The sequence below is a fragment of the Cavia porcellus genome, unplaced genomic scaffold (genome assembly GCF_034190915.1).
Source record: "Cavia porcellus strain 051 isolate PalLab524CR breed Dunkin Hartley unplaced genomic scaffold, mCavPor4.1 scaffold_14, whole genome shotgun sequence".
NCBI classification, from domain to species: Eukaryota; Metazoa; Chordata; class Mammalia; order Rodentia; family Caviidae; genus Cavia; species Cavia porcellus.
The window spans coordinates 34355783-34641778 of record NW_026947497.1 but is presented as its reverse complement, the minus strand read 5'-3'; the positions used below and the strand labels follow the sequence as shown (position 1 = coordinate 34641778).

At 41.8% G+C, this 285996-nt stretch overlaps 5 protein-coding genes, 2 non-coding genes and 1 pseudogene across 11 annotated transcripts; 5 read left to right on the top strand and 3 right to left on the bottom strand.

The window, feature by feature from the left end:
- The first annotated feature begins 19443 nt into the window (after nucleotides 1–19443).
- Setd7 (SET domain containing 7, histone lysine methyltransferase) lies at nucleotides 19444–59069 on the top strand. Its single transcript, XM_003476812.4, has 8 exons — nucleotides 19444–19806; nucleotides 28293–28422; nucleotides 38617–38818; nucleotides 43151–43340; nucleotides 47513–47594; nucleotides 49272–49389; nucleotides 51447–51604; nucleotides 54174–59069. Exons 1-8 carry the CDS (start codon nucleotides 19767–19769, stop codon nucleotides 54352–54354), a joined length of 1101 nt encoding a protein of 366 aa, XP_003476860.1. The 5' UTR covers nucleotides 19444–19766; the 3' UTR covers nucleotides 54355–59069.
- Nucleotides 41316–41458, top strand: LOC111753619 (small nucleolar RNA SNORA48). Its single transcript, XR_002788418.1, has one exon. It is a non-coding gene; the product is annotated as a small nucleolar RNA SNORA48 (small nucleolar RNA).
- Nucleotides 59070–72976: 13907 nt separating the features above from the next.
- Rab33b (RAB33B, member RAS oncogene family) lies at nucleotides 72977–87157 on the bottom strand. Its single transcript, XM_003476811.5, has 2 exons — nucleotides 86780–87157; nucleotides 72977–75148 (listed from the first exon to the last, which is right to left on the bottom strand). Exons 1-2 carry the CDS (start codon nucleotides 87026–87028, stop codon nucleotides 74708–74710), a joined length of 690 nt encoding a protein of 229 aa, XP_003476859.1. The 5' UTR covers nucleotides 87029–87157; the 3' UTR covers nucleotides 72977–74707.
- Nucleotides 87158–122429: 35272 nt separating this feature from the next.
- Nucleotides 122430–212904, bottom strand: Naa15 (N-alpha-acetyltransferase 15, NatA auxiliary subunit). Of its 3 annotated transcripts, none has more exons than XM_063260792.1 (20): nucleotides 212546–212903; nucleotides 169521–169605; nucleotides 167704–167808; nucleotides 163948–164105; nucleotides 162767–162901; nucleotides 160876–161029; nucleotides 157811–157930; nucleotides 156237–156332; nucleotides 154587–154693; nucleotides 152267–152339; nucleotides 148980–149149; nucleotides 147647–147799; nucleotides 146831–146959; nucleotides 145625–145838; nucleotides 138224–138417; nucleotides 133113–133221; nucleotides 132310–132408; nucleotides 127269–127415; nucleotides 125983–126080; nucleotides 122430–125328 (listed from the first exon to the last, which is right to left on the bottom strand). In XM_063260792.1, the coding sequence occupies exons 1-20, from the start codon at nucleotides 212597–212599 to the stop codon at nucleotides 125128–125130; spliced, it is 2601 nt and encodes an 866-aa protein (XP_063116862.1). In that variant the 5' UTR covers nucleotides 212600–212903; the 3' UTR covers nucleotides 122430–125127. The 3 variants fall into 3 exon arrangements, with proteins under 3 accessions (XP_063116862.1, XP_003476834.2, XP_063116863.1); XM_003476786.5 differs by having other exon boundaries at nucleotides 127269–127412; XM_063260793.1 differs by lacking the exons at nucleotides 122430–125328; nucleotides 125983–126080 and adding an exon at nucleotides 126630–127108 and having other exon boundaries at nucleotides 212546–212904.
- LOC111753615 (small nucleolar RNA SNORA2/SNORA34 family) lies at nucleotides 194940–195076 on the bottom strand. The gene has a single exon (XR_002788414.1). It is a non-coding gene; the product is annotated as a small nucleolar RNA SNORA2/SNORA34 family (small nucleolar RNA).
- A 5340-nt stretch (nucleotides 212905–218244) lies between the features above and the next one.
- Nucleotides 218245–221892, top strand: Ndufc1 (NADH:ubiquinone oxidoreductase subunit C1). Its single transcript, XM_003476807.5, has 4 exons — nucleotides 218245–218381; nucleotides 218735–218838; nucleotides 220482–220561; nucleotides 221745–221892. Exons 1-3 carry the CDS (start codon nucleotides 218315–218317, stop codon nucleotides 220539–220541), a joined length of 231 nt encoding a protein of 76 aa, XP_003476855.1. The 5' UTR covers nucleotides 218245–218314; the 3' UTR covers nucleotides 220542–220561; nucleotides 221745–221892.
- Nucleotides 221893–228321: 6429 nt separating this feature from the next.
- Mgarp (mitochondria localized glutamic acid rich protein) lies at nucleotides 228322–236749 on the top strand. 3 transcript variants are annotated; one of them, XM_063260790.1, is made up of 4 exons: nucleotides 228322–228521; nucleotides 232117–232220; nucleotides 234598–234691; nucleotides 235954–236749. In XM_063260790.1, the coding sequence occupies exons 2-4, from the start codon at nucleotides 232131–232133 to the stop codon at nucleotides 236346–236348; spliced, it is 579 nt and encodes a 192-aa protein (XP_063116860.1). In that variant the 5' UTR covers nucleotides 228322–228521; nucleotides 232117–232130; the 3' UTR covers nucleotides 236349–236749. The 3 variants fall into 3 exon arrangements, with proteins under 3 accessions (XP_063116860.1, XP_063116859.1, XP_063116861.1); XM_063260789.1 differs by lacking the exon at nucleotides 228322–228521 and adding an exon at nucleotides 228797–228927; XM_063260791.1 differs by lacking the exon at nucleotides 228322–228521 and adding an exon at nucleotides 230679–231239.
- Nucleotides 236750–262683: 25934 nt separating this feature from the next.
- Nucleotides 262684–263392, top strand: LOC134478688 (protein FAM184A-like; annotated as a pseudogene).
- The last annotated feature ends 22604 nt before the right edge of the window (nucleotides 263393–285996 follow it).

Sequence of the window (285996 nt, the reverse complement as noted above, 5' to 3'; positions counted from 1 at the left end):
GCTGGGGTTCCGGTCCAGCCAGGCACCGTCACAGCCACTGCAGCAGCTGAAAGACCAAGCAAGCCTGTGTGTGCTCAGGGACATCCACCATCTTTCTGGTCTGGCTTAGTGAAATTACAAAGTAGTTTTGCAGTGAAAGATTAAGAATGCAAGAGTTACCCTGTTGTTATTGTCGCTCTTCTTCTTCTTCATGCAGAAAGTTCAGCTGCAGCCCCTTCACACCTACAGTCCTAGTGATAACTATTCTAAGCAGCTAGGTGAGACAGAAATTAATATCCAGTCAGGGATGGGCTGGGCTGTCACAGAAGTCAGTAGAAAAACAAAGACATCAACAGAAAGAAAGAAAGAGAGAGAGAGAGAGAGAGAGAGAGAGAGAGAAGGAAGGAAAGAAAGAAGAAAGAAAGAAAGAAAGAAAGAAAGAAAGAAAGAAAGAAAGAAAGAAAAAGAAAAAAATCAAAATTGCAGCTAGAAGCAGATTTTAAAAAGACCAGGTCTCAAAGATACAATGGCCAGGACTTTACACCTCCTTAAGATATAAGCTGTAACTTGGAATTATACTATAATTAGCACCTCGTGGTTCAGAAAGTCCAGACAGGTATCAGTTGTGGAGGTGAGAGCACCGGACCCATCCCTTTCCCAAAACGCCTTCACTCCTCCCGTGCACCCTTGCTGCACGACTCACATCACTACTGGGTCAATGTGAGCTATGCGGTTGCACTTGTAATACTATAGCCTGATTGTAGTTTGACCCAGGTTGTACCTGTGTTGTGACTTTGCTGTATAAATTACCCCTGACCAAGGGCCTCCGTGGTGACCCACTTTCAGGATCCCTTCTATCTCTCAGGAGCTCTCCTCCACAAACCTTTCCTACACTTAACCTCCACTGTTCCTTGGAATACATTTTTCGGCTTCAGGGGCCATGAACTTGGCACATCTGACATCTGGTGGGTTGGGAGCTATATTTTGTCAATATCATTAACACCACACCAAGCCACGGTGTGGTGGTCCAGGTGGCAAACTAGGCCACCCTTTGACTTTGGGGAACGGTGCTTTGTCATGGTTCTCTATTGTCCCACAGCAATCCTGATCAATCTTTTGGACCCAAATAGGGATACATAACCTAATGAAGGCTCTTTCTGGGGAAACCAGGGGGCTTTCTGAAATGAAAGGGCACAGACTGCGATCCTGTGCCCCCGACAATCTCTCTCCCTGCTCCACCCCTTGCCCAATCCTGGCCCTGGGCTCGGCCCCACCCCGTGGCACTGGGAGCTCCTTGCCAGCTCAGATTTTCCTCCTGTAGTCCTTCAGGCATCTGCATGCTCTTTCATTGAATGAAAGATAAAAGAGTGCACAGATTCCTTCTCCTCCCTTTGACAGAGTGAGAGGCACTCAGGAGCCGGCTTTCACCTGCTGTGCTCACCCTCACCATGCACTGCCCAAGGCCATCTCTTCTGGGAGAAGGATTTTATCACAATTGGGGCACCCTGTGCTCCTGCAAACATCTTTGACACAGCAAATCAAGGCTCAGAGATCTACATTTGGTCCAGAAAATTCATCTTTGGTAAGTTATTGAGTGACAAGAACTTACTATGTCAAAGAAGCTAGGAATCTTCAGAAGCAACAGACTTGGGATATAAGTAACATCTTCCAGGGTTGAAGAGTCTGTTCACATACAGTTCAGCATTTACCCTTCTATAACTGCAGCTCAGCTCATTCAGGGGCAATTGCTAAGGGAAAGATAAAATTTTTTAACAGTCAGGCTCTGGTGATTCGGCCAGAACAGGCCAGCCATATCCTTTTTGTCTAAAGACTGCTCCACCCAGGGAGGGAAGACGAGACTGAGTCAGTCTCTCTCTCTCTCCCTGTCTCTCCCTGTCTCTCCCTCTCTCTGCCTCTCTTCCTCTCTTCCTCTGTCTCTCTCTCTCTCTCTGTCTCTCTCTCTGTCTCTCTCTCTCCCTCTCTCTCTCTCCCTGTCTCTCTCTCTCCCTCTCTCTCTCTCTCCCTGTCTCTCTCTCTCCCTGTCTCTGGTAACGGATCAAACTCATGACCTCACATTTGCCAGGTAGGCACTTATGCTGCTGAACTAAACCCCAGGCCCTCAACAATCTCTTAAGAGAGCTCTTGTGTTAGTTGCTCTGAAAGTGAAGACTACCTGGCATGGTGGTGCACCCCTGTAACCCCAGCACTCAGAGGCTGAGGCGGGAGGATTGCCTTGAGTCTGAGACCAGCCTGGGCTCCATAGTGAATTCAAGGCCAATATGAATTACAGAGTAAGACCCTATCTTTAAAGAAAAAAAGGAAAAGAAGAGAAAAAGAAAGACAGGTTTGGTAGTGTGCACCTATAATCCCAGTACTTGAGAGCCTGAGGCAAGCAGCTCACCAAGAGTTGAAGGTCAGCCTGGGCTGCATAGTGAGACCCTGTTTAAAAAAAAAAAAAAATAGGGGCTAGGGATTTAGCTCAGCGGTGTAAGCGCCTGCCTGGCAAGTGCAAGGTTGTGAGTTTGAACACTGGTACAAAAAAAAAACTAAATAAACATGAAAAAGAAGGAAAGAAAGGAAGGAAGAAGAAAGAAGCACAGAAAGAGCAAGGCTGACACTTGGAGTAAAACATCCTGCCCAAGTAGACTTTAGTAGAATAGGATACAAATTAAGGCTTAGCATTGTATTGAAACAACATATGCTGCCCCATAAATAGGTATGATTTATGCATCAGTTAAACATTTCAAAAGCATTAATAGTAAGTCTCCCCGGCAGAAGGAGCTGGACAGAATCCGAAGTCGCAGGCAGTTGTCCTGTTTCTCTTCTGCTTCTCATTGCTCAGCTTTCTGTCGGTTCCTCCTTCACCCTCATGCTACCCCAGCATCCTCGCATCAGGGGCTCGAGCTCTCTGGCTGGCACCAGCTCCTCTCCAGATCTGTCCCTGTTTTTGCATCCTACACTCTGCACCCCGCTTCCCTCCCCCAATGAGCTTCTCTTACACTGACTTCCTGTGCTCATAGTAAGGTGATGTTCCTTCAGTCCACAAAGGACAGATCAGAAAAGGGGACAGGTATCTGAGACCACACCAGTTTCCTTGGAAAGTGACATCTCTGGCTATGCAAGCTTTGGAGCCACGTGGAAATTATGCCTCTTTCTCTGCTAATGTGGCATATAGCCTCACTGTTCTGATCTTGGGAAGATATGTTCAGAAAAAAATGTCCCCTTAGGTGCCTAAAATACCAAGGTGCTTCCAAGCTCGTAGCCTCACTACTCCCTGTCTGTCTAGCAACAGGTGCTCCAAATCTCACACCATCCAGGAGTTACACTCTTGTGTCACACAAGGGCAAACAGAGACATCAGTAACTGCCTCACTAGTGACAGAGCTTGAATAGGAACCTGGGCCTGCTTGAGTCCAACAGTCAAAACGAAGGTCCTTGCTTCCTGTTGCAGGCAAGATGTGAGGACAGCATTTGATGACTATTGCAATGCAGATCCAGTGAAGGGCTTTGCTGTCACCTGAGAGAGCATGAGCTTGGCTGATGCTCATCTGGGTGAGAGATGACGGGCAGCGGCTCATTGAAAATGGACCGTTTGTGCTTTATTCTTGACAGGGTCCTGCTGAAAGGAATCGCTCCTTCTGCATAAAGCCACATCTTTTTTCTCATATTTATTGGTAATCAAAATTGATTTAAAGGTTTATAGTTTTTATATCTGAATTAGTGTGTATGTTGCTTATTTTTCTCTCTTGCTGAAATGAAATGCCCAACATCCAAAATTAAGAAAGAAAAGGTTTATTTATCTCAGCTTGTATAAGTTTCAGTCTGTAGTCAGCTGGCTCCAAGGCAGGGTAGCATGGTGAGGGGCAATCTGTCATGGTGCAGAAAACAGCAAAAGCAACAAGCGCAAAAATCAGGGTGTGAAGCAGCCTCTTTCCCTCTCTTATATTGTAAGCAGGCTACCTTCCCTACTAGGGCAGGTAGCACTCACACCATCTCCCTGCCCTCTGTTCACACGGGCTCAGGAGGTTTACAAAGTGAGGTTCTTGGCCCCCTGCTGAGTCACTTAGTTCAAACTTCTAAAGTTTTCAAATTGACACAGTGCATCAACCCTAACAACCTACCCCTTGTTTCTGCCTTTTTATGTGTGTGTGTCAGGGATTGAACTCATGACCTCACGCTTACCAGGCAGGCGCTGAAGCCACTGAGCTAAATCCCCAGCCCCCAAACCCTTGTTTCTTTAAACTGGTTTCTAGATACAAAGACATTCTTATCATTTCACAACTTAAACACTGTAACACAGGTTTAACAATCCTTAGCAACCAGCATTAAGTCTATCACATTATATTACACTAGAACCACAACATTCCTCCCCAACCCCCCAAAGACTTATACACATCTCTTTATGCAAAAGGCATATAGTCTATCTCTCAGAGTAGCCACAGTCCTAACAGTTTTGGTGTTGCTTAAAAGTTCAAGTCTCAAGTCTCCTCTAAGATGTAAACTAAAACTCTTAGCTGTGAGCTCCTGTATAAATGAAAAGCTAAACACTTCCAACATACAATGGCACAAGATAAACACATTCATTCCAAAATTTACAAATGATGATACAAAGAATTGGAACCAAAGCAAGTCCAAAATCCAACAGGACAAACATTAAGTCCTGTAGTTCCATGTGCAGTATCCAAAGCAACCTATGACAAATTGTGAGCTCCAAAAGGTTTAGATGGGTCCACCTTAAGGCACTTCCAGTGGCTGTATCTCCTGTGTCTTCTCTCTTGGGCCTGTTTTGCTTTCTCCTTGCAACTTTCCTTGGATGATCCACATTCCTAGATTTTTCAAACTTCCAGAGTCTCCACTGCACCCTTGGCTTCATCCTCACAGCTTCACATATTGTCCTCTTGGGAGCACGTTGCCTGGCCTTCTAAGCCTTCTAAAATTGGGGTGGAGGCTTTCTTCACCCCACCACTCATATTCTGCATACACCTAAAACCAGCACCACACAGATGATGCCAAGGTCTGCTGACAGCTGGTACAGTAACCAGGCTTCTCTCTCTCTTGGCTGTAGGAGTCATCTCTGGATTGCTGGGCACTCTGGATCCAATTCTGAGGAAATTTTCTTTGTTGATGTCATTCTGGAACATGGTATGGCCACTGCCATTCTGGAACTTCATGCTTTTCAACGTTCTCCTCAAAGCAAAGTTTTTCATTTTTGCAGTTTTGAGGGTGCAAAGGGTGGAGATTTGTTGCATCTAGTGATGCCCTCAGGTCATTTTTATACTCTCCTGTTCTTTCTCAGAAATCAAGATCTCCTCAGCTCTACCTTTGTAGTTCACAGTTTTACTGGAGCTTCCCTTATAGCCAAACCCACAATATTTAAAATCATTCTGCTGGGTTCTGTGCTCTTGATTCATGAATCTTGTTAAAAGCTCCCAATAATAGCCATGTCACAACCTCAGCATTTAACTGCCTTGAAATTTCTCCTGCCAGATTAATTAGTCCACCACCCTTATTAGTCTCAGGCAGAGCCTTTGCAAACAAGCAAAATGCAGAAAAACTTTCTGTCAAGCCATAATGTACATTGTCCAACCAACTGTCCAACTAATGCAGTCCATCTTCCCAGCCTGGTCTTTACAGGTAGCATTTCTGTCAGCCTTCTGATCCTCTGTGCTCTGATCAGAATTCCATGTACAGAACAGCCTAAGACATCCCAGCTCTACTCTTTCAGGCAATATCTCAAAAGCTTTCCAAACTCTTCCCACAATCCATTCCCAAAGGCTCTTAAACCACATGGTGAAGTATATAGTCACTGCTGGTACCAAATTCTGTCTTGGTTACTTTTCTCTATTGCTAAGACAAAATACCTAACACACAAAATTAAGGATGGAAAGGTTTATTTAGCTCACAGTCTGTGGAAGTTTCAGTCCATAATCAGCTCACTTCAAGGCAGGGTGATGTGGCAGAGGGCAACAGCCCATGGTGGTAGAAGAGAGCAAAAGTAGCAAGGGTAAAAGGGGAGGAGCAGAGAGAGCAAGCCTCTTTCCCTCCTGTATAATGTAATCAGGCTCCCATCCTACCCCCAGGGTAGGTATAGCACTCATACCAACTCTATGGCCTCCTCTTTCACAGAATGAGGATGTTTACAAAGTGAGGCCCTTGGCCCCCTGCTGACACTTAAACTTCTAAACTTCTCAATTTGACACAATATATCGACCATTACAGTGTGTGTGTGTGTGTGTACACACACACACACACACACACACATGTATAGATGCTGGGGATTGAACTGAGGTCCTTACACATCCTAAACAGATTCTCTACCCCGGAGCCACACTCTTAACCCAGATAGCAGAGTATTATTAACAGACAACACAACATCTTTTACAGTCTTACTTTCTAGAGTAAAATATAAAACATCATTCTCTGGAGAATTTTAAAACATTTTTATTAGTATAAGTTTGCAATATATAACAATTTCTTTGAAGAATTACTTTGGAGAATTTTTGAAAGAAAAAAATCATTAATTGCTACGGGTTGAGTTATGTCTCCTCAAAACAATATGTTCACACCCCAAATCCCAGCATCTCAGACTGAGACCTCATTTATAAATAGGGTGTCTTAGTTGTTTTTCTCTCATTACTTAGAAAAAATGTCCAACACCCAAAACTAAAGGCAGAAAACTTATTTAGCTCACAGTTTGTAGAGATTTCAGTCCTTAATCAGCTGGCTCTAAGGCAGGGTGGTATGGCAGAGTGGCAACAGTTTATAGCAGCAGAAGACAGCTGTCTTAGTTACTTTTTACTCATTGCTGAGACAAAATACCTGAAGCCCAAAGTTGGGAAAGAAAAGATTTATTTCTTACAGTTTTTGGAGGTTTTAGTCCACACTCAGTTGGCTCCAAGGCAGGCGGGCATGGCTGGGCCGCAGTTCATGGCGGCTGCCAACAGCAAAACCAGAACCGGCAAAGAGCAAGACACACCTTCTTCCTGCCATTACATCATATCCTGGCTCCACCCCTTTGTGGATGTAGCACTGACACCATCAATCCAAGCACTAGACAATGCAAATGCACAATGCAAACTCATGAGGCCTGGGGGACACAGACATAAACCATGACAACAGCAAAAGCAACAAAAGAGAGGAGAGAGAAAAAATATTTTTCTGTCCCTTATATTGAATGCAGGCTACCTACCTTAGTGTGTGTGTAGCGTTCACACCCTTAGTCCCAGCATTGGACCATGAATCAATCACAAACTCTAGATTTAGCCACCTCTGAAAATTCACCCCCATGACTGCATAAGGCTTTTGGGGAACATCCAGACACAAACCATAACGTGGGATCTTTGCAGAACCAGGTGTGGTGGTATACACCTACAGTCCCAAGCCTCAGAAGCCTGAGGCAGGAGGATAGCATGAGTTTGAGACCACCCTAAAGTACATAGCGAGACCTTGTGTCAAACAAAGCAAAACTAAACCAAAGTAAAGAAAAGAAAAAAATAAGGTCTTTGCCAAGGGAATAAAGGTGAAATCAGGTGATCAGGTGATCCCCAATCCAATTTGACTGGTGTAGTGTTGGGAAAATGTAGTTACAAACAGACATGCACAAGAAAAGACATGTGGGGACACACCACCATGGGCAAACACCGGAAGCTGGAAAGTCAAGCAGGGATTCCCACTTGGGACTCAGCAAGAGCATGGAGCCGTTGGCCTTTTGACTTCAAGCATACAGCCTTTGGGGATTGCGAGAGAATAATGTGTTATTTTAAACTGCTTAGCTTGTGGTATTTGGTTACAGCAGCCTTTAGAAACTGATGCAATCACCAGCCTAGATTTTAAAATAATAGTAACAACAACACTTATTTATTGCCGTTTGACATGCAGGAGGGATTTCACGTCCTCCTTTCCATCACCCAAGGAAGTGGATATTATTATTTTAGAAAGAGGTGGGCACTGCGCGATGGCCATATTTGCTCAGGATCAGAGAGCTAAACAAGGATGGGGCCTGGATTTGGTCCTGATCCACCTGATCACAAAGCAGCTGATACTGTAGAGAGAAATCTCCATGGAAGAAGCACAGAGCCTGGATGGGGACTTACACAACCACATCTCCAAAGAGGCCAATACATGTGCCCTCATCTTATTGTTCTGTTTAATGGACAGCTGCGACTAGATATGACATATAAGTAAACAGATTACTAAGTAAAATCAAAAACGGTTTTAAATGGATAGTCATCAGGGATTATCCAGGCCCCGATTCCAATTATTAATATACATTAATTAATAATGTGAGCATATGGATTGGTAACAAAGACGATTTTAAAAGTGGCATAGAGAGCTGCAGATGTAGGTGTGGCAAAGCACTCACTGCGCATGCGCGAACCCTGGTTCAATCCCCAGGATTTAAAAAAAATGGTGTAAGAAGCGTGATAGAGTCTGTTTTTTCCTGCTGATTCAACTGAGATACAGAGGTAAGTGACTGGTCCAGAGGACATAGCTCAGTTAAGTAGTAAATCCAAAACTAGAGCCTGGGCCTTCTTCTTAGTCTTAGTCCAGGATGTTCTGCCTCTTTTAGAAATAAACTGGTACTGAGGTTACGCTGCAAACACCCAAAAACAAAGAGGTGCCTTATGTAATGTGACCCCTATTTTTTCATTGACGTCCTCCCCCCTTAATTAGCCTATCAGGGATAATATAAACTATTATGTGGATAATATAAAATATTATTATATAGACAAGTCATTTGTCAGTAACATTTAATGTATTTGTTTGGGCCACACATATTTAAATTACACATTTCATAAAATAATCCCTTAATTAAGAAATATTGCTCTTTTCAATCTCACATTTTATGAAACAGTATTAGTCAAACTCTGCACATTTATGTGTGATACTAGCATCTCCATCATCATGACAACCCTTTTTGGAAGCAGCTAAAACACAAGTTGAAGTTTTTGTGTCAAAGTAGCAGCACAAAAATCAGAGATGGGGTGGAGGGCTTTCTGAAATTACATTGTGGTAAAAAAAATGATGAAAGCAAAAGTGAACCTCGTGTTTTTTAAAGATGTAGGACCACAATTATATTCAGGTGATGCAGGCAGAAATTCTTGGAAGGAAGCTCCTGAGCCTTACATAGCGCATGCCTGAGTCTTGGCTTTCTGGAAGAATCCTCCTGTGTCGATTCCCATCTCTAGAATTCAATGGGAGGAAGTCCTGGCAGCGTCAGCCCCTTGCAGGCCTCTGCAGCAGGTGGGTCAGCAGGAATGTTCCCTAGACAGGCTGAGACCTGTCCCTGCCAGGCCCTGTGTGTCCACAGCCTCAGCTCCAGGGACAGGACTGACCCGGCCTTGAGAGCTGGGGACCCTCTGTCCTGGGTCCTCCCCAAGCCCTGTCTCCTCACTGCCCCCTCCTCCTCCTCCTTTGCTGGAAGCTGCTTTCCCTCGAGCTCTAGCATTGGAGAGGAACACTGAAATTGTACTTCCTATTCATTTCCCTTCTTGTGTTTCCTAGAATTTCAACGGATTTTCCCCCCTACTTAGGACTGTGGGTTAAATAGGCTTTTGTAGGCTCTCTGAGAACATTGTTTCCAGTGAAAAATGCATTCTGTGTTGGAAACAAACAACGTACACAAAGAAACTTCAGGAACATGACCTCTTTGTAGCATGGGGACTGCTTGTCCAGCCTCATATAGTGGAGTTAAAGCCTAAAAGAGTTCGCTTTTCAAATCTAAATCGCCTCTGAATAAGAAGAAAAAAAGATCTCAATCAGTGCTGGAAAGTAACAAATCCAATCCCATCCAGAAGAGAGACTGAGAAACAGGTGGTTCTGAGATACTGTTTAATCAGCCTCCCCTCAGTGGAAGTGTGTGTGGCAGAGAACCCCTCTTCCTCCTTAAGGAAACACAGGGAAGAGGTGATTCATTCCTTTCTCATTTGACAAAGGTCTTCACCCAATTACAGCATTTAACAACCATGCATCAACCACCAGAGATGTGCTGGATGGTGCAAGGGCCTGTGACAGCTCTGACCTGACAAACAAGGTCTGCAGAAAGGCTGCTGTTAATAGCATAAAACAAGCAAACAGAAATGTGTGAGGTAGTGACAGTTCGACAAGGGAGACACTGAGGAACTCTCCCTGGAGGCTGCTTTGATGCCGAGCTCTGAAACTAGCCATGAGGAGAAGAGGGGACAGGAATCCAGGGAGAGGGAGCCCTGGCTGCAAAGGCCCTGAGGTTGGGCAGGGCTTGATTAACAAAGGTGCAGTGTGTCTGGAGGGCCTGGCCTGTGGACGGGCAGGTGACATGCAGCTTGCAGCATGGTGACGGGCAGAGGTACTAGCATCTACTTGTGTGGGTCTGACCCTGGGAATGAGGCTGACACCAGCAGGCAATGTCACCAGCGGGATCTGACTCAAACGGCCACTTCCTGATGCATGGAGGAGGAACAGGGCCAGAAAGAGAGGTGCAAGTGCCTGTGTTGGCAGCTGGGACAACGGTGGCCACAATGCCTTGTACACTGGCATCAGCCCAGGTCTAGGTGAGGTGTTTCACCTGCATTGTGGTGATTAGTCCTCAAGAACTCTCCACGGGTAGAGATGACTGAAGTGCCCACTGTATACTGTAAACACACACACACACACACACACACACACACACACACACACACAGAGGCCTAGGAAAGAAAAGAAACTTGCTGCTCTCTGAGAGTGTTTTAAAAGTAATTCCCTTTTATAATGATATTGGTCAATAGTAGTCATGATAAGAAAATGAGTTTAAGTGAGAAAAAAATAAACAGCTTGAGATCACACAGGACAATTTATATGCAAAACCATTGTTAATGTTTTGATTTATATTTTTTAGATGCTCTAGGCAAATGCATTAGTTCCTGTCAAATGCATTAGTTCCTGTCTTCATAGTACATACTGGCTTCTGGGGATGAGGGTTAATTTTTCTTTTAAATAGATTTCATTACTTAGTCCAGGCTGGCCTTGAAATCATGATCCTCCTGCCTCTGCCTCCTCAATACTAGCATTCAGTGCCAGAGTACTGGGCTATGATTGCTTCTCTGAATGACATAATTGTAGATTTGTTTTACATTTTTATTATAATTTTAAGAATATTGTCACAAGGGTGCCTTGTGAAATACTACGCACTATGCACTTTTTCTGGGCATAGTGACACACACCTATAATCTCAGTGCTCCAGGAGCCTGAGGCAGTTTGAGATTGAACAATTTAGCAATTCAAGGAGATTCTCTCTTCAAAAAATTGCTAGGCATGTTGTTCGCGAATATCGTTCCAGTGGAAAGGGCCCGGGTTCGATTCCCAGTACCAAGCAGGACATGCAAACACTCCATGGACTGTAGCAGGAAGAATCAAGGGCATTCTTGGAAAGGGAATTAACATGAAATATTTCTTAACATCGGGCTCGCCTAGAAATACAGACCACTGTGGGTTCTATAAGCACATTTTACCCACACCTCTGTATTTTTAGAAAATATCTAGAAATGAGGCGGAAAATAGGTGCAATCCTCTCAGTGCAGGGGCCTGAAGCCGCTTCAGCAACGACAGCACGGAAAGCGCTGGGTTACAGAGCTCACAGCACCCAGGAAAGACCAGAGGGTGCACATGCCAGAGGCTTGGGGGGGGGGCAGGACAAGCTCTGGAAACCAGAGAGTGCCCACTACCGACTAAGCCAGGTCTTGTGGGCGCATGCGCTGCAGAACATCCAAAAACAACCGCATGTGATCAGCTCATTACAGTTTATTGTAATCTCATTTACATTGTGCTTTGACGCTCCCCTTCTACCATGGGCTCCATGATAGTTGCTCAAAAGTCCACCCGGGGACAGAAGTCTCCCTCCAATAGCAGCGGGGAATTTTCCCTGGACGCGATCCCCATCTGGTGTGATCTCTCCACATCTGTGCTGCAATTTCCTTGCCCTGAAGGTGCCTCTTCACAACTGGGGTGGCTGTGGCTGCATCCCACTGTCCCTAGCTCTGGGGCCCCAGATGAGCCGTGAGGAGCAGAGTCCATAATCATTTTCAGGACCACTCGCAGGACACAGCAGGTGTCTCTGTCAGCTGCTCCTCTCTCTTCTCTCCGGCTCTCCCTTGTCCCCGCACCTGAGAGCTCTCAGTGGCCTGCATGAGACCGTAGGCTTTCATTCAGACCTTGTTCAGCTGATTTTAGCTGTGAGATTCGAGGCAGATCCTCCAACCTGTGTTGTCTTGGGGTTCACAGTTACGTATAAATCAAATCAGAGACGTCCAGTTACTTTCCCTTCAGGATAAATCCCTCTAAACACTCAGAGAGCAGATGGTGGCAATAAAGAGTCCCTGGATAAAAGTGAGTCTGTAAACAAGAGGAATCTACCCCACATCCCCTGCATCCTCCACACACGTGTTCAGAGGGGCTACTGAAATATTAAGGCGAGTCACTGTAGAAACCACAACCCACAGGATTTGTGGGAGGGGAAAGGTCATCATGCTGCCTCTCTCTCTCTCTTTCTCTCTCTCTCTCTCTCTCTCTCTCTCTCTCTCTCTCTCTCTCTCTCTCATGTCTTACCACTGCGAAGGACTCAGCTGCTTCCCGACCTCTGCCACACCTGCATAGGTAGAGAACTGGAGGCCAGGGCCAAGTTGCTCAGCTGAGCAGCTCCCTCCCTGCAGAAGCCCTGGTCAAGGTAGGCCGGGTGCCCAGCTGCAGAAGTCCTGCCAGTGAGCTGCTCAGTGGATGCCCACAGAGCCTTCAGCCACCACCGCGCTGGGCTCTCTGCATCCCTGTCTGCAGCTCAGGAACCTGAGCAGGGCTCGCTAGATCTATCTGTTCCAAAAGGCCGGCCACAGTCCTGGGAATCTATCTGTTCCTGGGAATTGACCTACTGACTCAGTGCAGAGATCAATCAGGAGGACCCTAAGGGACCTAAAAGAATACTTTGATTTGAGGAGACTGCAAATCAGGTCCTCAGCAAAGTACAGCCCAAAGGGATGGCTGCACATGTGGCCCTCTCCATATGGATGGCCTGGAGATGAGGTGTCCTGTCAGTGCCCAGGCCCCAGCCACACCTAGTTGGCCAGCCCTTACTTACGCCTGAGATAAGGTACTCGCAGGGCATTTTTATTTCTGAACAGAGTTCCATTTGGTCATGAGGAAGATACCTTGTATCCCATCTCCATGACAGTAGAAGGCAGCTGCATGGTTAGGAGGCTGCTGCAGGTGAAGGGGAAGCCTCTCTGCTCCCACACAGCCTCTACCTGGGTACCTGGGAAAACATGGGCAGTGTCACAAGATAGTCACATGGCTCTTCCTCTGTCTTGCTTATCTAAAAATCCAAAGTGGCCTAAGGAAGATGAAGCCACTGTTGGTAGCCCATGAAGTACAAATGAGGTGTTTCCCCCAAGCACTTAGGAGTCAGGTTGCCCTCAGACAAGCACAAAGGGTATGGTGATGGTGCACACCAGTAATCTCAGTGCTTTGGGAGGCTGAAGCAGGAGGATTGCAAGTTCAAGCCAACCTTGGGCAACTTAGCAATTTATCAAAACCATATCTCAGAAATGTAGTAAGTATGCAGGCAAATAAATTGAGAGGCAGTGAGGATGTAGACAATGTTTGGATTTGTAACTGATAGATTGGAGGTACTCAAATTCTCATTAAAGGTAACTTGCCTGTTTTGTCAGGAATAAAGTGAATTATGTGATTATGTGAATTAAGTGATTATGACTTTAAAACTAAAAACCTGGGTTGAGGATGTAACTCAGCGGTAGTGTAAACATTCAGCATGAGTGAGGCCCAATTTGATCCCTAGCGCCTGAAAAAAAATAAACAAAAGTAAAAATCAGTTAACAAGGGCTGTGTAGGATGTTGTGCGGAGAAATCACTTTGAAGAAGTTGCAGGGTGGAGAAAGACCTCTAAGTCTCAGCAGCTGCCAGATCCATCTGTGCAGGGGTGGTGGGAGACCGGCTGTTCATCTTTCATGACACTGTGTCAGGATTGTTTCTCTCCTACATCACACAGTTTCATTTCCTCTAATTCTAGGCTGGGTAAATTTCTGGATGGAATTTATCTTCCATAGTGCCTTTATCTACAAAGATATTTGCCAGATGACTTGAGTGTTCTGGTCTGGGAGTCTGGTCAATGTGAAAACTTGGCCAATGTTGCTATGTTTGTGCAACATTGTGTTAAACACATTTAAGTTAAGCTTAAATTCCTGCCCTTTGATTCATCCAGAGGATGATAACTTCAAGAGTATACAATGTATTCTTCCTATGCATCTCCAAAATGCAAACACAAAAATCATAATTATAACCCAGTAAATGAATTTTTAGAGCAATAAAGTAAAAATATTTTAAAAGCACGTTTGATTTTTGATGGTGATTGTATTTATTGTTCACATTTCTGCCTCCTGTTGATTTTTCTGAAGCAATTTTAAAGCAGTTGTCTCTGTAAACTGCTTCCAACTTTTCTACCTTAAAAAAAAAAAAACAAAAAAACGCCACTCCTTGGCTTCACCAGAACAACCCACTCTAGGGTTTTCCTATCTCGTAAGAAGCACAAAAGACTCAAGACAACCAGGGAGGAAAAATATTGGCCAATGTTGACCCAAACGAAAATATCTGGGCCACCTCGTCCATTCCTCCATGCCCAGGGGTCTAAATTCAGTTTAAACTGGCAAGACTGCAAACAGGAAAACAGATTGCAAGTACCTGCATCATGCAAAAGAGAACAAAGAAGCTTAATGTGGCACGGCTTGTTTTAATGCCATGGCAACTGTCGTGTCTTCTTGATTATTTAATTAGCTACCTCGAGTCAGGTTATTCTGCCCTCTCTCTCTCCTGCACTTCCGGCTGCCGGAACCGAATCAGGTCAGCCTGGATGTGTGAGCGTCTCTCCTGGCTGCCCCAGGTCTATTTGCAGCAGCGAGTCAGCGGCCCTGCATGAGCCAGCCGCTGGACCTCTGTGCTGTGCCTTTGATGTTGCTGGCTGTCCTTGTAGTCGCCACCCCCGCGTCCTCGACCCCCTCCTGCCCAGCCCCCAGCTTCTGCCCTGAAGTTAGCCGCTCCATTCTCGCTCAGTGACTCAGAAGGCAGGAGCTGTACCTCTCCTGAACACCCCTGACCCATCCCTGGCTAAAGTGAGGGCTCCTGGTCAGTGCCAGTGGGAAGGGACCGCCTTGGACTTGAGACATTCAATTTGTCAGAGTGGCCCTTAACTTTCCTTTTTTTCCTGTCCCCTGTCTGAGCTCTCATGCTCTACTTAGCTTTCCCGCCAGGAAAACGGCCCAGAAAAGCTTTGACCGTAGAACCCACGTGACCCAACCTCCTTATTACCGATGGGAAGACTAAGGCCCAGACAGCTTCTTCACTCAAGGGCTCAGAACCAGAACAGCCCAGGTGATGATTCAGTCCAACTAGCAGACTAGTGTGGGCACATGTGTGTGTGTCTGTTGGGGGGGTATTAAGGAATGGGCAATACTGAAATGGGACTTGATAAACCCTGGCACTGTGGCAAACACCTGTAATCACAGCACCTGGGAGGCCGAGACAAGAGGATCGCTCCAAATTTAGGGTCAGCCTGGGTTACATAGTGAGAACATGTCTCAAACGATCAAAGATAAGCAATAAACAGGAGCTCAGGAAGTCCATGATTATCTAAGAGTCTCTTCACTCAGTCTGTCCTGTGTCCTTGTTGGCAGTGCGAGCAAATGCTGCAAGCCAGAGCTGGGCACCAACCACAAGCTCTCGGGGAACCTGGCAATGCCCTGATGGGTCTCCCCACTGCTGACTGGAGGCTCCTCCCACCCAGGAACTTGAGGTGCTGCTAGGGTCCCCAGCCTCTCCCTGCAGACCAGGGTGCAGTCAGTGAAAAGTGAGCCCACGTTCACAGAGCACTCCAGGCGCTCAGCATGCACAGCCGAGAACTGACAGACTTGTTTTCCTTAAATGTAGGAAGATGCATAAAATACAAGAAGCTTGTGAAAATACACTTATTGCAAAAGTAACATCAGTCTGGTAAACAGATGAGTCTTGTTAGTTCTCCGTGGAGAGACATGGGTGGTAGAATGAATCAGATCAGATCAGATCAGCACTTTGCTTGTTGCAGCAGTGGAGGCACTGTGCCTCCTAAACTGAGCTGGGAACAACGGAAGATGCAGGCTAAGCCAGGGTAACCGGAAAGTCACTGCTCACTATGAACACACAAGCAAGTCCCACCTGGGGGCTGAGGCTGGACCCACCAACTGTTGATTGTTCCTGGCACACGGGCTGTCTGGAAGGCAGCAGCTGAGTCACGCTGCCACCCCACCTCCTCCCCAACACCCAGTACAAGTCCTGCTGCTACCGCTGTACCCTGTGTGATTAAGGGCTCCATCTCCCAGCCTGTGACCACACTGGTGGGGGCAGAGTACAGCAGGGCAAACGTGCGAAGCCTCAGGGAAAGGGGGTTTATGAAATGAGCTCTCAATAAAAGAAATGATGTGAAAGAATGCGGTGGAAGAGCTCAGAGCCTCTAGTAGGTGTGGGAAAGCAGCACAACTTCAAAATGCTCTTCAGACTTGGGTGAAAGCAAAGCACTTTGCCAAAACAGGCTGCAGCCTAAGCCTGGGAGAACAACAGCACTGTGTAGTGAAAACAGAATATTCCGCTCTGCAAAGTCAGCACCAGCGATGCTCGGCCCACATCTGGCACCAGGCATGCTGGTGGCTTTGGGGCTAGAAATAAGAATTGAGCTGTCTAGAGGAGGAGATGCTGAACTTGTGGGCAAAGATGCGTTTTGTTTGCTTGCTTGTTTGGGAGTTGTGTATCTGTGGTATTCAGAATCAAACCTGGGGTGCTCTACCACTGGTCACCCCAAACCCTTTTTACAAATTAATTTATTAATTAATTATTGGCACTGGGGATTGAACTCAAGGCCTTTGCACTGAGTTACATCCCCAGCCCTGCCGCCCGCAAACAGTGTCTCCCAGAGCTGCAGTTATAAGCATGTGCCACCATGCCTAATTTTATTTTTTATTTTGAGGCAGAATCTCTATATGTTGCCCAGGCTGGCCTTGACTTTTTGATTCTCCTGCCTCAGCTCCCGAGTATCTGAGATGAGAGGCATGTGCAATTATGTTTCAGGGGTACCCTAAAACATTTTGCATGAGCTTCAAATGGTTACAAAAACAAACAAACAACAACAACAAAAAAAAAAAACAGGAGACATGTGATTGTCCCAGCTGTGGCCTGCATGCTGGGCAGATCTGGGGAAAGTTCTTAAACAGCTTTCCTCCAGCTGACTGCCTAGAAGCCCTGCAGGTGCTGCAGAGGCCTGCTCCAGTGATGGGGCTGTATGCTAGGTCACAAGCATTCTCAAAGCACCTCATGGAAAGTTTTGGGTGGTGCAGTGCAGGCTGGGAAAATCTCAACAGAGTAAGGGGACAGTTGCACATCATCTTGTGTAGCATTGCCAGATATGGTGGTGCATATCTATAATCCCAGCACCAGGGAGGCTGAGGCAGGAGGATCACCACAAGTTTGAGGGCACCCTGTAATACACATTGAGACCCTATCTCAAAAAAAACACAAATAATAATAATAATAAAGCTAGAGCAAAAATGAGGGACATAGGCCTTCTCTCTCATACACCCAGGCATACACCCACCTGGGTCTCGCCCACACCATCCCTCTTCTACATCATCCCATGAGGGTAAAGGAATAAATTATATGTTTCTTCCTTCAGCTTTTCGCATTTTTTTTTCCCCTGCCACTAAACTAAAAAGTAGGAAAAATGATATCTGGTATGTTTTCGTGCCTTAGTATAATCAGCAAGGAAAGTGATGTTACGTAAAAGGGGAAATTGTGAAAAAAATACAATTCAAGCTCAATAAAAGATGGCTCTTTAAAAAAAAACCCAGTAAGACCCTGTTTCTGGGGCTCAGGTCTGGACACATTATCTCTGGAAGTGGCTTCACCTTCTCTGTGGAGCCTGGGCCAGGGGTCTGCCCTGGAGAGGCTTCGAGGAAGTCATCTACACAGGAAGACTGCGGGGCTCTGACTAAGCCAGGGATCTGGTCCAGTCCCCAGGATCTAGCCTGAGCCAGGGGATCCTAGTAAGGTCTAAACTCAGCTAAATGTCCTCAGAGAAACCGAGCCCAAGAACTCACACCGATGTAGCCGCGCCCCTAGTGTCCAGGAGGAGGAACTCGGGCTAGCACCGGGCCTCCGCGGGCAGCCTCCCAGGTGAGTGACCCCACATTCACCAAGTCCTTCGCCCCGGACGAGGAGCTTCCCGTCTTTCTAACACGGTCAAAAGGGGCTGAAATGTCTGACCGTGTGTGGGACTCATGTCCCTAGCATTCATTGTCCTCTTTTTTACCAAGGGAAAAAAAAAAAAAAAAAAACCTTAATTTTTTTTTTTAAAAGCCATCAATACTCGATTTTAACAAACAAAACCTAAGCACAGAGGCAAAAACAAAGAGGGGTCTCCGGGTGCTGCTGGAAATATTTTGAAATCCCCGAGGTCGCATTCACTGTCAGAAAACAAAGTGAAACAACCCTCTGTGCCCCGCCGCGGCCCTCGCCTCCCCGCAGGGCCCGTTCTGGGCACCGGCCCGGGGCCGCCCGGCAGTCCCGCCGTGTGCACCCGCAGCCACTCAGCCCGCTCTCCGCGGCCACCTTCCCCGCCACCTGTGAGCGGCAGCGCCATGACACTGTAAGCGGCTGGGCCGGGAACCAGGAGCAGCCAGTGGTTTTCTCCATGGCAGCTCGGCTGAATCCGTGAAGAGGCTGGCACTCGGGAAGCAGGGTGACAGCGGGGACGTCACCCTACAGGACTGGAGGCGCGAGCAGGAGGCGCGCGGACCAGGCTCCTTCCCCGTCAGCTCCCCTCACGGCCGCCGCGCGAGGAACCTGCCCAGCCCCGGCGCGCCCGGCAGATTCTGGCCTCACAAAGAGCCCGCTGCCGTTTGCACTGGATGCTTTTCAGCATCGCGCGAGGGCCCGGACTCGGGACTGCCCCAGGGAGGGTCCCGTAGTCGGGCGGATCGGCGCCCCCTGGCGTCCCGGAGCCCGGCTCGCGGGGGTGACGCGCGCCTCACGGCCACCTGCGCTCCCTGCGCTCCGCCCTCGTGCCGCCGCGGTTGGTGGCCGGGAGCCGAGGGGCGAGGGCGAGCGAAGCCGAGGCTCCGGAGCGGCAGGAGGGCTTCCTAGGCTTCCTTGGCTTTCCTGGAGCGTTGGCAGCTGCCCCGGGTGGGGGTGGGGACGCTGGCGGACTGGCGAGTCGCCCACTGCGCGGCTGCGGGTCGGGCGCTCCGAGCCCCCCGCGGTCCCGAGCGCCGTGCGCGCCCGCCGGCTGGCAAGGAACGCGGAGACACAGGGACACGGGGACGCGGGGCGAGGGCGGCCCCGGGGCGCCTTCCGTTTTAAGGAGCCGCACTTCTGGGAAGGGACAGGGAACTGTCAATCAGCGAGGGAGGGAACGCACCGGCGCGGGGTGATGTCAGCGGATCAGCTGCTCGATAACAAAGAGGGGGGATTCCGGGAGAAAGTTGCTGCGGCCACGGCGACACCCCAGAGCCACGGAGGCGAGGGGCACGGGGACCAAAGGAGGGGACTCGACCGCTGCGACAGCGCCTGGAGGCCGAGGCATTGAAAGAGCCGCAGGGGGAGGCACTGCGAGCCAGCCCGGCTGCTCCTCCTCTTCCTCCTCCTCCTCCTCCAAACTCGCAGGGCTCGGCCCCAGCGCTCGCTCAGCCGCCGGAGCGCCGGGAGGGACGGGAGGCAGCGCGCGGCCCGCGCCGACCAGGGTCCCCAGCCGCCATGGATAGCGACGACGAGATCGTGGAGGAGGCTGTGGAAGGTACGCGCGTTCCTCCGGGGCCAGGGGCGCGGGAGGAAGGAAGGAGATGCGGGTTGCGCGCCGCGCGGGGTCGAGCCCCAGAGCGCCACTGTCCCCTGCGCCAGGGGCCGCCGACGGGCTCGCGGGAGGACCAGACGGCCACGGCCACGCCGCCGGGAGCGCGCGGCGCGCAGGCCGGAGATGGAGCCCTGGGGACGCGCGGCTGCAGCTCAGTCCCGCCAGGCCGCCGCCTGCAGCCTCCGGAGTCGCGGGCCTGCCCGGCTTCCCGGCCTTTCTGCGGGCGGAGAAGGGGGCGTCCGGGAGCACTGGCCCCCTGGGGGCCGCCTCGGCGGGGCAACCCTCCAGCCCGGGTTTAGCAACCTCGTTCTTCTCTCCAGCCACCAGCCCTCTCCTTGCGCTCGCCGACGGGTCCTGCTGCCACCGTGGCCTCGTCCGAGGCTGTCCCTCGGGCAGAGCGCGAGGGGCTGGACGGGGCACGTGGCAACCGCGACCGCTCTGCCCCAAGAAAATGAAATTGCAGGGCTAGGGACCACGCACGGGTCGGGGACGCGGTGGCCCTGCTCTACGCTGCCGGGGCGAGTCCGCCCCCTGCCCCCTCCCCTGCGGCCTCCGTGCCGAGTGCAGTGCAGGCGCGCAGCGAGCCCGGCCGGAATCGCGGTGACACTCAACTTTGTGAATTCCATGCTGCTGGCAGCGGTGATCTCACCGCCTCGGCGTCCTGTTTCTCCGCCCCTTCTCCCCTGGCGTCCCTCCCCCAGCTGTTCTGGCCACTTTATTTTGCTGAGTTTCTGCACTTCTCCCCCTACTTCTTTTTTTTTTTTTTTTCCTAGTTATGAAAAATGCTGTGGGGACGTTATACAATCTCGTTGTTTGTACCCTGGGATGTTATGATTTTGTAACAGCGAATACTGGCAAATAACTCTGGCGTATTTATTTACTTGATTCTACTCCAGACAGTGCGTCGTGATATTTTGCAATGTTGTGTGGTTATTATTCCAGAATATTTTGAACCGAGCATCGCAGTAAATAATTTTTAGTTGTCGGTTGAACTTGGTTTCCATCTAATTTATATAAACAAGTTCTCACAAACGACAAAGGAAAAATAAAGTGGCAATGCTTTACAAATGCATAAGAATGCGTCGCTAGTGCTCCATTGGGAGGAATCAGTTTTCATGTTTCCATAAACATAACTCCTTCTGCGTGCTCCTGAAGCCTTAAGGCAACGTAAAGCAGAATAAGATTTCTGGCATTCTCTAAAAAGGATCCAATCTAACGTAAACATAAAACTATATTTCTTCATCTAGTTCCAAAGCCAATTAGAAAGTGTGTATTTTAACTTCAGAAGATCTTCACTATGTTTTGAGCTCACAGAGCTGTATCTATAACAAGCAAATTCGGTGTTAGATTTAAGAGGGGCTGAAAATAATGGTAGAGTTGGTCCACAGGGAGCACTTGAATTTAAAAATTACTGATTTTTTGTGCCTCCCTGTTGTGAAAGAAAAAAAAGTGCTCTTCTGAAATTGTTAGACTTTGCTTCCATTCCTCAAAGTTTGCTTTAACTTGCAAAAAAAATTAATACAGCAAAAATTTCATGCAAACCATGGGTTACACACTTGCCAGATTTAAACCACCTTCCCCTGTGAAACAGTTTAGCAGCATAAGGTCCCATTTCCCATGATCCTTGGGCTTTCTGCAGAAAGTGAACTAGAGCTTTAGAAAGCTCTCTGTTGTTTCTGAGATTAGATTAGAAACAGGGACATTTCTTTATATAGTTATATAGGGTGAATATATTTAAATAAGAACTCTTGTGAGCACAAAGGGGCACTATTAATAATTATGCTAGGACAACTGGCTTCAGCCTTGAATATCTTGGGCAGTCTGGGATACACACTCAGTTGTACCTAATCTTATAAAATTAAACTTTTAATTTTTATGTACCTAGTGGTACCAGGGAGAGAACCCAGGGCCTTTCACTGAGCAAAAGCTTTACCCTGAAATGCCCCTTCAGCCCTAGAATAACTTTTCCTCTTTAAGAGTCTTTAGAACCCCGAAGCATGGTGGCACAAGCCTGTAGTCCCAGCAACTTGAGAGGCTGGGCAGGAGGATCCCTTGAACCCAGGAGTCCGGGCCAGCCTGGGTGACATAGCAAAAGACCTTGCCTCAAAAAAGAAAAACCCTTGGAGGCACCTCAGGCTCAGACACACACGGTGCCTAGAGCACATGCGTGCGTGCAGTAAATTGCACCCGTGGGTGTTTCTCTCGTGCTTCTCAGCCTGTTCACCGCTCACGCAGTGGTCTTTGTTTAACATCTAACACACAGTGGTACAAGCCGCTGATGCTCTCTTCCCAAAGAGACACAAGCCTGGATGTGCTGGTGTGTGAGTGCCAGCTAACCCACCTCTCTCCGCAGATGCAGCCTCTCTTCTCAGTGGTTTCATTGTCACAGCCATTATTCTCCTCACTGTAATCCCTCAGCTGCTATTATGTGCAGTTTCTGTGCTACAGAAGTGTTTCAAAGACATTCAGCCTTATGGGGTGGGTACTAATATTAACCTAATCTTCTGCAGAGATGACATATAGAGGAATTCAAAACTAATCCAAAAGCAAGTTATCTCGGAGGGAGACTGGGTGGACATTCAGACCACCCCCCTGCCATGCTAAATTGTGCTATCTTTTTAATTTTTGATGAGTCAGTCAAGTATGAGAAATACTTGGTGACCGAGTTGAGAAGTATTACGTTGGCACCATCCTTTATCATCAGGATCAGAATCAGTGTGATGCTTCACAGGCTGTTTCTGATAGAGTTCAGTGTCTTCCACAAAAAGGCATTTGAGGACAGAGAATTCAACATTCAGCCTCTACAACAGGCTTAGTTTTTTCTTTTTCTTTTTTCTTTTTTTTTTTTTTTTTTTCCTTATTAGAAACTTACATAATCCAGGCGCTCAGGAGGCTGATGCAGGGGGATTACTGCAAGTTTGAGGCCAGGCTGGGCTATACTACAAAGGGAGTTCAAGGCCAGCCTGAACTGCATAGTGAAACCCTGCCTTAAAAAGAAAATGAAAGCCAGGGATGTAGCTCGGTGGCACAAGCGCCTGCCTGGCAAACACAAGGTCCTGAGTTAGATTCCCGGTTAAAAAATAAAAATTTAAAAAAAAAAAAAAAAAAACGGAAGAAATAAAGAAATTTACACTGGGGAAGCTTCAGATTTAAATTCAAATTTAAATCCTTTGAACCTGATAGACTGTGTGTGTTAGCTCTCTGACAGGGCAGAATTGTAAACTCAGGGTAGATGAATTCTAGGGGGGGATGTGGGGACAAGAGAGGGTGTGTCAGGAGGTTAGAGCCTATAGACCTGTGTTTGCTTCTGCTCCTTTGGGGAGGCAGTAAAAAGGCCCTGGGCCACAGAGGGCCTGAAACTCCACCGGAGCCCTTCCTACTGGTCTCTCTTTCTTTTCTTTTCTTTTCTTTTTTTTTTTTTCCTATCTGCCTTTCTTACTTTGAGATAGATTTTCACCATGTCATCCAGGCTGGCTTGGAAGCCTTGGGCTCAAGCAATCTTCCTGCCTCCTGAGAAGCTAGGACTGCAGGTGTCTGTCCCACCTCAACTCACTGTGACTTCTTCTTCTTATTATTATTATCATTTTGGTGGGCTAGAACACTCTAGGACATTACTTTACTTAGACATCTACTAAGTCCATTTGCTCAAAAGTTTGATTTAATCCTAATATTTCATTGCTGATATTTTCACTGTGGCTTTTTAAAAACAGTCTGAGGGGCCAGGCATTGTGGTGCACACCTGTAATCCCAGCACTTGGGAGGCTGAGGCAGGAAGATCACTATGAGTTCAGGACCAGCCTAGGCTGTATAGTGAGTTCAGGGCTATGAACTGCATAGCAAACCTCGGTTTCAGACAAACAAACAGGCAGTCTGAGGTTTGTGGTTTGGTGGAAAGTAATGTTTAGTTTCCAGTGTTATTCTTCAGGGCCTTTGGAAACAGACATATTTACTACTATGTCTGTTTCTTTGCCTATTCACTGATACGTAGATAAATAAAAGTAGTCCCTGATATCAGTTCAAATAAATACATCGTGTCTACATAGATGAGTTGCGTTGTCTGAGAAAAAGTGACATTTACTTGCTGGCTGGGGAAGTGGGTGGGAGGAGAGTGTCCAGAGGAGGCAGCAGAGTTGAGGTAAGAGGAGATTTGGGGGGACAGAGGTGGCGTTTCCAAGCACTCCAGAGAATGCCCTTCAGTTCTGCGGGGCGCAGGCTTCGAGGAGGGCGTCAGACATGGAGGCTGAGAGCCAGAGCCATTGAGGGCCGAGGCAGTCACCTCCACCGTGCAGCCAAACCCCAGTGCAGTGAGGAGGGCAGCCTGGAAGCTTAGAGGACAGAGCACCCCGAAAGGGGAAGTCTCAGAATCCCCAGAACAAGGGGCCAGGACCGAAAGAACAGTTCGGTGTTCCTGTGCTCAAACCTCTCAAAACAGAGCATTCCTACCAACAGCCCCCCAGCCTGCAGTCTATAACCCGACCTACACAGGCTCCGTGCACGGTGGCGGCTGCCCATGTGCACTGCGTAATAAAATCACGACCCTCACCAACTAGAGCCAACCCTTGCAAAGAACTGTCCTTAAAAGTCAGGTGAGCCTGCTGACAACAAGAGTGAATGTAGCACAATTCTCTGCTTGCCTTTTGTCACAACTTTTCAGGGGGCGCGTCCGGACCTGCAAATCCCACAGCTTGAGAAGGGAGAAGGGAGAAGGGGCTCTGGCTTGAGGGAAACACGCACAGGCTCCCAGGTCGCTGGCGAGGAAGCCAGGCAGCGAGCACCAGGTGTCTGATCCCGAGGGAATTTCCTGTCGCACAGAACGCAGGCCTGGCTGGCATCGCCTGGGAGGGAAAAATCTCGCCCAGAAGTAACTCAAGGGGAAAATGTAGCTTTCCATCCACTGGGTAGATACCGATCTTTATGACAAAGTGCAAAAGTAGACTTGTGAAACTGTTGCTTTTTCCTTTTGCTTTCTGTGCAAGCAAATATGTGGTCAGATGCAGCTGCAGGGCGTTGCAAACACAGGCTCCGTTGAAATCCGTCCTGGCGCTGGCCCGTCTGAGGATGGGCCGGGAGGCTGTCGCCTGGCTTGGCGCACTCTGCACGCTGACCTCAATCGGAGCTGGGAGGACTGGTGTTTCTCTTTGAGTTAGGTAACGCTGGCAAGGGGCAGCAATTTGCAACCAGGATATGCTGCTGAAAAAATCTTGGCAGTCCTGAGAGGATTTTCTCAGCCACAAAGTTGTCTTCCATGTCTGCGAGAGACCTGCAAAATCCTGTCCTTTCCAGGGTCCTCCTCCTACTCCCAGCAATAAAGCAAGGCCGCTCGCCCTCCTCTAGAGGGAAAGCAGAAGGATTTAGGGGAGGGGCTGGCAGCAGACATCCGCGCATGCGCGCTTCACCTCGCCTGGCCCTGGGGACTTCCTCTGTAAAATGGAAATTTGGGAGACTATTATGAGATTTAAACTTGATAACAGGAAAGCACTTCACCCAGAGCCACGATTTTTTTCTTTTCTTCTGGGTATCAATATGCCTCTCCATTAAATTGCCTGTTTCTGCTGGGCTGAGTGGTGCATGCCTGTAAATCTCAGCACTGGAGAGGCTGAGGCAGGAGGACCACTTTGAGTTCAAGGCCAGCCTGGCCTACATAAAGAGACCCTGTCTCGAAAAACAAAAGAAAACAACAGTAACAAGGAAAAAAAATTCCAAAATTAAAAAATAATTAAATCGCCTATTACTACTGTGATACAGTATCCTGTGACCTTATTGTCCAAATGGCATTTGAATAAGCGTTCTGTGGGAAAGAGATGAGGGGCAAAGCGATCTCCTCTCTTCCCACCGTTGGTTTCTTTGTGGTGACCAGTTTGGGTATGGCCCGGTCTTTTAGATGTAAACTTCTGTTTGGAAAACTACTCTGGACTATCAAGTATACAGAGTGGAAATCCTGAATGATCAAAACCCCAATTTCTCGTTCATTTAATTGAGCACATCCTAAGGACCCAGAGACAGCAAAACAAAGCCATGGTCTAATGGAACTTACAGCTCTCACAGGCAGCCTGACAAGCTCAAGAGTGGCAGGCAGGGGCTGGGGCTTCGGCCTGGCCCAGGCGGAGCACCGCCTTACCTGTGTAAGGTCGTGGGTTTCATCCCCAGCGCGGCGGGAGGGGGAGGCTTTCCGTGTGAAGGGAATCGTTAGTACTGCAAACATGTACTAGGAAAAAATGTAAAATTTTTTAAATGTCAGGAAAAGGCCACATCAACTTTGCCAGCTGCATGCTGGGCAGGCTGTCTCCCCCTGAAAGAAAAACAAGCAAAAAAAAAAAAAAAAAAAAAAAAAGGAGGGGGAGGAAAAACAAAAAAAAGGCATTGAAACAGGTAGCCCTCATGGAACAGAAGGTTGAGATTTTTGTCGCGCCCTCAGTTGGAATCACCGCGAGCTTTCAGCATGTTATTTACACCTCACCGGTTCTCTAATATGAATCTCCGCTCTACGGTCCCTTCTCTGATTTATTCAGAAACAGGACAGGGTGGAGATGGAGTGAATTTACATTGCAACTTTTTTTCCTTTCGTGTGTATGGTTACCATAATGTTTCTCTTGGTATAAAATGAAACAAAATCTATCACTACAAAAAAAGAAATAAAATCTATTAACATTAAGTTTTTAAAGTTTGAAATCATGAGCTGTTTTTTATGAGGAAAGCATTTTCAATGACTTAATGTATACTCTTCTATGAGGCTAACCTGATTGTTCTGATATTTGTACTTACATCAAAAGTAGGACGCTAAATCTATAGGAATGTTAGTGGCTAAATTTAATTTGATCCCAATAACATTTCGTAAAAGAAAGCTTTTAGCTATACATGGCATGGCTTCTTTTTCAAGGAGAAAATGTCACCAGTAGATATTTGGTAAATAATGGTCCAAATTATTTAATATAATTCAGGAGTCACTGAATTACGTCATGTACCATTGGCTTTTGTATGAAAAGGAAGCAATGAGAGCCTAGTTTCTAATTATTAATTTCCTGTAGAAAAAGTTTGCATTCAGAAAAAAAGAATGATCCAGATGGTGAAGTATTTAAGCATTCATGTCTTATTGCACCATTTGTAAGATAACCCATTCTGTGGGGAGTCAGAGGTAGCAACAGAATATTATATTGCTATTATATTATTTTTCTAATCAATGATACAAATAAAAAGTATATTAATTCTCTGTAAGAGCGTTCACTATCTATTCCACATAGTAATACTTTTTCTTTCTTTCTTTGTTTTTCTTTTGTTTTCCAAAGTGCAAGGAATGGAACTCAGGGCCTTACACTTTCGTCCTGTTAGACAAAATCGTTTTCGGAGATGAAAGCCTTCATCATGGTGATGTGGCCTGTGTTTTCTTTTATGCCCGAGAGCCCTCTGGAAGCCACATTTTAAGTGTTTAATGTGCCTGCACTGCACAGTGTTTAATGTTTTCATTCCTTTTGCATCCATGACCCAGGGGTTAACCCGAGAAAAAGCCAGCAGAGTAATTGCTAGTTTTGTTTTCACCCATCTCTGCAAAATGAGTTTACCAAAATGATCGGGCAGTCACCAGAGGGGTGACTCCTGGGTTTGTGCAGTATGTGGAGAGTAATAGGGAACCAAAACAATGATGGAAACTCATACAATACAGCATAGTCTGTGACCCAGGAGGAACCAGCAATTGAAAGATGAGGGTAATGACTCCTGCCCAAGTTCAGGATCGCTACTTAAGTGGCTACAGGGACACTTCTGTCTCCATTTAAAATAGACCTCCCTGACATGCAATGGTATATGATAAGGTTCCTGCTGAACAATTTTGCAGAGTAAAACAGTAAGATTAAGCTTAAATTTAAGCTGAGAAGGACTCTAGGTCGGTGAAAAGTATTAATATTATGACACTATTGGCGGCATGGCTCTGGCCCTCACTGTCTGATGTGACAGGTGACTGTGGGGTTTTCAGATTGCCTACCAGCCTCGTGCTACTGTAGACGATACACAGAATCATACCGCATGCTCGCAACATGCAAGAGTTAACTACTGTAATCCACTAACAGAGAGCAGGCAAAGACCACAACTGTACACCCCAAAGCCCAGTTCCATACGTGGAGGATGTTCATCCAAGTAGGAAAAGTGCTAGGTGGGGAAGTACTCAGTAAGTTTTAATCATTGCTGCAGATAGTACCAGCAATATCCCCCAGTCCCAGGTAAAACACAAGCCTATTTCTATCTCCGGTTCCAAAACTTGTCTGTGCCCGTCTGTGTAGCCGCATTAGTGCACAATCCGTGTAACAATCAAGTGTGTCATCGGAACAGGCAGGGTGAGAAAACTTTAAGCATTTGGTGGCCTTGGGCCAGAGAAGGGGCCCTTTGGTGACCAGCGGAGGAGCTGGCCCCTGTTAAGGTTCACTGTGGTTCACTCCTAGGGCACCTGGACGAGGATGGATTACCGCACGGGTTCTGCACGGTCACCTACTCCTCGACAGACAGATTTGAGGGCAGCTTCATTCATGGAGAGAAGAACGGTCGCGGGAAGTTCTTCTTCTTCGATGGCAGGTAGGATCCGCTGCTTTCTCCGGTTCTGTTGGGGGGGGCACTATTTCATCTGAGGGAACAAGATAAATCAAGGAAGTCAAGTGGAGGTTTTTGTGCAATTTATTAAAAAAAAAAACTATGTATGGTCCCTGAAGCATGTACTGCTTTGGTGACAGGGAGGGGACCCCAGTGACACCAGGAAGGCAGCCCGAGGTGTGCTGAGCACAGTGCATGCTGGTCTAAGCGATGCTCTGCTGGGTCAGACTGGGAGAGGCAGGGCTAGCACCAATCCATAGCCAGTCCTGGAGGAAGCTGACCTGGTCACTCAAGTGATGCGTGCCCCTGGTGAAGCCACGCAAAGCGGGGTCATTTGTTGGTGACCAGTTTGTTCAGTGCCAGTAGCAACTGATGCACTCTTCCAAGCGTAGGGGGTTACACTCCACTGCACTTGGCCCACTGGCACGTGCTGACTTTTTTGTAGCCTGAGTAAAGCTGGGGCCACTGAGTCGACGCTTCAGCCTCATCCTGTACCAGGTCAGTGAATCGAGACAGGCAAGAAGCAGCACTTCCAGAAAGGAAATCTGCCGTTGCCTCGGGGCAAGGGTTGCCCTTGGACAGTGAAGAGCTTCTAAGAGAAAGTCGTCCAGGTGTCCAGCAGGTACCCACAGCAGGAAAAAAAAGAAGAAGGAAAATACTGGGCCAGATTAAAATTCATAGCTTGTAAGCAAAGTTCTGCTAAAAAAAATATGGGATGAAGAGTCAATGTGGGAAATATGGTTAGAATTCATAATCTAAAGAAAACTTTATAAAAGTTTTTTTTTCTGGAAAAGTATTGCTTCCTGCCTCAAGCTGCAATTATTCCTTTATTTCTTGAACAATATGTACATGTAAAATGTCTTATTTCAAGCATGGGCATGGTGCTGCATCAGGAGGATGTAATCCCAACATCAGGAGGCTGAGACAGGAGGATTGCTGATAGTTCAAGACCAACCTGGACTACATATCCAGACCCTGTCTCAACAAAAAAAATAAGTGTTGTTTCCCCCTTTGTATTCAAGAACTGAATCTTTAACTATTACATCTATTATGCTTCATAGCACTTTCCTTTAATTTGATACTAAAATAATAAAGTTCTCATTGAATTGGTAGAGATACTGGGAAAGAGGGTAGGATTCACCCAGAACACTCCACACGCACATGCACACGCACACGCGCACACACACACGCACGCACTCATGGCCCAGCAGGGTTCCATCTGGTGCTGGGTACCTTTTGCTCTACAGACCTGACCCACAAATATTAATGGTTCCACAGCATTTCCCAAGCTGGGTGAAAAAATCAGCAACATGTGATCCAAGGGACTGACCCGGCTGCCCTGCGGTGTCCTGAGACCTGAGTGGCTCCCGCTTCAGTCGAGCTTGCCCGCTGGCCCCAGGCCACCCCCTCCGTGTCCACAGTAGGGCCACACAAATGCGCTCATTCAAGGAAGTCAAGACACAGATGAGCCGAGGCGGCAGGCTGGATTCCACGCCCAGTAACCAGAGGCCAGAAACAAGTCCATTGGCTTCTTCCCCTTTTTTAAAGAGGCATCGGTTTACTACTTTCGATGCCTGTCGTGCCAACAGCTGTAGAGACAGAGGTCAAATAGTAGCCTCCAGGGAAGGCTGGGTGGAGGGGATCTTCGGGGTCACCTGGTTGGTTTTCAGTTATAGGCAGGGGTGCCTCAGGGTGAGACGGTCACTGTGGTTGCTTTTATTACACAGGATGAGTAGTTCGGTGATTGACATCTCTCATTGGCCCAATACCATGTTGCAGGGACATCTGCTCAAAGAATTTGTGTAAAAATTAGTGAGAGGGTCTTATGGCTAGGAATAAAAGGTCTCTGTTTAGTTCTTTCTAATAGGAATGTGGTAAAGGTAATTTTTGGGTTTTGGTTCTTTTTTTAATAGGACACAGAGCCTGTTATTTAATTTGTCTTTTCTTTTTTTCTTGCCATGTAGTTCAGGCTGGCCTTGAGTTCACTGTAGCTCAAACTGGCTCTGACTTTGTGGTGATCCTCCTGCCTCAGCCTCCCAAGTGCTGGGATTACAGGTGTGCATCCCCACACCAAGCAATTTGTTAATAGACAAATTTTTCTTCCACATTACTGCCTGATGTGTTGGGTATAATTAACTGGGAACCTTGTGCCTTCGATGTTGGACTGCTATCTTTGGTCTGGAAAAAATTCCCTCCGAAACTCTGAAATCAAGGTCTTAAAATAAAAGTGTAGAAAATAAATAAATAAGTAAATGAAACAAAAGTGTAGAAACTGAAGCTTTGATAAGGAAAGTCGCTTAACCCTGCAGTTCTGGTTTGTATTCCCACCAAAGGACAAGTTCAAAAATGCTGGAACCCATGTTTGGAAAAAAGAAAACTAGGGGGCCAGGGACTTAGCTCAGCAGCAAAGTGCCTGCCTGGCAAGCGCAAGGTCATGAGTTCAACTCCTCGGGACACCCCTTCTCCCCCCCCCCCAAAAAAAGGAAAACCACAAAATGTGGTAACAGGAGGTTCCATCTGGTGCATTCTAATCCCAGGTTAAACCTGTATCCCAGTGTGTGATTTAAGAGAAGCATTCAAACAAATAAGAAGTATTACAAGGAAATTCTGCAATCAGGTTTTTACCTTGACATGCAAAATGATAAACCTGAATAGAATGTGAAATATTCAGGCTACCAGGAAATTGGCCCTGTTACATTGTGCAAGCAAGCTCCTAGACAGAAGCAGAATATTTCACTTTGTTTTTAAACTGCAAGTGTAGCAAGCAGCTTGGTAGAATGAAAAGCAACACGAAATACACCAATATTAAAAAGTGAACCGTGTCTCCCCACCCCCACCCCAGTCCTAGGAATAGAACCAGGGCCTCCACAGCCAGGGGAAAGTGCGGAAACGGTGACTGCCAGTGTCAGCAGCCAGCATGGCCACGGTCCCCCTGTGCTCTGTGTCTTGGCTACACGCGGTTTGCAGTGTGTAACCGAGACCTGCTCTCACCTTCGGTTCATGACAGACTGTGGAACAGAAGAGCCGAGCTCCTGAACTACCTTTACTTATTGGGAAACCTGAAGTCGGCCACTCCTCCTTCTTGTCTCTTCCCACAAAGGAGGAAGGAATGGGAAAATTAGCCTTATTTTTAAAGTCATGTTTTCGGGCAGCTGTTATTTTCCATTTTCATCCTTCCACAAGGAAAGAAGAAAATTGCCCGCACATTACATACTTGAGATTTCTTAGCAAATCTCAAGCAGAAAGTTGTCATAAAACTTTTTTGAGGGTGGAGGTGGTATTTATTTGTTTATTTGAGACAAGGTCTCGTTGTGTAGTTTAGCCTGGTCTTGAGTTCAGTTTGTAGCTGCAGCTGGTTTCAAACTCATAGAGATCCTCCTGCCTCAGCCTCCCAAGTGCTGGGCTTCTAGGCATGCACCACCACTTCCCACTCTCTGTATTTAAGAAAGCAAAACTGAATTCGCTAATTACTCTTCCGTGTGTTACTATTCTTTTGAGCCTTTGTAATAGATTGTCTAGGAAAGTAAATCTCTTACAAGGTGGAAAAACTCTGAAGAGTGTGCACGGAAGTCTGTGTCATTCCACCCAGCCAACTAATCGTACCCCACAAGAAGCTGAAGTTCTGCTTGGACACAGTGTTAGCAGATGGGTTGGGTCTTGTTACTCAGTCTGTAATATTTTATGTGACATTTGACAAAGGAAGGGAACAAACTTGAGAAAGGGGCAGGGATTTGGGTCTGTAAGAAACAAAGCCCATTGTAATCTCATTCATCAGGAGGCTGAAGCAGGAGGATCTCCTCAAGTTCAAGGGCACCCTTGACTACATAATGAGTTTGAGGCTGGTCTGAACTTCATGGCAACAGCCTCTCAAAAAACTGAGAGAGAGAGAGAGAGAGAGAGAGAGAAAGAGAGAGAGAGAGAGAGAGAGCGAGCGAGAGAGAGCCCAAAACTCTGTGACTTCCCATACTATGACGAAAAGGCAACACTATTAAAGCCTAAGAACTTCTGTATATTGAAATACTGAAGAGAATTTTTCAATTAAAATACACTAATATTTGAATAAGATGCAAGTGTATCAGTTTAGGTAAATAATTATAAAAATTTCTCCATTTTTCTCTAAGGTAGATGTTCTAATTTAGTGTATTTTAAGTTTAAGTGCTTTGTTAAGACAATGGTCTTAAAGTAAAAGGTAAAAAATGATCTGTTTATTAAAACTAATGTTTTAATTTCCCCTAAGTTTTCCACTTTTTTAATTTAGGTGCTGGTGGCAGAAAAACAATTGATAGACCAGTTTTGCAATTTCTTAAAATACTAAAAAATCTGATAAGATATTGAAAGAGACTTTAAAAAAATACAAGAACATTGTATTGTATGTAGTAATGATCCCATTTTTTATTAAAACAACAAAAAGAAGGTGGGAGATATAGGTCTGGGGGGGGAGTCTTAAATGCTATATACCAGCTCGACTAAGCTTGGTAGTCCTTGATTTAGTTTTGATTTGTTCTACAGTAAAGACATTTGTATTAGTTTTCCTCTGGTGGGACCAACTACCTGACACCCAAAGCTTAAAGGAGGAAAAGTTTATTTTAGTTCGTGGTTTTGGAGGGTTCAGTCCATGATCTGGGGGCTTCAAGGCAGAAATATCATGGCGGCAAAGGAAAGCTGCCCACCCCATGGTATAGGAAACAGAGGTTAGAAATAGCCCAAGAAGAAACACACCCTTTCAGAGCCGATCACCAGTGACCCTCCTCCTGCAATGGGGTCCCCTTTCCTAACTGTTTATTCCGCCAGCCACCAGCCTCATCAGAAGACTGGTTTCTCTCATGGTCCAGTCACCACTGAACATTGCTGCATTGGGGGTCAAATCCTCAGTACATGAGGATTCGGGGGTCACCTCATATTTATAACTCACAGTTCCTTTTTTTGAAACTTGTTGGTTCCATCCTTTTCTCTGATTCAGCTGGTTTGTTCGCCATTTCTTACAGAGGAATCTTTACTGCTTCACAACAAGCAAACAATTAAAATGCTTTACAGCAGTGTGTAAAGTTCTTTGTTCCAATGTCTCCTCATTATTTGTAAAATGCTTTTAGACCCAAGTTCTCAGGGGACAGCTTGCCAGTCTAAGGTGACAGGAAACTTAACAGCAGCTAGTTATTTAAGATGCACTGTCAGGCCACACCCCAAGCTTTTGACACACATTAACCCCTTCAATCCTGCAACAGCCCTGTTGTAGCTCCAGTTTGCAAGTGACAAATGAAGCACAGAGCGTGTAAGAAGCCCTCCTGCCATGTAGACCCTGTACACATCTAATCCAGCCAAGGAGCAAGCAGTGCACCTGAGTAACCTTGTTTCTTCCACACCGGTTTTCTCGGTGCCAAAGGAGCCTTCTTCCATTTCTGTTCATAATTGATTGTCAGGAAAGACCTGGCTGTTCTATAACCTTGCAGGGCCCGGCTGTGTGGCGGTGGGGTTCACCTCCTGCTCAGGCTTCAGAGGATTTGGGGAAGTGGGGCTTCTCCAGGGAAATCAGGAGGCTCCGCTCCCAAACACAGACAGCTCTCAGTCCGGAGAGACAGAGAAGAAAGGACAGAGAAGAAAGCTGCTTCTGTGTTCTTTTCAGCTCTGAGCACACGTTAACTTTTCCGTGGCTGCAAAATAGCATCAGTTCCTTTCTTCAACACAAAATATGCCAGAGAATTGAGAATATTAGTTATTTTTTATTTTAAAAACAAAACAAAAAGATACAAATGATACAGAATTTCAAAAAAATAGTAGGAAATTAAAATGGTTAATGTATTGCATATTGTTTTCTTAAAATAGTTCAGGTTACAAGATTTAGGCATCAAAAATGGTCAAATTGGGGCTGGGGATTTAGCTCAGCGGCATAAGCGCCTGCCTTGCAAGCAGCAGTCGTGAGTTTGATCCCCGGTACCGATAAAAACGAAAAAGACAAAAAAAAAAAAAAAAAATGGTCAAATGAAAGCACAAACTGCTCTTTGATGAACTAACAGGTATTAATAGTATAGTTACCTATCGTACACACACACACACACACATACGCATAACTGTGTACATATAATCTTTTCCCTTCTGCTTTTCTCTTTCCCCATCCCGGTTGTTCTTCCCTTTTGAGCACTTTCTTTCCCTTTCATTTTTACAATACCTATTGTACATTTTGGATTTGAGAATATTCATTATTTTCTCAAGGCTAGGAAGGAAGTGTAGCTCATAAATGGTTTTTAGTTTTCTTGTTTTTTGGTTTTGTTTTACCTGAATGTGTTTTCAGAAACTTAGACGTAGCTCACATATGTTTTAAGAGACCACACAAAGAGGCCATGGATTTAGCTCAATGGCATAAGCTCCTCCCTGGCAAATGTGAGGCTGTGAGTTTGATCCCTGGTACCAAAAAAAAAAAATAATAATAATAATAATAATAATAATAATAATAGACCACTCAAAGAAAAACATAATACATCGGCTAAGATTTACCGAGGTCAGTGAGTAAACAAATGTGCGCAGAGGATTCTAGGGCAGGAGATGGCAGGCTTTGTCCAGGGGTGGGGGTTGTGGACGGACACACAGTAAGGACTCCATCCCCGATTCCTGGCCCAGAGTGAAAGCAGCCACGAAAAGCACAGAAAGGAGTGTGCAAGGCTGTGTTCCAATAAAACTTTATTTACAAAAACAGCAGAAGCATGATTGATGGAAAGAGAGGAAGGAAGGAAGGAAGGAAGGAAGGTGGCACCTTGAACGCCAATCTGTGCAGCTTTTCCCTCATTTCGTCAGTGCCGGGATCTCGAAGACAGCATTTTGATTTTTTGGAGAACCCAGCTGAAGTGTGTAACAGGTCCCTGTTGTCATCAGATTCCTCCTGTTACCAGAAAAAGCTGCCGAGTAAACTAAGCTGTGTCTCCAGGCAGCGGCTGAGAAAGTAATGCAGCAGGACTGGTTCCCCGGTGCCTTAAGAATCTGTGGACCCGTTAGTTGCTGGAGACCACTGCAAAGCAGCCCTCAGCAGGATTTAAAATCAAGCAGTTGGCTTTCCATGTCTCCTTGTGGGTCTGTCCCAGGCCTAGGCCCCTTGTCTGGAGGTGGGCAGCAGACTCATAGCCCGGGAACCTCTATGAGTCACTGGTCCCGGCTGTGGCCTGTAGTGGCCTGTGATGCCATGAGGCCTCCAAGGACAAGATAAGGCCACAGCAGAGGACTCCTGGCTCCAGCCTTAATTAACTAGATAGAGACTGCAGCTGCGGGCTCCCCTACTGCAGTAAGCATCCACCTGGAGATAAGATAGCTCTCGAGATTGGTGTAATTTACTGCTTGAAAAGGTCCTGAACCCACGCCCAGGGTCCTGCTCAGTTCCCACAGTTCCCCCAGTAACCTCTCCCTTTGTCTGAAATCCAAATACACACAGGCCACCCAGAGGCATTCTTGGTCTCATCCCCCAGAGAATCTAGAACTCTGCCAGAGGGTGTTGGTCCTCCTGGAACCGCAAAATCATACCACTTGTCTCTTATTTTAACTTTCACTGTCCACTCTTTGGGAGGTTGTGGGCCTGATCAGTACAAGACAGTAGGTCAGCTGGGCTAAGAGGGAAACAGTAATTTCTGTTCAGGGCCCTGAGAGAGGAGGCTCCATTCACAGGAGTAAAGAACCAACCACCCACGGGCAGGGGAAAGGCACAGGGCCTTGTTATTTTTTAAGTGATTCGCAAGGCCTAGGCCTCATAGGGTTGACCAGAAACCTGAGCAATGTTAGCAGACTAATCTATCAGGATAATTCTACCTAAACACACACAGGAATGCTGCTGAAAATCCAAAGCCAGTACGGTTACCAAGATTAGCAGATAAGAATCTGAGTCATCCAGTAAAATGGGAATTTCAGATAAACAACAAAAACATTTAATATAAAGGTGTACCATTCAACTGAGCGTGGCAACACACACCTGTCATCTCAGTACTCTAGGAGGCTGAGGCAGAAGGATCTCCATTTAGAGGCTAGCCTGGGCAAATTTTTTTTTTTTTTTTTTGTCTTTTTCCTTTTCATCGGTACCAGGGATCGAACTCACGACTGCCTGCTTGCAAGGCAGGCGCTTATGCCAGCCTGGGAAATTTTAACAAGACCCCATCTCCAAAAAAAAAAACCAAACTGACACCATGCATGCATGTAATCCAAGTACTAGGAAGGTTGAGACAGGAGGATTACCAAAAATTTGAAGCCACCCTGAGCTACATAGTAAATTCAAGGCCAGTCTGAATCACATTGGGAGACTCTATCTTCAAAAACCAAAATCAAAATTAAGAATAAAAATTTTTAAAAGGGGTGGGATATTGTTCAGTGTAAAGACCCTGGGTTCACCCCATCACCACCACTATGACACACACACACACACACACACACACACACACAAATTATATACTATTAAAATGTGGGCCAGGCACAGAGCTCATGTCTGTGGTCCTAGCTACTAAGGAGAGGCAGGAGACTGCTTGACCTTAGGTGTTCAAGACTACCCAAGCTGAGATTTGCCTCAAAAAATATTTTGGACATATTACACTAGAGAATTATTCTTTTATTTGCAAACCTAACCAAGCATCTTGTATTTTATCTGGCAATGCAAAAAAAAAAAATGAAGATAAAGGATTAGTTTTTTTCTCTTGTATGTCACATCATCGTGTCAGATCACTAACCCTTCATCAAAATCATTTTCTTTTGTTTACCTGTGAAAGTCCAAGGTGGGTCCCAGCCTACCTGGTGTGGACTGCGGTTTTTGTGCAGGGGCTATGCTGAAGTGTGCTGTATCCTCTGCATGCATTTAGCCGGCTTGTTGTCACTGGTCTCACAAAGCTGCAAGAACTGTTTACCTCCCCGGGAGAGGGCACAGTGTAATTACAACGTCAGCAGAGGCTCTGGGCACTTCCCTTTGCTTCTCATTCACTAATTATAGGTGGTTCTTGGCCATTCATTAACTTCAGATTTTTCTGCAGATGGGAAAGACTCAGAGACCAAGGGCAAAGAGAAACAAGGAGAATAAAGATCTGCCCCCCACAGCAACCTGCTAAACTCCTGAAAGCAAACACTGTGGGCTGTAAGCACAATTTAAGGCTGAGAATGTCAGGAAGGGGGAAAACGGGGAAAGGGAATTAGAAGAGGAGGGGAGGGGAAAGCGGAAAGGAAAGAGATTTTTTTAAAAAGCAGCAGGTCGCATTAGGTACACACAGGCACTCACACACCAAGATGACTGTGAAATACGTGTCCCGCAAATGTGTATGAATAAAAAGCAACCGCAAAACCAGGCCGAAGTGATGCTGCAGCTCAGTCCTCTGGGCCAGCTGTAGTGGTCTGTACCAGGTGTGTGCGTGTCCTGCCTTCCTTTGTGTACACCACATGCCATGTAAGACAGCTGGGTGGCCAGCAAGTGTGACCTTGGTCCCATAAGATGAGCCCGGCCTGGGCGTGCAGTGCCGTGCCCCATGTGTCTGTGTGAGCACACGGCAAAGTCTGCCCACGCAATGGCCTGACACATGTTTCTCAGGAGCCACCTCACTATTAAATGGAGCGTGACTGCCTGTGTAACACATGCATACTTAAACGCCCACATAACCACTGAAGAGCCAGGGTGATTACAGCCATCACAGATGCTGACCTTGGTGAGTTGACACGAAGGCATGCACACAAGGGCGTCTGTAGCGGTCCGCGAATCCCGACTTCACGCATGTCGCTGGCTAACCGTGCACTCGAGACCTCAGAAGGACCCTGGAGAGCCACCAGGGAATCCTGGGTCACAGTGCAGATGGGATCCACACAAGCCATGCAGTGCTGTGCCATTGAGCTGGACCCACCCTGGGCCACTTTTGAGGCACATAGACAGGAGCGCTTGCACATGGAACACCTGGCACCCAGGCTGGGGGACAGACTTAGTGACACCTGCCCTTAGTGCCCATCTGCAGCTTCTGCTTCTCTCCCTCCAGCTGGAAGAGGACATTGCTCTAAGGAGGTGATGGTGAACCTCTTCCCCGCTGCCCATCTCGTCCAGTCCTCTGGCAGGATTGCCGAGCAGGCACTGAGGAGGAGGCCAGAGGACCCCTGGTCCAGCTGGGCTGTCGGAGCCTCACATATGGTCCTGACATTTGGAGAGTGGGGTCCTGTCTGACCCTTCCTGTTTCTCTTCTCTTCCAGCACCCTAGAAGGCTACTACGTGGACGATGCCCTGCAGGGCCAGGGCATCTACACCTATGAGGACGGTGGAGTCCTCGAGGGCATCTATGTGGATGGGGAACTGAACGGGCCGGCGCAGGAGTACGACTCAGACGGGCGGCTGATCTTCAAGGGACAGTACAAAGACAACATTCGGCACGGAGTGTGCTGGATCTACTATCCAGTAAGCCTATGATGGTTCATTTTATGGGAAGTAACAGGTCTTACGATTCCTCATTGCTGGGGCTGGGGATTTAGCTCAGCGGCACAAGCGCTTGCCTGGCAAGTGCAAGCTTGTGAGTTCAATCCCCTGTACAAAAAAAAAAAAAGATTGCTCATGATAAACCGTAAAATGTAAGCAGGGCCTGGTGGCACACATCCATAATCCCTGCACTCTGGGGGGGCTGAAGCAAGAGGATTGCAAGTTCAAGCCCAGCCCAAACAACTTAATGACTTATCAAGACCTTGTCTCAAAATAAAAAATAGAACGGACTGGGTGGGGTATATCCAGCTCAGTGTAGGACTCTGGGTTCACCCCCAGGAACTGTCAGTCATCTGGGGGAAGATTAATCATGAATGGGACAAATTGGTTTTCTTAAAGCATTAATAAATATATTGCTTTTGATTCCTTTAGCGTATAGAAAAAGGCAGTGATGAGGGCAGTGTTGCTGGTAATTTTATTCTGTTTCTCATAACTAAGACTGAATCTAATATTTTACCTTTTTTTTTTTTTTTAGTTTATACACCACTGTTGCTTAATTTTAGAATCTCATTAATTTTGAAAGTGTTTTATAATATATTGCTTCGGTTCAGACTATTTAAATGAACTTACTTTGGGTACTTGAAAACAGTGTTTCTGGAATTTATTAGAGCAAACAGACACAGACACAGCAAAGCCCATGGCTGAGAATCAATGCTGTAGTTTTTTGTTTGCATTTCAAATATCCCATCTGTTGTGAGCAAATTTCCAGAAAACGTTTCAGAAAATAGATCTTAGGAAATATTTAACATTTTATTATGATCATAGCTGAAAGTACACTTTTGCTAACTTGAAACCTTCCTTCTCATGATTAAAAAGTACTAACAAAAATAAATTATTGCATGTGTAATGAGAAAAGTAGCCTTTGCTAGATTTGCTTATACAAAATTGTTCTAAAGAAATTAGTTTATCTGTGAGGTGAGACACACCCAGAGTCCCCTTACTCAGGAGACTGAGGCAGGAGGACCTCTTGGGGGCGGAAGTTCAAGGCTAGCCTAAGCAAGGTTGCAGGGCAGCAGCTCTCAGCGAGGCAGGGAGGAAGTGTGTCAGCAAGGCTCTAGGAAAAGAACACTACAAAGCGTTTCCTAAGAATTACCTGTGATTTACATACCTTCTTGGTACAATCTGTGGTCCGTCAAAATTCATTTCATTCACTGGCCTAAAGCAGACACGCAGGGTGGGAAGGAGGCCCTTACCATCATGGGAAACCGAGACCCGGCTTCCTGGGAGCGAGGCTGAGCTCTCCCCGTGCAGGCTGGGCGCTCTGACTGCCCAGCGAGCAGAGGCCAGAAGCGCAGCTCTGTGCAGGCAGAGGGGGAGGGGCGCTCAGGGGCCTCACGCCCAACGTTTCACCCGTGACTGGGACCCACTCGAGTCTCCGTATGAGACCAAAGGTGCACTAAGACTGGTCCGTGGTGCACCTCTCTCAGTGCAGCTGCCTCTTGAGACCTAGAAACGTAGCCCCAACTATTACCTCTGGAAACGAGGAAGGGCGCTGTGGGGAGCCACAGCTTCCAGCGCTGGCAGAAGGTGCCTGCATCAATCACGCCCCTCTCTCAGGATTCTGCATCAATTAAGAAATAGAGATCAGGGATCGAATAGTTGGGTGTTACTGTGGCACGGTCGGATTGGAATCGTGGCCTGGACCCAGAGGCAAAATGAGCTTCTGCTGCTCCCCTGTGACCTGAACCAAGCGACCAGCTCCAGGCAGACACGGAACGGGGGCAGCGGCCACAGGCACTGCCAGGACCTGGACCCGGAGAGGTTGAGGGAAAAAATGAAGCATGACACCAGGGAGCAGGCTTTCCCTTGGTAATGTCCCCCGGCAGAGGAGGAGGTGTCAGCCCGACTTCTCACCAGTCAAGCAAGTGACTCCTCCTTCCGCCAGGGGGAGCCAAGCGGGCAGAGGGGCGAAGCCGCGCTTCCTCCCAGCGGCTTCCTCCCAGCGGCCCAGGTGGAGCAGACCGGCTGCCTGGCCCTGGTGTCCACGCCAAACAGGGAGGAAAAGACAGTGCTGTCTTCTGACAGGCTCCCCCTAGGAGGAATTTGTTTCTTACAGAGATGTCCCTCAAACTGTGATACAAAGGTTTTAATTATAAAACCCCTTTTCTTGGAAATCAAAAAAGGATTTTAGTTTCATCACTGCCAAAGAATAAATACATTTCCTGCAAAACCAGAGTCTTAAAGCATTGCAGGGAGAAGGTGTGAGGCCCGCGAAATGCTTCTGTTTGAAGTGACCAGTGACGTCTTGGCCTGCAATAGTGCCTGCACACGTGCTCCCCCACTCGCACCACCTAGGAACACTCAGCTGGGAGGAAGAGGCCAAAAATACAGCCCTACCGCACTCCATCTGTGCAGAAAGCTTCCAAATAGTTTTCTTTTGGTGGATGTGCTGGGATTTGTTTTAATTTACAACTACTCACCCCCCTGGCATTGGGCAAAGAGACACCTCATTGGTGGTGTTATTCTTGTATCAGTCAGGGGCAGAGTAGACAACAGTCCTTTGTTCATCCTAGCTTGATGCCTGGTTGGTGGCCAGAGCTGTTTCATGCTTAGGACACATGATTAAAAAAAAAAAAAAAAAAAAAAATTTACAACTACTCCTGACCCCAAGCAATTAGACTGTGGTGAGGCATAGAATCAACTGTGGGACGATATTTACTTCTGCTGAGTTTGGGAGCAACATTTGGGAACACGCAAAAGTCGCCCTGCATACTGAGTTGGATTTATGGGTCAGAGAAATTAACTGGGCCTCTGAAGATGTCACACTGCTATTGTAGCAAACCCTCAAGAGCAGCTTCTCCTCCTCTTCCTCCTCCTCCTCCTTGTTTTTAGACAGGGTCTCCTATGCAGTTCTGGCTGGCCCTGAGCTCACTTTGTAGCCCTGGCTGCTCTCGAACTTGCAACAATTCCCCTGCCTCAAACTCCTGAGTGATGGGATCAACGCCACACCCTAAGGACTTTCTTTTGGGGAAAGAAAAAGGGATCATGTCTGGCACCCTATGTTAAATCATTCATTACTTTTTGGTACCCCAATTAAAAAAGTAAGCATCCCAGCCCTCTGGGAGGCTGAGGGAGGATCCCAAGTTCAAACCCAACCTGGTTCATTTAGTGAGACCCTGTCTCAGAATTTTAAACAGCTGGCGATGTAGCTCAGTGTGAAAGCCCCGGGTTCAATCCCCAGGCACACAGACAGACAGACAGACACAGACACGCGTGCGTGCGCACACACACACACACACACACACACACACACACACATGTCCCAGGCATCTGTCGGGATGCAGAATTCTGCTGTAGCCTCTGCCCTGAAGCACTCTGTGACCCTCAGGCCTGAAGCCAGCCAGCTCCTCCTCTGGGAGACTGGGAAGAGGCAGCAGGCATCAGAGAGTGAGAAGGAAGAGGTGACTCCGAAAGGCGCAGAATTCAGTTATTCCGTTTCCCTTTTTCTTCTCAACTCCAAAAAAAAGGTGACAGGATAGGGTAGGATTCTTAGAAAGCCCAATTCTTGGAAAATCTTTTGTTTATCTCTTAGGAAATGCACACAACTCTATCTTTACTCATGTGTAACGAATAATTAAGCCTACTTTTTTTTTTTTTTTTTTTTTACTAGTGACAAAGTTCATTCAAGAAAGTAAAAGTGAAGAGTGGGAAAGGAGCTGAGAGTGAGCTGGAGCCAAGGGATGAAAAACAGGGCAAAGGCACAAATAAAGCCTGCCCTGCGTCAGGGGTTGTGACAGCCATATGCATTTAAACTGAAAATTTTAAGATTAAAACCCAAAGTCTAGTATTAGGAAGGAAGAGCATAGTTTTTGTTTGGGTTTTTTTTTCCTTGTTTGTTTTGTTGGTCTATTTGTTTGGAGACAGGGGCTCGCTGAGCAGTTCAGGCTGGCCTTGAACTCACTTTCAGGCTGGGTGTGGTGGCCCACACCTGTAATCCAGCACTGGGGAAACTGAGGCAGGAGGATCCCTGCGACCCTAGGCTACAGAGTGAGTTCAGGGCCAGCCTGAATTGCACAGTGAAACTCAGTCCCAAAGGACAAAATAATAATACATTTAGGTATTCACTATGGTTTTCTTTCGCACCTCCTATGTATCCTATTCTTACTCCTGTCAGAAGCTCTCAGTTCTTAAACTATTATTATCCCTATTAAGTGTAAGCTATTATGCAATCGTGCAGAAGAAAAACTTCTTGAACTTAGGCCCTGTACATAAATACTATATGTAATATTTTCTGGGTTTGGGTTCTCCCATCAGGACGGAGGCAGCCTTGTAGGAGAAGTCAATGAAGACGGGGAGATGACTGGCGAGAAGATAGCCTACGTGTACCCTGACGGGAGAATGGCGCTGTACGGAAAATTCATCGACGGAGAGATGATCGAGGCCAAACTGGCCACTCTGCTGTCTATCGAGGAAGGCAGGCCTCAGTTTGAGCTCGTGCCAGGAAGTAAGTTGAGGCAGCTTCCGATGGGTCCGGGTGCCTAGCAGTTTGGGGGTGAGTGAGTCAGCTTGGCTGTGGGCTGCACATCCCACCGATGCTTCACAGCCCAGGGCCATCCTGGCAGCTGCACTCCGTGGCACTGTCTGGGCGGTGGGCCTGAAGCTGAGGACTGTGGCGACTTTGAACGAGATTTTCCTCCCAGCAGATCGTAGAGGCGTCTGAGCATTGCTGCTCACTGTGGTGCTCCACATAGCCACCCTTTGGAGCTGACACGGTAACCCTTTCACCCACCCTTCCTTGATCAGAGCAAATCACAGAGCCAGATTCAAACAGGAGTGGGAGAGAGCAAACCTGCTCAGGAGGCACGGAGGTGGGAGACACTGAACAGGACAATTCGAACACAGAGCCGATGGTGCTACTCTAACCAGTTTCTGGTGGTCCTAGCTCCAGAACACAGTCCCGTGGTTTAGTGAGACTGAAGAACAGGTCTGGTAGCTCGCCACAGGCCTGCACACTGTCCAGCTGCTCCCTCCTGGACTCTGACTGCAGAGATAAATGTACCATGGCTCACTTGCCCTCAAACAGGGCACACACTCAGCTCATGCCCGCGCCTGACAGAATCCTTATTAAAAAACCGCGTGTTTCCTTTGAGAAGTACAACATGCCGCACTGAAACAGTGTTTTCTGGATATAAAATTATTTTAGCCAGGCATCGTGGTGCACACGCACGTCCCCGAATCCTCAGGAGGCTGAGGCAAGACGATCACAGGGTCAAGGCCAGCCTGGGTAACTTACTGAGACTGTGTCTCAAAAATTTTAGAAGGAGTTGGAGATGTAGCTCAGTGGCAAGCATGAGGTGCTGGGTTCAGTCCCCAGTGCTGACAAAAAATCACTTTTTTGTAGAAAACAGGAAAAATATATAGAAAAACTCAGGATCGTGTGTCTTGAGTGGCATAGCAGAAGAAAGCCAGCTGAATGAGGTCTGGCTCCTTAAAAGCCGTGTCTGCATGTGTGTCGGGTCCAAGATAGGTTACAAGGATAAAACAGTCCAAAAGGTAGTAAGTCGCGGTAGTAATGGGCCTAATTAATACTTAACTACTTGGAATCTGAAGGATAATCTCCGTGGGGAGTTGTCCAAAACTGGGATCTCTCAACTTTAAATTTAGGTTCAACTTAAATTGCTATAAATGTCTCCAGTTTTACTTCTTAAGTTAAAAACTGAAGCAGTCCCAAAGCAGTGTGGGATTTGGACTGGATCCTGGAACAGAAAAGATATTAGTGGAAAAGCCAGTGGAATCTAAATGAAGTCTAGAGTTTAGTTCATAGTAATGGGTCTATGTTGGTTTCATGCTTTTGACAAATGTACCATGTCATGTAAAAAGCTAACTTTGGGAGAAACAGTGAGAACTCTCTGTGCTAGCATTATAATTTTTTTATATATTTAAAACTATTCTAAAATGGAAGATATCTTTTTAAAAAGGAAACCATAATCTTTAAACTGTGAGCTGTAGTATTTGTGCTTTTGACCTTTGCACTGAAAAAAAATAGTGTTGTATATTTAGAGAGGAGATGTGGGACAGGAAAGGTCCTAATTGGTGATGCAAATTTAATTCAATTGATCAATTAGCTGACTGGTGCTGGGGATCACCACCAGGCATCCCAAGTGCTCTACCTTTGAGCTACACCCCCAGCATGGGGATGCATATTTTATTTTATTTATTTTATTCTATTTTATTTTATTTATTTTATTTTTTTTTTTTTTGTCTTTTTCCTTTTTATCGGTACCGGGGATCGAACTCACAACTGCATGCTTGCAAGGCAGGCGCTTATGCCGCTGAGCTAAACCTCCAGCCCCAGGGATGCATATTTTAAAACTTTGTAAATGACAGCATCTTTGGTGTCAAGAACCAGAACTTAAGAGTTGCCTGCTTGTAACCCCAGCACTCTGGAGGCTGAGGCAGGAGGATTGCTGTGAGTTTGAGGCCAGCTTGGGCTAGCTATAAAGTGAGTTCAGGGCCAGCCTGAATTACAGAGCAAGACTCTGTCTGAAAAACACAAAACCAAACCAACCAAACAAAAAAGAGTGGCCTAATTTGAATCTCAGTTTACACAATGTGACTCTTAGGCAAGAATCTGCTTCTTCACTATTAAATATTAATATTAGTACCTACCGTGAAACACCATCAAGTATTTTTGTGATTACATTCGTGTTGGTCCAAAGAAGAAATAGATTTTGAGAATGATCATCTCTATTTTTTTTTTTTCTGTCTGCCTCCGGCTGGAATTTCTTCTCTCTTCCCCCTCCACATAAACACCTTTTCCTGGCTAACTCCCACTCGGAGGTCTTCAGGTCGTGGCCCCCCTCTGATAATGAACGGTTGCTGAGTGAATGACTGCATTCTAATCAAAGGTCACAGAACAAACTAGAGCAGAAGCAAAGGTGTAGCCTCTCTGCCTGTAGCTCAGGCAAGCCGGAGGGCGCGTGGGAGGCCTGGAGAGAGACCTCACACCGGCAGTGCCCTGTGGGCACAGCCCGTAGGCGCAGGCACAGAACCTAACCCGGCCCTTGAGCCTGTTGGTGCTGAGGGCTAGAGTCCACACAAAGCTTCGGATCGCACTGGGGAGGTAGCTCGTTGGTAGAATGCTCCTTAGCATGCACAAGGCCTGGGTTCAACCCTGGAAGAAAAAAAGTTGCATAAAATGGTGTTTCTTTTTTTAAAACAAATTGCCTTTTGTGGGCTCTGCTGGTCCATTATCAATTTGCCTCAGACCTCTTCCTCACTCTTTCTCTGCCTGCTTCTATTGCAAGTGGCTTCTGCAGAAGCCTGACTTTCGTCTAGCTTTGGCCAAAGGGAGCCCCTGGGTGGACAGAGCAGGGGAAGGAAGCAGAGGGAAGCCTGGCTGTCGCCCCGCTTCCGGCTCCCACTCGGAAAGCCTGTCTGCGGCTGCCAGGCCACCCCAGCGCCGCGGTGCAAGGTGCCAGCTCCTCCTTGTCCCGTTGGCTCGGGGTGGCGGCTTCCGGTGCCCGGCACGGTGCTTCCAGTTTGACTTCTAAGGTCTTCTGTCACTTGTGTAATTCCCTGAGTTAAATTCTCTCTCTGGAAGTACTTCCGTGGTCTATTTCCTAGTTAGCACAGGCTGATTGGGACTGCGATCTAACTTTTAGGTAGAGTCGTTAATTTAGGGTTGGGCTATATACAAAAACACACACCTGGTAACCACAAAGAATTGCTTAGCAGAATTATTATCAATGTCTTGGTGCCTAAAATATTTTACTTTACAGGAGTAAGCCCTCAAGTTCTAAATCTTATTTATTTATTACCCTTCACAACATCACAGGTCTTCACTGTGCTCCGGGAGGATTCTCAGAGGCTAATCCTTTGTTAGGGCCAACCGTAATTGTAGGACAGTCACAGACTTAGTTTCTGGAGTGAATTACTGGTTGGGTTCTGTTAATAGAAATAAAATTACTTTGTTAATGCTCAGTCACAGCAGCGCTGTTCTGATTCTGTTGAAGCTGAATGTTTATTCTTAGGAAAGGAGCCTTGGTTAGATTTTACAGCCTGGCTCTGGTGTGAAGAAAAGCACGAGATAATTTAAAAGCCAATTCCAGCATGACCCAGCTGGAAAGGTCTGAAAATTCAGAGTAGAAGCAAAGGTGTCGCCTGTTTGTCTGCAGCTCAGGCATGTGAACGAGACAAAGCATTTTCTTGATTAAAAATTAGGTACCCAAACATCTTTTAAAGCATTTGGAGAAATAAAAGTCAAGAGCATGAGAATTTTAAGAAATAGAAAAATTAAACACAAGAAAGAAGTAAATCTGATGGCCGTATATTAAGACTGGGAAATAAAACTACTAGACACAGTGGTCCGTGCCTGTAATTCCAGCATTCTGGAGGCTGAAGCAGGACAATTGCCACTTCAAGGCCGCCAGGATATCACAGCCAGTTCAAGATCGGTGTGGACTACATGGAAATGGCTTCAGAAAGCCAAAATAGACAATAAAACCAAAGTGCATATCCAACAACCATCTAGCTAAATGCGAGAGCTGCAGTCTCTTTGTTATAAATGGATTAATACCTGTAGTTGCTTAGTTTTTTCTTGTCCCATCCGTGATAAGTGTCTTATGTGTTCCTTGCTGGCTCAGTCCCGTGCTGACGTTTTGATTTCCTTCCTAGGCCCCGCATACCACTTTGATAAGTCCACTTCATCTTGCATCTCTACCAGTGCTCTTCTTCCAGACCCGTATGAATCTGAGAGGTAACTTTTGCTTTGTGATTTTAATCATGCTGCCTAGGTAGGTTTACAGCCCTAGTGCGAAGCTGCTGCTCCTCGGTGGCTCTCTGCCCAGGCTGGGCTCCTCCCTGGAGTGTCCTGTACCTTTGCAAACCCTCCAAGTAAATACCCACATTCTATAGGAAGAGTGCTTGTATTCTCATTCAGAATCTGTGCCTATCAGGGAGGCAGGAAGCACAGAGCAGCTGGTGGGTCAGACCTGGAATGAAGCTTTAGGTAGAAAGACCAGCGGCCGGGCAACCACACCCCCGCCATGCCCCTTTCTTAGGATGCCGGTGCTGCAATGGCTTATGTCCTCCAGCGGAGGGAGCACTGTGCCCCCAGCAGCTCAGCCAGGCTGCAAAACACCTCCTTTCCTTCCCAGGCCGACTCATGACACCTGGAACATGAGGTGATTTCATTCATTCAGGATGGAGAGGATGGAAGTATAGAAAGCACAGATTCTGTATTCTCACGCCCAGATGGTCACGCCCTGTTCTGTGTCCTATGACCCATGAGGGTGGTGGTGGAGCCACTCTGTCCTCCATTCACGGTGTGGCTTCTTCTGGTAGTCTGAGGTTTTCCTTAGAGTAAGGCATAAGTCTGAGCTTGCCTTTCCCTTTGCCTCACTCTTTGTCTCCCACTACATTTCGGTTCCTGTCAGGGAAACAGGCCTCTTCCTTGGCCTGACTGACAGGGCTGGCCCCCCAGTGTCAAGAAATGAGTGGAATTCATACTTTTTGATGGAAGGCTCTGGCCCAGTGGCAAAGGAGACAGTTAAGTCTGTTTGTTAGCCCCAAAGCACGGCAGAGTCTTAACTGCCTGGATCAGTCTTGCCTGGCATTGTTACTGCGATGCTGCTGCATAACAGTATCTTCAAGGTGGTCAGCGGTTTACAAAAGCAAACATTTTCTTGTACCCTCATGGTTCTGTGGGTTGGCTGAGGTTCAGCCACTTTTGAATGAGATCGAATAGGCTCAGCTGGACTGGGCCAGACTCCAGGCTGCAAGCTGGGTTCAGGTCTGTTTCAGGAGTCTCCATGCCAAGCCTCGCCCCATGGGAGCAGCAGCCCCAGCAGCCTGCTCGGCTGGTGGAAACTCTGAAGGAGACTGGCAGGAACTTACTGTGCATTCACCTCCACCCACGGGCCACAAGCAAAGTACCTCCGGTGGTCACACTCGGGGGCCGTGTCCATCAGCTTCTCGCCACTGTGACCAATCACCTGAGAACAGCCACAGGGAGAAAGGTTTATCTTGGCTCTCAGTTTCAGAGATTTCAGTCCATGGCCACTTGCTTGCATTATATCTTGGCCTGCAATAAGACAGAATGTCTCTGCGGGGTGCACCGGGTGGAGCAAAACTGCTGACCAGGTGGTCAGGAAGCAGAGAGACAGAACGAGAAAAAGGGCCTGGGGACAAGATGTAGCCCAAGAGGGAGTCTCCTGCAAGGACCTACTTCCTACAGCTAGGCCCCGCCTCCTAAGTCCTCACCATCTCCCAGCAGCCCATTGAATTGTGAATCCATCAGTGGACTAGTCCATTGATAAGGGGAGTGCCCTGTGACCTTCCAAAGCCCTCACCTCCAACACCGCTGCCTGGGGACCAAGGTGGAAGGAGCAGCACGTCCCACTGAGACGCGCTTGCTTGGCTTTTTTCCACTCAGGGTGTATGTTGCGGAGTCCCTCATTTCCAGTGCTGGAGAAGGACTGTTTTCCAAGGCGGCCACAGAGCCTAACGTCGTCATGTCTTTTTACAATGGAGTCCGAATTACTCACCAGGAGGTGAGTGTTGAAGAAATGAAAATCTGCGTAATTGGTTTCAAACACAGCTCCTCTCAGGTTCTACGACCGCTTCACACAAACCGGAAAGGTCCATCAGCAGCACAGGACCTGCTTCCTAGCAGACAGGGTCTCCTGTGAGAAGCTGAGGGCCAGTGGGGTGGTCCATGGCTCCTTAATGATCGGGGACCCAGTGCATTGTAAGAAGGCTCCCCATTTCCACTGGTGCAAAGCCTTCATCGTGTGATAGTCTTTGTCCTGTAGGGAAGGCATCTGGTGCCAAAAGATTAACAATGAAAAATTAAAGAGTTGAATGAATCACTGCTGGCCTTTGGGACACAGTTTTGGATGTAGTTCCAAATCTTCATGTAAGGTTTTTGCTTATTTATTAATTCTCTTTGCAATTAACCCCTAAGAATCTGCCAATGGACAGAAGTTTGAAAGTTTTAGCACAGTGAAGGAGGGATATGTATCCCGTCCTGCTGATGGACCTTTGATGAGAACTCTTAAGGATGGGGCCCACAGATAAACATGAAACTCATGCACCTTAAAGACACAACTGGAAGGTAACTTCTTGTTATAGTGTCACTATATTTTGACCAGAGACTTGTTGTGTGAGGTCAGGTGTTAGATTTTCCAATCGTCATGTCAACCCTCAAAATTTTGACTTTTTGGGGCATTTTGGATTTCAGATTTTCAGATTAGGGATGCTCAACTTTCCTGATTTGAGCAGTCTGTAGAAGAAGAAGTTGAACTCCAGAAAAATGAAACCATTCCCCTAAGGTCACAAATTTGATAACTAGCAGAGTCCAAGCAGGTCCCAGTGGCCGATCCAGCTCTGCACCAAAACCCTGGTGCACTGAGTTGTGTTCATAAACAGCCTCTTTCCTCGACCTAGTGACACTCAGGTTTAGATGTAGCTTTAGGTTTCTTGGAGAGATATGAAACCTAGACAGCTAGTAAAGGCACCGTAAGGTGGATTGCACTGAGTACCATGTGTCATGTCGCATAGCAGCCTGTCTTGGAGTAAAAAATAAAAAGAACAGAGAATACGGCTCAGTATGAAGGCCCAGGGTGCATCCCCAGTCCGCCAAGGAGGGAGGGGAGGGAAAGCGGGACCCACCCCCCGACTGCTGTGCCCCTGTGCGTGCAGCGTTACAGTGCTTGGCACAGGGTGACCACCCAGTAAGCACCTGGTGAGTGACCATCACATACAAACAGAAGCATCCTCACCGTGGAGGGGGGGGGCCTGGAATCAACACACCCGTCAGAGGAATTCGTTCTCCAAACGAATATTCCTCAGGCCTCACCAGATCCCAGGACTCTTGGTGGTAGTGTCATGGAGAGGGGAGGCCTGATAAGGGTGTTGTCCTAGATGGGACAGCATACCAGCTTCGGGCTGCTGGAGGTCACTCAGTGCCTACCCAGAGCAAAGGTATAGGGCTTTGCCGTTGGTGGTGGTGTTGTGTGCTACACAGGGGATTTAAACCAAGCCTTCACACTGGTCTGTACTCCCAGCTCTTATTTATTTGTTTGTTTGTTTATTTATTATTTGAGACAGACTGTCACTCAGTTGCCCAAGCTAGCTCACACTTGCAATCCTCCTGCCTCAGCCTCCCGGAATGTTGGGATGACAGACATGTACCATCACACCCAACTTCATCTACTTTTAATTCAAGTTATCTGGTGTATGTCTGTGCATCTTCATAAGGGACCCACATTCTTTTATCCTACATAAAATAAGGAAAGCCGGACTGGTGCACACATCTGTAATCCCAGCACTTGGGAGGCTGAGGCAGGAGGATCATTGTGAGTTGGAGACCAGCCTGGCTACAAAGTGAACTCAAGGCCAGCCTGAACTGCATATCGAGACCCTGTCTCAAAAAAGAAAAAATCAGTCAATGGCAATGGAGCTGTCTGCCCGCCCCTTCCCCACATGGAGAGGGTCTTGGGTCTCTTTCATGGCTGCGGTGCTCAAACCCGGAAGTTTAAGGATCGGGGTGAGTATCTCTGGCCTCCTTTGGAGCAGGTGTGAGAGAGCTTGCTCTGCTTTCCTGCAGGTCGACAACAGGGACTGGGCCCTGAATGGGAACACCCTGTCCCTGGATGAGGACACGGTCATTGATGTGCCTGAGCCCTACAACCACGTGTCCAAGTACTGTGCCTCCTTGGGACACAAGGCGAACCACTCCTTCACTCCAAACTGCATCTACGACATGTGAGTGGCAGGGGAGCTGGGTGGGCACGGAGGAGGGGCAGGTACGGGGCCTCAGCCTCACACAGACCTGGTCCCGGGGTGACCAGGCCTTGTGTCCGGGCCTCAGGCTTTCCACTTCAGAGCCACACAGCCCCCAGGCCTTGGCAAACTGAGGCCCTGAGTGTGCTGCAGAGCGTGGAGGCAGTGAAATGGCATCCTTAGTAGCCGCTGTTTCATTGCTGCTGTGGTCCCTTTTCATTTCCTCATTTACAGGTAGCGTTGGGGGGAAGTGTAGCGTAGTGGTGGAGCAAGGAACTATAGTGAGTGAGGTCCCCGGTTCGATCCCCAGCACTGACAAGTAAGAAGTGCAGGAATTGTGTTAATCATTTTTTCAATGGTTGAAAAAATACCTACGCAAAATAACCTAAAGGAGGAAAATGATTTGAGCTCACAGATTCAAGGTTCAGTCCATGCATTGCTTTAGGCAAAGGGAGGCAGAGACACCGCGGTGGGGCGGCCTGGCCCCAGAGAGCTGTGCACCTCACAGCAGCAGGAAGCAGAGACAGTAGGGGCCAGGGACAGGGTGGACCTTCAGAGCCACACTCACAGTGACCAGCCTTGTCCAGTTAATCCCCAGTTTCCATGAACCACTGAGCTATGAAGTCATCAGTACGGTTAGAGACACACACACACACACACACACACACACACACACACAAACCCCAGTACCGGGGATTGAACTCACGACCGCCTGCTTGCAGGGCAGGTGCTTATGCCGCTGAGCTAAATCCCCAGCCCCTATGCTGATCTCTTACACTACACCTATTACCAAGCTCCCACCGAGTGAGCCTGGGGCAACACCTCATATCCAAGCCAAAAAAGTCTAATTTGAAATAGTAATAAAGTTAAAGCCGCAAATGGTGGTGTATGCCTGTAGTCCCAACACTTAGGAGGCTGAGGTCAGGAAAACCATCATGAAGTCAAGGCCAGCCTGGGTCACATAGTGAGTTCAAGCCTGGCCTGAATTATACAGCAAAACCCTGTCTCAAACAAGCAAAGCCAAACCAAAGCAAAACAGTGCAGAATATTAGGAAATGCTTTTAGGATATGAAAGGACATAAAATTCTAAGCTAAGTGTATGAGGACTGAGTGCTGGAGGAGACCTATAAAATCGGATTCCCAGTGTCTGACTATTAATGAAGCACTGACAAATAGTACAGCCCGGGTGAGAACGGAAGGTGGGGACTGATGCCCAGTCACCGAGACCGAGCGGACACCTCCACAGTGAGAAACGCCCAGGTGGTGCAGGGCGGGCAGGGGATGCCAGGGAGCCTGCCCGTGGGTAACGATTGCATTGTGGTTGATAACACATTCTAAAAGTCGGTGATGGGGATGGATGAACAACTCTGTGGCTTTGATAAGTAAAACATTGAATTGTCTTACTTTAGAAAGGTGAATTTTATGGTGTGTGAATTACACCTTGACAAAGCTGTTAGGAAAAAATTTCAGACGTTCCCCCTTCTTGGAGTCTGAGCCTTCCTTTCCATCTGCTCATCGAATTTCTTCTTGGAAGCCTCCATTGTGGGGAACTTACTATCACCCACAAATAACAGCTGAAGGAGGCAGAAGTGCTTTTGGGCTCCGGCACCGAGAAGATTTTGAGGATCTTTTGTTTTGTTTTGTTTTTGTGGGATTGCTTGGTTTTATAGTACTAAACTGAGCTGCATCTCCAGCCGCCCTTTTTTATTTAGAGACAGGGTTCTACTAAGTCACTGAGTTGCTCAGGCTGGGCTCAAACTTAACAGTCCTCCTGCCTCAGCTGGCCAGAGTGCCAGGATTCCAGCAATGCACAGCCACACTCGGCCAGAAAGTACTCCAACTGCACCCAGATGCATTTCCCTGTAGCACCCCGCTCTTAGCCTTTATCTCTCTTTCCTGTGCACTGTCTTCTGCACTGTGGCCGTACAGATTCTTTAGTAGTTTTTCTGCACCCCTGGAATGTCTCCTACCCAAAGCCCAAAATCTCGGCTCTGGGCCAGGATACAGTCCAGCGTCTCTCCTGTCATCGTCATCCCCTTAGCTTGGCCTGAGTGCGCAGCTCCTCCTGGGATGGAGGTGGATTTGTATCACAGAGTTCCAAACACTCTCGAAAGAGAAGGCAGAGTGTGTGCTAGATGTGGTGGTACCTATCTGTGATCTCAGCACTCTGGGAGGCCGAGGCAGGAGGATGGCAAGATGCAGCCCAGCTTAGCAACTTAGTAACTTCAGGAGATGCTGGTCTCAAAATAAAACAGGGCTGGGGATGTAGCTCAGAGGGAAGGACCTGGGTTCAATCCCTAGTGCTGCCTTAAAAAGAAAAACACAGCAGTGCTTTTCAAACTTGAACCTGCCAGTCAGTCACCTGGGTGCATAGGGTGAAGCCCGGCAGGTCCCCCACCAGGGTGCCCGGGTGAGTGATGCTGGCTGACCCGCACCACACAGGCAGGATCGAGGGCGGGGCGTGGGAAGTCTCTTGCTCCAGCCCCTTGCTGACCTTCGCCGCTAGCCTGCCCGTCTGGCCCAGGAATGATCTTGTCACCTCGGTGTCCAGGTTTGTCCACCCCCGCTTCGGGCCTATCAAATGCATCCGCACCCTGCGAGCTGTGGACGCCGACGAGGAGCTCACCGTGGCCTACGGCTATGACCACAGTCCCCGGGGCAAGAGCGGGCCCGAAGCCCCCGAGTGGTACCAGCTGGAGCTGAAGGCCTTCCAGGCCAGCCAGCAGAAGTGAAGGGCTGGCTCGGCGGCTCCAGAGAGCTGGAGTAGAACCTTGGATCTATGCACTCCATTCGCCCGACGCCGACCACAACATCAACGGGACAACCAGGGACTGCTCGTGCTGTGCGTCACATCCTCCCCTGCGCTAGCCGCGACCTCCTCGCATACTAACAGGTCTGACTGCGTTACTCTTAGCAGATGTAAAGTTCGCTGACCTCGCAACACGGCCCCCAGCCCGAGGCGGCGTGGAGCCCTCGACACCCACAGCCTGAGGTTCTCCAGTGGTTTGCAGCTAAATCTCTACAGAATTCAGAGATCACACGACAGACTGAGAAAGGGAAAGGGGCTTTTGGCCATGTTTCTCAGTGGTTTTTTTTCCATGATGTTTTTCCTAGGGCCGACGCAAATTGGGCTATCACACTTGCATAGGGGCCGTCTCCGAGTAGAGAACTACTACATCTTTATTCTCTAAGTATAGTATCATCTGCCTTTTAACCTTTGATCTGTATCTTGCAATAGAATGGCTTTGTTTTTCCCCAGTGAACAAAAGCCCACTTCTAGTCCTTTTCGTGGGTCCTGTTCCCTACCTTATTAGATACCCTGTGCAGAGAAGCCTCCCCATGGATGCCCCATCCAGGCAGTGTGAGGCCTCTCTGGTTCTTCCTACATCATTAGTTCATTATTATGTCCTAATATAAAGTACCGGCTCCTCAGGCTGGCATATTATTATAGAACTATTATTCTCGCATGTAAACAAAGGTATCTTTGCTTTCCTATGTGAGAAGAAATGAATTTCCTTTGTCTGCATTAAGTTATGGAAGAGTTGTAATATATACCTTAAGAAAGAAGAGAGGAAAATTAGTATTTCTCAGCAGTAACTGTGGCAATTTTGCAATATCTTCAATAGTGCTAGTAAGTTTTTCTCCTTGAGGACACTTTAAATATACCTAACCTAGTGCAGTCCGGCTTGTGGCACAAGTGCATTGAATTCAACAGTCGAATAACTAACTTGAATTCTAATGCAGGATGCAAAAATTTCTTTTAAATCAATACTATAAAGGCAAACATACTGACCACTAGGTACAAATCTGAAACTTCATTGTTGAAATTTCAAAGTCCTTACCTGCGTCAGAGCATTGTAAGCTAAATGTTCACACCTGCGTAGTTTAAAAGCAACAGCATAAATAGCATTTCAGCCATTTTGCAAGCCATGTATAAACACAACTGCAAAATAAGGAGAAAACCCCTGTTTTTAGTTTAGCATACTAGATCTGTGACATAACTGGGATTGCTCTGAACGCGTCCTAAGAGTTCTGGTTTTTTCTGAGCACCCTCACCCCGTGCCATGATTTACATCTTTTCACTACTTGGGTGTGAGGCTCAGGAACTCTGGGAGCCACATTTGCTCTGAGGTGCAGCTGTCAGCTGTCACCTGTGCCAGTTTGATCTGCAAAGGTAAAGCCTTGTCCGAGGTAGTAGACTGAGCCCTGGGGAGAGAGGCCGAAGGAGACAGGAAGCGGGAAAGGTGCTGTTTCTTGGTTGTACGTTGCTCTTAAAAGGCTTTCTAAGGAAAGTGCTTGATTGGGGATCGGGCCTGCTTCCCAGCTTCCGGGGGGGACTCAGCCCTGCAGGTCAGACTTGCCGCCCTTGCCTTTTCCCAAGGCCAGGATTCCTAGAGCACTGCCTGCAACCTCATGCTCTGAAGCTGGGTGGCCGTCAGATCCCTGCTTGAAAGCTTAAGGGGCTTATTCGCCCAGAAAAGGAAGTTGTCAGGGCTTCCAGAAAGATCTCCCACAAAAGGAACTTAACAAAATATTTTGATTAAAAAGCACCAGGATAGGATCGCTTCTATTCTGTTGAAAGAGATTGCCCTGCACACTGTGACAGATAGGATCTCCAGACACATGTTCTGATAGGTGCTCAAAGTGTATCCTAAGGAAGTGACTGTCATCCCCATCACCTGGGCAGTGGAACCGTGGCCAAAATGTGGCAGATTCCCAGTGGTGGGGCATAAACAAATGACTCTAGGCCATCCCCAGAGGAGCTAGAGCCTGGCATGTGGGAGATACCGTGGTCCCAGGGGACTCATTCAGAGCTGTCCCAGTGCAAACCCTGCATGACTAGATCTCTCCTTAGCATCTTTTCTATGATGAAATATTATCTTGTGTTAGAGTTAGGAATAGGAACTAATTGGCAAGAGCACGTCCCCAGATGGCTTTTGTGTGGACTAACAAAAAAGGTCAGGACTGAATTTCCGACACAAAGGAATGATGGATGAATTAAAAGACAGCAGGCGAGGCGGACTTGGGTCTGTAGTACCTATTCTTATTTTAACCTGCTTCATCCCTGGTCTCCCTGAGCAACCAAAAAGGAAATTCATTTTTCAAGACCTTTTGGAACCCATCCAGGGTGACAGTGAAACTCTTTGCCCTCTGAGGTTCATCACACTTGAGAATGTGTTTCCTTCTCACCAAGAAACCAGACAAAACCAACAGGGCCCAGTGTAACCATCTGCAACACTGAAGTGTGACAGTTATTAAGTTGCGAAGGGCTGCAAAGGCCTGGGGTGGGGGTGTAGCTCGGTGGGAACTCACTCCCCTCTCAGGCAAGAGGCCCTAGGTTTGAACTCCAGCACCACAAACACAAAAATAAAATTGCATTCATTGCGAACAGTGAACGAAAGATTGTGTTAGTGAGACAGTATGTGGCACTTTTAGTTAACTTTCATTTTTTAAAAAAATGAGACTTTAAATCACTCGGCAAAATGCATTTAAAATCTCCCAAGAAGGTAGATACGATTCTCTTGTTTTGTTTTCAGTTGCCTCAAGTTTCTGTCCTAAAAGTAGCAATTTAGAATCCACACATCTTTTGTTTTAGAAAAACAAGCAAAACTATGTTGCAAGAATGGATATTATGTCTATTTGCCACAGATCAAAGGTTCACAAAATATATTAAATTTACATCTACTTGAGGTACACCTTGAGAAATTTTTTTTTCTTAAGATTTTTTTCCCTTCAGAAATTTGGATCCTCGATGGCAGGGTTTTGTTTTGTTTCATTTTAATTTTAAAAATACTAAATTTTCAAGGTTTTCTTTGGCTAAACGTGTGCATACATATTCAAAGCAATGAAGCAATTTCAAGCCATACATCCACAGGGGTGGAAACCCTTTTCACAAATTTTAATGTGTCTGTATGTAAATAGACGTTTGTATGAAATATTTTCATGGTAGAATGAATATATTTAAATGAAGTCAAGTTATTCCAGTGCTATTTAAACACATCACAGAAATTTTTGGTGAGAATTCTCTGAGTCTATTGAGATACAATGCAGATCAATTTTGATTTTTAAAAATCAAAGCCTACAAATCCCTCTGACTGGTGGTGACCGGGTGGAGAGAGCCCGTAGGCTTCCCAGTGCCTCCGCCGCTTCCTGGTGGTAAGTTCGGTGCTAACGGAGGTGCGCTCACCTTTTGCGATCTCCCCGAGGGTCCCGGGGCCTGGGAGTGGATCCGAGGCGATCGAGACTCGGTGCAGTTATCTGGAGCACAATTTCTTTGCAGGGCAGCAGAATCCGAAGCCAGACTCGGCCAGGACCCTTGGAGCTGGGTCTCTGGCCACCATCACCTGCCGCCCTACTGCCCGGCCACCCGGCAGGGAGGCCGCCCTCAGTGGAGTTGGGGTCCAGACCCGGGAGGGGGGACTTCAGGGTTTTGCCAGCCACCTCTGCCCGCAGCCCTCCACCTCCAGAGGGGGGACAGAGGAGCAGCTGCTGGCCAGGGCGGTCCCCCAGCACACTTCCTGTCTCCGCTCTGCATGACCATGCACCCCGGCACCAAACTTCCAACCAGAGAGAGAGACGAGTCCTCGGATCACAGAGCCCTGCGCCTCTGCCTGTGACTTGACACACAGTCTGAAGTCATTGGAGTATCCACACCATCCGCGTCCCTGCGACATACCTCCCGGCTCTCCTGACTTGTGTTCCTGGAAAAACAAAAAACAAAAAAAGAATTCCTTTCCAATGATATTTGACTGGAGTGAGTTGTTTTTGTTTGGTTTTGTTTTTTTTTTTTTTCACTTTGGGTCCTGGATTTAATGAAAGGATGATAGGATGCCAGCTTTTCACTGTGTATACTAGCAATATGAACACACACACCAACGTATCCTAACCCATCTTCTCGTTACATTTTGGGTTGCACTAGAATTACTCTTGATTAGCGGATGGAGGAACCACAGGGACTGTGGAATGACTGCTTATCATGTAAGAATGATTCTGCGCTCCCTACTGCAAAAGTTTTTCCTCCTGGGTTTTCTGTGTTCTCTTTTTATCCTGAAATGCATCTGTTAGGTTGAGAGGTTCTGTTTCAGGAGTGGAAGTCAGGGGTCCGCTTTCAGCATTCATGGCAACCAAGGCTGAACCCCCTCACGGTCAACAAGCATCTTTGGTCTTTTGTGGAATATGAACTAAATCTACGAGCCTTATTCCGTATCTACAATTCTATGGGTTTTTAATGATGGGACATTAGCGGAAGATGTTTACATGAGTCACGTTTGCCCTTCCTGTGTTACGAATGAATTTTTTGTAGTGTGTCTGGGTGCATGTGCAGGAGAGTAGGAAAACTGTTTCTGAAACAAAACTTGACAAATATTTGTAATGAAAAGTAAATTTAAAGATTGCTATAATTGCGCTATAGAAACAATGCAAGTATTAAACAAAATACACAATCCTCTGTCACTGTCTTTCTTTGGTCGCCTGGGGCCTGGAGAGCAGTAATGGTTTTCTTATGGTGTTGCCTGCCCGTGGATCTGAATTACTAAACACGCTTGTCAGTCGTGTAAAGATGGAGCCATTTACCATGTCCAGAACGTTCTGGCGTGAGCTAAAGGGTGGAGGATGGCAAGGGCCTTGCTGTGTGTTTGACAGGACCCCACCAACACCTGTGTCACCACGTCGCCAGGAGTGTCTGACTGAATACACAAATCCAAAGGCAATGCCAAGTGGAAAGAAATGTGGAGGCCGGGGTAGACTGGGGCAGTGTCAGAGGTGTCTGGGCTGAGGAAACAGAGCCCTTCTTCCCGGATCACAGCCACTGTCCAGCTCCCCTCCAAGACCTGAGGCAAGTGACCGGGATTAAACAGGGCCCCCACTGGGGCCCCACAGCTGGAGCTGGGCTGAGCAGGCCTCGGCATGGAGCAGGCCGCAAGCCCTCCTGCTTTATTTTATGTCCCTCTGTTGCCCAGTCCTGCGTCACTACACTTCCTTCTCAGGAAGGAAGGAAACCGAGATGATTTGAGTCCAGACATGTTGGGGCAGCTCCTTCACGTATACACAGACGTTCAGAGGCAGGCTCTGGGGTCCGGTCTACCCTACCGGGTATGGGCAGGCCACAACCTCAGTATTCCTCTTCTATGGGGGAGGACGGGGCAGTATTCACAAATTAATGCAAACTGAGGTAACAGTGAAAAAGCAAAACTCAAGAGTGAGCTGGAGCCAGGGGTGGTGGCACACTTCTGTGATCCCAGCACTCAGGAGGCTGAGGCAGGATCACTGCAAGTTTGAATCCAGCCTGGGCTACAAAGTGAATGCAGAGCTAGCCTGAACTGCATAGCAAGACCCTCTCTCAAAAAGACAAAAAAGAACAACCAGAGTGAGCTGGACATGGTAGCACACGCCTTTATTTTGGCATCTGGGAGGCTGAGGCAGGGGATCACTGCGAGCCTGAACTGCATAGCGAGAGCCTGTCTCAAAAAATGAATGAAAAAATAAACTCAACTCCCAAAAATGAAGACTCAGGCAGCTTTCATGGGCTGAGATGACTGGCATGGGCCTGGGCGTTGTGGAGAAAGCTCTCTCAGAAGACCTTCATCTCCAGAGCCACCACACACACACTCATCACCACCCTCTGGCTTTGGGTTCGTGTCCCAGTCACCGCAAGCCATTCTCCCCTCCCATTAGTCTGCACTGTACTTAGTACTGTACACTCTAACATATTATGCAAGTGTATATTTTGTTTCTTGTTATTTTTTTTTAGACAGGGTCTCACAGTGGCATTCAGGCTGGCCTTGAACTCATCAGTCCTCCTGCCTCAGCCTCCCAAGTGCTGGGATTAAAGTATGCACACCATGCCCAGCTTATGTTGAAAATGTTATAAGTATGGAACACTGCAGGCATCTGTATGTCCTCCCTGCAGAGGTCCACTCTGACCTCTGTGTTTATGTGACTCAGCTTTTGGCCGCTGAGACAAACAGTTTGCAGGAGGAAAAGTTCACTTGGCTCAGGGGTTCAGATGCTTCAGTCCGTGGTTAGCTGGCACCAGGACAGGGCCGTCACAGTAGAAGGCTAGAGAGGCTTCATGCTTGCTCGCCTCCTGGTGGACAGCAGAGAGAGGCGGGTCCTGGGCCAAACACACCCTCAGAAGCCCCCAGTGCCCACTTCCTCCCGTGGAGCCTCTTTCTGTTCCCACTGCCTCCCAATGGCATCATCAACTGCAGGCTGTGGTTTCAACAGGTGAGGTTTGGGGAAATGTAAGACTCAGACTGAGGTGCGGCGGTGCACTTCTGTAATGCCAGCTACATGGGAAGCTGAGGCAGGAGGATCACAAATTTGAGCATAGCCTGGACAATTCAGAGTTAGTTTCATGAGACCCTGATGAAGACAGAAACTAAAAAGGGATGGGGATGTGGCTCAGCGGGGCAGAAGGCCTAGCATACATGTACCGCAAAAACTAAGCTGGAGGAATGTATCGTTCCCATTGTAGTATATGCAGTGCCAAGCAAATGCTGGCAGGTTTCTTTAGCATCTTCCTTTTCTTTTGGTTGGCTCTGTTCACTCATATACACTTAGCCATGTGTGTGTGTGTGTGTGTGTGTGTGTGTGTGTGTGTGTGTGTGTGTGTGTATGTGTGTGTGTATGGAGATCCAGCCCAGGGTACGCTACCACTCAGCTACCCCTGACCCTTTTTAGTGTTTATTTTTGAAACAAGGTCTTATTAAAAGCCCAGGTGGAATTCAAACTTAAGATCTCCTGCCCCAGCCTCCCTTGGTTGTGCAATTACAGGTGAGCACAGCAAATAGTTGTTTGTTTAACTTGGTTCACCGCAGGTTCCAAGGACAGGTGCTGTCAGTCCTTCAGTCGGCAGGTGGGGACCACAGGGCCCAGGAACCTCACTGTAGCACAGGCTCTCTGCTGCTTCAAGACTGGAGTGGGTCTTGGTTACTTTTCACGTTGCTGAGACAAAATACCCGATGCCCACAGTTAGCGAGGAAAGGTTTATTTAGCTGACAATGTGTAGAGGTTTCAGGCCTTAATCTGCTGGCTCCCAGGCAGGTGGTGTGGCAGAGGAGCTTCCCGGTGGCCGAGGACAGCAAAAGCAACAAGAACATCAGACAGAAGCGAGTCTCTATCTTATCCAGACTGCTGGGTCAGGGTGGTGCTGCCCAGCACTGCACAGAGAATCAGCCACACGCTTTGGATTCTGCCCCCCACCCCACCCTATGCATGAGGCTGTGGGGGACATCTAGGCACAAACTATAGTGGGGTGGGCCCGGACAGGGGAGCCTCGTGGAGGGAGCCCGAGCCATGCGGAGTTGGGGTGTGTCCCGAAGCCGAGACCGCAGTGTTTGCGGTGTTAGGATTCAGGTGCAGTGAAGCACCTGAATAAGCGCAGGTTGTCCTGATGGGACAGCATGTGGACCACCGTCCACAGAGAGACACGGGGCCATGCGGGAAGTGTCAGGCCCATCGGGAAGGAAGGTCCACCTGAGTCCTTCCCAGTTGTCTGAGTGTAAGAAGACCGTGAGGCCGAGCCCTATGGCACACAACTGTCCTCTCAGCTACATGGGAGGCTGAGGCAGGAGGATCCCAAATTTGAGGCCAACCTGAATCGTAAGACCCTTTCTATCTTTCTTCCAAACTGAGATAAAAAGGACTGGAGCTGGAGCTCAGCACTGCCAGGGAGTGGGGGTTGGCATTGTCAAAGCACCAGGATAGAAAGACCTGCTTGGGCTGAGGATGGCTCCGTGGACAATGTTTGCCTGCTGTGTGAGGCCTTGGGTTCCTTCCCTGCACCCAAGAAGGAAGGAATTAAAGGTGAAATCCACGGATCTTGGGCTGAGCAACCAAAGCACACAGCCATCACCGGGTGGTGGCGCTGTCGCCCCTCTGATGCTGACGGCTGCTTCAGTTTTTGTTTCCAAAACGCGGCGCATTTCTTCATGGTCCAGCGCCCTCTCGTGGTGAGGATTTATTCTTACACCGTTTCTGACAAGACGCAAAAGGGAGAACCACAGTGACTGCTTGATTTTTTTTTGTCTTTTTCGTTTTTATTGGTACTTATGCCAAATAAAGTTATACAAGTCAAGTAAGAATATCAGTGTTTATGTTACTACATACTAGTATAAATTGTATTTATACAAATTTATGTTTACACAATAGAGTAAACCTGAGTTACAGATTAAATTTTTCTTGTTAAAAAATCAGTGTTCAATATCATTTGTCTCTACAGTGAGATTATGGGTTAATTTTTTTTCTTTCATTTTAAAAAAGTTTTCTGCAAAGTAAAATATTGCTCACATTAGTAGTTTAATTTTTTTTTAATTGGTACCGGGGATCGAACTCACGACTGCCTGCTTGCAAGGCAGGTACTTATGCCGCTGAGCTAAATCCCAGCCCCCGACTGCTTAATTTTTAAAACAGAAAAAAAATTTTTTTTTTTTTGTCTTTTTCCTTTTTATTGATACCAGGGATCGAACTCATGACTGCCTGCTTGCAAGACAGGCGCTTATGCCGCTGAGCTAAATCGCAGCCCCCGACTGCTTAATTTTTAAAACAGGAAAATTTGGCTCAGGGGCTGGGGAGGAGAACGAGCAGGGGTTTGACGTGTGGGAGGCCGTTTCTGCCTCAGCACCGTGAAAGCGATGGTGTAGCACAGTGCAGAGAAGAGACGCAAGTGGGATTTTCTTCAAAATAATACGTGGTGGCACATGCCTGTTAATCCCCGCACTCTGGAAGGCCGAGGCAGGAGGATCACATGATCAAGATCAGCCTGGGCAACTTAAGGACTTGGTGAAACTCTGTCTCAAAATCTAAAAAAATAAAATAAAAGTGGACTGAGGATGTAGCTCAGTGCGAAACAATTCCCAGCATCACAAAAATAAATTAAAAGGACCGAGGGTGTAGCTCAGTGGTAGAGCACTCAACCAGCTTGTGCAAGACCCTGGATTCAATCCGAAGTACCCTCAAAAGGAAGGAAGAGAGAGAAGGAGGAAAAGAAATTAGAACCAAAGGGTAACGCCGGCATCCCCGGCAAATCTCAACTATCATAGGGATGATATAAGACCTCCAAATATGTAAGGGAAATATAACTCCCTACCTGCTAGAGGTCCAATACGAGCTTGTGTTCTCTAAAACTTAAGCATGAATTCTAGGAACAACAGAAATTGGGGGAGGGGGGGCTGGGGATTTAGCTCAGCGGCATAAGTACCTGCCTTGGAAGCAGGCAGTCGTGGGTTCGATCCCTGGTACCGATAAAAAGGAAAAAGACAAAAAAAAGAACAACAGAAGTTAAGGATACGAAGAATTTACTAAAGGGAAGAAAAACTTCTAAGCGAGACAAAAGCTTCTAAGCCAGAGGGACACTTCTCAAAGGTGTTACATTGGGCAAAACCGCAAGGTAAGGCGGGATCAAGGTGGTGGCCCTGCTCCCGCCCACCACAAAACTATAGTCAACCAATAAGATTACAAGTAGAGTCACTTAGTTAACATTGATCCAATGGCAAGTCATGATGTGGGCATGGGGACAAAACTACAATCAACCAATAAGATTACAAGTATAGCCGCTTAGGTAATATTAATTAAATGGAGGTCAAACCGGGAAGCAAGTCGCGTAGCCAGTGTGCCTGGGCTGAACAGAGAAAATCCTGAAAGAAAGATTTTAGTCCCTCACCCTGGGTGATGGATACCTGTTCCCCCAAGGAGAAGAATCTAAGTGTAGTCATTCCATCTTTTGTCTTTCGGTCTGGATTTTAACAAAAATGTGCCTAGGCCCACAGGTGTGATGCATCCGTACTAACTTCTTTGGGGGGCCCAGCCCTGTCGGCCTGCCTGTGATATTTCTACCTAATTTAGCAGTCTATTATACTAATCTAAGGGGCCAGGGATATAGCTCAGCAGCACAGCGCTTGCCTGGCAAGCATGAGGTTGAGAGTTCAATTCCCAGCACAAAAAAAAAAAAAAAAAAAAAAAACCTAAATCTTTATTATACCAATCTGCCCAATGATTGTCTCGGGTGGGCGAGACTCCGGCCCTGCTCCCACCCACCACGCAGGCCTCGGGGTTCAGGGCGCTGCACGCTGCTGCACTGCGATGTGGCCCAGAGCTCCGCTCACTCCCCTGTGCTGGAAGTCACAGCGTTCTCTGGAGAGTGGGAACTGCGGGGGAAAGGACAAAACCAGGAAAGACTTCTTGGTGACGAAAGTCTCCCTCCAGGACACCGAGCCGGCCAGGTGCTGGCGCCTGCAGTTCCTAAAGAGGGCGACCTCCGGGGGCCGCTGGAGCTTCTCAAAAACAGGCGGGGCGAGGCGCGATGCTGCGGGCGGATTCCTCCCAAACCAGCCAAACTGAGGACAGGGAAGGGACTGAGTGTCAGGTGCTCTAGTGCCCGGGAGAGAAACCGTGTGCGTCACTGCATCGGAAGCACCATTTGTAAGCAGAATTTTAATGACATTCCCCATCTCATTACAAAGAATTACAGTTTACCATCTGAGGTCAATATGGTGTTCCATGCCGGTAATTTCAGCACTGAGGGAGGCTGAGGCTGGAAGATCACAAGTTTGAGCCCTACCTGAGCAATTTAGGCTCAGCCACTAGTACCAAAGAAAAAAGAGCTTACTAGTTGAGAAAACTCTTAACACTGAAGAGCCGCTTAACCAGACTCCACCATGCCACCCCATCAGGAGCCACTGAAAACGAACGGGCTGTGAAGCTGCCTCTCTCCCATCATGAAACTGGGACACCCGGGTGTAAGGCCTGGGCCTGTCCACAACCTATGACAGTTCAGGTAGTGAGTGTCAACAGTGCTACCAAGTGTGGCTGTGCACACTTCCAGCTACCTAGGAGGCTGAGGCAGGGGGAACGCACATTCCAGGCCACCTTGGGTAACTTAGTGAGACTATGTCTCAAAATAAAAAAGGGGGGGGGCAAGGAGGAGACACACATCTGTAATCCCAGCATTTGGGAGGCTGAGGCAGGGGGATCACCAAAAGTTCCAGGCCAACCTGGGCTACATAGTGAGCTCCAGGCCAGCCGGAATAACACAGTGAGACCTTGTCTCGAGATGAAACAAAGCTAAACAAGAAACCTCACAGAAAGACAGTCAAGAAAACCTAAATAAGGTAAAGGTTTCTATTCTTGGAAAGAAAGACTGAGCATTATTAAAATGTACCTACAGTACTGTGCATTTTTTCTGAAACTTTTTCAAAAACTAATTTTGCCTCTGAAAGGATTTAGCAGCACGAAAACCATCTAACTTGTAATCCGTCTCTCCGCCAGCATGGTACACCTCGGGAATTTTGACAGGAAGAACCTGGCCCACTGCCGCTTGTTTGCAAACTCAGTGACCGCTTTTAGGAGTGCTAGCATTTCTCAGTCGATAATGTCAGCAGAATGTTCCCTCCGGAGACGTCTAAGCGCATATTTCTTGGTTCTGGTGTATTCATTTTATTTTCCTATCGTGGGGGTCAATCCTTTTATCCCAGTCCCCGCCCCCAGACGTTTTCCCCCGGTGACCCGAAAGCCCGGGCGCCCCATGCAGGGCAGGAGGCGGAATAGGGCAGATGGTTCCCCGGCCGCCTCCACCTCTCCCGCCACTGATCTGGCCCCAGCTCCAAAACCCGAGGCGGGGAGTAAGGGTCCTGGGGCCCAACGGGCAGCGGGCGGGGCAGAAAGAGCGGGCCGAGGCCACCTCCAGGACCGAGCCTTCCACTGCGCGGGCCAGCAGCATCCACACCTGGCAGGTTCTGCGCCTCTGCAGCCGCGGGGGTCTAACCTGAGGTCGGACTGCCAGGCCGTGAAGAGTGCAGCCGCTGTGGATCTGGAGATGATGAGAAAAGACAACCGTGAGCAGAGCCAGAGGCTTGCACCGGGAAATGAAGTCCTACGTGTGCTTCCAAGAGGCTCTGATTAGTGCCAGCCAATCTAATTAATAATGAGTGTCTTGCTTAAAAAGCAGCAGGGTTTTTTTTGTTTGTTTGTTTTTTTGTCTTTTTCCTTTTTACCGGTACCAGGGATCAAACTCACGACTGCCTGCTTGCAAGGCAGGTGCTTATGCCACTGAGCTAAATCCCCAGCCCCAAAAGCAGCAGGTTTTATTGTCCTTGTTCTGCAGAGGGGGAAACTGAGGCAGACAGATTGCTGCAACGTGGTTTGTAGGGGTCTTGCTAAGATTCAGTTAACACAGCTCGGTGAGTTGGCATTCACTTCTAATCCTAGCGCTTTGGGAGGCTGAGGCAGGAGGATTACAACTTCTAGCCAGCCCGGGCAACTTACTGAGACCCTGACTCAAAATAAAAAAGTATAAACGGGCTGGGAATACAGCACAAGGCGAAGGCACAGGGTACCAACCCCTAGCTCCACAGACGACATGACAGGTTGGGCCACCACAGCGGGACCTGCTTCTCCTCCTGATGCAAGAGGAAAGGAAGAGGATCCAGCACTTTGCGGGCACAGCCTTTTTCATGAACAAAGGCTGATCCATTACTTGAAGCTTAGCAGGGAAGTGAAAAGCAACGATGCTGCTCCTCTTTCGGTTCAGGAAATTCCAGCTCCTGGAAGGAGCAGTGCGCCAGCTCCCAGCGTCCTGCTGGGTGTTGGTGGCTCATTTTCTTTTTAATTTCTTTCTTTTTTTTCCAGTACCAGGGATCGAACTCACGACTGCCTGCTTGCAAGGCAGGTGCTTATGCCGCTGAGCTAAATCCTTAGCCCCAAGTGGCTCATTTTCGAGAAAGGAGACTCAGCCATCCCCTCAGGAGCTGTCTGCAGCTGTCCCCTCAGCAACTGTCTGTCCTCGTGGAGCCCTTGGAGCCGGACCTGCTCAAAGCACAGAGTGATTTTTTTCAAGTGGTCAGTGCTTCAGGGACCAGGATGGCTGAGGAGGAAGCAGGTGACTGACAGGAGTTGTTGACCGGTGGTCAAGCGGGGACACTGGTGCGGGGCTGCGAGAGGAAGATGAGAGGGAGATACAGGAAGGAGGACACAGCTGCCACCAGCAAAGGAGCAGGGCTCAGCGTCTCTGCACCCCTCAGACCAGGCGCCTGCCCTGCGGGCAAAGTGGGACCCGCAGCCACAGCCCCATTTACAGAAGCATTTACACTACTGAAGGGAAAGGATGAGAAGGAGAAACAGAGAATTTTTTAAATAATTATTTTGCCTCTTTTTCCCTTAGTTCTAAACCCAGTTTACATGCACACACACACACACACACCAGCCTTTTTTGCACATATATATTTGCATTATATACACATATTTATACTTAGGGTGAGTTTGCAATACGGGGTGGTTGCAGAGCACATCTTAATCACGTTCAGCCTCTTTATTCCGCTCTCACATAGCCCCAGCCCCTAACCCAAAGGCATTGAATTTACTATTTACTATTTGGTAATTTCAAAAAAATAATTTTTTGGTTTATTGTTTGAGACAGTTTGTTTTTGTTTTGTTTTGCTTTGTCTTAGATCTCGTTGTACAGCCCAGGCTGGCCTCAAACTCAAAATGATCTCCTGCCTCATCTTCCAAGTGCGATGAGACAGGGTTTTGCTACTCAGTCTAAACTTGCCTTGAGCTCAAGGGCGTCCTCCCACCTCAGTGTCCTGAGTGCCGGGATCACAGCCTGTACCAGCATGCCCCGCTGTTTTGCAAACTTTTTATTTAACAGTTTGCTATAAAGCTGGATGAAGGTCTGTTTCTAAATCTAATTCATGTTGTTGCTTGCATGTAATAACTAACAAAGCTGAAAATACAAATGACCTCAGATCCAAACAGAAGAAAAAAATCAAAAGTGAAACCAGAAGCAGCGCATCATTGTCGGAACTCACTAGCCCTGCTCCTGGGTTTTCTGTTCACCTGACGCGATGCAGAGGTTTCTCACTGTGGTCCATTTGCTCACAGTATTCTCCCAAACGAATCGGGCCATATTTGTATTCTTAACAAATGGGCCCAAAGCCTAGGGTAAGTCTTAACTGGGAGAGCTTTAAACAGAGTGGGAAACCCTAACTTTTAAAATGCTAGGATAGTATGGTGGTGCACACCTGTAATCCCACCACTTGGAAGGCTGAGGCAGGAGGATCATGGCAAGCTGGAGACCAGCGTGGGCTATAAAGTGAGCACAAGGCCCACCTGAACTGCACAGGGAGACCCTGTCTCAAAAAGACAAAAATAAATGAAATAAAATGCTAGGATAGAGAATCTTCAGATTTTCAGAATTCTCTTTAGAATTTCAGAAAGATGAGATGGGGGAGGCAGAAGGGACAGGGGTGGGGAAATAAAAAGGATCAAAGCACAGAATGTTAATGTACAAATGTGAATATATTCATTATTTATTCAAACATATGCTAATAAAAGTTTTTCAAAAGAAAAAAACCTACATCAAAAGGCAACATTTCCCAATATTCAGCCAGAAGAATTAGGTTGTGTTTATTTTTGTAAAAATAATTATTAAAGAAGCATGTTTCTCAACATGAAATACGTTCCAGACACCTGTTTTTATAAACATGGTCAATGCCAGATGTGGCGGCACACATCTGTAATCTCAGCACTCAGGAGGCTGAGGCAGGAAGATGGCTGTGAGTTTGAGGCCAGCCTGGGCTACATAGTGAGATCTTGTCTCAAAAACAAAATAAAGCCCAAACACAAGTAAATAAATAAATGAAATGTAGTGAACAACTTGAATCCGATGTTTGTGCAAGAAACACACATGGCGGTTCTTTCGGTTTAATAAGCCTCTGTGCCCCTTGCCCCATGATGAACAGCAGAGTGCGGAAGCTACCAGGTGGCTCTGTGCTCTCTGCCGCTGACTGAAAAGGCCCGGAGGCTTTCTGCCAGGCTGTGCCACAGGCACAGTCGATGTCTCCTCCCTTTAAGCCCAGGGACACTGTTTCTGACCCTGTAGAAAGGGCAGTGGGTGGGGAGCTGGGAGTCAAAGGCCCAGGAGCCCTGGAGAGAGGTTTGGTGGCGGCAGGTCATGTGTGTCAGTGTGCTGGGGACAGGCAGCGGAGACAGTGAGTTTGCCCAGGCCTTTCTCCTGGATGCCTCTGTTCTCACCTTTGCAGCATCCAAACCTTGGGCCCAGGTCCTGCTACATTAGCTGCACCCCTGACATCCCAGTAGCTTAGAAGGCTGAGGCAGGAGGGCTGCAAGTTCCTGGCTATCCTGGGCTGTTTCATGGGAGCCTATTTCAAAATAAGAATTTACAAAGGGGCGGAGGGTCTAGCTCAAGGCTTTCTGGGCTCATTTCCCAGTACCAGGAAAATCTTTTCATAAACTATTCAAAACTCTCTAATAAATGTTTTTTGCCTTAAACCAGTAACCCCACACTATGCTCAGTCCACATCTGATTTTATTTTATTTTATTTTATTTTTTTGACACAGCGTCTCTCTATGCAGTTCATACTGGCCTTGAGCTCACTTTGTAGCCCAGGCTGGTCTCAAACTCGGAACCATCCTCCTGCTTCACCCTCCTGAGTGCTGGGATTACAGGCACAAGCCACCATGCCCAGCTCACCTCTGATTTTAAACATTGAGGTGGACCTAGACAGGGGGATTTTGAATACAAGGTCAGCCTGAACTAGCTGTGGGAACCTGTTCTGCATGTGATACCTAGCAGTAAAGGAGGTTAGGAAATGGTATTTAGTGGGGGACTGGTCACACCAAACTCACTCTGAGTGCTGTTGGTGAGAAATGAGGAAGAGAGGTGTCAAGGACTGTGGGCCGCCCCCAGATGCTGGGGTCCTTGTCCCTGGTCACAGCAGCAGGGAGCCAGGGTCTTCCACAGGTGATTAGGGTAGAGTGAGGTCTCTAAGTGAAGGCAAACCCAGCGTGACTGGGGATGTCAGGACCCAAGGGACAGCCCATGTGGATGCTGCTGCTGTGAGGGCCAGAGAACCCCATCTGCACCCCCAGAGCCCGCTACCCTGAAGCCAGGAGAGAAGCATGGGACAGTGTCTCTCCAACAGGCCTCAGAAGACACCTGCTGTGCGATCCCTGCAGCCTCCAGAACTGGGGAACCGGAAGTTCCTGCTGCTCCCACCGCTGCTCCCCGGCTGCCGTGCTGTTAGGGTGGCCCTGGGGCTGACGGAAGAGGATGAAAACCGGGTGGGGGCCACGTGTTCTCTCCTGCCTGGTGGCCGCTCTCCTGCCTTGGGTGTCCTCTTTTCCTGCTTTTTCTTGGCCCACGCTTGCTGGGGACCTCGCCGAGATCCCACCTGCCTGTATGAGGGGTTCGGCTAAGGATGAAATGAGACAGACAATTTAGTCAGGCAGAAGGTGGGCAGGGGGCAGCACCCCAAGATGGGCACAAAGACCCCCTCGGCCGGCCCACTGAGGACTGACCCACGCATGTTCAGAGCGGGGAGTGTACTTTTCCCGGTGACTGCTGTGGGCAGGTAAAAAGAACCAAGCATTTTTGCAAGAATGAGACTTGTTTTCCCCAAGCAAAACTTTTATCACAGCTACTGCACTGCTTGAAAGAGCCTCGGCGGGCCTCGCCGTCCCCTCACGCCACGGCTTCCAGAGCCACAGGGCTTCAGCTGCGGCGGCAGAAGGCGGAGAGCTTCCACGGTCTGGCTTACAGGGCAGGGCGAGGACGGCCTCAGACATCTGGCTCAGTTATAACGTGGGGTCCCCAGCACACATGCTCTGCAGAACCTCTCTTTTCTCATTCACCCATGCCTCGTGGGAATTTTATTATACCAAGGGTAAAATAAACTATCAGTCAAATAAAAAAAACTTTCAAAACATGTATGACAGGGCTGGGGATTTAGCTCTGCAGCATAAGTGCCTGCTTTGCAAGCGTGTGGTCGTGAATTCAATCCCCAGTACTAATAAAAATAAAACTAATAATAATTAAAAAAACATGAATGACACTCTCGAATTCCTTTTTAACAGTTAGACATTTCAAGCACTGGAAGGAAAATAAGGAAGAAAAACCAGACACTAAGTTCAAGTTCAGTACATTTCAGACAGAATATCCCTCAGATCAATTAAAAATGCAAGGAAAAAAGCTTTGACCCCGTTTTTTCCTTTAAAAATATATTCTACCTGTACAAGCTACACTACATCACAAATCAGATCCCTTTATTAAATCACAATCATTTATACTGTGCTTAATACAAGATTGATCAATTCATCTAATCTGACAAATATAGAGAAAATATTTAAAAAGAAAAAAGCAAAAACTACCTTTGCTTTACCATATAAAATGTAACTAAAAAATAGTTACATTTTATATGGTCTAATATTCTAGTGTTAGTTAAAAGTTATTGAATTTAATATTAATAATTATTTATATTTCTGAAAGAATAAAGTTTTTTTCTTTTATTTTTAAAACCAGCTTGAAAATCTTAGGCACACAATTGAAAGCCCGTTTCTTTTCTCTTTTTTTAGGTAGGGTCTCATTATGTAGTTCAGGTGGGCCTTGAACTCACTGTGACCCTCCTGCCTGAGACTTTCAAGCGCTGGAATTGCAAGTGTGTTTCACCATGGCTGGCTCTTTTCCTACCTTTAATAAAATAAAAATAATAAGCACTTGTGCTTATCTTGATCAATTCTGTGCTGAGGAAAGAACCTAAAAAAAAAATCTTGAGACTCCAGCACCCCAAAACCTGGTAACACATTTGAAGGGGCAGCCAGGAGAGCGGGCTGGAAGTCAGCACAACAGTTCCCCTCATGTGGACCACTTGTGAAAACCCCAGCAGGCTTGCAGTAGGATGGTGGGCCTGACGTCAGCCTGGGCGCGGGAGATCCAGAAAGGTCAGGCCTCGGGTTTTTGGCCGCTGTGTTCTGTCTCGTGTGGTGGCTGCCCTCATGCTGGAGAGGACTCTTTTCCTGCTTTTTACTCAGCCTGAACTCACTCTGCAGAGCTTGTTTCTTTTCCCACCACTCATACAACTTTTTAAGCATTAAAAATAAATAAATATAAACACATATAAAAGAACTTCAATCTCTGATACATGGTTTAAAAAATAATTTGTGTGTGTGTGTGTACACTGGAGTGTGAACCCAGAGCTTTTGCACTGAGCTATATTCCCAGCCCTTTTTTTATTTCTTAAGACAAGATTCTGCTAAGTTCCTGAGTTTTCCAGGCTGGGCTTAAAGTTATGAATCCTTTATCCAAAGTGCTTAGAAACTGTAAGCATTTCAGATTTTGGAGGGCTGAGGGTTTTTTTTGCGGGGTGGGGGGGGGAAACCTTCATAAACTTTTCTAGATGAGTACCTTTGATCTGAAATAAAGTCCAAAAATTGGTCAAGTTTTAGATTTTGGATTTTTACATTAGAAATTTTCACATATACATTACCTGGAAACCAGTGGAGGAAAGGGGTCCACTTGGAAATTTCATATTCAACCCAGTAAAAAAAGGAAACAAAACACCATTCTTTCCTCGCGAAGATGATTTATTGAGCATCACAGAGAAAACGTGACCTGCTCCACGGCAACGCAGCCAGGCTCCCCGAGGAGACACAGGTCAGCGCAGCGCTTCCCCAGGCTGGGGTGATGCAGGTAGCCCCCGCAGGGCAGGGTGGGTGCCCTGCTTTTCTCACGTGAACACTTCTCTAAACAATTCTGATATTTCAATCAAAGGTCAAAAGTTAAATTCACAGATTTACAAAATATGGGATTTGTGTTTAAAAAATTAACAGTTGTTAGATAGCCACCATTTTGGGAAGTGATTTCAACAGTCCACGAAGTGCTTTATAAATATTTTGGAATATATGTAAAAACTCGACCCCCACTCAACTAAGTATCTTCTGTTTAAAAATAAAAACATGTTCTAAAAATTAAAATGGTAAGATGTTGCAAATGAGATAAAAAATATTTTAAAATTAATAAATATTAAAGTGAAAAAAGTCCTTCCATATAATTGTAATGGAAAGTTATTCCTATCTTCTTACAAAAAAGAAAATTACTTTTTAAAAAACTCATAAAACACTGAGAAAACAGATACGCTTGGAAAGTCTACAAACTTTCTTCCCTTTAAAAACTTTTAAAAATGTTTTGAACTGAAAGAGTCCTTCCTTTAAAAACCTAGCATACCCATCACCAGTACTACACCTGTCATTGCTCTGCTATAAAAATAGTTAGAAATCAATGTTAATTTACATAAAAATTTTTAACTCTCGCATAATTAAGAAAAATGAAAAAATGGGTTAATCTCTCAAAATGCAAATAACACTATTTCAAACAATAATGATTTGTTGTGATTTACTGTAATTATTACTTTCAATTAGTTTAATAGAACCATGTTTGTTTTTGTGACTAAGCAATGCATTAGGACCACTGCAACGATTAAACAAACTCCTTAGGTACAATCACCTCCTGGCCTGGCTTCCTACCCACACTCAAGGCAGCCAAGACCCAGTTGGGGATGTACCACGTCACCTGAGTCCATGGCTTACATTCCACTTATGTAAATCGCTTCATATGCAAATGCATCATTTTCTTTGTGCAAAGTTTTAAATTCAAAATAAAAGTAGGGAAAAAACATTGAAACATTCTCAAAACTGAGGGAAACAAAATATTTTTTGGAGTGTTTCTGTGTTTTTTTGAGACAGGGTCTCACTACTTGATTTGGGCTGGCCTTGAACTTGAGACAATCCTCCTGCCTCAGCCTCCAGTGTCTGGGACTACAGCCACACCTGGCTCTAACATATCTAGCACACGGAGGAGGACTATTTTCTGTGACCCTACAGAAACTGACAGGTAACACACCATTACAGAAACACACATAGACTCAGGAATCAGAGCTGCAGTCTAATGGAAACTGATTTTAGCCAACACTTAGATGCTCAATTAATTGGGGGCTGGGGGAGAGCAAGAGACCAGGACCCACGCTAACCAGGAGGCATCCGGCTCCTCGGATGCTTGCCATTGGCTCTGTGCTCTCTGCAGATCCCAGCGCGAATACAAAGCACCTGCCCTGTCCCTGCCTCCCTCAGGCCGGGGCTCTGGGGCAGTGCGCGGAAGGTGCTGGATGCGTCCTCCTCTCCTCCTCTGCATCCACAGTAAGAGGCACCTTTTCCTGGGGCCACAGTGACAGCCCTGAGGAAGGGGACGCGACACAGATGCTGAGTGCGCGGCACGGGAGGAGTCCTGGCTGGCTCAGCTCAGCACCAGCACGGCAGTGCGGGCCTGGCTTCGGGCCGCAGCGCCACCGCGTCCTCGGGGGGCTGGCTGAGCACCAGCGGCTTGTGGCTCTTCAGCTTGTGCGCCAAGGTCATAAAGATGGCCTCCACGTGGTCACTGTCATGGGGGCTCTTGGCCGAGGTCTCAAACAGAGGCATGCTGTGTGCATCGGCGAACTTCTGTGCCAGGTCCGTGGGCACCTGCACGGCGCTGCGCAAGTCACACTTGTTGCCCACGAGGATGCGCGGGATGTCGCTGGCCAGCAGGTGCTGCCTGCACTCCTCGATCCAGGCCGGCAGGCTGTGGAAGCTGGCCGCGTTGGTGACATCGTACACAAAGACCACGGCGTGTACGTTGCGGTAGTAGTGCTGCACCATGCTCTTGCGGAAGCGCTCCTGGCCCGCGGTGTCCCACAGCTGGATCTGCAGGAGAAGAGCGAGACCTCACTGCAGTGACTGCGGAGCAGCGCCTCCCTCCGCTGGCCTGCGGCACCCACCCCGCCCAGACCAGGCCCGCGCCCAGGACAGAGCCCGGGCTCTGCGCAGGAGCGCTGGGACTCCGGGTGCACATGCGTTTCAGGGTGGCACTGCCCAGCTTGCTTCAAGGAATAAGGCTACACCTCAAGAAGGAGTTTTAAACCCCTTTTAAAACAAGATGCATCCGGCTTCAGCAAACACGTGGAGTATTTAAACACCTGTCCACTTGGTTTCCACGCCCTGTGATCACTCCTCTGGGTCCATTAAACATGGAGGCCTGAGGGTGCAGGCCTGCGGTCCCACACCCACAGTGCCCTGCAGGCACAGCCACTTTACCCCACCCACTGCTCCCGGCCAGAGCCACCCAGGGAGGATGGGGTCACCCAGCAAATGAACACAGGGGGATCTGCTCTCCGGAGGATCCTGCTGGGCCACGTACTCAGGGCGAGGACTGCAAGTCTGCCCAGAACCATGCCGAACAGGGGCCTGAAGGCATCCTCCACATGGGCCTCCATGCCGAACAAGCCCACTGGCACACACGTAAGTATGTGAAGTGTGCTACGTGATGGTCTGAATGGTTATTTTTTAAGCCGGTGTGATGCCACATACCTGTATTCCCAGCACTCTGGGAACCTGAGGCAGGAGGACTGCAAATTACATAGGGAGTTCAAGGCCAACCTGTATTACACTCATCAGAACTTGTCTCAAAACACAAACAGAAAAAGAAGAAAAAAAGAGGCAGAAGCAACCAAGTATTGATCCACTGACAAACTATAAACAAAATTTAGGGTGTCTGTATCGCGGACTGGGCCGTTATTCGGTCATTAAAAGGAATGAAACAATAAAACATTGCAACACAGATGGATCCTGAAAGCTGTGAAGTGAAAGCATCTAGACATAAGGGGCCCCGGATAAAGAAAGCAGAGTTTTCTTCCTCACTCCAGAAAGAATGGCTATTATCAAGACATCAACTAACAACCCATGCTGGAGGGGCTGGGGGGGGAGGAACCCTTCTCCACTGTTCCTTGTTGGTGGGAGGTACACTGGTGCAGCCACTGTGGAGATCAGTATGGAGATTCCTCACAAAACTAGAGGTCTTATTCAACCCAACTATTTCCCTTTTTTGTACCTTCCCGAAAGAATTAAAAACACCACACTACAGAAAAATATGTTCACTGTGCCACAGTTTGCAATGACCAAGTCTTGGAAGCAGCCCAAATGCCCATCAACTGGTGAATGGATACAGATGTGAGGTTTTTAATGCAATGGAATATGACTCTGCCATAAAGAAGGATAAACTCAAGACATTTCTAGGTAAATGGATGCAACTTGAGACCATACTGTTTAAGTGAAATAAATCAGACACTCCTGTAAGCACCACATTGTTTGCAGTAGTTACAGTGTACAGTGGTTTGCACTGTGAGAAACCGAAAGTGCAAACAGGTACTGTGAAATAGAAAAAAATATTCAAGTGAGAAGGGGAACAAGGAAGTGGAGGAAAGAAGAGACAAGAAAGAAAAAAAAAAACAAGAAGGAAAAATTGAAAACAAAGTTTCTGTAAATAAGGAGGGAAAGAAGGGCTGAAGGGAGGGGAAGGAAATGGGAAAAACAGAAGAAGCGAGATACATCATGAACAGGTACAAACTCCTATAATGAATGTGATCATTATATATATCTAAAATGTATATATAACTAAACTAAACTTTCTGTCTGTCTGTCTGTCTGCCTGCCTGCCTGCCTGCCTTTTTGACACAGGATCTTGCTATGCAGTTCAGGCTGGCCTTGAGCTCCCTTTGTAACCCAGGCTGGTCTGGAACTCACAGTGATCCTCCTGCCTCAGCCTCCCAAGTGCTGGGATCACAGGCATGCACCACCATGCCAAGCCTACAATTAACTTAAATACATTTTAACTCAAATGGTCTTCTTTTCTTTGATGGACTGCCACATTTCCTTCTCCCTGCTCTTCCATATACATTTTTCTTCTTTTTGCTTCTAAACAAGATGCATGCGAGACCATCTGGTAACACAGTAGCCCACACTAAGATATCTGGTTTGACTCATCAGTGAAGGTTTAAAATTTCACCTATTTATACCTAGTACTCCCTACATCAATTAACAACACACGCTGGAGGGGCTGGGGGTGGGAAGGAACCCTTCTCCACTGTAAGCAAGTAGGCGCTGAGCTAAATCCCCAGCCCTCTCTACACTTTTTCTAACACTAGCTGAAACCTACCTCTTCAGGGCTTCCAGGTCTGGGGGATTCATGGTGATCTGAGGCTGTGTTTGCGCCAAGTGATCCCAAGCTTGGAACTCCACACGGTGGCCCAATCCCTCAGCCCTTTAGCAGAAGGTGAAACATTCAATAGCCCTGATATATGCCTGACGCTGACAGTAATACTGAAATCTCTACCTACTGTTTCCGCTACCAAGGCGCTCACAGAACATCTACAGCATGGTTACTCCGGACAAAGGGAGGACCCACAGTCCAGGTGGGAGGCCACAGGACTGCACAGAATTTCAGTAGCTTCTCAGAGTAACATGCACTTTGAAACTTACAAAGTATTTATTTCTGAAATTTCCTATTTAATGTTTTCAGACCACAGGTAACTGAAACTATAGAAAACAAAACCACAAGTAAGGAATGATTACTGTACCTTGAAGCAATTCCTGCGACACAACTCTGCCTTCCCGGTGTGTAGCTGGCAGACCTGAGGGATTCCTGGCCAATGTAAACCTTGCCATGTAAGAGGGGTGGGTAAACTTCTGTGATGTTTGCTTTTCAAGCTGATCCCAATAAAATCTCATGCTTTTTTTTTTTTTGTCTTTTTCTTTTTTATTGGTACCGAGGATCAAACTCACGACCGCCTGCTTGCAAGGCAGGTGCTCATGCCGCTGAGCTAAATCCCCAGCCCCCAAATCTCATGCTTTTTATGTTGCTGGCACTTTATTAGCCAGGCGTAGTGGCTCACGTCTGTAATCCCAGCACTCTGGAGGCTGAGGCAGGAGGATCGTTGCAAGTTTGAGACCAGCCCGGGCTACAAAGTGAGCTCAAGGCCAGCCTGAACTGCATAGCGAGACCTTGTCTCAAAAAAGACAAAAAAAAAAAAAAAAAAAAAAAAAAGATTGTACTTTAATGGAGAAAAGTTCCTACTTTTAACACAAACCAAAGTGTGGTTCAAGAGCCCCTGTCAGACAACCTGGATAACACCCCCTTTCCGGCCTTTTCCCACCCTGCCAAGGAAGGAGGGAGGGAGAGGGAGGAAGAGGGAGAGAGATGGAGAGGGAGGGAGAGGGAGAGGGGGAGAGAGAGAGAGAGAGAGAGAGAGAGAGAGAGAGAGAGAGAGGGAGGGGGAGGGAGGGAGAGGGAGGGGGAGAGACCATCTGGTGGCAATAGTAAGAGCTTCTGTGAACAGCTGGGTTTAAGTTGTAAGTGAACACTGTAACTAATATTAGTAACATTTCAAGACAACTCTTGGTTTTTGGCTTATAGAGCAGAAATGTGTGCACTTAGCACAGAGAACCAGGTGGCAAACTTTTAAACTGAAGCAAGAGAAATCAATCTGGATTCTCTCCAAACTCTCACTGCTTCTAAGTGCTGCTGATTCGATCCCAGCAGTACAAATAAGCAAATATTAGCTGGGTGTAGTGGTGCACACCTGTAATCCCACCACTTGGGAGGATGAGGCAGGATTACGAGTTCAAGACCAGCATGGGATACATAATGAGTTTAAAGCCATTCTCAATTACATAGGGAGACCCCGTCTCAGAAAACCAGGAGGAAAAATAAAAAGTAAACAAATGTTATCTTCCCAACAAGGAGAAGTTACAAAGTTCCTTGATTATTTATTTTGAGGTGCTCAGGATCAAACTATTGGTCTTTTGCCTGCTAGACAAGTGCTCTACACTAAGCTACACTTCCAGCTCAGTTCCCTGCCTGAAACGATTTTTTTTTCCCTTAGAACTAGGGATTAGGAGCTGGGGATTTAGCTCAGCGGCATAAGCGCCTGCCTTGCAAGCAGGCAGTCGTGAGTTTGATCCCCGGTACCGATAAAAAGGAAAAAGACAAAAAAAAAGTAAAAAGAACTAGGGATTAAACCCAGGGCCTTACTGAGCTGCATCCTCAGCCTTTTTTATTTTTTATTTTCAGACAGGGTCTAAGTCACTAAATTGCTCATGCTGAGCTTGAACTGGGGATCCTCCTGCCTCAGCCTCCCAGAGGGCTACAATTACACACATGCACCACCACATCCTGCTGAAATGCACAATATATTCTTTAAACCTGAGGACAAGCACTCTGGAAGTACTACTTTACTTGGAGCCCAGCACACCTCAAGAACACCCAGGCACTATGATTACTGCTTCACATGCCTTGTCTTATACATGGAGCCCACGACAATTACCAAACATTGTAAGAAAGATGAAGAAATCAAGGTCTCACGAGGTTACAGGATTCACCGATGGACACAAAACTCCTAAGTCATCAGGCCAGGAACTAAGCCTAGGCGGCCTATCCCTCCCTGGCACACTGCTCTTTCGCCCAGCCTCTGTCCCTCCCTGGGAAGCCCTGAGGGAAGCAGCACCGTAAGCCCCACAACCAACCTGCATTATTGGCACTGGCCAACACTGCCCCTCCAACATAAAGCAATGACTTCTCACTGCGCCTAAACAAAATTTCTTCCCTGGTTTTTGAGATGGGGTCTCACAATGTAATTCAGGCTAGCCTACACTTACTGTGCAGACTAGGCTGATCTCACACTTGCTGCAATCCTCCTGCCTCAGCCTCCCAAGTGCTAGAATCACAGGTGTGCACCACCACACCTGGCTTCATCTGCCCAAACTATTCTGCATGGAGCTAAAGAACGTAAAGAACGAAAGCCTAATTACTGATCAAAGATTCAAGGAAGGAGTCGGGGATTTAGTTCAGCGGCATAAGCGCCTGCTTTGTAAGTACATGGTCGTAAATTGGATCCCCAGTACCAAAAAAAAAAAAAAAAAAAAAAAAAATTCAAGGAAGTAATCGCTCTGCCTCTCCTTACCACTCAGATATACAAGCTTACAAGGCCAGGTCTGTCAGATGCAGTATAAGAACAGGAGGCTGCTGCAATCAGGCTGGGAAAACAGCAGGTACATGGACCTGGCTCCTGGCGTCCTGCAGAGCAGGAAGGCTTGGGTCTATGAAAACCCACCTTGGGGCTGGGGGTTTAGCTCAGCGGCATAAGCACCTGCCTTGCAAGCAGGCGGTCGTGAGTTCGATCCCCGGTACCGATAAAAATGAAAAAGACAAAAAAAAAAAAAAAAAAAAAAAAAAAAACCCACCTTGCTCACTCCTCTGGGTATCTCGCTAAGCACCAATAGAGAGTCTCTTGCCAGGCTCTGTGGTGCACACCTACAATCCCAGCTATCCCATTCAGGCCAAGTTTGGGCAATTCATGAGATCATCTCAAAATAAAAAGGGAGCTGGGTACCGTTGCATATTCGTGCAAACTCAGCAAATTGGAGGCTGAGGCAGCAGGGTTATTGTTTGGGCTACAGAATGGGTTCAAGGCCAGCCAGGAATGCACAGTGAGTCCCTACTGTAGAAAACCAAAAAGAAAAAAGCAAACCCCACGGAGACAGTAAGCAGCTCCAGGCCTACTTCATCCCTCCCAGCCGCTTCCATCTCCCTCCCTAACCTGCAGAAGTGGACTGGACGCTGATGGGGCACCAAGCTCCCGGGGCTGGCACCTGCACAGCTGCCTGCTCATCTGGCTGCACAGAGAAAGGGACAGCAGTTTGTGCTCCAGGATGGAGCAAGGCTGGAGAAGCCACTGTCTCTAAAACAGAAAGTTCTAACTTTATATTCCTTTTTTTGAGACACGGTCTCACCATGTAACCTAGGCTGGCCTTGAACTCATAGCAATCCTCCTGCCTCAGCCTCCCAAGCGATGGGATTACTGGGGAGCACCACCACGCCTATCCTTAAACTGTACTTTGTTCTGTTGGTTACAACTGCAGCTCAAAGCCAGGGTAGAAAGAAACACCTGAATTTAGATTTTGAAGACAGGGTTAACAGGAGAAAGTGGGCAGGCAGAAAACCACTGGGTTTAGGGAGCAAAGCCTCAAGGGTGGGGCTGTGAGATAAAGACAGGGGATGACATAAGGACAACCCACACCCTCGTGGACCTGGATTCCACACAGCTTTCACTCTTGTGACACCTTTCAGTTATGACCTCCCAATCATTCAGAATGTAGAAACCAGGCTGGGGACCTAGGCCTGGTCAAGCACTTGTCCAGATGTATGAAGCCTTGGGTTGGACCTCCAGCAACAAAAAGAAATAGTAATAAAATATAAGAACCATTCTTAGACGCCAGGCCATGTAAAAACAGGCAGCAGACCATCTGGGGCCCTCAAGCAGTTTGCCAACACTTGTATTGTACTGTAATTCTTTGTGCTTAAGCAAAACACTTGTTTTGCCAGCAACTACCCATTAAATATTTGGTTTACCACGGGTCCTGATTATTTTCCTTAAATTAACATTAAGCCAGGTATGGCGGTGCATGCCTGTAATCCCAGTGCTCAGGAAGCTGAGGCAGGAGGATCACCTAGCTCAAGATTGCATAAGGAATTCAAAGCTAGCCTGGAATACACAGCAAGACCCTGTCTCAAAATAGATTTTAAAAAAAGAAAAAAATATATATATATGTTGTATTAATATAGCAAAGGTTCATTTCTATCTCTACAAATAAATAAGATACTGAACAGTTCAAACAGGTATCACTAACTCCTAATTACAACTCCTAATAACAGATTAAATCCAAAACACCAGACACCAAAGAAAAATGATTATCTGCCACAGAAAAATGATTTGCATGAAAGGAATAAAGGACACATTTATCCAAGAAAGGAGCATATGGACTAGGGCTAGGAGACCTACCTAATAGTCAAACGCACTTTTATATAAGGAGTTAGTTTTGTAACTCTAATCAACTTTCAAAATTCTGCAAACAAGGTTTCCTTCTTTCAGTGAAATATAGTTTGTTTGTTCTTTCATTTTTTTTTTAACAGTAGGAAAATTCTGGGGAAAATGAATGGGGAATAAGAATATCTCCTGAGGGTCAGCAGGTCCCAAATCGATTACCCCATACACAGTATTTAGAAGCAGATTAGAGATCAGAAATTTTTTTACAGTTCATGAAACATTTTAACAAATCCTGAAAGAGCTATTAAATCATATTCTCTGAAAAATTTCCAGCCCACAAATAAGAATATTTAACACAATTCCATCTTTATCAAAACCATGAATAGAATGTCCCTTTATTAATAAAATAGTAGAAATTTCAGCTTTAACTTAAAAAAAAAACTGTTAAAGGCTGGGGATAGAGCTCAGAGGCACAAGCACCTGCCTGGCAAGTGCAATGTCCTAAGTCTGAATCCCAGTACCAAAATGTCATTTCAGATCAGACCCATAGTTCTCCTAACAAGATGTGAACATGACAAGAATAAGTCAGAAGCATAGAAGATACATAATAGGTTAGGGAGGCAGTGGTAGCATGCAGAATAAAGCTCTTCTATCTCACTTCTCAGTTAAAAAAAAGACTACACTGGGCACAGTGATGTATGCCCGAAATCCCAGCACTTTGGAGATTGAAGGCAGGATGACTGCTGCAAGTTTCAGGCCAGCTTGGATTACACAGCAAGTCTGAGGTCAGCCTGAATTACAGAGGGAAATCTTGTCTCAAAAAAAAAAAAATTCAATGTATTTATCAAAGCAAAATAAAATAGGATAAAACCAAGCACGTGGGTGATCACAATAAATATAAATAAATTAAATTCTGATAAAAAAGACAGAACACTTAAACTTTATTTAGTCATTTTCATTTCCACCATAGGCAGGTGTGGTGACACACTCCTGTAACCCCTGTAGCCAAGATACTGAGGCAGGAGGATTGCTGCCAATTTGAGGCCAGCCTCAGCTACATGGTGAGTTGAAAGCCAGCACAAACTACATAGCAAAGCCCTGTCCATCCAAAAAAAAATTCCAACACAACTGGTCTTTTCTTTTTTCTCTCCTTCTCTTTCTTCCTTTTCTTTCTGAGGCATTATGTAATTCAGACTGGCCTTTGATTCACCACTGTAGCCCTGTAGCCCTTTTGATGATCCTCCTGCCTCGGCCTCCCCAGTGCTGGGATTACAGGCATGCACCACCACGTCCAACTGTCTTTATCTTTTTCTATCTCAGAAAATTTCTGCAGCCTTTCAAATCACAAAGATCTCAAATGTTACTTAACAGCCAGAGGCACAAGACAAGGGTGACAGCCTCAGATAGGAGGAGAAAGCACCTCGGTGTCTGGGTCCGGATTGCTGTAGCACATTAAGATCAGGGGGTAGAGGGGCTGGGGATTTAGCTCAGCGGCATAAGCGCCTGCCTTGCAAGCAGGCAGTCGTGAGTTCGATCCCCGGTACTGACAAAAAGTAAAAAGACAAAAAAAAGATCAGGGGGTAGAATCCCAAGTGACAACGTATTCTCTCTCTTCCCACCCACAAGGATGGCTGGGAGCTCAGATCACTATGCCTGTGTTCTGCCAGCCCTCTGCCCAGTAGTGAAGTGACTATACATGGGATATGCCTGATTAGTTTTTCAATTTAGTATCTCAACATCTGTGCCTCATTCATCTGGGGTCAATTTTCCACTCTCATTTCCTGGTATTCCTCTCCCCTTCAGCCGCCTACTCACACCCGACCTCTTCCTTCTGTGAGGGTACAGTAAATAATGTCAAAGCCACTAGGACAGGCAAGGAGTCCTTTAAGGGTACCAACTAAGAACCTGGGTATCTCATAGGTGTGATCTAACCCTCCCGCCAGCCTGACAAGGTATGAGTACAAGTTTCCAGAAGACAGACTGGGGTGAAGGAAGCTGCATAAGGACCAGGGTGACGAACTATGCAGTGTGTCTGAGATGGAGGGGCTCCAAGGGACTCTCAGCTTTTAAACCTAGACAGTTGTGGGGCTGAGGACACAAAGAGCATCATCTTGGCCCATTTTCTCTGCTGGAAAGGATCTGAAACTGAGGAATTATAAATAGAAGCTCCTTGGCTCACAGCTTGGAAGTCAGGAAGTGCAAGAGCATCTGATCGGGCCCCTTTGCACAATAATATGGAGGGAATAAATCCCAGGTGACTGAGAGCAAGCCAGCTTTTGAAACAAAGCTACTCAGTGACAGCCTGTTAATCTATGAAGGGATTAACTCATGAACCAATTAATGGATTAACCCATCAATAACATAAATGGATTAACCTATCCAGAGGGGTGTGACCCCAAGTCCTAATCAATTCCCCCCAAACTCCACCACATATGGATTGGAGATTAAATTTCCAAATTGGGAGTTTGGGTTACATACTCAAACCATGGCACCTCCCTTCCCCTTTCCTTTACTTTTTTTTTTTTTTTTTTTAAAGGTCTCTCTATGCAGTTCAGGCTGACCTTGAACTCATTATGCAGCCCAGGTTGTCCTCGAACTTGCTATGATTCTCCTGTCTCAGACTCCCAGGTGCTAGGATTATAGGTATGAGCCACCACACCTGGCCTCCCTCACCCTTTCAAAAATTCACATTTGAGAGGTGTGATGATGTACACCTGTCATCCCAGTACTTGGGAGGCTGAGGCAGGAGGACTGCTGAGTGGAGGCCAAACTAGGCTACCTAGTGAGTTCAGAGCCAGCCGGAATACACAGAATGACCCTGGCTCAATCCTCCCCACCAAAAGTTCACATCTGAACTCCAAAGCCCTTGAACTTTCTCTCCCAAAATTCGTCTCTCTCTCAACCCAAACACTGACACTTCAGAAGCCTTGTTATTCTACCTCACAGGCTTCTGGGCCTAACTTAATTTTGGTGACAAATTGTTCAGCTCTCCTTATCCTACCTCTTCCAGTGCAAAGTACTGTACGCTAACCTTTCCTCACTGCCTGACACAGTGCACCCGAAGGACCAAAACTGGCAGCTATAAAATTAAAAGGCAAAAGAGCCTAGAGAAGGCTTGATCCCTTTTAACTCTGCCTATTTCTCTTTTAACATAGCATTATTAACAGTGAAAGCCCGGTGAGAATGGGATTGAGGAACTGAGAAAGAAATTGGTCTTGACTCAGAATATAAAATTAGGATATTGGGCTAGGGATATTGCTCAGCAACACAGCACCTGCCTCATAAATGTGAAGTCTTAAGTTCAATTCCCAGTACAAAAAAAAAAAAGATTTAAAGTTAGGATGACCAAAGCAAGCCTGTTTTACCCTCAAGTCTAATGATACACAGATGAACTGAAGCAAAAAAAGTAAATCCAGCAAGGATGGCAGGGGTGTTCTAGGCTGTGAATTCTTTTTTTTTTTTAAACACTTTTTCTTTTTTCTTTTTATTGGTACTGGGGATCGAATTCATGACTGCCTGCTTGCAAGGCAGGTCCCTATGCCACTGAGCTAAATCTCCAGCCCCCTAGGCTGTGAGTTCTAAGTGGTGATATTAGGTGGTGTTTATTTTTGAGTGTGTGTGTTTTTGAGACAGGGTCTTGCCATGCAGTTCAGGCTGGCCCTGAGCTCACTTTGTAGCCCAGGCTGATCTCCAACTTGCAACAATCCTCCTGCCTCAGCCTCCCAGAGTGCTGGGATTACAAGAGGGCAGTGCATCATGCCCAGCTGTTTAGGTGGTTTAGTAAGGAAGACTGCAACAGTGTCTGAGGTTAATACCCTCATGGGGCCTCAATCTTAATACTGACCCTTTCTCAAGGTCCCATTTTAAACCCCAGTTGTGCTGCCCTCAGGCCTTCTACCTTCTCTACTGCTCTTGCAACTCCTTCTTTCCAGTCTTAGGGGCGCCTATGATGACTTAAAGGGGAGGAGGAAGTGGATGTCAGAAGAACCTGAAACAGCATCCAAGAAACATGGTTTTACACCGGGTGTGATGGTGCACACCTGTAATCCAGCACTCAGGAGACCGATGCAGGAGGATCACTGTACGGCCAGCCTGGGCTACAGAGTGAGTTCAAGGCTAGACTGAATTACAGAGCAAGACCCTGTCTCGAAAAAATAAAACAAAACAAACAAAAAAACAAAGAGAAGCGGGGGGGGGGGGACGACGGCTTTGGCAGTACAAGTAGTAAGTACCACACAGAGAGAACGTTTGTGGGAAAATGAACAAATCAGTGCCACACAGAAACTACTGTAAGCAAGAACCTAAGTACTTCCTCAAAGACAACAGGCGTCCACAACATTAGCACAGCGCTCAAGTGAGTCTTTACCAAATGACATGAACAAATGAATTTTCTATTTTTGAGAAATTCCGTGTTCTCCTTCCGTGAAACACAGCCCATGAGGCAGTGAACACCCTGCGCTCCCGATATTCCAAGTGTGGGCTCCAGCATCAGGGAATCTACCGAGTCAGAATCTCCAGTGTTGGAAACCAAGAACCCAAGGCAAATCTCAGCAACTAAAGGTGGGAAGACTCTGCCTCAGAGGTCAGCCACACACGACCCCTGCACGCTTCCCTTGGGCGTGACATACCCGGGCGCACGTCGCACGCCCTCGCCCCTCCCGGCAGCGCCCCAATTCACCTTGATGCGCTCCCCGTCGATCTCCACCGCTCGTTCTCGGAAGTCCACCCCGATGGTGGCCTCGGTGCGGTCGGGGAAGCGGCCGGCGCAGAAGCGGTAGGTCAGGCACGTCTTGCCCACATTGGAGTCGCCGATCACGATGATCTTGAAGATGCGGGAGCGGGCCGGAGGCAGGCACCCCGAAGCCCCCGGCACCACGCAGCTGCTGGAGAAGCTGGCCTCCAGAGAGGACTCTAACTCCGAGGCCATCCTCCCCACCCGCCCGGAGCCGAGGCAGAGGACAGCGGACGCGACAGGGCCTGGGGATGACGCCACAGCGCGAGCGCCGGGCTCCGCCGCGCAACCCAAGTCTTGGGAGCCGCCGGCCTGGCCGCGCGCGTGCGCACGCCCCGCCCCCTCGCCACCGCGCCCGCCCGCCCCTCCCCCGGCTCCCGGCCGCGCGCGCACTTCCGCAATGCGCCCCCACAGCGCCCGAGGTTCCTGGGCTGCTGCGGCGGCGGCCTAAAGGAGTGTTTGTCCCTGCCACGTCTTCCAGGGAGAGAGGGAGACAGCTGACAGGAAAGAGGGGCCGCCCGGTCTCTCGCGAGAAACCGCAGAGCCGTCGTGGGCTTAGCGCAGACTGCAGATCGCGGGCTGGCGGTGGGCATCCCCAGACCAAAGGCGCCTGGGGTCCCGCTGATTTCCCCGGTCAGGGAGGTGGACAGAAGAGCTGTGAACCACTTGGCCGGGTTCACTGAACCTGGCCTTTCTGGTGAAAATAAAACCACTTGTACCTTAACTCTAGCCCACGCTGGCCTCTAACTTGCTGTAATCCTCCTGCCTCAGCCTCCCATGTGCTAGGATTACAGGTGTGCACCACCATGCCTGGCTTGATTTCTGATTTTAAGACAAGGTCTCACTAAATTGCTCAGGCTAGCCTTGGCAAGTCTCAGGCTCCCAAGTAGAAAGGATCACAGGCATGCATCACCTGGCCTGGTGTAAAAATTACAAGTTACAGAGAAAAAACACCTGAATTTCAAGTTACATTTTTCTGATACCAGAACCTCGCTCCAATCTTATACCGCCTACTTGACAGAGCTTATTTTCTATCCTGCCCAATCTTGTTTAGGGCAGGAGGCCTGTAGGCCAGAAGTCCTTCTTAAGGTGGCCAAGCCCAAACTGCCAGTGTTTCTAGGTCACCTCTCATTTCCTCATCCTCATCAGCATTTTCTTCGGCAGACACAGGGCAGTGTCAGCACACTAAACAGCTGCCGTTAAGTGAAGAGCAGCAGAAAGAAGTGGCGGCTGACTTGCTGATAGGAGGCAGCAGGATCTGCGACCTGAAAGGCTGCACAGTATCCACCTCCTCCTCAGCTCCCTTCTCTCCCCTTTTCTGGGCACCTTGATATGAGCAGGTCTGGTCCACCACCAAGTCTTGTCTGTCTGGGCCTGCTGAAAGTGGGTCGAAACCCCTGACATGCCAGCCAAAAGAAAGTTCTCTTCCTTTAAATTCTGAGGGTCAGGCATTTTGTCCCAGCAATGAGGAAAGTGACCATGACAAAGACCACCACTGGGTTGAGAAACTGATTTGATTTGAAACCCTGTATTGCACTCACCATCTTGTTTTGACTCATTTTCCTCTATTCTGTTATGCTTGATAGTACCAAGTTCGAAAGTATAGGCAACAACTATGAAGACAATAATATTCATTATGATGCCCATTCCGGTTGACTATTATCTTCTTTTGAAGTCCTCTAATGTCTCCAATGTTTTGGTTTTATTGGTCTTGTTCTTTACTGTTTTGTTCAATTTTATTATAACTGATGATATAGGTAATTCTTTTTAAGATAGCAAGAGGCATTATGGTAACCATTGTCGATCACCTTGTATTTTGTTTTTACATTATGTATTATGTCCATCCTTTTTTTTTTTTTTTCCTTTTTTTTTTTTACCAGTACCAGGGATCGAACTCACGACTGCCTGCTTGCAAGGCAGGTGCTTATGCCGCTGAGCTAAATACCCAGCCCCTATGTCCATCCTTTTGATTTGACTGACTCTGTCCTGTTATGTCACATTTGGTTTTACTTTCTTCAAAAAAAAAAAGTAATAATAACTGTGGGAGTAATAAAACCCAAAATGTGTAATTGTCATTGTACAAAAGAAAGTGCTCTAAAGGATATAACTGCATATATATTTAAGTGTATAAAATACATAACCGGGGCTGGGGATTTAGCTCAGCAGCATAAGCACCTGCCTTGCAAGCAGGCGGTCGTGAGTTCAATCACCGGTACCGATGAAAAAAAAAGATACATAACCATATTACTGAGTTTTGTTGGATCATTGAACAAAACTGTTCGCAGTCTCACTGTTTGAAAGTCCCCTCTATATGCTTTAATTTTGTAACTTGAGCAACTATTTCTAAGATGACAATATGTAATTAACTAGTGATTTCCTACTGTTTATTTTTTCTGAAATTCTGTATAACTTGTACGCTTTTTCTGTTTTTTTTTTTTATTCTTTTTCTCCTTAAATAAAATTTAAAAAAAATTCTGGAATGATACTAATATAGAAAGCACCAGAAGTCTGGGAAAGAGTTTTGGCCCAGGCCAGACACTGGCCTGCATCCTGGATTAATTCCTCACTTCTCAACACACAGGAGCTGCTCAACTTGTTGCTGCTGGTTTGCAAACACTAGTCTAATTGATTTACCGCAGGTGAGCAAACTCCAAAGATTACTCCGTGCTAGTGGGCCAGGCCCCACGCTGGATTTTCTTCCCATTCCCTGGACTGGGATAGCACTCTCACATCCCTTGGGCAGAGCCGATACAGTAATCCATGGGTACTCCATTCACACCTTTTGGTGACAATTAAAAAGCATGAGTTTTGGAACCGATTACCATCATTCTTAGAGGCCAGGTGATGGCCTGACCTGCCTTAGGCCACAGTCTGTTGGCTCACTTTACCGTGATTCAGACTACTTTCTGTCCCCCAAAAAACACACCTCTGGGGTGCCTGGTTCAAAAGGCTACCTAAAACCAAAAAGCTGATCTTTTATTTATGGCTTATCACACTGGTGACAAGTTTGCAAAAACTCTCCATCTTTAGGCCTTTGTTTCAAGAATGTGTCCTTCTCTCCCTCTGCTCCTCCAGGATCCCTCCCCCTCCACACACTTAGGACACTTATAGTTTTTCCCCTATCTCACACACCAAATCCCACAGCTTTCTCAGTATCGTCCTTTCTTCCCGCTTCACCCATTTCTCAATCCCTCCCTGGACCGGTGCCAGCCTGTTTTTCCCAGTGCACGCTGGAATGGGAGAGGTGTGCACGGACAGCGTTGGACTGCACATAGGCAGCTGAGGTGGTACGTGCACAGTGTGCACCAATGGGCCTGCCTAAGTTGCTCTGTGCTCTCACGCAGAGCGCCAGCTCTGCACTCCCCCTGCATGCTCCTGGCACCTCCAGGAGCAGTCCCAGCTCCCAGCCCCAGCCCCCGAGCAGGAGCACCAGCGTGGCTCTGGGCATCAGCTTGGAGGAGGAGACAAAGGTATGCTGCGGAAGGAAAGGGGCCAATTCTTATTTCAAGAGATCTCTATTAGGGGCTGGGGATTTAGTTCAGCAGCATAAGCGCCTGCCTTGCAAGCAGGCAGTCGTGAGTTTGATCCCTGGTACCAATAAAAAAGGAAAAAGACAAAAAAAAAAAGATCTCTATTAATCTACAAAGGTTCACACCAGCCTTCTTTAATATAGTTCAAATTCACCAAATATATTTGAGTGCACTCTGATTTTATAAGATATATCTGTTGTTCATTCAGTCTGTTTATAATGCCTGCTCTGTAAACAGCTGTTCTTTTTTATTTGAGCTCAACAATTTTTTCCTTTTTTACATTCTCAAACCATTTAATCAAGTTTTATTTGGGTTATAGATTAAAAAACATGCTTCTACCTAGTTTGCCAGCTGGTCAAAATGGTACTAAAGCTGATTAAATAAAATCTCTTGGGGTGAGGAGATATTGGACAAGACTTCAATTGATAGACGGGGAAAGTGGCCACCTGGTAATTTTATCAACCTTGTTTATCAATTGAGGCCTCCAATAATTTCCATAGCCTTATGGGAGACACCTCAACTAAAGTTCATATGACTAAGACAATTCATTGTTGCTGATCTGATGGTATATTCATGCTTTCAAATATAAAATTAGGATGGTTTCTGTTGCCTTTTTCTTGTGTTCCAGCCAAGAGATACAAATCAGACCAACATTAGGAAACCAGTCAAATAATAATTTTTATACAAATTTTATATAATGTATGATGACAAGTGTTTTCTTTCAGATCCAGGCATAGGCTTAGAGATGCTTCATAAATTCATTCAGCGCTTAAATGTTAAAACATTTATGGTTAATAGCCATTTAATCTTCTATGTTAAGCTTACTGCCTATACTGCCCTGTACTGTTATCAATCTTCTGGATATTCAACAACTAAATTAAGAGATAATTATGAACTCCTTTTTTTTTTTTTTTTTGTCTTTTTTGTCTTTTTCATTTTTATCGGTACCAGGGATCGAACTCACAACCGCCTGCTTGCAAGGCAGGTGCTTATGCCATGAGCTAAATCCCCAGCCCCAATTATAAATTCCTTTTCGATTCCTTTTGCTGGGATCAACCAGATCTTTTCCAGAAAGGTTATATGATGCATGCAAAACAACAATACCAACACTGGGGCAGAGGCAAGGTTTGAGCCTTTTCCAGCCTGTCCACTGGCCCTGGCTCAGCCCTCCCCCGAGCCATAATTAACTATACTCAACTGACGTTAAATGACACCATAGCTGATCTCTCTCCTAAATAAAAAGGTAAAATTAATAAAACAGGCCATCCTCCGAAAATCAGATGGCATTAGACATTCTAACAACATAAAGAGATACTTGTATAAGACAAATAAATGACATGTCTGTTCCTAAAATTCCCTGGACCTTATCCTCCTTATGGGAAGCCATTACTAAAGTTACGATTATAAATACCCTGTTGAATGTATTATTTGACTCCTGCATACTTGATTCTTTTTTTTTTTTTTTGGTCTTTTTCCTTTTTATCGGTACCGGGGATCGAACTCACGACGGCCTGCTTGCAAGGCAGGCACTTATGCCACTGAACTAAATCCCCAGGCCCCTGCCTACTTGATTCTACAGATACCTTCCACCGTGGGCCAGATCCCAAGACAAAAGGCTAAACTTGGTCCTCAAATGCTACAGGGAGACTTTCTTAATATGACTTTTGATGTTTTCAACAACAGAGATAAAAAATAACAATCTGATCTTTTAGCAGTGACACTCGGAGCTCTGAGACAGGTAAACCAACACAAGGTGGAGCTGCCTGAGCCTATCCTGGTCAATGCTTCGAATGCAGCAGAAGGACATTGGTGGGGGGGGGGGGAAGGACAATGGGCAAGAAAATGCCCCAATCCTGGTGTATCTTTGGGGTCTTGCCCCAGGGCCCCTGGAGCAACTGTCCTAGACACAAGAGAGCAGGTAAGCCATCCTCCAATTCCTTGCCCTCACAGGAAATGCCAACACTGCCAGATTCATCGCTGACAGATCTGGTTGGACTTGCTGCTAAAGACTGACAGGGCTTGGGGCCCACAGCCCCCATTAAGGGGTCCTTCTCAGAGTCCCAAGTCCCACTACAGGTCTCAGGTAAGACATTCTCTATATTTGTGGACATAGAGGCCATGTATAGGGTTCTTCCCGAGCTTTCAGGCCACTATATTAAGTCCTTAGTCTCTATTTGACGGCCAACCTATGCAGCCTTTACAGACAGGGCCTGTTTCATGCAGGTTCCAGACTTGCTTCTTCTCTGGTCGATCCCATAGTTTGAGATACCTCTAATCCCACTTGTGCTGCCCATGCCATGCCTATTTCAATTTGTCTCAGGGATCCTTCAATTCTTCCTTGTGTTCCATAATATCCCATAAAAGGCATAGCTCCCAAACATTTACGGGGACTTAAACCTATAATTAAGTGCCTTTTAGACAATGGCTTTCTTAAACCTACCCATTCACCCTATAATACTCCTATTCTCCTGATACTCAAGCCTGATGGATCCTACTGCCTGGTACAGAACATTAGGGTAGTCAATAGTGCTGTTACCCCAATCCACCCAGTGGTGCCAAACCCTTACACCATGCTCTGTCATATCTCTCCCTCCACCACTCACTTTACAGTACTAAATCTTAAAAATGCCTTTCTATCCTTTGTGTTTATGCAGACTGACCCAGACACTCTGAAGTCTCAACAACTTATGCCTATTATCTCTATAAAACCTCTTCTCAGGGACACATACCACCCCCTTCCTTTCTGATTCACCAATTTCTCAGATACAAACCTGGTCAAGACTGACGGATAGATTTTACACACATGTCTTGCCACAAAACTCTCAAATATCTTCTTACCATTGTTTGTACTTTTTCAGATTAAATAAAAGCCTTTCCCACAACCAGGGAGACTGCTGATATACTTACTAAAGCCCTGTTACAGCAAATCATCCCAAGGACTACAACCAAGGTGGAGCAGTCCATACCTGGTCTTCTTGGCAACCTCAACAGCGGTCAAGGTTGCTAGACTGCCATTGTGGTTTCATATCATTCAGGCTAAGTGGTGCCCTCCCAGCCCTAGATCTAACCATCCTTTTGCCCACTCATCCCCACCTCACCAAGGCCTCACAGCCACAACTCTCAGGCTAAGTCATGTTTTGTTATCCAATTTGGTTCCTAATTTTCTTACATTCTATTATCCTTTTTACAGCAGGACTCTCAACAGTCCTTCCTAAAGACTCCCACATCATGTGTAAGATTATCTTCATATTGTTCTACGTGACAACTATCTTAGTTCTTTCTACCCTCAGCTGTTTGTTTAAACGTGAGATCCCTAAAGGCCTAGGCTCTTACCTTCCCTATAGTGACACAGCCATGGCCTGACCCCCCCCCCCATTCTTTCCAGCTCAACTCCTGGACCAGAGACAAGCCTTACCTACCTACCCTCTTAACTTTTACCCTTTCAGATGGGAGAATAATCACCTCTCATAACTTCATCCTCCTAACCCCACACTTATTTTTCAGAATTCTACTTCACTGTGGCAATGATTCTACCTCAACATGGTCCTGATAAGATGACATATTTAAATCAAAGGCACCTTTCCTTCTACTTCACCTGGGTCCTTAAATATAATAGTGGCATGCCTCCTCATGACACCTTGTCTCTTTGTTTTTCCAGTCTAACGTGCAGGCATTCACCAGTGATAAAGTTGTCCTGGCTAAAACACCTGGCAACAGCTTCTACATGGGCATCAACTGTCATCATCCCCTCGACCCTCCTAAACCCCAGTACAGTGCCCCTTTTCAGCAGGAAGCAGTAAAAGAAAGAAAAACTTTGCCCTTTTTCCTAATAACAAAAAGACGGGAATGAAAGGATTTTGCCCTGGAGGGGATGCTGTAGCAGTAGGAAGCTGGGAGGCAAAAGATCACCTTCCCCACCCCTAAGCAATTTACCTGTGGTGCAAAATGAATTCCAATGGGTTACCTGTGCATCAGTAATGCCCCTTAGGCTCCACCCCAAACCTAAGCTACATGTATGCCCTGATACCACGTGTCTGGCAGAGAGAAAGCCAGACTCCAGAGGTCATGGAGTCTCTCCGCATTCTTAAAATAAAGGCCACTTTTATCTCATATTTCTATCTTTTTAGCCAGCTGAAAATTCTATCAGTGTGGCTGCTTGTAGAAGAAATTGCAAGGGGCTGACGTCTTCTCTTGCAAGTTAACAAACTATGCTGCCTGTTTCTAGAAGGAGCCCAGCAGAAGCCGTGGCACTCCTGGTCAGAGTGCAAGAACTGACTATGTGTTCCTGTGCTGACAGCAAGTGGCAGGGCATTCATACTCACAGGGGGACATCATGAGGACCGAGGACCCTGTAAGCCCATGCAGGTGGTGAGCTGTAATGCAAGAGAAAACCTTTGCAATCCTGCCCAGCTGTGTACCGGGGAGTGAGTATTGTTACCCTTCTTATCCCAGGAAGATGGCAAGCAGGCATGCCCAAGCCCAGAGGAAGACAACATCTATTCCCCATGGCTGCCACTGGCAAGTGTCCCCAAAGTCCAGGGAAAGGAAGCCGCTGATGCCTCTGCCTAGGAGACAAGCAGGAACACGAGAGGCCAGCTGACACTTTTCTCCCAATAGCTGATTTAAAGCCTTCATTGGCTATTTCCACCATCCATGCTCAGTGCTGCCAGCTTTCTTTCCTTGGTTTTAAGTTATAACCTGGACATTTGGAGCATTCTCTCTTTAGGCTTTGGGTCTTGTTGAACATCTGCTGGGGATGATGATGTTCTAGCAGGCAGCCAGCCATGGGGAGGTTCAGGCTGCAAGTCCAGGCTAGTTCCTGTGCAGGGAAGTCATAGGCCAAACACCCAAACTTTTACTAAATCCCAGAGTAACTGACTCAGTGCTTCCTCCTTTCTCCAGGGGAAAAGTGCTTATACTTCAGGGTGAGGAGGCACCACAGCCATGAGCAAAGCCAGAAGGCTTCAAAAGTCAGGTCAGTGAAACCATGCTCTGGGCTTGCAGGACACACGTGGCCCTTATGGACATGACCTGATAAAAGTGACACTTGAGCTTATGGGGTACAATAGGGACACTTCTGATTTTCTTTCTGAGACAGGGCCTTATTATGTAGTTAGGCTGCCTTAAACTCACTGTGTAGCCCAGGCTGGCCTCAAACTCAAGCCTCCCAAGCACTGGGATTACAGGTAGGCACCACCATACCCAATTCTAAACCATTTATTCTTAGAAGGTGGTTTAAATAAATTTTACTAGGAGTGGTTACGCACACCTGTGATCCCAGCACTGGGGAGGCTGAAGTAGGAAGATTGCTGTGAGTTCAAGGCCAGCCTGGGCTACAAAATGAGTTCAAAATCCTGCCTCAAAAAAAATTATTATTTTTTTTAAACAAATGCCTGTAGAATACTATGGGGGACAACTCCAGTGACTTCCCTTGAATGCAAAACAATTATTGCAACTTTGATTATTTGGAGACTTGTTTCCTTATACTGATATGTAGAGAGCTGGCTATGGTATTTCCTTTTCTCTTCAATTGGCTCTAAGCATTGCAAATAAGGCTAGCCAGGTACTGGTTATGTAACCCCTAAAGCCATTTCCTCAAATAGTGTTCTCCATAAAGGATATGAGCACAGCGGGATGTTAGAGCTAACAGTTCCAGAATGTCAACTGGGTATGAGCCTCAAGATAAAGAGGCTATGACTTCCCAGGGCACAAAAGTTTACAAGTCAGAAACCAAAGCAACAGCCTCCTAAAACAATTTAGTTGCTATCTGAATTGGATTATGCAAATTGATCCTTCTGCATATCCTCATCTCTGTACTTGGCAGAAATGCTTTTCTCCCCACCTGGCCAGTCAGCTCTAGTTACTCACATAATTCCCACCATCCTCACCGTCACTCATCCCTGAGCCACCCCCCTTCACAAGATAATAAATTCTGGGAGAGGCCTAGCATCAAGGACTTTGTTCACCCATCCTCACAGGAATTAGACTCTGGACCTTAACTTGGAATATGTCTTGGTGCCTTTACTCTCACCATGGGTTGCATTGGAGGTGGTAGATGAAATTAACTTGCTGAGGGGCTGGGGATTTAGCTCAGCGGCATAAGCACCTGCCTTGTAAGCAGGTGATCGTGAGTTCGATCCCCGGTACCGATAAAAAGTTTAAAAAAAAAAATTAACTTGCTGGGATTCTAATAACATCTCAATTTGATTACAAATATAATTTTTGGGATTGTGAGGAAAACTGGAAAAGGGATTATAATACTTGGATAACTGTACTCAATATTTGGGATTACAATAGAATACTATGAAGCTTTTAAGGATGCTTAAACAAAATATCAGAACCTGACAGGGTGGCACACATCAGTAATTCTGGAGACTAAAACAGAAGTTTGAGTTCAGTCTGGGCAATTTAGTTAGCAAGATCCTCTTTTAAAATAATCAAGTACCTGGGATGCAGTTCACTAGAAAGGCCCTGTATTCAATCCCTAGTAGGACTGCCACTAGCAAAAAAACAAAAAGAGAGATGTGAGTTGGTTATGGTGCTACCATAATACTACCACTTAGGAAGCTGAGGTAGAAAGGTTATGAGTTTGAGGCCAGGCTGGACTTCATAGGAAGATTTTTGCCTTAAACTGGACATGGGGGTGCACGCCTGTAATCCCAGCACTCGGGAGGCTGAAGCAGGAGGATTGCTGTGAGTTCAAGACCAGCCTGGGCAATAAAGTGAGCTCAAGACCATCCTGAACTGCAGAGTGAGACTCTGTTTCAAAAAGACCAAAAAAAAAAAAAAGGATTTTTTCCTCAAAAAATAAAAACAAAACACAAACGGGTTGTTCTGGGACTGGAGATGTAGCTCAGTAGTATACTGTGTGCTTAGCATAACCAGGGGCCTAATCCCCGGCATAAAAAAGATAAAAGAGTGATGTGGTAGAACTGCATTCATTGATACAAAAGGTGCTCACTACATATTTTTATGCAAAAAATGAAAACAGCTGATTAAAAACACTATGTCTGTGTCCCAATTCTGTAAAATACAAACTTTACCAAGGGTGTGGAATGCCGGGAGGGAGGCATCAGCATGTCAGCAACAGGTGGGGAGGTGCACAACCTGCAGCAGGTCCTGGGTTCGGCTCTGCACACTGTAGACAAAACCCCAACTCCTCAGCCCGGTGTGGTGGCTCATCCCTGTAATCCCAGGACTCGGAAAGGCTGAGCAGGAAGATCCCTGGAGCTCAAGGCCAGCCTGGGGTTCACTGTGAGTTCCAGGCTGGATTCTGCCTCAAAAACAAAACAAAACAAAACAAAACAACAAAGCATATCCCCTTGGTGATGAACAGGGGTGGCCTTGTATTTCTTTCAGAGCTCTGTGTAAAGTTTTTACGTATTTCACATTTGACCTACGGATTCTTTTTTGATTGAATACAAACCCTTCATATAAAGGAAAAACCAAAGGTAAGAGTTTTCTTGGGATAAGGCTGAAGAATGATTAACTTTTCTCACTCCTGCCATCTGGCCACCATCAGAGGGAAGCATCTTTCTTTTCATTTCCCCCCATAACCAGTTTAGTAACAATGTATAACATCATAATTATAAAGGTACACTGGGGCTAGGGGCGTGGCTCAGAAATAAAGCACAAGCTTAGCATTTTTGAGGTCTTGGATTTAATCCTCATCACCAAAAAAAAAAGAAAAAAAGAAACCCAAACATCTAAGGTAATAAATGTATGAATTGTACTAGGCACACATTTGGTAATAAAGTGAAATTTGATCAGTCATAGTAGCACATACTTGTGATCCTAGCACTTGGGAGGCTGAGGCAGGAGGATTACCACACACTTAAGGCCAGCCTGGGCTACCCAGTGAGTTCCAGCTCAGTCTGAACTACATAGTAATGCCTTGTCTAAGAAAAAAAAAAAAAAAGGAAAATTATAAATATGAAAGAATTGGCTGGGGATTTAGCTCACTGTTAAGAGTTCATGCTATGTGCAAGGCCCTGGATTCAAGCCCTAGCAATGCAAAACAGGTGAACAATCTAAAATAACGAGTGCCATCATACTATGTTTTTTTAAAAAAAGAATCTCTTTCACAACTGGTCCTAAAATAAATAAGTAGCTTTAAGTCATTATTAAATTAAAGTTGCTTTTTCTCAAATACGAGTTTAACTCAAAATAAATGTTTTTATTTATTATAAGTGTTGTCATTTCCTTTTTCCACTATGTGTTTTTTGGAAGATAGTGTGGATTAGTTAAGAGCTCAGTTATTAGTTTTAAGTTAAATATATGTATTAGTGGTGCCAAGTAAATTATTAACTTAAATTTTAATTTTAAAATTTAATCTCTAAAAGTAAGAATATTGCCAGGCATGGTGGTGCATGCCTTGTAATCCCAGCACTCAGGAAGCTGAAGCAGGAGGATCACTGCAAGTTTGAGGTCAGCCTGGCCTATACAGTGATTTCAAAGCTGGCTTGAACTACATAGTGAGATCCTGTCTCAAAAAAAATTATTAATGTCATCAAAGGTGGAGCACTTTCAGTCAGATGATACACTAAATCAGGACAAATACACATCTAGTAAATATATATTTCCTTTCCTTTTACCCATGTAATGCTCTTATCCAATGTTCTTCCTGTACCTACGCTGACATTTCTGTGTTAGCCAATGTTCAATTTGATGTCCCCCACCCCACCCTCATGCTGGAGATTTAACTCAGAAACTTATTTTTTGAGGCAGGGTCTTGCTGAGTCACTAAATTGTCCCAGGTTGGGCTTGAATTTGGATCTTCCTGCCTCAGCTTCCTAACGTGATGGGATTATATGTGTGTGCCACTACAACTGAATTTGCTGCATTTTATGTTTTTGATTTCTGGTTCCATTTGATATCCTTACTTTTTTAGGTTTTGGTTTGCTTTGAGAAAGGAGCTCACTATATAGTTCAGGCTGACCTTGAATTTATGAAGTCCTCCTGCCTCAGTCTCTTGAGGATGAAAAAGAAATACAATTCTTGGGATGTAACTCAGTGGTAGAGTACTTACTTAGCATGCCCAAGGTTTTGGGTTCCACCCATAGCAATGAAAAACAAACACAAAATTCACTATTTAAAATCTGAGTGGTTTGCCAATGACATGTGGGTAAGCCTCAATGCTTGTTACCATGATATACAGGACTTTATAATTTGGCTTGTGCTTACTTGTATACCCTTATTTTACACCTCTTTTCCCACTTACCTTCAATTCTAATGCTCTAGGCATAGTGCGTTCATTAATACATTCAGATATATATGGAGAGCTAAATCTCACAAGCTTGTAAGATAGGAAATATGATTGTTTGTACTGAAGACTAAACTCAGGGCCTTTGCACTGAGTTACATCCCCAGCCCTTTTAAATTTTCTTTTAAAAAAATTTTTTTTTCTTGAGACAGGGTCCTAAAAAGTTGCCCAGGTTAAGTTCAAATTTGCAATCCTTCTGCCTCAGTCTCCCAGAGTGCTAGGATTACAGGTGTACACCACCATGTCGGGTGGTACAAACCTTTGAAATAGTTCTTGAACCTAAGTTGCAAAGCAGGCCCCAAACCTGCTTTCTACCATACTACTGTATGAAGCAACCTAAGGGCCACATACGAAACTAACTACTATGGGTCATCAGGAAATGTAATTATTTTTGCTCTATATATTTATGGGTTGACTCTGGTGATGTTAATTGGCCAATTTTTGCTAACAGATTAAAGATGTTTCCAAGTGACATCATATTTACCCACTTAGAGCTGGGACCAAGTCATCTGTAACTCTAGCACTAAGGGAGGTTAAGGCAGGATGATTGCAAGCTTAACTCCCACCTGAGCAACTTAGACTTTGTCTCAAAATAAAAAATAAGAGGAAGGGATATAGCTCAGGAGCAGAGCTCCTCTGGGCAATATCCCCAGTACTGGAAAAAATCCTAACCAACCAAAAAAAGTATATGCATTTAGTATTCAGCATCTCGTTTACAGAATGCTTTATTGTAGGTATACTGAGGGATATAAAAACCATGGTCCCTGGTCTCCATGCAGTTTAAGGAAGACCTTTTTTGTTTGTTTTGAGCAAGGGTCTCACCATGTAGTTTAGGCTGGCCTTGAACTATGTAGTCCAGGTGGGTCTTGAATTGCAGCAGTTCTCCTGCCATCAGCCTCCTAAGTGCTAAGATTACAGACCTGTGCCACTATGGTCAGCTAAGATTTCTATAAATAAAATGTCATCAGGAGTAATATGAGCTGTTACAATCAGATATTCCAAAGTTACGTAATGGGTCAAGTGAAGCTGTATTTATAGGAAAAGAGAATCGTGATGGGTTAAAGTGGCCAGGAATAATTCATTAAGTGAAATATAGGCTTGACTTAAGAAAGGGTTAGAATTGGTGTAATCCTTACTATACAGGAGGCTGACACAGGAAATACACCAAGTTTGAGGCAACCTGGGCAAGTTAGCACGACCCTGTCTCAAAATAAAAAAGGGCTGGTAGTTCAGTGGTAGCACATTTGTCTAGCCTGCATAAGATGAGACAGGACCTGTGTTTAATCCCCAGTATCACAAAAAAACTCCCCAAACAAAACAAAGAATAGGAATTACATGGTGAATTTTATACTAGCAGCATGCAATGACTAAAATATTGATTTTAAAGGCTATTGGGTAGGCCACTTTGGCTGGGAGTTTGGTCTAGAACTGTATTAAACCAGGCTGCAAATCTAAGATTTAGCTAGACTACAGTTGTTACCAATAACGTCAGATGCTATGTACAACTATCAAGATACCTTACGTTAAGACAACGTTTTCATCTGAGATGTCCTCCTAAAAAGTTTGTGTTCTCATGCTTGGACCACAGCCTGGAGCATGGTGAAGCACATGGTCATGGTAAAAACCTGTGCCAAGTGCTGGTAAGGGGCTGCATGCGGCACTCGCAGCCTCCACATGTATTTACATGCTCCAAGAACACACTTCCGTGAGGTCTTCTCACTGTGCTGGAGGCTGGGCCATGCCTGTTGGTTTCCCGCTCCCTACTGTTTGATTTTATTGGCACTTAATGAGTAGCTACTATGAATTTTGCAGATACCCTCCTTTAAAAAGTTTATAATAGTTGACAGGTTGATGTCTCCGGGGAAAACATAGCATACAATAATCGAAGTGGCTTTTTTTTTTTTTTTTTTTGGTCTTTCAAACATATGTGTTAAATAGTTAGTTGGTCCTCTTTTCTACATAATTAGTAAGCTTAACATTGAAATTCATATTAGCAACAATGAAACAGCACACAAGACATTATATTAACATATATTATCAGACTTCTTTAGTCACAAAGGTTCATTTAAATATTTAACAGACAGACATACTAATGCTTCATAATTTCTTCTAATAACAGGAGAAGGTCCAAAATTGGTTTCTCTAACACATTTATTTCTAGGGGAACACTACTCTAAAACAAAAAGAAAGATACATATAACACAAAAGAATCTCAGACTAATCATGCTGAAGAAACAGACGCTACCCACCATCAGAGTGATCTTGTTTGCACAGAACTCTGGGAAATAGTAAACTACTCCACAGGCAGAGCAAGGGTGGGAAGCACAAAGTAAGGGGGGCTATAGAGACATAAGAGGAACCATTTTGGGGTGATGGATGCACTTAGTGTTTTGACTGTGGTGATGAGACTATAGGTAGGCATATCAGCTGTACATCTTAAACATGATTTATTGTATGTCAATAACACTTTTTGTTTTTGTGGCAGTATGTTGGTTATTTTGTTTGTTGTTGTTGCTGTGACAAAATACCCATCACCCAAAGTTAAAGAGGGAAAGGTTTATTTAGCTCAGTTTGTGGAGGTTTCAGTCCATACTCTGCTGGGTCCAAGATATGTTGGCTCTTGTCAGAGGAGCAACAGTTCATGGTGGCAGAAGACAGCAAAATTAACAAGAGTGAAAAAAGAAGAGGAGAGAACAAGTCTCTTTCCCTCCTTGTATCATATGTAGGCTACCCACCCCAGGGTGGGTTCAGCACTCACACCCATAATCCTAGCACTGGACCGTGAATCACTCACAAACTCTAGAAGTCTGCCCTCACAACCACATGAGCCTTTGAGGGGACATCCAGACACAAACCATAACAGGTAGTAAGTATTGAAGCCACAGCCTTGTGTATGCTAGGCAAGCTCTTTGTCTGAGACATAGCCCCAACTCAGCTTTGTCTTTTTATCATTTGATGTCAAATCTAACTAAAAGATTAATATAAAACATTAAGCTCTATATGTCTTGATTTATAGACAATATAAGATAATCATGGTGATGAACAAAAACGCACTTGTATTCTCAGGTATAAACTATTACAATTAAATGTCTACAAACCTTTCACAAGGTAAAATGATAAACAGTATTTTGTTCCCATAGATGGACAAGGGGGAAAATTCTCTAGCTAAACATAGTGGTGCATGAAGGTGGACTCAGTAGGCTGAAGCAGGAGGATTGCTGTATGTTCCAGGACAGCCTGGGCTACATAGTGAGACCCTGTTTCAAACCTAATCCCAAACCTAATCAAACCAAACAAAAATTCTACTAGGGGTTACTTAAGTTTAGAGTTTAAACAATGAAATAGAACCCTATTATTATTACCTTATGAAATAATATAAAACCATATAACTCATTGACAAAACTTAATTTTAATCAACTTCTCTGCTAGATGTAGACTCTGAGACAACACTGCCATCTATTTGTTGAAACATTCTTGACAGTGTTCAAATTCCCACATGCAGCAACTCAGGGAGCACACGGAAAGCTGTAAGCAATGACATTTCTTTCCAAAGAGTGTATGACTGTCACAGTGCAGCTGTCTAAACTGCCCCCGTAATCACATGCCTTAGTGAGGCAGGTGATTGGGAATCCTATGACAATCACATGCTCAAGGCTTTCCCATGTTACACGCACAACCAAATTAAACAAACAACTAAGTACTTCCACACAGTATTAGGAGTGCTATGACAGCACAAGGAAGGAAAATGCATGAGCTCCAACAAGTACTAGGCACAGTGAAGGCGTCAGGGATGACGAGGAGTTTGTCTAACATGAAAGCATGTGGAAGAGAGAAATGAGGGGAAAGCATGGTTAAGAGTGTTAAGCACAGATGTGACTCTGCAGTACCTTGTGAGCTATTTGGAAAGCTTTTAAAGGGTCGTGAGCCAGGGAATGAGGCAATGGAAAGCTTTTAAAGGGCCTTGAGCTGGGGAATGAGGCATTAGATTTGTATTTTGGAAGTAATATTCTAGCTGAAGTGTGAAGAACAGATTAAAAGGACAAAGATTACAAGCAGGGAGACAAAGACCTTATACTGTAACCAAGGCAAGAGAGGACAATACTACTAAAGAAGAATTATGAACATGGAAATGGAAAGTGGGTGGATCTAAAAGAAGTTTGCAGATAAAATAAATGTAACTTGCTAAAAGTTAAATCATGGAAAAATCAAGAAGGAAACACCAAAGATGATTTCCATGTTGACAACCAAGAAGATGGTGATGCCCAAAAAGCCACAGAACAGGTTTTGAGGAGCACTTATACTCCCATTTTCACTCCTGCTGAGCCAGAGCACTACTGACGAGTGGATGTGCAGTGCACTGCATACTGGAGATCTGACTTCTCGACTCCTGGGCTGGCACTAGCACCAAGGACCTTGGGGAAGGTGCACTGACCCGACCAGGAAATGTGCTTACAATGAACCCCAGGGTGTGGAAGGAGCCAGCAGAGAAAACTGCAAAGTAACAGTCAAGGAAAACCCCTGCCTCTCCACCTCAAGCAGGAGGCAGAAGGCATTGTTCTGTGTCTGTGTATTCACTCGAACACCCCAGCTGCTGCGAAACTGACTTTCTGGTCTCTCACTAGACTATGAGGATCTTAGGGCAAGGATTGTGGCATTCTTTTCTCTGGATTCACGGACTTGACAGGTACCTGGCAGAGTCTTCAATAATGCTTTTAGTAAATAATTAATGAAGGTGGCATTTATCTGGTACTCTCATTCTATGTACAACTTATACAAGGTCTACTTTACCTAGCATGTAAAGACTCACTTCTGTTTAAGTGAATTGCCCAAGAAGCTTCCAGGTTTAAGAACCAGTTCTGTGTGAATCCATGCTTTTCCCACTATATCATATATTCTGCAAAAAAATGAGAATGAAATCTATCTTTAACCAAAGCAGGAAAAGAGACTACATCCTATAAAGCACAGATACTAATCTTTATGCTAAAGAGGGTGCAGTACTATAGATACAGCACAGTTGTTAGGTTTTGTCTCTTGTACATCAGGCCTGGCAAGCAGTATAGGAATCGACTGCTGCTTGTCATGCCCGGTGAGGAAGCAGACAGAACACTATCACTTTGCTTTTTGCACAGAAGCCCTAGCAAAGACCCAGCAATTACCAACACCCAGGGGCTCAAATGCCCCTACAAGGTAAAACACAACACTGTCTGGGATCTTCAGCTATCAGCGTTGCTCAAAACAACTTGGTCAGAAGCCAAGACCCTTCAGGGTCACCCCAACTTTTCATTTCTGTTACACTTGGTCACTGCTCAGAGCGCAGCACCTTTGCTCATCCATCCCTCTTCTCACCAGACTGCCAGGGTACCTCGTGGAAACCCTTTCCCCCGCCTCGCAATGTGCTTTCTCCACCCCTGTTGCACAGGCTTGGCAACCTATGTCACCACAAACTCACCCTGGCCATCAGCTTTTTTGATGAGTGTCTTCCACCTCCTTGAATTCTCTCAAAAGCACGGCTTCCTTAGTAGTTCCTTCCAATTCTATAGATCAGAAGTCTCTGAATTAGTGCTGCTATTTTTGGTCTCATGGTGTCTTATAAACCATTCATTCACCTTAAAGACTTTGTTCTGTTTTGAGGTAGGGTCTCACTATGTAGTGCAGGCTGGCCTTAAACTCACTTATGCAGCCCAGGCTGCGCTCAAACTCTTGGCAATCTGCCTGACTCAGCCTCCTGAGTATTGGTCCTAAAGCCCTCGGAGCTCAGTCCATCCAATTTCATCCTCACATCCACTAACCATCAGAGCACATCCTTATGTCACTTTATCCCTAATGTTCAGATCGCCCCTATTCCTGTAGCATTATACCTGGCTCATGCCATTCCTTTAGACTCCACTTCATTTAATGATTTCCTAGACATCATCACCCAACCAAGTACAGTTTCAAGGCCACTTTAACCTTACCTTTTCATCCACATTCCTTGCAGTGATTTTGGATGACTTCAACATTGTATTCTTAGCTTTCTATTCTAATTGTCCCTGGTATGCCTCATCTACAAGCTCAGTAATATCTCCATTCCTCAACCAAGAGAGGCGATACTATATATGGTGTTTGGAAACCACTACCCAGTGGCTCTGAGCAAGGTTTAAAATGAACTAATTGGCTTTCTATGTTTATCTGTAAGTCTGTCCTAGGCCTCAGCCCCTTGCCTGGCAACAAGAGCTGATTTATAATAAATAAACCTCTATACATCACAGGTCTTAGCTGAGGCCTATAGTGGCCTGTCAGGCCAAAGATACCTCAAAAGATAAGGCCACAGCCACAAACATTTGGCTCAAACATCAATTAAATAGATAAAAACTACAGCTACAAAAATTATTCCTACAGTCTCACTCCCTACCATGTCTTCATGATAAAGACAGTTCTACTAAAGATAAAAAAAAAAAAAAGACAGTTCTACTAAGCTAACTTGATTCATTACTTAGAAATGTCCTCAAAGTGACTCCCAAGGTCCTACTTATTGCCTACACTTTCCTCAGTTTCCCACTCCTTGTTGTTGGACCTATTAAAAGTAGGTGGTCCAAAAATGTCTTTGTGTTAGCCCTCAGAGTCTCAAGCTTAGCTAAAGGGTTTTGACCCTCCTAGAGCCCTAAAATCATACCATTTGTCTCATTTTACTTAAACCTCCTCCAACCACTCGTTTGGGAGATCAAAAATCTAGGTTTAAGACCCGATAATATGGGGCAGGGCACAGGGAGAGCAGAGATCACCAGGCTTTTGTGAAGCCAGGCTTGTGTGATGTGGATTTTATTGCACCTGGATGCAGGCAGTGATAAAACCATCTACCATGAACAAAGAAAAGTGTGACCCTTTTGTGGGGATGGAAAGAAGGTACGGGACATTTTTTTTTTTTTTTTTTTTTTTTTGGTGCCAGAGATTGAATTTATGACCTCGCGCTTGCCAGGCAGGCACTTAAGCCACTGAGCTAAATCCCCAGCCTTAGATTTTTTTTTTGAGACAGGGTTTCACTATGTAATCCAGGCTGCCTTGAACACACCATGTAGTTGACTCTAGCCCAGGCTAGAGTGTGCATACCCTTTTTAGGCAGAAAGATTTTAATAAACATGTGTGGTCAGAATTCTCTGGCAGTCTTACACCTCAGTGCTAAAGTCCTCAAAGGGTCTAGTGTAAATTTTCAAATGTTTCCAGATGTCCACAGGACCTGTAAAATTCCTTGTCCCATCTTATCCCCTTCCCTGTGCTTGCAGATGACCACTTTGGTATTAAGCTGAATTCCCCACAAAGAGCACTGCCTCTGCTAGCAATGGGGAGCCAGGTCTGATTTAAACCTTACAAATACTTCTGTATTGCAATTCTTTTTATTGGTATCGGGGATTGAACTCACAACTGTGCCACTTGCAAGGCAGGCGCTTATGCCGCTGAGCTAAATCCCTAGCTATCTTGCATTTCTTATTATATATGTTTCCAATACAAACTGATTACACTCATCATAGGGTGAAGATATGTGTATATAATTTGATTCTTTTCCTTCCCTTAAGACGGGCAACTATTCAGGTTACCAAAAACAATGTTTTTTAGAGGAGGAATTTACCAACGAATGTATGGTTCTAACTTTTGTTTGCCATCAATATCAATGCCCTCTAAAATACTTTTGAGACCACTTCTTAGTTTCCCAGTACAATCCACAATCTGTTGGACCGAATTGTTCAGCATCATTAAAAGAATGAAAAGTTTGCCAAAATAAAACTGTTTAATGTTAACAAGTGAGTAATGTAGTTATTACTAACTGCAGACAGGTTCCTGTGCTGTTGAGCTATACCCCAGGGCTCCTAAAAAGAGAACAAAATAGGTTAAGCTACACAGGTGTTCACCAGTGTTCTACTAAGAACTCAGATGGCTGGTGCAAAAGCAGCCATAATGTCACAGCACTTCTGAGCACCCAGGAAGTAATTCTTAACAGAAGTAACCACAGTATGTGGTGACTCAAAAGGACATGACACGGCCCGCCACCCGCGGAGTGGGCCTTTTGCTGCTACTCTTTGTAAAGAATATCTGCCAGTTTGTTAGTTCCTCACCTGGAACCCAACAGTTGTTCGCACAGAACCATCGAAACTTAATAAACTGCTCTGCCCTCCAGGGGCAGAAGCATGTCTCACAGGCACTGACAGAAGCTGGCTCAAGAAAAAGATCGTTCTAGCAGTTTGTTAAAAATACACAGAAAGAGGTCAAAGTGCTTCAGTAAGACTCTCGGTCTTCTCACGACAAAGACATGTTTCCATGCATTTCTGCAAGTTTTTGCAAGTTACAAACAGTATCAAACACTGTATGTAAGTTTCTAGAAAAGAACTTTTTTGGAATTTCAGTAGTTTTATTTATTTAGCTTTGTGTTTGGTCCTGAGGATCGAATTCACAACCTTTTGCTTGCCAGCAGGTACTTATGCCACTGAGCTAAACTCCTGTCCCTTTTCACTTTTTTAAAGACGAGTAATGCAGCACCACCTTGTTTGCTAGAGTAAGGGGCGCCGCCGAGCACAGCGCCCTTCTCTGCTGCTGCAGGATCCGCCTGGGCGTGGGAGGTGTGGCCAGCTGTGGAGACTGCGGCACTTCTTGATAGATTCATCCACTCGCGTCCCACTGATTCTGAACGGCAGCCCTGCAGGCTAAAAGGAGCGCTTCTTCTGGCTATTAGTGTTTGGGACACATTCCTCAATTGGAAAACAAAATTTAAACAGGTCAACTCTTTATACTGCGCCTTTTCACCCGGTAGAACAAAAGCAATGGAGCGTCCCCCAAGCTTATTGTCATCTACCCACCACCGCGCAACGAAGGGCCACATGCTTGGCTGCTGGGACGCAATGCAGGTTCATCCTGGCAGGCAGTACAGCTGACAGGACAGGACGCAGGCTGGCGCTGGCTAAAAATGCTGAGCTAATGGCACAGTGCTTCCTTGTAGGACTCTAAAATAGTTGATGCAGGCGCAGCACAGAATTTTCACCACCAACCTGTCCTTTCTGCTAATGCAGTAACAGTCATCATCAAGCTGCTAATTCACTACATCCTGGCTTCTAGTTCTTCTCCTTTCATTTCAGTCTTTGCTTCAGTATCTCTTTATTTACTTTTCATCTTTTTCTTCATGCTGGCTCCTGAGGGACTTCTTACTGAGCTTTTATCATTCTCTTCAACATGCAGATTGTCAAAACAAAACCAGTACTAGGTCACTCGCACACTTTCCTTTCTGTGCTTCTCAGGAGGGGTCTGGCTTTTCTTGCTCATTTCATCAGTATCAAAAAGCAAATGATCCTTGTTTGCCCATCTGTTCCAACTTCAGTTCCATCCATTAAAACAGGTCACACATTTTGGAATCTTTCTGCCTTTTTGTCTCACCAGACAAAATGTTCGACAATGCTGGCCTTGTACAGCCATGGTGCCTTGGTGGAGTCAGGCTCAGTTCCCAGTCCCTTCTTCCCTGAGTGCAACTTAACTTCCATGCTCTGGCTTGCTCCTTGGTCCTTCACAGCACAGGGGAAGGTCTAGGCATGAGGGACACACAGTATGGAGGGCAGCCTCCTCCAGTTTATTCTTGGGCCCAATGGCTTCCACGTCAGGTGTAGGTCATCAACTCCCTTCTTTCTCCTACATCCACTATCCAACGCACAATTACAGATCAGCCTGTTAAAGTACCTAGCCCTGGAAAATCACTGACCTACAAAACTTTTGATTTCAAAGTCAATTTTGAGATTAACAATGTTCGTAACTGTTTCTGTCTTTAGTCATAGCTATTTGAAACCATCTGTGTTCTCCTTGAGCCTGTAAGTTGTAATTCTTACCTACTCATGATCTACAAATAACTACCTATCACTTTTTTCTTTTAATGGCACTGATGAATGAACTCAGGAGCACTCTACGACTGAGCTATATTATACTCCCAGCTCTTCATTTTGAGATAATGCCTTACTAAGTTACCCAGGTAGAACTTGAATTTGGATGCTTCTTGCTTCGGCCTAAATGGCTAGGATTACAGACACACACCACTGCACCTGGGTCACCTATTGCTTCTTACTTTCAAGAACTACGAACACTTAGAATCAATGTCTCCCCTCAGAACTACAAGTTTACCCAGGGCTACGGCAACAGAGAACTTTCCATTTCACCACTTGCATAGATAAACTTAGCAGCAGATGCAACTGTTCTTGCAGGTATCTGTCTCTACAGGGGACATCCCATCACCCAAGCACCTCAGAAAAAAAATAGGCAAGTCAACCTAAAATTAGTTTTGGAATTTTAGCTAGGCAAAAATTTGCATTTAGTTCCTAAGACTATTTTAGAATTGTTGATTAGGGTCTATAATGAATAGTGTAATGTACAAATGAACATTGATCCAGTTTTTAACTCATGAGTATAAAACCTGATATTTATGAATTTAAATTTAAAATATACAAATTTATTTGTAATAATTTCCTTACTAAGGTTGTTAAGAATGTATCTTTGCTCAAGACTGCTTTTTCAGTCTCCTTTATATCCTGGAGGCGTATTTTATATCCACAGGTGCTGATTAGGATCATTTCAGAGCATCAGGCCTTTCTGATGGTCCAGGGCTTATATGATATAAGCAAGCAGGAAGTACAGGGGCAGAACAGTTGTCAACTGGGGATTGGTTTACACACCATGCATCATAGTGACCAGCTGTTTCTAAGCGACAGAAGCAACCAGAATTGAACAGGATCTACTACCTGGGCAACTAAGAAACTGAAGTATACTGGCTGGGGTGGGGGGAGCATTTTCTGTTAAACTTGCTCTCTTTTAGTGTTCCCAGCAAATCTTTGCTAGGCATATTACATGTGATTTTCTGTGACACGGCCCACATAGTAGTAAAATTAGTTGTCAGTGACCCCCAGATGGGACCTAGCCAAGCTCCCCGATTGTCTTATTACAGAGCTTTTTCCTAAGTTATTTATATGAAGAGACATACATTAGCATGTCTGAATCTGTAACATTACTCTGACAAGGGAGTGAGGAAGCTAATCTGATCTAGGGGAGTATCCAGTATGTCTTGGATGCTTAACCAAATCTGAGTCAAGTGTTTTGACTGTTTCTCTTGGGGCAACCTTCTATCGAGTTTCAGGAACAAAAAAAAAAAGTGCGGGAGACAGGAAAGCAAGAACTGGGGAAAGCCAGCCTGAAAACACAAAAACCAAGGGGAACAGGTATGAAGCAATCTTGTGAACTGTATCCTCAGGCTTTTGCCATGTGCAGAATGGTCAGCATCCAGAGTGACCAGAACAGGGTTTTTTGAGTGTGTCATCTCTTCAGAGTGAGCTGTCTGGACCAGGTAAATTTTTTAGTGGATCTAAAGCTGGATTCCTGAAACTTGAAGAGGTAAATAATATGCACCTGGGTTACGTGTGAGAGTTACAAGTTGTTGCAACATTTTAGATCTTTGTGGCCTGTATACTGTAGGTAGTTTTTATTTTATCTAGTTTTTTGAGTTACCTGTTACAAATGCAAGCCCACTCTCATTGTCAATGGTCAAAAGTAGGCTGTATCTAGGGATGATTTTCTACAGTAAGACCCTACAAACTTTCAGTCTTCTCAGTATGGATAGGGAATGCGAAGTCAGGGCTAGTGACACAGACACTGAAGCCTGAGTTGGCTGCAGGAGTATGGGGATGCCAATGCTGCAGTTTGAGCTTGCAGAACATATGGGGCGGTGGGGAGGTCTGGTGACTGGTGCTGATGTTTCAATCAGATCCCTGGAGGTTAGGCTTCTGGATTGATTGTTTTATCATTGGTGTCAGGTTTCCAAACAGCAACAGGAAGCAGTTTATTATACAGATTATCCTGGTAGGAGAGTTTTGATCAAAATAGTTTTGCCCAAGGCAACCACAGCACATCTAGCCTGTTGGACTTTATTCTTAACAGAGCTACTTCCATCTATAAACAGGGTAGACTTAGCACCCATCAGGGCGGTCCATTTTTTAGAACAGCTTATCCCAGTACAGCACCTTGGCAGTTAGATCTTGGACTAAGGTGAGCTTTTCCAGAGGCTATTAAAAGGGTTCAGAAGCAGAGCGGGAGGCAGTCTTTACCAGTTGGACCTAAATGTTTGCACAGGTAGGTCACTGGGCACTCCCAGGGGCTGACAGTCTGAGTAAGCATTCACTGTTTTTGTGAAATCAAGGATCAAAATTTTATAGCAACCAGCAGCAGATTTATGGAGTATTTTCTTGTAACCAGTTTTTGCCAGACACTATAGCAGAGCTTTTGTGTCTCTCCAGCAGACAGCTTGTGTATAAATATAGTGATCTTTTCTAAAGAGGGTAAACAAATCTCTGAACCTCAGGGAGGTTGAACTGCAGTGTTTGTGAAGAGGGGTTGGCTGACAGAGTCCAATCAAAGGCAGAAAGCATTTTTTTGGTCCAGGCACATGTACCAGATGGTTTTGGTTTTGGGTGGCAGAAGATTGAGACAACATATATGGAAAGTAATCATGGTGGGACTGACAGCTCAGAAATCTGGAACAGGCTTCACAGGCCAGAGAGGTATATTTTAACAGCCTGACAGTCTACTAAGGTTTGAAACCTCTGGATGAATGGTTGAATTTCTAGCCAAGCTTCTTGTGGCATGGAATACTGCTTGATGCTGGTGGGGGTTCCCCAAAATGGAGTTTTACAATTAGCAGCAGGTTGCCAACGGTCAATCTCAAGGTTCAGGGATAGTGACAGAATTGTGGAAAGGACACAGAAACAGGCTGGCTGAGTGGCCAAAGCTGAAAATAGTGGGAGAGTTCCCAAACCCTTGTGTCCACTGAGTAACAGACCAAAAAGGGTGTATGGATTGGGAATGTCAGAATGTAAAGTAGTTAATTATTGATGGCACCAAGATCTTGCCCAAATTGATTAACAGTTTTATCAGGCTGATGTGTGGCTGGATGCCTACTTGTGTTTCCCATGACATCTGACAGCAACAGGGTCACAGTGAGGCGCCATGGTTGAGGACCAGGCCCAGAGGCAAGTCTTTAGTTTATACCTCCAGGAGGAGAGTACTGCGATCTTCAAGATTGTGGTTATCTATTTCAGGCTGACGCAGGCATTGTCTTCCTCTTGGGGAACAGTCAATGAGTTGAAAGTGCAAGGTTAAATGAGAGGGAGGCTAACTGGCTCATATAGAACTCATGTTTCATAAAATATCCTCCCAGGCTGTAAGTCTGTACTGTCAAGAGACAACAGACCTAGTTGCCCTGATGATGCTATTATGGGCACCCAGTATCCCAGCTGAAGGGAGCCTGGTCTCGTCTACTTTAAGAACATCAGACTGATGAAAGGGTTGTCATCTGATCCAGGTTGAAGGTTTTGAGAGTCACTGATTTAGTTATTTAGTGTCTACAGTCCTTATAATTTATACCAACAGAGTATGGCCATCAGATTGGATTTTTTTAATTACAAACATCAGGTGCTTTTCATCAGGTTTCTGAGTAACAGCAGTTAATAGGAATCTTGCCCCCTTTTCAATGCCTGTGAAGTACATAACTGGGTTACTGGGTTGTTTCTAGACAAAGGCAACTCTTCTTTTTTATTGATATTTTTGGCTATCAGGAATTGAACTCATGATCTCATACCTGCCAGGCAGGCACTATGTGGTACTGAGTTACATCCTCAGTTCAGTCACAAGTTCTTTTCTTGAGGTTTTTTTTTGTTTGTTTGTTTTGTTTTTTGGTACTGGGAATTGAACTCAGGACCTTGCATTTGTCAAGCAGGCACTTACGCTGCTGAGCTGTATCCCCAGCATGGCAACTTTTAAAAGGCCATGGCAATTCATTTGTCAGGGCTGACAGTCCAATTTTCCTCAGCCAAAATGTAAAACTCAGAAGGAATTGCTGACAGTCATCTCACACAGGCATTAGATGATGCTACCTGAGCAGGATAGGTGTGTGAGCAGGAGGCTGTGAAGGGAGGGCCTCTGTGGCTGAATGCAGGCAGTGGTTTGCTGGAACCAGTTTAACTGGCTGGAAGTATATGAGTTGGGAGCAAGGAGTGAAGCTACAGAAGTTGGCAGCAACTGCAGTGGCTGATTAGAGTACAAAGGCAGAATTCTTAGAAAGAATGGGTCTTTTAGAGACAGGGAATGTTTTCTGCTTTTTAGTTTTGTTCCCATTTACAACTTTCTAGTGTATGTTATGTACCTTTGAACAATTGTGCAACAAAAGGTGGGTGCCCCTCAGAAAGAGACCATTCAGATGCTTACCTGGTTGTGCCCCCTCATGGGGACTTACATATGTCTTAGCTAAGGACAGCGCAAGGCCTGTTATGTCATCTCAATTTGCACAGTACAGCAGGTTAGAGTCCATCTGTCACTGCAACCAGTGCTTCCCACAGATGGAGCAGGCTATTGTTTGCACTATCCTGCCCACTTAATCACACATTTAGGAGGCACATTTCAACTCCCCTTCTCTAGAGGGGTTCTGACTAAAAAGAGTAGATCAGACTCCCTTTCAGTTCAAGTTGAGCAAGACTGACAGTCTAACTGGAATGCCCCCAGGGATCTTACCAGAATCAGGTAGGCAAGCAGGCAGGCAGATTGCATCCTCTTCCCTTTGGGGTCTGATATGAGCTGCTCAGGCAAGGAGTCAGGAATTCTCCATCAGACCTCCGAGAGGATTCAAGTAATCTCAAGAGCGTGCCTTCCTGTCTGGACCTGGGGAGTTCCTTTCTCTGTTCTTGAGGGGAGCGACTAGTAATAAAAGAGGGTAGCATCATTGGTCTTCCTGGCTGACACACTAGATGCTATGGCAAACAGAAAACTCCAAAACGACACCCAGGATTTAGAGGCAGATTTATTCACACTGACAGGCACTGACTGAGATCATTCCCAGAGTAGCAGGCCCTGATCTCTGGTGGTATAGGGAGTATATGGAACAAGCAAGCAGAAAGCACAGAGGCAGAATGGCTTGTCAACTGAAGACTGGTTTATACAAACTGCATCCGAGTGACCAGTGATTTCTAAGACACAGAAGCAATCAGAACTTGAACTTAGGAATTACTACCAGGGCAACTAAGAAAGTGAGTATACTGGCTGGAGGGGCCATTTTCTGTTACACCCTATTTCCATTTGTCTCCCCTCTTCTCAAAGTTCCTTTTACTCAAATTACAAAGATGCTCAAGTTTCTCAAATAGCATGACTCCTCTTTTTTAATCTCCTTATGCTCTTGGCTTGCCAGCTCTTCTGTCTACTTCAAAGCTTTTTTGGAAAATGGTGTTATTTTAATCTATCTTCATTTCTCATTCACTGCTCAATCTATTTCTGTTTCAATTTCCACTATTCTGTAGAAACAAATTTTGCTAAACTGATAAAATGATTTGGCAACTGCCAAACCTAAAGAACATTAAATCACCAAGCTGCAGAAGTCACTCATGTGCTAATGAAGAAGATTCTTTTTTTTCTCCTGGTACCAGGGATCAAACCCACAACTTCATGCTTGCCAAACAGGCACTTGCACCTCTGAGCTAAATCCCTGCTCCCCTAAAGAACATTTAGAATATGTAATTTTTCAGTTTGCAATAATATTTTCCTAATTTTACTGAGAAGTTTTTCAAATGTAGGCCTGTAATATAATACTGTAGTTAAAGTACAGATAGATTTTTCAACTTTCTTGGTTTCAAATTATGTATGATATTTTAATAGGACAGGCTTAGGCAGGGTGGCACACTGCTGTTACCCCAGCACTAAAAAGGCTAGTGCAGGAGGGTCACTATGGGTTTCAGGCCAGTGAATTCAAGCCCAACCTAAGCTACATGACAAGACCCTATTTCAAACAAGACTAGACTGGCAGTCTCTACCCAAGAATACATCTATAATGGGACAACTATTAGCCATACACACACTCTGGAGTCATTCTGTACGGCAATATACTCTGCACAAGAAACACTGGGATTGTAGGTTCTGATTTCATGGATTTGGTAAATGATCTCAGACACTTATCACCATTTTACCTATCTACTTCCCTTTCATAAAAAGAACTTCAAATGCCAGAATGGGATCATAAAAAAAGCAACAGTTTGAAACATGAAACAGTGTCAGCATTAAGTATTTTTTATATATCAAAATTGATAAACGTTGTTTTAAAAAGCATAATTTACAGAAAACCATTAAAAATACATAGTTAAAATGTACTCATATTTTATCTCAATTTTTTTCTTCTAAGAAGTTTAAAAATAGCACAAGGCGGGGCTGGGGATGCCTTGCAAGCAGGCAGTCGTGAGTTCGATCCCTGGTACTGATAAAAAGGGGAAAAAAAAAAAAAGCACAGGCATTGACATTCAGTAATAATCCCTAGCAAAACAATACGATCCAGGAACACAGTGTAGTGTAGCTTGTTATGAAATTAAGAACCTGCTTCATCTTCTTTCTCTAATATTTGCAGATGTGACCTTGAACCACCAGGTGTTAAGGGAGAAACAATGCAGGGAAAGATCAGTACATGAGTTCTTTAACCTCATTTTCTACTACCGGCTGGGTATTCTTTAGCAAATCATTTAATATCTCTGGGACACATATCTTCATCTTTGAAGAAAAGACAACAAAAATATTTGGAAATCACAAAGTAAAATAATGCACTAGGCATCTGACTCTCTTCTCAAGAATTACATTATACATCCTATTAACTTGCCCTATGACCTTCTCCACCTCCAGTACCTAGGAATTGAAGCTGGGGCTTTATCTAGTCTAGGCAAGCACCATACCACTAAGCTACAGCCCCAGATCCTTAAAGAAACATCCTGAGACAGTCTTGCCATTTTTGTCCAAGCTGGGCTCAAATTTGTGATTTTCCTGCCTCAGCCTGCTAAGGTAGGTAGAATTATAGGCCTATGCTACTTGTTCCCAGCTCTGGTCACTATTAGTAAATCGAAGTACCTTGAGACATTTTAAGAGAGCACAGGACCCAAAGGATCATGTTTCCAGTGGAGTTTCCGTGCTTTCTGAGTAAATTACTCTACTTTTCTCTACCTTTGCTGGGGAATACAAAACTAAAAACATTTTAACATTCAAACAAGAACCCCAATCAAACCTCAAATTAAAAAGAACAACTAAATATTTTGTCATATTTACTATCAACACTTGGCTTTACTTTTTTTTTTAACCAGTTTTATAGGTGAGTTTTTTCTTTGGCACCAGAAATTGAACTCACAATCTTGGGCTTGCTAGGCAGGCACTGTACCACTGAGCTATACCCTTGGCCATAGACATAAATTATGTTTATGTATCTTGTTTTTTGACCTTACTGGCACCAACAACTGCTTAATTTACTAGCCCAACTATTAAGTTTCTAGGTGAGTCCTGATGCTTCTGATCTTGCTCCAAGCCATACCAATATACATGGCTATCAGAATTATAACCAGTAGGTATTGTCCTTTGCTCACAAAGCGCTAAATCTTTAACTCTGTCTTTATTTCAAGCCACATCCTCATTTCTTGGATTTTACTTACATGCATTAGGTGATCTCCAAATACACAAACCCACCTCACTTGTTGGTGTGCTTAGACAAATACTATCATATGGGCACTGATTTCCTGGGGTTTACATATTGCTGTTGCAATCACTTCTTGCCAGTCTCTTGTAGGAGGCATATGAGAACACATAACCCTAGTATGAGGCATATTGCCTGGCGGTAGCAGGCATCCAACAACTACTAGACAAACAGAGGAAAGGAGGCTGGGACTGTTCTCATTTTACATCGCTTCAGTAATTTTAAACAGTAGCACCATGAAATCAGGCTTACTAACACATTTAAGTCTTTCAATGAATGTCAAAACTATCATGGTAGAGAGATACCAGATATGGTTTTCTCTAATATGTGATAAGGAAAACTGTAAAGTACTAGCAAGTAGGGGCTGGGGATTTAGCTCAGTGGCATAAACGCCTGCCTTGCAAGCGCGTGTGTGGTCATGAGTTCGATCCCTGGTACTGATTAAAAAAAAAAAAAAGTACTAGCAAGTAGAAAGAAAACACAAATAATGTAATTTGAGATGTTAGTATCTAGGAAAGGAGCCTAGCATGGAGGTGCAAACCTGTAACCCAGTCTATGCTACAGTGAGTCCAAAGCCAGCAGGAAGTATATAGCAAGACCCTGTCTCAAAAAATAAAATAAAATGAAATAAAATCTAGGAAAGGAATGTAAACTATTTCCTGCAATGACACAATGCAATTTACTTCAGTAGAAAACTAATAAGGATAATCAATGTGGCAATACTGATGAAAGGAATTTTTAAATACTCAAGATTTAAAATAGATATTTATAACATAGTATAGGGTCACAAGCCTGTAGTCCCTGCCCTTAGGAAACATGTAAAAGGACTGTGAGTTTCACCTGGGCAACTCAGGTGAACTATCAAAAAAGTAAAAGCTCACTGCAAAGGTCTTGGGTTCAATCTCTAATATCACCAAAAAAAAAAAAAAAAAGCTTACTTCATGTCAGGGGTTTCTAATACTAATCCTTCCAACAACTGTTTGACCTAGAAACTTTACTATTTTGTCTAGGAGACTTGAGCCAGAATATAAAGTTTCATAAACCTAATTCTATCTGAACTAAAAGCTTGTTTTTAACTATTTTATACTACTGTTGCACCAAACTACTATTTGTATTAGAAACTTAATTAAATCACAGGATCAAAGAAAATAATAAAGCTTTGAGGCAAGGCAACTTTGCAAGGTTGAAGGAACAGCACAACTATAAGCTTAACATTGGTAATAGATAGTACAGAATCAGCTATATTCATTTATCAGTCTTTTTTGGGGGGGGAGGGGAGTATCGGAGATCAAACTCACAACCTCACGCTTGCCAGGGAGGCACTTATGCTGCTGAGCTAAATCCCCAGACCCCATTTATCAGCCTTTAATCATTAGAAAACTAAGTTGAATTTAAGATTGGCCTATAAAACTATCCCCATTTTCCTGAAGAAAAGTACATTACACTTTGGAGTCCTACCCAGAATGCTGTTTCAATGAGGTTTTTTTTTTTTTGTAGGACTGGTGAATGAATCCAGGGCCTGAGTTGCATCCTAGATTTTTTGAAACAGGGTCTCACTAAGTCATTGCTAAATTGCCCTCAATGGGCTCCTGCCTACTCCAGAGTGTCAGGATTACAGGTGTGTGCCACCATTCTCAGTACAGGTACTTTTGATAAGTAGTTCTGCAGCACAGAAGTCTACTTTCTAGCTCAATTCTATCTAGCAAACACTTTCATCTTGAGTCCGTTTGTCCTAGAATCTCGATTCTTTTCACAAGTAAGATTTAGAAGTGACTCAGTTGCTTATAGAAAAAAAGAATCCTGTAGGCATAATGAACAGATATTTGATTCCACTTATTTTCATGAAGTAATATATGTACCTTTATTTAAAGGCCCACTAATGCTCTTCCGCTGTGGCACGTAGCCACTAACTCAGTCTGCTATCAATGGCAATTATATTTAAAAGCTGTTTCAGTGGAATTAAGTTACCATGGTATCTGACAAAACTAAATTTGTTTAGTTTTTTTGCTCTGGTATGTCTCAGGTAGTATGGTAACAGCATGACTTAAGTACAGAAAACGATCTAGAAAGCTCCTGACAGAAGGTTCAAATCTGGGTTTCCACTTAAGTTGAAGCTTATTTCTTTACACATCCATAATTATTTTCCTTTTGATCTCTTTCAAGATAAAACCCCAATACAATAAAATACTTTTAACTTCCTCTTTGAAGAGTAGTTCTCAACTCTGGATGACCCTGGCATCACCAAAAAACAAAGGAAAGACAGACAGGCTGGCCGTTGCCTAGTACTGACTCCACATCTTTGCTAGTGAGCCTGAGGACCAAGGGCTGTCTCCACAGTCCTTCTGTGCTAGTTTATGACATAAGGGACTCACTAAATTGTCTATCCCAAATAGGACACAGCTGTGAAGAACAGCTATTGGCTGTGAAGACACTGGCTGCAAGTGTTCAGAGAGCAGCTTTGCAGAACCCTCTTCTCATTTCTTTCTTAAAATGAGTAAAAGTAGATACCAAGCTATGAAGACAAATGAAGATTTCTGGGTAGGTCGTGTGTGTTACCAGTGCCCTTATATTCAAAACTGAGTAATAATCCTCATAGTAATTTAATTCCAATGGGTATGGGGTTACCTGGGTGGCTATTTGTTAAACACATGAAGGATGAGTAGATTCACTGCCAACCAATGCCACAATGAACAGACAACTGAGAAAATCAGAGGATGGTCCTCCAGGTACTCCATGTCCTCCATGCTTCCTACAAGGCCAGCACAATCACTGATCTGACAAACTACAGAAAAAAAAAAAAAAAATTACATGAGAAATATATTCTTAAAATAAGAAAATGGATCTGTGGCATTTTGAGGGACAAAGAGGGATAATTAATGGCAATACTCTACATTAACTACAGAATAAAAATTTGTGAAACTTTACAGGTGATATGAAAATAGTACTTTACTGCTATTTCCTATGATCTGCACAGCAATAATATTCATAGCAAATTATGCACTGACCTACTTTATTCTTTATACCAACTGTACCCAGGTAGATCCTTAAGATATATACATTAAAAATGGATTGATGAGTTTGAAATACAGCATTTAAGTTCAAATAATGGACATTACTGCAAAAAATGAAATGTTAACAGAATGTCTGAGGTAAGTAGGCCCTTTTCTAGCTATAAAAATTTACAAGTGAAGCAGGTTGTATATTATTACCAACCCACCACCACTCTCCCCGCTGGTACTGAGACTGAACTCAGGGGCTTTGCATTGTATTATATTTCCTTCAGTTTTTTTGAGACAGGTCTCACTGAACTGTTCAGGCTGGGCTCAAACTTGTGATCCTTCTGCCTCAGTCTCTTGAGTAGCTGGGAATACAGGTGTGACTGCACCATTTCTCAGGTCCTTTTCAATGAACAACTGAACAGAAGTTAACTGTACTCTAATGCTAGCTAAATACATGCCTGTGAATACTTCTAAGTTGTTAATGCAGGTTACAATTAGTATTTAGTATTCCAGAGTTCAAAAGTTGAAGAAGGAAAGAGAATAATTGAAGAGAGATTACCTGCTTTCTTAATAGTCATTCTTTTCATTTTTAAAGGTATCAAGCAGTAGTATGTCTACTTGATGGTAATAAGTAGCTCATAAAGAAATATGCAAGGTGGCAACTAATTTAATGATTTACTAAGAAATAATATTGGAAGACTTTTATTCATTTGGGGTGAGGCATTAAGCAGAAGATGATGGCCTTAATAAGTCTGCAGATAAAAGTAAACCAATGGCAAATTTGTAAAAGCCAAAAATTAGGAAACTACAATAGAGCGGGAAGATACCCTAGAATGTTAAGAGATTTCCCATATGTTAAGACAACACACCAGTAACTAAATACAGAAGATATTAGGTAAGTGAGCCATGGAATCCAAAAACATACTCCAAAAGCCTCTTTACTTCCTATGTTATTTTGAAATGAAAAAATAATTTGTACTTATTGAGGCCATGTTGAAGATTTAGCAACAGCAGAAATCTTTTATCAGACAGAAAATTTTGCAGTATATATTCATCATTTTTTTCAAATAGAATTATCCACTTCTGTGAAGAAAAGTAGATCCTTAAATAGGGACAAAGACCTGATTCTTTGTTACAGACTACAATGGTTTTATTAGACTGTCAAGTACCAACTTTGCTACAGACAACCTTAAAGTCTATACTGTTTTGGCACAGAGAATTCTATAAAGAGCACTGAAGATTAAATTTTCAAGCTTATCTTGAATAGTAGAAATTCTTTTTTTTTTGGTACTGGGGATCTAACTCAGGATCCCACACTTGCAAGGTAGGCATTTATGCCACTGAGCTAAATCTGAGACAGAAGTTCTAACTCATGTAAGTATCAGGTGTTTTTTTTTCCTTTTTCTACCTATAGTTTCAAAATGACGGTGCTTCAAAGACAACTGGATATATGGATGGGCTGGAAGCATTTAGTCCTTTTGTTCGCCATTCTGCTCATGTTTAATGAGGGGTACTGTCCAAAGGAAACTATGTTTTCTGGTTTCACTACAGAATCTGCAGAGTATGTAAGAGTCTCCTGCACAGTGAAAATGGGGCAGTCTTTCTCCAGAATCTCCAGAAGACTACCAACACTTTCACTTCAATACATTGTAAGTTGCATACTTAAAAGTTAAAAAAGCAATTCCATAAATAATCACCTTTTTGAAAAGCGTTTTATTGCTATAGGTTAAGATTTTCAACCATGAAATTCAAAGAAAACTTAAATGTTCTGCTCCCTGTGATACAACTTAGCTGTTTCATGAGACATCATTTTATTTAGATTTCTCAGGGCAGCCTAGGTTAAATAACACCAGAATGGTATCAAGAAGCCTCTGACTTTAAGTGGAGAATGAAACAGAACTGGAAGAGAGCCTTCATGAGAAGTACCAGTCTTACCTTGAATTCTCTTATTAGTTTTAAAATTCACGACTGGCAGTAAGACAAGTATAGACTGCTCCTGTCCAATACTTCATTTTTTATCTTTTCCCAAGCAAATGCTACATATAGTAACTGAAATATTCCTAGACATTGTACAGAAAAGATATTTCCCTGAATTTATTAGAACCTACCTGAATCTGGGACAGCGCTTTTCTGACCTCTTCATATAGTCACAGCTTCCATTTCACAGCTATAATAGTAATATATCATCAAGTACAAACACCACTGTGAAAAACAAGGGCCTAATAAAGCCCAGAGAAAAGCTCTTCACTAACACCGGCACTACTTCCAGTCATGCTAGTATAGATCACACTTTATTATTGTGCATAATAAATAGATACAGAAAAATGGTGGAAACATAAGACTTAACTATCTAATTAAAGCTGATTAAACTAACCTAGTCAGGTTTAGATTTTCAATGAGAAATGACAAGAGTAACTGAATATAAAGAAAAACAAAAAGAACTTTACTTTCCTATGTTAATACAGGTCAAGGGACCCTTTCTTATCAGAAGGGTTGATAACACCAGTTCTTAGCAATAAACATAAGGCACTTGTTTCAATTACATCACTGCATTTTCCCCCCACTTGTTTTTACTAACCCTGTTTCCCCCCCACAGTATCATTTGAAATTAATAGAATGAATAAAGCAAATGTGAGATGATCCAGTTGATACTACTCAGAGCAAGATGGTACAGTACAACGCTTTAGGGGTGATGTCTGGACATAAAATGAACCCAGTCAAGGTCCTCTGACACCAGACAATGTATCCACTATCAAGTAAACCTGAAAGAAAATAAAAGATTTATTCAATAGTTCCAGTAAAATTGGGTTGGAATACAATATACATGTTAGGAATTTAGCTCCTTAAGGGTGGCATCTGCATTTAGAGTTCTGAGTATTTCTGAATATTCATTCTAAGACAATCTACATCATTTGAACAGTCAAGACAGATAGATGAATTTCATTTCAATATACAGTAGAGTTTAAACAAAATTCACACATATACCCCGTTCTATGGCTGGTGCCTCCTCCAAACACCTTATTAGTGGTAGAGGTAGCACTAGTGTTCTTTCCCAACAATAAGAACTTCAGTTGCCACTCACAGGAGAAGTAAAAAAACAAAGGTTTTCTTTTTCTTTTTTTTTGCCATCTGTTAAGATGTTCCTGAGACAGGGCCAGTTAATAAAATAAAACAAAGCACTGGAGTTCAGTTTATATTTCTCTGTACATCACTGAAGTGTTAGACTGGGATGTGGAATGCAGGTCATGTACTATGAAAGAATCAATAAAATGATCAGGTCTTCTGAAAATTCCCTTTAGAGTACATACTCTATAGACTAAAAGGACTACAAAAAGTTCAATTATATATACAATTGATTAATTTTACTTAATCTTATTTTCCCAGATCTTGCAAATGCAATGAGAATATTGAGCCTGAGGCTACTTCTCAGTGTACAGGTTTGACAGGTTTAAGGCTCATTTTCCCAATCAACTTATTAGCAGTTCCTAGTTTTCCTTTCAGATTATAAATTACATTCATAGTACCTGCCACCATTCTAGGCCTCAATGAAATCTTAATGTAGGAGCAGCATTCTATCTCATTACGGAACTTCACTGACACCAGCAGTTAGCACACTTCAAAAAGCTCCCCTCTCTATTGGCCTCATAGTATATTACTTTGCCTCTGGCTTGCACCTCTGTTTCCACCTGTGTATTTTCACAGAAGCCCAACACAGATTAGTGGAAATATTCACACAACTGTTTTTCAAAACAATTTATTGCATCATATTTGGTACCTTATGTTTGACAACAAAAAAAAAGAAATTACATCTGTAACTGCAGGAAAAAGAAGCTGGTCTGTTACTGGAAAAAAAAATCTTGGGCCCTTTAAAAATTACAAAGTCTTGGGCTTGCCTGAAACAACTGAGCAAGAAATATATTCTTAGAAATGTAGGGCTTCAAGTATTACAAACCTGTGACACTGTGGAAAAATTCCAGAGGTATCTAAACTGCAGCACTTTTTTTTCTGCATATCATGAACAAGGCCTGCTGAGGTTTTAAACTATTAGTCTCTTGATCAGTCATAGAATGGTAGTCAGGAGTTCTGCTCTTTAAGTTCAAGCCATGGTAGATTTTCCTTTTTTTCACTCTTGGGTGAAAAATTCATGCTTGCTAATTAGTTGGTGCCACATCACAGTGCATTTGGTTCTTGCATTACAGTTTTAACAAGTTTGGCCAAAACAATGCTGAAAGGTTTGCATTGTTATTTTAGTTCTTCAAGTTTTAGTTAAAATTGAGATTGTTCCAACTGGTTCCTTCAGTTAAAAACTGTGGTACAAGAACACCGAACTGATCATGTACAGTGAATTTTGAAAACACAACAAGCATACTGAACACCTTCTAGGTTTCTTATAATCCTGCTTGGTATCTGTATGTCCCCGTTTCTACAACATCAAGCATCTGTTGTAGATTCCTCTGTAAATAGTGATTCACGTTGCATACTTCCTATGGTCAGAATCAACCCCATAACAAAATCAGTCAGATGCTAAAGCCCCAACAACTCTTTGTGCTCAGTGAAAGAATCCAGTGCTAAAACAGCATGTATGCTGTCTGAGATATAGTAAAATCTCACAAGACAAATTTAAGGTAATATTTCTGCCACACACCTGCTTTGTTAGCTGTAACAGCCTCCAGATTGTATATAAATTAGTTTAAAAACATGGGTGGGTAGGTAGGAATAGGACAAGGTATCATTTTTAACCCTCAATTTTAGCAGCTTTTAATTTTTTAAGAAACTGAACCTATATCCTGTAATGTTAGATATTTTATATATACTTTTTCAGCAGGATAAAAAACGTAAAACACTATTTGAAGGCAAGAACATTTACTCCTCTCATTCTGTGTAAGTTAGAGCAATGCAGCAGGTGCGTGACAAAAATATTATACACTAGATATGGTCCAAAGTCATTCCATTTGCTTGTTTAATGATGTTCAAATTTCATTGGCCAGTTCTTCAGTTTCTGCAGAGCTATCTCCATTAACTGTGATCTTCATATCCTCTTCATATCCAGGAGGCATGAAAGCCAAAGCGTAAGGGAAAAGCTTATGACAATTTGCTCTATAAGCTTCAGCAGCTTCTTTACAGTCTCCTAGGTTACCATCACACAAGGCTTCTAATACCTCCATACAAGTCTGAAGAAAGAGAAAATAACATGTTATAACTTGAGAAAACATTTTACTATGAATTTTAATGTTGATAGATTTCCAATGTCACAAAAAATGGACATATTTAGGAAAACAGAAACACTTTGGGTACATAGATATTAAATTTTATGTTGCCAATTAACACAGGCAGGTGTTTTAAATTTTGGAGGCTTGATGTCATCCAGCAAAATCAAACAGCTGTTCTGTTATGTAATAAGATTATGGAGTATCTTAAGGAATATCCACCAACTAAGAAGAAAAATGTCCTGAACACAGTGATTACATGTAAGAACAAAATGGGCTGAGAATGTGCTCAGTGCTAGGTTGACTGCTTAGCCCTGGGTTTAAAGTACAGAACCATTTAAAAAAAAGTTGTAAAAATCAATAAATGACTCACTGGGGATTTAGCTTAGCGGTATAAGTGCCTGCCTGGTAAGCACAGGATCATGAGATCCATCCCTGGTACCAAAAAAAAGTAGATTTCAAGGGTCAGAGTTTAGCTCAGCAGTGTAAGTGCCTGCTTGGCAAGCGCAACATTGTGAGTTCGATCCCCAGTACAAAAAAAAAAACAAAAAACAAAAAAACACCAAAACCCAAAAAACAATGACTCAACAACTCTTAGAGATCAGTATAAAGTTTTACCTGGAGATTTCTGTTAATGAGGGACTCATCAAGTGTTGTTGCCAACTCTATAGCTCGTTTCTGACTAGAAGGATCTAAATAATACACCATTTTGGCAGCTAAATGTGAAAAAAAAGGAAATCAGTTTTATGTTAAGTAAACCCAGTATCTTACCTTCTACTCATTCAAATACAAGATGCAAACTATGTGCACACAAAATGTTAAATACACGTGAATAAAAAGCCTAAAAAATAGCACAAATGTCCAAAATAGAACAGATTATGATATTTTATTATTATGTATGTCTACTGGTAACAAAATATAATGTATTAGTAAAATGTGCACAGTCTAAGAGATCAAAGCACACAATTGCCAATTGTGGAGATGCACGCTTGTAATCCCAGCACTCAGGAGGCTGAGGATAATCACTGTGAGTTCAAGGTCAGCAGACACAGCAAGACTTTGTCTCAAAATCAACCATCATAAAACCCACAAATGTTTTACGTTTATGTGTTTTACGTTTTTTATCCTGCTGAAAAAGTACATATAAAATATCTAACATTACAGGATATAGGTTCAGTTTCTTAAAAAATTAAAAGCTGCTAAAATTAAAAGCTGTCTTTCTATGGTAGGACCATGAAGTTTTCTTTATAAAATAAACATTATAATTTGGTTGTAAGGGAAATACTTCATTAAATGCCAAGAGGGAAGAGGGAGACGAGGAGGAAGTACATAACCTTGATGGTATCAGACAAAAAGCCGAATGCAGACTTCCAGAAAAAGCAAATAAAGCTACTGAGGTCTCAGCCAGGTATTCATGAGCAAATCACTGAAGTACCACACACATGGTCCCACAAAGTACGGGCTCTGCTCTTGGGCAGAGACCCTGGCCTTAGGCTTTCAGTGAACCATGAGACAGTTTCAGGTCTTTAGCACTGCCAAGAGAGATACCTATATAACCATAGAGAAATAGGAGGTGACAGTAATATGGAGTGAAATTCACAAGCACAAAGAGAGAAGAGACCAAAATCCACCTCCTTTGTACATTTACACTTTAATTTACTCACTTACCTCTTTGTAATGCTAATGCTCAATGAGTACAAAGGACTGATCTTGAGTGACAGTACCAATTTTGTCTAAAGAAATTCTGAAACATAGGAAGCATTTTTAACTGCTTATTTTTGTAAGACTGAGATGTAGCACATGCACATTATCTCTTCTGAACTAATCCTATACCTTATTTTGTCATAGTCCACTAATTGTTGAGGTTGAGAAGGCTAAGAGAAGAACAAAAGTAACATGATTACCTGATAATCGATGTGGCAATGAATCAGAATTCCTTTTCAGAAAAGTTTCATTAAAATTCTTTGGATTCGTTGCTCCAAAAAGACGATTCATTTCTTGTTTTAATACTGTTCTAACTGTATCAGGTAAGTCTTTACTTTCACTCACTGCTGAATAAATTAAAAACAGAATCTCTTGACAATCAGATAGTTTGTAGTTGTTAAATTATCTACTTGATGAGAACAATGAAACACAGCAATTATACACAAAAACTAAATAACTTGTATTCATAACACTTGAAGAGCCTACCTAATACAAATTAGAAGAATATGTGTCACAAGAATTTAAAAAGCACTGAAAGAACTTCATTCACAGATGGTTCATTTCAAGAAAATACAAGAACTACCAAAAACAAAGCGGGGAAAAAAAGAAAGGAAGAAAAGAAAGAGAGAAAAAGAGAAAGAAGTAATTCCATGGCTTTCTATGCCTCTAGGGCGGCCCCCACACCTCAACTGTAAAATCTGTGAAGCAGGGTGGGCAACATCTGTCTGGTAAATATGTAAAGGTGAAGACAATTTTCCTTACCCTCTCCTTTTTCCTCTACACCCAAGTAAGGCACATTAATCAATTAAAACAAAAATAAAAACATGGTTGACTTCACTGACCTTTATCCTCAGGAACTATGTGAATTGAGCTATTTATCTTATAATAAACTCCAAAGGACCATCAAAGCATTTTCCTGTAATAAATACACTGTAGTCATCATATTCCCAGGCCTTGGGTTTTGGAGAAGAAAAAATAGAGCCCAATCCCTCTGGACTGAATCCAATTTATGCTTTGTTTCTTTGTTACTATGATATCTACAGACTGTCTGGATTTTTGGATATAGACAGACCTGGGTGTACATCTGTGCTTAAAGAAGTCATAACCTCTCTGAACCTATTTCTTGATTTTTAAGATAGGGTGATGGCTGCACCTAGGACTGGAATAAGGAAAAGCTACGGGTGAAATGCTATTTATGTTAGCGATATTCAGTCAACTGCAGTTACTATTTTTCTTATTCTGTACTCAGTAATATTTTCCTTTGGGTTAAAAAACAATGATGGTGGCTTTCAAATCTTGACTGCAATTCAAGCATTGATACTGTGACAAATATGTATCATCTCATATTCACACATGTGCAATACATGCTGATATATTTTACACAGTTCTATTTCCAGGTGAGACTGTTCAAATGTTAGTAATGACCCATTAATAACCGATGCCACTGTCCCACTAATAGTTCATTACTTCAAGTTTAAAATTTTAATTCTGAGTAGTAAATATTTAGGCAAAATATCCTACATGTTGTTACTGAGTAATTCACTGATATGCTCTTTGTGGGTTAGGAAGCATTTCTTCTATTATCCTATAGAAATGAATGGCTCAACTAAATGAGATACCAGGTAAAGAATTTAACAGTTCCCATTGGTACATGCATGACTGTCCCATTGAGAGCCTTGTAATACTGTGTAAAAAGCATTACTTTTATCACTTTTTATTAATAAAAATTGTAAACAGCTGCCCAATGGGACAGTCACGAATGTACTGCCAGTCCAAGTCCCCTGGCAGTGAGACACATGAATTACAACCCTGCTGTGTATGTGTTAACATACACAATTATGGCTGAAATAGTTGTACTTTTGACAAATTATCAATACTTGTTTTTCAGAGAAGGAGAGAAACTGGAAGAAAAGTTGTTAAATTATGGCCAATTTCAATAAACAGTCTCAAAATTCAGATTTTCTATAAAATAAAAAGTGATTTCCAGGGGCCTCGTTGGTGTGCCTGAAGTGCTCCTGGGATACACGTGGGTGGCAAAGTCATGGCATATTTCCCTTGACAGCTAGAGGATCTTTCACGGTCTTTATTAACTCATTTTCCTCAGATTACATAATCTCCCTAGAAAACTAAAGTTACTAAGAACAAAACTCACAAAAGTAAAAACAAATGTAGGTATGTGTGCACATTTCTCCCAGATTTACTAACAGCTGTTTGCAAAACCTACTTCCTCATTTAATAATTTCACAAAAAGTCTGAAGCCCCTCTCAACCTTTTGGGAATATTGAGATGGGAACCCAGACCCTTTGCACTAACCTATATCCCAACACCCATTTATTTCTTGCTTTTGAGACAGGGTCTTGCTAAACTTCTCAGGCAGCATTAGAACTTGAAACCCTACCATCTCAACTCTTCCTCAGGGCTGGGATTACAGGTTTGTATTGTTGCAGCAGACTGAGGCCCGCTCATTTCATCATTTAATTTTTATTTACACCAAAAATCAAACTCATGACCTTGCGCTTATCATGCAGGCACAATGCCACTGAGCTACATCCCCGGCCAACACACTCATTTTAAATTATATAGATTTTATGTGTAACTTACAGGATGACATAAACCGCTCTCCCCCAAGCCCATTGCAGTAAAAATAATTAAAATGTCCTTTGGAATTATATATAGTGAAGTCTGACTTCTATCTTCAAAAAGGGGGGGGGCAATCCCAAATGGCACAGATTTATTATATTGTTAAAACCTAGTGGGCTTTAAAAAAAAAAATCTATCTAGGAAGACTTTTAAAATGGTAAAATTAACAAAAAATACAGAGTTTCAGGAAAGCAAAACTCTTAGATTACCCAATTCTTTTTTTTTTTTTTTTTTTTTTTTTGTCTTTTTCCTTTTTATCGGTACTGGGGATCGAACTCACGACTGCCTGCTTGCAAGGCAGGCGCTTATGCCGCTGAGCTAAACCTCCAGCCCCCGAGATTACCCAATTCTTTCCATGATAGAATAATTATCGCATGAATGGAGTATTTAATTAATAAAGGATTGGGATTGAAAAGATTTTTGAAATTTTTTTCATTTTGTTTCTTGAGCCAGTCTATGTAATTCAGCTGTCCTTGAATTTAGCACATAGCCTCAAATTTAGAGCCATCCTTCTGCCTCAGCCTCCCTAATGCTGAGATTACAGGTGTGAATCACCATTCCCAGCTGAAAAATATGAACTTTTCAAAGCAGCTTTTGATTTGGGTCCTCAGACATTCTAAAAACTAAAATATTTGGCTCATTCTATTTACTTATCAGCAGACAAATTAAGTACTCACTAGGGGTATAAAAGTTCTCAAAGGGGCTCTAGAAGACACTGTAGGGTCTCAGGATTGCTGGAATGATTTAATAACTTGGTAGAAAATGTTCACATTTTATGTAAGATTGATGACTGCTCACTATCAAGATATAATACTACCTACTAAATGATTATCACTAGATATGACAAAAATAAATGAGAATACTAAACAAGGCTTAAATAGTAATAATTAAATAACTTAAAAGTATTAAGTGCCGAGTATATTTGTTGAAGAAATGCCTGGGGAATAATAAAGATGAACCCTTCCCTCTTTTTTGCACTACTGGAGATTGAACCAAAGGCCTCTGCTCTGAGCCACATCCTCAAGTCCTTTTATTACTTTTTATTTGAAAGAAGTCTACCAAATCACTGCTGCCCAGACAGGGCTCAAACTTTTGCTCTACCTGTCTCAGTCTCCCAGAGTGCTGAATAAAGCACGTACTCTACAGCTAGCTTATAATATCTAACTTTTAATTATTTCAAAAAGCATTTTCTAAGCTGGGCGAGGTGGTACCTACTTAATCTTAACACTCAGGCAGCACAGGCAGAGGATGCCAGTGAGATAGATAGAGACCAGCCTAGAATGCAGTGGGACTGTCTCAAAAAAAAAAAAAAAAAAAAAAAAGCATTTTCTAATTGCATAGGATTCCAACTTACTATGACTAAAAATTAAAACTATTATCTGAGTCTCTTCTCAGTCTTTTATGACTCCAAAAAAATTTTAGTACACACACACAAGAAAAAAAAAATTATTTACTAGTATTATCATGAGTATGGGATTTCTTCATTTTATAATGTGGTCATAATATTACATTGAGAATTTTTATGCAGTAGCTAATTTAATATTATTTCCAAATTCTATAGACTGATCTTATACAGGTTGATCGTCCCAAATAAAAAACATGAAATCTGAAGTGTTTCAAAATCCAAAACTCTCTGAGCTTGTTACGTACCACAAGTAGAAAACTCTATACATTTTTTTCGCCTGACAGACCATGACATTAAGTGCATTAAAAAATATTGTATAAAACTGTCTTAAGGTTATATGTAAGAGGTGTGTGTGAAACATACAATCAATTTCATGCTTACACTTGGGCCCATCCTCAAGATATCTCATCATATTCATGCAAACACCCTCCCCCATATACACACACACACACACACACACACACACACACACTCCAAAATCAGAAACACTTTAGTCCCAAACATTTCAGATAAGGGAGATAACAGATACTTAACCTGCAGAAGAAAGAACAATATGAAGTCCTGGGCTCTAGTCTTTGTTTCATTACTAAGTATCTGTTACCTAGAATAAGTAGTTTACAGTCTTTAACGGGCTCAAATTTGACTTTAAAATGAGAGATGACTAGAAAACAAAAAAGCTATTTTAAAATTCTTTAGTTCTATTTCATATTAAAATTAATGTACCGATCTGTCAAAATTTTAAAAAACACAGATGACTTTAAAAAATAACAAAAAGGTTTATGATTCTTAAAGGATTGTGCCAAGCAAGCCTAGTCCATGTAAACTGAGATCTACAAGACATAAATAGGAGAAAAGGTGTCAATTGCAAAGAGATTCAATATTAAAACAAATTCTTAAGAAGTTTCACACAATGAAATATGATTCAAAAATTTCAACTTACACGTAACTTATCAGAAGTAGAAGCAAAGGTGATTCTTAAATACCTGGACTAAACAATTCTGTCAAAATCATCAATATTTGTAGCCTTAAAATAAAGACCTTCAATCACAAAGGAAAGAGCTCTTATTTTCCCTCCACTAATTTAATGTGTCCATTTTAAAACAACCAAGTTCAACAAAAATTTTACAGATTACTTACACAGGCACTATCAACTACTACAATCAAATGCTTTGAGTAATGGAAAATGTAAAACCTACCAGTACTAAAGAGTCGAATCATACACTCATGAAGCCAAGGATGACTAGAATCAATAGCAAATGCCCTCTTTACTGATTGTAGCATCAAAAGAAACTTTTCTATAAAAAGAAAAAGACATATTTTGATCACTTGATAAAATAAGCTGCTCTCCATTGGCAGCTCAAGACTTCACAAACAGAAAAAATGAATTTAGGCTTAATCACATCTGAATTGCAACATAGGATTGAAGTAACTTCCCGCTAATACATATCATTAAATTTTTTTTTCACCCAAACACTTGGACTGCATCAATTCAGTACAATAACATTCTAAACCTAAAAACCAAGACCTCTCACTTATCTTTTATCTCGTTCCAGGCAATACAGACAACATCACAATTACTTACGCACTCTTTTTAATGGACAATCTCCCCTCCCGTGTACATTTTCCTTTAGCAACACACTATATCTCTTAAAGGTCTGGTCCTAAGATTATCTCTTCTATGTATGAAAATAGTTAATAATGGCCAACATTTACTTGAAGATTTTAGTCCTAAGTACCACTCGAATTTTCTTACCATAATATTACCATATTGGCGTTAATCCTGGGTATGCATGTATAGTACATAAATTAGGATTTTAAATGTTTTACATCACTGTTACTATAATATCCTGTATATAAAAGGCAGGCATTTCTATGAGGAAACTTTACTGGCATTTGCTAAAATAAATCCTACAGTGATGAGGCCATTGGAGATGCATTATTATACGTAAGAAATAATTGTGAACCATTTTATGAATGCTACTGCACCCTAATTGCCTACCTTTCCTAAAGTAAATCTCAAAAGCAAAAAGATGAGTTTCTATCTTGTTCTTGACCAAGTTCTTCAATGGTGTTAAAAATTTTATAGCTTCTTCCAATGGAGTTTCAACCTAACAAAAACAAAAAATACAAATGGAAGTAAGATTCCTGGGGAATGTAATTTTATTATACTAAAATAACTTTTTGTTGTTATATATTATTTATTGTATTAAAATAATTTTTGTTGTTACAAAAAAAAACCCCAAAATCACTTACAGGCAAACCTGAAATACACTGCTGTTTTAATTCACTGTATTTAAACAAATGAGATTTTGAATTCTAGAAATCTTTTGGGTCCTGGAGGACAATCCTGAAGATTACACTCAGAGCCTTAGCACTGAACCACATACCCAGCCTTTTATATTTTTATTTTGAGACAGGTTACACTAGGTCACCCATGCTGGGTTGTGACTTAAAAAGTTCTCCTGCCCCACTCTCCGAGAGTTCTGGCATTATAGGCATGGCACCATGAGTAGTCTAGAATTCATAAAAAATACAGAAGAGGGACATGAAATTGGATGGAAACAAGAATGAAGGAAATTGTAGAAATATTATAAACTCAGTGAGAACTCCTTATAATGCTATCAAAATGAAATATGATCCATCTATGTAAAACAGTATACTCTCAATTCTTTCTTTCTTGTATTATAAATTCTATAGCAAGCCTACTTCATTAAAATATTATACTAGGGGATATGGCAGGCAGTCTAATAGATTTGTATTTACAGAACTAGGCCCCTACTATTTACCAATTACACAAATGTCACATTACATGTAATCTTGCTAGGCAGGAGTAATTTTCACGCTATGACTATGCTGTTATACAAATCTTGGGCTGAGGACTGAGACAATACTGTTTCCTGCACACTAGGGTGCAAGGCAGAAACACTTACCAGAAGTGTACAGAACATTTGGATGCTATACTCATTTTCTCTCCTCAAAAAGCACTAATAACCTACTCAACAGAAAACTGGATTTGCTATACCAACCCAACAGGCCCTTGCCATCATAGTAAACCTTATTTTACCAACATAAGTTCCGCTCAAGGAAATTATTTTACAGAATTAAAAAAAAAAGTCAAGCAAATAAAGTGCTATCTATCTATGAGATTTACCTTGCCTTAACATGTAGAAGTAGTTGCCTGTATGGGACAATGAAAATACCCATTAAAATCCCAGCAATAGTGGCAGATGGTGTTATTTTGAAAGATACATGCTCTAAACAGGATACAAAATGTGGCTCAAATAACTACTAATTCAAGAACCAAAAGATCTAGGCGAAAATAAGTGTCTTTCTCACACATCTGTAAACACTTTGCTTCTTACTCCAGTTATTCTATATTACATTGGATTTGAATTTGCAGTACACAGAGAAGACATGTTGCTCCCAGGGTAGTTAGAGAAGGAAAACTGAAACTGACAATTATCTCAAGCTTTTCAGGTTTATAAGCATATAGACTGAGATGAGGGTCATCCTGTGTTGACAAGATAATTTACTACCAGGAAGATATAGCTGCTATTATAAATTGGAAACAAAAAATATGAAAGATTAATCAGTACAAATATTATTTATCATTGTGTGGTAAAATAATGCATTTGAGCTTGAAAACACAGAAATAATTATGTCTTAATTTTAAAAACAAGAACATAAACTGGGCGTGGCATTGCACACCTGCAATTCTAGCACTCAGAAGGCTGAGGTAGGAGGAGAATCACTACAAGTTGGAAGCCAACCTGGGCTACAAAGTGAGTTCAAAGCCAGCTGGACTAATAGTAAAACTCTGTCTCAATCAATCAATCAAAACAAATGCTCCCCAAAGGATATCTGGGCCTACTGTTCCCACATATAGTCTCATTCTACATGTTTTTTTTACAGGATCTATTCTACCTGGGTTTTAATATACATACATAATCACAAAAAAAAGAAACTATGGTTTGCCTTTATATACTTTATGAAGTACACAGTTATATATACAAAAAAATGCAAACAGGAATGAGACTTTAAAATCAGTGCTTAGGTAAAAAGAAAAAAGTCAAAACCGATCTTGAAAATCCCTTTAAATTGAAAGGAGAGATAGGCAGATATGTCTATCATTAATTTGCATTACTTATATGAAATGAATGTTTAAGTACCAAAATTACAATCATTACAAGAAGATTCTCACAAGGAAAGAGGTATACAAAAACTCAGATGTCAGTCATGTCTCCCATCTGCTACTGAGTTGCGGCCCTACGTTACTGGACTGAACTGCCCACACTATGCATGATGTCCTCCCTGTTTTGTTTTTTAAAATTATAGCCAATCACCAAAGAGTTTAATTTACCCCTCAGTTAAATGCATTTAGGAGGGGAAAGCACCGTACTTGGACAATTTAAGACATCTGAAGATAATTTTAATCATATTCATTTTTTAAATTTGTAATACTGACTTGAAATCTAATCCCTGTGTTAAGATACACTATACAAGAATGTGCCTCTCCATATCACCAGTGTAATAAAACAGAAGTTTAAAATTATTAAACCTTACACAGAAAAGAAAAAGCCCCTGGGGGCTGGAGATTTAGCTCAGTGGCATAAGCACCTGCCTTGCTAGCAGGCGGTCGTGAGTTCAATCCCCGGTACCGATAAAAATGAAAAAGAAAAAAAAGAAAAAGCCCCTGAAAGAAGACGTGACAGAAACATTAAGATAGTAATTCGTAAGATTTATCAAGATAAGTAAATTCATAAATACAGCCATTGCCTCACAGTAAGTTATACATGCAAGTGATATAGCTCCCACCAAGACCTCAGATTTAAGCCAGGTATGATACCGCACACCTGTAATCCTGGGGCAGATCCCAAATTCAAGGCCAGTTTCAGCAAGTTAGGACAACCCTGTCTCAAAATCAAATAAAAAGGAATAGGGACACAGGTCCGTGCTCCCTGGGTTTAACAAACAAACAAACCTACATTAAATTCATGCTTAGTTTATTGAATGTTTAACTCACTGTATTTCTCTTCATTTACTTCTCCTTCTTAAATGGAATTATTGCCATACACACACATACACACATTATCTCCCTAGATACGGTAGGCAACTTAAAATAGCCTACAATATCACTCCCAAGTTCTTGACAGTTTGGTGTAATCTTCACTGCTATCACACTGGGAGTATGAGTGAATACAGATGCTATGAGAGGGGGGGAACATAGAGAAAGCCAACCAATAACGGACGTATGTTGTTTCCAGAAGAACAGCACCAGTATGTAATGAGGAACAATTTATGGAAAGGGGTGCTGCCTTCCACTAAACCGGTTCCAAACAAAGCAATTAGAAACACTTTCTGTAAATATTACTTTGTTCTGAGACTTAACAATGCTAGGCTTAATTAAGTCTACAGCTTGGAATCAGGTTCAAAGGCAACCACTGTAGCCTGGGCAGAAGAAAAACCTAGAAGTCTCCTTGGAGGACTGATACAAGAATTTTGTTCTATAGAAGACTGTTTATTATAGTGACTAAACAATATAGGTATCTCCTCAAAACTGTAAGAGGGTCTGGAAGGCCCCTTAATTACTGGATGACTTTGCAATTCTCCATGACGCCTGAAAGGTTAATTTTCTGTGTTTCCTTGCTTTCATGAGTATTGTTTTTATTTTTTTCAAATAGGGCCTTGAACTCACTTTGTAGCCCAGGTTGGCCCTGAATCCCCAGCAATCCTTCTGTCTCCCTTTTCTGAGTGCTAGGGTTACAGGCATGCATCATTCATTGAGCTTTTCCTGTATATTCCTTTTTTTTTTTTGGTACTGGGGATCGAACTCATGGCACTGTGCTTGCCAGGCAGGCACTTAGGCCACTGAGCTAAATCTCTGCCCTCTATTTTCCTGTATATTCTTGCAGGAAATTCCTAACAACAACAAATATTCATCTTTGTTCCTAGTGGTTATACATTTATAAAAAGATGCCAACATACTTATGTAAAATCTGGCTTAGATTTTTGTATGTTTCTTTCATCAGTACTTCTCTGTGTATGAGATGTTATTGACCGTTTTGCTCAGGTATAATTCTACACATGTTCTCCAGCTGATTGGAATTACAATTTTCATTAGTTACAGTCAAGAAAATGATTTTGAATTTTAATGTTAAAATTAAAGTCTAGGAAAATGGTTCTGGTATATTGCTTTATCATAAAGAATTTTGCAATTATTTTCACATGGACTAGGATGCCAAGGGTCAAAAGAAAGCATATAGTTATGTTATTATTCAAAATGGTTCATGCAATAATGGACACCTTGGTTTCAGCTCAAAACTTATAAACATCAAGTCATAGCTTGAAATGACAGTGCACATTTGTAAGCCCTGGTACCCTGGCAGGCAGAAGCAAAAGAATTTCAAGTTAGAGGCTATCTAGACAACTTAGCAAGACCTTTACTTAAAATTTTAAAAAAGGGCTGAAAATGTAGCTCAGTGTGAAGACCCTGGGTTCAATCCTCAATAAGTGCCCCCATCCCTACCAAAAACAAAACAAACAAACAAAATACCCAGCAGGACAGATTCTGCCTTGGGAAAATATTTAGATGCTTTCAAGATATCAGGTTTAAATAAAGGCCAGTACGGAAAATACTATAAATTGACAACATGGATAAGCAAAAGATACACATATAGTCCTTAGCTTATAACAAGCTCAATTTAGCCTACATATAATTTTTCATGTTATCCCTTATAACAGATACCAGATGGATTACATACATATTTTCTTTTAAGCCTACTAAAGACTTTTCTTCGTTCCATTTTATACATGAGAAAGTCACCAAAGAGGTTAAACTAAGAGACCCAACTTGTACCAGGAGTCTAAAAACTAACATCTGAACCCAGATCAGAATGACTCAAAATCAAAGTTACTCCCAATAGACCATTACTGTGGAACAAAATCATTATCTGAAGTTTAAATAGGAAAGATGATCAGAAACAATAAAATAATAAAATAAAAAAAGTAAAAATGACTTTTGGCTCTAAAATCTATGATCTCACACAGATTAAGATAGTAAGATAGTACTGAAATAATACTGCCTGGTTATGAAATTTCACCGAACTATACCTTGGCCAGTTTCTCTGGGATCAGTTCTTCTTTTGGACCTCCAATCTCCTCATCATCATCATCCTTCTTCTTTTTCTGATTTCTCTGCTGCTTTTCTTTTTCTGCATTTTTTTTCTCCTCTTCTATCTGGGCTTTCTTTTGAGCTCTTCTTTGTTTATTACGTAACTTCTTCAGCTCTTTGTCAGACATGTTTGCTGTAGGCAGTGAGTGTTAATGAAATTATGAAACTGTTAATCAGATTAGTAATCAACTACTACTTTTTAATACTTACAAATCCCCATAAAAAAGTACTGCAAAGCATGCATGTAAATGTGCCCATATACGCCTAGCCCTTTAATGGCCCACACTAGATAGCAAATAGAATCTCTTTTTTTAGAAAGTGTTTTAAGTCCAGGTACACATGTAAGCAACAAGCCAGAGTAAAGCACTATACTTTCCTTCAGCAATATTAAACCACTTGCAATTCTATGAAATAATATATTGTTATGTATCTCTACTGCTTTGGTCTATGTTCTCTCTTAAATTATGCTTCTTCTAATCTGGCCAATATTTACCCTGTTCGATGCCTAATGTATTTCTGCTCATCACATATTTTATTGGAATACCCATCTCTTAAATTATGGACTCCTTGGTAGATGGCATCCTAGCTTACTCATTACTTTGAATTCTCAAGGCCTAGCAGTGAGCCAAGCATACAAAAACACTCAAGTATTTGTTGACAGAAAAAATTAGTGACTATGAACATTTTATACTTGTACTGAAAGTTAACAATACCCTTAAGATAGTAAGAATTTCTCCAAAGAAAAACTGGAAACCACTGACAGATATGTTACAATAAAGTGAAAGATGTGTATCATTTAGACTTTGAACAAGACATTTAAAAATATGTTCAGTCAGGGTATATTTGGTTAATGCTTATTAATACTGGACAATGAAAAAATGTCATTGCAAAGCACACTACCTCTGCAGTAATCTCATAATATACCTGCGAATTCTTCCCTTTAAACGTGAAGGCTATACTTAATGATTCCCTTTTCAAGAACAGAACTAGTACAGGCAAAGGTATCTAACACTTTTAAGGCTTAGACTCAAAAGCCCTAGACATTTCCCCTGTTTTCTCTTGGATCACCCAGGAGCCATGTAGAATGACCGACCCCAACCCACTGGGCTGCAGTCCTGAGCAAGCCATTTTAGGAGCAGATCCAGCAACCAGGTCTTACTTCAACACCGTGTCACCTTGACTTCACCCTCCTTAGAATACCCTGAGTCTTCAAAATATTGGGGCTAAGGGACCTCTCAATTCCAGCCCACAGAAACTGTCAAATAATACATGTCTGTCATTTAAGGTTGCTAGATTTTTGAGTGAGTTGTTTTGCAGCAGTGAGTAAGCAATGCACATTTTGACACAAAGAAGTGGGATACTGCTAAAACAAAATTATGGATGTAAAACTGGAGCCAGAGAGTAACTAAATGGACAGAATTAAAAAAAAAAAAAAAAGATCAATCTTGCAAACAGCATTAGCAAAAAGTCTGAAGAGCTTTGAATTACTAAATCAGCTTTTAAGAACTCACAGGTGAGGGCTTAAAGTAGTACAAAGTTTAAGCAACAGTGATTTTCAGTGTTGACTGTGGAACATGATTGTTTTGGCTGTTCACAGTAAAATGCAAAGAAAAGAAAGAAACTAAAAGAATTACCAGAGATTTGATGGTTTTAAAAATGAAGTCACTCCAGAAATATCTGATGAGAAAGATCAAATCCAAGAGTTTGTCAGGAAAACAGGTTAAGAAAGAAAGCCAAAATAAAATGGCTTTAAAATCTTTTAAGACCCAGCACCTGAAAGATGGTGCCTGTTATGATTGATACATTGTTTCAACTTGAGAAGTTTAGAAGTTTAAACTCTAACTCAGCAGGGAGCCAGGGTACTTTGTAAACAACCTCATCTTGTGCAAGAGGAGGGCAAGGAGATTTTGTGAGTGCTACAGGCCTGGTCTGGAAGGGGCGTGGCCTGTGTACACTGTAAAGGAGGAAAAGAGGCTTGCCCTCCTCTTCTTTTTGTTCTGGCTACTTTTGCTCTGGCTGCTGCTGCTGCCTTGAAATGTGGACCCAGTACCATGCCACTCAGCCTTGGAGCCAGCTAACTATGGACCGACACCTCCATAAACTGAGCTAAATAAACCTTTTCTTCCTTTATTTTGGGTGTCAGGTATTTTGTCCCAGTAACCAGAAAAAAGTAACCAAGCCTCAACTGTAAGTGTTCCAGCTGCTTTCTTCTGACTAATCAGGATGTAAAGGAAGTAATGGAGTTTCATATCAAGCATATAAAACACTAAAAAGGTACTGGCTCCGTACTTCGCCTTTTCTCTTTCATGGCTGTTTACTACATCTTGAGGACTCTAGAAATCCTATAGAAAACCTAAAAAATAAAGTCTCTTGGCACAGCCATATGTATATATATATATATAAGAGAGTCACCTAGAAAACAGACCTTTGGGCCCTCATTTGAATACTGCAGGCTCTTACTGTGTTTTTCAGGCTGGCCTCGAACTCGATCTCTTGCTTCTGTCTCCTGAGTGCTAGGATTTACAGGCACAGCCACCACACCTGGCTCAGCCTATATTTCTTTCTTTCTTTCTTTTTTTGTAGTACTGGGCATTGAACTCACAACCCGCACTTGCCAGGCAGGCACCTACCCTGCAGAGCTAAATCCCCAGCTGAGCCTAAATCTAATCTGTAACTTTAAAAGAGACCCAAATCTAGAACCACCTAGGCACTGCTGAATTCTTAAGCCACAGAAATGATTGTTTTAAGTGGCTAATTTATTATCTAGTAATAAATATACCACCGCTAAAATCAAATTTACACCTGTTTTTCTTTTTCCTGGTAAAGAATTGCTACCCACCCACCTTTTTGGCTCTAGGCATTGAACCTGGGGCCCTCATACTGTGCTGTATGTCCAGCAACTCCATCTACCCTTTTTTTAAAAGTCTTTTTCCTTTTTATTGGTACTAGGGATTGAACTCACGACTACCTGCTTGCAAGGCAGGCGCTTATGCCACTGAGCTAAATCCCCAGCCCGTTCCATCTACCCTTTGCTAAGTCCCTTTAGTTGGCTCAAATTTGTGATCTTCCTGCTTTAGTCTCCTAGTGTGATGAGGTTACAAGCATAAGCTACCTCACAAAGTGGGAAGAATCCCTTAATAGTAAAATAGGAAAATTTCAAGTAAGGATAAAAATTACATTCTGGGGCCAGGGATAAGTGCCCACCTGGTAAGCAGTCATCAGTTCAATTTCTGATTTAAAAAAAAAAACTGTATTGGAAGACTAAATAAATGCTGACTTTTTAAAATGACATAAGAGGGCTGGGGATTTAGCTCAGCGGCATAAGCGCCTGCCTTGCAAGCAGGCAGTCGTGAGTTCGATCCCTGGTACCAATAAAAAAGAAAAAGACTAAAAAAAATAAAATGACATAAGAAAACTGCTATACTACTTTTACCCTTGCTACACAATATAGTACACACATTGTTTAACGTTCTCAACAACCTCACGGAGTAACATATATGTATGTGTGTGTGTGTGTGTGTGTGTGTATATAAAATATACAAAATGGCTCAGCATCCTCACTGTAGATTCAACTACTGTGATCAAAAATGCCAGAAAAAATATTGTACAACTGGATATGGTGGCATATACCTGACCTGTAAATCCCATCACTTGGAAGGCAGAGGCAGGAGGATCATGAGTTGAGCTCACCCTTGGCTACACAATGAGATTTAGGCCAGCCTTGAACTACATAATCAAACCCACTCACAAAACCAAACCAAACCAAACCCAGAAAAAAAATCTCTGTTGATACTGAACATTATAGATTATTTTTCTTATCAGTATTAGCTAAACCATAAAATTACATATTAGTTATTATAAGGAACGTAGAAATTATTTACAATATATAAGCAAATGCAGGTAGGTTTTATGTAAATATTACACTATTACTCCATTTTCTATGAGAGATCTGAGCATCTGTGGATTTTAGCATATGAAAAAGGCCCCAATACCAACCAACCAGTCCTTAAGAGTACTAAGGGATAAGTATATACAAAAACAGAGGTTGCACAATTGTGAAAAATGGCAACTCATGGTGATAGTGAAAGTCAGAGCAAGGATCTAAAACGTCTTAAGGAGGACAGCAAAGTCTAAGTTTCTTCTGTTATGCTACTGTACCACAGGTCAGCACACTGTTCCTACAACGGTCACAATGCCAAGGATTTTCAGCTTTGCAGAAAATGAGCCTCTTGCAACTAAACTTAGCTGCAAATGTTCCAGTAAAATTCTATTATCAAAACAAGACTGGAGTGTGGATCTAATCCATGGGCTGTAGTTAGGGGCCATATTCTTTATTACTTATTTCTGCCTTAAAAGGACTCATGTCAGCTCACCACAGTAGATTTACAATGATTATGTCACAAGCTATTTATTTATTTATTTATTTATTGGTGCCATTTCTCTCGACCATGCATTTGTAAGGCAGACGCTTATGCTGCTGAGTTAAATCCCTAGCCCAGGCTATTTAGATACACAATTACTTTATATACTCTTCCATGCAACTCAACTTTAATTCAGAGAGTCTTTCTCAAATAACTGTGTAGGGAAGATTTCTCTCCAGAAATCATGACATCTCACTATGAAAATGGTATGTTAAAAATGGGTCCCCCTGTTTGTTGTATTCTGAAAATTTTTTTTCTCTTTGAAATAAAATGAATTTGAAAAAAGTGGGTTAAATGATAAATCACTATGTAATTCTCCTAGCTTAATTCCAAGATGATGTTTAATGCTCCAGCAATCTTCATCTTTTAGTAAAATAACTAAAAATTATAGTAGTACTAAAAAGAGGAGCTGGTGATAAAAACAGCAGGGTACTAGCAAAAAGACCTGAGGATCAATGGAACAGATTAGAAGATAGAGAAAAGACTCCAAACACAATCAGCCACCTTATCTTTATTAAAGGAGCCAAACACCTTCACTGGAAGAAAGATAGCCTTTTTAATATATTAGATGGAAAAGCTGGCTTTCCACGTGCTAAAGACTAAAATTAGACCCATGTCTCTCACTATACACTAAACTAAAATTGAAATGGATCAAAGATCTAAATATTAAAACAGAATGGGTTCTGACTGGTCATAGGTAAAAAAAAAATTTAAAAAAACCAGAAATACTAAATATACTGGCAGATACAACAGGTAGAATCCTTTAAGACAATGGTATAGGCCAAAGACTTTATGAACATAACCTCAATATCACAAAGAATCAACAGCTGGAATCTTATCTTATTAAAAAGCTTTTTGCATAGCAAAAGAAACCACCAAGAGAGTTAAGAGGCAATACACAGTGTGGGAAAAAATTTTTGCCGACTGTTCCTCAAAAAAGACTATTCCTATTATCTAGAATATATGAAGAACTCAAAAAACCAGGCCCCTCCCTCCAAATTTAAAGATTCAATCCAAAAATGGGCATCTGAAATGAAAAGACACTTTTCAGATAAGGAAGTAGAAGTGAAAATATATAAAAAAAAGTTCCACATTATTAGTCATAGGACAAATGCAAATTAAAACAATGCTGAGATTCCATCTCACTCCAGAAAGAATTGTTATTATCAAGAAATCAACCAATAACAAATGCTGCCAGGGCTGTGGGGAAAATGTAACCCTTCTCCATGTCAGTGAAGTGCAGACTGATGAAAACACTGGGTAATTCAGTGTAAAGATTCTTCAAAAAAGTGAAACTGGGTTCCATTTCACCCAGTTATTCCTCTTACTGGTATCGTCTCAAAAGAATTAAAAAGCATCATACACACAATACAAAAACATCCTTTTTTTGTTTTTGTTTTTTGTCTTTTTGACACACAATCTCACTATGTAGTACAGGTAGGCCTTGAACTCACTTTGTAAGCCCAGGTTGGCCTCAAACTCACAGTGATCCCCCTGTCTCAGCCTTCCAAGTGCTGAGATGACAGGTATGTACCACCATGCCCAGCTTATGCACACCTATATTTATAGCAGTTTATAATATCTACCTCTTAGAGTCCAAATACCCACCAATCAATGAATAGATAAAGAAGAGGTATTTTGTATGGGGTTTAAAAAAATTACAATGGAGTACTACTATGCCATAAAGAAGGATAAGTTTGAGCCATTCTAGCTACATGAATTCACCCTGGGACACATTTAGATACCATACTATTTCTCCAGGGTTAAGAAAACAAAAGTATACATGAGAACCAAACTGTATAATTGATGTTGGGAAATGGGAAGCAAAGGTTAAAAATGTTCAAATGAGAAGGGAGGTGGAGGGAGAGGGAGAAAAGAACAAAAGGACAAGAAAGGAAAAATAGAAGCAAAGCTCTCATAAGTAACGAAGGGCTTGGGGATTGAGGGGAGGGGAGGGGAATGGGAAAAAAAGAAGCAAGATATGTCAGGCACCAGTATAAACTTCTATGATGAATGTTATCATTATATGTATGCACATTTAGAGATCTAGAATGTGCGAATAAAGTAACAACAAAGTCAAAAAAGAAGACAAAAAAAAAGAGGAGCTGGGCATGGTGACATATGCCTGTAATGAGAGCATTTGGGAAGGCTGAAGAAAAAATCTGAGCCTGGGTTAGGTTATTTAGTGCCTAGACCTTGTGTCAAAATAAAACTTAATATGATAAAAGAAGGCTGGGAACCCAGCTCAATATGAAAGCCAGGTTCAGGGGCTGGGGATTTAGCTCAGCGGCATAAGCGCCTGCCTTGCAAGCAGGCAGTCGTGAGTTCAATCCCTGGTACCGATAAAAACGAAAAAGACCAAAAAAAAATTGAAAGCCAGGTTCAATTTCAGATATTAGAGAACAAAAGTAAACTAAACACCCCCTCAAAAAAAGAGGAACAACCAGTTACACTACCAGTCAACACTAATGTGTTCCCACACTAATCATGCACTTAGAAATTTATAGTACTGCAGTTAGATGAGTAAATCATATAGTAAATGTAAGTCTTTTTTTTTATGCCTTTTTTTGGTCTTTTTCCTTTTTATCGGTACCAGGGATCAAACTCACGACTGCCTGCTTGCAAGGCAGGTGCTTATGCCGCTGAGCTAAATCCCCAGCCCCGTAAATGTAAGTCTTAACAAATTCAAACTTTTTGAATGCTAAGTATCTAACTCTTTGCTAAATCTTTGTTTTAAAAATCTAATAAGTAGTATTTTTCTGTTGCTTAAAGAAATTCATGAAACATTCAGCATTTACTGCCTTTGTGTAACATCTTCCCAAGACTCCTAATTAAAATTCCCAGAAGAACTGCATTACCAAACACCATAATGTATAAAATATCACCGCAAAACATAGTAAGAAACTGTTGATGGTATACCTGTATCAGCTTCATGTTCTTTATTTTCATCAGTAAGGGGGTTGTCATGAAGCTTCAAATAGATCTCGATAGCAATTCTTGCTGCCTTGAAGTAAAACGGATGTTGTCGAAGTACATCTTCTAGTTTTAATAAGTCCACATATGATCTAAGGGTAATCTTCCTCATACAGTATGTATGAAAGTCAAACTGGTCATCAGTGATTTCTATAAAATGCTAACAAAATTATCTTTTTATTATTATACTGAAGTATAGCAATGTATAAGAAAATTATAAATCAAACCCTTGGACTCACTCTTTTGGTACAAAAAATTGTAAAGCAAAAATATTATAATCATTCAATATAAACAATTTGCATATCAAATAAACTGGCCACCACCAAAAGACATGACATTACAGGTGTTAAAACTCTCTGAATAAAAGGGAGTACCAATGCCACGCACATACATGCACGCACGCAAGCACACACACACCTCCATTCTTAACCCTACACTTAAGTAAAGCTATTCTAACAAACTAAGTGATTAACATACAAAAATGTGCGATACAGCAGATTCACATTACACACCAAGTTTTTTATTTAAAGCCGTTTGTAAGTGATTATGATACACAGTTTTGTTTTGGTTGTTTTGGAGGCTACATATCTAAATTCTATACAGTATCAGTCTGGTGCGTGGGAGAAAAATCAGAAACTTCCACATTTCAACCAAGTGTTCTATACTTGACAATGTTATAAATGTAAACTTAATTATATAAGCTATGTTTATCTGTGAAAAACAAAAAATGAAAGTCCATTACAAGTGATAAAAATAAATCTAAAGAGAAATAGGAAAATACTTTTATCAGAAAATAAACTGCTATCTACAGAAACCTTGTGAGAAGCTTTAAGGCTTGGATCTTACAAGAATATATAGCATCACCATGCAACCTCATGATAGACAAAGGAAGTAGCAATGCTCAAGAGTTTCAAGTCATTAAAAACAGTCAGGATACAAAATTTACATAAAGTTTTTGAAAAACAATTATTGCAAGAATAGATAAGAGTACTCTGCAGAAAATATAGTACATATTTCCATTATAAAATTTTAAAAGTAAACACCAATTTTAATAATTAACCTTGATTTATCAAGATGGAGGAAAAAAGTAAGATTTGCCCCAAACCCTCAATAGCAAATAAAATATGAAAGTCATATGTCAAAAATACTTACTCTTTCAATTTCATGACATTTCTTAAGTGCTTCACCAAATTTATTCATTGCTTTATATGCTTGGGCACATTCTGTCTGGAACCACATGCACTGCATTTCATTCAAATTCTCCACTGCAGATGTTCCTTCCTACACAAAAATCACATATAGTCAAGTCCATTTCTCACCAAATACACCATTCCACTACCAATTTAAAAAGGAAAGACAGTCAACAGATATAAATTCTTCTGAAACATTCCTTCAGTTTTCAAACCATTTTTATAGTAAGAAATAGTAGTTAAAAAGTAAAATAAATTAAAACTTTGTGAACACTAAAAATAGTAAGGATTTATCTAAATCATCACACAAAAGTTGTACATTAATTGGGGGTTGGCATTAACATAAGAAAAAGAACACTAGGAGCTGGGCACAGTGGCACATGCCAGTAATTCAGCATTTAGGAGGTAGAGGCAGGAGGATCACTCTCAGTAAAGCCAGCCTAGGCTACATACTGAGCCTAAGGCCAGACCCATAGTAAAACCCTGCCTCAAAAAAGCAAAAGTAAACAGTTTTTTAAACATCTGGGCTATTCCGTTACTAAAAGTATTGAAAAAAAATTCTGAAAAAGACCAAGGTAAGCCCGCTGTGGTCGTGCACAACTGTAATCCCATCACTTGGGAGGCTAAAGCAGGATTGCCTGGAATTCAAGTCCAGCCTGAAATACATAGAATGAGATACTATCTCAAAAAAAAAAAAAAAAAAAAAAAAAGAGCAAGGTGTAAGTATAAATTGGCTATGTCCTATTCATTCATAAGTAAGAACAATAGCTATACAAACCCTCGTAAACTTTGAGCACATTTCTTCAGCCTCTTTAATGAGACTGGCTTTTAGCATGTATTTTGCACATTTGGAGTTGATAAATCTGTCTGCTGTGTCCAAGGCCTGGGCTTCATCCATCCACCTCGCAGCTTCTTTAATATTCCCAGCATGCTTATAAATCACAAAAGCAAAGCAACCAGTCAGTATGCTAATTTTACTGGACAGGTCATTTTTTTCCTATTGATAATTAAAATAAATGAAAGAAAAGGAACTAGCAACTAGCATCTGAAGATGCTAATTAACATGGAAACATGTATTCCTCTGTAAATTCTTACATCTTTCTGGCCATCTATCTAAAATGTAGGCTCTCTGATAATGAAGTTGTTTTAATGTTATATCTACATTGTGTACAACAGCACTTGCCACGTAGTGAACACTGAGAAACAATTGTAAAATCAAACCAAAAAATGACAATGTAAGCCTTCAGTGAGAATCACATAATTCAGTGTAGGTACGGCCAGCTCCAAAGGAACCTGGAAACATTAGTGATAAGGATCATAATGGACAGTCCCAATGATCCTCATTCAAATTTATCTAAGTAGTAATAAAACCATGAACATGAAAAGCAAAACCTGGCTTTAAAAATGCTGGTGCAACATTGCTGATGTAGCAATGACAGAGCACTGCCTAGTGTGCTTGAGGCAACAATGATCAACCTTCAGTGACAAGCCACCATCAAAATACAATGTAAAATATACTAAAATTCATAGTTTTCTGGCTAAATAAATCACTGTTTCACAACTATCAACATCAACAGCTTTGATTACTAAATTTTATTTGCAATATGATAGAAAAGAGCTACTTTTAAGATGAGGCCAAATGCTCACTTTAGCAGCACATATACTAAGATGAGGCCAAACATGCAACTGGGGAGCCTCAAGCAAAGGCCAGGAACTGGAAAATAAAAAGATAAAGTATGTAGAAAGTATAATAAAATCTTTGCCATTTCATTTCATCAGATGCTGATATGTGATCACAATTATTAACCGAAATACACACTTCACAGGATGTAACTTTCCTTTGGATTACTATACTCTTACTCACCAGAAGAAAATAACCAGCTATATACACACAAATACATGAGAATACATGAATGAATAGCCTTATGTATATGCAGATACAAATGATCAAATAGGCACAACTACCACATTAGAAGAAATGAGAATGAGAAATGTAGTTTTTATTCCATATTTCCATGCATCATAAATGTAATTTTTCTTACAACATTTAGAAATGATGAAATACTAAAAAAATTATGATACACGTAATTACCTTAGGGGGGAATTTTTACCTTATAGATTTTAGCTTTCACAAGAAACAGTTCTATCAACGTAGGTGTACTTTCAATGGCAGTATTTATATATTCCAAAGCAATAGATGGCTGACCAATCCTGTCATAATGTTGCGCCAAGTAGTATTGGACCCAAAGTAATGTGGTTGGTGGTTCTTCCTTTCCATCATCTTTAAAAAGCAAAGGATGAGTGAGAGGGAAGAAATCAAGACTAGGTATTACATATATTAAGAGTATATCCTTCAAAATGGTCCCTCTATAAGGAAATTAGACTAAATATTGTTTATGTGGCCCAGTCGTAACAATACCACTAAGAATGTAAAATCTTTGAAAGGGACTATGTTTTCTACTCTGCATTCATGTAGCCCCTGAGCACAATGCCTTGCATATAACTTTTTATAACAAATATGGTTGATAAATAAGCTCAATCCTGGAGCTACCTAAAAAGGAAATCAAAAAGAAGCTGGTGTTATATTAAAACTATGGGGGTTGGGGATTTAGCTCACAGGAATAAGTGCCTGCCTGGCAAGTGCCAGTCATGAATTTGATCCCCGGCACCAAAAAACAAACAAATAAACAAATGAATAAATAACCAAACAAACAAACTATGAGAATGTATGCCTCAGGACGTTGTGGTTGGTGGAGATGACCCAGAAGAAATCTTTTTCATTAATGTAAGATTTAAAAAAACTTTAACTGCTTGAGTTTGAATGTACTAAACCGTGTATGAATATATCTACAATACGGTTATTTTACATTTTGATGATAATCTTAGTTGATTTTAGTATTATGTTAAATATACAAAGATAAGTTATTTAGCCTAAATAAAAACTATCCCCCAAAATGAGATCATAATTAGAAAAAACTTATTCTGATTAAATATACTCTAAAGAAAATGTGTAAATTAAAAATACAAACCACACATTTAAAAGATTCTTTTTTAATATAAATTTCTACAATCTGAAAACTGTTACTTGCTTTCAAAGAAAGCAATATATTGCCTTTTTTTCTCTCCTAGTAAAGCAAGACGGCTCAGTGGACAAACAATAGGAGTGGAACTCAACAACTCCAGATTTAATAGATCTGCAACAAAAGTGCAGCATATTCTTAGGCATGTTAGTGAACCTCTTCCTCATTTGTAAAACATGTAGGAAAATGATGATAACCAAAGTAATATTGAGATGATTAACCAATGAATCCATAGTAAAGCTTTCTAAAAAGTACTATCAAAATTAATCTGAGACATGAAAACAATGATCAACTTAATAGCAGGGTACACCCTGGATTCCACCATACTGGCCTTTACCACTATGGGAACCAGCGGTCCTGGAAAAACAATGATTCCAGATCGTTACTGGCAGCATAAAAGATAAACTTGTCATATTAAACAGCTATCAACTATTGCCATGGCATGTGAATGATGGGACTCATGTGAGATTTAAACCCACAAGTTCATAATATCTTAAAAAATTTATTTGCCATCTTTGAAAAATGAACTTTCAAAAATGCATCAAATCTTTTGAAATGTTCTTCTGAAAACTGAGCTAAATGATTCTTTTGAAAATTTAAGAAAAAAAGGGAACAAGGAGAATGAGAAGAAAATGTTACCATATTTTTCCTATACAAAAGGAAACATTGAGCAAATAACATATGAAATAAAAATTGTTTTTTAAGATATTAACACTGGGCCGGGCGTGGTGGCTCACGCCTGTAATCCCAGCACTCAGGAGGCTGAGGCAGGAGGGTTGTTGTGAGTTCGAGACCGGCCTGGGCTACAAAGTGAGCTCAAGGCTAGCCTCAACAGTGTAGAAAGACCCTGTCTAAAAACAACAAAAACACACAAACAAAAAAAGATATTAACACTGGGGCTGGGATTTAGCTCAGAGGCACAAGCACCTGCCTGGCAAGCACAAGTTCATGGGGTCCATCCCTAGTATCATGCCCCCGCAAAAGATATTAATACTGTGTGTCTACTGATGGAAGAATATGCCACCTATAAAATATTCTTGCTCACCACTTTTATGCTGACCAAAAATAAAAACAGCAAAACACAAAATGGAATCTCATGAAGCCTCTAGCTGGACCTATTAGAAGATTTGGAAATGTTTTATTTTTTAAAATTTATTATTATCATTATGACTGATTTTTTTGACACAAGGTCCTTTTATATAGTTCAGGCTGGCCTTGAACTCATTATTAATCCCAGACTGCCTTCAAATGAGTAATCCTCTTGCTTTACCCTACCAAGTGCTACCTACTGGAAATGGAAATGTTTTATATCAATCCTGTCCAATATGGCAGGTATTGGCTACTGTGCTATAACTGAGTAACTGAATTTTTGTTATTACTTCATTTTTAAAAGTATTAACCAGTCACTGAGATTAATGCTAGCATGCAAGATACAACTCCACATCCTACTAACACCTTATAAAAAATGCAGACAGAATAATGTTTTAACACGAGTATACTCAGCAAAATCTAGACAAAGAAAACACAAGAAAAGAACTTCAACAAATAATTTGAAAAGAAACTATTACATTAAAAAAACTTATGAGATATATCAACTAAACTCAAAGCGTAACAACTTTTTTTGAATTGTCTGCCACTCAAACTTTAAAAAAAGAAAAAATATTACCCTACATTTCTTAATTAAGAAAGTACTAATTTTTGGTTATACATGGTGGCACATGCCTATAATCCCAGCACTTGGGAGGCTGAGACAGGAGGATCACTGTCAGTTCAAGGCCAGTCTAGGCTACAAAGTGAGTTCAAGGCCAGCCTGAACTACATCAACAGATTCTGTCTCAAAAAGGAAAAGGGGGCAGGAGGGAGAACAGTACTAATTTTCAAGTGTGATAATGGTATTATAGTTATGTTTTAACTTAAATCCTTACCTTTGAGTAACACTGAAATATCCATGAATGAAACCATGTGATATCTGAATTTGCTTTGGAATGTGGGTATACAGGTAAGTAAGACTATCAAAATATTTGAACATGACTTCAAAACTATTAAAGCTAAGTGGTGGGTGCGTGGAGGATCACTATATTACTAAATCTAGTCTTATAAGGTGTTAAGTTTTACATAAAGTTTTACCCAATAAACTAATGTGATTTGCTTCTAATCAAGTATCATTATACAATGTGCCAATTACTGGATTTCTATGCTAATGAGAAAAAATTTAAATGCATTATGCATATTGTCTAAATAATACTGGCCTTCTGGTTAAGAATTTCATAATGTATGGAAATTTTCAAGATTTTTTAAAATAAAGTTTGAACACTTACCACTGGGGTTAAATAAACGGCAGCTTTTTAGAGAGGTTTCATAACCTACTACTAATTCTTCTATGATTGCCACCTAGAATACAAACACACAAGCACACCTTAACAGAAAAAAGTTACTACTGTGCAAAATGTCTTATTAAGACTGAATAAACACTCCAACACACACACACACACACACACACACACACACACACACACTCCTTTATAAATTGCTTCTATTTCTAGCTAATAATTTGAAAACGTCTTTTTGTGAAGTATGCATCAAAATGTTTTTAAAAACTCAATGGTAATAAAAATATAAACAAACAGACAAACAAACTCATTGGTAGGTTCCTTTTCCCCACTAGAAAATAATCAGAAATCAGGAAAGGGTTAAACACAGGCAATATTGTAGATAATTTATATTTTAATTCATTGTTATATCAGAACACATAAATAATACCCATAATTAATGTCTGCTCTTTAAGAATCAAGAATAAAATGTTATGTGAAAAAAGAATTTTCTATGAACAGATGGTAATAATTATCCTAAATTTTATAATCCAATAGAAATCAGTAGAAAAGCTAAACACAGAACAGCAGGGTATACAAGGACTAGAGAATCAGTAGCAAACTAGGTTGTGATTCTTTCTTCAATCTTCATTATATGACTTTCCCCAAGTGTTCTAGAGAGAGCCAGAAAATTTTTAATTCATTAATTCCCCTGATTAAGCTGAGCAGAATGGCAAATGTTGATATAGTTCCAGCTATTCAGGAGGTTGAAGGAGGAAGATTGCCTGAGGAGTTCGAGGCCAATTTGAGCAATACAATGAAAACCCATCTCAAAAATACAAAGCAGACAAAACTACTTCCCATCGTTGGTAATATATTTTTATGGATTTCTATTAGTACAGAAGTTCTCTTACATGACCTGTCTTAACTAAACAAATCGACACCAGCTTCTAATTCTGAATAAACTATGAAGTCTGAAGGGTTTTAGGCAGGTTATTTATTCCGAAATTCCTGTGCCAAGCTACAAGGTCCCCATAAGCCAAGCTATACGCTTCGTAAAATTCAATTGTTTTCTCAACTTGATTTTTTTTTTATTTAAAGAGAAAAAAGATAGCAAATAAAAAAAAAAAAGCAGTGAAAGGGTACAAATAATACAGGATTACAATAAAAAAAATTATACATTAAGAAATCACTAGTTAATAGGCCACACACCGTCATCCTAGAAACAGCTGTCCAAATTACAAAATTAAAGAATATAAAGTGGACATTCATACAGTGAGATTGCAGAGTTCCGTTCAGTGATCCAACAAAAGCTCAGTAATATGGTTTTCCATCCTACACACTCAAACATACATGCAGTTATATCCCTTATACCACTTTCCTTTCCTCTCTTTTTTACAATAACAGTTACACTTTTTGGGTTTTTTTACTCCCACAGTTCTCAACTCTATTTTAATGTTATATTTATTATCAATAGGTAGAGTTATTATAATGGCTGAATTCCACAATATATAAACATAAGATATTAGAAGAAAAAGAACTATTTCTAATAGGTGGAACAACATGGAAAGACTCAAAGAGAAATTTGAAAGTTTAAGCCAAATTTAAGTGTAAATTAGGAAAATACAAATAGAAATTTTAAAACTTTAGCTCTCTATACTTAAAACTGCTTCAAAAACAGCAAACTCAAATCTATAAATAAGAGGTAATTTATGCAAGTGATGAGAACAATCAATAATGCCCATACATCCTGGGCTTCTCAAAACTGGCAATTAAATATACATTGTATGTTACATATATTTAACTTGCTCCACCTTTCTGGTTCTTTTCAATGTAACTAATTTGCTTTTAATCCAACTAAGATGTCTAAATAATCTAAATTATCAATACCTTCTATAAAAAGCATTTTCAATTATTACAACACACAGTTGAAAGAGTAAGATCACAAGGACAAAAATCAATTTTTTCTGATACCGTATTTTTTCTACCAATTAACAGAGAAAGCTAAAACTTGGATTTTAAAATAAAATCACTTCTGACTTCTAATAACAAACAGAGTAAATGGAGAAACTGATATATTGCTAACTTCTCAAAACCTCCATGGACTCAGTACAGTAAATACCAAAACAAAGCAAAGCAAAGCAAAGCAAAGCAAACAAAGAAATCAGAAAATACAATGAAAAGGAAGATACAGCCACAAGAGCACTTAAACTTCAAGCCAGGAAGACTGTAGATTCACCAAACACATTGCTGGGCACAGATATTAACAGTCAATCATTTCAAATAGCACAGAATGACAGGTAAAAGAAAATATCATATTTTACTTTACCTTTTCTTTATCTTTGTATAAGGACCGTAAAGTATTGAAGACTGGTGGACAACCCTTGCTGAAATTCATTCTTAGGAATTTATCCAAACATTCTTTGAACTTCTCACCTGAAGAAAATAAATCTTGCTGGTTTACATTTATCCAGATAACTCTAACATACATACCTTAGCCTTAATATGTATCCCTATACCTAAAATTTGAGAAAAGAACCTTTAAATCACAACAGCATTTTCATCCCTTTGCAGATTGTGACTGTTAATCATGGTATGTCGATTTGACTAGATTAATATTTAAGTCTATCAGATCATTACAGCACACTTATGGGTGTGTTTGTAGATGACTGCCATGGCAGCCATCAAACTGATAGGGAAAGACCCACTCCACTTGGAGGGGGCACCAATGAGATGCAACCTGATGGAATAAAAGGGAAAAAGAACATGCCAGTTTTGAAGAGCTCCAGTCTTGAAAAGTATGCAGAATCTTCAGTCTTCAATGAAGGCTCTCACTGGCTCCAGTGAACTTTCAGGCTTTTGATGTGGCCTGGCATTGCATCCTTGATCCCACTTGTTTTCTGCTTTCACTTTCTTGAGCTGAGAGCTGCTAGATGCCCTCTGGCTCTCCAGTGTTCAGCCTGCTATTGTGATTTTCCCACTTCTTTTCCTTAAGCCTACATAATAAACCTTTTTGCATAAATATGCATATATTTTCTAGTGTTTCTTTTCCTCTAAGGTATCCTAATACAGATGAGGGTAAGGGGATAGACACTGCTATCACTCCACCTGACCATGTGGTTCAGAAGCCCTTGGAACTAATTTGAAAGAGTCTGGAAAAGTTTGGAGATGTGGTCAAGAGAAGCTGTAGAATACAGTTTGATGAGGGATTCTGACTGGACCTCAGAAGATTAGAGTGCTGACAGAAATGTATACATAAAGGCCAGTATCATGTGCTTTCAAACATAAATAAAGGCTGTATGGAAACTGGAGTAGAGGTGATGCATGCTTCCTTCTGGCAAAGAATTTGACTACATTTTGTACATGTCCTCAGACTAATTAATCTAATGGAGGAAATTTTAAAGGTAGCCAATGTTTAGGCTATGGTATGAGTACTGCTGGTTGCTTTTAGCAGATTAATAGTGAAAACCAAAGCTCCATTTATGTGACCCTTGGGACAGAAAGGAAGCACCTGTGAAGTTGGGGTAAAAGAATGTGGTGGGTGAAAAGATTAGCATACTTTGTATCCTTTCCAATAGGAAAGAAGGCTTGAAAGCAACTCAGAAATCAGCAAGATCCTGAACTTTTCATTTGAGAAAGGAGCCCTTGGGCTCCTGACTGTAGAAGAGCCATGTAGGAATTATTTCCCTGAGATCCATTTTACTATGCCAAGCCATCCGTGCACTCAGGAGTCACTGCAGTTATGTTTCAAGAAGACCCCTGGCTACTGCCTTAAAGCCATCGGACCATGGAATGCCTTAAAGCCATCTGACCTGGAAACTGTGAGTCAAACAAACCTCTCCTCCTTTAAATTATGGATGTTGGGTGGGTATTTTGTCCCAGCCACAGGAAGTATCTAATACACTTATAGTTAAACATCAAGAGAGAAACTTTAAATTCACAGTAGCATTTTCATTCCTTTGTAGTTATTTTCACTTACCAGATAAAAAGTTTAATGGTAGCCTTCTTGGGACCAATCCCCTAGGATATTTAGTCCAGGCCTCCTCATATATTTTTAGCCGTTCGAACATATTAGCTGCAGACAAACGAAAATTCTTTTTATGTGTAATTACATATTGTATGGCTTCCTGGAAAACTGTTTCTCAAGTAATTAAAAATTACAATAAAAGATACATATTTTAAATACCTATTATCACATAAAATACTTAATTTTCTTGAACTTCTTCCCTCTAACTCATCTCCTTTGATCTGTCCAGAGCTTCCAGAATTATCTTCCATTTCTCCATACTCATTTTATGTATTTTTGTTTACTGTCACTGCACAAACATTAAAAGCTTTCCTCACTTAAATCTTCTATTTCATCAATTTTTACTCTCCTCAGCTGTGGTGTCTCTTCTGTTCAGTCTACTGAGATTTTTTTCAATAAATATGCTTTCCATTTCTCCAACCCCTAATTAGTACTTTCTTCTAATTATTCGTATTTCACACTTGCAATTTCCTCTATTCATCTTGCAGTTCTTTGTCTCTATTTTCTCTGTGTCTAGCACTGAAGGTTATCATCCCATGTTGGTGTTCCTGTGAGTTTGAGAAACTCTCTTGTAAAGTAATCTTCAGCAAGGATTGTCTGATATATATATACATATAAATGTTATCCAGAATGGCTCGCTACCAGCCTTGAAGGAAACAAAGCTCCCAATCTTGGTTAAGGATTCTGCCTATTTCTGGTGCTGTTCCCACAAGTGGACCCAACTATGGGTAAAAGGTGTAGGAAAACACAGTCTCTAGACTCAAGTTCAAATGATGGAAATTTAACCCCCCTCCCTACAAAGAAACCATGGTGTTCATCAGCCTGATTATACTCATGTGCCCTTGGGAAGACACTATGCCACAGCCACAACTTATAACAGGTTGTTTTCATCCTTTTCGTCTAGCGAGACATCATCGTTTCTGTCAGTGGAAACTGCCTTTTATGGTTTTGATACTACAGAAATTCATGACTGGGGGAGGAAGGTATACCAGGAATCAAACCATGACCTTGCACTTGCCAGGTAGGTGCTGTGTGCCAGTGAGCTATATTCCTGACACATTCATTTTTTCTCTAAAGCTGTTTCTGCATTCTGTTCTCAATCATTTCTAACAATTTATAGGAGAACAGAGATTTCAAAACTTTTGGCAGGCACCATGGTGCATACCTATAATCCCAGCACTTGGGAGACTGAGGCAGTGATTTTAAGATCAGCCTGGGCTGATCTTAAATTCAAGGTAAAGTAAATTCAAGGTCAGTCTGAACTGCATAGTGAGATCCTGTCTCAAACACACACACACACACACACACACAAAATCCCACAACCTCAATCTGGCATATAAAATTGAAACATGCAATACATTTTTGTATTCAAAATTTGAAGAAATTCTTTTCTTTCTATTTGTTTGAACTCAGGACCTTGCACTTGCTAGGCAGGCATCTGTGCCTCTGAGCTATATCCTCAGCCTTTGAAGAAACTCTTAACCATTAGTTTTCAAGCTATGCTTTTCAATGAGTCAGCAAATTACCTGGCTTCAGTGCCTTCTCTAAGCCTTTGTAATACGCCCAGTTTTCAGGGTTTCTCTCTTGTAATCCTCTATAAACATCAGCAGCATCTTCCAGACGACATAATTGCAAAAGAAGTTCCCCTGATTGTAGGTAAATAAATAAGTAAGTACCAATATTTGAGAAAAACCTTATAATTTTAACTTTTTTCTCAAAATTTCTCTTGTAACCCACTGTAAACCAATGGTGCCAAGTGCTTGGATCTGGTACCTTCCTGAGTTCCCATCTCCTTCAAAGAAGACTGTTTATTCTTTTATTGGGCCCTTTTCTGGAAATTCACATACTTGAAAGTTACCCTCTTCACATTCTCCATTTATTCAGGGAATCCGTTCAGTTCCAAGCCACATTCCCACACTCACTGAATACACCATTACCAAGCCATCCTCCTCTCTTTGATTATTCCTGGTAATCAGAACAATTCAACAACCCAATATAATACCCTAACTTTATCATCCCTTAGTCAGCTATAACTCTTGTTTTTGTCTCACTCATCTTGTATCAATCTCAAAGAAAAATCAACTCCTAGACTCACTGTATGCCTGCCCCTGGAATCATAACCAATCACATTCCCAAAGACCATTAGAAACTCCAAATATCAAAATTTATCTCAAATCTGGTTTCTGTTTACTGATTTTTAAGGCCTAAACCATTACAACTGTTTTTTGCATTTTTCTCCTTTTGCTGAGCAAGTCAGATGAGTGGAGAATAGTTTTCATAGAAATATATTTGTCTCAAAGTCATAAAAGCTTGAAACGCTACTCAGGATTTCTTTCTATATTCTTAACTTCATTCACCAAAAGTATTATTTTTCAGACTACCACTTTACCATTGCACCCTTCACTTGCACGAGGTAATTAAACATGATGACTTAATGTGTATTTACTAGGAAGTGGTAACTTTTAAATGTTTCCATGTGTTAACTAATTCGATTCTCAGAACTCTATGAAATAAGTTACTAGTATTTTCATCATTTTAAAATGAATTTAAGTTGAGAAGGGTCTTTCACAGCCTGCTGAGACTCTGAACTCAGGTAATTTAACTATAAAAATCTGTATTCTTAACATCTTTACCAGTGATTCTTAAGCAGATTATATTTAGCACTATCTAAAGACATTCTGCTGTCATACTAAGGGCAGTAGACACTACTGGCATGATAGAAGCTGAGCAAGCTGCTAAGCATCCTGCAATGCATGCAAATCATCTCCATCATCAGTAACTCAGGCTCCAAATGCCAACAATACAAGTAAGCTGGCAAGCCTACTCTGCATTAACCAAATGTCAACTTCAAGAAAACCATAAAATAACCTACCAACTTTACTACCCCATACTATACCCATTCCCATTTCCTCCCTTCATCTTCTCCCTCCTCTTTCATGTAGAGAAAACTGGTAGGGCAAGAATGAAGCAACATTTTGGCAAACTCCTCTAGTCCAGAAAGTTCTCAACTATCTTCAGCATCTCATCATCCTCCCCTCATTTCCAAGCAAAAATTCCTTTTCTGCTAGAATTTCCAAAGATTGATTTTATTCAGTTTCTTTCTCTTTGTATAATTGTCTCCAAATCCTACAGCAAAGTAGATATTCACAACTGGTTTATAGGAAGAGCAGATGGCCGGTTTCTTTCCATTTTATGCAGAATACAGGAGCAACTCCCAAATACTCCTGACATCCACACCTACTCACCCACACAATCACATTCTATTACTGGAGACAAACTATTCATGTTCTTACATTACCTCTGCAACATATATCCACTGGATCAGTGGTGGCAAACATACTGCAACAGGCTGCCTCTTATCAAGTTCTAAAAGGTGTGCCAGCACTGCACTAGATCATATCCTCTCTATTGGTCAAATATTCTCTATTTTTTATCATTCCCCAGTTAGTACAAATATATTTTGCAAAAAAAAAAATCTTCTGATCTATTTCACCTATCACCATCTCATTTATTTCCTTTATGGCAAAATTCCTTCTAAAAGTCATTTATGTACCCTTTCCTCAATTCCTCTACTCTCAGAATTATTTAAATAGACTTGATGTTTGGTCTTTTACTATCCTCCTCCATTCCAGAGGCTCAGAAAATGTTTTTGTAAACAGCATCAAACACTTCTATATTGCTAAAAATCATTGTTCAATTTTGAGTCTGAATCTATCTTGACCCTATCTGTGATTCTTTCTCACTATGAAAACTGTCAAAAGCACAGAATCAAATAATGTTCAAAAAGCACTTTGAAAACTCTCATGTGCTTGCATAAAGAAATTAACAACACAATTCACAATAAAACATTTTGCCTAACTGTACCCACCTAATCCTTGTCCTTGGTACTATAGCTACTTTGCAGCCAATTAATGAAATACTTTCTTCCAGACATATGACCATGTCAGATCGGTCTTTTAAGAATAACAGACTATAAGCAGATGATTAATTCAAATCAAAAAGGTCTGTCTTTCATTTATTGTTTACAATTGAGCTCCAGAAGCCTTAGACTTGCCTGGAGCATCATCCCTTGGTGAAAGTTCATTTGGCCAATAACAGCTATATTCACTATGCACACAGATTCTATACTTTCACAGTGTTCATCTTCAGGGTGACCCAAAGAAATCTGAAATCAGCAAACTTCAGGTTCTTAGAAAACAAGGGCAAACATTTCAGATGGAAACTTTTAAAAACTGCTAGCTTTTTCAATTACTTATTCTCCTTCCTATCATAATCCACACACTCTCAGCTGAGGAAGGAGGATCACTTGGGTCCAGGAGCACCACTTGAGACTAGCCTGGGTGAGATGAGAATTCATCTCAAGAAAAGCAAGCAAAAAGGATTTTTACCAAGTAATTTCATTCAACGAATTTTTGTTTGCAATGAATTTCCTATCTTTAAATGTGTATTTTCCCATATTACAATTACTCAAAGTACAGAAGTATTATTTTACCTGATAAACAAACTATACTCAATTGTCAGCAGTAACTAGTTAAATTTTTCAGCTTTGTTCTTTGCCTTTAAAATTAGAATTACATTCTTGGAAAAATACCTTTGATTTCTTCTACAGCGAGTTTATCACAAATTTGCTTTTCATAGGTACAAAGATGTTCCAAGGCTTCTCTATAGAGACCTGCTTCCCGAAGAACTTGATTCTGATACAAAAGTAGTTCACTATATTCATAATCCACTTTATCAGGGGATGTCTGTGTATAGATACAAGAAATACTAACAGTAAGTTTTGTTTTATTAGAAAAGTATTTATAAATTCAAAAATATGTTAACAGATCAAAGAGTAATACGTGATTCATACGTAAGGATGACATTTGCTTATAACTAATCAAATGAATGAATAATCCTTAAGTACTTAATGCAAAAAAATGGGGAAATTCATCAATAGTACAAAAAAATGGGGAAATTCATCAATAGTAATTCTAAATAATAAATCTAAATGAAAGACTGAGTCACAGAATCTGCAAGTATCACAGTACTCACTGATACAGGTAAGCACATAACCAGTGAATGCTAAAACTAATGGTAAAAGTTTGATTAGGAATGAGCTCTTCACTCTTGGATAGTTCATTAAATATAAAGAGAAAGAAGAACCAAACTTACAGTTACAAATACAACCTAAACATACTATTGTGGTATAATCAAATGGAATAAATAGATGTCATGTGCCTCTTGATATGATCAACAAGGAAGGATCCTGTTACATACATCTTTGAAAAGTCTGTTTTGAAGACTTGGTTGCTGACTGGCTTTTGAGAAGTGACTGGAACAAGAGAGCTCTAACCTAGCCAATCCATGAATCCACTGATGATATCACAATTTGGTGGGATTATCTGGAGACGGGCAGAAACACGGCATTGTTGGGAGTGGATTATGAGGCTATTACCGTGGGTACTATACATGGTTCTTGGTCCCTTGCTGACTGGCTTTCCCACCTTGCCTACTTCCTAGCTGGCATGATGTGAGCAGCTTTCCTCTGTCATGCCCTCTGTCATGAAGTTCTACCCTATTGTAGGCTTATAGCAATGTACACAACTGACCATAAACTGAAACCTGTGAGTCAAAATAAATGCTTCCTCCTCTAAGTTGAATTAGGTCAGTTCTTTTGTCACAACAATGGAAATCCAACTAATACCATTCATATTTGTGATTTCCTGCCAAAAATGCAAAACTCTAACGATGAAAAAATATCGAATAAACAAATTGAGAAATTTTGCAAAGACATTGCCTTGTGCTGTTCAAAAATATCAATGTCATGAAATACAAAGAACAACTTTTAAACTGAAAGATAAAAGAGAAATGATGACTACATACATGCAAGGTATTATTTCAAGACCAGACACTAAAATCTGTGGGGGAGGCCACTACACATATATAACTAGGACCATATGTAAATTTTTAATATCAAATAGGCCTTAGATAGTAATAGTCTATCAATATTAAATTTCTTTCTTTTCTTTTCTTTCTTTCTTTCTTTTTTTGTCTTTTTGAGACAGGATCTCAATACGCAGTTCAGACTGGCCTTGAGCTCACTTTGTAGCCCAGGATGGTCTCAAACTCGCAACCATCCTCCTGCCTCAGCCTCCCAAGTGCTGGATTACAGGCATGAGCCACCACACCCAGCTAAATTTCCTAATTTTGATAATCTACACGTATAGAATTGACAACTAGTTATTTTTAGAAAACAATACAGCATAATGAGTAAATAATCAATTACTCTCAAATCCTTAAGGAAGAAATTTAGGGTTATAAGTACAGAGATTTAAAGTACATATATCAAATACAAATAAGTGAATGCTTATATAGAATTCTTTGTACTATTCTTGAAGCTTCTCTGTAAATTTGAAACCATCTTTATAAAGTCTATGCACTTTTTTCTTTAGTTATACTTTAGAATCAGACCTAATAAACTTGTCTGTTACTGTTTTTACCTGCTGTGTTTTCCTAAATTCTTCTAAAATTTTTGCTGCCATTTCATAATCTTCTAATAAATGATAAGCAATAGCATAACCAATCCATGATGCTCTCTGTGCTGGTCGAAGCTGAAGTAATTGGTATCTTGTTTCCTTTAAGGGGGGAGAAACTCTCTTTATTAGGTTTACAGTTAAAACAGATGCTCCTTTAAAAGATCAGACAAATTTATCCTTCAACAGTATGCATTTTGCAAGGGAACAGTAACAAAATAACTTCAAACATCCGTATTGTACAGTTTTACAGAAGCAAAGAAATACTTAAGAAACCCAATGACACCTCTAAGCTACTCTTTTGATGCTCTTCTTCATTTTCTGATCAATCTACTCTAAGGATAGAGACAACGTAACATAATATAAAGGAAAACGCTATTTAAAAATTACTTAGAAAACAAAGTGCCTAAGCAGTAAATTAAGAGCTCAGCAGATACTACCAAAAAACAAAACAAAAACAAAAAAAGGCATATAGGGGGCTGGGGATTTAGCTCAGTGTCATAAGCGCCTGCCTTGCAAGCAGGCAGTCCTGAGTTCGATCCCTGGTACCAATAAAAAGGAAAAAGACAAAAAAAAAAAAAAAAAGGCATATAAAAGAGGGACTAGGTAAATCGAAGTCTGACCTATAGGATAAAATTGAAGCTACAAAAACACATTAATTTGGGGCTAGGGATGTACTTTCTGGTAGAGCAGTTTTCTAACATGTACAAGGCCCTAGATTCAATTACCAGAACCACCAAAAACAAAACAAAATAAAAACAGGCTCAATGAATGTAAAAAGAAACAAAAATTTTACTTTCCAGAGAATGTAGAAGAAACCATTATAACTGAATGTTTCCATGTCTGCAAAGCCATGGTCTATGTGAAAAGTGTTAATTTTAGTTCTTAACAAATTGATTAAATCAATCCTAACAGTAACCCAAATCACCTTCACAACAAAATAACTTTTAAAATCTGACTATTCCAATCATAGACACTTTGGAGGAGACATTGAGTTATTTTTCTCTTGGAAAAAAAAATTTGGGGGGCTGGGGATTTAGCTCAGCGGCATAAGCACCTGCCTTGCAAGCAGGCGGTTGTGAGTTTGACCCCCGGTACTGATAAAAAAACAAAAAAAGAAAGGAAAAAATTTTCTTTATTTTACTTACCCTGTAGCCCTCAAGATCTCGCATTTGAATTTGTAGTAAGGAAAGATCCCTTAAGATTTGAAGATTGTCTTTATCCCATTTTAGTGCATTTCTGTAACACTTAATGGCTTCATCATACTTTTTGTCTGACCTCTGAAGAAGGCCATAAACATGCCAACCTAAAGAATTTAGTTAAGGATACAACCTACAATCAAGAAATATTTTTCCAAATGACTTCCTAGTAAGAGTGTAGAGTAGAACCTTTTATAAAATTAAGAACTTGGGGGAGGAGTGCTGGGCTTGGTGACACATGCCTGTACCATGACTGAATTTCACAACTCCTAGACCCTAGGCAATTGAGACAGGAGGACTTCAAGTGTGAGCCCAGCCCAGGCAATTTAGGTAGATCGTGACTCAAAATACATGAAGTACCATTGGATGTAGCTCAGTGCTAAGGCTGGGTTCAATTCCCTGTACTGGGTTAGTGGTGGGAGGGTCTAAAAGGAAGTTTAATAGTAGAAAAAACACGATTTGTAAAGCCAGAGAACATTAAGTCAAGTAATCAAGTGTACCGTATGAACTCTGTTATTTTACAGAAGTTAGTCTCATTAAACAAACAGTCCAGGCTGGTCCGATGGCAGTGGGTTATCAGAACTTATTAACATTAGTGTCACTAAAGTTGGTATACCACCCCCCCACTGCTAAATTTGACTGGCTTTAAAAAAAAAAAAAAAACAGTCCAGCTGGCCACGGAGACATGTGCCTGTGATCTCAGGACTAGGGAGGCTGAGGCAAGAGGATCACCATGGGTTTAAGACCGGCCTGGAAATGCCCCCCCCCCCAAAAAAAACCCCTCCAAAACACAGAAATAGTCTAGGGGATGATTCAATGGGATAAGTCTTCACTGGCTGGTACAAAGTAAATCCTCAATATCAGGTTAAAATTGTTTGTTGTTGTTTTGTTTTGTTTTGCTAACAAGGCCTTTTGGACAGTGATTTTTAACATGGTACAAGGGCCTTAGAACTCACATATAAAAGCAAATATTTATTCATATATACAAACAATTAACATTCTTAAAGTGTAGGTGATCAAAATCTTCTCTTATATTTGATGAATTTAGGGACACAAATAAAAAAATGACAGCAGGTTTCTTTTTAAATGCTATATAAATCATGGAAACAAATTACAGTAATCACTCAATGCTATCACCTTAGGTTTCCTTACATTTTATTCCACCAAGGTAAGCTTTCTAAAACATACAATCAAACGGGAAAAAAAAAACATTTCTATTTCCCTTTCCTAAAATCAACAATGTTTCTCTCAGACTGTTCCAAACTTCAATCTAACAGGTTTGGCCTGGGATCCTCAACAGTCAATAAAACAGAATATCTAGGATGGCACATATAACTAAAAATACATACTAAATATTATAAACATTAATTGAAAACTGTACTTGTTCACAACATAAATGACAAAGTAAAGCTCAAAAAAATCCTACTGGCTAGTTGAGAGATTTTTTTTGAAAAACTCCTTTCAATTTAACTTCTAGTTTCTGGATTAGTGACAATTCTTTGTCTAGTCAAAACATTTTAATACAACATCCAAAATTATTCTGTATGGACTGGGGATATAGCTAAGCACCACAGCACCTGCCAGGCAAGCACAAGGTCCTGAGTTCAATTTCTAATATCTAAATTAAAATTAAAAAATAAAATTCTGTATATGCTACCATTATCTTCCTTCACTGGACTGGTAAGTTTCTGGAAAGCAAAATGCATACTGTTCTCTTTCTATTTAAAGTAGAGCTGGGAGCCTGCCTTGCAAGCAAACAGTCGTGAGTTCGATCCCTGGTACCGATAAAAACGAAAAAGACCAAAAAACAAAAAAAAAGTGGGGACTGGGGATTTAGCTCAGCAGCATACACGCCTGCCTTGCAAGCAGACAGTCGTGAGTTCAATCCCTGGTGCTGATAAAAACGAAAAAAAGACCAAAAAAAACCAAATAAAGTACAGCTGGGGATTTAGCTCAGGGGCACAAGTGCCTGCCTGGCAAGTGTGAGGTCATGAGTTCAATCCCCAGTACGGAAAAAAAAAAAAAAAAAAAAAAAAAAAAAAAAACAGTAGAGGCCCAGAAAACATCTGAAAACATCCTAAATGCTTCTGCTCTTATACTGTGCAACCCACAAAATATGTATAAAAATATCTGTTAAAGACTATTTGAAAAATAACAACTCACAATTTTTTCTCTCTCCTCCTCCATGCATTCTACTGATCCTACCCTCATTCTTGCCTAAACAAAATAAAATGCAAACTTTTTATCCTTTTTGTATTACCACTTTGAGTGTGGTATGATTACCCCAATTTTACACATAGTGAGACTGAGCCCTAAGAGCGCAAGGACGCTGACCTGGATTTCGAATTCAAGTGAAGTACATTTCACTGCAAGCCTCTATTCCCAAGTCTATGCTCTGAACCAACACACTTAAGACTTCTGACTTCTTATTATGCACCTTTGTCTGAAGTTGTTGTTACATGAAATCTGCATAATGGCTGTTAGACCTGTAAAGATGCTGTAACAAAATACATAAGACTAGATAATTTGTAAGAAACAGAAATGTATGGTTGGTTCACCGCAAGAACAACATGCCAGCAGATTCAGTGTCTAGTTAGACTTGCTCACTGCCTCAGAGATTCTACCTCAGAGTTCTACCTTTGACCTCATAGGAGCAGGGGTAAACGTGTTCCTGTAGACCACTTTTAAATGGGGATCAACCTCACAAAGTCTCTATCCTAGCATCCTAAACCTTCCAAAATCATTACATTGGTGATTTAGTTTCAAGGTAAGATTTTTGGGCATCACAAAATTCCAGACTATAAAATACTTCTTTCATTTCTGGTGCCTTTTTTTTTTGTCTTTTTCATCAGTACCAGGGATCGAACTCTCGACCGCCTGCTTGCAAGGCAGGTGCTTATGCCGCTGAGCTAAATCCCCAGCCCCACTTCTTTCATTTCTAAAGAGTCAACAGAGCTTGCATAGCTTGCTTGATGGCAGCCTAATTTCTTTTTTCCTTCCTTGCTTCCTTCCTTCCACAGGATCACCTTATGGAGCACAGACCGGCCTTGCCTCAAGGCCATCCTTCTGCCTCAGCTTCCTGAATGCTAAGATTACAGGCATATCACCATGCCTGACTTGTTTGTTTGTTTGTTTGTTTTTTGAAATAAATCTTGCTATGTAACCTGGGCCAATCTTAAACTCAATATTCAGTCCAGGCCGCCCCTGAACTCAAAGCAGCACTTATCCTTCTGCCTCGGCCTCAGCTTCAGCCTCTGGAGATAAAATCACAAGCATGAGCCAGCATACTTAACACAAATATTTCTAAAAAGCAAGTCCCATTTATCTGTGAGACATATGCACAGTTAAAACATGTAGCATATAAAAATGTTGCCTGAATCAATGCAGTGGCTGTTCAAGAAAAATAATTTCCCCAGTAGCTGCACTGTAAGAAGGATCTAAAACTTAACTATTGCTGGGCATGGTGGTGCACACCTGTAATACCCAGCACCCAAGAGGTTGAGGCGGGAGGACTGCCTTACATTCAAAACCAGCCTGGGCTACACAGTTCAAGGCCAGCCTGCCCTACATAGCAAGATCCTGTCTCAAGAAAAAACAACACACACACACACACACACACACACACAAATAAATAAAACCTCTGACTGCTAAACTGCACTTAAAATACTCCTACTCAATACTTACAAACATATTTAAAAAGGATACACACATGACTCTTCAAGTCATTTCTCAGACCTCTACGAACCAATTCATAAGCTTCTTCTTTTTTTCCCAAACAGTTCAATGTTAATCCTTTCATTGCCAGGGTTTCTTTTTTTAATAACAAAGAAATAAAAAAAAATAAAAGAAATTAAACATGAAAAAGAAAATAGTTACCAATAACAAAAATTATCTACAACTTCATAATAAATGCCAGTTTATGCTAAGAATTAAACATTTCATTTCAAGGATTTTACATTTCCAACTTTATACAGAATTAAAGTATTTTTACACTAATTCCTAGTCCAATTGTTTAAATAAAGGGTGATCAAATATTACATATTTTTCATTAACTTATAAGGTAATATAACAAAAAATATAAAAATGACCAATTGTATCCAATTTATTCCACACAAGAATCAACTGATTGATAAATTGTATCTTTTTCTGTTGTTTTTTTTTTTTTGGGTATCAGAAATCAAACTCATGACCTTTCGCTTGCCAAGCAGGCGCTAAACCGCTGGGCTGTATATCCCTAGGTATGCCAACAAGTTGTATCAAAAATTCTGTATGATGAATGTGATCGTTATGTATATCTAAAATGTACCAATAAAATCTGATTGGAAGATCTTGTTATGTTTTAAAAAAAAAAAATCAATAGGTTGAAATGACACCTGCCCAAGAGATGCTCCACATAGTACTAAACAAACATTGCCTCTGGGACACTTGAGGTAAACTGTTAAGTGCTTAAAACTAGTAAACCAGGGGCTGGCAGCGGCATAAGCGCCTGCCTTGCAAGCAGGCAGTTGTGAGTTCGATCCCCGGTACCGATAAAAAGGAAAAAGATCAAAAAATAATAATAATAATAAAAATAAATAAATAAAACTAGTAAACCAAATAGCATAGATTTCTATATTCTATTCTTAGAGGCAAGCCTTAATTCCTTTAGACAAATCATACAAAATACATGAACGTCTGACAAGACAAGCTAGTAAGGGAACCACCCACTTTTCAGGTCCCCTTCTGTCCCTTATACAGAAGCTTTCTTTTTCCCCAATAAATTCTTCCTACTTTAAAAAAAAAAAACACTAGTAATTCATATATGAATAATGTATAATTAACCGTTCCTAGATGAATTACACGGAATGACCTTATATCATTATCCTTTAAAATATGAAAAAGTTTCTTAAAAACAGATTTTATTTGTTGAAGCTAAATTAAATAAAAGTTAAATTCCTCTCGTGTAAAACACAGAAATTATCAACTTTTCTAAGATTTATAAATTTATTTTTAAATGACTGAGATTACTATTAAATATGAAAGTTAAAAAATGTCAAGAATATAGACTGGGGATATAGTTCAGTGGTACTGCGCCTGCCTGGCAAATGGAAGGTCCTGAATTCAATTCCCAGCACATACAAAAAAGTCAAGAATCTGTCCATTTGCAATCAATAGATTAAAAGAATTATAGGAAATACTATATTTTCAGAAAAGAAAAATGGTTAGGCATTGCATAAAGTGTATGTCTGTAATCTCAGAACTCAAGAAGCTGAGGCAGGTGGGCTGCTGTGAGTCCCAGGCCAGCCTAAACTACATAGCACGATGTTGTCTCAAAAAAAAAAAAGTCAGGGATTTAGCTCAGTGGCCTAAACTCCTGCCTGGCAAGCGCAAGGTTGTAAATTCAATCCCTGGTACAAAAAAAAGAAGAGAGAAAAAGCAAGATAAAGTGCAAATGAATAACAATGTCTAGTTAGAAATGCCAGAGAGGGGTACAGTAAAGCCCTCAGTCATGCAGCTAGTATACATGTAGCAGTCTACTTTACCTCCATGTTCTGCAAATTTGGGATTAGAAAGAATCTGCTTACAGAACTTCAATCCATTTCGATACTGCTTGTGTTCATAGCATCTCTGTCAAAAAAAAAAAAAAAGGAAAAATTGTTTAGTAAGAAATGTAAAAATTTTAAATTCAATATTAATTTTTCTCTCCAAAGTACTAGCGCTTGAATCCACGGCCTCACACCCGCTTAAGAAGATGCTGTAGTGCTGAACTCTTTCTTCAGCCCTCAATTTGTTAAATAAAATGTTACTTCCATATTCTTCAAAGTTCCAATAAGATACTACTTAAAAATACATAGAGGAAAAAGCTTTTAAAAAGGGGGAGTGTTTAAAAGGGGGAGTGTGGATACAGATTAAGAAAAATCCCAGGCTCACTACAAAAATCAGCAAGTTTCTCTACAATAGCTTTCCTGCTGGTGTGCATATGTTCCCTGACCTCCACAATCAATGACATGCTGAGGGCAGGCACAAGACCTTGAGAGAAAAGGACAACAGAATGAATCACTTTGGAACTTTCATTAAGTGGCTCCAATGACCAAGAAACTAAATAAAGGTAGTGCTTCGACTTACTTAGCAAAAAGCCTAAAATTAGTTTTTTCTTCAAATAGTAAAAACTAAGTTATGACATAAAAACTAATCTAATAAAAAGGCACAACTTCTTATTGTTTCTTGGAAAAAAAAAGAGGCTAGTAAGTGTCACTATTCATAAAATCATCATTACCTTTCTAACACATTTATTCCTGGGAAAATGCAGTCTCCTTTCTCTCTAAGATCTAGAACAAGACAAAGATGCCCACTTTCACACATCTATGCAACGGAGTACTGGAAATCCCTGTCCCAATAATTCAGCAAGAGAAAGAAACAGAATGCTTCCAAATTGAAAAAGAAGAAGTCAAACTATTATGGTTTGCAGATGACATGATCTTATATAAAAAGAACCTCATATGCCACCCAGAAGTTTTAGAACTAAGAAATATATGAACAAAGTTTCGGAATACAAAATCAATAACTAAGTACCAGCAGCATTGCTGTACACCAATAGTCAATTATCTGAAATAGAAATCTAGAAAACAATCCCATTTACAATAACAACTGTAAAACTAAAAACTTAGGGAAAAGATCAAAAAGCACTACAATGAAACTATAAAATACTGATTAAAAAGCAGAGAACACAAAAAAATGTAAAGACAGGTCATGTTCATGGATTTGCAGAATCATTGTTAAAATAGCCATGCTACCCAAAGTGTTCCTTTTAACATATAAGGAACTCTCAAGGCAATTCTTATAAAAATATCAATGACAGATATATAGCTCAACGGCACGGCATCTGCATGGCAAGTATGAGGTCCTGAGTTTGATTCCCATTAGCTACATAGTCCCACTGTTCCCCCCCCAAAATCAATGACAATCTCCCAGATCTAGAGAAAACAATATAAAATACATATGGAAAAAAAATAAATTAAAAACAAATTTGTGGCCAGAAATTTAGCTTAGTAGTGTTGAGTGCCTACCTGCCAAGCACAAGGTCGTGAGTTCAATCCCTAGTACCACTGGGGAAAAAAAATTGTACGGAACCACAAAATACCTGAATAGTCAAAACAATCTTAAGTAAAAAGAACAAAACTGTAGGCATTATAGTACTACTTTACTTCAAAATACACTACAATGCTGGATATAGGCAGAACACAAATACCAACATGCTGGGAGACAAATCCAGGGAACTGAAAGTTGGAGCCCAGCCTGGACAAATTAGCAAGATCCTGTCTTAAAATATAAACAGTAATCCAGGCATGGCAATGCATCCATCCCTGCAATCTCAGCACTCAGGAGGCTGAGACAGGAGGACTACCCTAAATTCAAAGCCAGTCTGAACTACGTAGTGAGTTGAAAACTACATAGTGAGTTATTTATAAAATAAACTAATAAATAAAATTTTAAAAATAGGCTTTGAAAGGTTCTTGCCCTAGAATAAATTACTGTACAGTTATGGCAGTAATGTGGTGGAAGGCCAAAGCAGGACCACCTACCACTTCCTGCTTCTTCCTCAGCCTTAACTGCAACTCCCTTTCCTGTTTGTGTGCCACGAAAATTCCAATAAGCTCCTCGTGTCACATCAATCCCTGCCCTAAGCGCCATCCCTAGTCAGAGGTTATATATAGATTCCATACCCCATGTTTCGGCAGAGAAAGTTAGGCCACTGGCGGTCATGGAGTTCTCCGTGTCCTTGAAGTAAAGGCTATTTTTACTTTATATTCTCTCTTTTATCACGCCGAAAACCTTTTCAGGCCTAGGGATACAGCTTAATAGGACGCCCTGGGTTCAATTCCCAGCACCAAGAAAGAATAAGTAAATACACACACACACACACACATATATATACACATGCAGGCATACACAAACCTGTAGTAATCAAAACAGCATAGTACTTGCATAAGAACATACATAGATTAAGGGGACAGAGTATAGAGCCTAGACACAAACCCTCACATCTATAATTCATCTTTGACAAAGGCAATAAAAACACACAGTAGAAACAAGTCTTTTTGAGTGAGACCCCAAAACTATAGAACACTAAAGCCAAAACAGACAAATAAAATTATATCAAAGTATAAAACATCTGTTCAGCAAAGGAAATGATTATTAAAGACACAAAATACAGAAAACGGGAGAAAATATTGGCAAACTATGAATCTGACAAAGAGTTAATGCCCAGAATGGACAAAGAACCTAAAAAGCTCAAGAGCATCTGGGTATGGTGGTGCATGCCTGCAATCCCAGAGCTTGGGAGGCTGCAGCAGAAGGATGGCATCACAGTGACTTCCTCAGCTACACAGTGAGTTCACAGTCAGCTTGAACTGCTTAACAAGACCCTATCTCAAAATAAATAAATAAATAAATAAATAAAAATAAACTAATAAAAATAAAAGCTCAACAGCAAAAACCAAAATATAATTTGAAGAAACTAACAGATCTAAATACTTCTGAAAAGACACACAAACCAGATGTGGTGGTGAATGCCTGTAATCTCAGCACTTGGGAAACTGAGGCAGGAGGATCATTACAAATTCAAGGCTAGTCTGAGATACAGTTATTTCAAAACAAAACAAAGGAAACAAAGAAAAAAATAAGAACACATACTAATGGGTATCAGATACATAAAAAAATGTTCAGTATCACTAATCACCAAAGAAATACAAATTAAAACCTCAATGAGATATTACCTCACTCCAGTGAAAATGGTTATGATTTTAAAAGATTCACTATAACAGATTTTATATAGCAAGTGCTGTGAAGGACATAAACAATAGAGAATCCTTGCACACTATCAACAGTAATATGGAAAACAGTATGGAGGTGCATCAGAACTCTAAAAAGGTCGGGAGTGGATGGGGGAAAAAAAGAAACTCTTAAAACACAACTACCATATGATCCAGCAACCCTATTCTATGTAAGTATAGTAAATATTTATATATAAAGTGACATATAAATATATAGCCCCAAAGGAAACCAGTATATTAAAGAGGTATGTGCATCCTCATTATTCACAATAACCAAGAATACAACTAATGGGTACACAATGGAATATTAGTCAGTCATCAAAAAGGCCCACATCTTGTCACCCATGACCAAGTGAATAAAACTCGTGATCATTACATTAAGCAAAATAAGCCAGGTAAAAAGCACCTCGCCCATATGTGTGAAAATGGTGATCTCATAAAAGCTGAGAACAGTGATTCCCAGAAACTAAGGGCAACAGAAGAAAGGCAAGATGTGGAATAGGTCAATGAGTACTAAGTTATAGTAAGATAGAAAAAGTTTCAGTGTGCTACACTGCACAACATGACTATACAATGTACTATTATGAAGGGCAAAGGATAGGAATTTGAATGCTTTCAGCATCAAGAAATAATATATATGTACATTATATAATCTATACCTGTATTGAAATATCAACACAATATTCCATTAAAAAGTACAATTTTTAGTTTTATGTATCAGTTTAAAACAAAAAAAAATTCATCCAGAAATCTCCAGGAAAAATAAAAATAAAAAATAAAATTTTTTTTAGAAATTTTGTTTAGGGGCTGGGGATTTAGCTCAGTGGCATAAGCACCTGCCTTGCAAGTGTGTGGTGGTCCTGAGTTCGACCCCGGTACTAGTAATTTAAAAAAAAAAAAGGAATTTTGTTTAAATTTTTAAAATTTAACAATGTAGCCAGGCCAGGTGTGGTAGTGTAGCTGGGAGTGGTGTCACATACCTGTAATCCCAGCAATAGGGAGGTTGATGCAGGAAGATCACAGAAATTCAAACTCAGCTTGGGCTACCATAAGGGAGTTCAAAATCAGATTGCACTACACAGCGAGACCCTGTCTTCAAAACAAAACAAGACCAAAGAACAAAACCAGGTGACTTCTTTTGGCATGCTGGAGTGAAGCTGAACTTGCTACCGTTTATCATAAATGAACTGAATAAATTAAGCATACAATAGGCAGCACAAGACTGTAAACAATGAGAAACATGAAACACCACTTCTTTACACCTGCTGGAACTTTCCAGGTCATAGCACAAGAAGAAAGATCCCAAGCTGAAAACAGCAAGCAACAGAGTTAACAGACAAAGATTGATATTCAAAGAGGCTGGGGAACTCTGGAATGAAGAGCTCTAAAAATAACAGAACTACCAGGGAAAGATCCAGAAGCTGCAAAAGATACCCATGTGTGCCTACTGCTGTTAATTCTTGTATCTTTAGAGTGAAATTTCACAAACCAGACAAAAGAATGGCTAGAAAGTAGTAAAGTCAACAACTCTCAAGGTCCATGTTGAGCTAAGAGCTCTAACTAATCAGAATAATAAGTCAATAACTAGCCACAGAATTCGATGCACAAAGAGCATGCTTAAGCAGCAGGCATAAACAACCCTGGAGTTACTTCAGACCTACCCTAAAGAAGCCTCTAAAAGATCCAATTATAACATAAATATCTTCACTGTTTTTTATAAAACCTAACACTTTTTGAAGAAAGCTATTACCAGTAAAATAACTTAAAACCTGTTAAGTACAACTGACAGAAAGTTTCTAAAACTAGGCATGGCAGCATAAGCTTGTAATCCCAGCCCTGAAGAGATTCCAACTGGAGAATTTCAAGTTCAAGGCCAGCATGGGTTACATAGCAAGACCTTTTTTAAAAAACACATGGAAAAGGAAAGGAGAATGGAAAGGGGAAAGGGAAGGAGAAGGGGAGAGTGAGAAGTCAGTGACACATAGAGAGAGGGGGAAAAAGGTGCCTAGAAAAGTTAAGAAGCTGAGTGGAAAATATGTCCCATAACCAGGAGAAACAGGAATCTAATGGAACTATTAAACAAAGTCAGAACAACTATTTTTAAATGTGCTAAAGAATTCTTTCAAGAATTCAGAGAGGCAGGGCTTGGTGGTGTACACCTAGAGTCCCACTTGGGATGCAGAAGCAGGAGGATCACTGCAAATTTGAGGCCAGTCTAAGGTTACAAAGTGAGTTCAAGGCCAGCCATACAAAGCAAGACCTTGTCTCAAAAGAAAAAGAAGAAAAAAATATATAGAAGTATAAATATGAAAAGAAACGAAACAAAAAATAAAATTATATACAGAAGAAAATACATCATTTAAAATAAAAATTTCACCAGATGATATTAAAAATAGATACTACTTGAGAAAAAAAGGAAGCATCAATTAACTGAAAGGCATAGAAATAAAAAAAAATGTATGAAAAGATTCACCATACAAAAACACAATTCTAAAAGTACCACAGGCCTAAATGTAATAGTCAAAGTGAAAAAGTTTCTAGAAAAAAAGGAAAAAATAATAAAAATAAAAACCCAAAACCAGAAAAATGTTTTCATTACGTTAGGTAGGCAAGATTCCTTAAACAGACAACTTTAAATATTGGGAGAATATATTTAAAATAAGTATGTCCTACAAAGACCTTACATGTAGCAAACCACATTTTTAAATCTCCTAAGAATCAGTAACAATAAAGCAGACAGCCCAATAAAAGACCAGGCAAAAGCCTTGAACAAACATCCAAAGAGGTTTTCCTGATAGCTAATAAATACACTAAAGGTAAATACATCAAAACAACCTTATACCGTTAAACTAAATAAAAAGCAACTCAACCCTCACACCTTGCTTTAGCAGTGAAAATTGGCTCACTCATTTTGAAAAACTATTCCAAAGAATGTTATGGTATAAAAAAGTACAGCTTACAGGACACAAAATGAACCTTAAAAAATAATTTTTCTTCACATCAATAATGAGTTACATGAGAAAGAAATCAGGGAAACAACTCCATTGCCAATAGCTTCATAAATAATAATAGTAAACTACCCTGCAATCAGTGTAACCAAGGAGGTGAGAGACCTGTGTACAATGAAAATCACAGAACTCTGAAGAAAAAAAACTGAAAGTGACACTAGGAGAAGGCAAGATCTTCCAGGCTTATTGTAGGCAGAATACTGCTCACATGGTCATATTACCATAGATGATCTAGAGACTCAATGTAAACCCCATCAAAATTCCAATGATATACTTCACAGAACTACCAAAAACAATTCTAAAATATATATGGAAAAACAAAAATCCAGAATATCCAAAGCAACCCTAAACAAAAAGAGCAAGTCTGAGAGAACCACGATATCTGACTTCAAATGATACTACAAAGTCACCTTAGCAAAAACAGCATGGTGCTGGCACAAGAAACAGTAAACTTGGGATAGAACAGAGAACACAGAAATAAGTCCACACAACGATAGCCATCTGATTCCTGACAAAGTCATCAAAGTCATAGTTGGAGATCATATAGCCTCTTTAACTAATGTTGCTGGGAAAACTGGACATCCATATATAGAAGACTGGAATGAGATCCATATCTCTCACCCTGAACAAAAATCAATTCAAAATGGATCGAAGCCTTATGTACACACACTGCCTGACACTTTGAAACTCCTAGAAAATAACATAGAGAAAACACCAGAAACCACAGGCACAGGCAAAGACTTCTTGAATAGAACTCCAACAGCACAAGAAATAATGGCAGCAAGAATAAACAATTGAGGGGGGCTGGGGATTTAGCTCAGTGGCATAAGCACCTGCCTTGCAAGCAGGTAGTCATGAGTTCGATCCCTGGTATCAATAAAAACGAAAAGGACAAAAAAAAAAAAAAAAGAATAAACAACTGAGATTATATCTAATTTAAAATTTTCTGCACAGTACGAGAAACAAGCAACAGAGACATCATATAGAAAGGAAGGAACTCTTCCACAGCTCATGTTCTGGCAGAGGATTAATATCTAGAATATACAAAGAACTCAAAAACTCAAATAATCCAATCAATAAAATGGAAAAATGAACTCAAAAGACACTTCTAAAAAGAAATAGTCCAGTGGACAGGGTTATGACTCAGTGGCACAGCGCCTGCCTGGCAGCACAAGGTTGTGAGTTCAATTTACAGTTACCCTCACCCAACCAAAAAAAAATAAAAGCAGAGAGAGACTGAGAAAAGAAAATACAGCTCAGCAGCACAGTGCCTGCTTGTCAAGTGCAAGGTCCTGAGGTTCAATTCTCAGTACAAAAAAAAAAAAAAAAAATTCAGGGCCAGATGCCTTTGAATCCAAAAACCCACACAAGGAGGTACCACTTTGAGATCTGCATGTCACGCTTTTGACTGCTGTGTCTCGTAGACTGTGAAGACCACAAGTTTGGAGCTAGAGAGGCCAGACTGAGCACAAGGTGATCATTCCTGAGAAAGATGCTGGGTTCCAGCGCAGAGCTAGTGCTAATGGTGGAGAGAAGCAGCAGGACATAAAATTCAGGACTTAAAATCGGAGGAGTGTAGGGACAGATGAAAAGAAAGATTTGCTGGGAAGCGGTTAGTTGTGGGGATCATAGGAAGTGCTGGAAAGGGAAGAGGGATTGCTGAGAAGACAGTTCAATTAAGACAATGTTGAGAGATGGGCATGGTGGTACACATCTATAATTCCAACACTCAGGAGGCTGAGGCAGGAGAATTACTGTGAGTTTGAAGACAGCCTGAGCTACAAAATAAGTTTAAAACTGCATAATGAAACCCTGTCTCAAAAGACATAAAAAAAAAAAAAAGTTGACTGTTATGAACTTGGGAGAATCCAAACACAATTTTTAGTAGACCCCTGAATTATGCCTGAAATTCAAAAGGGATATTTTCACTCTTATACCATCATTTATGCTGTGTGATGACTTGATTTAAAATTCTTTTTTAGTTAATAAGAGTTTTCCATTTGAGACAGGAAATAAAGGGAGTGTTTTCCAGCAAATCAGATCCTTTTATGGCAATCTGGTCTATATGGTCCTATATTAAATTAGTAAGTGAGATTGCCCCTTTATTGCATTTTTTTCCTTAAATAATTCTACCTCCTTATATTTATTATATTCATATTGCTGGCTTTAGAGAAATAAATAATGTTATGTCACTTTAAGTCCATATTCTCAAATGTATCTTAGATGAACTCTCCACTTTTATTATCTCAAACCATGCCTTGAGGACAGATATTATAATACTACTTTCCTTCCACATCTTTTTATTTAAGACAATTACTATGTTTCCTTTAATTAAAACACCTGGCCCTTCAATATAGCCTTGCTTATGATCCTGGGTAGACGAACATACGGTAGTTAAATGAACTTAAGCATTTCAGCTCAGAATATTTCACCAAAGTAAACTGCATAACCTCGGAGATAAAAGGCAATAAAGATGATAACAAGCAACACAGAGCATTATCTCACTAAACAAAGGAAAGAGGTCTTGCAAGCCAAAATGGGCTGACCACAGATCGCTTCCCCCGAAGCTGATGTTCAGTACAGATGTGTGACATAAGGAAGGTCTTTGCAGCAAAGTGACCTCCCACTCTCTGGACATCCTGCACTTTTTGGATGTGTGTACCTCAAATCCCAATCAATCAACTCCCAGTCCCCCTCCCCGATAGACAGACAGACAAGAAATTGTACAAATGATCAAAAAGTGTATGAAACACTGTTCAAAATCTTCAGCTATTAGATAAATGCAAAACAAAACTGCACTGAGATTCCATCCCACCCCAGTCAGACTGGGTATCCTCTAGAATGCAAAGAAGAATAAACGCTGCTGTAAATGAGGGTGGGTAAAACAGCCTTGGTGTACATCAACATATGAATGGATAAAAATGTGGTATCCATACATAGCAGAGTATTACTAAGCCATAAAGAACAAAATTATGTCAGAGATCACATAAAGCAAAACAAGCCAGTTTCAGAAAATAAGTATCTCACATTTCTCCTAATATGTAGGATCCAAAAAAGATACCATGAAAGCAGAATAAAGACTATCACTAGACAAAAGGAAGAAAGTGAGAGGTAGGACAGAATGGAGGGTAGGTAATAAGATGAATAGGAACAAAACATATGCGTGTATGGAAATACATTAAAATTCAATATTTTATAAAATTAACAGGCACTAATAAAAATACATTTTAAAAAATATATCTCAATAAAGTCAACTTTAAAAACACATTGCTTGATGCTTCCAAAATAAAGAGGAACTGGGAGAAATCACAACCACCAATCCAACCCTACAGAGAATACTACAGGACATTCTAAGAGAGAAAAAAGCACCAGGATTTCAGGAACAGTGGCAGAGAGGCCCCAATGAATGGAGCAAAAAGTGAAATGAAGAAGACAGACAACTAATGATAGAAAAAGAGCACAACAGAAATGAGGCAGAAAAGGTTGGATATAATTTCTAATACAGATGGCCTATATACACTAAATTAAGGAAAAAAAGAATCGCAGGCAGAGTGGATTAAGTGGTAAAATCCACTGAGATGCTCTTTATAAGAAATATAATTAACCTGAAGAAGAGTATATGGACCAAAATCAAATATGAGAAAACAGAACTCTATGTGATAGGGAACCAGAGTAATATGGGCAACTGATCAGTATTTATGGATAGGTTGGAAAGACAGGCTTTAAGTAAAGAAATACAACAAGAGATCAGGTCTAGGAGTGAGAAAGTTCGGATACACTTAGGTAAATAGCAGGCTGCCCCCAATATAAAACCGAGGGTGTTGGAGAGACCCAAAAATACTCAGTACACCCTGCGGAATGAAAAGGGAGGAATAGTCTTAAAAAAGACAGCAGAAGATATTGCTAATAGTGTTATCAGGAATTAAAACTCATATTATTCACATCACTCTGCTTAGATAGAACTTATTCTGTCCCAGTTTGTATACAAGCACTAGGTCTGAGGGCTCAGACAGTTATCCCAAAAATATCAGGATATAGCAGAGTAATCATCTTTAATTTCCTATTAACTTAATCTGGATCCCTGTATAACTTATACTGTTATATCATGACAGATCTTAGTGAAATCTGATTTGTTTGATTGCTGCTTGTTATTGACAGATTTTATTCAAAACTGTTAGGTTGACAGTATCAAGTCAGAGTATGACAACTATACTGAAAATGACAATGATTCACTAGGATACCCATTCTAATTTGATCACTACCTGTTTTTGTAGTTCTACATTATCTACAAAGTTGTATTTCTATTAATACTGTTATGTACTGATATATTCAATTACACTTTATCTGATGATATAGCCAATTATATTGATGATAACAAGAGACAATACAGTAACCACGGTAGAACAACTTGTACGGCAGTTTTGTATGTCTTTTTGGTTTTAGGTGTCTATAGGAATATGTTTTGTTCTGTCCTGCTTTGTTCTGTTTCTCCCTCTACTTTAGAAAGGATAGAAATACATGTTAAGACTCATGCTGGCGTAAAACCTATAAACAGTTTATGAGAACTGACCATATGACACATGATGAAATGAACAAATGCTTTGAAGGAAAAAAAGGCATTACAATACCCAGTGCTGATTCCGGAGTGTCATGATGTGAAATCCAGCAATACTATTAATCTTTGTTCAGAGCGATTTTAGTCTGCTTTAGTTTGTTTAATCTCAACATAAATGAAGATACAGATAAATGCGTACATGTTTAAATGCGTACATGTTTAAGTGTATAGGATTGATAGCCATATTCCTAAGTTTTTATTAAATAGTTGAACAGAACTATTTGCAGTCTCCCTGTTTGAATTCCCATTTATATGTTCCACTTTTGTATCCTGAACAATTATTTGCTAGAGGACAATATGTAAACATCAACAAGTGATTCATTACTGTTTATTTTTTTCTTTGAAAGTGTGTACTATTTCTACCCATTTTCTGTTTTGTTTTGTCTTTCTTTAAAAAAACATACTGCTTGGTAGTAGCTAATAAAAATAAGCATACATATGTCATTTAATCTAACAATTCCAAACTCAGATATATGCTAAACAAAATATAATTATATACTCACTAAATGATGGGAAAAGGAATGAAGTTAATAGCTGAGATTATAAAAAAATTAAAATGTCAAAAACAACATCCAAATTTTAATGGCATACTTGAACTAACAAATTATTATAAATCCACTTTGACATTCTATTATTATAGACCCACTTTGACATTCTATTAACGGCTTTCATGACAGAGGCTTAAGTTATACCAAAGCAAATACATACATACAGTGGAACTTTCGTATTTATGCAAGATTAAGTCCATGGAAAAAGTATGTTCAAGTTTCACATACAAAATGGTGCAGTCCTTGCATATAGCCCATGCAACCTCCCTACATACTTTAAGCATTTCTAGATTACATCTACTGTTATAATATATTGCTATGTAAATAGTTGGTATGTGATATTGCTTAGGGAATGACAACAAGAAAGTCTATACATTTCAATACAGATGCAATTTTCTTTCCCCAAAAATATTTTTGATTTGTGGTTGGCCAAAAATCTTCGGAAAAGGAACTCCAGGTTCCGGAGAGCCAGTTGTCTGACATAAAGAATCAAAGTCTTTGTTGAAGTGCCTATATAAAAATTATGAAGTATCACTACACTGTCACAATCCTAGCATTACATCCTGGGTAAGTTTTGCATAACAAAAACATTGTGTACTGAAAATTGTGCTTCAAGGAGTTAGTGAAGTAGGAACAATGATTGCCTCTGGAATCAAATAGCTGTGGTTTTAAACACTGAATCCAGACAATAAAGGCCAAATGTAACCTTATACATTACTAAGATTAAAAGAATACTTGCTGGGCATGTTGGTGCATGTCTGTAACCCCAGCATTTAGGAGGAGGAGGCAGGAGGATCACTGAGAGTTCGAGACCAGCCTGAGCTACAAAGTTAGCTCAAGATCAGCCTGAACTGCATAGGGAGACCCTGTCTCTAAAGACCAAAAAAAAAGAAAGAAAAGAAAGAATCCTTACATTAATCATTGAGATCAACCATTTGAAAAAAGACAAGTAAAAAAAAAAAAGTAGTAGTAGTAATAACCATAATAATAATACAGTGATATAAGCGCCTGCCTGGCAAACGTGAGATGAGTTCAATACTCAGTACTAAAAAAAAAAAAAAAACAATAGTAATAATAACTCACATTTGCTAGGCACTATTCTAAGTGCTTTATAGGTGATTCATTGCATCTCAATGGTATAAAGCAAATATTCATAGCTATTAAGTATAACATATGAATCCAGACAACCTAGACCTACAACCATTACACTTGAACCACTGTAGCAAGATATGGTAGTGCAGATCTACAATTCCAGCACTCAGGAGACTGAATCAAGATCAATGCAAATTTAAGGCCAGGCTAAGCTAAGACACCATGCGCCCCCCAACCAAACAAAAAAACCTACATATTTTAACCATTTGACCATCTCTCCACCTGGGACCTTTTCTTAATGCTAAAACTAACAAGGATAATATTAAACTACTGGGGGCTGGGGATTTAGCTCAGCGGCATAAGCACCTGCCTTGCAAGCAGGCAGTCGTGAGTTCGATCCCCGGTACCAATTAAAAAAAAAATTGAACTACTAATATGAGCAATATTTTACTTTGCAGAAAAATTTTTTAAAATGAAAGAAAAAAAAATTAACCCATAATCTCACTGTAGAGACAAATGATATTGAACACTGATTTTTTAACAAGAAAAATTTAATCTGTAACTCAGGTTTATTCTATTGTGTAAACATAAATTTGTATAAATACAATTTATACTAGTATGTAGTAACATAAACACTGATATTCTTACTTGACTTGTATAACTTTATTTGGCATAAGTGAATTTAAAAATTCAGGATTGCAGTGGAGCTTTTCATGATCTGACTGAAAACTCCTTACATTTGTTTGTATCACCACTCTTTTCAAAGTGATTTCACATTACCTTACTATTTAATCTTCATGACAATCCTGTTAACTAGGCACATAAAAAGTTCAACCCTTATTGTACAGGAGTAAAACTAAGAAAATAAACAATTTGCCCAAGATTACATACCTAGATAGTGGCAAAACTTAGACTATCATTTATATCTTACAACTCTTGGTTAATAACTCTTTCAGAACACACCATTCATGAAAGAGGCTATCTTTGGTGGCTGGGGATTTAGCTCAGCGGCATAAGTGCCTGCTTTGCAAGCGCATGGTTGTGAGTTCGATCCCGGGTACCAATTAAAAAAAAGAGAGAGAGGCTTTTTTCCGGTGAAGATTTTTGGTTTGGGCCCTTCTGTCAAAGATAAGGTAGTTGACAATGCTTGAAGTTGTTTTTGCATCTTCTATCCTGTTTAACTGATTCTCCAATCTGGTGTTCCCCACTCCCACGCCAATACCATGCCACATATCGTTCACGTTGAGCTCCAAACACATCACAAATAAGAAATGTAGCTCAGTGGTAGTGTGCTTGCTAGCATGTTTTTATCACTGTGGCTTTGTAGTAAACTTTGAAGTCCAGGATGGTAACACCCCTACCTTCCCTTGCTAACCAGAATTGCTTTTGCTATTGTAGGTCTCTTGTGGTTCCACACAAATTTCTCCAAGGAATGCTACTCGTATCAAATAACTGAGTTTACCTCATGAAAACTAAAAATCAAATCCTTTGAATGTGATATGAAAGATGGCAATTAGCTTTGTATTTCATCATAACTGGAACAGTAATTTTCAAATTTTAATGATTATTATGTTCTAAATTAATGAAACTGGACAGACTTTTATATTTTACTAAATGCTGTTATCTCAGTTATATACTGTTCACGTTGAGCTCCAAATACATCAGAAACAAAGAATGTAGCTCAGTGGTAGTGTGCTTGCTAGCATGTGCTAGAACTCTCTGTACTACCAAAAAAAAAAAAAAAAAAATTCAGAATAGTATACACCTACAAGTGACTAATAACAATTCATTTCTCCTTATCAAAAATTAGTATGCATTTAAGTAAGTAGATCTCACCTTCATTTTTTCTTAAAAGCACCACAACAGATTACTTGTTAAAATAGTACTCTTCCCACAAAGAAAAAAGTAACATATATTCCATACATGAGTAATCTTTGGCTGTGATGAGTGCTAGTTTAAAAAACAAAAAAGAAAGAAAACAAAGCTAGTGTGTGGTGGCACTAGCATTTCTAGCCTATAATCCCAGCACTCCAGAAGCTGAAGCAAGAGGATATTGCAAATCTGAGACCATCCTAGGCTACCTAGTGAACCCAAGGCCAGCCTGAACTGCATTAGTGAGAGCCTGTCTCAAAAAGACAAACAAAAACAAAAAGAAAACAGAAAATAATGATCAGATATAGTTTAGTTTTAACTAAGTTTAATCAAATTAAAATGCAAACCTTATAAAAATAGTCGAAGTATAACAGAAAATGAATACTAATTACAAAAAAGAAATCCTCAACGAAAGAGCAGCAAAAGAAATTCAGCAACAAATTAAGAGGATAATTATACACCATAACCAAATACAATCTAACTCTGGAATGCAAGAATAGTTCAATACACATGCAGGTATACACACAGGGAAAAACACATAATCATCTCAATTTGTGCACAAAAAGCATTTGACAAAACTCAATATCCTTTCACAATAAAAACACTAAAGAAACTGGTAATTGAAATAACTACCTAGGGGGCTGGGGATTTAGCTCAGCGGCATAAGCGCCTGCCTTGCAAGCAGGAAGTCATGAGTTCGATCTCTGGTACCGGTAAAAAAAAAAAAAAAAGGAAAAAAAAAAAAAGAAATAACAAGAAATAACTACCTTAATATAATAAAGAACAAATATGAAGCACCTATAGGGAACATCATAAACTGTTATAGTTTAGAGTGAGAATATGCCCCCTTACCCCATACCTCCTGTTAAATTGGCCCTTGGAAGGTGATTGCGTCGTGGGCACTATAGTCATCTACACATTTTTTTTTTCTGGGTCTTCAGAACAGTTTCACTGTGTAGTTCAGGCTGTCCTTAAACTTACTTGTACCTCAGGCTGGCCTTGAACTTGCAGCAATCTTCCTGCCTCAGCCTGAGTGCTGAGATTATAGGTAGTACGCCACCAGTCCAGCTAATCTCTAATATACTGAGGTGAATTCATAGCTGAACTCATTAGAGGTGGAGGCTGGCTCAAAGAGGTGGATCACTGCAGGCATGACTCCTCAAAGGATGGTATCTCCCACCTGGCTGTCACAAAAGGAACAGGTTTCTGACCCTGGAACCTTCAGCCATGCCATTTCACAAGACACTGTGGAGCCAGCTATCCATGAACTAAATTATGGGCCCCAATTTTTTTTCTTCTTTAAATTCTGTGTATCAGGTATTCTGTCTCAGCAACAAGGAAAATGACTAAGGGGGCTGGGGATTTAGCTCAGTGGCATAAGCACCTGCCTTGCAAGCAGGCGGTCGTGACTTTGATCCCTGGTACCAATAAAAATGAAAAAGACCAAAAAAAAAAAAAAAGAAGAAGAAAAAGAAAAAGAAAATGACGAAAACAAAATTCATCTAAAAAAACTGAAAGCGTTTCCTCTAAAATCAAAAGTAAGGAAGGATGATGTCCTTCTTCAATATAGTTCTTAAAGTCCTAGCCAGAGGAAGTAAACAATAACAAAACAGCTTACAAATTGGAAAAAAGTAAAAATTATCTCATGATATTCATAGGTAAGATTTTATTATCTACAAAATCCTAGAAGATTTTTTTCCATAAAAAATCTGTTAGAGGGGGCTGGGGATTTAGCTCAGCGGCACAAGCGCCTGCCTTGCAAGCAGGCAGTCGTGAGTTCGATCGCCGGTACCGATAAAAAGGAAAAAGACCAAAAAAAAAAAAAAAATCTGTTAGAATAAAGGAATTCAAAGTAGCAGTAACCGACAAAACATAAAAATGAGTTATATTTCCACATACTAACAATAATCAATCAAAACAATGGAATTAAGAAAATTATTTCTTTTAGTGGGTGCGGTAGCATACACCTGTAATCCCAGCCCTTGGGAAGCTGAGGCAGGAGGATTGTTACTGAGGTATAAAGTGAGCCTAAGGCAAGCCTGAACTGCACAGCAAGACCCTGTCTCAAAATGACCAAAAAAAAAAAAAAAATTTTATAGTAACATACAGAGAGATGACATATTTGGAATTAACCAAAAAGATGAAGATCTATAAAATTAAAACTATTTCAAAAACTGAAGACGTAAATAAGACAACCCAATCTCATGGACTTGAGCTGATATTATCCTCAAATTTCTAAATTTAATATAACTCCTACTGAAATCAAAATAAAATTTTTGTGGGCAGAAAAACAGTTCATCCTAAAATTCACATGGAATATAAATGGACCAGAATAACAAAAAAAATGAGGGTGCCTATTAGGCTCAAGCTTTCTAATTTCAAAACTTATGATAAAGTGACAGTAATAAAAACCATGTGGTAATGTTTTTTATATGATAATTTTTTAGTTCAACAAGAAAAAGATCAAAATGTCAATAGAAAAATTCTACAAAATTATGAACAATGAATAATTCTAAGCAGCTGTCTCTACTTCGTCATTAAAACTGCTCTCAAAAAGGTCACCAGGTACCTTTCCCTGACTAAATCAATATTTGGCCCTTACCTTCATGACCTCTTAGTAGTACCATGATCCTTTTAAAAATACTCTTTGTCACCTGGGACTTGTTGGTTACTACCTTCCAGCCACAAGCAAGTTTTCCACCATCAAACTGCGTCCTGAGTCGGTCACTTCTCCTGTTTGCTGAGGTCAAGCCTCATCCTTCCTGGGCTGCTAGCTGCCTCCTCTCTGGTCTCCCTTCTCCCAATCTTGTTTATTATAGCAGCATCTTCACAAAGCAGCCAGAAATTGCTTCTTTCCGACACAGAACACACATACAAGAACACAACTGTATCTGTACAAAAAGGGGGAATGAAAAAACTAGGTCTTTCTTTCTCTTGTCTGCCAGTTCACCCAACTGCTTTCCTCAGAAGCAATATGTTTCTTGCATTTCCTTTGAGAGTTAGCCTAGAATTCAGCAACATACTGTCCACCCCGACTACAGGATACTCTTGTGTGTACAATGTTCTGCATCTTGTGTTTTTAGAATGAACTTCAAAGTCCTAAATCTGATGAGTTACTCTACTGCTTAAAACTCTGTAATGGTTTCTCATTATATTAAGAATATAATTCATGTGATCTATGAGGTTCTACTGTAAGCCTGACCCTGGTTTCCTGCATCTCCTAATATCACCTACTTTACCCCAGCACACTGACCTTGTGTTGTTCTTTCCTTGGGGCATTTGCATGCACTTAGACTGTCCTTTTCCCATTTTCCCTCCTTCACTCCATTTCTACTCTAATGAGACCTTATCACACAGGCTTTCTGATGTCCTTCTAAACTAGCCCTCTTACCCAGTCCCAACAGCATGTGTCCCCTGTATCTTGATTTCTCTTTTTTATTAAAAATAAAAGACAGGATGAAACCAAAAATGAATAGAAGAAAATAATAAAAGATCAAAAAACACAATCCATTCACAGTCCCTTATCAAACTGTCAACATTTTTTGTTTTTTTGTCTTTTTCCTTTTTATCGGTACCGGGGATCTCACAACTGCCTGCTTGCAAGGCAGGCGCTTATGCCGCTGAGCTAAATCCCCAGCCCCAACATTTTTCATATAGATTAACATTTTGGTTCTTACATTTCTATTTTAAAAAACCTCAATAGTCTAAATAACTTTGATAAAGGAGCAAAAGGGCTGGGGCCTTAGCTCAACGGCGTAAGTGCCTGCCTTGCAAGCGCGTGGTCATGAGTTCAATCCCTGGTACCAATTAAAAAAAAAAAAAGACTGCAACCCTCCCCAATTCCACAACTTATCACAAAGTTACACCAATCAAGACAAAACAGCATTGATATCAAGATAAGACAAACCACCATATGTGGTAATGGTTTAAAGACAGATAGACAAAAAGAATTGGTATACCAGAAACAAATCCTATTATATGTGAGTTTCACAAAGGGGCCAAAATCAAAGGGATGAAAGAAAAGTATTTTCGGGGCTGGGGATTTAGCTCAGCAGGCATAAGTGCCTGCCTTGCAAGCAGGCAGTCGTGAGTTCGACCCCCGGTACCGATAAAAAAGAAAAAGACAAAAAAAAAAAGTATTTTCTACAGACAGTGCTAAGAAAACTGATATTTACATGCAAATAGATGCTTACCTAACACCACATACAAAAAATTAAATGCATCCATAAGACCAAAAAGTACAGTACTTTTAGAAGAAAACCTAAGGCCAAAGATTCACAACACTGGATTTAGCATGAGCAATGACAGAAGTAAACAAATTGGACTTAATAAAAATTTAAAATTTTTGTGTCCCAAAAGACACCACTAACAAAGTAAAATGGCAACCCAAAGAACCTTATTGTCTAAGAATTCCTAAGAGTCAACAAACAATATAATTCAAACATGGAGAAATGGCTGAAGAGCTATCTTGAAAGATATACTAGTGCCCAATAATCACAAGAACTGATGTGCAATATTACTCATCTTTAGGGAAATAAAACTGAGATACCATCTCATACCCATGAGAAAGGCACTATACACCTGAAAAAGGACCGTGTAAAGCTCAGTGGTACAATGCTTGGCAGTCCCATATAAGGCTCTGAGTTTGAGCCCTTAGCACCTGAAAAAAAAAAAAAGAAAGAAAGAAGACTTGTAGCAAGACAGATACTGCTGATGAGAATGTAGACTGATGGAGCCACTGAGGACAACAGTACGGCAATTCCCTCCAAAAATTAAAAATAGAATTATATGGTCCAGCAAATCCATTCTGAGAATATACGCAACTGAAAACAGAGTCTCAAAGATTTATGCACCCGTTTCAAAATAGCTAAAATGTGGAAGAAATTCAAGAGTACATCAATGGATAAAAAATAAATATGGTACACACATACCATAGATTATTATTCAAGCTTTAAATAGTAAGGAAATGCATGAATAAGCTACAATACAGGTAAGCCTTGTGAAAGGCCCTAAGTGAAACACGTCAAGTCACCCACATGTGGTGCCACCAAAAAGTAATCCATGCATTCTGCTAAGGTGAGGGAGATAGATTCCCTAACTCAAGCCCACCCTGGGCAACTTGGCTACTTAGCGAAAACCCGTCTCAAAGAAAAGAAATGGCTAGGCATGTAGCACAGTGTGAAGGCCCTGGGTTCAATTTCCAGTACCATATTAAGTGAATGAACGAATGCTAAGCACACACACAAAAAACAAAACTATGATTTCACCTACTGACATACTTAACATGATCAAACTCATAAGACAAAGTACAATGATGGTTTCCAGGGGCTGGAGACAGAGGAATGGAAAATTGTTTAATGGGCAAAAAGCTCTGGTTTTGCAAAATGAAGAGTTGCACAAAATGAATATACTTAATGTCACTACAATACACATTTAAAAATGGTTAAGACACCCCGGCATTGTGGCACACAGCTATAATTCCAGCCCTACAGAGGTTATAACAGAAAGATATAACAGAAAGAGTTGGAGGCCGGTGTGGGCTACATAACAAGTTTAACACCATCCTAGACTACATAGTGAGACTCTGTCTCAAATAACAAAAACAAAACAGTATAGTTGCACATGCCTAAAATCCCAGCACTTGGGAGGCTGAGACAGGAGGATCCTATGAGCTCAAGGAAAACCTGGACTACATACTGAGTTCAAGGTCAACCTGACCTACATAGTGAGACATTGGTTCAGAGAAAGTGGGAGAAATACACGATCAACATGTATCCCTAAAATGTACCAATAACATCGAATTTTTTGAGACAGGTGTGGTGGCTCACACCTGTAATCCCAGCACTCAGGACCCTGAGGCAGGAGGATCGTTGCAAGTTTGAGACCAGCCTGGGCTACAAAGTCAGCTCAAGGCTAGCCTGAACTGCATGGAGAGACCTTGTCTCAAAAAAAAAAAAAAAAAAGAAAAGAAAAAAGAAAGAAAGAAATCTAATTTTTTATAAAGTGGGGGGTGGTGGCAAAGATTTATTTACTAATTTTTAAAAACCCCTGAAATTTGTTCTACGGAACTACACGACAGGACTGCTATTATGGCTTTTTCGTTCTCAGTGCTGAGGACTGAGTTCAAAGTCTTTGCAATGAGGCAGATGCCCAGTTCTTTGTTGGATTTGAGATAGGGTCTTTTAGTCACTAATCACTAAATTCCCTGGACTAGGCTTGAACTTTTGATCCATTTACCTCAAGCTCCCAAGTGCTGGATTACAGACATGCACTACTACACCCAGAGTGACAAGATTTTTATTTAGTGCCATCTTAACAAAACCAGTAGGCCTAAACTAAATTTTCTGGGAACTTTACTTTTTATTTAGGGGAAAAAAAAGATAGAGATACAAAGTAAGTATGTGTTTATGTATATACCATAGCCTGAGCAGAAATTTCATATTTAATTCATTGAACATCAGTTGTGTCCCCCCCCCCCACTTTTCTTTTTTCCAGTACTGGGGATCGAACTCACGACCACCTGCTTGCAAGGCAGGTGCTTATGCTGCTGAGCTAAATTCCCAACCCCAAACATCAGTTTTATAAAGTGATCGAATGGCAAGGATGAAGCACACATCCATAATTCGGAGTCCAGCTGGGCTCCACAGTAAGTTGAAGGCCAGCCTCAAACACAAATACAAGTCTAGCCAGGTGTGACAACACATGTCTGTAATTCCAGCTACTCAGGAGGCTGAGACAGAAGGATAATATGTTCAAGTCCAGCCTGGAAAACTTAGTGAGATCCTATGTTGAAATAAAAAATAAAGGGCTGGGGATTTAGCGCAGCGGCATAAGCACCTGCCTTGCAAGCAAGCAGTTGTGAGTTCGATCCCAGGTACCAATAAAAAGGAAAAAGAGAAAAAAAAAAAAAAAGAAAGAAAGAAAAAATAAAAGTTGAGGATGTATACAGTTCAGTGGCAGAGCACTGTCCTAGGACAAGGGAAGTGCAAGAGCCTGGGTTCAATCTTCTGTGTAGAAAAAAAAAAAAGTCTACAGTCCTTCACCTGAAACTCTTCTTAAAATCTCAAAGTGGTAGATGAGGATTCCCCTCGGTATGAAAGGAATGCCACAGTACTCTATGTGTCCTTCTGCCTGTGACACAGGCATCTGTCAGTTCAAAATTATTTAATAATAGTTTCAAAAATATTAAAACACTATAGACTATATCTTTCAGCAGTAATTAGAATTTAAAATATTAACATTCTACTATAGAGGCAATAAAGCAAGCAGGATGTTCTTAAAATAGACTGAATTGTTTTAACAGATAATAAAATCCCATGTGCTAAATTCTGGCACTACACACTCAGACTTATAGACTGTATAGTAACAACTGACAACAGATCAGCGTTCTGCCAAGCATAAAACTAAAAAATAAATATGAAAATAACTGTTTTCAGCCATTGGACAACAGCCAACAGAGGACTGGGTTCTCAGAAGGAAAGCAAGCTAAATCCCAAAAATATTCCGTTTCTGCCTAGAGGCATTTTCTAGACAGCAGAATGTTGAGGGAGCCCCAAACAGCTCAGCAGTCTCACTAATCTGAGCAGATATCTGAATAAGAAACTGCTGGGATAGCTAAAATTTATGGGCCAGGGTACCAGAAAATTGTACAGAAAGGAAGCTTTGGTGATCTGTGCAGGCATTTTTGGTTAAAACATTAACCTGGGCAGATCCATGGAAAGAGCCTGCTGAACCCAGGTACAGGTACCAAGTAGAATAATCCTAAAACATAGCTGGCAGACAGCTGAGTGCTGAATATGCAGCTGAACGGACTTCACTGACACTCCAGGACTCAGCAAAGACCCAGAAAACCCACTACTTAGAAGCAGGGCTTCTTGCCCCACATTTACTAAAACTTAAAAATAAATCTTACAAAGAACAAATTTCTATGCAAGCAAATTACCTACTAATCAAATCTTTTTATTAAGGAAAGTAACAGGATGCAGACATTCAATATAAATGAGTGACCACTGTATCAAAAAATGCAGGGGAGGGGGAATGACTAGAAATGCAAACAAGCAGAGAATGGTGGCCCATGACCTACAGGAAGATATTAATAGAAACAAGTAGCAATGATAGGGGAAGCAGTGAAGTCTTTAAAACTAGTAACTGTTATGTAGTATATAAAGATTTAAAGAAAAATACTAATGCAATTAGAAAGTAAGAATCTAAATACAAAATGGAAACTTAAAAATGGAAATTCTAAAATAGAAAATTGCCTTAAAAAAAAAAAAAAAGAAACTCCCATGTGCATATACTTTAAATGTCAAACATTACAGCAATTTTAAAAGATACTGCTGAGGAGCCAGGGACATAGCTCAGTAGCCTAAGACCTGCCTGGCAAGCACAAGATCATAAGTTCAATTCCCAGTACCAAAAAAATAAGGTTTCAAAAAATTATCTGAGCTTGTACTGTTTAAATATTCTACTGTATTTATTATCATTATTTTAGATTATATTCCTACTCATAAAACAGGGGCCCGGGTATAGCCCAGCAGCACACTACCTGCCTGGCAAGTGTGAGGTTGTGACTTTGATTCCCCATACAGGAGGGAGGGAGGGAGAGAGGGAGGGAGGGAGGAAGGAAGGAAGGAAAGATAGAAAGAAATTAGAAAACAAAATTACAAAAAATAAACAAATACAAAGGAAGCAGAAGCAAATAATAAAGGTAACAGCGAAGTACGTGAACTAGAAAAAAAGACAGAGGAAATCTATAAAACTAAAAGCTGATTCTTGGAAAACAATGAAATTAAAAAACCTCTACCCAGACATGGACATAATCACAAAAGTACACTGCATAGTAGAGAGTAATTAAAGCTTTCAAACTAGAAAGTGAAAAAGGCAGCTGGGGAATCATTTTGTAAGATCACAGGAAAAGAGGAGCCAAGAAGGCAGCTCTACAAACCTGCTTATGAACTTATGGGTTCATACCTGGATCTGAGCCTGTTTACAACACTGAAGACTTTGAGAACGGAACTAAGTACACTGCCTAGCACACATCAGGGTAGATCCAAACTCAAAGGTTCTGAAAAATGAACTGTTATTAGAACCACATTCTATAGGCATTAGGACTAACTGAATCTAACTAGATCTGCTAAAAAAATTATCAACGTACTCCAGGATTTATATGACTCAGTCATATAAATCAAAATGATATTCAAACAAGAAAATCTCAATTTACCTGAGAAAAGACAATCAACAAGTGCCAAGAACAGATGAGTGAAATATTTAAGGTTTTACATTAGTTATGAAAAATGCTCAAGGCACCAGTAGTAAAACATCTTTGAGACATTCTTTGAAAGAAGAAAGCTCACTATATAGACTCAACAGTAGAAAACAGATCGGTGTAGTGGATCTATAAATAAAATTTATTCAATCTGAAGAACAGTAATATTTCTGAAAAACCTACAGTCTGACATCTCTATCCCAGGTACCCCTAAAGGACCTTAGGAGTAAAGCACTGTCCATCCATCCCACAGATGAGCTAAAGCACAATGGGCCACATGAGCAAGGCAAATATTTGTAAGAAACACAACAACACTGAGAACTGTGCCATTGATCATTCTAGAAAAACTCTACTTTCCTTAAGATGAATACAAGGGAAGGGAACTAGAGTTGTACCTCAGTGGTAGAGCTCTTACCTATTACACAGAAGGCCCTGGAGGGTTCTACCCCCAGACCCACCACACACACACAAAAAAAAACTACCTAGGGTGATCTACTGCAGAAAAAAGTTCATTGTTCTTTTCCGAACCCTTGTTAAAAGCAAAAATCAGTTCTCTAAAAGTACAGATTCTTAATGGGGTTGAGGGTGTAATATGAACCAACTCTCATGCCCAGTGTAATCACTGTGCACTGCAAACATGAATCAACAAAGATAAAGACTGAAATTTAAAGAAGTGTAGTTTCTCGCCTGCCAAGTAACATTAGGCTATTAACATCAATAAAATATGACAAATTTTAAATGAAATGAAATCACATGCTGCGTAGCATACAGTTCAGTTAGGTATAATACATAATTCTTGATAAGAATAAAACTCACTGGTTTAAGTATTCTACTGTATTTATTATCATTGTTTTTAGATTACATTTCTACTCATAAAAACAGAAAGTTCACCATAACACAATATATCATGTTGTAGCACATATATATTTTTTTTTCCTGGTCTTTTTGAGACAGGATTTTACTATGCAGTTCAGACTGGCCTCAAACTCTTAATGATCCTGTGGCATCAGCCTCCCAAGTGCTGAGATTACAGGATGTGCCACTATGCCTGGCTACAGTACATACTTCTTGGGCTTTTCACATCTTGGTTGCATCAGGAGTGGCTCACTTACATCAGCTATGTTTAAGGAAGCGCACTATGATGTTTTAACAAAAAGAAGCATCTGTAACATTTCTCAAAACATAGTCCCTCCATTAAGCAACGCCCAACTGTAATAGCAATTTAGATTTGGTAGAGACTACACAAGTTTTTTTTTTTTTCTTCTAAATTGTTTCTTTACTTCAGTTGCCATTATCTCAGAAATTTCACATGTGGCTTCTAATTTCCTCTATGACTATGTCTCCTGGACTTGTTCTGGGTGAGATATAGATAGACATGCTAAATTAATTAAACAATATAAGCACTAACTTGTCATCATTTCATAAATTTCAGGTGTGTGATTTCTAATTTCTTTTGTGTCTACTACATCTCCTGGACTTCTTCTGGGTGGGCTGGAGGTCTGAGATGGCATCCTGTTCCTTCAGCTTGACCTTTTCCTGTGTTCCTCTGCATCAGCTGATTTACTGAGTCCCAGGTGTTTCCTGCATTGGCTGTCCATTGAAGTTAGGGACCTGGATTCCTTCAATCCGAGGTTCCTTGGAAGGGTACAGGTGCAACGCTACAAAGGCTGTGGAACAGAATGCCTGGGGCGTGGCCTTCTCTCCTCTGTGGTTGGGGGGGGGGGGTGAGGTGGCTTCTCTGACCCACCCCAGCCAATTCACCAAGGAAGTTCTGAAATGGCCAACAGACCATAGAAAGATACCACTTTAGGCTCCTGCTTGAAACCAACAGTTTCAGAAAACTGTCAGCCTTGATTCAAGTCCATATGATTTTCTTTAATAGTACTAAATATACCTTTCCATCATTTTCTTTCCACTAATGCAAAAAACATCCCCTCCCCCAAGACTAACAAAGGAATGAAGCCTCAAACCAAGATGAATGATGAAAGTCAAACCTACTTGAAATGCCTGGAATTTTGTCAACACATAGCAGCAGTTAGGTATCATAGGTGGAAAAGTAATCCAAAAATTGGTAACTAGCAATGCTAGGTGGCAGATTTTCTATATTATACTCCGTATTACTTTTGTTTTTTGTTTTTTTGGTACCAGGGATTGAACTCATAACCTTGTGTTTGCCAGGCCAGTGCTGTGCTGCTGAGCTGTATCCCTGACCCCTATACTCTGTATTTTCATGTTTAAAATAATCCATAAATAAAAAGCAGAGGCTAGTCATGCTGGTGCACATCTACAACCCCAGCACTCACGAATTTGAGGCCAGCCTTAACTATGTAGCAAGACCCTGTCTCAAAAGAAAGAAAATCGAAGTCTTGGGACTAGGGAGGGTAGCACAGCATACAGCATATGCATAAGAGAGATCTCAGGTTCAATCCTTAGCATAGAAAGAAAAAACAACCTGAGTAAGCACTTGGTAAAAATATTTAAATACTTACAGCATTGTCTTTTTTAAAATTTTTATTTATTTATTTTGGTGCTGGGGATTGAACTCACTAACTTGTGCTTGTCAAGCTGGCATTGTGCCACTGAGTTAAACTCCCAGCCCAACAGTACTGTATTATCAGCTACAGCTTACCAGTGACCCAACCAGCTTCACTGATTAGAGAAATTTCAAAGCTGAAACTATCTGGTCAAAGAGAAATGCTCCATTTGTTACAAAAAGAACCATGCACCCAAGACTTATGAATTTTACTGGGAGTAAACTATACTTCAACTTTAAAAGTGTTTTTGTAAAGAGAACAGAATCTCTCAAAGAGTACATTTAGCTCCCTCCCAAAATTCTTTAAGTCTATGCACAAACAATATGTTTTATCTTTAATATCTTATAATCTGTGGTACAGCACTACAACCAGCAAAAAGAAATCCTAAAGGTGACTTTTTATCCCCTCTCTGGTTTTACATTAAATGTTAACAGCTGGGCATGGTGACATATGCCTGTAATCTCAGCACTCAAGAGGTTGAAGCATGAGGATTGCTGCAAATTCAGGCCAACCTGCGTTACACAGTGGGTTCAAAGCCTGCATAAACTCCATAGTGAGACCTTGTCTCAAGAAAGGGGGGGGGGGAATTTTATGTTAAAATAAGTTTGTTTGGGGCTGGGGATTTAGCTTAGCGGCATAAGTGCCTGTCTTGCAAGCAGGCAGTCGTGAGTTCGATCCCTGGTACCGATATAAAGGAAAAAGACAAAAAAAAAAAAAAGTTTGTTTATTCCAACAATTGAAAACAGGAAAACAAAATAAGACCTACTTAGGACATACACATGCAACCCCAAAACTCAGGAGGCTGAGGCTGGAAGATCACTAGCCTAAGTTACATGGTAAGTTCAGGGCCAGTCTGGGAACTACACAGCAAGACCACACTGTAAGAGTGTTTTTTATTTTTGGGTTCCTTTTTCCTCAGTCCAAACTTTGTTCTTTTCCTACCTTTAACAAACGAGAAACTTTACCACCATTAAAAATAATACTGGGTGGCTGAGGATTTAGCTCAGCGGCATAAGCGCCTGCTTTGCAAGCAGGCAGTCGTGAGTTCGATCCCCGGTACTGATAAAAAAGAAAAGGACAAAAAAAAAAAGATGTATTAAAAAAAATAATAATACTGGGGAGGGACAGGGAGCGAGGCTAACTGGGGTAATATAAAGAAAACCTAAATGCCATTTGGTACATTTGGTACACACAGCTAAATCTGATCCCAGTGGCCAATTAGCTACCTAACTTGTTTGTTTTGTTTGTGGTGCTGGGGATTGAACCTATAGCCTTGTAACTGCTAAGCAAGCAACTCTACCACTGAGTCCCCAGCCCCCAAAATGTCTTTATATAAGCAGATCCAAATTTCTCCCTCTAACTTGTACTCTAGCTCTGTAAGAGTCTAGTTTGTAAGGTTTTCTCTCCTTCCTAATTAAACATCTTTGTTCTCTTACCTGTTTCATACAAGAAAGGTCTAAGTCTCTTTAAATTCTGGATCACTCTCTAAGGTTAATACAATATTGTTTCCATACTTTATTTTTTAAAAACCAGTAAAGTCTCAAAAAACAAACTGGAGAGCTGAAATAGTTGTTAAATTTTCATTTTCAAAACAAATCATTTTTAAAAATCTGTCAGTATTTCACAAAACAAAAGGTATCTTAATATCTAAAAAAGAAAGAAACGATAAAACAAATTTTTAAACAAGACCTGTGGGAATTTTCTATTTTTGTGGAGTACTAGCACTAGAAAATCATTGGTCTAGTCTGGAAGTTTTGGAATCAAAAGCAAAAACTACAGATACGATCTTGCCAAAGCAGCAGAATTGAGTGTAATAATGATCATCCTGTGCTTTCTGGATACTATAGCTTCCCTGAATGTATAATAAAATGTGCCAGATTTTTCGTATCTTGTTTTTTCTCCAGTATTAAATTATGTCATTTAAAGGGAGAATATAGCATTCCTGATTAATACTATCTAAACAGATCTCTGCAAAACTCAAGGTGACACATAATTGAAAATCAGCTATGTCGAAGAACTTCATAATTACTGCAATGATAAATTCTCCTTGGAAAATAGTGGGATGATCACAGTAAGAGAAAAACAGAAATACAGCCTATTACTTAATTTATTAAATCTGGATTAAAAGTTACTTTAAAACCAGCACTATTATCTTAAGGCAAAACACGTAAGAAAGATGAAGTCCTAATTTCTAAACACTCCATAAATCCTTATAAAAACCCAAGAGACCTAGAGAGAAAATGAATCAGCACTGATGACTTTATAACTTAAGGAGATAAAAAATACCTAAACATTCCAATTCACATCTGAGTGCACAGACATCTAAAACAAGAAGCTCCAATGACAACGGGCAAGGAAGCCACAAAGCCGTCTTGGAGTGGCTGCGTAATGCACACTCACTACCTAAAGTTCACCCTGTGAGAGGGTCCTCTGTAAGACGAAGTTCCAGCGGCAGATCCAAGACATGATCTGAGCCAACTGGAGAGGCAAAAAGAAAAGACTCAAGAGATCAAAGGCAGCAGTTTTAGCAAGGCACAGCTTCTAGGAGAAAAGCAGGCACCTCAAAAGAAGAGTCACCTGGAGGATTGAAGGTGAAGATAAAGGAAGTGACCAGAAGACAAAAGCTCTAGTAAGACAAGAAGAATTTTTGGGAGAACATTTTTTAAAAAAAATTGTATAACAGCAACAAATAAGAGAGCCCCTGAACTAGAGACTGATGACACTATCCAAATCTCACCCACAATTTAAGACTGCCTTTTGCCGGTCAAGCACAATGTAGCACAGATCAGCAGAACAGAAAAAAATGTGTCAGTATCCACATGAAGTTACTAAAAGGAATAAAAAGTTAAAAACAAAACAAAGTTGGAACACAGAAACAAAAACCTGGCAGGGTGAGCCAGGCGTGGTGGCTCACGCCTGTAATCCCAACACACGGAGAGGCTGAGGTGGGAGGATCACTGCAAGTTTGAGACCAGCCTGGGCTACAAAGTGAGCTAGAGGCTCACTGAACTGCATAGTGAGACCCCCGTCTCAAAAAAGACAAGAAAAAAAAAAAAAAACCTGGCCGGGAATATAGCTCAGAGGCACAGCTCCTACCTGGCAAGCACAAGGTCCCAATACAAAAAAAAAAAATCCTTAGCAATAATATAGTAAAGATGTAATGCAATACTCTCACAAATTTCACAAATTATACTTAAATACGGATTAAAAAACATTTCTAATCAGAAACTCATAATCTGATTGACAAATAATAGTAACATATAAAACATAACAGGCTAAATTTAAATTAAGACACATTATGACTAGGCATAGTGGCATATCTGTAACACCAGTACTCAGGAGGCAGAGGCAGAATTGCTACAAGTTCAAAGCCAGCCAAGGCTACATAGTGAATTCAAGGCCAGCCAGGGCTACACAGCAAGGCACTGTCTCAAAAAAAAAAAAAAAAAAAAAAAGATAAATTACAAGATACCCTATAGAGATCAGATTGTGATGAGGTGGAAAGCAAATAAAAAAGTAGAGGTGAAATGCATTACATAATCAAGACAAAAGAGAGGCAATGTAGGTCCCAAAGCAAAGAACACTGAAAACTGAAACAGTAAATTAGGCATGGTGGCACAGGCCTGTAATCTCAGCATTCTGTGAGGCAGAGGCAGGAGAATCAGAAGTCAGAACCCAACCTGAGCAAGTTCACAAAACCATTTCAAAATAATAACAATAATTGATTTTAAGAGCTAGGGACCCAATTCAATCTCTAGTACTTCCAAAAACAATCAATAAACAAATATTACAGCAAATTTATTGAAAACATTAATCTACATTCTAAAACCACATACCAAAGAAAACATTTCCTGAATAGCTGATATAAACATATCTTGGTAAAACAATTCAGTCTAGATAAAAGAACAAACACTTGAAATTTCAGTTTGGCCCATCAGCAAGGTAAACAAAGTAAAAGGAGGGCAGAATTTTCAAGAAATTTAAACAGACTATGACTCAAGGATTTTATAACCAGTCAAGCAGGCCTTCAAGTATCAAGGATCTGGGAAACAGTTTAAATAAGTAAGAACTTAAGAAATATTTCCACAAGCATTCCTTAGGAATCTAGCAGATGATGAGATGAGATTTAGCCAACCAAGAAGTCACTGGGAAAACTTCAAGGAAAGGTCTGCTAGGAAATGCTATGTATACTTAGTTACAGAACTAAATCCCAAACAAAGGTGTTAAGAAAGGTAGAAAAATAGTACATAAGATGATACTGTCACAAAGTCAAACTATGGTTAAAAAGTCACAGGCAAGAAGGCACCAAAAAAAAGGGGAGGGGGGATTACTCATTGCCTCCCACACTAGAAGATGAACTTCAACAGCTTTATTTTCAAACTTATGTACCAAAAGTTAAAACCTAAATAAAAAAGACATCAATGGCCAGGCATGGTAGCACACACCTGTAGTCCCAGCACTGGGGAGGAAGAGGCAGGAGGATCATTGCAAGTTCAAGACCAGCCTGAACTACAATAGTGAGACCCTGTTTCAAAAACAAAACAAAAAATAAGTACATAGAAAAATAAATGTTCTTAAACGTTTTCATCTTTTTGTTGTTTTTATAGGCATAAGCCACCACACTCAGCTCAAGAAACTGAAACTTTTACAGTCTAAGTATAAAAACAAAACCTATAATCCCAGCACTCAGGAAGCAGAGGCAAGAGGATCACCATGAGTTCCAGGCCATCCTGGGCTACACAGTGAGTCTTTGTCTCAGAGAAAAAAAATACAAATAAAATTTAAAAAATAAAAGTAACCAACAAAAACATAGACAAGAGTGTAGCTAAATAGAACAGTAGGCCCTAGGTTCAATTGTTCAATTCCCAGTATAAATAACACACACACTCTCTCTCTCTCCCCCCCCCTCCATACACACACACACACACACACACACACACACACACACATCTTTTTGTGCATATGATATATATTAAACATCAAAGCCAGGTATGGTGGTACATGCCTATAATCCCAGCACTTGGAGGCTGAGGCAGGAGAATCATTGCAAGTTCAGGACCAGCCTGGGCTTCGAAGTGAGCTCAAGATCAGCCTTGAACTTCATAATGAGACCATCTCAAAAATACAAACAAACAAACAAAACCAAAAAAATCAACAGAATACAGTGAACATGAGATCAATTCACCAAAAAAAGCTAGCTTATAATGCATTACCCTATAACAAAACATGTGCTTTAACACTTGTCAAGCACTTGCACACATCTTGTTACCTCACCTGTGAGTCACATTTAAAAAGACTATTCTTCTCTTTTTACTGAGATTTGTCAACTGATCATAAAGAGTGATAGAAACAGAACCAAACTTCAAACTCTCAATCTATTGTTACTTCAACACAAGGCTTTCTCTCCTGAATTCCAAAACACTCTTTGAAAAAAAAAATGTATAGTATTTTATTATCTTTCTTTCGTTTTAGAAATTTATTCACAAAAACATTCAGAATAAGCTAGCCTGTTTCAAAAGCTTCCCTAACAAGAAAAAACTAGACTTTTAAGTTACTATAGTTATCTTTCTGTGGCTGAGGCAACTAATGTGGCAAAGAAGGTAAGGAACACTAAGCCAGGCACAAGGGAGCAACCCTTTAAACCCAGCACTCTGGGAGGCTGAGGCAGAAAGACTACAAGTTCAAGCCCACACTAAGCAGCTAAGGAAGACCCTGTCTCAAAATAAAAATGAAGGCCAGGGATATAGCTCAGTGGCACAGCACCTGTCTGGCAAGCACAAGGTTGTTAGTTCAATTCCCAGTATCAAAAAAAATTTTTAAATCAATGGATGTATGAATAAATTTGTATTTGTTCTAGGATTTTGTCTGCCAAAAAGTGTAACGAACACAGAAAACAGCGCCCCACGCAAACAAGTCCTGTAAGCATGCACAACCCGCAGCACACACGTTATCAAAGATCCACCAGCTGCCTCAGTTCACCTGTGTTTTAAGCTACACTCACCCACATCTAAAGAGGTTACCATTTCAGATTGCAGATAACCTTCCTGCCATTACCGCACAGTAATGACAAACAACATTCCTTCAGCTGCCCACTGTCCACAAGTTTCAGGTGTTCTTGAGGTAAAATAAAGCCCGTATTGCATATGCGCTAACCACTAAACATATGTAAAACATGAGCTACCATTTTTATTAGCTTATCTTTGTTTTCAAACTGTCACTAACTGCATTTGTGAATGTTGTGCCCAACCCCATTGCTCTAGAAACCCTCAGGTGTTTTATTTTGTTTGGTTTGGTACTAGGATCAAACTTATGCTACTGAGCTAAATCCCCAGCCCCAACCCTCAGGTTTGTATCTCACACTGTAAGACTGTGACTTTTAAGATTCTGTACGCCCTGACACTGCAGTAAGGAAATACATTCTTTTTTTTTTTTTTTTTTTTTTTTTTTTTTTTTTTTTTTGGTACCAGGGATGGAACTCATGACTTCGCACTTGCCAGGCAGGCGCTTACACCGTTGAGCTAAATCCGCAGTCCAGGAAATACATTCTGATTCAAACCTGAAGCACTGATAATCAAATGTGACCTTAGAATAGTCAAGGACTACTCTCTAAAAAATGGTACCATTTTAAGTTAAAACCAATTATCATGGAAAGAAAAATAGAGTTTTTTAATTGGAAAGGCAGCCACGTGTGGAAGTAATCTTTTTTTCTGTAACTCCATTGTTTTTCAAAAGTAAACTTTCATTTCTTCTTTTTTATGTAGTCAGATTAAACCTCAAGTAAGATTGTAACTGGGCCAGATCTTACGGTAATTTATCTAAATTTACCAATTTATGTCAAATAAACTCAATTTAAGATTTGTTCATAGGAAGCTAACAAAAAATTTCAGTCACCACAGCACCACCAGATAAAAACTCTGGTCTCACCATAATTTATTTCTACAAAGCAATCCCTATTTTTTTATTAAAATTTCAAGGACTTTAACATAATAAGGAATGAACAATATAATTCATACTTTTATCTTGGAGGAGAAACTTAAATGCAGTAAGCTAAACTACTTTGTTTCAAATTAAATTTTATTTATTGTGGTCTTACTGTTTTGAGACAGGGTCTATGTATTCCAGGCTGGCCTTGAACTTATGACGTAGTCCTGTGTGGCCCTATATGCTGATGGTCTCCCTGCCTCAGCCTCCTAAGTGCTGGACTTATAGGCATAAGCCACCATGTAGGGCCAAGTGACAATTTTAAGGCAAGTTTGTACAGCCTGAATCATAAGAGAGCTTTGATATTTATTGTACAACTGGCATTCCAGGGAAATCCCCAGGGCAAGAACACAAGTGTAGCCCTAATATTAAGACCTATCACTCTTTACATCTCTTTGCTTGCACTTCTCAACATCAGAACTGGAAAATGACCTTCTTTTCAGTAAGAATCTAAGTTTTTCTCTCTTCTGCAGAGATACTGCCTCTAAATAGATGGTAACTTACTTGCATCTGAATGTCAATGCTGGGAGCTAGTTAAGTTCTCTGAATCTGCAACCTGCTCTTTCCTAAACACAGACTCCCCAGTACGCCTTGCTGAATTCTAACACATACTTCAACTTGATTTTTAAATTTTCTGAAAAACTCATAGAGCAACTCAAATCTACAAATTTTCCCAATTTCAAAATATACACAGTGGTTCTCAAACCTTATCAACTGCAGAGCTTCAAGAAATGATACAAAAAGGGGCTGGGGATTTAGCTCAGCGGCATAAGCACTTGCCTTGCAAGCACGAGGTCGTGAGTTCAATCCCCAGTACCGATAAAAAAAAAAAAAAAAAAAAGAAAGAAAGGAAAAAAAAAATGATACAAAGGGAGGGGAAAGTAGCACAGAGCCTGCTTGGCAAGTGCAAGGCTCTGACTTTGATTCCTGGTACCCAAAAAAGCCAAAAAACAAACAAAAAGAAATGACACATGACTGATCCTCACTATCTGGAAATTCAATTCATCAGGCTCCTCACAACAAACTTTAATAGTGATACTTTTTCTCCAATACTAAAACTATCCAAAAAAGCAAACAATAATAAAATTTTCCTATTAGGTTTTTATAATGAAAGGAAGACCATGTAAACAAACTAATATCATAATTTAAATGATACAAATCAGTGATGGCAAACCCCTTACAGCTTTCAATGATATAAACAGCCTGCTGCAGCATGCCTGTGCTGTAGGTTCACTACCACTGGTACAAACAAAATTTTTAAAGTCTTACCAGACAATACAGGCTCCATGCAGTATCCTACCCAATTATCTCATATAATAATGAAATGTACAATGCCAAGGTTCAGCCTCACTCCCTTCTCCAAAAATATTTATTCAAGCACACAATCCAAACCGCTTTCTCCTGGTCTATAATTGTTCATTTCATGCAACAAACATGTATATAGTATCTACTATGTTACCCTCATTTTAACCAATGTGAACACAGCAACAAAGAGTCCCTATCCTCAAAAAAAATTTTTTTAATTGTGGAAAATATGTAATAAATGAATACACAAGTAAAATTTATTAAATGGTGGTAAATTACATTGAAAAATAAACCAAGAAAGAAGGAAATAAAGTTAGGATCGTCACTAGGGAGGGATGAGGCAGGAGGATCACCACTAGTTTGAGGTCAGCCTGGACTACATGGCGAGACCCTGTCTCCAAAAAAAAAACAACAACAACAACAAAAAAGTTAGGACTAGGAATGTGGATCTGTGGTAGAGCACTAGCCTAGTATGCCAGAGATCCAGTGGGTACAGCAACTAAAAAAAATAGAGTACTTCTGTTCAAAGAAGGCCTTTGGGTTGGGTGTGGTGGCACATGCTTGTAATCTCAGCACTCAGTAGGCTGAGGCAGAAAGATTGCTGTGAGTTCAAGGCCAGCCAGGGCTACAAAGTGAATTCGAGGCCAGTCTGAGTTATAGCCCAAGACTCTTTCTCAAAAAGACAAAAAACAAAGAAGGCCCTTGTACTTATAGCGTGTAAAGGCCACCTGCACACTGTCCTAAAAGGTTGACTTCAAACCAGGTCCTCATCTAATGGAAAAAATTCTGAACAAGCAGCCCCTTGCATACAATCCTTACATGACCTAGCTTTCTTTTTCCGTCCCAAAATGCTTTTATGAACAAAGATCTGCCTGAACCAAAGTTCTCCCAGAACTGTATTAAAAGAAGAAGCTTGAAAGGGAAGAAGAGCACACAGGAGAGACCCCTCCCGCTGAGCTAGCCTGGTCAGGCGCTAATCAACCTCCCCTGGCGCAGACAAGGCACACACAGCCCTTCAGCCTGAGCGGCCAAACACGAGTTGAGAGTGCAGTGCCATTATCTTCAAATGCCTGGTTTGCTGGAACCCCAATAACGACCCAAAAGGAACGCAAGGCTTTCATATCTTCAGAATAGAACACTACATTTAGTTCTCTATTAGGCAAGCTTTTGTGTGCTTTTCTGAGAATACCATGCTGCCTATTATTACTGAAAACTAAAATTGTTGTAATCACTATTTTATTAGAATACCGTATTCCAAGCCAAGTAAGTATGTTTAATCTAATCTCCTAAACCAAAATAACCATTTTCTAAATATTTAAGGTTGATTTTTGTTGTTGTTGTTTTGTCTTCAGTCGAGATCGGGGGCGTTCAGGGTGGTATGGCCATAGACAATGTTTTCACTTCTTACTTTTCTAGATTTTCACAGACTACTTAGAAGACTGTGCCTTTTATAATGGAATATATTTACATTAAAACAAAATTACATTCACTTTTACAGTAATTTTTCATTTTCCAAGTTGCCTTTATTTTTTCAAAGGACACAAATGTACATAACAATAGGGGACAGTGTGATGATTTTTTTTTTTTTGGTCTTTTTGAGACAGAGTCTCGCTATGCAGTTCAGGCTGGCCTTAAGCTCACTTTGTAGCCCAGGCTAGTATCGAACTCGCAACCATCCTCCCACCTCAGCCTCCCGAGTGCTGGGATTTACAGACATGAGCCACCACACCTGGCTCTGACAGTGTGATATTTCAATACATGCATACAAAATCCAATGATCAAATCAGGGTAACAAGTACATCCATCATCTCAAACATTTATGGTTTTTTCGTGTTGAAAACAGTCAAATCCCGGGGCTGGGAATTTAGCTCAGCGGCATAAGCGCCTGCCTTGAAAGCAGGCAGTCGTGAGTTCGATCCCTGGTACCGATAAAAACAAAAAAGACAAAAAAAAAAAAAAAACAGTCAAATCCCTCCACTAGCTACTGTGAGATAACATGACTACCATCAACCGTAATTACTCTTCTGTGCTACAGAACCTTAGTTCTTTCTCCTATCTGCTGCACCCTCATACAATTCGCCTCGTACATTTGATGGATGCCTCTCCATCTCTCTTTCACACTACGGTGCACATGGCGCATGGATGGGTGGATGGATGGATGTTTCCTTGTTTTGGTAGCATGGGTAGTAATAGGAGTTGAACCCAAGGCATTCATATAGACATACATCTCCAGTACTTTTTAATTTTTTAAATTTTGAGACAGGCTGGATTTGAACTTGCAATCCTTCTGCCTCAGCTTCCCTTATAGGAATATGCAATCTTGCCCAGCTCCACCACTCCACTGTACTTTAAAGCCAAAGTTTATTATAGTTTTAGGCATTTGACTAGCATCCATGCTCGTTTAAATTTCTGATTACCTACCATGTATAAAAGGGTGTTCACTGCAAGTAGAAATCTGCTGTTTGTTTATATTTTGGTTTTACTGTGTTCGTTACAGTCTGAAAATAAACAGCATAGCCAAAAGTGTATTAAAACCAACTTCTAACACTCAGCTGCTAAAGTGAATTGCCACATATAAATTTAAGTTAAATCATCCAAACTTACCATGCATAAGGCTGTAGGTTTGATCCCCAGCACACACACACACACACACACACACACACACACACACAATCAGCTGACCTTACATGCGTATATGGAAATCTACTTGTTAATAATCCCTAGTATGAATTTCATCCACAACTGAAGTTAACCCTAGGGTCAACAGTAAAAACAGTACTTTTCAACTGTAATAAAACATATTAAGTAATTTATTTACAATATTTGCAACCACCTAACAATTACTACAACTACTCCCTCCCTCCTTTATGCCCCTCCCCAAAGCAGTTAAAACACTAAACAATGATGTAAGTGCCTTGAAAAACAAGTCTGACTCGAACACTAGGTGTTAACCTTAACCTCAGTGTGCCCACTTAATAAAAATGGCCACCTTGAAAAAGCTTTGAAATTAACAAAGGACTCTAAAAGGTATACCATGTTCCTTCCGGAGTGGGCTCAGTAGTAGAGAGTTTTCTTAGCATGTGTAAACGTCTGGGTTCAACCCCCAGTCCCACGGAGAAGGAAAACAAGGTACTGTATCCAAAATGGTAAATATTCACGTTTGAATTTAATTGTATTAAAACTTTAGTTCATTATTTACACCAGCCCTATTTGAAGTGTATAGCAGCTATGTATGGCTGACAGCTGTATTAAAACTCAAAGAACATTTCTGTGATTACAGGAAAAAAAATTTTTTTGAGACATGGTCTCGGTATGTATTTCAAACTGGCCTTGAACTCACTATGTAGCCTAGGTTCACTGTAGTGATCTTCCTGCTTCAGCGTCCCAAGTGCTGGGATTATCGGCAGGGATCCCCACCTGGCTTGATCACAAAAAATTCTGTTGTGTGGTGCTTCTCTGCCATCAGGACAGAGCCAGGCAAACAGTCGATTTTCAGTAAATCACAAATATTATCACCATGCTATGCTCATTTCTCTTAACTATTTTTACAGGAAAGTGAAGTTCTGTAACTCAGATTCATAACAAATACAGACCAAGCTAAAATCCAAACCCACATTTATTAATAGGGTACAATATTTTAAGTGTTCGCATTTTGGATTATTTTTCTTAACTTATACTAATATCTGACACAACAACAACCAACCTAGCAATCCCTTTCTGCAGGGACTGGGTCTAGCTTTCCAGAAAGGACTAAAATCTGAAAAGATGTCTTTTTCTCCTGCCTTACAACTTTGTCTTTCTTATCCTAAACTTAGATCATAAGAAAGTGGTGTGAGCCAGGGATTTAGCTCAGCGGTATAAGCGCCTGCCTTGCAAGTGCAAAGGCGTGAGTTCGATACCCAGTACCAAAAAAAATTTAAAAATAAAAAATAAGAAAGAGGTGTGAAGACCCACAGTACTTTCAAATTCTCTAGCTAAAAAATAGCATCAAAGATGGACAAAGTTACCAATTTTCTAATAACCTAATTTTTCAAGTAAGTTAAACTAGTGTTAAATAACAACAAAAAAAGAAAGCTTTTGGCAAACACTATTATTTTGCTGTTGTTAGTGTGCTTGCTTGTTTAAAAGGTCTCTGTAGCCAAGTCTGTCCTGGAACTTGAAATCCTGACTCAGCCTCTAGTGGGCCGGTATCATAGGTATATGCTACTACACTGCGGCGCAAACACAATTCTTTAAATGAGACCTTACATAATATATATCACATTAGCTGGGCATGGTGGTGCATGCCAGCCCACAGGAGGCTGACAGGAGGATTGTTGCAAATTCGAGACCAGCCTGGGTTACAAAGTGAGCTCAAGGCCAGGCTGAACTACACAGCAAGACCCTGTCTCAAAAAGACAAAAAAATTTAAAAATTTAAAAATCACTTTATATTCATCTTCCCCCTTTCCTAGAAGAATTATAGACAAGAAACATGCAGATATTGTGAACAACTTTATAACAATACTTAATAAGACCCTAAAATAGTATGTGGATGGGGTTTTAGTTTAGTGGCATAAGTGTCTGTCTGGCAAGCACCAGGTTGTAAATTTGGTCCCCAGTACCAAAAAACAAAAATAAAATGAAACAGTATGGGGGAAAAGGGTCCAACATGCAACAAAATTTAATTTCAGATACAAATTGGCCTACAGCAGGCCATGAGAAGTTAGTGCAGAAACTCTGAAATTTTGCAAGCTAATATTTAAACCATGTTTCAACTGAAAAATTAATTTCATTATTTTGAAACTGAAGATAATGAACAATGTATGTACCATTGTTGCCCCCTGACTGACATGTTTTGAAACTTTGTTTTTTCTTCTCTTTTTTGTCTTGAAATAAAATGGATTTGGAAAAAAAAAAAAAAATGAAATTGAGATTTTTATTTTTTAGAATTTACAAACTAATTTCAGCTCCTAAGTTTACAAACAAGTATAATACAACAAATAAGACAGCAGTTCAAAAACTGAATGCTTCCAGAATGGTTTAACAGCTACCAAACTAGTATTTGACCACAGTCTTAAGAATATGTCCAACTTTTCCTTTATCAGGTTGGATGGGGGGCTAATTTAACAGCTAATTTCCAATCAAAGCTGAGGAAAAAGTCAGCTTAGTGGTGGTTTATTGTAGTTGCTGTTTGTTCTGAGACAAGGTCTTGTTATATAGCCCAGGTTGGTCTGACACTCATGATCATCCTGCCTCAGCTTCACAAGTGTTAATATTCACGCATGAGCCAAGATACCCAGCTAGTAGAAGCAATTTTAGACAAATACTAACTATCCTTTTGGTTAGTCATATTTTTCTCCTTCCTAAAGGAACAAAACAATAAGGGCCTTATATCTCCCTTACTTCTTTTTCATTTAGTGCTTTTCATATTTCTTTTGCATGTACCTTATTTTAATAAATCCTTTCATACTGTGATTTCAGTAAAGAAATCCTAAAATGCTTAATCCAGAACTGTAGTTTTAGTAAAGAAATCCTAACATGCTTAGTCAGAACTGTTATTCTATGAATGTTGAAATAAGCTGTAATAAATTTGTATCATGGAATAGCACTCAGCAACGAAAAGAAAAAGATAGCCAGGTATGGTGGCCCACATCTGTCATCCCAGCACACTTAGAATCACCATGAGTTCCAAGTCCAGCCTGAGCTGCATACACAGTGAGTTCAAGGCCAGCCTGAACTACATAATGAGATTCTGCCTCAAAAAAAAAAAAAAAAAAAAAAAAAAGGAAAGGAAAATAATGAAAAGGAACAACTTGGATAAACCTCAAGGGAACTGTGCTGCATTTAATAAAAAAAAAAAAACCGTTTCTATTGCATGGTTCTTTTTAGTAAACATTTTGAAATGGCTAAATAAATAGATGACCAGTGACTGCTACAGATTAAGGATAAGGGATAAGAAGAAGGTGGGCAGATGTTGGCCTCAAGGGGTAACACAGGGATGCTTTGTGTTGATGGGACTATTCTGAGTCTTGACTGTTGAAGCTGAATGTATACACCTAACACCTAACAGTACTGCATAGAACAACACAGACATAAATGAGTATAAGCAAAAAGGGGAAAATCTGAGTAAGAACAGTAGACAGGGCTGGGCCTGGTAGCACAGGTTTATAATTCCAGCACTCTGGGAGGCTGAGGCTGACAGATCACAAGTTTGAGCTCTGCTTGGGCAACCCAAGAAGACCCTGATGCAAAACTAAAAATAAAAGGGAGGCCAGTGGTGTAGCTCAGTGTGCAGGCCCAGATTCAATCCCTGCTACTGCAAAAATAAATAAGTAAATAAATAGTATCAAAGTCATGATTATGATCTGTAAGTTTTACAAGGTATTATAGTGTTGAAAAAGTGGGGAAAGATTACAAAAGACCTTACAAACTGTCCATCTACAGTAATCTCAAAAATAAACATTTAATTTTGAAAAACAATGCTAACAGGTGGAAAAGTCTGAAATGAAACAATATGAGAGAATGACTGCTAATGATACTATGGATATACAGCACAATTGTCTTTTTTGGGTTTTTTCGGTCTTTTTAAGACAGGGTCTTGCTATACACTTCAGGCTGGCCTTGAACTCAGCAATCCTCCTGCCTCAGCCTCCCAAGTGCTGAGATTACAGGCAGGCACCACTATGCCTGCTGTAACAATGTCTATTCTTAGGAGATGCTTATTTTAAGTACTTATGAATGAAGCATTATGCCAACAGATTATTTTGTTTCACATACATGAAGGAACAGTGATAGAATGCAAGTTTTGACAAAATATTAAGCATAGACAAAGACTTTATTAATGTTGCTGGTACACTCAATTTTTCATCTTTATTTTTTTCAATATGAAGAGCTGAGGAAGTGCCTGGGAGTAGAACTCAGCAGTACACTTTGTGCATGTCCCTGGGTTCAATACTCAGTACCACATAAAAAGGGGAAGGGGGGCCTAGAAGATAAACTAATAAAGCTATGTTATACATCTCCCTGCTTAAGGTCTAAAAAATAAGGGCTGAGGATGGGACTCTGTAAGACACCTGCATAGCCTGGGCTAGGCCCCCCAAAAAACTATTGTTCTCCTAAAATTATGCAACAATCCCACCTACAACTTCAATTAGTCTTAAAATGCCAGGGTAACTAACAGCTATATTCAACTGGACGGGACTTTCTATTATTCAGCATTAACTGAAATCATAGCACTTGACAGGCTGAAGCAGGAGTCTTCTTGCAAGATTGAAGTCCTCTTTGGCAACTCAGAGAGACTCAATCTGCAACATATATATGTATTTTTGGTAAAATCAAAGTCACTCTGATAACGTGATTATTTCTAGAAAAATCCTCAGAGTTCTACTTCTCAAAAAAGTGACACAAATTATAATTGTAAGAGTTCATACACACTCTCCAAAATCTTAGTCGTAAACTTCGCAAGTACAGTTCATTCTTTCAGGCAAAGGAGCACCCCCACGCTAAACACCAAACGAAAAATATGCTACAATGTATTAATTACAGCACCAAGGTTACAGTACATATTCTACAATATAAACAACTCCTACAAACATAAAAGCATTTATGGTTCTTAAAAAACGCCAACTGTACACATTTGAAATGCAGGGAATGAGCCTGAGCCAGTGCCAAGTTCCATCTCAAAAGTTCTAGTCTCTCTTCTGCGCAAACTTTTTACATCAGTGTTAAAACGCTTCAGTGTACGAAAAAAGTCTGTCTCCACTAAAGGCTCTCAACTTACTTCCTACCGACCGCCCCACGCAGAGGGCCCCACCTCCCGAGGACAGTGATGGGGTGGGGCTGTTTCCCGCTCGGAAACTAAGAAATAAATGCTTCTTCTTCGCTCCAGAGAGGAGGGAAGGAGAGGCCAAGGAGCTGTGGGCTCAAGTATACAGCTGACTACAAGGCAGTAGTTGCTTGGAAAGCTTCCTTCCCTCCACCGAACTTCTTCCTTCCTTCCTTCCCTCTAGCCAGGTCATTCAGTGACGCCGGACCGGGGAGACAGGTGAATCCCAGAAGGGAGGCAGAGGGAGGGACGCACGACGGAGGGAGCCGCGGCTGGGCAATGAATGAGTCGTGCCGCATCCGCACCACCTGTTCCTTCCAAGGATGCCACCCCGGCCTGCCGGCCGGATTCCCACACCAACCACGCCGCCACTACGCGTGCTGCCCGCCTCCTAGCTGAAGGCCGAGCCTCTCCTCCCCGTGCTCAGGGAGAGCGAAAACTACCAGTGTTGCAGTCGGGGAGATCGGGCCTAGCCCGGAACCAGGGCCTCCGAGGCGTGGGGACTGAAGGGGAGCGCCTGTGCCCGCAGGCGCGCGGGCCGAAGTGCAAACCAGGCAAGGAGACTGAGGAGTGCGTTCGGTCTCACTAGTACTACGAAGGCGGGGTCCTGGCAGGGGTAGCCAGGTGCCCGCCCGGCCGAGGTGAAGGGTGACAGGCCCAGCTACCCGGTAAATCTTTCCCGCTGCTCACCTGGAGCCCCGCACTTACCAAGATCCGCTTGAAGAGCGCATTCTCCTTGGGCGGGAGGCTCACGGCCGGCATCGTTCCGGCTCCTCCCGCTGCTCCCGCCACCACCCGGTTCGGTCAGTCTGTTTGTCCGACCGCCGCCACTGCCGTTCCCTAGGCTCCTTCAGCCTTGAATACCCCGATCTACCGCCACCGCCAGGCCTCGGGTGTCACCGTGTCGCCTTTCCGGGACACCCCTTCTCTTCCTTGTCTTTTTTCCTTTCTCACTTAACGCTGCCGCCGCCTCCCCCCCACGGGTCTCCGTCGGCGGTTCACGTGGTAACTGAACAGACCGACAGAGGCAGCCAAAATGGCGGACGCGGAGGGCTTTCCCACCCGGGTCACATCTCCTATCGCGCAGGCGCGATGACCTTCTCTCCCCACCCTCTACCGCGGAGCTTGTCGGGAACCCGCAGGCTACTAGGCCCGCCGAGGCAGAGGTTCTGGGTTGGCCCCGCCTATCCCTTCCGGCGTGACGCGCCTCTGAGGCGCCTGGGTAGGGGCGGGAATAACCGGGTACGCCTCTGACCCCTGCCTCTTCAAAAATACTCTTTCTGCTCTTTCTTGCTAGACTGGCTTTTCATCCACTAGGTAGACGTTTCCGGACTGTGTGATCCTTAAGTACTAAAATGCAGACGTAGGTGGCGAGGAGCGCTGTAGTGGATCATGGCCCAAGCGCCTAATGGAGGAGCAGGGGCGGAGAAGGAGAAAGGGTTCGCCGCGCTGGGGACTTGTGAGCAGAGCGGCGGAGGAAGCGAATTTTGAGTTTGAAAAGTATGAGAGGTTGAACCTATGAAGTGGGCCTGGCTGGCTGGGGTATTGGTGACTTGCCTGGAAAGGTCGTTAGCCACTTCCAAGGTGACATGTTTGTACTGCCAGAGGAGCCTGTGAAGAATGAAGTATGTGGCTTTATTTCACTGTTGAGGTCATACAACGCAGGATAAAGTCACATTGGTATACTGGACCAAGAAGATCAGGGGCACTGACACTCTGGAGCTGGCATTAAGCTAAAGCTTAATGCTGAGTGTTAAGCTGCCCATCACCAGAAATCCTCAAGTTTTGGAAACTGAGGAGTATCCGAGGGACCTGCTGCACCGGGCCAAGTTAGACCTGATACTGATTAGGACACCTTCCACAGATCCGAGTCATTTCATTAATAGCCAACAGTAAAACTTCAAAATGGCATTCCAATAATGGTCTAACTTTTCACGTCATAAGAGACATTTTACCTTTGATTATCTCCCCAGAGCCAGAATTTTTTTTTTTTTTTCAGAGCCAGAATTTAATCAGTAGCGTTCTTTGCATCATGAATGTGCAATCGTTTTTACACATCTTAAATACAGATAATTTAGTTTTCAAACTCATTTAGCCCTCTGCAAAATTCACTGCCCCAGAGAGGCCTTTCAACTATCTGAACTGTTAAAAGACACCCTCCCCCCCCAAAAAAAATATTACTATAACTGAGGGTGGTAATTTCAGTTTAACCATTAAATTGGGTTTCCAGATCTCTGATTTCATGTCCCAATATGAAATATTGACTGACAGCAATATTATATACTGTGGCTTTCCATTATAGTTTTACAGGTCACCGGGTGTGGTGGTGAGGCCTGTAATTCCAGGAGGATGGCTATGAGTTCAAGGTCAGCCTGAGCTTCAAAGTAAGTTCAGGCCAGCCTGAACTGCCTAGTAAAACCCTGTCTCAAAAAGCCAAAAAACAAATTTTTTTGTGTGTGTCTTTTTCCTTTTTATTGGTACCAGGGATCGAACTCACGACTGCCTGCTTTACAAGGCAGGCACTTATGCCACTGAGCTAAATCCCCAGCCCCAAAAAACAAAATTTTTTTAAAAATTTTTTCAGGTCAAATTCAGGAGCTGGAGGCGACTCACTTCCTTTTTTTGAATTGAACTCAGGACCTTGCACTTTCCAGGCAGGCACTGTGCCACTGAGCTGTATCCTAAGCCCTCAACTTCCTCCTGCAGCCGCAAGTCTCAAAACAACAACAGTCTCCGAAGGGCAAAATGTTAACATTTAGTCTGGGTGAAAAATAGATTTCTTTTATTTTGTTTTTCTATAGAATGTAAATAATCACTAACCTGTAGATGTTTCAGTAAAGAACATCTTATATACATGGAGACCTTACATTATATATTCTACATTATATAGTCTGTAAGATCTTTTTTTTTTTTATCAGTATCGAGGATCGAACTCACGACTACCTGCTTGCTTATACTGCTGAGCTAAACCCCCAGCCCATAAAGTCTGTAGAAAAACGTTTAAAGCTAAGAGATTGCGTTTTTTGGAGGAAGTTCTGTGTGTGTGTGTGTGTGTGTGTGTGTGTGTGTGTGTGTGTGTGTGCTGAGGACTGAACCCAGGTCTTGCACATGGTAGGCAAGTTCTCTATGATGAGTTACATCCTCAGCCCTGGAGGAAACATTTTGACCATAGTGACTTGTGAATGGACATTTATGTGGTGGTGAGATGAATGAACTAATCTAATCATCATCATGATCTTCAGCATCATTTACCTTTCGATATGAAGTTCCTGGAAGCCCAGCTGCCATTCACTGCAAAACTCAAATGAAATCTCTTATTTGCCATATAGTGCTGATTAGAAGATATAAGTTTAGACTGTTGGGGCTGGGGATTTAGCTCAGCCGCATAAGCACCTGCCTTGCAAGCGCATGGTCCTGAGTTTGATCCCTGATACCGGTAAAAAAAAAAAAAAGTTTAGACTGTCACATCACTAATCAGTCAAACTGTGATCTGTGGGTGTATTTTAGCATGGAAGTGAATCAGATAAGTGTTGAGATGAGGCAAATATTCACTGAGTCTTAAAAATTGTTAATTATAGAAAAATGATTAATTATCTGTTATCAGTCAGAAAGAATTAACATTGGTCACAGTGCTGCATCTTGCAGGCTCATCTAACCAGATACTCATCTTTTGGAGGAAGCCACGATTTGTTTCGAAGGTCAGAAATTTGCTTTCCCTTAGGGAAAAATAGAACACTATTTACAGGAGAAATTATATAAAAGTAGAACATTGTACTCAGAAAAGCCAGGAAGTGTGACTTGAGTAAGATGTTTCCTAGTGAAAAAAAACTAAAACTTAAGACTAAAACTTTGTATTTCTACTTGCTAACTGAAATCTCTGTCCTTCACCCGAGTCATGAGTAAACATGCACATTCAGCAGATGGCTCACATGAATGTTACAAAGCAGCTTCTACCAATTATAATAACTATTAGCTCCTGGCTGAAATTGCTTTATCAAAAGCTCTTCAGGATGGAGTTTCACCTACAGCTGCCTCCTCCAAGTGTAGAGTTCCACAGTTCAAACATGCTAAGAGTAATGTGCTTATATTTCATCCCTTTCCCAAAATATACCCCAGTAAAAGGATACAACAACCAAACCTCAGAGAAAGAATGAAATGGACTTTCCCAACAGAAGTACCGAAATGTGTCATTTCACTGGCACTGTATGCTCAGACTAAAAGAGGCTCCAGTTTCAACTTGTTAAGAGACGAGCAAGAGCCTTGTCAGAACAGGTTTCCCAGAGATGTTGCGGAAAGGATATACAACTGACCTGTTGCTGAGTGGACAAAAAACCAAGAAGTTGAAAGCCAACAACTGATTCAGTGCATTAGCTGGGTTGTTTGCTTAATTCAGCATTAAGTCCAGGAACTCAAGCTAGATTCTAACGTAATTCAATTTAGCAACCTAGTGAGCCATCATTTTCATTTTAAAGTGAGGCAGAAAGCATACTACAATTATTTTACTCTGTATTCAATTTTTTGTAGCCCAGGTATGGTGGTGCATGCCTGTAGTCCCAGCACCCTGGAGGCTGAGGCAAAAGGATCATTACAAGTTCAAGACTAGCCTGCTCTAAAAAGTGAGCTCAAAGTCAGTTGAACTGCATAGCAAGACACTGTCTCCAAAAAAAATTTTTTTTTAATTTTTTGTTTAAAAAACTTTTGATGGCAATGCTAGAAAAAAAATAGGAAACAAGTTTTATTGACATGTATTTTGCTTATGAAAAGGAACCTAAATGGCATTAGGTTTAAAGAAATGGCTTTAAGTAAGTTTAAAATGTATCATCTGCTACCTATACTATTTTGTTTTGCAGTACTGGTGCTAAGTCACTAAATAGTTCAGGCTAGATAGGAAGTTGACATCTTTCTGCCTCAGCCTTGTACATATTTTTGTATGGTCTTTAAAACATCAGATTAAACTGAAAATTTAAGGCACAAACATCTGGTTCAACTGTGTAAGATAAAATAAAACCTACCGGGGCTGGGGATTTAGCTCAGCGGCATAAGCGCTGCTTTGCAAGCACGCGGTCGTGAGTTCAATCCCCAGTACTGATTTTTAAAAAAGGAAAAGAAAAAAACCTACCTATTGGAGCTGGGTATGGTGGTGTATGCCTGTGATTCCAGTAATCTGAAGGCTGAGTCAGGAGGATTGCGGTGAGTTCAGAAACAGCTTGGACTACAGTGAGTTCAAGGCCAGCCCAAAGTACATAGCAGGATCCTGTCTTAGAAAACCAAAACTAACACAAAACAACAAAATAAAACAAATCTGATCAGCATGATGATTTTAAGAGGAAAAACAAGTTAGTTACTGTACAACTTGACTCAACCTGATTCTTCTAACCCCCAACCTGCCTGCCTGGTAGTACCAGCAAAGGTGCTACTCTCTGCAGTGAAATAAACACAGAAAAGGAGATAAGACAGAACAAGGAAATTTGCAGTTCCTGGGGACATCCAGAGATACCTGAGAATTCACACCAGACACTTCAAGGACTTTGCCCACTGAATGCAAGACTGGCAGTGAACTTTGACCACAGATGTTTATTAGACTCCTTCTGCCTAAAGTCCCCTGCCTTCTCTCCATCCCTATAAAAAGGTCCCACTTCTATTTGTTGGAGGTAAGCGTCTTATTGCGCTCTCTGCCTGCCTGCACCCAGGCACAAGAAATTCCAGGTCACCTTGACATAAGCCTGATGGTCTCTGCTGGTCCCCTGCTTGCCCTATATGTTAAATGTGTTATAGTTACTATTTCCAGAAACTTTGTTAGCTGCCCAACAGCTTTTTGTCCCCTAATTTGACTAGCTGTCATTTTGCCGAAATGCGGTGAGCAGCAGTGGTTCTCTGAACGCGGCAGTTTAGCTGGGCCTAGGGCTCAGGGCTTTAACGGGTCCAGGTTTGGTTAGCTGGGCAAACGGGCTCCCTAGACTCAGGCTCAGAGGCGACGCTAGGGCGCTGTCATTTCTCCTGGAGTTTGTACCTCAGGCGGTGAGGCTTCGGTGCGATACCCAGTTCAAATGGGCTTTAGGAACTGTTAAGAGGTATTTTCAAACCGAGACATAACAGGTTATTGTGATTGAGTCGCTGTCAACCGATAGCCTGTGACCTTCGTGAAGAGGGAACGGACTGTGAATATAAACTAAGCCAGAAGTAAACTCAACGCACCGAGCCTGAAACACAGAACCCAATCCGAACGTTAGTTATTTTTCAGTCTGACCCTTCATTTTCAGGTTTTGGCTCCGGTGGGGACACTTTAGTAAACGTTCAGATGAGCGTCCCGGCTGAGGAGGTGGCGCTGCAACCTCAGAAGACAGGAGGAGAGGCTCAAGCCTCCCCAGCCCGGGTGCAGCCAGGAGCCTGGGCAGAGCCCGGGATGGCCGCTGGGGGGCGCTGTGTGTACGGCGGGGCGCTAAGGGGCGGGGCACCGGGGGCGGGGTCTCTGGCAAGATGGCGCCGTCCGGGCTGCTGCGCCCCTTCTCGCGGCTGCTGGCCCCCGCCAGGCTCCCGAGCGGCTGTGAGTACCCTGCTCGCGCGGCCGGCTCGCCCTGGCCTTCCGGGCGCAGAGCGTCCGGCGGGGGGAGGTAGGAGCGGGCTCAGCCTGGCCTGCCATGACCTTCGCGGGTCACGGCTAGGACCCCGCGTCCTCCATGCCAGCCCTGCTCCTGGCGCCCGGGCCCCGGGGCCTGCGCCTCTTCCCTGTGCTCTCCCGCAGTCTTGCCGCTCCGAACCGCCTTCCCTTGCTGCTTAAATTGGGGGTGGGAGAAGTGTCGAAATTTAATAGGGCGATTCACACCTTGAATGCTTCCCTCCCACCCCCGCACCAGGCAAAGGCTGCAAATTACAGATTCTCTCTCTGTCCCCTTTCAGCTTCAGCGCGGTCGAAGTTCTACGTGCGGGACCCACAGAATGACAAACCTGACTGGCTGAAAGTTGGGCTGACCTTGAGCACCGCAGCCTTCCTTTGGTACTATGTGAGTGTTCACTGCAGACAAGTGGGGGGCAGATGGCACTGAGATCAGTGTTGTAATCACCAAGAACATTTCTCCATGAAGGGACATCTCAAAAAGACGACTTAAAGGGGCTGGGGATTTAGCTCAGCGGCATAAGCGCCTGCCTTGCAAGCAGCCAGTCGTGAGTTCGATCCCTGGTACCGATAAAAACGAAAAAGACCAAAAAAAAAAAAAAAAAAAAAAAAAAGACGACTTAAAAATTAAGATTTCAGAGGTATGGAAGAAATATGATGAGGCTGATTTCCCGCCGCCGCCCCCCCCCCCGCACCCTTTAGAGACAGGGTCTTTCTGTGTAGTCCAGGCTGGCCTTGAGCTCACTTTGTAGCCCAGGCTGACCTGGAACTCGCGGCAATCCCCCTCTGCCTCAGCCTGCCAAGTACTGGGATTGCAGCCAGGTGCCACCATACCCAGCTTGATATTTCTTTTATTGATTAGCATGGTTTTGTGAAGATCAGTAGTCTTCCTAAATAGTAACTGCATTTTTGATGAATATTTAAAGCTCTTTAGGGTTTTATGAAGGCACCACTGGGATAAACCAGTTGCACAAATTCGATACAGTTGGACCTCTAAAACATTAGGTTTTAGTCAGTATTTAATACAAAGACATTATCATATTTAGCACATACCAGTGCCTGTTTGTTGTGTCAGATGTTTTACATGAAAACTCAATCATTTGAACATTATGATGTGGAATGTACTATTACTGTTGACTCTTTCCAACTGAATGTACTTGGAAATCTTAGTTTTTTTGCAGAACCCTGATCCTCCAACTTCAGAGATCACACTATACTGTAGACCACTGTGAAACATTGCTTCTCTGAAGAGAAAATTACTGGTTAAAATTGACTAAAAGTATCTGTTTCATATATAACATGCTTCTCTCCCCCCCCCCATCCCCTCCTGGTTCTTGATCTCTTATTTTGGATCTTTAAAGTGGTTTAGATCTTGGACATGGAAAGGGTAAGAAATGCTGAACATCATTTAGTTTAACAGTAATAACTGCTTTTCAATAACGACTTGTTAGAATGAAATTGTTCAGGGTTTTTCCTAAAAGAAGTTTGATTGCTATTGAGAACCCCTATGATTAGAATTGGAACTTTTGTTGACACAACTGTCACCATGTGTCAGTCATTGTCAGTTGTTAATTGTACCACACAATGCTTCTAGGAAAGTAGCTGCGCGTGCCATCCTGTTAATACACAAAGAGTTGAGGGGTGAGGGCCACTCACAGTATGAAACACCCAAGATTCGGAGTATAAACATGTAGCAGCCAACCGAAACCCCCTTAATAACCAACTTTTATGTTGCTTGGTTTAATCCCTCTGTAATAAGGCTTTCAGTAGTATGCATTACCCATCAAATGCAGTAATTTTTTTGACACAAATTAAATTAAAATTTTCGAGTTGTCTTCTAAAATTTACTGTCAGATTATAGTCCATTACATATATTCTGGACTTTTCAATCCCATAACTTTTTATATCTAACTAAATTGGTAATTATTTTTATCTATCCTGTTCCACTTGCATAAATGTATCCTCACTTAGTTTCCTTCTTTTTAAATTGCCAGAGAGGTTATCTTTCTAATTTTAACTATTAATTTGTAGCTCATCAAACAACATAACGAAGATGTTTTAGAATATAAGAGAAGAAATGGATTGGAATAAACTTTGGAAATACTTGTATAGTGAGTATACAATTTTATTGGATGACTGCTTGGTACTTTTTAGTATCAGATTCCTGTCCTTGATGCATTGATGAATTTTTGATACCTTGCCTCCAACGCTGTTAAACATAATCATTTTTACTCATTAATTTTAACCATGTTCAAATAAAGTTATACTCAAGAATAAAATGAAAGTTTTTTTGAAGTGGGGCGATTTGAGACAGGGTCTCACAATGTAGTTCAGGCTGGCCTTGAACTCACAGCGATCCTCCTGCTTCAGCCTCCCAAGTGCTGGGATTACAGACATTCACCATTATACCCAGCTTAAAATCATTATTTTCTTAAATCTAAGATTGCTTTACTCATTACCACCATAGTCCTTAAGACAAGTTATCATTATTCATGTATTTCTTAATATCTCTTTGGCATATTCCACACTGAAGTATAATTTCCATAACAAGAACACTGAATGCCTAGCTAATCTAGAAACTTATTATTTGTAGAATGGATGAATATATAAGGGCAATAGATTTTTTAATTTTTTCCTGTGTGCTATTTCATTATGATTATCACTACAGCTAACATCCAGTTGCACAATTCATAGACATAACCTGTGAGCAAGATGTCATACTGTGTGATCTATAATTCAGAAAACACAAGTTTATATTTATATATATATATGTGTGTGTATATATATACACACACACACACACACAGTTTATATCTACTACAAATATAAATAATGTGATGTATGTGTTGTATTGCTGAAACTCCATTTAAGGAAATCATTAATCTTTTAGTACCCTTTTGAAAAACCCCACTTGAAAACCTCAACTTTTATGGAGTAGGTTGATTAAAGTACATCAGTTATATCTTCTGGATAATAAGGGTAGTGTTCACAAAATGCACTTTCATTTTCCATAATAAACTCAATTCAGCACTTTAGTGTGATTATCCAGATCTTTTTTATTAGTACATGTTACCCGTTTCACAACTCCAGCCTGCTAATCAGTCAAGAGATAAAGATGAAATAGGAGGCATTTGCTGTTCTTTCATGATTTTGTTAAAACTTGAAGTATTGATACTCTTTGTGGACTTGTTTTCTATATTTTCCATAATGCACCAAAGGAAATTATTCAGGATAGTCTAATTTTAATGCTATTTCATTAAAAAAAACAGTAGTGTTTTTCTCTCTTCTTTATAGGTGTGCTCCTCATACAGTTATAACAGATGCTCTGGATTCTCCAAGCTGTCGAGTTGTGAATGTGAGAGAATTTATATGTAAATGTATTTCAGGCCAGCATTTGTGTTTTGCATCATTAAAAAATAAAAATACGTATGTATTCAAATAATGTGTATTTTGTCAACTTGTAGAAAATGTCAATTTTAAGGTACATTATTAGAAGTATTTCAGTATGGAACACACTGTCTGATAACAGAGGCATAGTAAGTTTGTTTTTTTGAGACAAAATCTCCCTGTGTGATTCAGGCTGGTCTTGAACTCATATCAGTTTTGTCTCACCTCCCAAGTACTAGGGTTACTGGCATGCATGACCATACCCAAATAAAAGTCACTTCTGAACATAAATTCCAAGTTACAGTTTTCAGAAAAAAATCAGTTGTCTACATGGATTTCTGTCCGTTAGAGCCAGAAAGAACTGTAGAGATCACGGACCAGTCTTAAACAAAGGCAGTTATCAAAGGAAAAAGAAACCCACCTACAGGACATGGTGATGCACACCTGTTTCCCCATTACTTGAGAGGCTAAGGCAGCAGGATCACGAGTTTGAGGCCAGCCTGGCCTACGTAGCAAGACCCTGTCTTGAAAAACAGGGATCTACCGGACATCATTGTGATAGGCAGAATAATGGCACAGCAGAGTTGTCCATGTCCTCCCTGAAACATGCACGTTTGTTATTCTGTGGCAGGGAGAGCTGAGGTAGCAGAAGGGCTGGGGCTGCAGCTCAGGTGGAGCACTTGCTGGCGCGCCTAGGGCCCCCACTTCATTCTCCAGCCCCACAAAGCAAAACGGCAGGAGGCTTAATGTTGCTCCTCAGCAATGTCGAGATGCGACCACGCTGGGGCCCCACTGTAATCGCTGGGGTCCCTAGGAGTGGAAGAGGAAAGTGGCACAAGCTTGTCGATGCAGTTACAAAAGCCAGCCTGCCCTTGCTAGTTCTTAGGGTGGACAAAAGCCAAGAACTAGGAAAAACCAAGGTAACTTGTGTCTTACTGAGCCTCCGAAGAGGAACGGTCCTACTGTCCTCTTAACCCAGCCCAGTGAGACACCTGCAGAACTGGAAAGTGATACATTTCTATTGTTTTGGACCATGTTTGTCACTGCAGCAATAGGAAACTGATCAGTTTAAAACTGACATCTCAGGAGCTGGGGATTTAGCTCAGCGGCATAAGCGCCTGTCTTGCAAGCAGGCAGTTGTGAGTCTGATCCCTGGTACCGATAAAAAGGAAAAATACCAAAAAAAAAAAAGACTGACATCTCTAAGGGGCTGGGGATTTAACTCAGCTTCATAAGCACCTGCCTTGCAAGCAGGTGGTCGTGAGTTCAATCCCCAGTACTGATTAAAAAAAAAAAAACTGACATCTCTTTTTTAATTGACTTACTAGGACATGCAGTATATAATGATTATAGTCACTGTAGGAGATTGGTACCTGTAGAGAGCACATTTCAGTTCCCTTCTCCCTCTATACCCCCAGAAAACTTACATCTCTCTGACAGTTGAAATTTGGAAAGTGATAGCCTTATGTAGAGATAAAATATTTAAAGAGTATCCACTGCATTTCAATCTGGGGATAGAGCTGCTCTTGGGAACTGTCCTCCTGACTGCCCTGATGGCTCTGTTCATGAAGACAGCTGTCCGGAAGAACTTCCTGGAGCAACAGAAATGATGTCCATGCTGCCCTTACATCAGCCACCGGTCTCATGACTAATGAGCATGGGGAATGTAGTTAACAGGACTGCATTTTAATAGTGTTTAATATAAGTTAAATCAGCAGGGATGCTGGCTACTGTATTGGACAGTACCTCTTAGAGTTGTTTTTTTTTTTTTTTTTTTTGTCTTTTTCATTTTTATCGGTACCAGGGATCGAACTCACGACCGCCTGCTTGCAAGGCAGGTGCTTATGCCGCTGAGCTAAATCCCCAGCCCCCACCTCTTAGAGTTGTACTACATGATGGCACTAATAAAAATCCCTCCTAAATTAAATAACTTTTTTTAAAAAAGAAGCAGCATGGTTGATTACACTATCTCAATGGCATCTTCTTCATTTTATCTACATGAGTAGGTGCTTCTCAGGATGCTTTTGCAGCACTAGGGATTTAATCTAATGCCCTGTGCACGCTAGGGAAGTGCTCTAGCTCTAAACAACATCCTAGCCAACTCCACCCTTTAAAAAAAAAGTCTCCCTAAATTACCTTGGCATCCTGTCTCAGCCTCCCAAGTAACTGGAATTACAGAAGTGTGCCACCAGTTGTTTTTTAAATGAACTTGTTTGGCAATTTGTCTTCCTAGATAATCTAAATTGTTTCACTTTCTGTAAGTACTATCAAATAATATAGATTATAGCCTAAGACTCAACTAGTTTAAAAAAAAAAAAAAAAAAAACAGCTGTTTCTAGCTTTTTGTGTCTTCCATTTGAGCTCAGGGATTAAAGTATAATCAGTATTGTCAGAAGATGACCCTCAAAGTACGGTTTCAAAAGTAAACCATCTTCCTCAACAACGGCAGTTCACTGAGGTCAAGTGAGATAAGCCAAGTTATCTCTGAGTCTAGATCCTTGTCTCCCAGCAAAATGCCAAGGACGTGCCAGAGACCAGCATCATGATGATGTGACAGCGGCCAGGCACTGCCCCCCGCCCCACAGATACCTCTGCAGCAAAAAGCTGGTGTTAAAACTCGGCTGGGGCTCCAGGAGAAATGCCGGCAATTCACACAGAACCGGACAGTCAAAAAGTACTGCTCTTGCAAAGTGCATTTTGTTTTTCTCATTTGCTTTTGTTTGTCTGTCTGCCTGTCCCTGTTTTTACTCAGGAGTAATTTGGCAACTGTGTATGTGAAAACCTGTTTTGTATCCCACTATGGAAAGAACCAGACAGAGGAGGGCTCACAATTTACCACACAGTAAATTCCAGACCACTGTGAACCTTCTATGAACTTTGTTTTTTTCCCCTTCTATGAACTCTTGATTCATATTTTGTTGTGGTTGTTGTTACCTAAGGTGGTCAGTTTTACTGACCACCAGGATTTTGTCATAAGTTAAATTGAAAGTCATCAAGTACAAGCTCCTGGGTTTGATTCCTGATAACCATAAGAAAAGAAAAAGTCACACTTTAAGTTTGATACATGCTATACTAATCATGACTGTAGAATGTGTACGAAGAGATACAAAGTAGTCTGTGCTCGAAAACTTATATTGGAATTCAGAACCATCTTCATAAATATATATATAAAATTCCTGTGGTAATAAAGGGAACTGTCAGGTTTTTCTGAGACAGTTTCCAAAGTGATTCAAAGCGTGAAATGCACACCACAACGTGAACACCCACATTCCAGATTTTGCACCTGTGATACAGCGTATCAGAGAGCAGACTTCATGACTGCAAGGAAGCTTAATACATTGAATGAGATTCTGCTTCTTAGGTGAAAAAGTGCAGACCTATAAACATCATGCAGATAATTCCTCTAAAATATGGAGGATACAAATACCTGCACTTTAAAAATAAAAACAAACAGCAAAAAGCACTTTTTTCTTGGGGCCCGCTCTAGAAAAATTGTTTTATCAAAATGTAAAAAGAATTTGCCATGCAAACAGAAATCCACATTAACCTAAGGGAGCGGAAGCATAGTGGAAATTCCTTTTACCCTGGGAAGCATGAGCTTTTAGCAAGAAAGGACTCAGAAGTCGGGTGTGGTGGCTCACATCTGTAACCACAGTACGCAGGAGGCTGAGGCAGGAGGATTGTTGTGTGTTTGAGACTAGCCTGGGTTACAGAGTGAGCTTGAGGCCAGCCTGAACTGCACAGCAAAACCCTGTCTCAAAAACACAAAAAGAAAGAGAAGGGAGAAGTGACACTAGTGATGTCACAGTTCTTTATTTCCCATTGGGTGGTGGCCACAGCTAACCTGGGAGATAATTTTGCCTTGCCTCCCAGGAACCACAGTGGAGGGCAGGGACTCCTGGTGTGAGCACAGGCTCTGGCCAGGGCTGGAGTCAGAGGCCAGCACTGCTCCCCGCCGCAGCTGAACGCCTGCCATCCCTAACGTGCGCCACACTGCTCTCGGTCCTGTGTGAGAAGAAAGCCATGCTTTGTCACACTGCTACATGATTCCCACCCTGCACTTGACACAGTACTCTCCTTCCTCGTTTCTGCTCACATGTGAAATAGGGAAAATCAACCCCACACTCTCCCTACTCCTTATAGTTGTTAAACAGATGTGACAGTGCTTCAATGCTTTAAAAAATATTTTTATGAACTTTGGTTTTGGTTTTTTGAGATCAGGTCTTCAATACATAGTCCAGCCTGGCTTTCAGTTCATGATGACCAAGATGACCTCACACTTGGGATCTTCCTGTCTCAGCTTCCTGAGGTATTTCACTTTGCTCTGTTTAAACCAATTTGATTTTAGCCCAAACCCTAAAATTATATATAATTTTTTCTCTCTAAAATTATATGTATTTTTTTGAGAGAGAGCTTTATTACGCAGTTTAGGCTGGTCTCAAACTCACAGGGATCCCCCTGCCTCAGCCTCCCCAACTGGGATTACAGGCATGTGCCACCACAGGTGGCCTGAAATTATATTTGTTTTTTGTTTTGTTTTGTTTTTTTTGGTGGTACCGGAGATTGAACTCACAACCTCGTACTTGCCAGGCAGGCACTTATGCTGCTGAGCTAAATCCCCAGCCCCTGTGAAATTATATTTGTTATTGATATCTGGTCAGAGACTTTTGGGCCTGGGGTTTGGATCCTGACTCCCATCTCCGGTGAGCTTGAGTGCTACTTGTGGGAGAAGCTGCTGGTCCCTCATATCTTTAACCTAAAAGGATAACTTCTCTAACGGATGGTGAAACTAGCGTAGGGAAGAACACCTAGTGAACGGAGAACCCCCTGGGATGTTGAATATTTGTGAACTAATTACAAAAGACCCCCAGCATGCAGCACAAACCCTGACGTGGTAATAAACGTGCCCCAATCTGACACCCATTTGACTGAGATTGTAGGGGTGATCCAGCTCAGACTCACCCAGCCTGCTAGAATACAATGGAGTCCATTGACCTTTCAGGTCTTTTTGTTTGCTGACACCAGGTCTTACTATGTTGCCCAGGCTGTTCTCAAAGTCTCAACCCTCCTGCCTCAGCCTCTGGCCCAGCTGGGATTGCACAGTCCCCAGCACGCCCAGAGACCTGGCAGCTGAATTCCGAAGGGGAGCTAAACACAGCCCCTTTATTCATAAATGCTTACTCAGAAAGAAACCAAATGCCTGTCAGGGAGCATTGAGACTTACCGTTTACAGCCATACAGTGGTGAATGGCACAGTGCACCAGTTTGCTGACTAAAATGTATGCGTTCCCTGTGACTACTTTTCTGTCTCTGGGAACCGAGTCAAAATTCAGGCCTTAGTCCCCCAATGAAGAAGCGCAGTGGAAGCAGATGGGACTGGATCTGTCCATCTACCCTAGCTGCTGGCTGCTCAGGACCTCTGTGCTGCTCCTGGAGGCAGCCACTCTGGCTGCTGGAGGCTGTGTGTGTACCTGAAGTGCTCAGGTATAGCCAGTAGAGTTATCTGCACACTGGTATCCATTTTCTGGATACCAACTTTTTTTTTTGTAGTGGGAATTGAACTCAGGACCTTGCACTCACCAGGAAGGTGCTTTTGCACTGAGATATAGTCCCAGCCTGGATACCAAATTCTTGGTGAGGTGGTCTGCAGTTCCCCTTTTGACCACTCATTAAATATGACTAATACGATCACCCTTGTTAAAGGTTAGTTCCTAGAGATAGTACTAGTGTTTGTGTGTGTGTGTGTGTGTGTGTGTGTGTGTGTGTCTTTTTTTCTTTTGCATTGAGGGGTTTACTTTTTATTTTTGAGAAAAGGTCTCACCATGCTGTGTAGCTCAGGCTGGTTTTGAACTTGTAATTCTCTGCCGTCAGAGTGCTGGGATTATGGGTGTGTGCCACCATGGTAACTTCTGAGGAACGTTCACATAGCAAATGAACAGTGAACCGTGTGTTTGTTACCTGCCAAAAGAACTTAGAAATAGTATGTGTCTTTTGTCTCTGTCTTTCCTTGTTTCTTTCTTTCTTTTCTTTTCCTTTCGAGCTGGGAGTCTCACTCTGTAGTTCAGGCTGACCTTGAACTCACTATGTAGCACAGGGATTTACAAGCATGTGCCACCAGGCCCAGCTCTTTATTTTCTTTGTTTCGTGACCATCAGTAAATCTTGGACATTGCCCCACCACCTGGTGGTGTCATTTGCTAAAGGAAATAACTTCTCTCAGAGTGTCCAGTGACAGTGAAAGGAGCTGGAAAGGTGAAAAGGTGTGTTGGAGACTGTCCAGGGCCCTGGGCGTGATGGTGAAAGCCGGTAAACCAAGCCCTGCATGGGCTGAGGCAGGAAGAGCCTGAGTTCGAGGCCAGCCTGGGCTACACACTGAGCTCAAGGCCAGCCTGAACTGCACAGTGAGATACTATCTCCAAAAGCAATGCAAAGCAAAGCTGTCAAGTGGGAAACACACACGAAGGATCATTATAATAAGAAACCGTCCCTTCCAGAGAACAGTCACTCAGAAAATGTCATGTGCATGAATTACTGGTTTCTAAATTCAAACCATAACAAATCCTTGTAGCCACAAGGAGACAAGAAATTGAAACCTGGGTAAAGAAGCTAATAATTTGGCCTTTGTGGTCGAGGTGTACAAACTAATTTCCACAGAGGACTTGAGGGCATTTCGAGTGTCTCTACGGTAAGTCCCGAGCTGGTCACTTGTCCAGCGGTCCAGCCGCCGCCGGGGTTTCTTACCGAGGTGGGAGGCTGAGCTTGCCCCCTCGCCTCCGCCCGAGTGCCAGGGATCGTGAGATACAGGTTCGGGGACATCAGAATGATACACCTGCTCTCCAGTCCTGCGGGACTCCCAGGACTCTCCTGGTCAGAGTGAGCGGCAGGTGACAGCGCCTACGGGGCCCTGGATCCCGCGGACCCGCGGGAAAGCAGCGGGGCTGGGGCTGGGGCGGGGCGGGCAGGCGGGGCCGGCTGTGTGCGCAGCGCGCTCCTCGCCGCGGTCCGGACCATGTCGCTGCGCAGAGCGGTCACCAAGACCCTGGCGCTGCCGCTGCGGGCGCCCCCCAGCCCCGCACCGCTCGGCAGGGAGGGTGAGTGCGCCCGGGGCGGGTAGGGGCCGAAAGGACACCCCAGAGTTCGGCGGGGGGGGGGTCTGAATGTAGACCAGGCTGTCCGGGTGTGCGTCCCAATGTCTTTGTCCCCTCAGTGGGGACCGTAATGGATGTGAGTTTCCATGAGTTAGTTTGTGGTTAAGAACTTTGAGGGCCAGGCGAGGTGGCGCACGTTTGTCATCCCAGCACTCTGGGAGGCTGAGGCAGGAGGGTCGCAAGTTTGAGCCTGGGTTGGGCAAATTAGCGAGACCTGCCTGAAAACTAAAGATGAAATGAGGGTTGGGGTGTAACTCCCCGAGAAGGCCCTGGCTTAATCCCCAGTACTAATTTTAAAAATACGAGAAGCGCACCTAGAAAGCACCTGCCTGGCATCCTCGCAGCTCCGGGGCTGGCGTCTCCCCGGCTCCGCGAGGGCCCGGGTCTCGGGGCGCAGCGGAGGGAGCGCCCCGGCCGCTTTCTTTCGCTCCCTCCCTTCCCTCCCAATGCCGCCCTTCCGCGGGCCGCCCGGCCTCACCGCCTGCCAGTGTGTTCCTTTGTTTTGACTGCACAAGTTTCCCGTGCTTCTCTCCTCAAGTTGGAGTAAAATAAAAACAGTTTTAAATTCTAAATGAGCATTTAGCCACGCCGATTGTAAGTACTGATCCTTCTCTAATTCACATCAAATTACTGCCTTTCGGCACCGGTTTATGTATTTTAAGAGCTGTCGTTGCTTGGAAACTTAAATTTGCCATCATTTGTGCGCATTGCTTTTCTTGTATTAGTACTTGTCCTTGGGAAAAAAATGTTTGTTTTTTTTTTTTGAAAGATAAAAGTCTATCTTATCAAATTTTGTCCTTTCCCTTTTTTCTTTTAAGAATGTAACTTCTGTCAGGCGTTTTGGGGCATGTCTGTGATCTCGGCACTGGGGAGGCTGAGGCAGGAGGATCGCTGTGAGTTTGAGGCCATCCTGAACTACATAGCGAACCCGTGTCTCCAAAACACACACACACACAAAAAGATGGAAGCTTATTCGTGAATAAATCCTTTGAGTTTCTAATAGTTCAGTAGGAAAAGACCAGAAAGGCAAAATAAAAAATACAAGTCAGCTGTAAACTTACTGCTCAGCGAACAGTAAGTTCTGCTCTTTATTTAGTTTATTTAGTTTTCCACTTTCCTTTCTGCTGTGTGCATTGCTTCCGTGGTCCCACACACAGAGACTCTACTGTGTCAGTCCATATGCTAGAAATATTTTCTCATATAAATGAATATTCTTCCACAAAACCACGATGTCTGTTTCACGGTGTGTAAAATTTATGTAACTAATTAAGCTTTATTGGCTATTTCCCATTGCATTGCTATTTTAAATAACACGGACCAAAATTATATTTAAATCTACTTAAATCCCTGATGATTTTCTTTATGTTTGTAAAAAAAATCTTGAGGGCTGAGGATTTAGCTCAGCAGCAAAGCTTACCTGCCTGGCAAGCACAAGATCATGAGTTCGATTCCCAGTACCCAAAAAAATCTTTTTGAGGGTTTAGGGTATAAATTCTGGTTTTGAATTCTAGCACTAAAAAAGAAAAAAAACCCCAAAATTTTGATACTTCTTGTCTGCTTGTGAAATATGCAAGCTATATTCCCTGTTTGATCACAGGGTTTTTTGTTTGTTTGTTTTTTTCATTTTATGAGTTAAGGTCTTGGCTGGGGATATAGCTCAATGGCACAGCACCTGCCTAGCAAGTATGAGATTGTGAGTTTGATCCCTGATACAAAAAAAAAAGCCTTGTTCTGCTGGCTCCAGGTTGGCCCCAGGCTTCTGGGTCAGGCCTTCCTCCTGCCTCCACTTTGCAAGCTGAGGCATATGATTAATCCCAGATGGACTTTTAAGCCAACAAAAGTCTCACAAATCAAACCTGTATCATAACTTCTTAAGACACATTTGTAGAGATTTTTTTCCACCTAAGAGATGGCAGTTTACCATCAAGCTGAGAACATAAACAGAAAGTCTTTGTGATTTTGCTGCTGGGAAACCTTCAGTGGGCCCTGTAAACACTGCCCCCTCGCTGCCCCCTTGGCCACCCTCCCTCCACGAGGGCCGTGGGTCTCTTCCGCTTTAACAGCTACCTTGAATCAACGAGCTGCGTCTCCTGGGCATTTTCATCTGTATGGCAGCTGCTTCTCTTTGCACAGTCCCGCCTGGACTGTGCACTGTAATCGCCTTTAAGGATCGAGATGGGCTCTGTCTGGCTCACAGGTGCTCCCTCATTCTGCTACACACAGTAGGTGCACTCTTGTGTTGGTTGCATGAACCCGTAAGTATCCTATTTCTTTATGGGTTAGGGGATTGGTAGTTTTTTAAAAAAAATTGGTGCTTTTTGTTATTGATATTGTTTTGAAACAAAATCTTGTTATGTAGCTCAGGCTGACCTACCTTAAAATCACTATAAAGCCCTAGCTGGCCTCAAACCCACAGCCATCCTCCTGCCTCAGCCTCTTGAGTGTTGGGGTCACCAGAATGCACCATTGACACCTATCAGTTTTTATTTTTAAAATAAAGAATTTGAGGGGGCTGGAGATTTAGCTCAGCGGCATAAGCACCTGCCTTGCAAGCAGGCAGTCGCGAGTTTGATCCCCGGTACCGATAAAAAAAAAAGAAAGAAAGAAAAAGACAAAAAAAAAAGAATTTGAGCTATATGTGTTTGTTTGGTTTGGGGGGGGTATTGTAGTACTAGGGATTGAACTCAAGGTCTTGTACATGTTAGGTAAGTGCCCTAAGCAGTGAGCCTCATCCCCAGTCTTGAACTATATATATAAAGTTTACTTTTTCTATCTTTTAGTGTATGGTAGGGGAGCCCAAACAGTGAGAGCATTGCTTCTGCTCCTCCGCACCCCATTTGGCTGTCACAACGGGTCAGTGCTTTTGCATCTTCGCTTGGCCCGCACCTATGCCGCTGGCGGTGACAGGCGATGACAAGCCCCATTAGCACTGCATTGTCAGCCTGCGCACAGGTCAAGTGGAATTATTACCCTGCCTGCCACCCTGAATTCCCTTCAGCTAAAATCATCCAAGTTGGGAGGTTTCGGAGTCCAGAAGAGAAATGTTTTTTTTTTTTTTAATTTGATAAATGGTTTTTAAAGATGTAATTATCTGAGTGGTGGAGCTAACTGTCCTAAAACTTGTTCTCCTAGTGCCTCTTCGTTGGATGTCAGCTAACAAAGTCCCCGGACCATCTGGGGCCAATATGATCTACTACCTGGTAGTGGGAGTCACCGTCAGCGCCGGTGGATATTATGTGAGTGACTGGATAACCTCAGTGCTCTGGAGGATCTTTTATAACCTGTGGTAAAACTCAGAGTAGTATTAAGATGAGGGCATAAGCACGGGATGCGGTGGTGCACATCTGTAATCCCACCAGTTGGGAGGCTGAGACAGGAGGAACTCTGGGAGTTTGAGGCCAGCCTGGGCTACGTAGTGAGTTTAAGACCAGCCTGAACTACACAGTGAGACCCTGTCTCAAAAAAAAAGATTAGGGCATAAAATAATTAATGAAGTGCACAACATAGGAATGAAAGTGTCATTAAGCATACATATTTGAGAAGTATCTTTGTAGTGATTAGAGCTATGACTTTTTCATAAGACTATGAAAAATAGTCTTATGAAAATATGAAATTCTGAAGATTTTATAAGTATAAAAGCAGCATTTCTTAATACTGCTGATATGGATGACTTTCAATAAAGATATTATTATTATTGAGTAGTAGCTGACATTTGAAAATCTGTCACTTGCCAGACTCATGAATCATTTAATCATTGCAGCAGTTCTAAAAGGTAGGTAGGATAATTCATAAGAACTGTTTTTGGAAGACTTACTAATTTTATTTTATTTATTTATTTTCATTTTATTTTATTTTTGAGACAGAGTCTCGCTATGCAGTTCAGGCTGGCCTTGAGCTCACTTTGTAGCCCAGGCTGGCCTCAAACTCGAAATGATCCTCCTGCCTCAGCCTCCTGAGTGCTGGAATGACAGGTCTGCACCAGAACCCGGCATCTTGTTTTCCAAACAACCTTTGGACCGGTCATATTGTTGCTTTTTATGACCGATCTTCACTCACCTAAGAAATCTTCATGAGGCTCTAGCAATATGCCATCCATGAAAGATTTCTGTAAGCTTTTTATTGTGAGATCATCGAGATCACATGCAGGCCTTCATCTCCTCAAATGACAGAATCTTCTGTAACTAATACAATGGCATAGCCAGAAACTGGCATTGGTGCAGCTCATCGCCTCACTGACTCCCCTAGTTTCACATCTCATTTGCATAAATGTTTATATTTCATTCCTTGCAGTTTTCTGGAGGCTGAGCTCAGGTACAAGTATCTGCCCCTCCCCACCCCATCAAAGATAGGGGACCGCTTCATCTCCACAGCCATCCTTTGTGCTGCCCTTTTATTTTTTCTTAAATTGATTTCTGAATTAATTTGATTTTTATTTATTAGTGCATATTTGTGGTAATGAGTGTGCTGGCCTTCTATAATTGCACCCACTTTCCTCACGTCCTCCCTTTCTTTTCTCCTAACCCCTGGCAACCCTGTTGTCTATTTCTGTATTTTTGTCATTTCAAGAGCATTACAGAAGGGGAAGCACAGGTTTGTAACCTTTTGGACTGAGCCTTTTTTATTCAGCATAATTACTGGAGTTGCACTCAAATTTGTGCCTGTATCTACTGCTCTTTTCTTTTCACTGCTGGAAGGATTTCACCTCACCCATGGCGAGGTGAAACAGCTGGTTTACCACTCATCAACTGTAGACCATTCATTGTAATACAGTTGGTTTACCATGCATCCCTGGAGGACCATCTGTGCTGATTCTAGTTATTTGGTTATCACAAGGGAAGCTACTTGCCTGACAAGCATAAGGTCATGAGTTCAATCTCTGATACAAGAAAAAAAAATGAAGCTACCATGGAATTTTGTGTGCAGGTTTTTGTATGGTCTTGGATTTGCATTTCTCTAGGATAAATGCTAAATGATATTTGTAAATGTCTGTCAAGATTTCTTTTTCTTTCTTTCTTTTTTTTTTTTTTTTTTTTGTGGCATTGGCAATTGAATGCAAGACCTTGTGCTTGCCAGGCAGGCGCTGTACCACTGAGCTACATCCTCAGCCAGGATATTTTGATTCTAGCTAAATTTATTTTTTTCTATCATCCTTTTAATTTATAAATCCATGTTTTCAGTTGCCTTTGATGCTTTAAAAAAAATTTTTTTTTAAATTTTTGAGACAGAATCCCCTTACGCAGTTCAGGCTGGTCTTGAGCTCACTTTGTAGCCCAGGCTGGTTTTGAATTTGAAACAATCCTCCTGCCTCAGCCTCCCAAGTGCTGGGATTATAGGTGTGCAGTATTATGCCAGGCTCTAATTTTTTTTGTTGTTTGTAACTGATGCGTATTTGAACATGTTGCTCTCCTTTTTTAAGCACACTACTTAATGGTAAAAGTTTCCAAAGAGAAGTAAAAAGTAAATGTTGTGCATTGATTTCTATCCTTTGCCACACTGGAGTTACAATTTAAACTCGCAGTGGTGAATATCTGGGCAATTGTATATAACTGTGAACTTGTAGTGATGAAATTTAGCTGAAGAAATAAAGCTGTTTTCACTTGTGGGCTTTTTCAGACATACAAGGCAGTCACATCAGAGCAAGCCAAGCACACAGAACATGTGACGCATTTTAAAGAAAAAACAAAAGCGGAGTTACAGCCACTTCAAGGTAAAGTAAGCTTCTTGATTATTTGATGATATTTCATTTTTGAGGCACTGACTCCCACTGTGTTAGTCTAGCAGTGAGCATGATCTGCTTTCGCCTGCATAGCTCACATAATCCAGAGGCACTCTGGGTCCGACTTCACTGGGGAGGAAAAGGCCAAGCAAACCCTGAGACCCAGCGCATTTGATAGTTGAGTGCATTTTACTTTCATCCTGCTGACCAGTGGCTTTGACTTCTTTGTATGCAAACGATTGTTCTTCCCCTGCTCAGACATCTATTCATGCAGGCATAATTTTAGTAACTGTCTCTTTCAGCAGCTCGGCCTTTTATTTTTCTTATTATTTTTTTAATTGTAAAACTAATTTTTGCATCTGTTTTGGCTAAGACTATCCTACATCTTTCCTCAAGAGTCATGCAGTCCTGTGGTGCGAGTTCCTCAGTTGATTAAAATGGCAACCATGGGAACAGAAATTACACAGTCACAGTAATGCCTGTTTCTTTTCTTTTTTTTTTTTTTTTTTTTTGCGTTTTCCTTTTTATCGGTACCGGGGATCGAACTCACAACTGCCTGCTTTACAAGGCAGGTGCTTATGCCGCTGAGCTAAATCCCCAGCTCCTGTGCCTTTCTTTTTAAAACCATTTACTTTACTGTAATCCCAGCACTTGGGAGGCCGAGGCCAGAGGTTCTCCATGAGTCTGAGGTCAGCCTGGACTACATAGTGAAACCTTGTCTCAATAAATAAAGTATTGAATATGTTCATAAGGTGGCTGTTTAAAACGCCGAGCACTTTGCTGCTTTCAAGGCCGGTACATGGTATTTCAGTCTACCTCCACGGTAGCCCAGTGAGGCAGGTATGGACCATGTCCCTTTTCATAGATGACAAAACCAAGGCTGGCAGAGGACTAGTGACTTCCTGAGCGCCATCAGGGGGTAACCTGGCTCCTCTTCCATGCTGACTCACGTGGAAGGTTGGTTAAGCTGGCCTTTTCTACTGTCTTTGTATTTAAGCCATGGAAATCAAATCAAAACAAAAACCTTTTTTTAAATTCCAAAAAGTTAGCAGGGAAGCCGGTCTCCCGCTTCCCTCCCGGAGCGCTTGCCCCATCCCCGCGCGGCCTCCGTCGCCCCCTGCGGGCGCAGCGCCGCCCGCGGCTTTGCGCTTCCAGCCGGGGAAGCGCCCTCCTCGCGTCCGTCCGCACGCGGGGGTCTGGGCGGCTTCGGGCGGGCCGCGCGGGGCTCACCGTGTCCCCGTGCCGTCTTCCAGGTGACGGCGGCGGCGCTGCGGGCCCGGAGCTGCCGGGGCTCCCGGAGGTCCCCGAGGTCCGCGGCGAGGAGGCCGCGGCGGGCGCTGCTGCAGACCCGGGTGCTGCGGCCGGGCTTCCCGAAGCGGCTCCGGCCCCGCCCGACGGAGAGGAGGCTGCCGCGGCGGAGACCGAGCCAGGGGACGCCGAGGCGGCGACCGGCGAGACCGCGGGGGGCCGCCCGGAACCCAGCCCGGAGGCCCCAGACGCCGCCCCGGGCCCGCAGGGCGCCGCGCAGAGCCCGGGCTGCGCCGAGCCGGGAGAACCCGCCGGGGGCCCCGAAGCCCCTGCCGGGCCGGAGCCACAACCGGAGGCTGAGCTGGGTGCAGGGCCCGAGGCCGCCCCCGCTCAGGGCTGAGCTCCTGCCAGTTGAGTGAATGTGCCAGGGGCTGTCTGATAGCTGCTTTGGTATTTTTAGTGACCTTAGTTTTTAAAAACTTCTTTCTAGAAAACTTCAATGTTAAAAAAAAAAAAAAAGAAAGAAAGAAAAAAGAAAACTTCAATGTCCTCAGTATGCACGAATTGGTTTTTGGATTGAGAGATTTGAGAATTTTACATGTTTTAATTTTCTACTTGCTAAATTCAGACTCTGATGTTGCTTTACGGAGTTCAAATAATTTTACCCTTGAATTGAGATTGTCGTCGGAATGATTTTTTTCACCTGTATGTACTTTAATTTTGCATAGTCTCTATTGTATGTAGATCTAGATTACTGAGTTTGACCTCAACTCACTAAATAAAGTTAGGAAATCATTAGTATTTCTGGATTTAAATTTATTTTTAAATTTTTCTTTATTCATGTGTGTAAAGTAGTGGGATTGAACCCAAGGGCTTCCTATCTGACCTGTCTTCTCAGTACTTTCTTTTTTTATAGGTAATTTTAAAAATCCATTTTATTCAAACATAAAAATAAATAAAGAAAAACTACAACAAAATTTTAAAGTACATCAATCGGGGTAACAATGGTACATGCATTGCACATTATCATCCCCAAATCATTCACCAAGGCACAAGACTTCAGCTGTCCAAACAATACCAGCACAAGATTTTCTCTTCAGCAAACTCAGAGATCAGTAGTATAGCTATCTTAACTATTTTTATATACATATACATTTTTTCATTTTGTCACACTAATGAAACAATACTGTTTACACACGTGTCTTATTTATTTCACTAATGAGTGTGTTCTCAAGTCACATCCATTTTCCTATAAGTGTCCAGTTTATCATTCTTTATGGCTGAGTAGTAGTCCACTCTATAAAAATACCACACCTTTTTTTTATCCATTCCTCAGTCAATGGGCTTTTAGGTTGTTTCCTAAATCTGGCAGTTATAAACTGTGTTGCTATAGACATGCACATATATCACTGTGGTATGATGTTTTTAATTCTTTTGGGAAGATACAAAAAAGGAGACTAGTAGGGTCAAATGGTACCTCCAATCCATTTTTTGAGGAATCTCCACATTGGTTGCACTAGTCTGCATTCCCACCAGCAGTGGAGGAAGGCTCCTTTTCCCCACGGCCCCTCCAGCATTTATTATTGCTTGATTTCTTGATAATAGCCATTCTTTCCAGGGTGAGGTAGAATCTCAGTGTTGTTTTAATTTGCATCTCTTAAATGACCAGTGATATTGAACATTTTTTCATGTATTTGTTGTTTGTATTTCTTCATCTGTGAAATGTGTATTTATCTCAGAAGCCCATTTTTGAATTGGTCTTTAAATCTGGGAGGACTGATATTTTTGAGTTCTTTATATGTTATCAATAGTAACCCTTTGTCTGAGGTACAGCTGGCAAACTTTTTCTCCCACATTGTGGGTTGTCTCTTTACTCTGTTGGTGGTTTCCCTTGCAGTGCAAAAGCTTTTCAGTAGGATGAGATCCCATTTGTTGATTCTTTGTGATAGTTCCTGTGCAATCTGGGTTTTGTTCATAAAATCTTTGCCTACACCAATGTCTTCAAGAATTTTATCTACTCTATCTTCCAGCAGATTTAATGTTTCTGTTTTAATATTAAGATCTTTGATCCACTTTTTAGTTTAGCATATGGTGAAAGAGATGGGTCCAGTTTTAATCTTCAGCACATATAGAGCCAGTTTTTCCACCACCATTTATTAAAGAAGCTATCTTTCTTCCAGTGAACATGTTTGGCCCCTTTGTCAAAGATAGGGTGACTTAGTGTGTCTGGAGTTGTTTCTAGATCTTCTAATCTGTTCCAGTGATCTTTGGTCTTTGGGTCTGGTTTTTTTTTGGCCAGTACCACACTGTTTTTATCACACTAGCTTTGTAGTATAATTTCAAGTCAAAGATTATGATGCCCCTGTCTTGTCTTTGTTGCCCAAGATTGCCTTTGCTATTCTAGGTCTCTTCTGGTTCCAGATAAATTTTTGGATTGTTTTCTCTAATTCTGTGAGATATGCTATTGGAATTTTGATTGAAATTGCATTCAGTCTGTGGGAGTATGGTCATTTCACTATATAGGTTCTTCCTACCCAAAAGCACAGGATATATTTCCATTTTCTAATATTCTCTTCAATCTCCTTTTTCAGAGTAATGTAGTTTTCAATGTAAAGGTCTTTTACATCCTTTGTTAGTTTGATTCCTGCTGTTTCATTTAGTTCTTTTTATTTTTATCTTGATACAGAGTCTCACTGAGGTGCCCAGGCTGATCTCAAACTTTCCATCCTCCTGCTTCAGCCTCCTGAGTAGCTGAAATTACAGACATGCATGGTGGAGCCAGGCTTACACTAACAGTCATGGGTATGATGTACTGATTACATTAGCATACATATAGCATCATGTGAGAACATAAGCTTTGGTAATATTATTGGAGGAAGGAAACATCTGTGGAGGAATCTGTATGGCAATCTATACATCCTGTCCTTGATTATATGACCTCAGGTTCAGTCCAAACCGCATTTGAGGATTTTTTTTTTTCCAAGAACAGTGTGATTTTGAAGGTTTTTTTTCCACTCATGGTAAACTGAGGCGAGATACATAAAAGGTGACAAGTGCCTGGCTCGATGCCCTGGCTTTGAGAGGTCTGGAGTGACAGCAACTCTATACACCCAGTCCCCACTTGGGTCCAGGATGGGACCTCCTGTGTTTAGCTTTGAGGGTGACACCAGGGGCTTCACACATGTGTGGCACTCGCTGCCCCACTCCTGCAGCCCTACCCCAGCCCCCATGGGCGCATTTCCTTTGCTGTGCTGTCATCTGCATTGGCTTGGGAAATCTGCGGCCTGCAGCTGGCTTTCTGGGACACTGCGGCACCGGACACTGTCTGGGGGCGACCCCGCTGCCCAGGGTGCTGCAGACCTGCGCTGTGTTGTGGTTTTGCTGTAATTGCTTGGTGAATCTCCACAATGATAGGTATTTGTTCAACCTCGGAAAAGATACTTATTTCCTCATCTAAAAAACAAGCAAACAGAAATAACAAACCAAGGCCAGGTTGGTGACTCACACATGAAATCCCAGCACTCAGGAGGTTGACTCAGGAGGTTTACTGTGAGTTCAAGGCCAGCCTGAGCTACACAGCGAGACCCTGTCTCAAAAGAAAATAAATTAATTAATAATAATAAAGAATAAAATCAACCTTAAATATGCTTGTATTTTTTAATGTTTTATTTTAGAAATTTTCAAACAAAAGCAGAATGAATGAATCTTCAAGGGTCCTACTCAGAGGATGAGCTCAGGATAGATTTTTGCTTCCCCTCTCCCCTGGAACTCTCTCCCACCACTGAGGCCACCTGCAGAGCTACCTGCCCAGAGGGGCCGGGCTCTCCAGTGTGTGAAACACGCAAGTGTAAAATGATTTGTTAGTATTTTTTTTTTAATTTAAAGAGAAAAAAGAAAGGACATTAAAAAAACAAAGCAGTAAAAGAGTACAAGTAATATAGAATTTCAAGAAAAAAATATACAGTAAGAAATCACTAGTTAATAGGTTACATATTGTCTTCTTAGAAACAGTTGTCCAAATTATAAAATTAAATCATATAAAGTGGACATTCATACAGTGAAATTGGAGACAGTTCCGTTCAGTGATCCAACAAAAGCTCAGTAATATGGTTTTCCATCCTACACACTCAAACATACATGCAGTTATATCCCTTAGTCCACCTTCCTTTCCTCTCTTTTTTACAATAACAATTACACTTTTTGGGTTTTATTACTCCCACAGTTCTTATTACTTTTTTTGAAGAGAATAAAACCAAACGTGACTAAGCAAAACAGTCAGAACAGAAGGATGGGCATAGTACATGATGCAAAAACAGAATACCAGGTGATCAAAAGTGGTTACCATTGTGCCTCTTGCTATTTTTAAATTGAGTTGCCTATATCATCAGGTATAATAGAATTGATCAAAACAGTACAGAACAAGACCAATAAAACCTACACTGGAGACCTTACAGGACTTCAAAAAAAGGTAATTGTCAAACCACAATGGGCATCAAAGTACATCTCATTGCCTTCAAAGTGGTTGCCTAACCCTCAAACTGGATACCGTCAAACACAATAGAATATAGAATAATCACACAGAACAAGATGGGAGAGCGATAGCTGCCGTTTGTTAGTACTACTGCCTCCTAGTCACTGCTCAAATGGCCTTAACTGCTTTGGAAGGAATTTTTTTCCTCCCCTCATTTTGTTTTTCAAATTGGATGCCAATTAAAGTCCACAGATTACAGCTGGTCAGGATACCTCCCCTCGCCTCACCTGAGATAATCATTACACGTATGCAAGTACTTCAAAATCCAAAAACCTCCAAAATATTTGGGGTCCCAAGCATTTCAGATAAAAGGATACTCAACCTGTACTACCCTTAATAACATAAATACCAAAAGCATTTAGAGATTTTTAAAATTACTGGGGGCTGGGGATTTAGCTCAGCGGCCTAAGCGCCTGCCTTGCAAGCAGGCAGTCAGTCGTGAGTTCGATCCCCGGTACCGATAAAAAGGAAAAAGACAAAAAAAAAAAAAAATTACTTTTAGGCTGGGGGTTTAGCTCAGTGGCATAAACACCTGCATGGCATGCACACGGTCCTGAGTTCGATCCCCAGTACAAATAAAAAGTTACTGTTAGTCTTTAGTGTATATAGTTAAACACATATCATAGACATACATAGCCAAATGACTGCAATTTAAAGTCAATTTAAATTGTTCTCTGCACAGTCACACTGCAACTCAAATCACAGTTCCTTTTTGCTTTCCAGGGACTATCCTCTAAACTATCTAACTAAGTGGGGTGTGGTGGTGCACCCCTATAATTCCAGCATAAGGGAGGCTGAAGCAGGAGGATTGCCCAGAGTTCAAGGACAGCCTGAGCTACATAGTGAAACTGCTTCTAAATACATATAAATAAGTAGCCTGTTACGGTTTGTGTCTGGATGTCCCTCCAAAGCCTCCATGCCATTTTAGATGGTATTTTTGGAAGTGGTTGAATCTAGAGTGTGTGACTGATTCATAGTGCAATGCTGGGATGAAGGGTGGGTGATGGCACACACCTGTATTCCCAGCCATCAGGAAGCAGAAGCAGGACTTTGAGGTCAGCCTGGGCTACATAAGTGAGTTCAAGACCAACCTGAATTACATGGCCAGACCCTGTCTCAAAAACAAAAACAAAAAAAACAGGGCCGGGGTTTAGCTCAGCAGCACAGCATCTGCCTGACAAGCTGGAGGTGCAGAGTTCGATTTCTGGTACCAGAAAAAAAAATTGAAAGAAGATTTAACACTGAATTTGATACACACTTTTGATTTCGTAAACTTTAGTAGCATTGCTCATTCAGATTTCTCAACCGAGAAGAAGAGAAAACTAAGACATGTCCAGTAGATCCAAACTGGCCAAAACCCCTGGCTAGTCGTCGCCTTTTCTGAGCTTCTCAGAACGGCCAGGTACCAAAATGTGACTGCTCAAACCAAGATTCTTCTTTTAAAAAATTTCAATATTTCCTTTAATATAGTAGCAATCAAATCCAAAATCAGCTCATATTTGATTAGGCTTTTTGGAAACTAACAATCAAAATACTGAAAGTTTAACAACAGCACCCATCAGCAATATTTTTGTGGTTAGTTCTTTGGCTGATTTTAATGTCACCAAAAAAGTGCACTGAAAATGTCAGTGTGGGGTAAGAAGACTGTGAAGAAGCAACGCGTTGCAAAGATAAAAACTGAGAAGAACCAGATAACCAAGCTGTTTCTCTGATGTAGCCAAGGGACTTCAAGGAAGACTTGAGGTTTAAAGACGCAGTGTGCTTTCCCATCAGTGCCATGCCTGTGACTTTTAAATATTACTTCAGTTGTTGAAAAAAAAAGTATGGAGCTGCCTTGAACAATGGATCTGCGATAAATATTTTTATACATTGTGGAAATTTTCTTCGATAAAGCACAGTATATTCCACAGCTAGCTTTTGCAAGTTCCAGCTGGATTCCGGGAGGATTAGAGTGTGAATGGGTTGATAGCTTCTCTGCCAACTATTTTGCTGCTCAGATAGCGTCTGTTGACTGTCCGGCAGCACTGTCCATTAGAGTAGAGCGCATTCCAGACTGCTTTTCTTTAGTCACTAGCTAGCTAATAAAATTCCTAGAAAAATATTGATTTTATTTAACTTTTGAGGATAATATTTTAGTGAGTGGGAAGAATTTTAGAAGTGTATTATTATTATTTTGAATTTCTCATATAGATATGTAATTTCAAGAAATCTTTGCCCAAAGTAAAAAAAATTCTTAAAAAAATTTCCTTTTGAGACAGAGATTCATTCTGTAGTGCAGGCTGGCCTTAGATGCATACATGTAACCCTGGCCTTCAACTTGCAGCCACCCTCCTGTGTCAGCCTCTCAAGCGCCAGAATTACAGGTGTGCACTGCCATGCCCAGCTAAAATTTTTTATTTTCTGAGCTGTTTTTTTTCTTTTTCTTTATGTTTTCCCAGGCCACCATGCCCAGCAGAACACTTTTCTAATTTTTCAGCTAACCATTATCTGCTTTGCAGAGTCTTTCTTCTCCTAACTGCTGAACCAATCATGCATTCGAGTTATCATCCTTTTTGTTTTGTTTTGGGGCAGGGTCTCAATACGTAGTCCAGGCTAGCCTCAAACTCATGGAGATCTCCTGCCTCAGCTTCCTGAGTGCAGGGATCCCAGGTATGCACCACTACGCCCGGCTATTTTGTGCCACATGACTGTTGCATTTATCTTTCAACTTTGCAATTATTTGTTTACATGTCAGAATCCCCCACCAGGATGGGATGTTGCCTAAGAATAAAGTCTAAAAACTATTTACTGAGTGAAATGAAGAGGGTCAGGGTGTTTTGGCCTGGTTTATGGGCTTGAACCCTGTAACGCTGCTGCTATCTGGCCACATCCTACTTACGAAACCAGACATTTTGTAATCTTCCACCTAAATACCTTTGAAGAGCTAAATCTTGAGAAAACCTCAGATTGGCTAACTTCCCTAAATTAATGATAACTTCTAATGTAAACACGGAATCTTCTCTGATGACACATAAAGTCATCTAAAGCCAGGTGTGGCAGTGTAGGCCTGTAATCCTAGCACTTGGGAGGGTAAGGCAGGAGGATAGCCTGAGTTCCAGGCCAGCCTGGACTACATGAGAGAGTTCAAGGCCAGTCTATGATGCACAGTGAGACCCTGTCTCAACCCCGCCCCAAATAAGAAAGTCAACTAAAGACATTTCCAAAAAAAAATTTTTTTTTTCATAAAGCAGTCAGCCTGGTTTTCTTCTCAGTGCAGGCCCAGCTGTTCTTTACATGGAATGTTCGCTATGCCTGTATGGTTCTCAGGAGTAAGTATGCACAGTGTCTGAGGTCTCTCTCCCTAGACCAGAGTGGGATGCAGGCGTAAGTTCGGCCCCACTGGCGGCTGAAGACCTTGGGAGTCCGGCCAGGGGTAACCTGGTGTGAATTTCAGTTTCCCCCACGCGTCAGGCACAGCTGATCAGGGACTCCGGGGACTCCTTCCAGTTGCTCAGGAAGCGCAAGACTGACAAAGTCAGTGCGAGAGCTTCTGTAAGTCACCGGGACAGGTTCTTTGTCCCCTGAACTCCTATGTCCGAAATCACTCATGAGAATGCTGGTAATAAACTGAGTTCTCAGGGCTGTCTACTTTTTCTTTTAAACTTTTGGGCTATTTTGGTTGCAGTATTATTTCCTGCTTCTCCCCTAAAACTCAATTTCCTGTTTCTTCGTAACTTTATTAACTGGAAGAAGCAGAATGTCTCAGGTTTTTGTCAACAGAGTGGTCATCGTCTAGTCTGTTTGGTGTTTCAGTGTTTCAGTGTGGATGAGTTTTGGCAAGTCCCGACAGTTTGAAGTCTAATATAAATATATGACTGAAAACAACATGGTTAGAAAATGAAGATGAGGAGGCTGAGGCAGGAGGGGTCACAAGTTAGAGTCCAGCCGGAAACATTTAGCAATAGCAAGACCCTGGCTCAAAATAAGTTAAAAACTGGTCTGGGGATGTAGCTCAGTGCAAAAGCTTGGGTTCAATCCCTAGTATCACAATAATAATAATAATAATAATATGATGATGATGATGATGATAATGACAAAAAACAGGAAAACAAAAACAAAAATTGAAACCCAACCAACTCACTGAAGGAACAAAAACTTCTCTGTTCCTGCCACATTAATCGGTTATACAAACTGTACGGCACAGCTTGGGCTTCATTGTTGAGGAATTCTCTAACCATTTTTCTGCTGTTCTCTCCACAGTTAACGAAATCATTTGGCTTCTTTCTGTGAATTTTTCATAGCTCTTTTTTTTTTTTTTTTTTTTTTGGTACCAGGGATTGAACTCACCACCTCATGCTTGCCGGACAGGTGCTTATGCTGCTGAGCTAAATCCCTAACCCTTTGTAGCTCTTTGTTTTGTTTTGTGTTTGGTTGTTGCTGTGTTGGGATAGAGTCTTGTTATGTAATTCAAACTGGCCTTGAGTTCACTATGGAGTCCAAGCTGGCCTCGAACTCAGGGTAATTCTCTTGTCTCAGCCTCCTGAGTACACTATCATGCCCAGCTCATAGCTCTTCTGCTATAATCAACATTTCTTTCTTTGTCAGTCTGGTTGATTCCACACGTTTTTGTGTTGTTTTGGTACCGGAGATCTAACTCATGACCTTGGGCCTGCCAGGCAGGTGCTTATGCTGCTGAGCTGAATCCATGACCCTTTTGTTTTGTTTTGTTTCCCTTCTTACCAATCTTAAAATCCTCTGAAATGCAATATATATTGTCTCTCAGGCCTCAAAATTCTACAACATTGCTTACTTTTTGGTTGGTTCTTCTTGCTCTTTCTTTATCTTTTTTGAGACAGGGTGTTGCTGTGTAGCCCAGGCTGATCTCAAATTTGCAATGATCCTTCTGCCTCAGCCTCCCCAGTGTTGGGAATACAGATGTTCGCCACCATGCCCAGGTATTACATGTTTTTTTTTTTTTTTTTTTAATGTGAAAAATAAATACAGTAGTGAATTCTTCAATTACAAGGGGCACGGGGCTGGGTGCAGTGGTGCACGCCTATAACACCAGCACTGGAAGCTGAGGCAGGAGGATCCTGTATTTGAGGCCAGTGGAGGCAGCTTAGTGAGTTCTAGGCTAGCCTGTACTATAAAGCAATACCCTGACTCAAAGAAAAAAAAATTTTATTTATTTATTGAAAAAAATAGAAACGAGTCCCAGGTGCTATATGTAAAAATATTAGGACTTAGGAAAAGGCATAGCCCTTTTCTGCCTCTCCATATGAGATCAGACTGAGAACCCCAGAAAATATGAACAAATGGCATTGTCAGAAAGGCATTTTCGGTCCTACTGCATGCTTGTCATGTAGAAAGGATTAAACCAGAGCATGGATGCAGCCGCAGGACCACAGGGGCTCTGGATACAAATGTAAATAACTTGGCCCAACCCGTTGGCAAACATAGCCAGATAATAGTGATATTTTTTTTCTTCTTTGGCTTTTTACGAATCAGACAACACTTTCTTTTCCTCCCCGTTGGTAAGTTTCATTTTTAAAAATTCCATTCCTTTGGATGGTTTGGAAGTATTCAATTTTCCTCCAGGTATTTAATTTCCTGTTTTATTCTCAGGAATGTAAAATATGGCATGGGGATAAAGAGAGACCTATTTGACTTCAAGGCAAATAATACTCACTTAAGGCCTTACCCAAAGTAAGCCAATAAAAGCACAAGTTTGCCATCTTTCCTATTTGGTTATAAAAAGGTTTGGCTAGCTGGGCAGTCCCTGCTACTTGGGAGGCTGAGGCAGGAAGATTGCAAACTGGAGGCCAATTTAGGCAATTTAACGAGAGTCTGACTCAACACAAAAAGGCTGGCTGTGTGGCTAAGGGGTGGAGCGCCCCTCGGGTTCAATCCCCCGCCCTGGAAGGAAAAAAAGGTAGGATTAAAAAGCAAAAAGCAGGGGCTGAGAATTTAGCTCAGCGGCATAAGCGCCTGCCTTGGAAGCAGGCAGTCGTGAGTTCAATCCCTGGTACCGGTAAAAAACGAAAAAGACCAAAAAAAAAAAAAAAAAAAAAGGCAATTACAGTTGCACATTGCGTTTGGCTGGGCTGCAGGACCAACCACTTAGCTTCTGGGATTTGCTTCTGGCTGTGCGAGATGAAGGACCTCAACTCGTATCTGGTGTTCTTCCCCAGCCCTGAGGGGTTGCAGAACCCAGGCTGGACTCACTGTTCTGTTGGGGAGTGAAGAGGGAGAGCACTCCCTGCTGGCCAGAAAGGGAACGAAGGTGAACGGCGCAGGGCTCGGCGCGCGGTAGACCAGAAGCCTGGGCTGGGCGCTGGTGATGAGCAAGCGACGCTGAAGGATGCGCCCGCGCACACACACGCGGGGCTTTGGTTCGTGGGTGACCGGTGCAAAGGGAGCTCAGTAAGCACACGCAGAGGTCGCGGGTGTCTGGGGCCGTGGACGCCTCCTGTAAGTCCTCAACTTAGGGACACTTGCCTTGCAACTTCCTTTTCTCTTTCTTTTTTTGTTATTTTTTCTAGAGTCAGGGTCTCGATATGTATCTCAGGCTGGCCTCCTGCCTCAGTTTCCTGAGTGCTGGGATTACAGACATGCACTTGGCTGGCAAGCACTGTTCTGAGGAGACACCAAAAGGGAGTAGAGCCCGCGGCTTCTGTGCTAAGCCATATTGCTGTTAGCCCTGATGGCCTGCTCTGCATGTCAGGATTGCTGATACAGGACTCTGCCAGTGTGACCTGTGAGTCTCCTGCCTCAACCTCACAGAGTGTTGGGATGATGGACGTCACTACTGTGGCCACGGTCACACACAGAGGCATTCCGAGGACAGCTGGCCTCTGTGTCCCTGGGGTCTGCATTGCAGACTCAGCCAGCTGTGGACCAGCATGTCCGAGGAAATAATATGGCAGATGCACTGAGTAGGGACCTTTGCTGGTCACTGTTCCCTGCAGGAACCGGTAGAGGAGATGTTTGCCCTGCACTGGCACTGCGTGAAGCAGTGTGGGTAATGCAGATGATTTAAAGTTTGTCGGTGAATGCATATATGGGGCCGTTTGCCATCAGGGACCTCATACCTACAGATTCTGGGGAATCTGGAACCAAACCCCAGTGGATACTGAAGATAACTCTACCCAGGTGGGGGAAGTGACTGCCTCAGTTACACATTGTGGCTCAAGTCAATGTCTGCCATCAATTACTCAGGCCTCGAAGGAAGTTCTGGGTATTGGTTTGGATGTTCCTGCGTCTACTGTGAGCCTCCTCCTGGGTCCCCAACCCATACCTACACAGTCATTTTGCTGTCCCTATTCCCCCTACCAGGTGCTCTGTGGTCACCTCTGCTGTTAGACTTGTGCTGATAAATTGAATCTTTAAAAAGTTTCAGCCAATTGCAATCTCAGTATTCAGGAGGCTGAGGCAGGAGGATCACTGAGGGTTCAATGCTGCTTGGGCTACACAGTGAGATCAAGGCCAGCCTGAACTGCATAGTGACACCCTGTATCAACAAATAAACAAAGAAACAAAAAATTTTAAAAAGGAGAATCTTTTTTGGGGAGAGGGATACTAGAGATTGAGATTGAGCCACACCCCTTAAAAATTTTTTTTTAAATTTTGAGATAGTGTCTTACTAAATTGCCCAGGCCAGGCTTAAACTTGGAATCTTCCTGCCTTGGCCTCCCAGAGTGCTGTGAGCTGTGATTACAGGCGTATACCACTATGACTGGCTCAAATAATCCCATTTCTAGCCTTGCAGAGCTATGTTTCTCGCTCTTAATATAAATTTGTAGATGCAAATAAAAGTAAGAGGAGGGAAACCTTTCAGTTCCTTCAACAAGCTCAAATGCCAGCAAAGCTACCTCTTTTTAATCTGTGCCAGTTCAAATCTTTGTTGCGCTAAAACAAACCTTGTTTCTATGAAACACAGCATGGTGCTCAAATGGCCTTAAATGTAATTATTTATTGAGTAAAAATTATTGAGAAGAACAGGGTATTAAAAACATTGCTGGATTTCCCCCACAAAAGCACTTCTGGAAGTTAGTCATTGTTAACAGTCAGTAGTCTTCTAGATATTTCTATGCATACATGAATGTATATTTTTCATCTTCTGGAGGGCAGAGAGTAAAGTGCTTGTCTAACACACACAAGGCACAGAGTTTCATCTCTGGTGCTGCAAAAACAGAACAAAATCACAGACACTTTCTAAATGGAATAATTTAGAAAGTGTTGTATTTCTTTCTTCAATAAGTTTTTTCAAGGCTTATTTCACATATCTTAATTCACTCATTCAACTGTGCAGTTCAGTGGCTTTTGTACCTTTATTTTACTATTTTGAAAGTCTAACCATTGCCACATATCATCACTTAGTAAAGTCCTTCACTCAGTAATGGCTAACATTTACTGTTAAGGCAGCTCTGTCTGGCCTTGAGCTCACTTGGTAGCCACGCTGGTCTCAAACTTGCAACGTGCCTGCTCCAGGGTAGGTACATAGCTTTGCTTTCCCTGAAGTCACAGTTTATAAACTCTCCAGTTTCTTTCTTTCTTTTTTTTTTGTACTGGGGATGGAAAGCACGACATCGTGCTTGCCAAGGAGTTTATCTTCTTATCCTTGGCATCATATTTATTTTTAGAAAGCAACTGGAGAGAAATGGATATGGATGATTAATGGGTTTTATTTGAAAATGATTTTTCACAAGTACGGCAGCAGTGTTTAGAGAAGAACGAACAGCAACTATGGGCCCCTGAGAATCTGGAGACGCAGCTGTAATTTTGAACAAACCACGTACGCCGCCGCCCCCTAGTGGCCAGGAGAAAATTGCTAAAAGATTTTTAGTGTTAACACACGTGCAAACAGACAAACTGGTGAGGTACTGGGTATGTTAATTAGTTTGACTATTTCTACAATTAAGCCAGGATCAAAACACCAGAGGTATCCCACAAGCATACACAATTATTGTTTGTCAGTTAAAAAATAAAAGTTAAAAATTTAAAAAATATTTTTCAAAAAAAGTCTATTGTTTTTGTTAGAATGCATCCTAGAGTCTTTAAATGCTCTTAGTGAGAGGCTTTCCACTGGGAGTTTCACATGAAAGATCCTTCTTTCATGTTTACTGGAGGTCTTTTTCTTTTTCTTCAATACTTAAGACTGAACCCAGGACCTTCCCATTGAAGGCTCTATTATTATTATTATTATTATTATTATTATTATTATTTTGAGATAGAATCTTGTTAAGTCGCTAAGTGGCCCTGGCTGGGTTTGAACTTGTGATCCGCCTGCCTCAGCCTCCCAGAGTGCTGGGATTACAGGCATGGGCCACCATGCCTGGCTTTATTGGAGATCTTTTGTAGAGCAGGTGTGTGTGTGTGTGGGCTTGATTTCTTATTCTGTGTACTGACCCCCATCACCTCCACCAAGCTGTCCACAAAGAGGGATCTACTACAGTGGCTGGGCATGCAGAGACGGTGCCAAATCGCTCAAGTTTAAATCTGAATTTTGCTGCTTACCAGATACAGGACTTCGGACAAGTTATCCACTCAGTGCGTGACTTTCTGCTTCTGCAAGATGAGGACCTGTCTCATGTCAGGACTAAATGACTCGAGACACGGGCATTCCCAGGACACGGGACACGTAGTCAAAGCTGAACAAATTTTAGACACCGCCTTTCCGGCCTTCTCTCATGTAACAAACACCTTAGTCTGCTCTCCCCAGGGCTCTGCCCTACCCACCCCCCCCAGGACTTCAGGAACCTCCCCGTTTTTCTCCTTGTGTAATTTCCTCTTTATTCTTCCACATCACCCCAGGGCTTCCCTCCCCTCCTCACCACTGCCTCTTATTTTCCCCTTGGCTGTGGTGATCGAATCCTTTGCCCTGAGCCACCTCATAGCTCTTTAAAATTTTGGGACAGAGTCTCACTAAGATACTAAATTGCTCAGGCTGGGCTCAAACTTGCAATCCTCCTGCCTCAGCCTCCCAAACAGGGCCCGGGTCTGTGTCTCAAGTTTAAGACTGTTGTGCGCTGGTCACAGCTGAGACTGTCACCGTGGTCCTTGGGTCAGGCGTCCTGCTTCTACCGCGCACAGTCGTGTAGCATCTGCACCTCTCAGGAACATTTGTATTTAAAAAACACAAACCAGGGTGGATTTCTGTGCAAAACTAACGGTTTTGGGGGCTGGAGGTTTAGCTCAGCGGCATAAGCGCCTGCCTTGCAAGCAGAAGGTTGTGAGTTCGATCCCCGGTACCCCTAAAAAGGAAAAAGACCAAAAAAAAAAAAAAAAAAAAAAAACCAAAAACAAAAAAAAACGGTTTGTGAACGTGGATAACTTGAACGCTCTATGCTATGGTCGCACGCAGACTTTTCCAGGCTTCTGCCGCAGCCCAGGACGGAGTACACGGCCTCATTCTGCGGGTGCAACCTTGAGTGACCACCGCCTCGCCAGGGCAGGAGCTAACTCCGGGGGCCTCCTTCCTGGTAGCGCATCTTCCCGCTCCCGCCAGGGGGCGCCCGCCTGCTCCGCTCCGCTCTGCCTGCCGAGGATGCGCATGCGTCGACTGCGAGTCAGCGGGTCCAAAGCCCAGGAGGCACTGCAGAACCGGGAGCTTTCCCGACTGGTCGCGTGTCGCCGCTTTTTTTCTGTCTTCTCACTGGAGCTGCGCTGGCCATCCAGCCCTGCCGCTCACCTAGTAACACTCCCGAACCTCTCTCCACCTCGGGATCCTGCAGGCCCGATCCGCCTGCAGACTAAAACTGCTAGGGTCAAATTCCCTTGGGTGCAGACCTGCGGCGCGAGGAACTGTTGAACTGGCGGCAAAAGCAGATCACGGATCCATCTGTCCCTTAGCCTCGGGAGCTTCACGTTTCTCAGGCTAAGTCAGGAGTAAGAAACGTGAGACCAAACGGAATCCAGGCATTGATGGCACAGGCCTGTAATCCCAGAACTTTGGGAATCTGAGGCAGGAGGATCTCAATGTTGAGTCCAGCCTGGGCCACTTAGCGACTTAGACTATGCCTCAAAATAAAAATGGGCGGGGGCTGGGAATATAGCTCAGTGAGAAAGACCTGGTAATACACACACAATCCAGTTGGAGGCCCATATACCTATACCGTTTGTCTACATGTGTATGAATTATACATCACGCTGCAAACCATTGAATAAAATCTGTCCTCCTACATTGAAAAATATTTCAGAGCAACATATCTGTGCAAAGCTACGGTTTTTCACAAGGCAAAAGTTGATGAAGTATTAAACATGACTTCAACTTTCTTGCATGTCAGTGTCCCTTGATGAGAAATACAATAAAGGCAGCCATATTTCATGAGTTTTTATCTTAGTGGTTTTTTTTTTTTTTTTTTTTTTTTTGAGAAAGGCTCTCAGTATGGTAGTTCACGTTGGCCTTCAACTTACTTTGTAGCCCAGGCTGGCCTCAAACTTGCAATCCTCCTGCTTCAGCCTCCCAAATGCTGGAATTAAAGGTGTACAGCACCATGTCTGGCTAAAACAAACCTACACAAAGAGAGGGCAAATCTTTAAGTAGGTATGTGTTTAGTACATAATGATTACATCCTTCATGGGGAATTTGTACATGTAACGCATCTTGAGGTGTATGAGTTCTTTATAAATTTTAAATATTAACTCCTTGTAATTTTCGTAGTTTGTCATGTACACCATTTTAGCATGAAGTATGGTTTCCCTCAGTGTCTCTAAGGGATTGGTTCCAGACCTTCCCTTACAAATGAAAATCTATGGATTACTATTGTATAATCCAAATTATCTTTAGTTAAAACATCTAACATTGTATAAGTTGTGTAAATAGTTACACTTTGTTATGTGGGCAATGATGAAAAACTACATGTTCAGTACAAGATGCCATCCCCCAGCCCCACATATATTCTTGGTCTAGAGTTGGCTGAATCTTTACGTGCAATGATGAACGAAGCTTACTCTAGTATCATTTATTTCTTTTCTGTGGCTAAACTGTTGTATAGTATCTTAGAAAACCATCACGAAGGCCAGTGTCCAGGCCCTTCACTTCTGTGTTCTGGGTGTTCTATAGTTTCAGTATATTTAGGGCTTTTCTGCACTATCCTGGTGTAAAAGCATCCAGTTTCATCCTTTTTGCATGTGGAAATCTGGTGTTCCAGCACAATGTAAAAAAATACTGGTAGCAATTTCACTGAAGGTAGGAAAAGATACAGGATCTGCAGAGTGAGTTTAGGCCAAGTAAAAGTAGGAAAAGGAGAATGCCATGTAGCATTGAGGCTGGGCCATCATGCAGCAGAGGACACAGTGGCCTCTCGGCATTAACTGTTTTGAAAAGACTGTCTTTCCTGTATCTTCTTGCTGTGTCAAATATTTGACCATGTATATTTGGTTTTATATCTGGACTCTTACCACTGGTCCTTGTGTTTTTATGCCGTACCAGGGTGTTGGGATTACTATGCCTCTGTAATATAATTTCAGTTTTTGAGGTGATGTCTCACTATGAAGGCCAGGCTAGTCTTGAATGCCTGCGCTCACCTGATCTTCCCACCTTAGTCTTCCAAGTGAGCCTGGTCTGCAAACTTGGGGATCACATCCTTGTGGCTTACAGGTTTTGTTTTGTTTTTTGAGATAGGGTCTTACTAATGTAATTTAGGCTGACCTTAAATGTACCATGTAGCCAAGGCTGGCCTTGAATTCATAGCAGTCCTCCTGCTTCAGCCTCCTGACTGCTGGGATTATAGGTATGTACCACCAAGCTTTTACACAGTATTCAGGAATCAAGGACTTTTATCTGACAGCTCTTTTTTTTTAAGCTATTAGTTTATATATTGCTTCATTGTTAATAAAATATATGTAAAATTACTAGTATCTGTGTAACTTGAAATTTTCAATCATGCATTAAAATATATTCTAATATATATTATATACTATAAGCAGACTGATACACATGTATATGATAATCAGACTTGTAAGACCTGCTCCTATTGCTTCACCTTTCAACCAGACCCAGTTAACATGCAAAGTAAACCCTAAGATTCAGACGAATTGTGGAAAATAATAATACATGCAAATTTCTTTTTTGTGTGTGTGTGATAATGGGGATCAAACTCACGACCTCGCGCTTGTCAGGCAGGCGCTTATGCTGCTGAGCTAAATCCCCAGCCCAATAATGAGATCTGTTTTTTTTTTTATTTCATCCTGGGGATCGAGCTCACAACCTTGTGCTTGCACGGTAGGCACTTACGCTGCTGAGATAAATCCTCAGCCCCACCTCTCTCTCTCTTTTTGAGAAAGGGTCTTGCTATGTACTTCAGGCAGGTTTTGTGCTCACTGTGTAGCCTCCCAGCCAATTTTTGACTGGAAATTTAGGTCTATAATATTGTTTACATCTGTCACAATGCTGTTTAGGAACAGAGGCACAAGTCACACAGGTTAAAATGTGAACATCTGCTCAGTAATAAAAGGCTTATACCCATATGCTTTTGGATAATGGATGATGTAAAAATCATAGGGGGAGCCAGGCATGGTGGTGTACATCTGTAGTCCCAGCACTGGGAAAGCTGAGGCAGGAGGATGCCTACAAGTTCAAGGCCAGCCTGGGCTACAAGGTGAGTTCAAAGGCCAGTTAATTACATAAGGAGCCCCTGTGTTAACAACAACAACAAAAAAATCGTAGGTAGGAAACGAATAGATAGAGGCACAGTCTTTTCTTTATTCACTGATAGCTCTGGGAGGCGGGGAAGAGGGGCGGGTCACAGGCTGTGCTCTGCAGAACGGTTCTTCCTCCCGTGTGCAACGTGAGCTGAGCCCGCACCTGCCCCTGGGGATAGCAGTGGAGGTGCAGTGTAGGCGTCTGCTATGGGTTTAGCACAGCCCTTAGCTGTTGAAAACCACCAACTGTCCGGAAGGCGTCACTTACAGCCAACTGCGCAGCGCTGCGGGTCAACCTGAAGGGCTCTGGCCAACAGCAGATGCCAGGGTGGGGGCTCTCCGCAGCTTGCGATGATTGAGCCGCACAGTTAAGACGATCCAGACTTCTCCCTGAGCAAGAAGCTGCCGTATGATACACAACTCAGAACCCAAGCGATTCACAGATCCCTCCCTCCGTTTTAGTACACCCATAGGAAAGGCGCACAGTCTGCCTCCGAGGTCTTCAAGGCCAAGGCAGAGGCAGGCAAAAGAGTGCATCCAGGGCAGCTGCCACTCGGACCTTGCCTATGGGTTGGGCCGCCGGGCACCCACCACAGCTGGGCTGTGGGGAAGTCGCGCTAACATGCCTGGACACCCCCCCCCCCCCGCCTCCAGGTGGGCTGTACCACTGCAGGGGCCTCCCTCGGCTTCAGCTTCTGCTTTGGGGAGATTGGCTAGCAGGGAGGGGTGACAGTGAACCGTGCTCCAGGCCACCTCTGTGCAGGCCAGGGAGTCCTGCGACAAGGCAGAACAGGACAGCTTGGTGGGCTCCACCTAGTTTTCTAAATTGCTCTTTCTCTAAGTACTTTGAAAAAGTACTTATGTTTTAATAACTGTTTTATCCCCCGCTGTATTCATCTTTCCTTCTCCCAAAAGTATTTTTCCCTGAAGCTGCCCACCCCTGACACTGGAAATTGAACTCAAGGCCTTGTGTTTGCCAGGCAGGCGCTGTGCCATTGAGCTATAGCCTGGCCCCACAAAAATATTCTTTAACTCTTCAAAAAAAAAAGGACAAAATTTGGATCTAGCTGGGCATGGTAGTTCATGCCTGTAATCCCAGCACTGGGAAGGCTGAGGCAGGAGCATCACCATGCCTTTGAGGCTAGCCTGGGCTACATGTGCATTCAAGGCCAGCCTGAACTGCATAAGGAGAACTTGTCTCAACAAAGAGAAGAAAACATTAAACAGAATCTGTTTTACACTTCCTAAGTCAAGTACAGACAAAGAACCTCAAATATTTTCTTAGCAAAGTATTCTCAATCACTACCCACAGACTAAGGCAAAAAAAACAGAAAGAGAAGTGGACCACAAAGAGCAAAATCCAGGTTAGATGTCTCGTTCTAGTACAAATCAGTACTTGCAGCCAGGTTCCCTAGGATTCCTGTTTCCTCACCTGTAGGGTGAGGGTAATAGCTGTAGCACCATAGCCTGCATGCTACTGGGTTTAGTGGAGATCTGTAAAAAATGCTTAACAAAAACTAAAGTTCTGTTGAGTTCAGACGGCGCACTGTTTACCTGGAGTCCTGTGGCCACCTCTTCTACAGTTTGCCACTCCCATGTATACTTAGAAATAACGCTGACTTTCACCAGCAACGCAGTAACTGATACGTGCCTGTATGTTGGGAAAAGGTAAATGCCAAGTCTATATCAAGCATAAAATAAGCAGGTTTTTTTTTTCTTTTTTTGTCTTTTTCCTTTTTATCGGTACCGGGGATTGAACTCACAACTGCCTGCTTTCAAGGCAGGCACTTATGCCGCTGAGCTAAACCCCCACCCCTAATAAACAGTTGTTTTAAAAATGTCATTTTAAAAAGTTAAAACCCCAGTGCAACCTGCAGACCACCGCTTTACCTTTACAGCCTATTCTCAAAGAAACCGTGCACCCCTGTTAAAATACCTGTACCGGCTTAACAGCTGTGCTCTTCTAAAACAGAGTCACCAGAGGCACTTCCACGACGAATCCTCAGAACTCTGACCTTAGTGTATGGATCTGTTTTGAAAGTATGCATAAGGAATTACACTTCAAGTCATTCTTAGACACAGACAAGTGCCTAATACATTGTACAGTGGGTATGTAAAATAAGGACGGACAGATATTCAAATATTGTATTAATGATTCAGACTTTAAAAAGAAACAGAAAACAATAATTTTGAGATCAGTTGTGTACCAACATTTGGAGCTACAGACAAACTCAGAAAAGGTCTGATGTCAAGATGGAAAGTCTTTTGTCAAGTTGCTGTTTTTTTTTTTTTTTTAATTGGTACTTGGGATCAAACTCACAACGGCAAGCTTGCAAGGTAGGCACTTAAGCCACTGAGCTAAATCCCCAGCCCCAAGATGGGAAGTCTTGTTGAGCATTTCAAGCAAATCTAAGGATAATGTCTCAGGTGAATTTCTCTTTTTTTTTTTTTTTTAAGTCTTTTACACTCCTTGCATCGAACCCAGGGTCTCTGTGCCCTCTTGCTCCTGAGCTACACTCCCAGGCCTTTTTTGTTGTTTAGTTTAGCCAGTTGGGTTGGCTCAAACTTGCACTCTTCCTGCTTCAGCCTCGGGAGTAGCTGGGGTTTTGTGTGCCACCACACTGTGCCTGAGCCAACTTCTACAGCAAACAATGCAATAGGCAAGCGTCCATAAACCCATAAGAATAGTCACTTTAGTACTATTTTATTTTATTTCATTTGTTTTTTTTTTTATCGGTACCAGGGATCGAACTCATGACCACCTGCTTGCAAGGCAAGTGCTTATGCCGCTGAGCTAAATCCCCAGCCCCTGTACTATTTTAAAGGTGAAAAGTTAGGGGAAAATCTTCAATAAAAGGTTGGTTAACAAGTTATATATATACAACACAATGCTAAGTACAAACAAAAATCCCAAACAACAAAAGAATTATGTTTCTTTTTCCCAACAAAAGAATGGTGACTGCAACATACAGGACACAATAACATTGTTGAGTTCTGTAACTTTCTAAAGCATGAAATCACTTCTGTGCAGTTTTACATAGGACACTTGCATGCCAAAATGTTAGTCATTCTTTCTGCCAGTTTATGAATTTTTTCCTTTTTGTTTGTTAATTAGATGTATTTGTTTCTAGAATCCTTTGTACTTGTCCTCAACTGAAACCATGTATAATTTTGTGTTCTGTTTTAAAGAACATTACTGATGAATACTTCCCATGTCACTAAATATACTATATTATGTTTTCCTTCACACTGCATAGTATTCTATTATAAAAGGCCCAAGATTGATTTTAATGATTCCTTTAGTGTTGAGATAATTAGGTTATTTCAAATTATTTGTAGCACATGCAACAGTGGTCATTTGATTATTTCTTTATGGAAATCCTAGAAGAGCTAAAAGGATGGTCTTATTTCAAATAAGTAGAGACATTTTAATCCATCCTTTACATTAACATTCTTTTAAAAATCAACAGTTTTATTGCCTTTTAGAAAAACGAGAACATTTAAGGGAAAGCAACACCGATTTTACACAGAGAAATTTACCAGCAGGATGGATTGGCTTCACTTCTTGAGGAAGGACTTTGTAAAATAACAGGAGGCAATACATGGTGAACTGCAAAGATAACATTTCCACTTCTTCAACAAGAATAAAGTAGCATTAAATTTGGGGCTGGGGGTTTAGCTCAGCGGCATAAGCACCTGCCTTGCAAGCAGACGGTCGTGAGTTCCATCCCCGGTACTGATAAAAATGAAAAAGACAAAAAAAAAAAAAAAAATTTAAACCAGACACTTGCTGTAGAGTAGTGTTTCAGGCAGTTTTCTAGGCTTTGTTACTCTTTGTAGATTAACAACAGCTCCTAACATTTGCTGTAGTGGACAAAGGATATGAAAAGTTTAAGAGATGCATAATATGGTTCCTGAGGGGTTCAGTGTTCACTTCCTGGGGCTCACAGAACAAGAAATAAATGACAGACATGAATGGAAGAAAAGGCTGTCCTTCAGTCAAAAAGAAACCAAAACCAAAACAAAGTAGCAAAAACAAACAAACCCACAAAACAAGGCAACAAAAAACCCAAATCTGTAATGGCATTTATTTATTTATGCTTCTGAGATGGGGTCTCACTGTACAGTTTAGGCTGGCCTTGAATTCACTTTGTACCCAGGCTCGTCTTGAACTTGCAAGAATCCTCCTGTCTCAGCTTCCCCAGTGCTGGGATTACCGTCCACTACCACGCACATCTTCTAAGGGCTTTTATTCATTTTTTATTTTTTTGGTACTGGAGATTGAACCCATAACCTCACGCTTGTCTGGCAGGCATTTACACCACTGAGCAAAATCCCTGGCCCCTGTAATGAATGGCTTTTAAATACAAACTACCATTAGTTTTTGTTTTTGGCAGGCTTAGCTTATTACATATATATATTTAAAGGCAACATTTATTTTTTTGGTACCAGGGATTGAACTCACAACTGCGTACTTGCAAGGCAGGTGCTTATTCCACTGAGCTAAATCCCTGGCCCTAACATCATATATATATATATATATATATATATATATATATATATATAAAAAATTTCAGAAAAAAACATTGTAACCATGAAATAAGAAAATAATCAAGTAAACAATTTTTCTTTAGGGTGGTATGTTAGTCCAGGTGAGTTTATTTTGGTGTGTGTCTGTATGAATTTACTTTTTTAAATTTACTTTTTAAAATAAATGCTTAAGATTCATTTTAGGCTGGGCATGGTGGTACACACCTATAATCTCAGCATTTGGGAGGCTGAGGCAGAAGGATTTCCATGCATTTCAGGCCAGCCTAGGCTATATAGTAACTTCAAAGCCAGTCTGAACTACATAGTGTGATCTTGTCTCAAAAAACAAAAACAGCTAGGCATAGTGGTACACATGTGTGATCCCAGCACTGGGGAGGCTGAGGCAGGACGACTGACATGCCTTTGAGGCCAGTCTGGGCTATATAAGTGAGTTCAAGACCAGCCTGCGCTACACAGACTGTTTCAAAAAACAAAAACAAGCAAAAAGAATATAATCTCAGAAAAAGGTATTATTGGTCACAAAGAAGATGAACATATGGAAAAGCTCATCATTTAATTTTTATTCTAAAGGTCTAATACCACATGCCGCATCTGAATTATTATTCAAATAAATAAATAAAATCTTTGGCTATTTGTTGTTTTTGAGACAGTTTAAGCTGGCTCTGAACTCCCTACATACTCTTGGCTGCCTTTGTTGCAGTGATCCTCCTGCCTCAGCCTTCTGAGTGTTAGAATTATAAACACTTATCACTACACCCAGCAACCAAAGATTTGAAAGCAAATGCACATACTTGGAACTCAGAATCAGATATTTCTTCAAGCGATCTCAGTTTCTAGAATCATTGCAGTCTTCATTTCCTTAAACTCCTGGGCTGTTATATAATAATTAGCTCCTCTTACTAATATGCCCAGGTTATACGTGTTTTTCTTGTTATTTATTTAGGAAGCAGTGCTCTTATTTATGACATACCCACAGCTATGTAATGAGAAATAGAGATAAACAGACAAGCAATTAACAGGTCAGGGTCAGTCACCAAATAACTAAGATGTCATTTTTTTGGTGGAGAGTTACTGGGGATCGAATTCAAGGCCTTGGGCTTGCCAGGCTGGCGCTTTGCTGCTGAGCTATATCCCCGGCTCTGTCATTTTTTTTTTTTTTATATTCTATAAAGATATATATAACATATTAAACATTTCTTTGTGCAAATTAAATTTCAAGATTAAAAAGAAGCAATTAAGGTTGAGTACAAGAAACGATACCTAAAAATGTAAGAGACCAATTCATTATAATTATGAAGAATACTTTCTTAGGGGTGGGGATTTAGCTCAGTGGCTTAAGCGCCTGCCTGGCAAGTGCTAGGTCATGAGTTCAATCCCCAGCACAAAAAAAAAAAAAAAAAAACTTACTTAGCAATTGTGACAGTTTATTATAACCAAATAAATCCAAGCTTTTGAAAAGCTAAAATTTCCTTCCTCATATATGGTGAGCAGCTTTCAGATTCTACAAAACAAAGCAAGATGGGACAACTTTATGTTGAACTAAGTCAGGCATTTTAAAGTACAGCAATATTTGAACTTAGAAGTCACTTTATTTGAAAGACCCTATGGATAATCGCTTTACTTTGGTCACAGAGATTCAAAAAACTTAAAAACATTTTTCTAGAAATGTTACTATGCTTATTCTGCCAACTTGAACAAATCACAAAAATACGATCAATACCCTGAGCTATGAAGAGTAATCAGCAACTTATTGCAAAAAAGCTACGCTGCCTGATTTTACAAAGGTTGACTGTTTTTATTTTTGTCTCTTTCCTTTTTATCGGTACCAGGGTTCGAACCCACGATTGCCATCGAACCCACGACTGCCTGCTTGCAAGACAGGCACTTATGCGGCTGAGCTAAATCCCCAGCCCCTCAAAGGTTGACTGTTAAACTTGTGTATCTATAACTACAGCTCAGTTTCCCCCTAAACTGTCCTAGAGGTCCCTGTAAGTAGACTGGACATTCGCACACTTGCCCACAGAGACGTGCTCCTCGCCGCTGCCGCATCACTCCTGGCTCAGGGCACAAGGCGTAACGAACTGCACTGGCGCTCCGCCGCCGGTTAGACTGAGGAACGGTCGCGGGCTCGGGCGGAGTGTGGGCGGGGCGGACAGACCCCGCCCCCAGTCCCGACGTCCTTCTCGTGCCGCGTCCGGAAGTGGCCGTCAGGTCCGCGGGAAGATGGCGGCCGTGGGGTACGGCTAGTTCACGCTGCGGGCTTTGAGCTACGACCCAACCTGCAGGTGAGGATGAGCCAGAGGGGCGCGCAGCTCACCAAGGCAACCCATGCTTTGAACCCTGAAAAGCGATGCGCATGAATCTGCAGGGCAAGCCTGCGAAGGTGATCACCAAGGCGGAGTCCGACAAATCCAGCAGAAATCAGGAGTCCTACAGTATAAAAGCAAAGTGACAAGGAGTGAGAACCCAAGAGGAAGGTTCAAGTTTTAGAAGCGTCCTTAGAAGATCACATTAAAATGAAGCAGCAGGCTTTGTCAGAATTTGAAGCCTGTACATAGAGCTGAGGACCTGCAGTGGTTCAGGAGCCTGGCGCGTGCAGTGCGCAGTGACCGTTTCCAGAGGTCAGGGACATCAGAAGTTTCGAAGCACAGTTGCAGGGCTTTGGGTAGCTCCAGGCGCTATGTGAGGACAGATGGTTACCACTGGAAGATTTGTGCACTGCTAACCACCGCGAAATGTGAGAGATGCAGTTGCAGCAAGATCCAAGCCTCCCTGAGTTCTGCGTTGGAGAAGGCAGGGAAGCTGCACAGGAGGAGGTGGAGGTCTTAAAACAGCTCAGGCTTGTAAAGGCTCATCAAAAAGTATGAAGGCAAGCTGAACAGAGCCCACGGGGCTAGTGAAGCAAAGGAAGCTGGCTTTGAAAAGAATTCCAAAGATAGGAAGCAATTTTATGAAAAAAACAAAAAACCTTAGGACCATTAAAGACGAAATTATAGGTGGTGCAGGACAAAGCCAGCTGTCTTCTTGACACTTGCCATGACGGAAAGCAATGCTCAAGTTCTTCAAAAACAGCTGGATGATGCCAAAGAGGGAGAAATGGCCTTATTTAAGCAAGCACAAGGAAATGGAAAGTAAACTTTCGGAGCACCTCTAGTTATCTCTCCTTTAACGAAGAGCAGTTATCTCCATCTTGGCTAAACCTGGCCCTGTTTCCATGTATTGATGAGTACAGAGTTGGCTAGGATTTTTCCTTATCTCCTCAATTGACTTTAAGCAATGCAAACCATTGGTCTGGCTGAGGTGCTGATGTGTGGTCTTTGAAGCAAGGCCTCCGGTCAGTGCTGCCATCCTTAGAGCCAGGAGGGAGAGAGGGAAAGCCACACTCAGTGCTGTCAGCTGGAATCAAGCCTTGAGATAAGACGCTATGACTTCCCAGAACATAAAAGATTACATATCAGAGCTGAAGCGATGACCCCAAAACATAGACACTACCTCAAATTGTGTTACTCATATTACTCATATCTTTTTCTCTGCTTATTGAAAAGGTGATTTCAGGACTCCTAACTATCCCAGCTTATAGCACTCAGGTACATCCTGCCATTCTCACAGTGCGCCTCCTCAAGCCACTCCTATTTCATAAATTAATAAAACCCAGGTTCAGCCCTGGGTGGAGGCGTTTGTTTGTTAGCCAACTCCCTAACTGCACCCCCTTGGCTCCCCACAATTACGAATACACCTTTGTGTCTTTTTTTGGGGAAAGCAAGGTCTTTATGAGATAGTTTCACTAAACAGTTGAGCTGGCCCTGAACTCACTTTGTAGTTTAGGCCGACCTTGAACTCACAGCCATTCTCCTACCTCAGCCTCCTGAGTGCTGGGATTACAGGCATGCACTGCCACACCTGGCTTCTACCTTTGTGTCTTTATTACTGCCATGGGTTGCACTGGAAGTGGTAGATTGGAATTAACTCACTAGAGTTCCAATAACTTTTCCATGGAATTACAAATATAAACTTTCCTGATCGCAAATGAGGACTGGAAAGGTTCCCAAAAGCAACTGCAAGAGAATATTTACAGCAGCACGCATCATATCTTGTCCTCAAAGCTAGTCATATTGAAGTCCTTCAAGCATCTCAAATGACCCAGGGAGTTACAATTAAAGATTTAGAATCAGAAAAATCAAGGGCTCATGAGATCATCTCAGCTTGAAGAGGAAAGAGCTTTTTTGCAAGACAGAACCCAGAGTCTAGATGAAGAGCAGAAGCACAAAAGCAAATGAAGCAAAGCAAACTCAGCAAGAATATTATGAAATGGAGCTTAAAACCCTGCAAAATAGACTGGAAGAGGAAGTGACTCAGTTAGATGAAGGCCAGTCTAAGACTGAAAGATTAACACCCGCTGTCCATAGCAATGCAATTTGAGATAAGAAAAAGCTGCATAAAATAAAAAGGAGAAACTAAATCTGGAAGAGGACAAGAATGAGCTTTAGTCAGAGCTGAGTGACATGAAGGAAAACTGGGAGATAAGATGAATAGAGCCAATGAGGCAAGAGCTCTTCAGGCCTGTTACCTGCATGACACGCTGATAAAGGACTTCTCTGTGATATCACAGGTCAGTGGGGCTTACTGGAGAGCAAAATAATTGGAAACACTTTGATGTGAAATTCTTCATCAGACTTTTGGTTATATCCTATAAGGTAAACAAAACAAAAACATTAAACAAGGTGTTTTCTTTTTGTTTTTCTTGTTTTTGCTTTTTTTTATTTACAGGGAAAAAAACAAAAAAGGGTAGAAATAATACAGAATTAAATAAAACTAGTAAAAAAATCACTAGTTGATAAATTACATAGTTACCTTAGAAATAGTTGTTCAAGTTATAAAATCAAAGCCCAAAAAATGGACAAACAATGGCAGTACAAACTTTTGTTTGATGAACAAAAACTTAGTAGTATGGTTATCTACCTTGTGCACTTAAACAAACATACAGTTACATTCTTTAGAGCACTTTCCCTTTCATTATTACAGTATTATACATTTCAGATCTTATTACTTTCAGTTTTTTTATTTTTTATACTATTGAGATAAAACAATATTTACAAATGTGAGTCTAATTTATTTCACTTATGAAGAGTCTCAGATCGCCTCCATTTACCTATAAAAGCCTCAAAATCATCTTTTTGTATCTGAGTAATATTCCACTGTATAAAAATACCGTATCTTTTTCATCCATTCTGCTATTGACAGGCATTTGGGTTCCCAAGATTTAGCTCTTACAAACTATGCTGTTATAAACATAGGTACACAGGTATCGCTGTGACATGACCTTTTCAATTTTTCTGGGAAAATACCTAGGAAGGGAATAGCTGGATTGAATGGAACTTCCAGTCTTAGTTTTTTGAGGAATCTCCATACTCATTTCCATAGTGGCTGCACCAGTCTACACTCTCACCAACAGGAGAAATGTTCCTTTTCCCCCCTGCAGCCTCGCCAACATTTGTTATTGGTTGATTTCTTGATGGCAGCCATTCTTTCCAGAGTGAGATGAAATCTCAATGTTGTTTTAATTTACGTTTCTTGAATGACCAGTGATGGTAAACATTTCTTCATGTATTTATTTGCCATTTGTATATCTTCATCTGAGAAACGTGTGTTCATCTCAGATGCCCATTTTTGGAGTGAGTGTTTGAATTTAGAAGGGCTTGATGTTTTTTAATTCTTTGTACGTTCTGGCTATAAATCCTTTTGTCTGAGGGACTGCTGGCTAAAATTCTTACTCATTACTGGTTTTCTTTTCACTTTGTTGGTGATTTCTTTTGAAGTGCAGAAACCTTTTAATAACATGAGATCCCAGTTGTTGACTCTTTTAAGTACTTCCTGTGTGGTTTGCATTTTGTTCATGAATTCTCTGCCTACGCCTACGTCTCCAAGATTTCTACCTACTTTCTGTTTGTTGGGCTTTTTTTTTTTTTTTGGTACTGGGGATTGAACTCACGACTGCGCACTTGCAAGGTAGGCACTTATGCTGCTAAGCTAAATCCCCAGCCCGTGTTTCTGTTTTAATATTTAGATTCTTGGTCCATTTTGACTTTAGTGCAGTGCATAGTGATAGACATGGGTCTAGTTTCAGTCTTGGCATGTAGAGAGCCAGTTTTTCCAACATCATTTATTAAAGAGGCTATCCTTCTTCCAGTGAACATATTTAGCCCCTTTGTCAAATATAAGGTGACTGAGTGTCTTTATAGTTGTGTTTGCATCTTCTAATGTGTTCCTCAGGTCTATTGATCATCAGGTCTATTTCTTTGCCAGTACTATGCTGATTTTATCACTGTGGCTTTGTAGTATAGTTTCAAGTCCTCCTGCCTTGCCTCTGTTGCCCAGACTTGCCTTAGCTAATCTAGGTTTATTCTGTTTCCAAATGAATTTTAGGAATGTTTTCTTTAGATCTCTAAGGTATGTTAATGGCATTTTTTGTTTTTTTTTTTTTTTTTTTTTTTGGTCTTTTTCTTTTTTATCGGTACCGGGGATCAAACTCACGACTGCTTGCTTGCAAGGCAGGCGCTTATGTTGCTGAGCTAAATCCCCAGCCCCAGTTAATGGTATTTTGATTGGGATTGCATTGAATCTGTATAACAGTTTTGGGAGTATGGCTATTTTCACAATGTTGGTTCTTCCTAACCAACAGCAAGGAATATCCTTCCATTTTCTAGTATCTTCTTTAATCTCCTTTTATAGAGTAGTATAATTTTCAGCATATAGGTCTTTTACATTCTTGGTTAGATTGATTCCTAAATATTTCATTTTTTAAGATGTATGGTGAAAGGCCATATTTCCGTAATTTCTCTCTCAGTAAGTTTTTTGTTTGTGTACAGGAATACTATTTTTTAAATTTTGGACCAGGGATTGAACTCACGACCTCACACTTGCCAGGAAGATACTTAAGCCACTGAGCTAAATTCCTGGCTAATGCTATTTTTTTTTTTTTTGAGTGTTGACTTTATATCTAGCTACACTGCTGAATTTGTTTAACTCTAGTAGTCTTTTGAGGTTTTGGGGTCTTCTATATAGAGTATCATATCATTTGCAAATAATGGTACTTTAACTTCTTCTTTTACTATTGTTATTCCTTTTATTTCTCTCTCTTTTCTGATTGTTCTGGCTAATATTTCCAGGACTATATTGAATAAGAGTGGTGATAGTGGACATCCTTGTCTTGCTCCTGATTTTAGAGTAAAAGCTTCTAGTTTTTGTCCACTTAGTATAATGTTGGCTGTTGGTTTGTCATATATGTCCTTTATCAGATTGAGGTGGATACCATCTATTTCAAGTTTCTGTATGGTTTTTATCATGAACAAGTGTTATACTTTATCAAAAGCTTTTTCTGCCTCTATTGAGATGATCATATGATTTTTGCTTTTGACTCTGTTGATGTGGTATATTACATTTATTGATTTTCAATACTAGGACCTGGAGGTGGGGGGGGTCCCCTGCCAGAGTCTGAGGGTGGGAGAGCATGCACAGAAACAGCCACCCTCTGAGGTGGAGGTCCAGGGTCTGAGGGTGGGAGGGTGTTTTCTTGTGAGGAAAAGCAAAACAGAGGAAACTATCATCTTACTAGAAAGAAAACAGGAAAGGTATCTTTGTTCTTTTGCAAAACATTGGTATTGTCTGCTGTACACTTGGTCTTGGTTTAAAAAAAAGGCATCTAAAGTTTTTTTTTTTGTCTTTTTCCTTTTTATCCGTACTGAGGATCGAACTCCTGACTGCCTGCTTGCAAGGCAGGCGCTTATGCCGCTGAGCTAAGTCCCCAGCCCCAAGGCATCTAAAGTTTTAAATACTGTACAAAAATATGTAGTTTTGAAAAGAAAAGGCAGGGGCTGGGGATTTAGCTCAGCGGCATAAGCACCTGCCTAGTAAGCAGGCAGCCGTGAGTTCGATCCCTGGTACTGATAAAAAGGAAAAAGACAAAAAAAAAAAAAAAAAGAAAGAAAAGAAAAGGCTAAGAACAAGAGACACTAGGAATCCCAGCACTGGGGAAACTGAGGGAGGGGGATCACTATGAGTTCAAGGCTAGCCTAGAGTACATTGCAAGACTTTGTCTCAAAAAAAAAAAAAAAAGATGTAACAAAATTGTTCTAAACCAGAAACTTTGTTAACTAATACACAGAAAGGCTTAAAAAGAATTTTTTTTGGCTTTTTTTTCGTTTTTTTATTGGTACCAGGGATCAAACTCACGACTGCCTGCTTTCAAGGCAGGTGCTTATGCCGCTGAGCTAAATCCCCAGCCCCTTAAAAAGAATTTTTTAAACCCGTCTTTCTTTTTGTCTTTCCTTTCTCAGCATACAAATAGATAAAACCTGCTTTAAATTACCTGAATTTTTAGGAAACAGTTTTACCAAGTAGCTTAATAATATCCCATGTTTACCTCAAGTTCTAAAAATTTTGACAATGTTTAGAGAAAAACATGACTTTTTATGGATAGTGCTCCCAATATGATCTCACTTAACTGTGTCAGAATAAACTCATGTAGTCATCCTGAAGTTACATACCTTAACTTTATGCAAAGTTATGTGAATGTAGCTGGGCATGGTGGTGCACACCTGTAATCTTGGCACTTGGGAGACTGAGGCAGGAGGATTGCTACAAGTTCAAGGCCAGGCTGGGCTACATAGTGAGTTCAGGGGCAGTATCAACTCTACAGTTAGACCCCCTGGCCCCCCCAACCCAAGCTATGTGAACATTTGATAAAACACCTTTTTTTTGTACTGGGGATTGAATTAATGACTTCATGCTTGCCAGGCAAGTGCTTATGCCATTGAGATAAATCCCTTGCCCAAAACACCTTTCTGAAAGTGCTTCATGGCATACTCTAGAGAGGATGTAGACCCTGCTGATTCTTGTTAACAGTCTACTCTTAGTAGAGTAAGGCTTTTATATATTGCAATTTTTACAATTGTTTTATTAACAATTGTTTTATTAACAATTCATACTCTTTTCCTACTTGGTTGTGTTTACGAGGATTTAGAATGATAACGGTAAAATCTGTATACTTACAAAGCAATGATGGTGGTGACAGGTCTGACAACTGTGTATTGCAGCACACCCAGTTTGCATCTAAATAGCAACACCCTGTGAAGAAACAGAACTCAGCATCTCACTACTTACTAAATAGCACCTGAGCTTCCTCAAAGCCTCCGAATTAAAACCACTTTGATAAATGGTCCCATATTCATATTTAACTCCTTCAATTTAGTCATCCTGAATGGGAGTGGGGGAAGGATGTGGATGGCAGCAAATCCTCTAAGTACCATTGTAAAATTATTCTGTAAGAGGACTTCCGGGAGAACATGGCGGACAGATAACAGCAACTACCGGAGGCTCTCTGAAAAACTAGGCTCAGAAGCCAGGTATGGTGCGACTAAAGAGACATAAGCAGGTGGAGTTATGCTCTGCTGACTCAGGAACGAACTCGGCTGAGAGAAACCAACTTGGAATACAGTCCTGGTGCTAAAACAGGAACAGAAAAGTCTCGCTGCTGAGGCTGGACCCTGCGCCATTGGAAGCCGCGATTTGGGTTTCCCGCCGCACGGTGGCTGGCTGCCTCTACATCAGCTCGGCAAGGAGAGAGACGCGCGGAAACTCTGAGAACGGGAGTCTGCAAACGGAGTCGAAAACAGGACGGGCAGGGAGGCATGTTCTGACTGGTGGCGAGGTGAGTGAGAGAAACTGACACTCCACCACAGTTTGACTCCAGCGGACTTTCTGGGCCCGAGCAGTCCTGCGGGAGCAGGGCGCGGTGGCGACTCCAGCCACACATTCCCCTCTCGGGCGGGATTGGTGAAAAGTGCCTGGCCTGCGTGACGCTGCGGGCGGACTCAGTAGGCTGGCCTAACCCAGATCCCAGAGCCTGACGGTGGCTGGGAGGGGCGGGCCCCGCGTAGGCTGCCTGGTGCGCAGCGGTGAGTGGGAACACCTAACCGGCGCAATTCCATCAGGCTGTGGCTGACAGGGAGACAAGCTGGGCCTCTCATATAAGCTTGCATATATAAGGAACAGAGAATATGGGAAGAGGCAGCAACAAGAAAGGCTCCTCGGCCCCCAATTCTGAGAAACAGGCAATAGCGGACACTGCACCAATACACATAAAGCACCATATAGAGAGCCTCATAGACCAATTCAGGAATGAAGTTATCAACGACCTGAAGCTAGAAGTATGCAAAATAGTTAGAGAAATGCTAAGCCCCACCCAAGAAAAAACAGATGGTGGAATGGAAGAACAGAAAAAGAGGGGAGAATTGTTTGATGGAGAAAACAGGGAAAGCATAGAATACGTGAAGCAGGTTCAAAGGGACTACCAAGAAACTAAGAAGTCTATCGAAGACTGGCATAACAGCTTGAAAGAAACTAAGGACAGACTATCTGAACTGGAGGGCAGAATTGTAATATGGGAGAATGAAATGAAAAACTTCTTAAAAATAACAAAGAAACAAACAGCAATAATACAAAGACAAGAAGATGATAAGAGGATCCATAACTTAAGGATTAAGAACATAAAAGAAGAAGTAGGGACACAAACAAATGAACTACAAAAGCTACTCACAGAAATAATCCAGGAGAATTTTCCTAATTTAGCAAAAGGTAAAGATACTCAGATGTATGAGGCATACAGGACCCCAGCTACCTACAACCCAAACAGAGCAACACCCAGGCATATAATAATAAAAATTCCAGAAATTCAATACAAGAACAGAATATGAAAAGCTGTCAGAGACAAGAAACAGACCACTTACAAGGGAGCACCCATCAGAATTACAGCAGATTTCTCTGCACAAACCATCAAATCACGAAGAGCATGGGGGGAAATAATTCAAGCTTTGAAAGATAATAATCTCCAGCCAAGATTGAGATATCCTGCACAACTGTCCCTGGAAATTGATGGGAAAACAAGGTGCTTCCAGGATAAAGAGGAACTGGGGGAATTTGCAACCACCAATTCAACTCTACAGAGAGTATTGCAGGATATTCTAAAAAAAGAAAAATACAAAGAATCCAGAAATAGTGGAGGCCACGACTAATGGAGCAGAGAACAAAGTGAAGAAGACAAACTGACAGCTACTGACAGAATAAGAGCTCAACAGAAATGAGGCAGAGAAGATTGGATGATAGGAACAGCTATTTTGGAGAAAATGACATCTTAATAGGTAATACTGATTTAGTATCATCTTGTTTTTTTTTTTTTTTTTTCTTTTCTTTTTCATTTTTTATCGGTACCAGGGATTGAACTCACGACTGCCTGTTTGCAAGGCAGGCACTTATGCCGCTGAGCTAAATCCCCAGCCCCCAGTATCATCTTGTTTTGAAGTCTCATCTAGCTTTTGTCCTTCTGTCTCCAATGGTCTAAATAGGTTGTATCTTACTGGATTTTATTATGTACAATAGTATAAGCAAAAACCTTTTAAAGACAAGGAGATTATACAGAAACCATTGTTCATTTTGTTAGTCGATTCTAAATACTCTGTAATGCTGTCATTCTCTTAAATGGTTTTACATTGTTTTGATATACTTAATGCTACAGTATACGAAGTTGTACTCAAGGATTTCAAGGAAAGAGACAATATGGTAACTACTTTTAGGTCAGGATTATCTGGTGATGAAACACTATTCTGCTTAAATGGTTATGTTTTGATCTGTGCTGTTTCGTTGTTATGCCCTCTTTTATCTCAATCTCCACTCCATTATTTACTTTTTTAATACTTTTTTTAATTTTTATCCTTTTAATTAAAGGAAAAAAAATAGCAGGATATATTATAGTAACCCACTTTGACTTTCTATTACCTCGATTTAAAGCCCTGTATTACTCTCACCATCTGGTTTTTAACTGATGTTCCCCTATTCTGTTTTGCTGGATAGTATCAGGTTCGAAAATTTAGGCATCAGCTGTGAAGATAATGAGATTCATTATAACGCCCATTCTCGTTGACTTTTATCTACTTTTGAAGACCTACAATGTCTCCAATGGTTTGGCTTTGTCGGTTTTGTTCTTTACTGTTTTGTTCAATTGTATTATAACTAATGGTATAGGCAATTCTATTAGAGATAGCGGGAGGCACTATGGTAACCATTGTTGATCACCTTGTATTATGTTTTCACATTATCTATTATGTCCACCCTTTTGACTTGACCGATTCTGTTCTGTTATGTCACATTTGGTTTTACTCTCTTCCAAAAAAGTAATAAGAACCGTGAGAGCAATGAAACCCAAAATGTGTAATAGTCATTGTACAAAAGAGAGGAAAAGAAAGTGCTCTGAACTATATAACTGCATGTATATTTAAGTGTATAAGATAGAATATGATATCACAGAGTTTTATTGGATCATTGAACAGAACTGTTTGCAGTATCATTGATGGAATGTCCACTTTACAAGCTTTAATTTTGTGACTTGAACAATTATTTCTAAGATGACAGTATGTAATCCATTAACTAGTGATTTCCTACTGTTCATTTTTTTTCTGCAAATCTGTATAACTTGTACCCTTTCTCTGCTTTTTTTTTCTTTTCTCCTTAAATAAAATTAAAAAAAAATAAAAATAAAATTATTCTGTAAGGAGAGCATCTGAAAGATCTCGAGTTTCATAGTCTTGAGTTCCAGAACACTGCCACACAAAACAAAATGAACGGAAGTGGGTTCCTGCTACATTTGGCTTTTATATGAGATTTTTACAGCAATGTCTTGCAAAGGCCTATGTGTGGAAGGCTCAGTTCCCACCCTCTGGCACTGCTGGGAAGCGGTGGAACTTTTAGAAGGTGTGGCCTAGAGGAAAGAAGTCAAGTGACAGTGTGGGAGTGACCTTTAAAGGGGATGCTGGGACTCTGGCTTTTTTTTCTTGTCCATCACGAGGTGAACTGGCCTCCTCTACCACATGCTCACATCATGATGTATGATGCTACCATCATTCAAAGTAACAGTGTCGGTGACCATGGACTGAAACCTCTGAAACTGAAAGTCAAAGTCAACCTTTCCCCCTACTGATTACCTCAGGTATTCTGTCACAGTGACAAAAAGCTTACTCACACAGTCCCTGTGTTTTTCTGGAACAAAACCGAGTAACAAATTTGTGCCTGCTTGCATGTGTGTGTATGTATGTGTGAATGCATAGAAAATATTATTACATTTGGATTCAGTTTCAAATTTGGTGTTTAACTATTAAAAAATGTCACAGTTTTGAAACTGTGAAAAGACTAATCCCATCACTAGGGAGGCTGAGGCAGGAGGATCATTGCGAGTTCAAGACCTACCTGGGCTACATAGTGAGCTCAAGACCAACCTGAACTGCATAGTGAGATCCTGTCTCAAAAAGACAAAAAACAAAACTCTGAAAAAGACAAAACAAACATCCTATATAAAACAGATTTGTTGCTGGGTTCACTCAAGCGTAGGACTCCTTCAAACAAACCGGAAAGCCCCCAAACAGCTACCAAAACAAATCCTGAGAACCACGTAAACGCCCCCTTTAAGTTATGCACGTTGCTATGCAGGCAAACACTGACTCAGCACCCTCATCAGGAGAATGGCAGCCTTAGATGTGGGCTGAGAAGACGGCCAGGGCGCTGCACAACCTGAGTGTCAGGTTACCAGGCCCGAATCAGAGCTCCTGGAATTTCCTAAGCTAAGCCCTCTCTGCTGAGGCAGCTCCTTCCCTTGGTCCCCTCTGGTGGTGGAGGGGTAAGAGTTGCACTGGGCTTTGCTGTTTTCGGTCTCCCTCAAGGATGCACATGGGCTTGGTCCCCTGGGTGGTGGTGAACCTTTAAGAAGTGGGACCTTGTGGAAGTTCTCACGGTCATCTAGGGGCAGACCCTTGGAGGGGACTGTGCGACACCGGTCTCTCTGGCTTCCATTCCGGAGATGTGACAGGACTGCGCCCCCACACGCTCATGTGGATGATGAGCGAGGGGGAGCTCTCCACGGTCTGGCTGGACTTTGTACACGTACAGTAGTAAATGTTTAAAGAATGTATTACAGTAAAAGATACATGAGTCTCCCTCAAAATATTTCCCCTCACTTCAAAAACCCCCTCTTACCTATCACTCTTGCCACTCTGTGAAGCAGTTATGGGAGGGAGCCCTTTCCCCTGACTTCATGCGGTGTGATCAAGACGCTGCTGATCACCATCCACCCCAAAGACCGGCTCCTAAACATTCAGAGAGTCCTCACCCACCTTAGGTGGCAGGTGAGGGGCATCACGCACCTTCTGGCTCTTCCCCAGAGTCAAAATGAGCATGAAAGGCAAACATTCTGAATCGACTCAGGATACTGTAGCAGCCACAAGCAGCGCATGTGTCTTACTTTTCTCGCTGCTGAGACTAAATACTGGACACCCAAAGTTAAAGGAGGAAAGTTTTATTTAGCTCACAGTTTGCAGAGGTCTCAGCCTTCAATTGGCTGGCTCCAGGGCAGCATGAGTGGCAGAGAGGCAACTGTTTATGATGGCAGAAGACACCAAAAGCAATGGGAGGAGGGGAGAGAGAGCAAGCCTCTGTCCCTTTATTTTATGCAGGCTACCTGCCCTAGATCAAGAGTCAGTCACAAACTCTTCAGCCACCTCTGAAACCTCCCCCTCAAGACTTTCATGAGGCTTTGAGGTACATCTAGACACAAAGCCATAACAGCGTCTAAAAACATTCACAATAGGACTTCTAGTACTGCTTCAAAAAGTGGTAAGAATGGGGTAAGTGTATTGAAAGCAAGGGAAAGAAGTTTGATGGGGATTAATGGCAATGCTTCTTTTAAGGTAATAAATTTTAAAATTTAAACTTTTGAGCTGAGGATTTAGCTCAGTGGCATAAGCTCCTGCCTGGCAAGTGCAAGGTTCTGAGTTTGATTCCCAGTTTAAACAAACAAACAAAAAAACTTTTTCATAGCAAGAGAAATCACCAACAGATTGAAGACACAACCTACAGTGTCGGAAAAAAATTTTTTGGGGAAAATTTTTTACCTACTATTTCTCAAAGGACTAATATCTAGAATATATAAAGAACTAAAAAAAAAAAAAAAGCCCCAAAAAACAAAAACGCAGACCCTCCAAATTTAAAGACTCAATCCAAACATGGACCTCTGAGATGAACAGACATTTCTCAGATGAAGAAGTAGAAATGGCAAGTAAACACATGAAATATTGTTCAACATTATCGGTCATTTGAGAGGTACAAATTAAAATAACACTGAGATGCCAACTCACTTGAGAAAAAATGGCTATTATCAAGACACCAAGTGGCTGGGGGTTTAGCTCAGCAGCATAAGTGCCTGCCTTGTAAGCAGGCAGTCGTGAGTTTGATCCCTGGTACTGATAAAAAGGAAAAAGACAAAAAAAAAAAAAAAAAAAAAAAAAAGACACCAAGCAATAACAAATGCTGGAATGGCTGTGGAGAAAAAGAACTCTTGGGCTGGGGATTTAGCTCAGCGGCATAAGCGCCTACCTTGCAAGCCGGCAGCCGTGAGTTCAATCCCTGGTACCGATAAAAACAAAAAAGACCCCCCCCCCAAAAAAAAAGAAAAAAGAAAAAGGAACTCTTCTTTCTGTTGGTGGGGATATAGACTGGTACAACCACTGTGTAAATCAGTATGGAGATGCCTCAAAAAATTAGGACTAGTGGTCCCATTCAACCTAGCTATTCCTCTTCTGGGTATCTTTCCAGAAGAATTAAGATGCAATATTTCTTTCCTTTCTTTTTTTTTTTTTTTTAATCTGTACCAGGTATAAAACTCACGACCATGTGCTTTGCAAGGCAGGTGCTTATGCTGCTGAGCTAAATCCCCAGCCCCTCCACAAGAATTAAAAACATCATACCACAGCAATATATGGGCACACATGAGTATAGCAGCACAATTTGTAATAGCTGGAAATAACTCAAATGCCCAGTAACAGATGAATGAATAAAGATGTGTGTTCATTTTTTAAAATACAAGACAGTGCTACATGCTCTAAAGAAGGAAAAACTTGAGACATTTCTATCTTTCACCATGCACTAAGCTAAAATTGGAATGCATCAAAGATCTTAATATTAAAACAGAAACATTAAATCTGCTGGAAGATGACATAGGTAATACTGTTGAAGACACTGGTGTAGGCAAAGACTTTATGAACAAAACCCAGATTGCACAGGAACTATCACAAAGAATCAACAAATGGGATCTCATTCTACTGAAAAGCTTTTGCACTGCAAGGGAAACCACCAACAGAGTAAAGAGACAACCCACAATGTGGGAGAAAAAGTTTGCCAGCTGTACCTCAGACATAGAATTACTATTGAGAACATATAAAGAACTCAGAAATATCAGTCCTCCCAGATTTAAAGACCCAGTTCAAAAATGGGCATTTGAGATAAATACGTTTCTCAAATGAAGAAATACAAAAGCAAATACATGAAAAAATGTTAACATCATTGGTCATTCAAGAGATGCAAATTAAAACAATATTGAGATTCCACTTCACCCTGGAAAGAATGGCTATTATCCAGAAATCAAGCAATAACAAATGCTCAGGGGTTGTGGGGGAAAAGGAACCCTCCCTCCTCCACTGCTGCTGGGAATGCAGACTGGTGCAATCACTGTGGAAACCAATGTGGAGACTCCTCAAAAAAACAGGTCGTATAGGAGGCCCTATACAACCCAGCTATTGCCCTTTTTTGTGTCTTCCCAAAAGAGTTAAAACCATCCTGCCACAGTGATATATGTGCATGCCTATAGCAGCACAGTTTATAGGAAAGCTGTCATAGGATAATATGCAAAGAACTGGTGTCCAAAATTCATTTTAGGCATGGTGGTGCATACCTGTAATCCTAGCATGTGGGAGGCTTTTACCTAAAATACTATCCGGCAGGAGGATCATTTCGAGTTCAAGACCAGGCTGGGCTACAAAGTGATTTCAAGGCCAGCCTGAACTGCATAGGGAGACCCTGTCTTTTTTTTTTTTTTTTTTGGTCTTTTTCCTTTTTATTGGTACCGGGGATCGAACTCACGACTGCCTGCTTGCAAGGCAGGCGCTTATGCCGCTGAGCTAAATCCCCAGTCCCGGGAGACCCTGTCTTAACAAAAACAAACAAACAAAAAAAACTCCAACAAATTCAAACCTGTGTGTTTTGTGTGGACTAAATTGAAAGTGTTTGAGAAGAGATTGCGATAGCCTAGTATGTGTGGAGAGGGGGCATCCTGGCTTTGACCAGGTCTCTTCTGTTAATAAAGAGCCTAAAAAAAAAAACCTGAATAAAAAAATAACCTAAGGTGAGGCTCTAGCTGCTTCTTCAGACTGGCTCTCAATTAGCTGGTGCTCAAACCCGAAGTGCTATGTCATCTTCCAGCAGATTTAATGTTTCTGTTTTAATATTAAGATCTTTGATGCATTCCAATTTTAGCTTAGTGTATGGTGAAAGATATGGGTTTAGTTTCAAATCTTCAGCACGTGGAAATCCAGTTTTTCCAGCACCATGTATTAAAGAAGCTGTCTTTCTTCCAGTGTATGTGTTTGGCCCCTTTGTCAAAGATAAGGTGATTTAGTGTGTCTGGAGTTGTTTCTGCATCTTCTAATCTGTTCTACTGATCTTCAATTTTTTTCTAGTACCATGCTGTTTTTATCACAGTAGCTTTATAGTATAATTTCAAGTCAGGGATTGTGACACTGTCTTCTCTTTATTGCCCAGCATTGCCTTTGCTATTCAAGGCCTCTTTTGGTTTCAGATGAAGTTTTGGATTGTTTTCTCTAATTCTGTGAGATATGCTATTGGAATTTTGATTGGGATTGCATTGAATCTGTATAACAGTTTTGGAAATATGGCTATTTTCACTATATTGGTTCTTCCTGTCCAGGAGCATGGCATTTATCTCTGTTGTCTAATATCCTCTTCAATCTCTTTTTTCAGAGTACTGTAGTTTTCAATGTAGTTTTCAATGTTACATCCTTCATTAGATTGATTTCTAGGTATTTCCTGTTTTTGGATGCTATTGTGAAAGATGTTGTTTCCCTTACTTCTTGCTCAGTGAGTTTATTTGTATACCGAAAGGTTATTGATTTTTGAGTGCTGATTTTTGTATCCAGCTACATTACTGAATTGGCTTGTTAAATCTAATTTTTTTTTTCGTTAGTGTTTTGGGGTCTTCTACTATTTCTTCATTAACTTCTGACCCTCCTAATCAAACTAAGTTCCTGAAGTCTGTTTTGTGCATCACAATATTTTTTATATTGGCATATACTAGATGATCAATACATTTTTACTGAGTAAACACATTAGTAGCTTATTATTTTTAAAAAGCCAAGTAATTCCTTCCTATCTTGAGCTCCAAGAACAATGTCAAGAATGGTCACACAAATGGTTCTGTGCCTCAGGTGAGTAACACTGCCATCCCCATGTTAATGTCTGAACTGATTACTACGCCTCCAGGTCATTCTGTCTGCCTTGGGCTTGTAATTTCCTGTTTATCTGTCAGTGGTTAAGTTCTGTTGGTTCTTCAGTTGCATTTTCATTCTTTCTTTCTTTGCATCTCTCTGTTCAGTTTATTTCACAAATGGACTATTATAGTAATATCTTGGTTCACAAATGCTTCTTTCTGTTTGCAAACAATTCAGTTCTCAAACAAAAGCATTCAGCAAAATTTTGCTTCCAAGCACAAACTGTGCATTGGAAGACAAACATGACTGTGTTCATCTTCCCCACAGAAACACAAACGCAGCCTCCTTCCCCAAATCATCAACTTAAGTTTGTAAACTGTTGTTTAAATTCCTAATTTATTTCTCCACATCTTGAGTTATCTTCTTTGCAATGTAGATTTTATAGTGTTGCAAAATTGCTCAGGTTCTCCACAAGGGGGGCTTACGGAAGCATCATAGTAAATATGCATGGTTCTGCCTTGTTTGCTTCTCCTGTTGTGTTCAGTTCTTAAGATGAATCACAGTGTCTTCCCCCCACTGACCTAACTCATGTCTCAAGGCTCAACCAGAGAGTGGACTCCTTGAAGTCTGGTGACCTTCTGTTGCCTAATTCAAGGCCCCCTCTGGCAAAGTTCAGCTCAAAATGTGGCTGGGGCTATTCCATGTACATTTGGTCAATTTGCCCAAAGTAGGTCCCAATGAGACATTGTATTCTGAAGATTCTTTGTATTGTTTGTTTGTTTGTTGGTGGTACTGGGATTGAACTCAGAGATCTGTGCGTGCTAGGTAATGCTGTTAACACTGAGCTACGTCCCCAGCCCAGGGCTGCAAAATTAATCTTTCTCAATTTTCAAATATTTCCTTGCCGAAACATATCCAATGGTTCTTTTGTACAAAAAATGCAATCTTAGCATCGATTTCTGCTTCAAAATAAAAGATTTAGATGACAGCCTTTATTTTTCTTTATTATCTACATGAAGATGTAACCGTGATATAGGACAAAAATAACTCCCAACCTGCTGGGTGCCAGATGTGCCGAGTTTGTGTCCACTGAATAGTGAAGAATACATTTCAAGGGACAACAGAAAGTTTGTTGATAGCTTCTGAGAGACAGGAAGGGACCTGAAAATGGGTTGCCAACAAGGCCTTTTGTCAGTGGTAATTTACATAGAAAAATCATAATGTAGGCAAAACATGGGACAAAGTATAATCAACCTATAGGATTACAAGTATAGCTGCTTAGCTAACATTGGCCCAGTAGGGAAGCGAGTCATGTAGCAAGGGTAAATGGAAGGAATGCAGGCATTTTTGGGATGGAATGGATCCAGATTCTCTGGTCACCCACCTTGATGACTGATGCCTAACTAGAATTACCACACTAAGTGGTACTAGTTACAAAATAATTCCAAGTTGCTGATTATCCTTTAGCGTGGCATAAAGGCCTGGCCATTGTATCTCTATCTTGGACCTGGTCTTCAGATGTGCCACTAGCCCCAATTCTGATGTCTATTTTTGTGCAGACTTCCTTGAGAGGCTAGTGTCTCTTTAACTATATATATATTTTTTTTATCTATCTTAGATGTCTAGAATAATAACGCAAACTGAAAATGTTACCATAATAAACACTGCTATTTGTCATTCTTGTTGCATGTCATCTGTTTCTCCACCCCCCCAAGCCTTTGTGATTTTACATAAAATCTGAAGAACTTGATTGCCAGATGTACAAGGATGTTGATTAAAAGATTTTTAAGGTTTTCTCCTGAAGTGCATTATTGAACCTTTATATTTGGATGAACAATGTAAAAAAACCTAACATATGGATCATAAAAATGTGTTTTGTTAAGTCTTCAAATGTGACCATGAGCCGGGTGTAGTGGCGCATGCCTGTAATCTCAGCACTGGGAAGGCTGAGGTAGGAGGATTGTAGTGCGTTCAAGACAGCCTGGGCTACAAAGTGAGTTCAAGGCCAGCCTGAACTGCATAGCAAGACCCTGTCTCAAAAAGACAAAAACCAAGAAAATAAATGTTACTATGAATTACATCAGGGTAGGGGCCTAGTCTTCCTTTTTTCCTGCTGTGCCTTGAGAAAACTGAATGTAATAAACAGTTGATTAAATAAAACTAAAACAGAGGGGCTGGAGATTTAGCTCAGGGCATAAGCACCTGCCTGACAAGCACAAGGTCATGAGCTCAATCCCCAGTACAAAACAAAACAAAACAAAACAAAACAAAACAAAACAAAACCTAAAATCAAAAAGAATGAAAACCAGACATACTTACTCTCCCATGGCCCAGGTGGACAGCAACATAAAGGAGGGAAATGTTTCTGTGGATCTTTGGCTTCAAGGATTAATATCAGATTTGGATATCGATTAGATAATTGGTTAGGATTATCATAATGTTGTAAATGACATAAGCTTCATAGCATTCTTGAAGGTACCCACATATATTGCAATCCTGGGATATTTCAAAGTTACCCACTACAAAAAAGCACAGAAAATTAAAAATAGTTTAAGCTTAGATAATATTACTCCTCCAATTCATGGTACTGGTACTTGAGATGCCTTGCCACATACTTACAATAAATGCTCCATATTAATCATTATAATGGCTACCAGATAATCTGTGGAGTGTGTGTGTGTGTGTGTGTGTGTGTGTGTGTGTGTATGGTGCTGGGCATCAAATGTATGGCCTTGCACATGCTCAACCACTGAACTACATCCCTATCCCTAAGAAACTAATTTTTATTTATTTTTTAAAATCTATTTTATTTCAAGGAGAAAAAAAAGAAAACAAAATTTCAAAACACATCAATCAGGGTACAGTAATGCTATACACACTGCACTGTCATCCCCAAATTATTCTCCCACAGCACAAGACATCTGCATTCAGTTGTCTGAACAATACCAGCACAAATCATTCTCTTTAGTAAACTCAGAGAAATCAGTAATATAACTATCTGAGCTACTTTATTTATTTACGTGTATATACATACATATATATGTATGTTGAAGAAACTAATTTTTAAAGCCAAAAACTTCTTACACATAGATAAATAAAAAGATAAGTGTTTATTTGGGATAAATCATGAATATGAGATAGGCTAAACTGAGTTCCCAAATGAAATCAGAAAATTTTCTTGCTATGATTATAAAACATGATGATATAGGCATTTTCTTTATGTCTAATCAGATAGAGCAGTAGCGGTATCTCCTGGGCAATTAAAATTTTTTTTGTTCAAAGGAAAATATTTAGTGAATAAAAATGGTTATAATTAGCAGTCAACAATCTGTATCTGTGGAATCTGTGGATTTAACCAAACCTATATCAAAAATATCTGCAACAAAGAAATGAAAACTTTCCATCTACTGAACATGTGTAGACTTTGGGAGGTAATTATTCCCGCAACAATAAAGCATAGCTACTATTTACACAGCATTTACAGGTGCTATCGGCCAGGTATTGTAGGTATTACAGGTTGTCTAGAGAGGACTGACGGTATAGAGAGCACTGAATGTGTAGGTAGGCTATGTAGGTTACACGCTAACACTGCCTATTTGCATATAGAAGTTGAGCATTAGGACTGGGGATACAGCTCAGCGACACAAGCGCCTGCCTGGCAAGAGCAAGGTCATGAGTTCAATTCCCAGTACAAGAAAAAAAAGAAGTTGAGCACTAGCATATTTGGTATCTCTGGGGGGCCTTGGAACCAATCTTCTGTGGATACTAAAATATGACTGTAATTTAAAACATTACAAGCAGGGCACAGTAGTGCAAACCTGTAATCCTAGCAACCAGGATGGCCAAGGCAGGATTCCTGTGAGTTTGAGGACAGTCTGGGCTACATAGTGAGTTCGAGACCAGACTGAAATACACAACAAAGCCCTGTCTCAAAACTCCCACCCTCAAAAAAAGAGAAGCCAAATTCTTAGCTAATAAAATAAAATTAAACATGTGAAACATACTTACATTATCTAAACTGTCTATGGGTACCACCCAAAGAATTCTATTCAGAAAACAACAAATAAATTGAAAACATTATATATTTATGGTAGAAGCCAACACAACATTAGTAGAATCAAAATAGAAATGGACCTTATGATTGGTTTTTGTAGTTCAGGTTGGGTGTAATGCACGAGATGTGTAGGATTCCACACATCGATATAGGTATAGTCAACAGCAAAAAGATTCCAGCAATAAACCACGCCTTGGTGTGTATTCCAACCCTGAGAAACAAAGGAACACATTAATAGAGATTATAATATCATAACTAAAGACTCAATAAAATGTTTATTTCTTAAAGTTTCACTTGATTACAAATAGAGCTCAATATTTTCCAAATAATTCATGGCTATTTTTATATATTTCATCTTCACAATAAACAGCCTAGTCAGGTATGCTTGTTGCAAGCCTGTAATCCCACCACTCAGCAGGCTGAGGCACAAAGATCACCATGAGGCTTTTTGGACGCAGGTCTTGCTATGTAGTCCAGGCTTACCTCAACCTTGTGGTTATCCTCCTGCTTCTTCTTCCCAAGTGCTGGGATTATAAGTATGCATGGCACCTCCTGGCCACAGTCAGTATCTTTTTGATACTGCAAGTGGTGATTTAATATCAAAAAAAAAATCTGTGGGGCTGGGGAGTTAGCTCAGCGGCATAAGCACCTGCCTTGCAAGCAGGCAGTCGTGAGTTCGATCCCCAGTACCGATAAAAATGAAAAAGACAAAAAAAAAAAAAAATCTGTTCAGATTAATGTCACATTATATTAATTTGAATTGCTGTTTCTATAGTTGTTTTGATTTTAAAGCTATGCATAAGAAGTTTATTTTAAACTAGCCAGACATGGTGGCCCATATCCATAATCCCAGCATGTGGGAGGCTGAGGCAGGAGGGTCACCATGAGTTTGAGGCCAGCCTGGACTACACTGTAAGATCCTGTCTCAAAAAAAAAAAAAAAAAAAAAAAAAAAAGGAAAGAAAGAAATTTATGTGTGTACATACTAACACAACAGTGTAAGATGAAGTTAGTAGCACATACCTGTAGAAACTAATAAATAATTATATTTAAATTAAGTACATATTTATCTCAAGAGGGGAAGAAACCATCTACAGAGAGGACTAAGACCAGAGGGAGGGAAAAGGAGAAAACTGAAGAAGGAGAGATGGACAGTTACTTAATGATCAATGCTTCATAATCAAACCCATTTTCAATTTTAAAAGCAAAACTGCGGGTCAGGGAGGCACTGAATATTTATGTGATTGCTTCTTCATGCTAGAAAGCCACTGTGATGCAGTGTGAAGCATCCAGGGTGCGAGTCTGTGAGCAAGGCTCTGAGAAGGTCGACCTGAGAAGACTGAAAGACGCAGATGGCCGCGCTGAGTGTGAGCAAAGGAAACCCACAGCCCAGCCAATCCTTCCTGGACAAAATGGAGACACAGCTTTTGTAAATGGGGAGGCGAGGGAAAGAATCAGCTGCAAGTAAAAATTCTCTATGATGTTTTTATTTTCTTTGTTATTTACTTATTATTTTTTCTTTTTAAGACAGGGTCTTTCTATGCAGTTCAGGCTGGCCTTGGGCTCATTTTGTAGCCCAGGCTGGTCTCGAACTCTCAACAATTCTCCTGCCTCAGCCTCCCCAGTGCTGGAAATTCTCTACGATGAATGTGATCATTACATACAGCTGAAATGTACCAATAAAATCTGATTTAAAAAGAACCACAGAAAATCCCCAAAACAATCCTTCCTACATCTTTACTTTCTAGCCTATGACATGATCATTTCTTTACTGAAACTTCCTTCCATTTATTTAAGCATGAAAATATCTTAGTAAATGCTGTAAGATTCTACTGTAGAAGGAAAAAAATATAATTTAGGTGGGTACAGTGGTGCCCATCTATCATCTCAGTGCTCTGGAAACTGAGGCAGGAGGATTGCTGTGAGTTTGAGGCCAGTCTGGGCTGCACAGTGAATTAAAGGCCAGTTTGAACTACACAGAGAAACCTTGTTTCAAAAGGAATGAAAGCAAGCAAGCAAGCTAGCTAGCTTACTTTTTCTTCTGCATATTGGACAATTAGTTTTCAAATATTTGAGGTTTGGGAGAAATTTCAAAAGGTTTGTTTTTCTGGTTAAGTCTGCAAGTAAAACAATATAAATGATCATGCTGTGATAGATCTCAACATCTCATTGCAAAATAAATTAATAAGGTAATTCCTTGATTGTTCTTCCTGTGCTGGGGTATAGTCCCAGGGCATCTGCACTGAGCTGCATCCCCAATCCTTTTTATTTCTTATTTGGAGAAAGACTTTCATTAAGTCACTATCCTGCCTAGGCCAAGCTCAGAGTTCTGATACTCTTGCTTCTGCCTTCCAGAGAGAATCTCCTGAATTTTAGGTTTAAGAGTAGCTCTGGAAAAGCCACCCACACTGTCCGAAGGTTAGAGGAGCTGGACCAGTGCCATGTCCTTGGCTGCTGTGCAGAGCAGCCCAGCCCAGCAGAAATACAATGTCACCCTATGTGCAGTTTACAGTGTTTGAATAGTCACTTTTTAAAAGGGAAAAAGAGAAAAAGGTGAAAGTAATGTTATTAATATATCCTATTTTACTCGTTTACCCAAAACATCATTGTGAGTGTGTCATGAACATAAAATGAACAACTGTGGTAGTTTGGACCTGGCCTATCCAGCAAGGCCCTGTGCTGCAGGTTTGCTCATAGGTGGTGCTGTTGGTAGGGGTAGTGCCTCAAAAGACCTCAGCTCTGCCCCTTCCTCTTTGCCCCTGTTATGTGCTCCTGCCTTCAGGGACTGCACCCTCCAGAACTGAGTCAAAACAACCTTTTGCTTTAGATGATAATTATTTCAGATTTTTTTCTATAGTTATGGATCACTAAGAGGAGCTATTTTACATTTTTTTTTGGTACTATCAATTTTTTGTATTTTTCAAATGTGGACTGTTTTACCCTATGACACATCTCAATTTGGACAAGCTATTTTTCTTGTCTTTTGACAATCTCACTGCGCAGTTCAGGCTGACCTTGAGCTCACTTTGTAGCCCAAGCTGCTCTTGAACTCTCAATGATTCTCCTGCCCCTGCCTCTCAAGTGCTGGGATTACAGGTGTGTGCCGCCGACCCCAGCCCTGCACAAGATATTTCTTGAAAGCCCTATGTGTATAGTGACTAATGATAGCACAGGTCCAGAGCATATATTTTTGGTGATAGAAAAACGTGTACTCAATCAAGTTGGCAAATTTAATTATGTGCTGAAGGGCCTGGTTACATGTGCCTGTGATCCCGGCACCCTGGCAAGCAGAGGCAGGAGGATGGCAGGTTTGAGCCCAGTTTGAGCAATTTAGTAATTTAGTGAGATTAAATTCTCAGAAAAGAAGTGAGAAAAAGAACTGGGGTTGTTGCTCAGTGAGATGGCTACCTGTTCAATTCCCAGTCCCAAAAAGCAAGTATCTAAGATACACCTCCACTGATGTCTAATTTTACTTTAATTTTTACAATAATATATTGAACAGTTATCAGTCTGAGTTTCAGTTCAGACTATATATTTGTACTCTTTGGGTGTACAAGTTGCAAATGAAAGTTTTGTTATGAAAGTAATTTTGAAAAACTTGTATCTTCTGAGTCAGAAGTGAACTTTCATAAAACTTTACTATTTTTGAGTTATGTATGTTTTGACTCTCATGATGTTCTGTGAAGATGACTTTTATAAATCAAGTGAACCAAGAGTTATGAATTGAGAAAAATACTAAATATGCTTATTCATGGATCACACTGTTGAGTCAATCTAGAACCAATTTATTATACTACTTATCCGCATACTTTTGATGCTAATCTCCTCTTATTATCTTTCTCCGAGATATAGTCTCACTACATTTCCTAGGTTGATCCCAAAATCCTGGGTTTAGTGATCCTCCTGCCTCAGCCTTTGGGGTAGCTGGGTCTACAGGCACCCCCACTGTGCCTGGCTTTTTTTTTTAAAGATACATTTATTTATTTATATATTTTAAAAAATTTTTTTGTCTTTTTGAGACAGGGTCTCACTATGCAGTTCAGGCTGGCCTTGAACTCACAATGATCCTCCTGCCTCAGCCTCCTGAGTGCTGGGATTACAGGCGTAAACCACCACGCTTCGCTCTTAAAGATATTTTTAGATATTGGTCATTTGAAGGTTTTTTTTTTTGGCAATATTTTACACTTACCAAAGCCTTTTTATATTTGTTACTTCATAAAAAACTGCTGGGCGTGGTAGCACATATGTGCCATCCCAGCACTGGAGAGGCTGCGGCAGGAGGATCATTGAGAGTTAGAGGCAAGCCTGGGCTACAAAGTGACTTCAAAGCCAGCCCAAACTGCTTAATGAGATGCTGTCTAAAAAGAAAGAAAGAAATAAAATTTTTAAAAGCTACATAGTGAGTTCAAGGCCAGCTTGAGCTGTATATTCAGTGAGAACTTTGTAGCTAAACACTGTCTTCCATGGAGAGAAAGGTATCCTACTCTTCCTAGAGAAACTTTTCCTATTTGTTTGCCTAATATCTTGCATACAATAAAAATTTTTCAAAAGACGCCCCCCCCAAAAAAGGTCAAGTTAACATGTGGCAATGGTTAGAATATGTCTCTCAAGATTCATATATTGGAAATCTAATCCTCAGCTAAGTGTGGTGCTGCACACCTGTAATCCTAGCATTTAGGAGGCTGAGGCAGGAGGATTCCTGAGAAAACCATACTGTGGGGGAGAACACCTAAGTCTGTAATACATTTGAGTGACTCCTATGAACCATACTATTTGAGGAAGAAATACCATCTTCATTTACTGAGCACTAACTGCAGAACTAGGTTTAGTTCCAAGTGCTTTCCAGGTTTTTCACAAGTGTACAAAGAGGGGCTTTATTATTTTTACAGATACAGATGAGACAAGTCACAATA

Bases quoted from the DNA above. Each gene is read 5' to 3' on its own strand.
- Setd7 (XM_003476812.4), top strand. From the start codon at position 19,767: ATGGATAGCGACGACGAGATCGTGGAGGAGGCTGTGGAAG. The intron at 49,390-51,446 runs GTGAGTGTTGAA...GCTTTCCTGCAG, and splicing joins TCCGAATTACTCACCAGGAG to GTCGACAACAGGGACTGGGC. The intron at 51,605-54,173 runs GTGAGTGGCAGG...CTCGGTGTCCAG, and splicing joins CCAAACTGCATCTACGACAT to GTTTGTCCACCCCCGCTTCG.
- Rab33b (XM_003476811.5), bottom strand. From the start codon at position 87,028: ATGGCCTCGGAGTTAGAGTCCTCTCTGGAGGCCAGCTTCTCCAGCAGC. The intron at 75,149-86,779 runs GTGAATTGGGGC...CTTCTCCTGCAG, and splicing joins TCGACGGGGAGCGCATCAAG to ATCCAGCTGTGGGACACCGC.
- Naa15 (XM_063260792.1), bottom strand. From the start codon at position 212,599: ATGCCGGCCGTGAGCCTCCCGCCCAAGGAGAATGCGCTCTTCAAGCGG. The intron at 154,694-156,236 runs GTAAGTGAAAAT...TATTTTCTTCAG, and splicing joins ACCATTAAACTTTTTATCTG to GTGAGAAGTTCAAAGAATGT. The intron at 145,839-146,830 runs GTAAGTATTTTT...TAATTTTGTTAG, and splicing joins AATGTCATGAAATTGAAAGA to CATTTTATAGAAATCACTGA.
- Ndufc1 (XM_003476807.5), top strand. From the start codon at position 218,315: ATGGCGCCGTCCGGGCTGCTGCGCCCCTTCTCGCGGCTGCTGGCCCCC. The intron at 218,382-218,734 runs GTGAGTACCCTG...GTCCCCTTTCAG, and splicing joins CGCCAGGCTCCCGAGCGGCT to CTTCAGCGCGGTCGAAGTTC. The intron at 218,839-220,481 runs GTGAGTGTTCAC...ATTAATTTGTAG, and splicing joins CAGCCTTCCTTTGGTACTAT to CTCATCAAACAACATAACGA.
- Mgarp (XM_063260789.1), top strand. From the start codon at position 228,846: ATGTCGCTGCGCAGAGCGGTCACCAAGACCCTGGCGCTGCCGCTGCGG. The intron at 232,221-234,597 runs GTGAGTGACTGG...GGGCTTTTTCAG, and splicing joins TCAGCGCCGGTGGATATTAT to ACATACAAGGCAGTCACATC. The intron at 234,692-235,953 runs GTAAAGTAAGCT...GCCGTCTTCCAG, and splicing joins GGAGTTACAGCCACTTCAAG to GTGACGGCGGCGGCGCTGCG.